Here is a 288,358-nt window from a genome sequence, read left to right as displayed (position 1 = left end):
AGAGAAAGCTGAATTTCTTGTTGATGCTGTTGTGTAACTACACCCTATATCAGTGCATCTTACATATTAAAGTTGGCATTTGTTACATATTTAAATTGAGTTGCATGTGGCTGCTGTTATGATGCTTTTCACAGCAACGTCATACAATCTGTTCATCAAAAATTGTATCAATAATCTATAGCATGTATCCATTATTATTTTACTGAGACTAGTCTAATTTTCCCCAATATTCTATAGAGTGCAGAGACAAGGACCACAGCAATGATGCCTTGTAGTTCATGACACCCTGACATCCCTGGAGCCTCAAGGGAAGTCCCAAAGCTTTGAGTACAGAGGGGAAACAGAAGGGCACACTGTTCCCAGTTGACACAGTAATGTACATACATCATATACAGAGGATTTTTATGCTTATCTCTGTATAAAGTCAAAACAATCTTTGAGGTAGAGTTATAAAACTCCTTAGGGGAAGGGAACTATGTAGCACGACCTTCTCCATCCCACTGCACTTATTTCTGTGTCATACTCTTAGCATCCACAAGTAAATTCATCTGCCTTAAAAAGAAATGATACAATATTGAGTATATCAAATGAAACCAGTATCTATATCCATGTAGAATTATTCATAATAATCAACATATGGCATCAGCCTGTATATTCACCAGCAGATGTATGGATAAGCAAAACATGAGGCACATATCTAATGGAATGCTTCAGTCTTACAAAAAAAAAAAAGAAGAAGAAGACTGTCCTGCCATTTATGATAATAATAGATAAAACCAGAAGACATTATGATAAATGAAATAAGGGAAATACAGAAAGAAAAATATTCCACCATCTTAATTACTTGTGTAATTTCTTAACAGTGGTCTTATGGAAACTGAGAGTACAATGGAAATTATAAGGGGAGAGGCTATAGAGAGAGTTTGGCGGGGAAGAGAACTGCTGGACAAAGACTTAAAAACAACTCTTTAATATCTGAACAGTAAGCCCCAGAGATCCATGTACAGCCTGTTGACTATGGTTCATAGCATTGACTTGCATTGATGCAAGTTACTACAATAGTAGATTCCAAACTTTCTTAACACACACACACACACACACACACACACACACACACACACACACACACGCATGCACATGCACATGTGGGCGAGAGAACAAGAAAGATCATAAGCATTTGAGAGAAATCACACACACAAATCATAAACATTTGAGATAAATCACATATATGTTAGTTCAATTTAGCCATTCCACATACATGTATATCTCAAAATATGTTGCATAAGGTGAATCTTGTTAGTTAAAAAATAATAAAGAAAACAAGAAGTTAACATGCGGCATTTATTCACACCACACATCAGAATCTGAGCAAACTCCATTTTGTATATTTAATAAATTTCATTGGATGCCGACACAGGAAATATCATCTTGTTGAATATCTGAATCTTATTGTCTCCTTTTTAAACATTTGTTATTTTTTTTAAAAAAATTGGCAAGGACTAAATTACTTTTTATCACTTTTAGGTTTTTGCCAAGCTTTGTACAGGTTTAGGGTAACCTCTACTCTAGAGCCAACTCTTGGCCTTGTCAGTTGAATGTTCCAGGTGTTGGGCAAAGTTCTCCCACAATGGATATGAATTTAAACATCCCAGCCTGGATGAAACTACCAGGACTTTCTCTACAGACCTACTCCCTTTTTGTAAGACTTACTCCCTCTCTTCTTCGTGGATGTAACCAAACTTCATCTGTGCCCAAGTAGGAGAAGAGAGCTTAAGGTCCTTAATCCCAGTGTCTGTTTTTCAGTTGAGGCTGAGGTTAAATGATGCAAACGGGACAAAAGAGGCAAGGCTGTTTACCAGGTCCAAGTGCCCTCATCACTCATCCAGTTCCTATTCGAATCAGCATCCTTTGGTCTGCCCTGCATTGTCTGTCATGGAGTTCATAGTGTTGTCAAGATAGCATTACCTCATTCACTAGAAAGACCCAATGAGAGAAACAGATTTGAAGAGTGGAAAACACAAAACTATACAGCAGATCTGGGTCTGACCAATAAAGAACAAAGCTCCTGAAGCCCCTGATCTGAGCACACGGCCCCTTTAAAGAACCCGAGAGAGGAACTAAAAGCCCTCCTAGGCACCTGAGCACTGGGCCTGTGGAGGTGGCTGACATATTAATGAAAGAAGGACCTGGGAAGTCCTCCAGGACCTTAATGAAAGAAGGATCCTCCAGGATCTGAGCTCTAGAGATAGCTGGGTGACATTGACTTAAGTGCTTTACTTACTGCATTGACAGTCTATCTCCAATCAACTGCCATCTGATTAATATTCCTGAACACTTCCATTTGAAACTACCAATCCACATCACTAGACTTTGTTCCAAGCACTGATGTCGATGGCTAAAAAAGCCTTCAAGGAATGAGTCATGTGCTTGAAATGATCCTTCCAGGAAGCCCAGTGGGCATGCTGCCAACTTACCTAACCTGTAGGTGAGCTTCAACTAAGGAAAGTGTCTGAAAATTAGGGTCTCACAGATTTTAGGCCATCTAGAATTCCAGAATACTTTTAACTAACTAAAGAATAGTTACCATTAGGGATAGTGGGTTGAGTGATGTGATTAATGGTTATATGGATGGTAGGGAAAGTCATTAGGATCCTGAGTAAGGGCTTGAACAATGTGTCTTCCTCCTCTAAAGTTATAGTATCATAGAGGGACAAGATGCCCTGTTTTCTGTATACACACCTCTTAATACATCTACAGTAACCAAGTATGGGTTATGTATAAATGTACATGCTATATGGATATACAAATACTAAATTCATAGAATGCCTTCAGTGAAGTCTGAGGTCATTGCATCATGCCAGGGGAACACTAAAGAGTGTCTGGGCCCTTCCCAACTCTCACTTAGCATCCCTACAGGGATCAGAGGGGCTTGATCTGTTACTCACCCACCACTATGAGGTACTGCCTTGCCACAGAAACAGTAAGAGAGAATGATTGATAAGGACTAAAATGTGATTAACACATTAATAGTTGTGCAGTATTTTCCAATTCACACATATGATTTACTTTTGAATTACCTAGTGATGGATGCACAGATTAGCTTTGAACCCCAATAAAATAAACAACTTTGCAATGAACATCCTCACGGTGGTATCATTTCCAGCCTACATACCTCAGTGGTATATTTACTCTGAATGACACAGTAAGTTTGTTACTGAGATGAACTTGGAGGTCACAACCTGTGCCCCAAGCCAGGTCCAGCCACCTCTTTTCAATAAGGTAATTAAAAGGACCAATTTAAAAGTGGAAAGAAGAAATTTGAGATTTATCCACATAAGAAACATGAATAAGAAGATCCAGTAATGGTAATTCCTGGCTAATCCCAATAGTATCATTGAAGGGTTCTTACAGTCACAATCTCCTGTCAATGTTTTGCTGATGCCTTCATCTTCTTTGTCCTCCTGTCCTCCTTCTTACTCCTCCTCTTCTTCTCTTCTATATACATAAATGCTTTCCCTAACTTTAATAAGAAAATATCATCTTCTCATCTATTTTATATAAAATAGTATACTTTCTGGTAATGAAAATATGGGTAAGATGCTGACAGTCATTAGGTAGACTAATTCATCTCCTCTGAATTGTCTTCATTGAGTTACAGCTCTTGGGCACAGATGCTTTATCCTCACATCCCAAGTCACCTGACACAGCATATTTCATGTGGCATATGTGTATTTTATGTTAATAAAAGATAATGGTTGAACAAATGAAAGAAACAGTCTAGCAGCAAAGACCTTTGTAGAACATACAGACTTCCCTGGATGGAACCACAATCTAAGACCCATGAAAACTGATTGAAAATTGTGAATAACAATATGTATTCACTCATAAGTGGATATTAGATGTAAATCAAATGATAACTAGGCTGCAATCTACAATCCCAGAGAAGCTAGGTAAAAAGGGAGACCCTAAGGGGGACACACATGAAGGGCCCCAGGAAGGGAAAATAGTTAAGATCTCCTGAGTAAACTGGTAAGGTGGGGTAAAAGGGAGGGGATGGGGTATGGGAACATGAGGGATCAAGAAGGCTGAGCTGGGGGAGGTGAGGAGGGGGGAAGCAATGAAAGAGATATCTTGATAGAGGGAGCCATTATGGGGTTAGGGAGAAACCTTGTGTTAGAGAAATTGCAAGGAATCCAGAAGGATAACCCTAGTATTGTGAAGAGGGTGTCTGAACAGGCCTTCCTCCTTAATCAGATTAGTGACTATCCTAATTGTCATCATAGAACTTACATACGGTAACTGGTAGAAGCAGATGCAGTGATTCACAGCCAAGCACTAGGCTGAGCTCCTGGAGTTCAGTTGAAGAGAGAAAGGAGGGATCATATGAACAAGGGGAGTCAAGGTCATGATGGGGAAAAATCACAGAGACAGCTGACCCAAGCTCCTGGGAGCTCATGAACTATAGATTAACAGCTGGAGAACTTACATAAGACTGAACTAGGCCCTCTGAATGTGGGTGACATGTGGCTTTATCTGTTGTGGGGGGCTGCCAGTGGGACCAGGACCTATCCCAGGTGCATAAACTTGTATCCCCATGGTGTATCCCATTGCTCAGCCTTGATATAGTGGGGAGGGGCTTAGTCCTGCTTCAACTTGGTATACCAGACTTCAATGACTCCCCAAGGGAGGCCTTACCCTTCTGAGGAGTGGATAGGGATAGGAAGAGGGTTGGTTGTGCGGTGGGGGGGGAAGAGGAGGGGGAACTGGGGTTTGTATGTAAAATGAAAAATAAATTTTTGAAAAAAAGAAAATTGTGTATAATTTTACAAACACATCCACTAGGAAATTGTTAGTCCATCATCCATAAAAGGATTTTTATTGAGTAATATAGTCATTATTATTTCAGCCTCCATACAATTCTATTGGGGGCAAACTGTTTTCTGTAATGATGGTAATTATAATAGAGAATGATGTGATATCACCCAGCTGTTCATTTGTCAATTAATGCATACTCATACATTGAGCAGTGGAAGTGATTCAGTCCCTGCCCTTGGGAATGGATCTGAGAGAGCACTGGCAGGAAAATAAGAACTTAACTGAAACATTTGAAAGTATTGGAGATTAGACAGTAGGGAAAGCTTACCTACTTGGGGGCAAGTAAGAGCCTGAGGAAGATACACTGTCCAGGAAGGAGGCTCAGTGCAAGCGAAGTAAGCTCAACAGAATTGAGTGGGTTTTGATCTGCAGTATACACACACACACACACACACACACACACACACACACACACACACACATTCAGTCACACACACACTCACACTCACACACCCCACACACACTCATACATATTCACACTCACTTATATACACTCGCACACATTCACACATACTCACAAACACATACACCGTATGTAATTAGGAAACTTATTTAGATATGAAGAGCTCATTCGGACCTAGTTGATATCATCATTAACTCCCATGATGCCTCAGCGCTGGAGACACGTGGTAACAAGACAACAGTCACTGTAGGAATTTGTTTCTTATTTAACCTAAACTACATTTAGCCATCGACTTAGCTCTGAGACTAGGGATTGGAGCAATGGATGTGTTCTCTATGGAATCCAAGAATTAGTAGGATTTTACTCCAAGAAGAAATGCTAACATTCCAAACTAATCCAACTAGCACTTCATAAATTGCCTTTCTTCCAAGCAAAACATGCATGTAGATGTTATCTAGTTAATTGAACAGCAGCCTTTACAGAGAGTGGAGTCACTATTTGGGCTAAACAGGAATATGCAGCTTTAATTGTGTATCTCCCAGATTTACCGGGTTGATGTATTTTCTTCTGTGTTTACCATTCATTGTGTGCACATCACGAATAAGAGGTCAGTCATCTTTTAAGAGATGATGAGGAAGGGAAAAGATTGGGAAATTTTATGAAAGTAACACAAGTAGATTAAACAAAAACCCATCTTATTTAGGTCTTCAAGCTATATACAGGGTATTTAGATACCTTATATATGAGTGAGGATGCTGAAGACATACCTTGCTCACCTTGTAATCTGACAGACTCCTCCCTACCCAACAAACACCCTGACTACAGAAGAAACCGTAAAAAGGGAGATTAGAGATTAGCTAAACAGCACTTTCTTCAGTTGGGGGTTTGTGGAATGCATGCTTCTATTCTGAAAAAAAAAATTAGTAAGCCATTCCAATGGATTCTCTATATTTTAACTCATGGAGTCCCCAGCTACTTGACTGCAGGGTCTTAGCCCAACCACAGAAGGCTGAGCAGGGTCCAAGGAAGGGTAAGTGCATCACTCACCCATTTCCCAGTCTCCAGGATCCTGGAGACAATCAGACTCAGCAGGGAGTCTAGTCAAGCAGGAACTCACTTATTGCCCCACAGAAAACATTTTTTAAAGCAAAATACTGAAGAGCCCCCAAACAGCCAGCCAATGGTTTTAAAGGTCAGCCTATCATGTGCCTAGGTGCCCTATGCTTTATCTAGTGAACACAAGCTGTTCATGCAGTGACTTCATCTGGTTCAATCTTGACAACCAATCACCCTTTTTTGTAAACATCTTAGGACCTGCCCTCCTGAATTTCCCTCGGCGCCATCTTTAACTGGCTCGTGAACCCTTCAGATTCCCCCTTTTTGTTTTAGACCATGGCCCACCTCATTTCAAACTACAGGACTCTTGGCACCTCTGCAGAGGTTCACCTTTTATAGCACCTTTTGTCAAGTTTCACTCAAAAGAGAGATATTCTCAGGGCTGAGCCTATCACAATGTACACAAGGGGTCATCAATTGGATCTCTTGAATCTTTGTTCTGATTTGTTTGACCAGCATATTGAAAAGGCAAGGTCCAAAGACACAAATTAAGGTTATTATTATAGAGGGACCCAACAGGGAGGAAATCAGGGTCATTAATGGCCCAATGAGCTGAGGGCCTTGTGTTGGCTGAACTGTTCTTCCAATGATAAAGAGTAATCCTTGGTCTTGCCAAATTTGATATAGTCAGAGCCCCCAGATCATCCCAATCTTCCAAATGAGAATCCTCTTTCCCTCTTCAGTAATGGTAATCTTAATGGGGTTATACCAGTATGAGGTACATTTCCCACTACATTAAAAAAAACCTGGGGATCATTTTAGGAATGTTTCTTCTTTCCCTCACTGCTTATTGCCTTCATCTTTGTTTCTATAATAAATAGTCTTGACTTTATGTTTAATCTAAATAAATATGCCTTGAAATCCATGTCAAGTTTCTCTTCCTAGGTGTCTATATTAATTTTTCACATAGAATATTTTAACTACTTTCCAAGCTAATCATCTGACCTCTGGCTTTGGATAAGTCTCTTACCACGACATTGCTTTGATGACCTATCTGGATTGCAAATCAACTCTGATTTCTGCCCAGTTGTGTTCCATATCTTAGCGTAAGTTAATGGTCCTGTGTGACTCTGTCTTCACTGCCTGCCTCTTATTTAGACCTCTTTTGACTACAGTTTCAATGTTGAATTATGGTCTTTGTCAGAGTGTACTATTTGGATTTCTTTGTTTTTGTAGATGATGCCTGTAGCATAGCTACTACCCATTCATCCTTCAAGGACAATCCCAGTTAGTATCTCTGGAGGAAGTGCTCACCTGACTCCTCCACATTGGGCTGGGTAAGAGCTCTTAGGCTCCCATGAATTCCTGGGACATGCCTCAGCTGGTTGTTTCTGAAGCTGCATTGACAAGACACACCACTCTTGACAATGAGGTGGGAAATGTGTCCAAGTCTGAGCTTTGCTGTTCTGCATCCCTAACATTATGCTACAATCAGCTGGAGTGCATATTTAGCAAATAATACCAAGAAAAATGCATGCTAAAGATGTTCAACAGAAGTAAATCAAAGGTTCAACATTGGCTATATATAATAAACATTTAAAACCTTTTACAAATACAGATGACATAATTCACTCCAGCCCTTTCAAGTCAGCAGCCTGGGCTGGGAGAGGTGGTCTGAGTGCTCTGAGACTTCCAATTTTTCTTTTCTTTTCTTTTCTTTTTTTGTTTTTTGAGACAGGGTTTCTCTGTGTAGCTTTGGTGCCGATCCTGGCACTCACTCAGGCTAGGCTTGAACTCACAGAGATCCACTTGCCTCTCCCTCCCGAGTCCTGGGATTAAAGGTGTGCGCCACCAATGCCCACCAACTTTCAACTTCTTAAGTGATGTGTGTGGCTGACGTTAGGAACCAATCAATGTCTCTGTGATCAATGGACAAGAATTTGCTGATATGTCAGAGACAGATGAACCATTGATGCTTATGGCACCTCTGTTTGTGAAATTCAATATGGTTGCTGCTACAATGTTCATTCTTTCTCAAGCCCCCTCCCCCATTATAAAGTTCCCTTCACTTTATATGCATATAACTTGTCTACCAGCCAGACACTACACTGTTTGTGGCTCCATAGCTTTAACGTTCATGAAATAGCATCCACCAGACAAGCACACAAACAATGAGAACCCTAGCAAATGAAGGGTGTGTGTTGGATTTTCATGAATATACTCTGTATTAGGAAAGGAAGTCTCTTCTGCAAACGTTTCCTGGTTCTCTTGAAAAGTGACTTTTGTAATATTCAAGTCATTCCTGTCTCTTTATCTATGCTGGCCATAGCAATAAGCAGTGAGAATGAACAATAAAATGTGTGTGTGTGTTTCAGATGTTTACATAATTCCATATAAATCCTATATGGAATAGGAAGAGACAGTTTGGAATTACAATTATCACAGTTATTAGTGTCTGTGAGAGGAATAAGGGGCTACAGTTTTAGCCAGATGCAGTCACTTGTGCCTATAAGCAGGAAAATCATAGGTTTCTACAGGGAGACGCTTTTCAAATGGTAAAGGAAAAAGCAAACAAAGAAAACCAGTAATGATTCAGGAGGGAGCCTTTGTAAATGATTGATCAAACCAAATGTCAGGAGAAAAGTGCTCTCAAGTATAGAGACTTCAAAACTAATATTCAAACTCTCAATCTGTTTGTTTAAAAAAAGTTTAATGAGCTATAAAATAAATAACACTTAAATATTAAATAAACTATGTACAACATGAAAAAATACTTTATCTCCACACATCTCATTATGTACAGAAATAAGACCATCATGAAAATTGACAGCTGAAAGACTGGAACCATCAGAAGGCTCCACTTCCTTCATCAAGAAGAGGACCAATGTGGCATTTTTGTTTCTGACTTGGCAGTGACACGACTGTTAACCTGTGAGGAAAAAGAAGTATCAGAGATAAGCTCTAGTCTGATGTGGCTTTAAGAAAATTTCCAAGGATCATAATTTGTCAGTTTCTTTTTTCTGGGATGTCCTAGGAGACATACCAGATCTGCCACTTTGACTTAAGTTCATCTTTCATTTCTTAAATTATATGACTATGTGGGAAACTACAAATGTTCACACCATTTAAAACCTTGCTTAATAAAAAAGGCCACTGTAGTCAAGAAAAATAGTTTTCCCAACCGGGTATACCCTGTTAGACATAATTAAAAACTAAGATTAAGTGTCTCAGTATTTATGATATACAGTTAATTTAAGATAATTAGTACCAGGGGTATAATAATAGTAGCTACCAGTTAATAGGTAGCCACCATGCCAGCACAGCATATTAATATCCCATTCCACCCTTATGAATGCATTGAGTTGTAGCTTAAGCACAGAAGTGAAATATTTCTTAAAGATGCAAAGAATACTAAGTATAACATTGTCATGAACATTTATCTGTTTCATGAGTTATAATAATCTAGAGTGTATTAAAAATAGAACTTAAGTTTCAGTAGACTTATGGTATGTATAGGAATACCCCACTTAACAGTTATCTCAAGTGACAACTCCACTAAAGGCAGAAAAAGTATGTTAGGGACACAACATTATCTTTCCTAAATGTCTGAGTTTTTTGCCTCTCTCTTCCTCCGTCGTCTTCATTAACTCTTTAGTGTGTACTTTCTACCTAAAATGTACTTAGATTTCTCTGTTTAAAAATTAAATCATAGGTTTTTAGCAAAGAACTCTCAAATATGATTCCCTTCTTTCCTTCCTTTAAAGGAACATTCCAGTTCTTGTCTCAAAGAGGATCTTCTTTCATGCAATAGCTAACCCTGGCCCTCTACTGTTTCTAAAATACCCTGCTAACTTCTCAGTATTGCCAATATTTCTTCATAATTGCTCTCCTGACTTCCTAAGATCTTCCCAGTTCACAAGGCCATTTTGGATACATGACCTTTCCTAGCTCTTGAGTGTGTCCCACTGAATCTCCCATTTTTGGACTGTTTCCCCATTCCATTGGTTCCTTTCTTATGACTTCTATTTTACATTCCTCAATGCCTGGATTCCTTATAGGTTTTCTCCATCTATAAAGCATTACGTTCTTTGATAAAGGACTGGAGTTCCCCAGATCTATATTCCTTTGAATAATGAGTAAATACTTAGTTCTTTTACAAGATTGAAATCAAACTTACTCAAAGAATAACATTTCCTTAAAACAGTTCTTCATACACATTCATAATTAAGAATACAGTCTTCCTTTGCCTTGAGACAAGTGTTGTCATTTTTTCAAAATTATAGCATCTAAACTGCAGGTAAATTTTAATGGCCATACCTGAATTGTCTTCAACTAGGCTATGACAGGTACATTTCCAGTTTCTTGTCGAAGCTTCTTTCGCTCTTCTGCTTCTCCTTCATATTCCTTGAAGTATCGTTTTCGAAGCCTTTAGGGAACACAGAATCCCACTGTTAGCAAGTCCTACATATCGGTGCAGTGGGAAGTTTCTTCCTGTGACCTCTTATAGACAAGAACCATTCCTTGGTTTATTGCACTAAACCAAAGCCTAAACACAACTGCAGTGTCTGGCCAATATTTTTTTGTGGGGGGCATTCATGCTGCCACTATATAAACACACTTCTAAAACACCAAAATGTAAATGTATAGTCACAAGGAAAACTTTCAACAGTGTGGAACATAGCCATGTCTTTTGATGTTATTCCTGAAGAATTAAGCATCGGGGGAGATGGAATACAATAGAAGGACTACATGCACATAAATGAATATATAGGAATGAATTTAAGTTTCCATTAAGTGATTTTTAAATAACTAGAAATTTTGACTGTTTATAAAACAACTTGTATTTTATTTCCAAACATAAATGTTTCCTTCTAATTTTATTTATTGCTGCATTATATGTTTAAACTCCACAGTTTATAATTGGGGGAATGTTGTCCACTACTTTCAGTGGTTCCCGAGTCATCCCACCAGACATTGTCATTAAATCCCAAAGAACTTATGTTTAAGGAAAAACATTCACTTCAATTATGGGAAAAAATACTCAGTAAATGTGGCTTAAAATTGGTGTTGATTATGTTTCAAATATCATAAAAAATTTGAGAGAAAAATCATTTTCTAACAGTGACAGAATTGAGCTGGTCTAGTATCACAGGCCCATCACCCCAGCTACTCAAGAAGCCAGGACAGGACAATCACAAAATCAAGGAAGGAGAGCTTGGAAAACATGGACCCTTTCTCAAAAAACTGAAACTGCTGTAGATTTGCTTAGCCATTGTGTACTTGGCCAGCATGTGTGAGGTTCTAAGTTCTGTCTCCAACACTGCCACAAAGAAAACAGAGAGCCAACATAAAAAATAGCTATTCCACATTCTTTCAGAGGATTATTGAGCATTGAAAATTGAATAACTATAAGTTCAATTATTGTGAAACATCCTTAGCTCACATTTTGTTTTCTATTTTTCTATGACAAATAATAGTGGTTTGCAGGGGTTCTCTTTTCTCTCCTAAATGCATTTGCATACCTGGCTTGAGGCAAGAAGAAATTCCAGGTGTACAAAACAAATTTAACCTGCACATCAAACTCCATGTGCATAATAAAATAGCTTCTAACTGTCATTTTATCCCTATCTGATTTGAATTTAAGATAACAGTAAACAATGGCAGGAGATAAGTCCTGTATCCTGAAGAACATCAGTGATGGATCATGTACACAATCCAGTTGTTAAGGTAATTTACCAAGACCTAAAATTAGAATAATGAATCCAATGCTTTTCCCAAGGCCTAGCAGCAGTGAGTCATTCAAGAATCATGCAGGCCCTCCTCCAGCTTCCCCTATCCTTTGGCTTCTGTCTGAGAGACAATACCATGCTGATGTACCCATCAGAACAGTCTAGCATGGACATTCTTTGGTCCTGAAGCAAGGCATGTTGCCCAGGGAAGATGCTGTGGGAGGACCACAGTAACAAAGTTTGTCCTTGCTGTCTACACCATGCCATTGGGAGGAAATGCTTCGCTTTGTTTCTTAATATGTTCCCACACTACAATACCCAATAAGGACAGAAATGGGTCTATACTGTAAACCAATCAGCACCATGCCAAGAAATTACAAGCTCAGAGCTTTGCATTGTACTGTGAGAAGAGGCATAGCTTTTTTGGCTGAAGATCTTAAGCCCTTACAGATTTTATTTTTAATGCTGAAGAAGTGCGTTTGGGGCTATGAGCCCAATATGACCCTAATTAGTTTCTGGTCAGCTTTATGCTTAAGTTTAAAATATTCAAAGACAATATTAATACTTTCTGAGATTCAGAAATAACCATCATCAAAAATATAATATGTAATAAAAATATCAATTTTTAAGCTAAAAAATATTCTATCTCTGAAAGATGGCTTTATATGCCATATCAGTGGTAGTCAAAGTAATGCAAATTTTGAATGTATTGTGCTCATAGGTCACACACTATAAAATAGTTCATGTAAAATGTGACAGCAGAACCTGATAGAACTCATGACAAGAGTTAATTCTTAAGTTGTTCTGTACTTACTGGACTGTGACAACAATGCCAACAGCTATGAGGGTTACCACAGAGACAAAGACAGTTATGGCTGCTAATGCAATCTTGGATAGGTCATTGTCATCTTTGCTCTGAGTCTTCATGGATTTTTCTCCACAGCGTTCACCAAAGTATTCAGAATCACACCTGTAACATCACATTTCATTATGATAATTGTTGAAAAGGTTCTGTGTATTTCAAGTCTACCAATTAATGACAGTCACTTAATTTAACTTAGAAAGGCCACACCATCATCTATATTGCAAAATCATGAGACATGGAATGCATTCTAGCTAAGGATCTTTAAGAACAAGTGTGATTAGTTTGCATGTGAGTGTGATATTCCAAGAAGACATGGTGCCTGGTTTTTCAGTTAATACATTCAACTCTCATTTAATTTAGTGCTAGGGGCTTGTGAGAGGTTGGGGATATTAGAACCACATGAAAGGTTATGCAATAAATACCTTAAGGCTCTTGTTAATTTTTTTTTTGCAAAAAGGCTGGAAAATATATCTATATTATGTAATAAAATGATGGTTTATAGCAATAGAAAACTACAGCCTCTTTGCCCTACTTTTCACAGCCTGAAATTTAAGTTTTTTCTCTATTTTAAGAGCTTACATTTTAATTGAGTGTACAGACATAATATTGGCCCACAAAACCTACATATTTTCCACCTTATCTTTTAATGAAGTTTCTGGGTCTTGGTTTGCACACTGGAAAAGTCAAAAGTCTGTGGGGGTTTCAGGCATGATGTAGGATGGGGAATTTTATGTGGTTCAAACCTACTTGCATGTCACTGCAAGGTTCTCGATGTATACACATTCACCATGAATGCAGAAGTTCTGGAAATTCGTATCACATGGGTTCTTTTTCTTCTTTTTGTTTCTTCTACCTTTCCCACTTTTGCTTCCCTTTTTCTTTCTTTTGGGTTTGTCTGAAGTCCTGTCCCCTTCTGTCTTATTTTTCTTGGGCTTAATTACCTGTTCAACTGGAGAAAAGGAAAGTTTGACAAGTTAAGGTCAGATTTACTGTCAGCATCTTCTCTTCATCTTAAGAATCACGTGAGATATATGAGACTGAAAAATCACGGCACTGAGAACAACCTTTGCCTCATTATTTAACATGATACACATGGTAAACTTCCAGAGAGTATCTATGTTAGATGGTACTTACTAATCTGTGTCACAAGCTACTTTTGTTATTTTACCTAAGTGTGCACATAGATGTACTGTACCTCACACGATACAGAGGTAAATAGTCCAGCAAAGACAAAATACATCTCCTAGAACAAGCAGCTGGAAAGCACAGTGCTGACAGGCTTAAGGCTTTTTGTTTGTTCATTTGTTTTCCTTGTATCAAACAATGTCTCTTGGTAAAGGACAATGCCATTGACTAAAATGTGGTGTGAGACAGATCTGCTGATTTTACTTCTCCATAATTGTCTTAGGCTCACTGTCTTAAGCTGGAAGTTAGTGGGCACTACTCAAGGGTGGAGAAAACTGGAAAATACATATTATTAAAAACAACAAAAAACACTTTCCAGGGGGCTCTTTGTTGCATTCAATCTATTTAAAATAGCACTGAAATATTGTGTCCTATTGGCTTCAGAATGCCACCTCAACTCATAAGATCTAGAGTCCTCAGAACTCTGAAAGGTGTAGTTCATTACATGCTAAAGGAAGAGGAAGGCTTGAGCTGTTTAATGATGTACATTTTGTTCTGAATATTCTTCAATAGGTGTGTATGACCATGTGTTCAGCAAAAAGAGGCCACCAAGAAGAGAAGGCACGCTAGTCCCAAAGGCAGTGCAAGCACCCATCACACGGAACACAACAGAAATGTTAGTAGAAGGCTAACAGGGGTGTAAAAGACAGCATCTCAAGGAAATGATAGTAGGGTTTTTTGTTTTTGTTTATGTTTTGTTTTAGTAGCTTACTTTGAGTGCATTAATAAAAGCTAAATTAGGAGTAATGTTAACTAGGTGACCATGCAGTGTTTATACAAAAACTTTCTTCTGGTCATTAAGAAGTGCAAGTTAGAAAAAGCCCTCTAGGAGAACAGTCTTAAATGAATATCACTATACTTCATCAGGTAGATTAGAAGTCCAAGCCAAATAATAGTCACTGTGCTGAAGTGTCGCAACAGACAGAACACCCATGGGCATTTAAGCAAACAGACTTTCAAATGAGCTCAACCAACAGTTTCAGCTTTATACACTGAGCTGCAATTCTAAATATTGGTCACTTGCTCTGCTAGGAATTGATTTGCCCTCTGAATGTGTTAATATCATAAGTCCTGGACACCCAATGGTCTAATCTAATCCCCTTTCTCATGACATATATCAAAACAAACAAACAAAACAATTAGAAGCAAGGCACCAAAGTAGAATGGTCATTGAGGTTTATCCCTCCTGTCACTTGCCCAGTCCCTGTCCCTGTATTAGGACACTCACTCACTATTCTTCAGTTCTGGGAGACTCTAAAGGAGGGGAAGGAGGAGGGGGAGGGGAAGCAGAGGAGGAGGAAAATCTTCTATGAAAGTCTTAAAAGAACTTAAAGAACTCTGGAATCCCCTTATCCTTCCTCTAGGGTAGACAGTTCTAGACCTGACTTATCGATAGTCTCTTCTTCCCTCAAAATACAAAGTAAAATGAAGGTAGGGAGCTTTTATCTCTCTCTCATGTAAAAGAAAGGTATTTTTAAAAGGTCTGTTTGGTAAGAGCAAAAGAGAGAAAAGGGGGTCACTAGTTTGGATAAAAATAAAATATACACATACTTGTGTTTCTTTAACATTTCTAGAGGTCTGTCAGTTTTTCTTCTGTTCCCTTATTTGTGTTAAAATGCTTGTTATTTGAACACAGTAGTATGGGGGAGGGGATACAAGTGTTGAGCTACAAGGCCCACAGGAACTGTTAATGACTACCTCTGCTCTCAGAATGGAGGTCATGTGGCACACCTGGAAAAGAACATAGTCCCTGGAATCAAGCAGATTGAGGTTCTAATTCTGACTCAACTGCTTGCTCCCTGAGCCACGTAACCTTTCTGAGCTTCAGTTATTGTGTAAAATGAGAATAATAATTTCTGTTTACCAGAATTATAAAGACTTTGATTAATGCCTTAGACGTATAGGATGCAATCTACAATACTTCTTTAAAGGATATGCAATAGCCACACCTATAAAGCAATTAGAAAACTCGGAAAAGCGATGTTTTTTCTGAAGCCACATTGCTAAGATCAAACCACATCTCATACACAGAATTTTTCCGGTCTCCTCCACTTACCTCTGACTGAATCATCTATAACATAGCCGGATATTTGTGGCTCATTATCATATTCTTCTGAGTAGTCATAGTCCCCTGTGGAGAGTTCACTGCCAGAGGGCATTTCACTTATGGTAGAGACCTCACTTCCCGCAGAAACCACAAGTCCAGTGGCATTGTGGTGCCCAGAAAATGCTGGAATTTTCCCAGAGGTGGTATCATTCAGGTCCAACCCAGCTGCATAATGGCCTGCAGGGAGAGAATAAGAGGCCTTGAGTCTAGGGGCTTTTGTGTCACTGTGTGAGCAGTGCTGGGAGACTTGTCTCCTCCTATCAAAGCAGCTATTGCACTGCACGTGTGCTATTGTTTTTCTGACTGAGTCACTAATGAAAGCAACTTCACAGTTTGCCAAGAGGCAAACTCAGCCGCTCCAATTACAGAGTTTCTTTTATCTGGGTTTTCTTTTCCACAGATAGCCTACAATAATTTCCACAATTTAAAAAGCCCTGCCAAGTCAGTCCAGTAGAATCACATAACAGGCAATGTCTAATAGGCTCTTAGTGCAGGTCTGACGTGCGTGCCTTTCTGCCCATGCTCTCCTGCCTCCTTTTAGCTGATGCTGCATGTGGGGATCCATTTTAACACTTGATTATGCCTGTTGAATCTGTACATAAAATGTTAAAGGTAGTACAATGGTGCCTAACAGCAAGGACTGTTACTATCTTTATCCATTATTATTATGATTATTATTAGCACAGAGAAAAAGTTGAGAGCACCTGGTAACTTTTGGAGAGTTCTGAGTTCCAGTCCTTGCCTTTTCTATTCTTTTATGATTTTGTCTCTTTTCCTTTTTATTTTTTTCTTTTTAAATCTCAAAGCAGCACTGGCAGCGGTGCTTTCAGCCTCTCTCTAGGGCACTTTGAGTCCTCTTTAGGAAGGTAAAAATAAAATACCTAGACACAAGAGATGGAGACAGAAGGCAAGGAAACCTCCTCAAATCCTCTTGGATTAACTACTCTTGCGGAAATTATTTCACCTGTCTGGACTCGGTTCCTCAGCTGTCAAAGGAAAGCCTGGGCTAAAATGACCTCGTAGGTCTCCATCCGCTGGATTTTAGTATAGGTATTCTCACGGGCAGCCTGGTCCTTGGGGCATGCTAGAGACCTCTGTCTGCTGTCTTCTTAGCAAGAGCAACTTCAGCGGAGCGAACTACCGGCATCCGTTCGCCAGCCGGAAAAAATTCGGGGCGTCAAAGGACAGCAGCATTTAAGGGGCTACAGACCAGGTGGCTGCTGGAGGCGGCGGGTGCTCACCTGAGCCTAAAAGAAGCAGCAGCGACTGCACCAGGAGCGCCCGCGGCAGCAGCGGAGTTCTCATTGGTCCCGCGGGCCGGCGGCGTCCGGGTCTCTGCGGCGACACGACGGCTGGGGCTCTGGGCTGCGGGATCAGCGGGAACGAGGAGCAGCGGGCAAGCACTGGCGCAGGGATGCCCAGCCCGCCGGGCTCCGGGCGGCGGGAGCGGCCAGCGCCTCCTGCTCAGCTCGGGATGTCGGGGCGGTGTTCGCGTGTCAGGAGGGAGAGGAGCGAGCAGACTGAGGGTGCGGTGCAGTGAGCACCTGCTGCTTTATAGGCCCGCGGGAGCCACCGCCCGTGACGTCACGGGTCGGCAGTGGGTGGAGGAGGCAGGAGGTTACTACCCCAGAACCGGGCAGACAGACAGCAGCCAGGAGGAAGTGGGGATGGAGCCCTGTCAATGCCGGGATAAATTTTCCCACTCTTGTTCTAAACTGGAGTTGGGAGGAGCAGCTGTCAGCCCAGAGTCTCAGTGCCACAGGGTCTGAAAAACCTCTGCATATTCGTTGATGTTAGCAGGATAACAAGCCAGGGAGATGAAATAGCAAAGTCCCAGGTTAGGGCACAGAACTTTAAGAGCAGCTGTGATTTAGCAAGGTTAGCCTGAAGACTTTGAGGAAGATAAAGGAAGTTAGTTAACTAAATGAGAAGGCACAGCATCCCCACAAGAGCTGGAGTGTGACGGGTTTGCATGGCAGCCTAGGGCCCTTTCCCACCTGGGCTCTTAAAGACTCCAAATGGCCCAAAATATCAATCAAACACTCTCTCCAGGGCCTGGGGACCTGTCCCACCTGGACTCTAATTTTAAGACTCCAAAATGGCCCAGGTATCAATCAGACATCCTCCCCAGGGCCTTTCAAAGCAGTACTTGCTGGCCTTTTGGTGTCACATTAGGTTCTTAAGATTTTAGCTGGGCATGGCCAGACACTGGAATTTAGGAGGTTGAAATAGAGGATTGTAGGGAGAAGTCAAGCTGGGCTATAGAACAAAACCGAAACCCAAACAAAATTTCTTTCCTCCAGGGTCTCACTAACACCTTGCTGGGGTCCTATACTCCTCCTTTTTACAGGCAAATAAAAAGGTAGATGTAAAAAAGCAGAGAGAGTGGATTGACAGCTGCACGCACTCCACGTAGCTTTGCTTCAGTTTAGTTTGGCTCTGAAATCTGTCTCTTGCCACGCTGATAGAGACAGAGCTAAAATCGTCTTTGAGAAGGGGAAGAAGAAAGTTTCACATTTCATGGGAGGGGAAAGGGGGCATGCATGGTGATGTAGGTGGGTGGGCCCCCCCGTTCAGATTAAAAGGATCCAGTGAGGCCCGATTTCTAGCCTCAGAGGGGGCCCTAATGATGATAGGTCTGTGTCTCCAGCATCCAGACTAGAAGATCTTTACTCCCGGGGCCCACCTAGGCTACAGATCAGGCTTGAGGCCTGTTTGAGGACTAGCAGAAAAGACCAACTCAGAGAAACACCAACGGGAGTCTGGAGAATACTTAACATGAAGAAGGAGGAGAAGGAGGAGGAGGAGGAAGGGGCGGATAGTCGCTTCATTGATTAACTTCCATGTTCTAGCAGCCCAGAAATGGAGTTTTGTTGATTTAATGACAACAAGGTATATTCTCGAAAGTGTGCTTCTGACCTGGAAATACACATGCTCTCCCCCAGCATGCCTCAAACTGCCTTTTCAGGAATGTGGGTCACCATGTTTTTTTTTTTTTTTTCTGAGAAATGTTTAAACTCTCTCTCTCTCTCTCTCTCTCTCTCTCTCTCTCTCTCTCTCTCTCTTTCTCTCTCTCTTTAAACAGCATTATCACAGGGAGTGGGTTAAACACTAACACAGGCCTTACAGTGTGAAATACACAAAAGTCCTGAACTGTGGCTTCCCTTCTACTCAGGGTTTGGTGATGAACCTGTTTTACTTTTGAGGGAGGAGTTGCCAAGAGAGAGATTGAACTCTTTGTTTGTTAGGTGCCCAGTAGCATGGGCGACATACTTGATTAAGCGGTTCTACTAAAGCAGGTAAGAGGGATTGGTTCAGAGTGCCCTGGGAAAGGAGGCTGCAGTTTAATTTGGTCCGTAGGTATCACAGACATCTGGGGAGTGGGGGAAACCTTCTGAGCAGGAAGTTTGGATGGAAAGATGCAATTTAGAGTGGGCAAGCACAGGAATTAAGGTGAAGATGACCCTGCCCATTATGAGGTGAAATCCGAACCCGTTCTTTCATCTTTTTTGGTAGATGAGGTGACTGTGTGACTCAGAAGGACTTAATCTTGCCCACAGAGCTCAGGCTGTCTGCTTATAGGGCTACACACATTCTAAGTCTCATAGGTTTCATTTGTTGTTGTTCCATTTGTTTTCTTAAATTTCTTTTAATTTCAATTAGCCAGTAAATACTGCTTTTATTTACAATGCACAGCAATAATTTAATTATACTTACAAGGCAGCTAGATCAAGCAGTTTAACACAGTTTTGTTCCTATTTTAATTATTCTTTTTCTTAAATAATTTATTACTATTTTATGTGAATGGATGTTTTGTCTGAATGTATATGGTGCCTAGTGCCCGGTACCTACAGTGGCCAAAAGAGAGCATTGAATCCCTTGGAAATGGGGGTACAGACAATTGTGAGCTTCCATGTGGGTTCTGGGAATTAAACACAAGTCCTCTCCAAGAACTGTCAGTATTCTAACCACTGAGCAACTCTGCAGCCCCTGACTTATTCTTAAGATCTATACAAGTTTTGGATACCTGCCATCAGAACCAAGTTGCTTTCTCTTTGAAGCAAAAGTTGGCTGTTTTACATGAGATTTCCATGGTCATTTTCTGATTGGAAATTTGGGAAGGAATCATTTTCATTTCTTTCTCTGCCACATAACCTAGTCATGAGGCAGAACAGTTCTTGGAATAAATCTAGGTTCTCATACATAAATTCTAATACATGTTAAGTTAGACAGTATTTTAAGAAGCAAATTCCTCTTCTGAAAACAGGAAGAAAACACCTAGTTTTTGTTAAATGGACACATCGCAGAAGATACATAAACCATAGCAGAAAGCCCCGGGGTGCTGTGAGCAGTTGTTACAGGGTGACCTTGATGTTGTGACAGTTACTTCAGCATCACACCGAAGACCAGAGCTGTTCACAAGGCAGGCAAAGTAATCGCCCTCAGAAATTCAATCTGTGAACTTGGCACTATTTCCCATGAAGACATTTGGGACAGTTTAAGATACATCCAAGAGTATCCTGTGGTGTCATACCAGCATCACAGAGCAGTACCCATTGATGTGTCATAGTTCTGGAGCATATGAATGAGTAGGAACCAATCCTATGTAAATGTAGAACTCTACATTCAGCAAGGCAGGCTGAGAAAATCAGGACTGATGTCAACAAATTCAAGTGAAATACTACTTGATTATATCCTGATACACTCAAGTTTCTCTCTAAGCTGTGTGAGGTTAAGGATAGTCCTGGGGGCAGATGCTCTTAACCAATCACTCCCATTAGTGTCTCCTATCTGAATCCCATTGTATATAGATAGGAAAAAATCACTTTGATTCTGCTAAAAGATGCTCTATAAAACCAAAAGTATCATGTGCCTGTCAATAAAGTTGGCGTTACGTTTAGATAGATAGGGCTGAGTAGTATCCTTATGAGTCAACACATGAGCTAACCACAGTTCTCCATTGTAAACAACATTTCATACACTCCTCAGCTCCATTAGATAGGCTTTAACTTTCCACTTTTTACCTTGATATTTACCCGGGCCAAAGAATATATCATTTCTATTTCCTTTAAAAAAAGTAAAGAACTTAACCTGGCCTTTATAGCTGAGCATCTAAACATAAGTATGGGATGAGTGAAGCAGGCAATTTGATAAAATAGAAACAACAATAACAAAAGAAATATGTAATGTAATATACAAATATCTATCAGCTCCAAATTCTTGCAGTTAGACAATAGCCAGAATACCTTAGGAGTCTGTGAGGCTAGTCCCCTGGACCAAAGAAAGTTTTTCCCTTATCACTGGCAAAAGGGACAAATGGCTATCTGTAGTGGCTATTAGCATACCAAAGTGCATGCTGGCCTCTGGGCTCCCTCAATATCACAAGTACCAGTTATACTTTTCAAAGTCCATGCTGGCATCCTGGCTCCTCTCAGCCCTTCCCACCACACCTCTTCAGTTTAGAGGCTTCCCTCCCACCAGCTTCTTATATGTCTTATAACCCTGCTATTTCTGATCTGCTTTTTCTCTTGTTTGTATTCCTCTCTTAGTCCTCTTGCTTGCCCTCTTTTTCTCCTTTGTCTTCAATCTCTGTTTTTCTTTTTCTCTCTATCTCCCCCCATCTCTCCTCTCATGGTCTGGCTCAGTTTACTGGCCATGTTCACTCTACTGCTTTCTCTCCCTGCTCTGCAATCTTCCTCATATCTACAATAAAAACCTTCCTCTCAGCCAGATGTTGGAGTGGTCATGTTGTAGCTGATTCCATGCCCACATTTACATGAAAAGTGAATTTTATATGTAGTTCGTTTATTCAAATATGTTTTGAGACTGTAACAGTAGTCTGGACATAGGGGTCAGAACTTCAAGTAATTCATATTGTCCTCATCTTTAAGGAAATATTGTTAATGGGATATTGTTAACCTACATAGAAACAGTGTATAAAAATACATTTGAGTAATAAGAAATGCTCCATGTGATGTAGAAGAATTAGAATGGGACAATAATTCTACTGCATTGTAAGCATGGATTGGCATGAAGTGTGAAGGACACTGAGCAGTATGTGTCTTGAATTGGGTTTTAAAACTGCGGAGGGTTTCAGGACCCTAGACTTAGACATTTATTTCAATAATCATTTCTGTTCATTATTTCTAAGCATCACTAGACAAAGCTTTTGGTAACTCATAATAGAAGAGTGAACTGTTGGACTCAGCTCTTCAAAATGTACACTCCATTCTCCCCTCTTGATGTAGTAGATCTGGGTACTGTCCAAGTCTGTGTACTTTTCTTTTTAATAGACCTTACCTTGGGGATGCAGCCAAGTGCTATCAGTCACCCACCATGTATGGGTTCCACCCTCAGATCAAGGGAGAATAGAAGGAAAGAAACGGCTAATGTGCATGTATGATGAAGACTCAGCCTGCTAATGGAATGCATACTTGGGGGATGGGGGGGAATAAAGGTTTCTACCCACAGAGAGATGACCAGGTTCAGAGGCTGCACATTGACATATATACAAGTTCTGTTTAACAGAAGAGAAGGATGAAGAAACTACAACAGGAAGCCAAAAATAACTATGGTAGCAAGTGATCCAAGTAAAAGAAAGACACATAGTTACCTCAGAAACATGATACAAAATGATTTCATACTATTCTTTTCATTCCACTAAACTATTTTTGACCATATAAGGAAAAATCCACTTTATATATAGTTCTTGAAAAATGACTATGTCAAGCCTGATGCGGTAGCAAAACCCTTTAATCTCAGTGCTCAACAGGCAGAGGCAGGGGGATTTCTATGAATTCTAGGACAGTCTGCCAGTCTGGTCTACATAGTGAGTTCCAAGTTGGCCAGAGTTATATAATGAGACATTGTCTCAAAACAAACTATAATACATCCATTACAATCATTAAATAATTACATCTTTTTTACATTAATATCCAAAAACACATCTTATGTACTTGTCTTTTCTGTAGTGTGTTTCCATGTTTCTTGTTTTCTTACATTTTCTCCTTATATTTCCACTTGTCACAACATCTAATAGTGTATCCTGTCCAATCTTTCATAGTTTCTAAAAACCTTCTATTGACTTTCTTCTTAAAAGTTGACAAAGGAAACGGACCAATAAGAGGTCTGTGGTGGTTTCCTTAACGGCCTGGATTTTCTACATTTCCACAGTATGGGTGTGGATGATCTCTTTAATGTTTGTGCATTTCACACACCTAAGCGTTCTTGTGTCCAGATTTTACTCTTATTTTCCCATGATCCCAATGGGCTTGTAACTTGTAAGCACACAATATTAAACTCTATGTTTCTAAAATTGCCCAATTTCTGAACATCTTTGAAGATATGCTTATGCAGTACTAAAATTTATTTTTTATTTTCCTGGCAATACTGTAACCTATAGAATATTATTAGTTTTGATGATACTTTCCAGGGGAAACTAAAACTATATTATTATTCCAATGTTTATAGATTCTGGGGTAGTCATACCCTCATGATGAAAGAGAAAATAACAGTGTGTAAATAAGAAGATATACATTTAAAATATATGTATATGGTATCTTAAAGAGTAAAACAAGGAAAGAAAGTATATTAACTGACATTATCATAGTTATTACTTAAAATTTTAAAACAGTATGCATATGTAATATGAAACAATGTTATAAATATTTATATTCATAGTATGTTTATATATGCTATTTACACATAGAGAAATTCAGAAAGGACGCACACAAATGTTCATGATGCCTATCTTTCAGTTACGAAATAAATTCTCTATAAGTTCTAATATTTGCACAAAGATCATGTTTTAGTTGTTTTTTTCTTTTTCCCTCCCTCCCTCCCTCCGTCCCTTCTTTCTTCCTTCCTTCCTTCTTTCCTTCCTTCCTTTCTTTCTTTCTTTCTTTCTTTCTTTCTTTCTTTCTTTTGTGGTTAAAAGCTCCAAACTAACAAGATCTACCCAGTGGGCCAATCTAAGGTGATTTCAGTTGATACATCATTCTCTGTGTTATGAATGCCAGCTTTAAGAGAAAATTACCTCTTTTGTCACCTACTCTTACACCAAGACAGTGGCCCACATGTCTGTGCAGTCCTTCTCAGTGGAATGCGTGAGCAAGCCTGCAGGATCCAGATTTGGTCTTCCCATTATCAACCAGGGTAAATTACTTGAGTGCTTTTTGGCTGTAGCTTTGAAACCTCCAGAAGATGATGATCATGGTCCAAATCAAAGGGCTCTTGTGGGGTTCAAGCAGGATATTGTGTGTGAAATACTCAAACTACCCAATGTTTCATTATTGCTAAAATATGCAAAGCATTGAGTTATTATTAATATTAAGTCCGAAGAAAGCGCTATGGAATGTAAGGAAAACTTTCCTAATAGGCATTTGTAGAATAAAACAAATAAAAATATAGGTTTTTTATTGTTGTTGTTTTGTTTGGGTTTTTTTTTAAATAGCTTTAGAATATCTGCTTGTTGTGAAAGGTAAACATGTAAGAATTCTGAGCTGTTTAGAATTCTGAAGGCAACAGGAGTAAGCCCTGTCATTAATATCCCATCTTAAACAGCATGCATTGTTGGCATTCCCCCAGTATCTTTGCTTCAGGTACTGCACTCCACGGGAAGTATTCATTTCCATGTTTCTTGTTTACATGTGCAAGATGCCCCTACTGTGATGTCATCATGCCATTATTTCTACGAAATCAGGTTATTTATACTACGAATACAATCGTTTGGAAGTGGATTTGTTTTAATCATAAACAGCTCACACTCAAGTAAAATGAAAAGTGAGCTGTTTTTTGTTTTTGTTTTTTAATATCTGTACTAATTACTAAGTCAGTAATTGTGTGCCCTGACTATGTATCTGGTTTTATCTCTTTCTTAGTAATCAAGTCCCAATATTTTCCCACTGGCAAGGTGCTCAGCTAAAATTATATTTTCCAGAATTCCTTGAACTTGATGGTAGCCACTGTGACTAAATACTGGAGCTGGCAGAATTGGTGGTATAATTTCCTCAAAGGGCTGATGAAGGATACTGTTGAAGGAGTGGGACACTCCTTCTATCCTCCCTTCTACCCATTCCCGCTTGCCTAGTGTATGGACGTTTGGCTGAGTCTCCAGGAGTCATGACAGACTCTGCATTGACCCTGAATCTGCAAGGCAGGGGTTATGCTTGTGGAAAACAAGGAAAGAGCCAGAATCCATGAGTTGAAACAGAAACAGAGTTGTGTGTGTGTGTGTGTGTGTGTGTGTGTGTGTGTGTGTGTGATTGCATCCTTTGGACTTCCTTTATGTAAGAGAAAAACTTTTATCTTATGAATACCATTGCAATTTTAAGTTTTATGATTAGTACCACTGAAGTCAATTCTAGATAGTCTAGTAGTCGGTAGTCTATGTTGCATCTTGTGATACTCCCCATCTACACTAATGTCCTGTATGCAGAGAACACTGGGAATCCAGCTGAAGGTAGCATCAAGAAGGAAATATACTCCATGGAGAGCCATGAGTGTCTTGTGAGAACATGTAAGAAAAGACGTAGAGTGTTTGAGTTTATGCTCAGTGGCCTGGTGAGGGTTTAAGGAAATGGGGCTTTGATTATCATTGGATGCCATGAGTAGGTTAGCATGATTCTCTGATATGGAAGGTCCTTCTGTGTGGTATGAATATGTGTTGCTTTTTTTGGTTGATAAATAAAGCTGATTTGGCCAGTGGCCAAGAAGAATAAATCCAGGTGGAAAATCCAAACAAAGATGCATAGAGAAGGAAGGTGGAGTCAGGGAGATGCCATGTAGTCACTGAAGGAGTAAGATGCCAGAACATTACCAGTAGTCCACAGCCACATGGTGATACACAGATTATTTAAAAATGGGTTAATTTATAAGAGAGAACTAGCCAGCAAGAAGTCTGAGGCATTGGCGAAAAATTATATTTAGTATTAGCCTCTGTGTGACTATTTCATAAGTGGCCATGGGGACTGGTGAGCAGGAGAGGATGGGGACCAGTGGGACAGAGAAAAACATTCAACTACAATTCTCTTACTATGTCTTACATAGACTGAGAGAGGTTGAAGTAATAATAATTAAGAACCATCAGCCTCCTGCTAGTCAGCTGAATGGGATGTTTAGTGATGGTTGTGGTTTGGGCAGTGATCCTGTTTGTACAGTCATGACTATGGTGATCTTGCTTTTGCCTTAATCCTTCATGGCCTTAAGTGGTATTGTATGGTGTTAGTTGTCAGAAAAATTGTTCATGGTGGTAGAACATAAAGATTTAGACAGTGGTGCTGGATCACTCCGAGGGACTGGAGCTGCCTTTTCTTCCTCCCCTCTCATGGTTCTCAGAGCATGGTGTGTTTTCAATGTTCTCTGAGTGAACTGAAAAGCAAGTAGTTAGTAAGCAAACTACGGACACTGAATTACTATTTTTATTTCATATATACTATTTTTAATGAATTTATCTTCAGTATATCATCTTTATTTCATAGTTGCATTTGAATGAGCCTTTGCCCTTTTCAGAGCCAAATTTAGATGAAAAGATCATGCAGTGACAATTACCGAAAAACTACCAAGAAAGATACTTGTCTGCATCCAATAGGGACAACTTGATAAAAATAGAATCAGGGTGTAACCTATTTGTTCATCACCCTTATTTCCAAGGTCCATTTTAAATGCACCAGATGAACTTAGTAGATAATATAATCTATCAGGCAGGTCCATTGTTTACCATACTATAAAGTAATTCATAATTTACTGTTGATTCTGAAACCAGTAGCTTAAGTTTACATTCACTTTACAGTAAGAGGTTTCTTTGACTGGAATGAATCTCTTTAAGTAGTAGATGATATCACACAATTTAGATACCATTTATGAGAGTTCATGTTCTAAGCACGAACCTCTCACATATTTCCTGCAGAGAAATAGATTCTAAGCCCAGATCTCTTGCCCCCAAGCCTGATGCATGTGATCCCTATTAAATAATACAACTGGCATACATAACATGAGACACACAGTATGTGCTCAAATGTGTTGTTAAAATGGAAACTAAACCTTGAAAAACTGTTGGTAATATAGACAGATTGACATGACTCTGTGACCAATAGAGAAGAGCCAAACCAAAGCTGCTTCTGGGTCTATAACACATATGAAAAACTGAAGGGAGGTTTGGAAGGCTGAAGTCAGCTATGCCCATATCCCTAAGCAGGACCATCTCCTAAAGAAGCCAACAGCTATGACAGCATTCTTGAACAGTGTACCCAGCTCACACAGACTAATCCCCTTGCAAAGTTCTGTTACAGTTTGTCCTTACTGGTTGCCCTAGATTTGTGAAAGCTAGGAAAATGCACACAGGCCTATCAAGTCATCATTCTGACTCAGTTTCTAAATTAGGTTGTTTTCTTTCCTGTTCCGTGCTAAAACAAGTAAAAACAGATTAGAGGTGCAGGCAATACCTGCTGCTGCATCCCTCTCTCTCCCAACTGTGAAAGAAAGGGGTATCCAGGGGTGGGAACCCCATAACTTTTCTAACAGAGTTGGCCAGGGGTCCCTCAAAGTGAGGGTCATGCAGGGTGATTGAAAGCCCATATTAAATTGTAGGTTTGTTGGTTTTCTATTCATGTTAAAAGTATTTGGGCTTGCCGGATGTTGGTGGCGCACGCCTTTAATCCCATCACTCGGGAGGCAGAGGCAGGCTGATCTCTGTGAGTTCGAGGCCAGCCTGGTCTCCAGAGTGAGTGCCAGGATAGGCTCTGAAGCTACACAGAGAAACCCTGTCTCGAAAAACCAAAAAAAAAAATTATTTGGACTTGGGTAGATGTTGGAAGCAAGTGTATCTTTCCTGGTGGTTCCCATGAGTGTCAGACTAAAAAGAAAAGACAGAAAAAAGTCAGTTGACGGACATAAGTATAAAATGACACAGGTTGAAAGCATTAAGCTTGTCCTAGTGGTGGCTTATATGCTCCTTAGAGTAGAGGGTATATATTTTTTCACTACAAGGGAACTTTTGAGGGGTGGATAGAACACTGAGACACCATTGTAGAGTTTCACCTGAGGATAGAAGCTGTGAAGGTGACCATGTCTTTGGGTAAAATGGAAATGAACTTTATTAATAGAGTATGAATATCAAAAGTATAGGCTGCCTGGGGAATATAACAGAATTACAAAACCTTCAAGGAGTCAAAACAGGTGGAGATTATTCCTCCAGCCCACAGACCTTTCAGCCGTCTGTGAAGATCCAGATGGCTCCTGGAGGAGGGATTTAACCATCTGCTATAGAAACTAAGAAAATAGTTCCCCTCATTCACATCACTGTGATCAGCATTTCTGTTTTTACTGAAGAGTTGATAAAAGTGTTGAGATCTTTTTGAACAACATTAGATGCTTCTGACATCTCTTTTCTGGTGTCCCCTTCATTACCCAATCCCATCTGACACTTGCTCAGACTAGATGACAATGGACATCACAGTGCTTCCCCAAGTCATCATCATAACCCCTGTTCAGCATGGAATGGTGAACCCAGGGTTTTGTGTGTTGTCCTGCTCACCCTTCATAAAAAGGTTTCACTATATATGGAAAGCAAATTGCTAACCTTTTACAGGTTCAGACACAAAAACATACCTTTAAGAGACACAATTAGATCACAAAGGGTAGAGGAGACAGATGTAGCTGTAAAATTCTTAGGAATTTTATGTTAGGCAAGACACATAATAACAACTAAGGTGGCTGAAAATTTTCACAATATTCTGGGTGTATAAATGTTAAAATAAATGTTTCCTAAAGCAACAAGATTGATAATTGTAAATCCCAGTGTTAGCTGTTGGTCATCTCTCCAGGTGTTGGCCAGGGAAAAACCTAGAGGCTCCCAACTCAATCAAGGCTATTGCTGTTGGATGAATTCCAGAAGTGAAAGGTAAAATCTCATTGCTAAGGATATCCTATGCTTTGGCTGCAGGACTTGGAGAAATAAGGTTATGAGAGAGCAGAAAGTGTCTCCTTCTTGCAGGATATCTGCTATACTGTTAGGTACTACTAAGGTCGCCAGGGGAAATTATGGCTCCAAAATCTACTCAGTATGGGTTCTGGGTTCTCTTTCCTTGATGATGGAAGTGTCAGACAAGACATGCCTGCTGGTAGACAGTAGACAGTCACCTTTCTGACAAGAACCAAGGACCACTGCACATGGAGAAATCGATATCTGGTAATGTGAATTCAGATTAAAAAAAAAAAACAACTGTGGCCTAAAAAATGACAGGACCTAGTAGAAAGGCCACCAGTTTTGCTTTGTTAAATAAATACTATGTGTTGTCTAGGCAGCTTCCCCAATATCTGTGTTTATGACAATGGCTTTTTACTGCTGTCAATATCTCATTGGAAATTTTCCTGTTTCACATTTTCTGCTTTTTCTTCTCTTGTGTTCTGTAATGGAGAAAATTCCACTGAGATGCACCACCAGCCATGTTCTGAAAACAGAAATAAATAAAGGAATATGAATGTTTGGTTCTTCAGTAGAGTTTTTTTTAATAGTCATATTTCCTTGGCTCCCCTTTCAAGATACAGAAACATGGATTAAGAGAGGGCAGAAAGATGTAAGAGCTGGAGGAAAGGGTAGAGTGTTGTGTAGCAATTACAAGTAAGATAAAACCTTCCACCCTACAGGGAATCTCTTTAGACCCACTGTGTTATTAACGGAGATGAAGCATACCATTCTCCAGGGAAGTTCCTTAAGGTTCTGGATGTAGTAATGGGAGCCTCCTTAAATCAATAGGTAAACAACTCCAAAGCTTCAGGAAGTTCCTGAAACTGACCAGCTGCTTTAGGCCCTTCCTTTCCCAAGCTTAAGAGGCATTCTTGGACCAACCAAACTGCCTAGAAGAGGCAGATAGATCAGCCAAACTTCCTAGAGAAGTTTCAAACCAACTGAGCTACCTGTAGGACTGACAGCTGTAGGACTCCCAGTGTTTGTGAGGTGATACCCATGTGGGATGGGCTTTGGTGATGCAGCTGTCTTTGAGTCATTCTATTCCTGTAAGTAACTCTTTGCCTATACCCCTGTAAGTAACCCCAATAAACTCAATAGTTCATCGAGTAGGACCTACTTAGATCTCTACTTAGATCTGTCATGTATTTCCTATCTGAGATGGGTAGACTTCTGTTCATGTCTCCCAGGAATAATGTCACACACCAGTCATTCTATGTGGATCTGCTTTCCATAAGTAAAAGCAGGGCAGTGCTGGAGTCACAGTGTCTCTGGCCTCTATGAAAGGATTGATAATGTGGCCTTCAACTGAAAACCAATTTTTAGTGATATGTTCCTGCTACTTCCCAAATACTCCCAAATACTCAAAATGTTTAAAGTGCATCTTAAGGGAAATTCAAAATGCTTACAAATAAAGAGAAAAGAACTGTAATAAATATAGAATGAAGTAAAGTGCAAATAGGGTTCGTAGACATGAACTTCCTTAAATTCCTTTGAACATTAGCAGCCCGTGCAACCTCCAGCTCTGGTGGGGCCAGACAGTATTGTGAATTCAAGCCTCTGCAGGGTCAGAGAGCAAGGATACCTACCGCAAGGAGCAAGACAGGAAAAGGGTTGGTGAACATGACTAAACCATATCGTATGCATGCTTGAATGTTGTAACAAAAGCCATTATTTGTACAATTCATGTACTCCTAAAATAAAAAGGAAATAATAAGCATCATGAGGTGGATTCACTTCAGATGTAACAATTCTGTCCTTCAAACGATTGTCATTTGCATCTCACCCACTGCATGGATTGTTTTCTTTTACATCTTTCTTAATTCATTTTCATCACAGAGCTCTAACTGACTTCAAAAGGAGGAACTATGTGGGATTCAAAGAAAGACCAGCCTGGGATTTCTATAAACCTGTCCTGTATTGTGTCTGAGTCATGGCCATGCTGTTGACTGTTTATTTTCTCTGTTGTCAGCACTATGGCACTAGAACCAATGACTAGGATGTGAGCTGCCTGCTATTCTTAGTTCATTACAACCAGCTCTTGATGACTTGGGGACTCATTGTGCATTATGTGGTTTCCTTACTACAATGTAGCCTAGGAAATGGTCTCATACTGGAACATTAAGCCCCTTAAAACTTTTATCATAGTATCAAAGCATGAATGCAGGGGATGAGAAAAAACATCATTGAGACTGTAGGTGGTTGTTTGCTGAGGTTAAAAGTTTTGTACCATCATTGTGGATGGAATTCTGTAAACTCCGTGGTATCTCCTAATTGTTGAAGAGTTTGGTGATATTATTAAGTGAAAATGTTTAAACATTTATTTCATTTCTGTGGATAACGGTTTGAAAGTTTGTATTAAAGTTAAAAACATCTCTATTTAAGAACAAATATTCTATTATGCATTTACCAAAGACCAAATACAGGCTACGCATCACTGTCTTCCCCACAATGACCCTGAACTGAAAGAATCTCAAATATACAATAAACACCAAAATAGGAAAACACATTGTGGTACAGTTCTGCAATTGAATAGTATTCGAAAAGAGGAACAATATACCCAATAACAGGTAGAATCTCACATGACATGAAGACAGCCAGGAAAATCATAAACACAATGTTTCCCAATGTATGAAGATGAAGAACAGGCAAAGTGAATAGACAGTAGAAAAATTCATAAAGTGACTAATATTACAAAATAGGCTGAGTAAGTGGGGGAACTGATTAGAGAAGAAGTCTGGGGTACTTCCTGAGGTGACAAACGTATTTTATATCTGTTTTGGAGTAGTGATAACGTTGGTGTTCTGTCTATGTCAAAACTTTTCACACTGATATTGGAGTCCAATAGTAAGACTCTAGATGGGAATACATCCAAAACAGACTTAGGCTCTCAGTAGGATAAGCAGAGAGGCCACTAAGTACTACAACTATATAAGCTCATATTTGCTATAATCGCAGAGGGATAAAAGGAAGCACTGTTCAGAGAAGGGCTGATGTTGGTCTACCACACAAGTGGCTGTTAACACTTTTGAATATTTCCATATAATTAATTATTTATTTGAGCTGAGGTAGCACATACATACATGTCAGAGGACAATTTGAAAGAGTCTGTTCTCTCCTTCAACCATGTGAGTTCTGGGGACCAGCTAAGGTTGTCGATCTTGATGACAATTGCAATTGCCCACAGAATCTTCTTGTGGGCCCTGCTGACACTGTAAATCCCTTCAATCTCAGTAGAAACACAGCTAGTCCAGGAAGCTGGAGCAGGAATGGGACTGTTATGGAGAGGGCAATGTGAGCCACAGCCAGGCACACTGGATTAAAGTACATATCCAACCTCAAAATGGTGCCTGTGACCCTAGAAGACCTTTCCCAGCCATAGCAATAGGCTGTCATGTTTAGTGCATTCTGTTTCTGTGGGATGAGCTCAGGAATGAACAGGATTACACTGTCGACTTCTGCTTAAAATTAAGTTCCATTCCCTCTTTACTCATCCCCTCTCCACATCCTGGTTTGTGTGCTGCCTAAAAGTGTGTTATATCTCCCTATAAAAGGTATAGGGATTATTCAATAAATGGCCACATTTTCCTTCATGTTCCAAGCAACTTGGGTTTCTGAGCCAACATGTTTAAATGTGCTATGAACTGCACAATAGGGAATTGAAAAATGCTAAGGGAACTTCCTTTTCTTTCCTTTTATCATTGCCCATATGGAGCTTCATCATGTATAAAAAGCACTAAATCTGGAATAACAATAAGTTTTTATTTTAAACTTTATGACCTTAGGCTAATTTTAACTAATTTTCAATGTCATCATTGAGTATATGGTGGTAAGGGGTGTTTAATAGGGTTAGGTTTTGGAACAGTGATTACAATATATCCATGGTGGGTACCACTGAAGATTAGTTCCTTCCATACACTGTGTTCTGAATGGTGTATATCTATCAATTGAACCACAAATAACCATTGTTTTTCTCATCTTAAAGAAGGACAGAGGTGCTGTGTGGATGGATAAGATTAATTAAATGCTTTGCATGTAAACATGAGGATTGAATCCAATCATCCAGAAAAAGCTGGTCATAGCTGCACATACTTCTAATCCTAGCATTGGTGACAAAGATACAGAAAGCGTCTTCAGGCTTGATGGCCAGTCAATTTAGCTTAATCAGTAAGTTCCAGGTTTACTAAGAAACCATGTCTCAAAAATTAAGATTGAGGATGATTAAGGATGACACTCAACATTGACTTCAGGCCTTTAGATACACATATGTATTTATAACTGCAAACACACACACACAAAAAAAATAATAATAATAAAATAAAATGAATTAAGGTGGTTCCTGGTGATGCAAGTAGAAATGTTTCCTCTGGAGAAGAGAAATGAGTAAGCAGCCAAAAGAGACACTCCTCAGAGGTTACCCATCTTCTGAGTTTTAGCTAATGAAACAACCAAACTACTTTCACTCACCTCAAATTTTCTACTTGCATTTGTGGCAGCCTTCAACTGGCTGATTAAATAGTTGCAACACTAAGATAAAATAATGTTATCAGCATAATATATAATGACTTGCAACTGTAGCTTACATGGAGTTTTCTCCATTGGTATATTAATGCAACAAATACCAGCTGAGTACTTACTATGTGCAAAGAACTTTTATAGATGAACATGATCTGTAGAATAGGTAAATGCTGTCTTTGTTCTCATTGTATGGACAATAAAAATTAAAGAAAATAATTTTAATTGGTGATAGGCTGAAAAAGATCAACTGGCTTGCAGGGCTGAGGGGATGATGGCTGTGTTTTCTGGCAGGGGAAGGGAGCTCTCATGGACTCGATGAATGATGAGACAGCTATGTGCTGGTTTAGGAAGACAGTATTAAAGATGGAGAAAACAGCAGATGCAAAGCTTTGAGCATGGCATTACTTCAGTGTACATTTTAGTTTCCTAGCATATCTTAAGAGCATGCATGTATGGAACTAATAAACATAGAATTGTACAATGAATAAAAACTGTAGTGTTGCAAACATGCCTAGTCAACTATGCTAGACAGATGGAAGGAACTAGATCCCTTCAAAAGCCACTGAAAAGTTACCTCAGATTTACCCATAAGAAAGCTGGTAATTTGATGGGCATTGGTGGCACATGCCTTTAATCCCAGCAATCGGGAGGCAGAGGCAGGTGGATCTCTGTGAGTTTGAGGCCAGCCTGGTGTACAGAGTAAGTTCCAAAACAGGCTCCAAAAACAATACAGAGAAACCCTGTCTAAAAAAACCAACCCCCGTCCCCAAAATAAAGAAAGCTGGTAATTCAGTTAGTGTAGTGAGCTCTAGTACATTGTATCACATAGATTTACCTATCACATAGGAAGTACCACACATCTGCAGGGATAAAGAGGTTCTGTGCATACATCTTCCTTTGTTCTCACACATTGGCCCTCCTGTCTCACTGTCTACTGAGGAAGCTGGAACATTCTGCATGAATACGGAAATGATGTCTGTCTTCTACTCCCACTTGGGAATACTGTGATGCCATTGGCTTCAGTTGTTTTTCTCTCATCCCTACTCCAGTCTCTGGTCCTGCCCACCCAGGATAAGAACACAGAAACTCATTTTGGAAGATGTGAATGTTGTGATCCCTAGAGCTAACTTTGCTCATCTCTGGGTGATTTTTGTTTTCTTCCCTGTATTTAGCCACGCTCCTATTTTTGCAACCAATATAAAAATTTAGTTTCTTATTTATTTGTGGCCTCACAGAATTAGATAAAATTGAAACTAGCCATCATTCTTTTTCAGAGGTGAACCTCATTACTGTGTGCTAAGAACACATGGTATTTGAGGTGGCCCAGAAGTCTTGGTTGCTACAGGCATACCCATTTTGGGAAACAACATTGGTAAAATCTTTACTTTGTACAACAATGGTTAGGTAGGCATAATTCTTTACTTCATATTCTTTATTGTAAAGCATTCTTCTGAGGCCTATCTTCATTACCAAGATGCCATAGTGCTTTTAAAGTTAATTTGATTCAGTGACAGAAGTTAATGGCATCTCTCTCATACAAGGGGAATTACACTTGCTGGGTGCATCATGCATTAGGGATAAGATAAACAGTTTTATAAAAGGATGTGATATCACTCTTCTCTTTAGGAAAGCATTTCTCTGTCTTAGAACTAGAGCTCCAGGCCCAGGAAATAGGAAGGTGGGAAAACATGGACCAGATCCAGAAGAGACAGTGGCTTCGGGAGAATGAATGAGTCAACTGGCATCAGAGGGCATGCTGCCAGAGATTGGGGCAGAGGGAAAAAAGCAAGCCATGGAGCTTTTAAACCCTCTCACTCCCACACCCATGGATACACACCAGGCTTTGGGGGAACAGAAACAGTCCTCAGTGTCCTGACAGAGTGGCCGTGTTCCCTAAGGACTAAACCATGGCAAACACACCAAGTCAGAGAAGAAAGAAAACACAAGACCTACTCATGTTGAAGAGCATTGTTCATTGTCAGAAGTTGAGTCTTCTCTTTAGAAAGGATGAGACAGAAGAAGATGCCACTGGAAGAAAATAAACACAAAGCTAATAGTATTAATTTCGCTGTAAGTCCAAAGTTGCTTCTTTGAACTAGTTATATAGAGGATATAATTTTGTTAGTTGCTTTAAGAGGTTCAAAGTCTCTGTGTGTTGTGTGAACTATTTCAATTAAGCAGACACTGGAAAAATTTTCTCCAATCTTTTATTGTGTCTGAATCCAGAGTTACATTTTTGGTGTTAAACATTCTTTGAATTTTTATTATACTTTCTATACAAAGGACATTAAAATTATTAAAGGAATTAAAATTATTGGTGCATATTAATTATATACAATTGTGGTTTCATTATGATATTCTGTACATCTATGCAGTACACTTCAGTCATACTCCCTACTACTTTCTCTTGTCTCTTGTCCCACTATGGCCCATCACTCCCTCTTCCAAACTTGGCCCCTTTTCCACTCTTCTGTCTATTTTCCTGTATCTGTGACCTAGTGAGTTTCCTTAGGGCTGACTTCAGGGCCAGAATCTTAGCGTTTCTAGATACATCACTAAAGGAAATACTTTTTCCACCCCATTGGTATCATCTGTGTATAAATCCTCAAGGCAGAGTCCCAAGAGGCCCTCTCCATAAAGGATTTTTAAATGTTATGCTACATCCTACAAATTAAAATGAACTGCAATACAGCATGAATTAGAATGCCATGTATAATAATTCAGTGGCGTGTGTCCACATGAAATGAACAAATGAGCAAGATTAGATATGGATTGAGTCTTCCCCAAATTAGAATCCGTTATTAAAACACTTTAAATTTAGCATACAAACTATTAGAAATCATTGTGGAATTTCCAAACAAAATATGTCTTATTGATTCTCTTTCTACTTCATCTCTCCTTCTTCCCTGCTACTCCACCCACCGCCCTGCTACCCCTGATCCCTTCTTGTATTTTCTCTCACTCAGTCTCCTTTCCTTTTTCATGGCCCATGACCAGCTCCTATATTTCCTCATAATTTTACCCCTTTGTCTATTTTTTTCTAGTTCTTTGGTTTTACCCACAATTTATGTTGTTTATCCATATACAAGTATACAAGGCTTATAACATTATATAAAAGAAAACATACTGAATTCATTCTCCTTGTTTAATATATTTTCTGGATCCACCCATTCATAACAACGAAATGGAACCAGCTTAGATATCTATTAATGGATGAGTTGATAATGAAACTATGGTGTTAGACATAATGGAATATCATTCAGTTGCAGCTTCTGTGTTTCCAAAATTGCTTGTTCTATAACAATTCAAAACTACTTGGAAATAAGGCAAAACAAAAACAAAACAAAACAAAATAATTCTTGTTGAGGCAGTGGCGCCTGTAAGTGTTTGTTCTTCCTATAATCCCAGCATGTGAGAGGTTTAGGGAGGATGACAGCCAAGAGTTTGGGGCTAGTTTGGACTACAGAGTAAGACTGTGTGTCAACAAATCTTTAAGGAAGGAAGGAAGGAAGGAAGGAAGGAAGGAAGGAAGGAAGGAAGGAAGGGAGACATAAAGAGAAGGGGCCTAGTGGGAAGTAGTTCTATCATTGGGGTGATAGCCTTTGAAGAGATAATAGTGATCTTTTGTAGCCACTTGTTTTTGTCATTAAATGAGAGTTCCATATATCTGCCCTTTATTCATATGGCTACTCTACTTTCTACCTCTCTACCCATTGTGATACAGAGTAGAGCCAAACAGAAGCCAGACAGGACTACTGACCTTGGATTCTAATCTCTAAAATATTATATATAGAATAGTCAGCCTCATTATTATGTTATAGAAGCAGAACCTCTGACACCCCACACAGTTTCTTCAACATATGTCCTCAAAAGACTCAAGGACATGACTACTCTTCAGCTGATTGTCACTGAAGGGCTGTACAGGTTCGTATGTGTCTTAATCATAATGGACACCTAGAGCACAGAGAGCACTGGATGCATCTTTTCAATAAATGAAAGTTTCATCCAACTCAGCTTCTGCTGAACTCTCATTTTCTGTAAGTCAGAAGTGTACCAGCTGGCAGCCCAATACCATGAGCACTGGCTACAGCTAGAAAAAAAGGCCAAATGAATCTCAAGTCCGAACCACTGAGTCACAATGAGCTGCCTAACAAGATATACAGGAAGTTCCAATTATACTTCTAATTAAAGCCTAATTGCTCTAATTTAGTGCATATTTATCTAATAGGCCTAGAAAAAATTTAAAAAAAATGATGGTTCACACTCTTCACTTCTGGGCAAGCTTCATGGCCAATTATTATTTTTAATAAAAACTGTTGGGCATTTTCAGTTATTCTAAACTTCAAGTGCTATCCCTTTTCTTGAGGGTCATGTAGAATAAACAAGATAATTCTATCTCTCATAAAACTTCTGGTTTCCCATCTGTCATAGCTCCCTAATTTAAGCAAGGACTGTCAGAACTGGAGTCTAAATTAAGCAGAGACACACAGAGTGCTACACTCCAGGACAATTTCAAAATAAATATTATTGTTCTATGTAAATGTATTAATGATTAGAGTTGGGGATGTAACTTCAGTTGTATAATGCTTTCCTACCATTCATGAAACCCTGGGTGCTACTCTCATTCTGCATAAACTCGTGTGGAGGCACACTCCTATAGTAGCAGCACTTGGAGAAAAGACAAGTGATGGAGAAGTTCAAGATTATCCTCTGCAACATAGTAAGTTAAAAGCCCACCTGAGCTACATGAGATCCTGTTTGAAAAGCAAAAAACAAACAAACAAAAAAGAGTTCACGATGAAAGGTAAAATCGTAGTGATACACGAGGAACTCATTCACATTGCTGACTCACTTTTTATGCATGTCTTCAAAGGTACAGTGGACTTTCACACAAAAAGAATTTTTGCCTTTCACTGACTTCAACAATTAGTTTCCTGCTAATCAAGACTATAAACGTCACCTGAGGTTTACTTTACACTAGACTAGGACAACGTAGAAGAACCAAGGCCAATATCCGGAATGCCAGAGCAAGCAATGAACTTTGATTCAAAGCAAATAATGTCATAAATTCTGTAGCTGATCTGGCCTTCTCAGGGTTGAGAACTGTCTTATCAGCCTGAAGGAGGACAGAGAGAGCAGATTCAGGGTACATGTCAAGGCATGTCTAAGCCTAGCACTTCAAGTGGCAGGGCAAATGTGACATGTTAAGGATATAGATGTGTAGTTGTCATTGTAATCATTAGAATTATGGACTCAGGTAATTGGGAAAATAAAATAAGACAAAATTTGTTCTATAAGGTCATAAAGCTTAGACCTGGGGGTGGGGAGGTCTTTTAAGTATTACTAAATTGAATTTGTGGTATTTGGATAACTTAGGTTCTTTCCAAAGGCCAATAAACAGACTAAATGAACTAAGAAATCCCTAAGTATAGTTAGAAGTGCTCAGATCTTCTAGAAGGAGAGGCAGATTTGAAAGGGGTTTGAAATGTAGAGCTGTCCAGTATGGCAGATTTTTGATTGGATATCCAAAGAATTCAGCACATATCCTGGTTCCCATGACAAGCAGTGCATCTATTCATGGATAAATAATAATAGTTATCTCAGGAAGGATTAAACCAAGTCAGAAGATCATGCTTATGACTTACAGTTTCCAACAAAATGAGAAAAACTGAATTAATAAAAAATGTTTTCAAAAGCATCAAGCCTTCTATGATTTCAAAACCACTCATGATTGTGTATAGTAAATAATTTAATACCCTTTTGCTAGGATTTCATTTGAGGCAGTTATTTTATTCAGACAATGTCTTGATTGACCATATTGTGTAATTATTAGGTATATGAAAACAACACAAAAGTCCTATAAGACAAAACTAAAGACTTTAGTCAAGTTACTTAAAAAATAATAATTGTACAACAAAGCTAATTGAATTGTGACTAATGTTATGGATGAAGATCTTAGAATGCTGCTCAAGTGTTTCAACTAGACCTAGTCTGCATTTCAAAGTCATGAACGGCTTGTGAGAAAACAGTATTTCAATTTCAACTTGAAGACCAAGTAGAAGTCATCACAGCAGGGTCAAGGGAGCAGTTCAGGAGGACAGCAGTATAGACGTGGCTTTGTGTCTGGTAGAGTTTGCTCCACTGAAGACGATGACCAAGCAAAGATCAAAGTGGCATGAGTTCAGGTGGAGCCAAACCATGCAAAGGCCTGGAGGTCTTTTATCTAAGATGCCAAGGGCTGCATTGAAGGTTGGGAAGTGATGAGTAATATGATATCATCACCTGGCTCAGTCAGGGTGATAAATGCTCATGTGTCCTTATTACAAGCACAGACACCAGGGCTTTGGTGTTTTCTTACAGTTTGGGGTTCATAATTATGCTTAGCACATTCTTTCTGTAAGTAACCTTGCTGGGACATGAAAAATATGGGTAAGTTGAGATTTTTACAAGCTCATATTTCAGGTCCCATTCACATCATCTAAAATCATGTGTTTGCTGAGGGATTAACTAACAGCCATGGATGTTGACTAATACAAATTCAGCATGTACTTATTAAGTCTTTTTCATGTGTCTATTTCCATCCTTTCAGTACCTGGAATACAGCAAAGAACAAAACACATTGCTCTCATTGGTTGAGTAGCCTAGTGGGGAAGGGACATTAAACAAATATACAAATATATACAATGTAAGATATCCATGAAAAATAAAAATCTAATTCAGAGAGAAAGGAAGGTATACAGCCTTGGGGTGGTTATCATCACTATCAGCACCACCATCCCCATAACCATAACTACCACAATCATTACCACCATCATTACCACTACCACCACCACTGTGTATCTGTGGAAATGTTTCTTAGTGATTCTGCTATACATTTGTAATGCTTTGAATGAAATTGCCCCTATAAGCTCATAGGGAGTGTCATTGTTTGAAAGTGTGGCTTTCTTGGAGTAGGCATGGCCTTGTTGGAGGAAGAATGTCACTGTGGAGTCAAACTTTGATACCTCAGATATGCTAAAGTCACCTTCAGTATCTCAGTTCACTTCCTGTTGCCTGCCAATCAAGATGTAACACTCTCAGCTTCAGCACCATGCCTGCCATGATGCCAGCATGTCCTAACATGGTGATAATAGACTAAACCACTGAAACAGTAAGATACCCCAATTAAATGTTTTCCTTTTTAAGAGTTGCCATGGTCAGGGTGTCTCTTCATAACAATGAAAACCCTAACTAAGACAATATTCTATTGATACTTTCTATAAGAAATTATGCTAGACACCCCTCCCCAATCTAAACCTTGAAGTATGACCTATTTTATCATGTTTGACATTAAAAGTTAAAAACCTTTTTTTTTTTTTTTGGTTTTTCAAGACAGGGTTTCTCTGTTTGGAGGCTGTCCTGGAACTAGCTCTTGTAGACCAGGCTGGTCTCCAACTCACAGAGATCCACCTGCCTCTACCTCCCAAGTGTGGGCATTAAAGGCGTACGCCACCACTGCCTGGCTAAAAGTTTAAAACTTAACCTTTAATATTATCAATATTCAAATGAAGTGCTTACCAAAATTGCTCATTACTGTTTCAAAAGTTTGGCCTAAGGAAGACTCAAGGAACTTGCCTGTGCAAAACTCTCACTGATTTTTTGGTTAATGAAAATTACTCAATCACAAAGCCTACAATCCACACTGCCAGAGAAGCTAGGAAACTTGGAGGACCCTAAAAGAGACATTCATGGTCCCCAGGAGAAGGGGAAAGGGACAAGATCTCATGAGCTAATTGGGAGCATGGGTAGAGGAGGAAGGGAGCTAAGAGAATGAGAAGGTTAGAAGAGGGGGGGTGAGGAAGACATGAGGGAGAAGAAAGGTCGAGTCAGGGGAAGAATATAGGAGAGCAAGATATGAGATGCCATAATAGAGGGAGCCATTATAGATTTAAACAGAAATCTGTCACCGTTGAAATGTCTAGAGATCTACAAGGATGACACCAACTAATAATCTAAGCAATAGTGGAGAGGCTACCTTAAATGCCCTCCCCTGATAATGAGATTGATGATTACCATATATGCCATCCTAGAGCCTTCATCCAGTAGCAGTTGGAAGCAGAAGCAGACATCCACAGCTAAACACTGAACTGAACTGGAATCCAATTGCAGAGAGGGAGGAATGATGAGCAAAGGAGTCCAGACCAGGCCGGCGAAACCCACAGAAACAGCTGACCTGAACAAGGGGGAGCTCATGGACCCCAGACTGATAGCTGGGAAACCAGCATAGGAATGATCCAGACCCCATGAACGTGCATGTCAGTAAGGAGGCCTCAGAAATCTATGAGGCCTCTGGTAGTAGATCAGACTTATTCCTAGCTTAGGAATGGACTTTGGGAGCGCACTCCACATAGAGGGATAGTCTCTCAACCTAGACACACGGGGGAGGACCTAGGCCCTATTCCAAAGGATATGACAGACTCTGATGCGCCCCCATGGAAGGCCTCATCCTTCCTGGGGAGCAGAAAGCATGTGGAATAGGTGTTAGTTGGGAGGCAGGGGAGGAGGGGAGGGAGAGGGAACTGGGATTGACATGTAAAACAAGCTTGTTTCTAATTTAGATTAAAAAATGGAATAAAAAAGAAAGTGACTCAATCTACTTTGAAACAGTATCTTCATAATGCTTTTAATGATTGGGTCTTAGAACTTACATGTTCATTTTCACTTTTACAACAGCATTTTTATTATTCAACCTAAAACAGCTCTAAAATAGTATTTTCTAAATTATATACACCACAGTCAAGGTGAGGAGAAGAAACTTTAGTGAGAAATCCTCTAATTATGGGAAGTTGGTGCTATGAGACCAGTGAATTGAAATCCATCACTGTATGCTGACACAACATTTTGTCTGATAAAATTTACTTTTTTATTTGATCTCCATGTTGAATCTTTTCTGTCTACTAATATAACTTCAGGAGTACCTCTTCAAATACTTGCAATTCGTGAGAAATCTGACATCTGGTACTCCTAAGTAACAACATGATGCTTATTAAGACATGCCAAATACAACTTGCATAAATATTAATTTAGGTATTAAAGTATACAAATATGTCCAGCCTTGAGATTAGTTATTGACTACATTTCAATATTGTAATGTTACAGTAATAAAAGATGATTATCTTTGTTCTGGAAATTTTTAGAAGTGCTATTTGATAAAGAATTCTGGTTAATAATATACAGGGCAATAGAAAGCAAATACTTCTCTTTTTGAATACTAATGCTGCCAGTGTAGATCTGTTGCTCTCAGTATGCTCTCTCACACCTCTGCTTCAAGTATCAATTGGTATCTTTATCTTAACAACACAGCAGTAGCTATATTCTCTTCTGTTTATGTGCCAAGATGATTATGTCCTCTTAGTCAGTTTCCAGACTTTAAAATACCTGTTGGATAACCATCCTGTTCCTCCTCAGAAAAGGAAAGTGATACCCAATGTGTGCCAGTTGTTGATCTTGTAGGGATTCCCCCTCCCACCCTGTAATCATCACTTTTTATTACTTCACTCGAAAGGACAATAGGGAATTGATGTGGCTGGACTTTGAGAAACATATAATCTAAGATTAGCACATGTAGAACAACAAAGAATATTAACAAACAAAATACTAATTTTAGATCTGACTCTGAGATTCTGACTGTAGTAATTTAGCTGGAGGACTTGCTGTGATAGATTTTTCAAGGCACCTTTTAAAGTAATTATGCTCATTAAAATGAATAACTTGAGGTAGAAGTAGAACTTGAAAGGAAACTATTGTTTTTCCATTCTTATGACTTTTAGATTTGAACAAAAGACTCAGACTAACCCACACCCCCCTACACACACACCCCCCTACACACACACCCCTACACTTACCCCTACACACACACACACACACACACACACACACACACACACACACACACACAGGGTCCCTCTTCGTCACTGTTCTATTGCTGTGAGAGACACCATGACCAAGACAACTTATAAAAGAAAACTTTTAACAGGGACTTGCTTACAGTTTCAGAAGTTTAGTTCATTTACTTCATTATCATCATGCCAGGCAACATGATAGAATGCAGGCACACATGGTGCTGGAGAAGTGAGAATTACATCTTGATCTATAGGCAGAAAGAGAGACTCCTGGTTTTGCATGGGTTTTGAGACCTCAAATCTCAACTCCAGTGGCACACTTCCTTTAACAAGGCCATACCTCCTAATCCTTCTAATCTTTTCAAACAGTGTCACTTCCTCATGACTAAGCATTCAAATATATGAGCCTATGGGGGCCATTCTTGCACAAACCATCACACATGCATTCTTCAATCAGCTGTTTAAAGAGAACCATTATCTTAGTTCTATACCAAGTATAGCTGTTTCTGGACATAATCGCCAACATTGTCCCATCATTGTGACCTAGTTACTAATCCTAAAGAATGTTTGACCACAAAACCAAAAAAAAAAAATTGGTTTCTAAAATCCAAAAAACTATTCCCTACAAGCAAATTTTCTTTTGGCTAAAGTCTCTGATTCTACTCCACATGTAGGTACTAGTGCACCACGATACAACCTGTGTAAGTCAGGGGGAATGCCGGCTCTTTATTTCTCTCACTTCTTTCAAAGGATAGTCTTGGAATGAGAAGGGCAGTGAGGCTGCATCTCATATTCCCTGTCTTCAGACCCAGCTATCATTGTCACACACCCCCATAAGGCCTTATTTTCCCTGAAGATGAAGTACAATCTGTTTGTTCTTTGCTTTAAAGCAGAGGTTCTCAAGCTGTGTGTTGTGACCCCTTCAGAGGTCAATGGCATTTCACAGGGGTCACGTAAGATCATCAGACAGTACAGGTATTTACATTATGATTCATAACACTAACAAAGATATAGTTGTGAAGTAGCAAGGAAAATTATTTTATGGTTGGAGTCACCACAGCATGAGGAACTGTATTAAAAGGCTGCAATATCAGGAAGGTTGAGAACCAATGGTTTAAAGGATGATATAAGGTCAGACAGACACCACTTCAGTTTAGGAGAGGACAAAGTGTGGAGATTTTAAGGCTTTCCTTGGTGCCTTCTTCCATTTCATATAACCTCAAGGAAGGCCATCTTTGTTTCCCATAAAAATGCTAATTAGTGATCATCACACACACACACACACACACACACACACACACACACACACACACTTATTTTAATCAGTTAAAAAAAACTCCTCATATAGGGTAGCTTGAAATATACAACCATTTTAAGTACTGCAACTGGAAGGCAATTGTACATATATAATATCCATGCAAAGTTCTTCTAGTGGGGAAATTATTGGTTTACATGCTAACCAGACCAAGGTATTTGTAGCATCTACTAATATTGTAAGTTGCTAATACATTCCTGTGATTGTGACATTTCAGTTCCTTATAAGAGGAAGCCCAAAGTCCTCAGAATTTGTTCATTTAAACTGACAGAAGGATTGCAACAACCCCAGGCAGGCTGATTCTTGATTGCTCAATTGACAATGCGAGGCTCCTGTATATTTTGGCTCATGGCAGTTCAGGAGCTCTGTCAAGGCACATTTCTGCTGATGTGAGGTGTGGAGTCATCGCGGAAGCTGATATCTAAGTGTCTAATTCATTTCCTGGAATACAAGTTCCTTGCACTCAAGTTCACAGTGCCTGCAGTGCCAGGGCCAAAGTAGGCATGGAGGAGTTACCCAGAAGAATTCACTGAAGCAAAGTCAATAATTCAAGAGGGGTTGGTGGAACATTTCTCAGGTTACACCCTTTATTGAACACATCTCAGAAGTATAAAGGCAAATAAGACACAAAAATTAATATGAAAGAACTTTAGCTTTACTGGAGGAAAGTTAAAATCATTAGTACAAGGAAGACGATAGAAGTACTTTTAGTTTTCAAAATATTTCCATACCGATTATTCAACATGATAGAAATTCTTGGAAAAACATTGCAATCTACTGTACAATAAATAAATATAAAGGATTTTTATGAGCCAAAGAGAAAGCAAAGTATATATACTGAATATACGTGAGAGTTTATTATAGATGGTTCTGCTGTCCCTCTGGAGAGTTGGGGTCTCCACAGCTCCCCTGGTTCCTATGGACCAACAGGCAGTAAATGTATGAGGCTGTCTTTCCTGCCAGGCTGCATAAAGAATCAACAGCAGAGACTTCTAAAGTCATCTCACACAGGCCAAGTCCTAGACCATTGCATCCATGTATCAGGTTCATGGGATGTGGACTCCAGCTATTAGTTCATTAAGGTACTGTGTAAGCAAGGCCTCTGTTCTCAGCTCTTCTTATTATCCACAAGAGTAGCTTCTAATACTGAGTTTTTTCCCCAAGAAATTCTTAGATTAGATCTCTTAAATTCAAGTACCGTATCAGGACTGATATGTACAAAGCTAAGTACTTTTTTATACTGTTATGTGGGAAATACAGCAAGAAGAGTTAGACAATTTTGTGACTGACTGTTGTTCTGTTATCTTGTGGTATCTAAGTGATATTCACTTTAACAGGCTGTCAGGTCTAACTAATTCTTCCCAGTTATTGATGTTTATGGAGAGGAAAAGGGAAGGTTTGGATCCCTGAAATTCTGACATGTTGAGCCTGGACATGCAGGAAGACTCTTGTGGAATTTTTGATCACATGAGCTGTTGTGGTCACTCTTAGTCATTCCCCTTCTGTGGAAATAGTCTACGCATGGGTAGTATAGCGTGCAAGTGTGTGCAGTTTCAACACATTTAACCATCCATACAAACCATCACCAGGGGAGGAGACTGAGTTACCTCATGCATATCTCACAAGATTTAAGCAAAACTCTGTTATTCCAACCATCCTTGGTTTGTAATACTTCCAATGTGCAATCATGTTATAATATGGAAATCCTTTGATGTGTCCATTTCTCAGAACTTAGATGTAAATAGATCCTTCTGATAGATTTCTGTCAGCTGTTTCTCAAAAAACATTGAAGAACCTCTTCCCTCCCATCAGACATAAAACTGTAAGCTTCAATCTCAAATAAATCTAAGTAGTTATATATTGGTATTATAATTTAAGAAAGTCTCTGTGTGCTTCATGTTCAGTTGGACCAAAGGGTCCCAGTGTAAACAAAGGGCTAAAGAAACATCACAGGTTTCCCAGCAACACTAGGTGACATCAGCAGAAATCCAGTGTTTTGGAAAAACAGAATCACTTAGCTCCACTCCTTTTCCTTAGTTCTTTTTCTAAAAAAGTCCCTTATGCCTTCAAATAATGTCATGTTTTCTTTCAAATGAATCATGTGAACAGTAGCTGAGGGCATTTGTTTGGCTAGAATTTTGTTTGTTTGCTTTAAGCTTAGCTCCATCAGGCACAGCCAAACACATTCTCATAGTCTTGTAACTGAAAAGACCTCCATTCAAAGACAATGTTTTGCACCCACTGGTCTATTGCTTAACACTGTTGTCTATGTTCTAATGGGTCACTCTGGTGGCAGATTATTTATGAATTATTAAAGCTTGCCTGAGGCTTCAGAAAGCAAAGTCAGCCTCAAGCTATAGAGATCAGGCAGGGGTGGTCACACCTTTAATCCCAGCAAGAGACAAAGGCAAGTGGATCTCTTTGAGTCCAAGACCACCCTGGGCTACTCAAGAGTGAATCAGAGTTCATGCGTTTAATTCCAGAACTCGTGAGAGGTATTTAAGACAGGGACAGGGTCTCAGAGCTAGCATTCATTCTCCAGCCACACTGAAAATAAGAAGGCATAGAGTCTCTAGCCATGCTGAGAAAAGCATTGCAGTCTGAGTGAATCTGAGGAACAGTAAAGTTAGGAGCAGTTTGAGGATCACCCACACACCCCCCCCAGGTAAGAGCTAGTGGCTGCTTTGCTTTTCTGATCTTCAGCTTGAACCCCAGTATCAGTCTCTAGGTCTTTTATTTATCGTGCTACAAGTCACAGCCTAGAATACCAGTTCCACTGTTACCCCATCAGGGATAAATTCTAAATCTGACTGGGGGCAAGAGGAGCTGGGGGCAGAACACATGTCTGGTATGTAGGAGACCAGGATTTCATCACAGCAGCAAGTATATAACAGTTTGAAGACAATGAAAGAAACACATAAATATGCTCTCTCTATCTGGCTTCTGCTAAGGATAGCCCCCTTTTGGTAGAAGGGAAGATAATACATATGTGCCAAGTAGCTATTGAATATATTATCATGCAATTCTCATGACAGTTATAGATGTTAGGGAGAGGGATAATGGTGATTTCAAAAACTAGAAAAAAAAAGTTTAAAATGATATATTTAAAATATTGTCACAAGAGTTCATATTTTTACAGAAATGAGAACAATTTGAGAAACTATATCTATGTTTTTGACTACTTAAATGTATTCTGATGATCCTATGCCAACTAAATTACTTGGAAAGAAAAGTGAATTACAGATAGTGCCAAAACAACAAAAGAGCAAACAATGATATGAATCACCTAGAAAGGAAAACCTATTAGCTCTTTGAAGACATGTAATGTTAACAGAATCTGCTAACACTGTGAGTAGATGCCCATACAATGAGATTGCATTACAAAAGCATTGCTGCTCATGAAATCTCATGTTGAAAACACACATACACTTTACAGAGACAAAGGAAAAGTGTGATGCAAAAGCTAGTCAGCTTTACTGACAAGGTGGCTTTAGGCATCACAGGTCTCCACATGTGTGTTCAGGCAAGTGTTTCATTGTCTGTTTTGCATTATTTTTGAGATCCATTAGGAGCAGGGATACAGTAAGAGAAATTCATCAAACATGTGCATAAAGCCGCTTATCCATAGTAAATAAGGTAATGTAGCCAACCAAGATGGGAGAATTGCAGATTATATAAGTTAAAAATAAATACCAGGTGCCTTTGTGCCGAAAGGCCTTTGCAGGTGGCAAGGCCGGGGGTTGACCAACTTGGCTGCCATCAGGTCCTAGATACAGTGCTTTGAGTAGGTCCAGCCTAACATCTTGTCCATCTACATGCTGCTGGAACACATGAAGGAGCCACTCTTGCAGAACCAAATGTCATTCCTGAATGGGGTTTGGTCCTAGGCCTACCTGCCAGCCCCATCTTGGAGCTGCTGAAGCTGCAGCCCAAGCTGCTAGCTCTTCTGAGAAACCGGGAGCATGGGGTAGAGGTGCTGCCTGCAGGCTACAAGCACAAAGGTCAAACCTGACAAGTCTCAGAGTAGCCAATATGGAGGGCAGGGCAGGGAGGTGTGAAGAAGCCTGGAGCTCTTACAGAACCTGCCCCAGGACACCCTGCCTAGCTGCAGGGTAACCCTGACTCTGGGCAACAGCAGGGTATCTGAGATGAGTCTCAGTGAGGATCCAGTATTTATGGTGTGGTGGAAACCAGAAAACTTGAACCAGACCAATGACACTTTGGAATGAATATTTGCATATAAAAATATACTGAGTGACACACTGTCATTTCCAAAGCCACTATGAAGAACAAATATTCGATGGAGAGGTGGGACAGATGGAGGAACAGAGCACTATACACTGGAGAGAGGTACAACTAGAAAAACTGGAGACACTGTAGTGGTGGCAGGTACAGGAGAAGGCTGCTGTCAATGGGGGCACATATCCAAGATGAAGAATGGTTCATTTTCTGCATTGGACATCCTCAAAAGACTTCCATGGTCCTTGTTCCCCTGGAGGCCATGTTGGTATCCATGGTCCCTGCTGTTGACCCAGGACATGTTGAAACCTGAGACTCATGTGGATATCTGTGGTCTAGGCTACTGGAAACTGTCTCAATGTCTGAGGCCCATGCTACCACCAGAGGCAAGGTGGACATCTGTAGTCTGCTACGACAGAGGGCCATGATATTCTTTGTTGTCTAAGTTGCTCCTAGAGGCCATGTTGATGTGCCACTGCTTGAGGCCATGTGGAGGCATATGTCCTGCTGTAGCCGGAGTCAGTGTTGATGTCTGGGGCTTGTGTTGCCACCGAGGGCCAGGTAGCTGTGAGTAGTCTGTGCTGCCACCTGAGCCATGTTGATGTCCGTGGTACATGCTGTCGCCAAAGGCCATGACAGTGCCCATGATATGTGCTGTGGCCAAAGGAAATATTGATGTCCATGTTGGGGAGCCATATTGGCATCTGTGTCACCTGCCCTGGAGGCCAGCTTGATGTCCATGACCTGTGTTGCTGCTAAGGGCCATGGTGGTTTCCATGGCCCATACTGCAGCAGAGGACAGAGTTGATAGCTTACTATGTACTGTTATGGGAGACCACGCTGAGGTCCAGGTGTGTCCTGATGCTGGAGGCCGTGTATAACTCCATGATCTGTACTCCTGATAAAGGGCAAGGAAACCACTTTTGCAGTGCCATCAATGATTGCAGACTCACAGTAGAGAAAGAGAGTCACACAAGGTTTCTGTGACAACCTCTACCCCTATCCCACCCTGAAAGCCTTCAAAGAGAATTCCTAAAAAATGTGGGCAGTGGTGGTACATGCCCTTTATTCTAGCACTCAGGAGGCAGAGGCAGGCAAATCTCTGTGAGTTCAAGGCCAGCCTGGTCTACAAGGCTACAAAGAAAAACCCTGTCTCAAAAAAGAAAAAAAAATGTGATAAGGGCGCCGAAGTGTAGCTCTCCACAACTGATGGCTATTTGTGGAGATCTGAGTGGTAAAGGATCCAGTTTTCTTTAAGGGATTGTTGCAGGTAGGACCTGGGAGGACAGAGAAGTGAGTGCGATCAGGGTACATTATGTGAAATTCCCAAATAATCAATAAAAATATTATGTTGGGAAAAGGGATAAATATCAGTGTTGAATGCTTATCAGTTAATATTAATCTAGAAAAAGAACAGGTGTTTGTTAGGAAACTTAAGGGTTAAACAAAGTTGAAAGCATGAATGATGAATTTTCTAGTAAGTCTCAGGTGACTCAGATTCAAAGGCTATTAGATGCTAAGCAATATCAAAGAGGATGGTGACATAGAGTGTCACCCAAGTAGTGCTAGGAGCTTGGTGTTTGCTTGACTTTTACCATAAAACAAACTAAACATTTTAGAAATAAGTTGTATTGTAATTGTGGTGGTTTGAGTGTGATTGGCACCTATAAGCTCATAGGGAGTGGCATTGTTATGATGTGTGACCTCTCTACAGTAGGTGTGGTCTTGTTGAAGGAAGTGTGAAACAGGGGGGTGGGCTTTTAGGTCTGCGAAGCTCAAGCCAGGTTCAATGTCTCATTCTCTTCTTGTTGCCAACTGATACAGATATAGAGCTCTTAGCTTCTTCTTCACCACCTTGTCTGCCTATGTCCTGCCATGCTTCCCACCAGGATAACAATGGACTGAACCTCTGAACTGTAAGCCAGCCTCAATTAAATGCTTTCAATTATAAGAGTTGCCATGGGGAGTCTGGACACAACTCACCCCTGTCTACACTCAGCCATTTGTCCTACGGTGGGCACCCAAGCCTCAGGTGAGTCTGGGTGCTGCTCTAACTCCCCCAGCCTCTCCCATCAACACCTGCTCACTTCTGCCTGAGCACACCGGGACAAGAGTTGTCCTGCCCAGACTGGGAAGGCCCACCCTTGTCCACCCACCGCCCTCTGCCATCAAGCTGCTGCCAGAGGCTGAGCCTTCTGCCTGCCACTGGAAAAAGGGAAAGATCCCACCTGCACTCACTGGAAAAAGGGATGGAAGAAGACAGAGTAAGAACACACTCAACAGCAGAAAAACCAATATGACACCACCAGAATCTAGGGACTCTACACCAGCAAGATCTGAAAAGCCCAAAGAAGATGAATAGGGATGGACCGCAAAAATTATCTTAGGAAGATGATAGAGACCTTTAAAGAGGAAAAAAGAAGATCCCTTAAAGAAATAGAAGAAAAAACAAGCAAAAAATTACATGAGATGGAGGAAAAGACAAACCCAAAATTCAAGAAGTAAACAAATCTCTAAAAGAATCTAAAGAAAGCCAAGAAAAAACAACCAAACAAGTGAAGGAAGCACTCTAAACAGTTCAAGGCATGAAAGCTGAAATAGAAACAATAAAGAAAACACAGAATGAGGAGATGCTGGAAATAGAAAGGCTGGATAAATGATCAGGAACTAAAGATGTGAGTTTAACCAATAGAATACAAGAGATGGAAGAGAGAATCTCAGTTGTTGAAGACTTGCTAGAGGATATACAGTCATCGACCAAAGAAAATCTCAAGTCTAACAAATCCCTAACACAAAATATCCAGGAAATATGGGACACCATGAAAAGGCCAAACGTAAGAATAATAGGTATAGAAGAAGGTGAAGAAATACAGCTCACAGGTACAGAAAACATATTCAACAAAATCATAGAAGAAAACTTCCCCAACCTACAAAAGTATATACCTATAAAAGTACAAGAAATTTACAGAACACCAAACAGACGGGACCACAAAAAGAAGTCCCTACGGCACATAATAATCAAAACACCAAACCTACAGAATAAAGAGAAAATGTTAAGAGCAGCAAAGGAAAAAGGCCAAGTGACATATAAAGGCAGACCTATCAGAATCACACCTGACTTCTCAATGGAAACTTTGAAAGTCAGAAGGTCCAGGTTAGATATCCTACAAACACTAAGGGAACATGGAGGCCAACCCAGACTACTGTACCCAGCAAAACTTTCAATAACTGTAGATGGAGAAAACAACATTTTCCATGACAAAACCAGACTTAAACAATACACATCCAATAATCCAGCACTACAGAAAGTTCTGGAAGGAAAACTCCAACCCAACGAAGATAACTACACTCACAAAAACATAGATAATAGATAATCCAATTTTACCAAACACAAAAAGAAACAGGAGGGCGAAATACACACACAATGACACCACCAACAATAAAACCAAAACAAACAAGAACCAACAATCAATGGATATTAATATCCCTCAATGTCAATGGTCTTAACCTGCCCATAAAATGATACAGGCTAACAGAATGGATATGAAGACAGAATCCATCCTTCTTCTGTACACAAGAAATACACCTCAACTTCAAAGACAGGCGATACCTCAGAGTAAAGAGTTGGGAAAAGATTTTCCAATCAAATGGGCCCAAGAAACAAGCTGGTGTAGCAATCCTACTATCTAACTAATTAGACTTCAAACTAAAATCAATCAAAAGAAATGAAGAAGGGCATTTCATACTCATCACAGGAAAAGTCCATCAAGATGAAGTCTCAATCCTGAACATCTATGCCCCAAATACAAAGGCACCCACATTTGTAAAAGAAACTTTAATAAAGCTCAAACCACACACACACACACACACACACACACACACACACACACACACTTATAGTAGGAGACTTCTACACCCCGCTTTCACCACTAGACAGGACCACCAGACAGAAACTTAACAAAGAAACAAAGGATCTAACAGTAGTTATGACCCAACTGGGATTAACAGATATCTATAGAACATTCCATTGAAACACAAAAGAATATACCTTCTTCTCACCACCACATGGAACCTTCCCTAAAATTTAGAGCATAGTTGGCATCAAAGCAAACCTCCACAGATACAAAAGAATTGAAATAACCCCCTGTATCTTATCAGATCACCATGCTTTAAAGCTAGAATTCAACAGCAATACAAATTACAGAAAACCTAGAAACTCATGGAAATTGAATAACACCCAATTGCACCATTCCTGGGTTGAGGAAGAAATAAAAAAAGAAATTAAAGATTTTCTAGAATTTAATGAGAATGTAGACACAACATACACAAACTTATGGGACACTCTGAAAGCAGTGCTAAGAGGAAAGTTCATGGCACTAAGGGCCCACATGAAGAAACTGGAGAGAGGTCACACTAGAGAATTGACAGAACAGTTAAAAGCTTTAGAGCAAAAAGAAGCAAACTCACCACTGAGGAGTAGACGCCAGGAAATAATCAAACTGAGGACTGAAAGCAATAAAGTAGAAACTAGGGAAACATTACAAAGAATCAATGAAACAAAGAGTTGGTTCTTTGAGAAGGTCAACAAGATAGACAAACCTCTATCCAAACTAATCAAAAGGCAGAGAGAGAGAGAGCATGCTAATTAACAAAATGATAAATGAAAAGGGGGATATAACAACAGACACTGCAGAAATCCAGCGAATCATCAGGTCATACTTTGAAAACCTGTACTCCACAAAATTCAAAAATCTAAAGGAAATGGACAATTTCCTGGATAGATATCACTTACCAAAATTAAACCAAGAATAAATAAGCAGTTTAAATTGACCTATAACCCCTAATGAAATAGAAGCAGTCATCAAAAGCCTCCCAACCAAAAAAAAGCCCAGGGCCAGATGGCTTCACTGCAGAATTCTACCAGAAATTCAAATAAGAGCTAATACTAGTACTCCTCAAATTGTTCCACACAATAGAAGCAGAAGGGATATTGCCAACCTCTTTTACAAGGCTACAATCACTTTGATACCTAAGCCACACAAAGATACAACTAAAAAAGAGAACTACGGACCAATATCCCTCATGAACATAGATGCAAAAATACTCAACAAAATATTGGCATTTCGAATCCAAGAACACATCAGAAAAATCATCCACCATGATCAAGTAGGCGTCATCTCAGAGAAGCAAGCATGGTTCAACATACGAAAATCCATCAATGTAATCCACCATATAAACAAACTGAAAAAGAAAAACCACATGGTCATCTCACTAGATGCTGAAAAAGCCTTTGACAAAATCCAACATCCCTTCATGATAAAGATCTTGGAAAGAACAGGAATAACAGGAACATATCTAAACATGATAAAAGCAATATACACCAAACCAATAGTCAACATCAAACTAAATGGAGAGAAACTCAAAGTGATTCCTCTAAAATTATGAACAAGACAAGGCTGTCCACTCTCTCCATATCTCTTCAATATTTTACTTGCAGTCCTAGCTAGAGCAATAAGACAACAAAAGGAGATCAAGGGGATACAAATTGGAAAGGAAGAAGTCAAACTTTCACTATTTGCAGATGATATGATAGTTTACATAAGTGACCTGAAAAACTCTACCAGGGAACTCCGACAGATGATAAACACCTTCCGCAAAGTAACAGGATACAAAATTAACTCAAAAAAATCAGTAGCCCTACTATATACAAATGATAAACAGAATGAGAAAGAAATAAGAGAAACATCACCCTCCACAATATCCACAAACAACATAAAATATTTTGGGGTAACACTAACCAAAAAGGTGAAAGACCTGTACAGTAAGAACTTTGAGTCTTTAAAGAAAGAAATTAAAGAAGATACCAGAAAAGGGAAAGATTTCCCATCCTCTTGGATAGGTAGAATCAACACAGTAAGAATGGCAACCTTGAAAGAACAATACTCAACTTTATATGGAAAAACAAAAAACCCAGGATAGCGAAAACATATCTGTACAATAAAGGAGCTTCTAGAGGCATCACCATCTCTGACTTAAAGCTCTATTATAGAGCCATAGTTCTGAAAACAGCTTGGTATTGGCACAAAAATAGACAGATAGACCAATGGAATTGAATTGAAAACCCTGATATTAACCTACACACCAATGAACAACTTATTTTTGACAAAGATGCTAAATCTATACAGTGGAAGAAAGATAGCATCTTCAACCAATGGTGCTGCCACAACTGGATTCGGACATGCAGAAGATTGCAGATAGATCCATATCTGTCACCATGCACAAAACTTAAGTGCAAATGGATCAAAGATCTCAACATAAATCCAGCCACACTGAATCATCCAGATGAGAAAGTGGGAGATACCATTGAACAAATTGGCACAGGAGACCACTTCCTGAACATTACACCAGTAGCATAGACATTGAGATCTGCAATTAATAAATGGGACCTCCTGAAACTGAGAAGATTCTGTAAGGCAAAGGGCACAGTCAGTAAGACAGAACGACAACCCACAGAATGGGAAAAGATCTTCACCAAGTCCCCATCTGACATAGGGCTGATTTCCAAAATATACAATGAACTCAAGAAGCTAGCCACTAAAACACCAAACAATGAAATTAAAAAGTGGAGCACAGAACTAAATAGAGAATTCTCAACAGAGGAATCTGAAATGGCTGAAAGACACTTAAGAAAGTACTCAAAATCCTTAGCCATCAGAGAAATGCAACTCAAAACAACTCTGAGCTACCACTTCACACTTGTCAGAATGGCTAAAATAAAAAAGACCAATGACAATCTATGCTAGAGAAGATGTGGAGAAAAAGGAACACTCCTCCATTGCTGGTGGGAATTGGAACTTATAAGACCACTTTGGAAATCAGTATGGCAGTTGCTCAGAAAAATGGGAATCAGTCTACCTCAAGATCCAGCAATTCCTTTCTTGGGCATATACCCAAATAATGCATGTTCATACAACAAGGACATATGCTCAACCATGTTCATAGCAGCATTGTTTGTAATGGCCCAGAACCTGGAAGCAACCTAGATGTCTCTCAACTGAAGAATGGATACAGAAAATGTGGTACATTTATACAATGGAGTACTATGCAGCAGAAAAAAACAATGGAATCTTGAAATTCGCAGGCAAATGGATGGAACTAGAAGAAACCATCCTGAGTGATGTAACCCAGTCACAAAAAGACAAACATGGTATGTACTCACTCATATATGAATTTTAGACATAGAAAAAGGATTACCAACCTACAATCCTCTTCACCAAAGAAACTAGGAAACAAGATGGAGTCTAGGGGAAAATGCCTGGACCCCAGGAATGGGAAGGCACAGGAACTCCTGAGCTAATTGGGAGCATGAGGGTAGGGGAGAGGGAGCTGCCAGAATATGAGGAGAAGAGGAGAGGAGAGGAGGAAATGGATGAGTAGAAATATTGAGTTGGGGGAAGAATAGAGGAGAACAGGATGAGAGATACCATATTAGAAGGAGCCATTATAGGTCCAAGGAGAGATCTGGCACTAGGGAGATTTCCAGACACCTACAAGAATGACACGAACTGACAATCTAGGCAATGGTGGAGAGGATATCCTAAACGCCCTTCCTCTATAATGTGACTGATGACTACTTTATATGCCATCCTAGAGCCCTCATCCAGAGGTTGATGGAAGCAGAGGCAATCACCCACAGATATACACTGAACTGAACTCTGGAACTTAGTTGCTAAGAAGGAGGAATGAAGTTCAAAGGGGTCGGTACCTGGCTGGTGGAACCCACAGAAACAGCTGGCCTGCACAAGGGGGAACACTTGGACCCCAGACTGCTGTCTGGGAGGCCAGTACAGAACTGCTCCAGACCCCTGAACATGGATGCCAATTAGGAGGCCTCCGCACTCTAGGGAGCCCCTGGTAGTGGATTAGTATTTTCCCTGGTGTAAGAAGGGACTTTGAGAGCCCATCCCACATGAAGGGATGCACTCTCGGCCTAGACACATCGGGGAGGCCTAGGCCCTGCCCAGGATGATGTGGTGGACTTTGGGGAGCCCCTGTCAAGTGGTATAACCTACCTGGGGAGTGGAGGGTGGATGGGGTGGGGCTAAGAGTATAGGGAGGGGAGGGAGAGGGAGAAGGGATTGACAGGTGAAGCAAGTTTGTTCCTAATTTGAACTAATAAAAAATTTTTTTAAAAAAAAAGTTGCCATGGTCATGGTTTCTCTTCACAGCAATAGAAACTCTAACTAAGATAGTAATTTTTACCAAGACCTAAAACTGAAAGGAAATGCTAAAATACTTCCCAGACAAAGAAAATTAAAGACTCTTGACAAATGAACAAAATTTGTGAGCCAGGATTTGTTTCTGTTTGAGTGTTTAATTGTTGATAGTGCTGGAAATTAAACCAAAATCCTTGAACATGCTGTGCAAACACTCAACCACTTAGGTATATACCCCATAGAAGACTGAATTCTGGATAAAAGAGTAATAAGTAACATAAAGGACCCTTTTAAGAAAACTGAAATTGTTTTAATGTGGAATAAATACCTGATTTTGATTTTGGTTGTACCTATATAACAGAATGTCTTCATTTTAAAGAAATAAACACCAGGGGCTGGAGAGAAAGATCAGCAGTTAAGAGCTCTGGCTGCATGTATAAAGGACCCAGGTTTAAATCTTAGTATCCACATGGTGGCTAACAACTTTCAGTACCTCTAATTCCAAGGCATCTGATGCCTCTTCTGGCCTCAGTGTTTACACAGGCATGTATGTGGTCCACCGGCATATAGACAAGTAAAACACTCATCATACATGTAAAAATAGGACAAAAGAATTGAATGAAACAGACAATGAATTACTCATAGACAGTTCTACACAATATCTAAAATTTATCTCCAGTTCTTTGTTGAGAAAGAATGGGAAATAATGAAATGAGGAATGAGGCTACATTTCAAAGAATTTCTGAGAATTGTATCAAAAACAATATTTTACATTTTTCTTGCTCTGGCTTAGTTGTTAATTCTGAGGAAATAATCAGAATTTTTGCTATAAGAGAATCTACCAAAACTTCCACACAATTGTGGAAAACTAGAAACAATCGATACACCTAGCATGGTGTTGTTTGAAGAGTAAAGTACCACTAAAGTGCTATTAAATTATCTCTAATATTATGTTGAATGCTGTTGTTTATAATAGAAACAAAACACAATGTGATACATATAGAATATCTCACTTATGTGAAAACTAGGCATTTACTTGAACCAATGACCACTCGTAAAAGGCTGGAAAACTACAAATGTTAGTAGTGATAATTTGAAGGTGTCAGAAAAAAGATGCAACTTTTAAACTAATTTTTGTTTAGCAATATTTCAGAAATTTACTGAAACAAACCTTGAGGCAATTAATTATAAAATACTAATTTTGTGGAGACTAGTATGTATTTTCAAGGAGAGATGCCTAAGCAGTATTAAATTTTATGAAACAGCTTCTTGTACACACACACACACACACACACACACACTATACTGTAACTGTTCTACAGCGGTACAGAGTTCTGCTACTATTAGCAAATAACGCTTACATTGTGATCTCCAATTTTTCCCATTGTAAAACATACACCATGGAAACCCTGTTGCTTTCTGCTGTGCAGCCCCTGGGATTTGTCTTCCATGAAAGTATCTCAAGCTGAAAGCCAAATGCTAAACAATGTGGCAAAATAATGCCATAGGTTTGATAAGCATCTGTAGTAAAATCATTTTTCTAATATCCCCTCTGCAGTTTCCCCTTCCTCCTCTCTTCCCAGTCCCTCCTTCCCACCATCCATCTTCCCCTCTTCCAATTTACTCCCCCTCTGTTTTTATTCAGAAAAGGGCAGGCCTCTCATACAAAACAACAAAACATGACATATCACATTGCAGTAAGACTAGGACCTCCCCTTGTATTAAGGCTGTGCAAGGCAACCCAATATGAGGGATAGGGTCCCAAAGACAGCAAAAAAGTCAGACAGCCCCTGCTCCCACTGTTAGAAGTCAAGCTACACAACTGCCACATATGTCCCATGCAGGCTCCCTGGTTGTTGGTTCAGAGCCTGTAAGCTACTAAGAGACCCTATTAGTTGTTTCTGTGGGTTTTCTTGCTGTGTTCTTGACCCCTCTGGCTCCTAAAATCCTTTCTCCTTTTCTTCAGCAGTATTCCACAGAGATTGGGCTAATGTTTGGCTGTGGGTCTCTGCATCTGGTAAAATCATTCCCTATTTTGTATGCTATATTGGCTTTTTGTCAAGTCAAAGACTTCAAAAAATTTCAATTTTCCCTTCAGGTTTTAATTTCCAACATCAGTTTCTCCCAAATTATTTGGGGCTCTAGATCCTGTGACACTAGATCCATATACTATTTCTGCTATTGTCTTTGTTTAGGATTTTATTAACCTAGGTTGGTACTCGTAAGACAAGGTTATAATCATGTTGGTCATAAAGGGTAGATTTTTCTACTATGTGTCATAGAGTGCCAATAGCCAGAAAAAAAAAACCCACACATTTAACTATAAAGTAATGGGGACTAAGTTCCAAACTATATTAGAGGGTGTACCATTAGCTGGTGTAGACCTGTTAGGGAGTTGTGAATAACACTAATTTAAATGGCAGGAAATGCTGTAGAGTGGCACTTTGTTGATCAGTCTTGTTTCAATAACAAAAGCCAGCTAAGATTTGTGTCCATTAATCCACACTCTCCTCCTTGTGGTCCAATGTGTGTGGCACTATCAATAAGCCCAAAGCCATCAGTGATTCAGGAGGGGACTGAAGTTTCAATGTAGCTCCTGTGAGTTCTTCAGGTCAGCCTTCTGTTCCACTGCCCAACCCATGTATACAGAGGCCCTGCCCACTGATAAGGGGCTTATTTGTATTCCCATAGCCAGATTCTCCCACTGTAATCTAGATGGCATCTTATGTACGCACATGACTCACATTCATCAATCCCTTTCCTGAAACTAAGGGAGACAGCCAGCTCTCAGGTATCTGTGACAGGAGTGTCAGAGACATGTAGAAGGGTTCACCCCAAATTTCAATCAATAATTTTCATCTCTGATTCTAACTTTTTCTTTCTTCTTTCTTTCTTTCTTTCTTTCTTTCTTTCTCTCTTTCTTTCTTTTCTTTTTCTCTTTCTTTCTCTCCTTTTCTCTCTCTCTCTCTCTTTTTTTGAGACAAGGTTTCCAGACAGCTCTGGCTGTCCTGGAACTTGTTTGTGAACCAAGCTGTGCTTAAACTCACAGAGATCTGTCTGCCTCTGTTTCCCAAGTCCTGGGATCAAAGGCATGCACCACCACAACCGGCTTCTGATGTCAACTTTTCTTGACTATCATTTTTAATGAGCACAGAAAAAGCCATAGAAAAGCATAGGGCTTGGTTAATACATGGGATAACCTACAACGAAAATGCTGAGAGCCACATGTTCTTCTGTATGGTTCTGTATAGGAATATAACACACACACACACACACACACACACACACACACACACACACACACACACACACACACGTATATGATCATCAGGAAGCTGTGTTGATTTAAAGTAGTCACTGTCTACATCTCAGACTCAATGTTTTTCATTACCTCCATTATTGCTCACTCTCCCTGTCTTTCTGCTATCTTTATAACAACTTAAGGTGCAACTAAAATGCCCCAAGTCATTTACCAGGTTTGAATCTTACTCTAGTTGGTCTGTTTTCCACAAAGCAAATAGTCTTTTTGGAATATAAATTATATCACTACCCTGTCTATAACCCTTTGATGACTTCAAAGTTCATTTTCAATAAAAGGCAAAGTATGTTTCAAAGTTTGTATTCCCTAAGTTTTCTACTTGACCGTGCCTTTGTGTCTTGTGCTAGTGTTTCTAGAGTGTCCTCTGGCCTACAAGTGATCTCATTATCCTTGGACATTAGAGCTCTTACTATTTAGGTACAAGCAGTAGGCTCTATAAGTTGGTTTGGCCACCACATATGTCTCTTCTCTGTGTCTGTGCTCATGTTTTCTCTATTAGAGGTGCTTCTCTGACCAGCTGAGATAAAAGAGTCCCAAGTCACAGCATACTGTGTGTCACTACCTTATCAATACTATCCAGGAAAACCCAGGTGAGTTATGCTCAGTTCCCACTTCCTCACCTGAAAATAAATATACCTTATAGAAACATAAATTTCAAGTTTAGCTGTTACTGCTTATCATTAAGGTGATATATATATATATATATATATATATATATATATATATATATATATATCTTGTTTCTTCTATTTTCAGGGGCTCCTTTTCCATTTTTTCTTTTTTTTCCTTTTTTTTTAAACAGGGTTTTTCTGTCCTAAAACTAGCTCTATAAACCACACTGGCCTCTAACTCACAGAGATATGCCTCCCTCTGCTTCCAGAGTGCTGTAATTAAAGTCATGTGCCACCACTAAAAAGCTCCTTTCCCTTATCAGCTTCTTACGGACTTTTCTTTGAACTCCGATGTTTATTTCCTTATTTTGCTTTGTGATTTTACCCTTCTTTATTCCTGGGAAGTGTCTCTCTGGCTTCATTAGTAGTCACTGTGATGGGGTTCCCACCACGTAGCTTTACTCCACACTCTAGCCCTGTGTTGGAGGAAAACATAGACTCTTCTTTGGGGAGGAGGTCTTTGGGACATTGGATAACTTCATAACTTTGCAAATCACAACCTTTTGGAAGACTATTTCTCCCCTTTCTGTTTTGTTTTGTTCTGGTGCTGGGCATTGAACCCATTGCTGAGTGAGTGCTACCACCCTGGTCCTATTATCTTGTAGGTAGTAATTACTCATCTCTGTCAGTTATCTCAATGTGTGTATGTAAACAAAAAGTTAGTACATGTAAAAGTGGCTTGTAAAATCATAAGACAGTATATAATTTTGAGGTACTGTCAAATACAGAAACTGTGATATTTTCTACCTATGTGTCCTCCTGTTAATTTAGATTCAATATAATCAAATTGAGTTAACTTCCTTCTTTTCTCCAACTTTCTTTTCTTGCTTTCATATCAAACCACTCTAAACTCTCGATTTTCCTTTTGTGCTGTGTATAAAAATTTTCTCTATTCTTTATTCCCTCAGCCAGTACCTGTCTAACTTTTGTCTAGTTTACCTCTGGTATGTTACAAAACTCCATTGGCAGGCCTCTCTCTCTTTCCCTTGGATAATCTTCTCAAACAACTACTTCCAATCTTCCCCAAACAGGATTGTGTTAGATATTTACAAGTTGTCACTGCTTGCCACAGATTGATTCAATGACTCAAATTATCATCTTATAGTTCTGCACCTCAGAAATGTCATATGGGCCCTATGGGTTAAATCGAGTACTTGCATTAAGTTAAAAGAATCAGAAAGGTCTTACATGGGTCCCACCCTCTAGAGAGGGAGGATCTACTTCCTTGCCTTTTTGAACTTGTATTGATCAACAATATTTCTTGGCCTGTGTCACCTTCTTTGACAGAATTGTGGGTCAGTGTCTCACATCATACATCTCTGACCACAATTGGAATGTCCCCTCAATCTCAGATGATTAGGTTATATCTAATTAGCTAATTAAGAATGATGTACATGTGTGTGTGGGGTGTGTGTGTGTGTGTGTGTGTGTGTGTGTGTGTGTGTGTGCTCCTGTGTGTGGTTACATGCACATTTGTGTACTTTTGTATGGAGAAGCCAGATGTCAATGTCAGGCATCTACCTCTACTGCATTCCACCTTTGTTTTGAGCAGTATCTCACAGTGCACTGGAGACCGCCAATTCATCAAGACAAGCTGGGCAGACAGCTTGAGGGATTCCACTATCTCTACCTCCTCCAGAATGGTATTGAATTCAGGTCCTTAGGTTTGCTGGCAAGAGCTTTTATCCACTATGTCATCATGCTATCTCCCATAAAAGGATTTTTTAAAATCCAAGCACTCAGGGAGCTAAAGTATCATTGTAAATTCAAAGCCACCCCAAGGTACATAGAGAGTTTCTGTCTTAAAAGTAGAAGAAACAAGAAGGATTTATTTTTATTTATATTTCTAGGGAATATCAGTTATGGAACACATTATCATTGATTGCCTCAAGACTGTGGAAGGTGAGGTATTAGGTAGATAGTAGAATATAGTCAACTGGAACAGTTGAGGTATCTAGGATGAGAAAAGTCACTGCATAAAGGCCATCAGAGAGACAGGGCCACAGGGAGTGAAGCTAAGATGGCTATATACAGAGACATTTCCCAAGACCTGGGGGCACTCCAGTGCTTACATGTCTGCTATGAAGGCTGAGGAGATACTGAAGATGACACAGCTAGAGACAAAGTGAACGTAATGTCCTGGGAGCCAAGAGGTAGGTGTTTCTAGTTTTTCCTTTTGCCCTTTAAGTCTGTCTGCTGGTTCTGTGGCATCCCAAGAACTCTAATTTATAAGAATTCTTGTTTCCTCCAAGAAAACTCTGAACTAGATTGAAACTAACTTTCCCCCAAGTTCTTTTGTCTCTGACACAGTTGGAAGAACTACAGTGGCTTCAGGGTCCTGGGTCCTCATTTCTCAGATGAGCTCCACTTGGTGCCTACAGTTACTGTGTATTTGTAACAGGCCATGGCCTCATTATCCCTTACCTAGCCAAGGTACAGAAATCCACAAAGACCTTTAAAGGGGTACCTGGGGGGTTAGATTCACAATAAAGCATATGTTTAGTGCATGCAAGATTTGACTCCTAGCACTACAAAACCACAAATGAAAGTGTCCTGCAAGTTGCTGGATCAGCATATAAGGAGGGTTATTTGGTCTAGCTACTGTTTTCTACTCTGAGAAACCAAGACACTGAGTTGTGAGGCACATGCCAAGGAATCATGAGACACAATTCTGGCTGATAAACTTCTCCAAGTCATCTCTCATGGAACATATCACAATACCCCTTAGCATATTCCATGAAAATATGATAACACCTAGAGTTTCAGAATCATTATGACTCCTTTTATTTGAAAACTTCAATCTATTAGCCCCTAAAGTGAGGTACATATATGGGATCTTTCCCAAATTAAGAGCATTGTGTCTTTCTATTGCCACACTTTATAGCTGTGGCATTGCTTTCACACCCCCTAATGGACTAGGACACAAACAGCGAAGGGAAAAAGGAAGAGAGACTTTGTATTATTTGGTCATTCATACTTTTATTTTTTTTTCATAGTGATCTTTGCCAATTCCTAACAAAAATAAGTAAAAACTGACAATAACTTGTAAGTCACAGTCTCCTTCACTATCTTAAGGTACACAACTATCAAAGCTGATATTACCTGCAAACAAATTGATACAATTCAGTACCCTGATAACATCCATAATCAAATAAGTTTTAGGGTGAACACAATACAACTTTATATTCCATTAGAATCTTTAATAGAAGCTTTATACCAGAGTGCCTCTTTAAACCTACAAAGTGCAATTACAGAGTGCAAAATGGCAAAAAAGAAAAATACACTGTATTACATTCAACAGTATCAGGTTTGAAGAGCAGAGAGCTTAGATATATGTATTCTTCAGTTAAAACTTTCAAATATACCCCAGAAATACTATTTATGCTCCCCTTCTTCCCATAACATTAGAAAAATTAGAAAATATTGGGCAGCAAATAAAACTTGTTTTAAAAAAATCTGACAAAATAGAAATTGAAGCAAAAATGGCAAATTTGGTCTGATGAAAAGGCAACTTTACTGTTTACTGGCTAGATGAAGCAACAAGTGGACACTTGGTCATGTCACATACTTTCTGGGAAAATAATTGATATCTTTCAGCAGCTAAATTTATTTAGCTATCTTCTCAAGGAATCAAAAATAAAATATTTGGCTTTTCCCATTGTTTGACTCTTAACAGAGAGGGGAGGTTGAAAATACATAAGAAAACTAGAGTTACAGTGTGGGATGGAGGCGTTATATAGGCTAAACTTCATTGTTGAGTAAGAGCATAATGTCTTTGTTTATAGAGGGCATTTACTGGGTTATTAGGTAGACTTGGTGGGAGACTTTAAATGATGCTATTTTGCATCTGGAATTGCTTTGTTTCTCAATTCAGGATATATATAGCCTTGTGGATGTCCCTGTTTGAGTGTGTGTGTGTGTGTGTGTGTGTGTGTGTGTGTGTGTGTGTGTGTGTGTGTAAACAATATACTGAGAAATATGTATGACACATGAATCAATTTTAATCTTTTTATGCTTACTTAGCATAATCTTTACTAAAACGAGTTTTTAAACGTTATGTTAACCAAAAACCTATAATCTCATCATACTTTTTCATTATTAATATGCTTTTATGGGACCACAGGTGAAGCCCAAAGGTAGTGTTTGCACAACATGTGTAAGGGTCTAAGTTTTATTCCCAGCTTTGATATCAAAACAAAAATATATAAAGATATAATTCCTTCCTGAGATCTTTGCAAAAACATCTAAAAAAATATGCAAAGCTATCCCAACTTCTTGCATCAAGTTATGTGGTATGACTGGAAATGCTCACAGTGGAACAATAAACCCATATTTAAAAGCCTCACTTGGCTTCTGTAAATTAACTGGCTGTATTGTAGCTCAGTCTTTGATGAGCTTTATACTTTCATCTGAAGAAGCCATGGTCTGTATTAGGCCAGCCTTCTCTGTATCCATTTGGTATCAATGGGATTTAAAATGTGTTCTTACACAGGACCTTAGACTTTAGCTAAATAAAATGACAAAGAAATACGCTTTTAAATGTCACCAACTTTCATTTCCCTTTCTTTTTAAAAGTGAGTATGTTGGTTAGTACAGAAACAAATAGCTGTAATTCTGCAAAGTATGGAGCTTGTGTCCCGGAGCACGTATCCAAGAATGCACGTGTGCATTGCTTATTTTATCTGCTCCTCTCCCTCATAGTAAAGCCAGGACTTTTGATGTGAGCTGTGTGAACCTTCCAGGGTTTTCCATGAATGACTCCATAGGGCAGCAATGTTTTCTTCCCTTGCACTCTAGAGGTCAGAGGAAACTCATGATGGTTCTGTTGCCCTAGCACATGCCAGGAAAAAGGTGGAGGAACGATAGACTCTCCCTGACCTGGTATGTGTTCCAGACAGATTCCACCTAAGGTTGAGCAGTCGCTTAGGTAGCCTCCCAGGAAAGGCAAAGGTGTGCCTGCAGGGACTCCTGAGGCAACTTCACAGGACAATCTAGTGACTCACTAAGACTGACAGGCTGAGAATAGAGACCAACCTCTCTCTTTCCATAAAGGCAAACAAACGACAGGGAAAGGGTCAAGATTTCATCTTAGCTTCCATGAGGATGCATAGTTAAGTCTAAAATTTTAAAAGCTCCCAAATGCATTTTTCCTTTAGAAAAATACATTGTAATTTATTTTTCTCATATTTTCCTCACTTCCTGTATTTGGATATATGTTTTTAAAATGTAACTTTAAAACCTGAAATAAGTTATTGGCTGAACTATTTGTTAGTAAAAATTCTTTTGAAACTAGGTATGGTAATGTGGGTCTATAATCCCAGAACCAGGGAGGCTAAGGCAGGAGAATTACCATGACCTTGGAACCAGTCCGGACTAAAGAGTGAGACTCTGGGTTAAAAAAGAAAAATAACAACAAAAACAAAACAAAAAGCAAAAGCAAACAAACAAAACCTCTTGAATATAAAATTAAAAAGTACATTTGTAGATTAGTTAAGATCTGACTAGCATCCTGTTGTATTTTAAAATTATGATTAATTTGATTTTGGATTCTGATTTAATCCTATAATTCTTCAGTAAATTCCCTACAAAAATAAATAACCTAAAATGGAGTTCAAATTTTCTTCAAATGTAGATTTTCTGATTGATATTCAACAACGATGATTTCACATAAATGATGTACTCTACGTAAATGGAATGACCATTGTTCAGGTAGCTGAAGAGATGTCCTCTCCAAGATTAGTTGGCTCAAGTGTGTGGTGGGAGGCACACAAGTTGTCTTTACCTCCACTTCTTATTACTGTTTTAATATATGAAGCAGTGGTGCCAATGCTTGAGCCAAGCCATGATATAGTCAAGTCAATTATCACAAATCTGAGAAGAAGAAAATAAATTACTCACACAATTGATTTGACCATATTATTTAGGCTCACAGGAACTTCACTTGCAACAGATTGGACATTGCTCACTCAAAGCACTGCACCAGCTTACTGAGCTTGGATGCTTTTCAATAAAACATTTCACTCAGGAAATTCTTATAAAAATATCAATTTTCTTTTGATATTAAATATTTTACATATAATATATTAACAAATAGTCTGTCAAAAAATAAAACACTTTCCAAGTATATTAAAAATATACAGTCATTGACCTAACACATGACCCAACATAAATATTATTAATAAAATGAAATATTAACGTTAATCAGGCATGCTATGCATCCCAGTTCATAAATTGAGGTTGATGTTCAGACTTGTGGCACTGCTGGGTCTCCAGAGGTCACTCTCTCATATTCCTTCTTTGATTTCTTACTCTCCCTATATTTGTACCTAGAAAAACACCAGAAAGGAAACAGCACTGTAATTAACAGATATAAAAACAAACTCTGAAACAAATACATGGAATCCAAGAGCACATTAGGAAAGGCATCAAGCTGACAGTGGTAGTATACACCTTTAATCCCAGCACTCAGGAGGCAGAAGCTCCTGAGGTGGACCATCAAGGTCATCCTGGTCTGCAGAGTGATTTCCAGGGCAACCAGGGCTACACTAAGAAACTCTGTCTCAAAAGAAAACAAAACAAAAGAGGGGGTTGCATCCAAAATTCCTAGAGTGACTATGCTTAGGTCAGGAAATGATAAAATTGAAAGAGCAAGAGGGCAATATCCTGCAGTCCATCACACTTGATAAGAAACAGACATTGTTAAACAGTTAACACCATGAAAGGGTTTCTCTAACTGCTTTACATGAGCACAGAGCTGTGAAATGACAGGAGGAATTCTCCAACATCTTTTTCTATCAGTTTCTTTCACCAGTATTCAGTTCTGTTGTGTCTAGTTAGATGCATATAGCCTCAATGGGACTTCTGGTGTACCTTGAATCATCCCTAGATTACATCTGAAACCTGACACAATGCCAAAGCTCTATAATACCTGATATTATGTTGTTCACATTCAGTACAGACACTATTTTCAAATTCTAATTAGGAAAGCATTACCATCGGATGGCTACTTAGAACAAAATCTAGACAAAATCTAGTTTGAAGATTAAACTTCAAACTAAGAAGAATAAACTGGAAAGGTTTTTATTGGTGCTATTAACTATTCATACTGTTTCACAAGTCCAGTCAAATTAAAAACCCTTACAATCTTTAGTTATATTTCTTCTCGGTTACCATTTTGTGATAATTAGGGGGTGAATCCTAATTATTACAGTATGAAATCTTCAGTCTGTATTATATAAAGAAATGGATATTCCTTGTTTTGACTTTCATATGCACACAAGCAGGAAGTAAAAGCTAGTTATTTAATTAAACCTGGGTTTAATGCAGAAAAGCATTTTTGTAAATACCACAATGCAGATCCTCTCATACTAAGTTTAGATTTCAACCAGTTTATAGGTCTGTTATTGTGTAATTTTAAAAGCTATAGGCTATAAAATTAACTGGCTTACCATCTGCAGAAATAATATATGGATCCAGCGATTATGACAAGGAACAGGAGAATAACAATCACTGTCAGTGCAACGTATTCTTTGCTCAGGGGTTTGTGAACGGTTAGAAAGAAGTGTTCACACCGGACACCAGTATAGCCCACATCACATCTTTATAAAATGCAAAGAAAATCGATTATTTTAAAAGGAAGTCATGTTATGAATTAGTGTTAGAAGAACTACATCTTCACTGCAATAGAAGAAAATCATCAAGACTTGTTTAAAGTTACAAAAATGAATTCAAAAATTGAACTCAGAGCTGGGTCAACAAACTCCAGTGGCAAAAGGACAATCTGATGTGGCTGCTAAAGTACTGGTCATCTAGAAGGGTCTAGTTTATAAATAGGAAATTTTTTTTGTTCTAATTAGTAGGATTGATTTTTTAATTTATTTATTTAATTTAGAAACAATCTTATTTTACATATCAATCCCAGTTCCCTCTCCCTCCCATCCTCCTATGCCCCCATCCCACCCCCATCCACTCCCTAGGGAGGGCGAGGCCTTCCATGGGGGATCATCAAAATCTGTCACATCATTTGGGGGAGGGCTTAGGCCCTCCTGTGTGTATCTGGGCTGAGAGAGTATCCCTCCATGGGGAATGGGCTCCCAAAGTCCATTTGTGCCCTAGGAATAAATACTAATTCCACTCTCAGATGTCCCATAGATTGCCCAGGCCTCCTAACTGACACCCACATTCAGGGGGCCTGGTTCTGTCCAACGCTAGTTCCCCAGCTTTACAACTTGGGTTCATGTGCTTCTCTAAAACAATGGCTTGTAGGGAATTCCAATAAAGGTAGAGCTGCCATTGTAGTAAGAGGGAAGCATCTGAAGCTCCCCTCACTACTATGCACCCCAAATTGAAATATTATATTTTCTCTTTAATTTCAAAGAAATAATAAAGGTTTTATATTATCTATAAAGCACATTTCAACAGCCCATAGAAACATAGTAACTACATATAAAAGGAGAGGAGTCATCATATGCTCATTGGAGTCACTTACCTGCAGTAATTATCACTCATGTCCACCAGGTAGATGCACTGTCCATGCAAGCAATAGCCATTCATGTCAGAGCTACACTTTGTAATTGACACTTGTGCCACACGGGGATTGTCTTCCATCTGAACTGTGAAAAGAATGGCAAGTTGAATGACTTGTGTCATAGGACTCCAAGTGCATAATTATCCTTTAATAATAATAATCTCTATGCAACTTCAGCAGACAGGTCAGAGGTCAGCCGTGGAGAATTTTCAGGGTCCAGGAGTTAATCTACTTACCACACTTCTCCAACCTTAAGACAAACATCTGAACACACAGCAGGCCCCCAAACAATAGACAAACACCCAAACATACAAAGGCTAAAAAAATAAAATGACTCAAGGATTTAATTTTCAAAAGACAGGCAGACAGAAAATTATACCAAGAAAGCACACTGGTAGCACATCTGAGAGTGGAACCAGTATTTATTCCTAGGGCACAAATAGACTTTCCTGCCCAAGTAACAAACAACAGACAAACAAACAAACAAAGCAGTGGTGGAGGGAGTTTGACAAAATTCCAGAAACCTTGGTGGTGATGGACAAGAAAAAAGAAGATAACCTAGAACTACATTCAGCTCAGACAAAAGCATATAGTGGTCTTTGGAGCATGTTCTCCTTGGGGGGATAATGACTGATCATCATTCATCTATGGATTTCCACCTTAGCAAGATGCTGATTCGCCCTAAGCACACCATCGATGTTTCCTCAACACTACAACTGAGATGGAATGAGAACATTTGTTCCTCTGGCATGCTACTTCTATCAAGAGAAAACGTGCTATATATGAAGTGTGCACGTTCCTGTTCTTCGTGGGAATTGTTCCTTCAAATGTTCTCCAATAATGCCTTTATACTAAATACGCTTTTCCTTATTTACTTTCTAAAAACTCATTTTTTAAATCTATAACCTCATGTCTTAACTTTCTCCCATCATTACTCATTCATGTGATTTCTCCAGATCTCTAGTTAGTTAATTACAAGGTTAAAAAATGATACAGCAGGCGTCGCTTCCTTTTGCTTCATTAGCATGTGTTTATATTTACATTTTATTTACAAATGTGTAAAACTTTGATGCTGCTTTCATGACCTCAGGCTTACCTAAAGCTGTGCAGTTTTCTTGGGAGTCTCCTGGGATGCATGATGGAATCACGGTTGTGCTGATAGCCCCTTGTAGAAGTTGGAAACCTAGTCATACAAGATAAAATACATAATTAATGCTCCAAGAAAAGAACTTTCACTAAATTTCTACATGTCTTCCATATATAATGAGAAGTGTTGTTTTAAGAAGTTACTTCCCCAAAGTGATAACAGAAAAATAATGTATGGAAACATTCATATAATTGAAAAATAAAGTGATCCCTCTTATAAATAGATTTTAATTTACAAAATATAATCTAGATAAGATGAGAATACTGTTGCCCTTTATTGTTCATGAGGGTTAATTCTATCATTCCCCACAGATACCTAATTTGAAGATGTTCAAGTCCCTTTCACAGACTGGTATAGAATTTGCATATAACCTGAGTGTGTCTCCAGATATACCTCAAGTCATCTCCAGATTACATCTAAAATCCAGTACAATGCAGATGCTATATGATACCTATTATATTGTGTTGTTTAGGTTCAGTACAGACACTATTTTCAAATATTTGAACCCACGGATGCAATGGTGCCCTAGCATTTAGTCTCTGTCAGCACAATGAAATTGAAACAACTGTATCATTCAGTAAAAAAGATGAATGTTGGAAATTAGGTCATCATAATGACTCAAGCCATTTCTGTATTGCACAGGAAACATGATAAAAAGACTCTTCTAATTATAAACCTGTTTATACAAGAGCATTTTGCCTCTCCTGTTTGATTTTTGTGTATTTGCACTCCAACCCCCTTTCTGGCCTGTAGTAGTTACTATTATATAGCCAATGCCTGTGCTGGTACTAGTAGCAGCATCGACAATTGACAAGCCTCAAACATGAACTGTACAGAGACATTGTTCTATTCATTCTATCCATTCTCTTTCATGTTCTCAGTAATGCTAAGGAAGACACTATTACCTCAATCAGACAGAAAACAAAACAAAACTACTGAGCATGAAGAGTTTAAGAAACTTCTCCCAAGGATGCACATTAAATGGGCCACATGATTGAATCTGGAAACAGGCGATAATGCTTGACTATAATGAACATCACATGCAGCACACTAGACAAACTAAAGCAGAGTACTTTTTTGCATCATCGACAGGCAAAAGGATGGTAAAATGATAATGGTGTGAGAAAACTTGATCTATATTACTTGGACACACACACACACACACACACACACACACACACACACACACACACACACACAAAGAAAATCAGTTCCCCAAGTTTTCTTACAGAGTTTTAGGGAGACTGAAATGGATTTTTTTCCAGAAATGCCTCATGTATCAGAGATTCCCATAAATATTCCCAACAGGCAATGCTGATCCTCTAGTTTGAATAAACTATCCAGGTAGTGCCCTCTACTGGTTTGTAGTAAGATTATAAATCCCTTTAATTAGGCAGTTAAATGCATTTAATCCATATAAAAAAGATTTTTTTTCTTGATCAGAGGAACTTTGAACTTACTAACAAAATTTCGTATGGGAGTGTTCCAAACATGAAGCATAGATCAACATCAAAGCCAGCTTCATGGTTTCTGCTACCATGTTTCAAACTTGACCCAACAATTCTGTTCATGTTAAAGACTTGTATACACCCCAAATGAGACCAGTACATGCAGAGTAAATGTCTGATATAGCATCACTTATCAAGTCACCGCAGAAGACAAGACCTAAGGCATCAGTTTTACATTCTTTAGATAGTTTGAAACTACTGAAAACTCTAGGCACAATCGTTCCCCAGTCACATGTCTCCATACAATATAAATTGCTTTTATAGACCAAATTTAATCTTTCTTAAATGACCAAAAAGAAGGGAAAAAAGGCTGAAGTCTGAATTGCACAGTCAGTTAAACAGAGATACAAACTGTTTTCCATGTGGATGTGATCTGGAGGAGGAGCTGGAGTCTAGTTTTGCTCTACACATTAGTTTTGTTCTACTTCTCAGTGTGGTTTCACCATGCACTGTACTGAAGAATTAAACCATTTAACCTAGGTAGTCTTCTCAACACAAACTGGGCTTCTGGTTGTACATGATTTTATCCCTGAAACACATCGCACCTCCAACCCCACCCCCACACCTCCCCACCCCCACCAAGTCCTTCCCTGTACTTCTTTAATCAATGGGAGGGGACATTCAATTCTCTCTCTAGGAAAGTGCCTCTGTGTGTGTGTGTGTGTGTGTGTGTGTGTGTGTGTGTGTGTGTGTGTGTGTGTGTGTGTGTGTGTGTTGGGGGTTACTCATTTCTCTGTCCAAATCCACTGTCCTTTATCGTTTATTAAGAAATCACCTAGGGAAGGAAAGGTGGGTATTTCCTGCTTGAAATTGCTTTCAACTGCTACCCACCCCTGCAGATTCTGGCTGGTGCTGTTTAGTGTTTGGTTGTTGTTTGTTAAGGTTTTTGAAGTTGTTAGTTTTTCTTCTATTATAAGCTCCTGGTTTCTTGGGACACAGGTGAAATATTTGTCTTTGTAGATTACAGAATGTTCAGCCCAGGGTGTTCCTCCATGAGCACTGGCCTCCCCTGGCCTGTGACACTTGTGTGGAGACAGTCCATTGCTTGGGACAGTTTCTGTGAGACTTGCTGTGTTAATCCACTGGCAGAATATTTTGCAAATGAAATCGTAAGAAATCATATTAAAGTATGGGATCTATGACAGTGCTCTATCATAACCAGGTATGGCCAGTGAACAGCAAAAACAGATCTACCTCATCTATCTCAGTACCAAGCTGAACTGATGTAAAACAGGGGTCTTTACTGGTTCTTAGGTGTGCCTGTCGGAAGACTTTGCAAACTAGAATAGAGTAGTGAATGTGATGATTAGAAGGTTGAAAAGCCCACACCCAGAGGTCTGTGAAACTTCTTTCCATTGAGAATTGAACCTAGAGCATTGCCCATATTGGGCAAGCATTCTATCATTAAAATGCAACCCCAGTCCAGTAGTCATTATTTTAAAGTTATACAGGGTAGGGATAAGTCCTAGTGTCATATCCATTCAGTTCCTTAGTCTCACATTTTTCATGATTTTAGTGGGTTTGTGTATAACAATCTATGGTTCAACTGCAAATATTTTACTTAAGTTTTTGGTCCCTTATAAGATTTAATGCTAATAAAGTAATTCACTAAGTTAATTTTTTTTATGATAATGTCTGTCTCCAAATCTGACATGGTGGCAACATTGACACTGGTTGCTAAGATCCTGAGGAAGTCTGTGCAAGGTGACATAGGTAGATGACCTGTGAAACTGGTGCTCAGAATTCCAACTTCACTATGAAAACAGTCCACAGTCACTTCAAAGGCTATCATCTGGGTCATAGCTCCAAGTGGGTTTAGGAATGTGATGCACTCTAGTCATCTCTCGCTTCACCTTTTGGGGTTGCATTTCAGTGAAATCTCAGATATGCCAGCAGGAAGTGGAGCCACTGACTCACAGGATGCAATTCGCCTCTTCCCTGTGAGTCAGGGCCCAACCTACACCCTTAAGCAATGATGGGGACCGTGCGTGTGCGTGGGAGAGTCTGAGTATGATCACCGGAATGGGGATAACCCTGACTGCCGTGGGCCCGGAGTGCCAGGACCAGTTGCCCAACAATCAAGCAGAATACCAGACATAGAAAATACCCTCATTGCCTATAGTTTTTTTCTGACCTGCTTCCTAATGATGACACTGGGGATGGGGGTTGAGGTAGAGGGCGGGGGGGCGGGGAGAAGGGGGACTCTTCTAGAAAACCAATTGAAAGGAATCAGGAATTTCGTGACTGGAAAAGAAAATCACGTCAGCAAAACATTCTCAAGCCTCAGGCAGAAAAATGACTTCTTTTAAAAACAATCAAGCAAATAAAAACAGTCCAATACAAATGGTTTTAAAGAATGATAGGTGTTCACCTTCTTTTCCCAATGAAATCTTTCAGAATATGTAGACCAGAACAGCAAACTCATTATGAATCATGGTATTTGCCTGGCCCAAACAGGTAACCGAATCCGCTATGAATCCCTTTTCCATGCTTACACTCGCTGGCCTGCTCTGGAACTGTTATGTTTTCCACCTTCTTCCAAGGTATGATTATAGAATTTCTTGGTAACAGTTGACCTATTGCATTGTGTGTGCTTAGAAGACATGAAGGAAGTGAAGGTGCATTTCTTTTTGTTTTAAAATCACAGTTTGATGCTTTTCTTTATCTTGGTTAAAATAACAAAAATCTGTCAAAGGTTATGAAAAGATCTACTTTCTGTATTTTCAAGTAACAATCTGTATTTCAGTCATTATGCATGTGTGTACACACACACACACACACACACACACACACATATATATGCTACCCTTGTTTTATATAGACACTCTGTTCCTACAATTTTTAAGTAGTAATGTTATATTTAAGCACCCTTTAAAATTGGATGTAAGAAAAAACCTATATTTCAGATAAAACAGAACAAAAGATTGCTATAATACAGATATCCAAATATTTCCTTTAATTTTGAGTTTTAAAAGTTCCAACAAATTTTCCTTGGCAAATGGCAAGGAAAGATTTAATATGCCATTTTCAACTGTATGCATTAATTTTATTCCACAATTTAATACTTTATGTATTAAATTTATGTATTAAGTGTTTATGTATTTGAGTTATCATATGACACACTAAAGTGATTCAAATTAAGAATGAGTCTAAATATAAAGGAAAAAATCAGGAAAATCATGTGCTTTACGTGGTACATGGTGGATATCCTCATTCGTAATAGAAGTGTTTCTACTAGAAAAGAAAATGAGGGGGCTGTTGGATAAGATGTAAAACCTTAATCTTGGTGTCTAGGAATTTTATGACTTAGAATTCCAAAGATGAGACATGGTTCTCCTAAGAGCTGGAAATGAATCTGTAAAGTGTTATTTTAATACTATTGGAATTTTTTTCCCTAAGATATTCTAATATGGGCAGACTTTTGCAAATGTACTTCCTTCCATCTTGCTTATACCCTCATTGCTTCAGTTGGATTCTGGTGTTTGTCATTTGATGTCTTTTTATTATAGTCACAGTGATGTCTGAACCTTAGAATAGTTCATGACATTTCTAGAAGCAAGCTAACCAATTTGCTTCTTCTATAGATGCTCGATGCCAAACATGAATCTTTTCATAAGGATAAAGTTTTAATTAGTAAACACACACACTCACACACACACACACACACACACACACACACACACACACACACACGACAAAGTCACTTAAACACCCTTTGGTGTTGTTTAAAAGATGTTTAAAAGACAAGTTCTCTCTGTGTAGCTCAAGCCAGCCTCAAAATTTCAAACTCCATAACCCAGTCTATTGAGTCCTTGGAATACAGGCATGTGCTACTGTCTCTGCTAACGAATGGGTCCTTTCAAAAAGTCTTGAAGGTGATTCATTTTCAACCAGAGAACCTACATAGTATAAGTGCATATTGGAAGATTCTCAAGATTCCTCCTTCATAAAGATGTAGTTTGTGAATATATAGACTAGGTTCATACTGGAGAACTTGACTTCAGTGAGAGAAACATACTCAAGAAAGGTTTAGCTATAAGAGGAGGAAGGCAGCTCACCCCATGCTGCTTTCTAGTTGATCACATGTATGAAATGATATTTAACTAACACATATCAAAACCATCCTGAGTGAGATAACACATACCCAAGAAAGACAAATATAGTATGTACTCACTCATAAGTGGATACCATACATAAAGCAAAAGATACCCAGCCTACAATTCACAACCACAGAGAAGCTAGAGCTTTCTTCCAGAAACAGATGGAAGCAGATGCAGAAATCCACAGCTAACCATTGGGCCAAGCTCCTGGAATACAATCAAAGTGAGGAAGGAACAATAATATGAACAAAGGAGTCAAGACTATAATGGGGAAACCCACAGAATCACTTGAGAGACCCCTGACTCAGGTCTGACAAATGGGGAACCTGCATAAGACAGAACTAGACTCCCTTAATATAGGTGACAATGGTGCAGCTGGAATAATATATGAGACCACTGACAGGGTTCCAAGTTCTAACACTAATGCACAAACTGACTATAGAATAGTGAAACCCATTCTATATGGAGAGATACCTTGCTCAGCCTAGACACGGGGGTGTAGGGGATTGGAGAGGTGCCTTGGTCCTGCCTCAACAAGATGATGGAACAGACTTAGTAGACTTCCTCAGAGAGGGCTTACCCTCTCCATGGAGCAAATGGGAGGTGAGGTGGGGAAGAAGTAGGGAGAGCATGAAGAGAGGAGGGAGGGGGAACTTGGATTGGAATGTAAAAAATAAATTGATAAAAACTCAAAAAAAAATGGAGGACTTTGTATTTGGGAGACTTTGAACAAGATGGAGAAATAAAGAGACATAGTTCCTGTCCTTCATAGACTCAATGGAGTTCCATACCTAGGGCAAAGATAAAGAAAGCAGGGAGTACATGAAGAAAGCTAAGTATCCAATTAGAACATATAAAGTTTACAGTCCCTTACATGGGGAGAAAGCAGTCAGGACAGAAGATTTGTGTCAATTGTGAGTGAAGGCATGAAGGAAGGACTTAGTGAGTAATTGGATTTGAGTCTGAAGGTCATACATCACCTAAATGTGTGTATGGAATCTGGGAAATTCAGACTCAGCCAGAGTAAAGGAGTATGGAAGGAGCTGGTAGCACCTATTTGAAAAATCAAATGAGATATTATTATAAGTATATAAAGCCTTTTACACATTCCAAGGAAACAGTATGGATGAAAGATGGAAAACTGGGGAATTATTATTAGAGACAGACAAAAATGGTCAATGAAAGAGAAAAATAAATTGGAGGAAAGGGATAAATTTAGTATTGTGAATAGCAGGGATGTAACAGGAGGAACAGGGGCCAGCTGTGCAATGACTGAAGAAAGCTCTCATGACCCCTATGTGAACAGGATTCAAGTGCTGCTAAAACCAGCAAAGGATGTCACTGAGCTGATGAGTCTTGTGGTGCCAAGTTCAAACAGGACTTTGCTCACATTAGACAAGCACTCTATCACGAAACTCCTGAAGGTGATTTTCAAAGCACTAGAACTGGTATCTAGATTACCACTAATATGAATGTTCTTTGTCTTGGTAATTCAACCTGTGAATTATGGGTGGCAATGAGAGAATATATTAGATCGGTGGTTCTCAACCAGGGGCAATTTTATCAGCCAAGAATGTTTGGCAAGGTATAAAGGGTTTTTCTGATTGTCACAGTAGGAGGTGCTACCGACATCTAGTAGGTAGATTCCTGGTTTGCTAACAAACACCCTACAGTGCTCAGGACAGCACACAACAGAGAATTAGCCCATCCTTAGCTGTAGTGTCAGTGTGAAAATTCCTTCACCAGTCTCCCAAGACAGGCTCCAGTTCTAGCTCAGTTTATTTTATCCCCCTACTAAGAAATTCCTTATCTCTAGAAACAGAGAGCAGGGGAGTCAGGTCAGGTGGAGGGAAATGCAATGTTTGGATTAGATTACTCCTCACTTTCTTATTGGCTATCATTATTCAGTCTTATCACTGTTCAAAACCTCCCTTCTTCTTTCCCTCCTTCTCTGCCTCTCTTCCCCCCTTTCTCCTCACTCTCCCTTGGGTAGGCATATTATCCGTAATATAGTCTATAACAGAGAAACAGGGATACAAGGTGTGGAGAATTATAGTAGGCTTAATTGGAGCCAAGCATAGGATTTTCAGAAATTATCAGTCTCAAGATATCTTCTGTCTCAAGTAAATATCTAAAGAATCACTGGTTATATCAAAGTGCAGTGGTGAGAACTAGATAAGGCTTCAATCTAATTATGAACCCAGATAACACTGATATTTAACATCACCAGTTACTTCCACTATGTCACCACTAAGCCTTTTTAGATACAGACTTACTCTGAGGTATGATGATATCAGCATGAGAGAAACAGGTGGGCACAATGGCAGCGTCACTAAGTGCTTCATCACTAAGCCTTTCAATTAGAAACTATAAGGTTCTAATATGAAATAGCCTTGTATGTACCCATAAGCTTGTGAGTTAATAATTTTCATATCTCATATTTAAAATTCACAATTTTGACCTAAGAGACTAAGCACTAACATTGTTTTTTAGGAACAAATGTCAGATGATATTATATATTAGAAATAGTATGCTAGCTAATTAAATCATTACATTAACCTAGAATGCAACTGAACTTTTAACTGCTTTGTAACTTTGCACCCAGACTTACACAATCTATACTGCCAGAGGACACTGAGTCTGTTGCATTGCCTCATTTAAAAAAAAAAAAATGTCTTAGGATTGCATTTCCATACCAAGGTGATGGCTGGCAGAGAGCCAGCCTTCCCATTGTCTTCCAGTGCAATGTTCCTGACAGCAGTTACAGCCATATTAATAGACAATTTGCATACACCTATATTTAGAGTGCAAATGAAGAAGCCACACCTTCATTTACAGTCTCCTTAGAGAGGACTCCTCGAATCTTCTTCTCTTCTTAGGATATGGAAGATTCACAAAACTGGACAGAAAAATCCACAATTACACAAAGTCTTGAGGAATATAAATATAAGTCAACCTCTTCCTGCCTACCTTAGTTAGTATATATGTTTTGGAAATTCAGAGATAGAACATGCAGTTAGCTTCAATGACTACTTCATAATGAAGCTCATATCTAAGAACTATGTAGATAAAATCTGAATATTATATAAAAGATCATCTATCTTAGCCCAGGTTAAAAAGGACAGATATGTGTTTTCTCTACTCAGATTTGCATCAGGAGAGGTCAGCAAGCCCACTTAGATGTACAAGCTTCACTTAGAACAGGTTCCAAGTCTTGGGGCAGCCCTAGTTAACACTGGAGTTTCTCTATTAGAACCTGCTATTTTGATTATTCCTAGCCTTTGGACCTCACTGACTGCTTACACCTGGTAAAGAGTGACCTTAAGATTTGTTGCTTGCCCCCAGTCTCAAAGTCTTTGTAAGGTATTTGACTTTTTTGAGTTTTAGTGTGTGCATTTGTCAAAAGTGCATCATTGATTGTATCTGGCCTTATTTAGTGATTTTTAGTGATTAGGGTTTAAGACGCCTCACACAAAACATGGCTGGTCCTCACCAGGCATTTGGTAATAGCTAGCTCGTGTCCCACCTCCTAGATTCAGATTCCAGTGCTGAACCAGACACTCCAATTATCTAAGCTGTTCACGTGGCAAGACAATGCAGAAGACACAGGGGATACCTGGGTCAAAATCCAGACAGGGGAGTACGGTCAGCATGCTTATTGCCCAGGTGTGTCTTCTCAGGTTATGCCAAGAGTCGGGTAGATCATAAACTCTCTGGGCCAACAGAAGGCAAGCCCATTGTCTTGCTGAGATTCTGCCTCTCGTCTTTTTGAAAGAGACCATCTACTCTGCTTAATTCTCTTACCACATAGTGAAGCTAGGCCAAATTGTCTTCCCTCATGAATATCCTAAGAAACCCATTTGAACATGAGTGAGAATGTTTGACTTCAAATCAAGCATCACTATGCATAACTGCAAAGCTCAAAATAAAGATGCCTCTTCCTATCTCTAGAAAAGTCACAAGGTCAGAAGGCTAATTCAGCTGTAAAATTACAGATTATACAGAAAACCATCCCTAACTGGACTGTTTCCATCTTTTACGTAAGTCCATTAAACTGTAATTGTTAGTCAACTTAGACCTGACCTCTCTCAGCTTATCATCTATTTTGTAAGGGAACTTGGGTCAGTTTCCTCTTGCATAAAACAAGAGCATTGATATCAAACATTTTTAAGATATAATAGCAGTTAGATGACTGACTTTATATAGCTACTTGAAACTGCATGCATTGGGTATAGATTATAAAACTTTACTCCCACAATCATAAATGCATAGACATTCCACAAACGTAATAAAAGTTCACTTCAATCTAAAATATCACTTTCCTTTGAGGGACAAAGTCCACGATTTCTAGGCAATCTTTTTCTTTGGGGAAGGGCACAAATTCTGACATTATAGATGGCCTTGCTTTTTTTTTCCTATATGCTTTGGAATCAAATAACAAGACCTGCATACCAGACTAGAGTGATACAATATAGAATTTCAAACAGGAACTTTTCTAGTGGCAAGAAGTATCTCAACAGACTGGGAAAACAGAAACTGACCTAGCTCATTTGGAAATGGGCTTGGCAGCTGATGAAATAGGCGAACTATAATTAAGTGCTGCAATAAAGGAGCTAAGCACTTTCATGACAACAAAAACACACACAACACACACGCACTAGGTGGGTAGCAACCAGGTCATTCATAGGCTCTTGCTGTCTCACATTAGAATATTCACTGAGATGTGCAGAACAGACACTTGCATTGTTCTGAGACACCTTGCAAGTGGGAAAAAAAATATATCACTGTGACCTTTAGGTTCATTTCTAACTCGAGGAAGGCTGCCACCCTTCTGAGCTTATCCTTCACACAGAGACCTCAACACAAAGGCGGCAAAGCTGCATTGTTTACAGTGACTCTCCTTGCAAGACACTATTAACTCTGTTTTGACAGAAACCACAGATCCAGTTTCTACTTGGGTTCTTGCATTTAGACATGTAAGTTCTAACTATGCATAGTATGTACTTCATTAGGGCTCCCAACCCATATAAGGCGTGTCGAAATAATAATTTAACTGTCACATCCTGCACAGATAGAGTGTCTCAGGAGCATTTGTCTCATAGTAAGTCCAAGAAGAAGGCCAGACTGGCAACTTTTAATTCGTTATTCAAATGTCTGTATATTGGGAAAATTCATATATAAAATCATCTGGTGTTTAAGAAATTAGGGGAAAGTCATTAAATGAGATAAAGCAAGAGAGAGACAGAGAGAGAGAGAGAGAGAGAGAGAGAGAGAGAGAGAGAAAGAGAGAGAGAGAGAATTTTACAATGGGATCTCCCTGTCCCCTGTCCCCTAGAGCTAACTCGTCTAAACAAGAAAACTAAAAAAAAAAAAAAAAAAAAAAAAAAAAAAAAAACCTTCCTTCCTAAATTACAGGCTTCTGGCAGGTAGCCTAGAGCTTTGCTTGCCTGACTCCCTGGGGAAGGCAGCTACTGCTTGGGGGAGCTGCAGGTGACAAGTTGGCAGCTTCCTTCTGGACCTGCTGGGTCTCCTGGGCCCCAGCAGCCCTGCAGGCACATCCCACAGACCCCTGGTTCTAAGCAGGGTCCTTTGCACAAAGGTCTCTAGTGGTCTGGGGCTGATCCAATCTCTACCTGCCACATCCAAAAGAGTAAATCATTATCATAGGAGCTTTCCATACCTTTGGTGTTCTTCAATTGCTGCATTTTTAAAAGGAAAAAAACAAAACAACAACAACAACAACAAAAAACCTTTTCAACTTTTTTTTCCCAGTAAAAGAGAGATTAATTCACTCAGAACATATGCCAGCAATGAAACGCAATTTTAACATTAATCGGTCCTGCACCTCTCCAATCCTGTCAGCAGGAAAGACACTCACAGAAGTCATGCTCTTAAGATAGAATGCACTTGAACCTGGCGGACAACTCTGTACTTGTCCTATGACAAATGCACGGGGGCTGTTTCCTTCTCTTTGCTTACCCAGGCAGAGCAGCGCCAGGACCCAAGTGGCAGAGAGCATCTCCATCTTCCTCTCTGTGTGCAGCTTGCAGAGTGCGGGATGCCGGCGGGAGCTAGGAGCCTGTGACTGAGCTGAAGCAGGGCTGACCCAGGAACTGGATCTGACCAAGTGGCTGTGACTCTGCGGCTGCCAGGCAAGTGAGATCAACAGCCAGCACCGCGACCTTTATAAGTCTGGGGAGGCGCTTCAGCACGCGAGGACTTACTAGCGGGTTGTCCAGGGTTTCCTAATTCCTGGCTCCGGGGGGAGGAGTGGTGGCCGGCTGAGGACTGGCCAGATGTCATCCTCCCTCTCAGGAACACCTGAGAGGAGGGTTTGAGGAATGAATGTCCTTCTAGTGAGTCTGGGACTACTCCCCAAATTTTTCCATCCTCCCTGTCTTGGACTCAAGCTTGAGGAGGTGGGGAGCTTGCACCAGATGGGTTGGTTTGCTTAGTGGGGTCATCTGCCGGGTAGTGGGTGGCTTTAGGTGCTGTGGGTGACTGTTGCAGTCAGGGCTGGTGTTTCCAGCACATACTTTTGGAGAGCTGAGTGTGTGACTTGCCCATTTAGGGCTGGAATAACTCCCTGTCTGGGAACATACTTAAAGCTTGTCAGCGGCTATAGTGCTCTGCTCCTCATCCAATGCCCGGAAATGCCTCTCACAGGCACGCCTGCCTTCTTCTTCTGCCCCTCAGCTTCCAACATGATTCCGACATTTATCACTCCAAAGTCTAGTGATTATGAAGAAAGCCCTGTATTGTTTTTCGTTCTGTCTTATTTGCTATCTATCAGCAAATTGTTGAGTTGACAACTCCAAACTTTGCCTTAATCCAGCACTGCTTTTTTATGACACCTTCCAGTGACTTCTCCGTGCCTTTGGGAGAAGACCTATGTCAAATGTGAACTGAAACAGTCCTTAGCTCAGCTCCCAATGGTTTGTCAGACAATGGGCTCACTTCCTCCAGGCTGGACAACTCAGCATGTGTCTGCTGTTGATGGAGTCGTACTTGGGGGAATGGGTGTCCCTTATGAGGAACTAGTCAGGTTTAGTCCATTTATTGTGGTTCTTCTCAAGGCCTGGGATGCTCAGGTCCATGGGGATATCTTCCGGTCTCATTTACCTTTTCCCTAGATTCATAGAATTCTAGATCGGTCCTGAACTTCCAGTTAATCAGCTTTGTACACTTTGACTTTTATTTGTAGGTCTTACTTTCACATCTGTACAGACTTAGAGATTTGTGTTGTGTTGTCGTTTTACTTTTTGTCACATTACTCCTAGGGCTTAAGAATAATCAACTTTGCATGCAAACAGATTGGGTTGGAAAATGGATTCTAAACAGTTTTGGGCTAATGACTTTCTTGGTTTTTCTAGCTCAAATTAGAAAAAGGAGTGTTTTAAACTTTTTTCTTGTTATTCTCTCTCCCTTCACTCAAGGCCTTTGGTGTCCACAAACTTCTTTGTTAGAAAGAAATGTTGCATTCTTTTAGTGGTTAGGATTGAGAACATTTGAATGGAGATTCGTGAATAGCCTACTCCATCTCTCTAGCTTGGTTCACAAGTGAAGGAGAATTAATAGTAGCTAATTCATGCAGAAGATAAACAGTGTGTTTAACACAGTGCCTAGAAAAAGTTAATACTGCCTGAAAATACCCACTCCTGTAGGCAAGCAACCTTTCTTAGAAGGTAGTTGGTCAATATTTATGACTTCAGAGGAATCCATGAACAGACTGGAGATGGACCAGCTTTCTCTGCTGATCTGAATCTGTTGGAAAGGCAGATGACAACAGGCTTGCAGGGATTTCTCTTGGACACAGCAATTGAGTAAAACAATGTTGGTAATGGGTTGTGGTTTTATGGGCTTTTGAGAGGAATCACACACTTGGTAAACCAAAATTAGGTAAAGAGACTTGGTTACACAGTGGCATTGGGCCTACTGATTAGAGCTGGAAATAAAAATAGCACAATTGCCTAAGGAATAAAAGCAAAACTCAAAAGAATAGGTCATCAGCTGGCATCATCAACTTCTCATGGTGACTCGGGCAGGTACTTGCAAGAAATGGAAGGGAAAGGAGCTCATTGATTCTGCTTGCTGCTTTCTTCCACCAAACAGAGTGCTGTGCCTTCTCTTCAAAAGGAGAAGGGGGTGAGAGAGTAATAGGGTCATTCTGGCAGTACTTCTTCAGCAAAGGGCAACTCTGTGGCATCATCTGTGGAGAAGAAGCTTTTCAACTCTGTAACTGATGCCTGCATGAGGGGAAAAATCCTCACAGGTCTCTCAAAATTTTCCACAGCACATGCTCTTTAGCTGACTGGCTTCTAACATGGTGTGAGGAAATCTTTTCTTTATTGGCTCTATGTTTACTCAATTTTGTAGCCATTACTTTTCGAGAATGACTCCACCATGACACATCAGGCAAGATTTGCCACTGCCTCCGCAAAATAGTATTCAATTTTTTTTAAATAATTAGGAACAATTTTCATTAATCGTTCATTTAAATATACATACATGGTATAAAGTACAATCATATTTCCTCTTAAAGACACAAAACATTTTTAAATACATGCAGAATAGTTGGAGAATAACTAAAGTTACAAATTTTCAGCTAACAGATGATTCTAAAACATTAGTAATTAGTAATTCCCAATTTGATATGTATGTGGTATTATTTATAAGAGATTAGTAGTCTTAATAATTTATAGATTTTATATGTATATTTAATATTGTTTAAATATATTGAATTCTAATGTGATTAGTAAATATATTCCTTTTCAGAAGATACCAAATTCATTACGACATTGTAGCATGTGCTTTTATTAGTGAAGTTAGTTCATAGCTTCATACATGTGCTCTCTTATATCACCCTCTCTTAACTCCTTCTTAGCCTCTGTGACTTGTTTTCTTTCCTATAAATTTCTTTATCACATTTCTGCTTATGTGTTTTATTTTGTGATCCCCTGGGCCCATGTGACCTTATCAATGTAACTTTCCTTCAGTTTTATCCACTTACTGGCAGATTTAAAATTCCACTATACATAAATGCCATAATCAGTAACCATTCATCAGTTGACAAATACATAAATTATTTCTGTTTCCTAGCTCCTGTGAGTACAGCAGCAATGAACATGTATGTCTGTAGTATGATTTTGTGTGTGTATTATGTCCAAGGTGGCATAGTTGGTTTATCAGTTAGGGTTTTTTATTTAAATTAGAAACAAGCTTGTTTTACGTGTCAATCACAGTTCCCTCTCCATCTCCTCCTCCCCTGTCCCCCACCTATCCCCTATCCCTTCCACTTTCTGCTCCACAGGGAGGGTGAGACCTTCCATGGGAGATTATCAGTTAGTTTTATTTCTGATTTTTTGAGAAACCTCCAGACTGATTTCTGAAGCAGCTGCACAAGCTTCCGTTCCTACCAGCAGTATATAAAGGTCCCTTTCCCATCCATGCCAGAGTTTGTTGTCATTTGATATCTTAGTGACAGCCCTTCTGACAGGGATGAGGTACAACTTTAAAATGGTTTTAATCTGCATTTCCCTGATGACCGATGATGTTGAAAATTGTAAGTCTTCTCTGTCTACTTGTATTATTGAAACTTCTTTGTTCACTCACGTAGCCCATTTTTCTACTCAGTTATTTACTCTCAATGTTTAAATTTTAATTCTTTTTATACTCCAACCATTAATCCTCAGTCCAGGATAATATAGCTGCCAAAGATTCCCCCCTCCTAACCCAGCATCTGCTGTACAGGAGCTCCTTGCTTTTATTAGAGGTTGTTTGTCAGTTGTTGGTCTTACTTCCAGAGTAAAATTTCTCCAAACTGGTGGGGGGGGGAAGCCCAGGGCCAGATGGATTCAGCAAAATTATACCAGAAATTCAAAAAGTATTGACACCAAAACTGCTCAACTAATGCATAAAGTAGAAATGGAAATAAGGTTATAAAATTCCTTTAATGAAGCCAGCATTATACTGATGTCAAAGAAAAGAAAAGATAAATCTACAGAATGATCTTCCTGCTGAATACAGATATCCAGATACAGAATTTCTCAAGAAAATGCTTGCAAACCTAGTTCAAGATCAAAAAGATTGTTCATCATGATCAAGTTGGCTCAAAAAAAACCAATAAACATAATTTGTCACATAAGTGGACTCAAAGACAAAAATTGCATGAATAGTCACAGAAAAAGCCTTTGATAAAATTCAATATTCCTTCGTGATAAAAGGCATGGAGAAACTAGAGAATAGTTCTCAACACAATAAAGGCTATATATGTTAGAGCTATCACCAGAATCACATTAAATCAAAAAGACCCTAAAGCATTGCCACCAAGATCAGGAACAAGACAAGTATGTTCACTGTCTCCACTTATTCAATATAGTACTTGAGGTCTTAGTTAGGCAAGAAATAAATAGAAGGAATGCAAATGCAAATGCAAATGGAATAGGAGAGAAGGACCACAAATAAGTTCATAAAGTTACAGCTGACTACTTTTTGACAAAGATGCGAAAAATACATGTGGAATGTAGGACGTGTGTGTATGACATATATATATGTATATATATACATATATATATGGAGAGGTGGAGTTGATGGGGAAGTACATCAATTTTAGAGTAAATATTTAGTGTACTAGAGGCCCTGGGTCCCACTCCTGAGCACCCAAAGAATAAATAACTAAAGTAAGTCATTCACAAATATAGGAAAGTGTTCAATATTAATTAATATTCAAAATATGAGACCTAGAATGTCTCCACTCTAAACTTAGCCACATGTTAAATATATGAAGATTTTAAAAACAAATTTTATTTGAGTGAATAATATATACCTTCTGCATTTTTATATATGATAACTTAAATAATGTCTGATAAAATTAAAACAAAACACAAACATTCAATCAAAATTTTAAGCAACATATTTTCCTATGATCTTTGTGGGACACTCAATTCCCCCTCCCTTCATCTCTCCCTTTCTCCTTCCCCCCTCTATCCTTCCCTCCCTCCCTCCATTCCTTCCTTCCTTGACATGGTCTCTCTATGTAGCTTTTTGTCCTATAACTCTCTATGTAGACCATACTGGCCTTGAACTCACAGAGATCTGCCTATGCCTACCTCCAAAGCACTGGGATTAAAGGCTTGCCATGACACTAGGTTCAGTTTTGTATTTCTACCAATAATCAGCTGACAATAATGTTTTGGGACAAATCTCTCATATTTTTTGCTTTTGATTCAGCACTTCTTGACTGAATGATAGTGTAATAAATATAATCCCGAATACCCAAAACTGTTAACCCCATTACAGGCAAAATAAGAAAAGTAACCAAGCTCATGCATGTAATACCTAAACATAGAAGATGGAGGGAGGAGGCTGGCCCTGAGTATGAGATGCATCTGGGCTATAGAATCACATCATGTCTCAGGGAAAAGAAACGGAGATAACATGTGGTTAGTGCAACCATGCCATCTATCATTGAGTCAGCCTTTGTTGCAGATTTGGGTGGAGGAAGGTCTCCCTTCATGGACACCGGTTATTGAGTTGGTTTTAGAACATAGAAAGAGAATTTCTTTTCAATATACATTAAAACAGTGGAAAATGGAAACACAGGAAACTTTTGAAGGTAACTGAACACTAAATTGCATTTTCTCATGGTTTCATCTGAAAATATACAAGATTTCCTTTTAGAAGGCTCCTAATGCATTTACAGTTGTACATTATGTTTGAGTATTGGGTGAATAGGTCATCAAATGAGTGAACCGATGAAAAATAATTGTTATGGCTTCATTTATACTTAGAACTGAAAGTAGACATTCATTCTTTAATCTAAATTAGATATGTCAAATAATAAGAGGAGCCAGCTTTCATGAGTAACATTTTATAACTCACTAGATAGTTTAAATATATTTGCCTATTTATTCCTTAAAATAACTCCTAGAAGTAAAATTTTTATTTCCATTTTACAGATAGACGGGACTAAAGCAAAAAAGATTAAGAATTTTTTTTTTTTCAAAATGAGGCTGCCATGTTTTTTCATTATGTTTCTAGAATTTTCTGGTCTAAGTTTATTTGCTAGGATCTGTTTGCAGAAAGTTTTTATTATCTTTCCTATTGATGAACTTTCTTCTCCTTCCTTTGAAGATGATTGGTTCCCATCTCCACAGCATTTACTAAATCACTTCCCAAGTTCATTGTGTTTATAAAAAATGTTTGATTTTTAAAAAGGTTACATTAAAAGTATGTAGAACCTAGATTTAAATCTCCCCCTCTCTCTGTGTCTCTGTCTCTCTGTGTCTCTGTCTCTGTCTCTCAATCTCTCTCTCTCTCTCCCTCCTCTCTCTCTCTCTCTCTCTCTCTCTCTCTTCTTCTGTGTGTGTGTGTGTGTGTGTGTGTGTGTGTGTGTGTGTGTGTAGGAGAGAGACATGGAAACAGGAAAGGAATTATTTGGTGGTGGAAGAGGACCAGGGAGAAAGAGGAGAGTGGACTATAGAGAGTGATGGGAGTGGGACAAATATGAGCAAAGTGCAATGATGTACATAAACGAAAATGCCAAAATTATATCTCTTATTCTATATGCTGTCTAAAAATACTGGTAAGAACATCTAGGAAATGCCATATAGGGATATTACAAATGAAAAAACCAATTTTTTTCAAAGCTTCTAAAGAAAACTTAAAAAAAAGTACACAGTAAGTGCAATATTAACCTCAAACCCTTTTTTTCTCATAGTATTACACTCATTGGCTAAGAAAAGGAACCAACTAGTTTCCTGCAATAACCCACCCATGGAAACAAACAAACAAATATGGCTGAGTTCAAAGTAGTGGCTTCTCTGGCTGTTGGTGAGTTCTACTCTAATGATAAAAGGGCTTTCTTGGTGCAAATCTTCAGTCATGGTTGCATTGGTAGTGATGGAGAATTGGGGTTGCAGCTGTGGTGTTTGCATGAGTAATGACGAAGAATTAGGGTTGTACTGGCTCACAAGACTCCTGACCTCATTGTCTACTCTGATCCTGCTGCTCCCAAAGCAACATGTTTGGGGAGTCTTCATAAAGCCATTCAAAGTACATTTTAACCCTTTTATTTCAACAAACATTCCATGTCTCATGCAACCACAAAGCAATTGTTCAAATGAGCATATTTAACATGTGGAATTTTTTTTCTTCTGTTAAGTTAGGTGCATAGTTTTTTATGATTACATGTGGATCTATGTTAGTTTACAAGTATTTAATGTTAATGTCCTTCTTGGATGTGGAAAACATCCATGATGGAGAGTTAGGTATAAACTCATTTGTCTTTTAGTCTCCTCAAAGATACATGAATTTTTCTTTATGGGTAAATAAATACCAATTAAATGCTGTCAGATCTCCTAATTTATGGGCACCTTGTAGGCAAAACATCTAAGAAAGAAGTGGAATGTCACAAATATCGTAGATTATTTATTTGTTTATTTATTTATTTGTTTATTTATTTATTTTAGATGCTGAAGATGGAGCTTTGCCTGGTCCATGCTAGACAAGTGCTGGACCACTAAACCACATCTCCACTGACTTGTTTGTTTGCTTGTTTTTACTGATTATCTCTGTTGCTAACAGACAAGTAAGATATTCCTAGTGAAAACAATATAATAGCTATAGAAGTCTTTATTACTGGCATTGTGAGTTTGACTCAGAAAATATCTCCCAATTAGATTGTGCTTCAACAAGACATCATGCTAGAGTGTGTCTCTTATTCGGTAAAGTATTTGTGTAAATGGTTAACTTGTACTGGGTGACTACTGATACACTTGTTCTTACCTATGGCTACATTTAAAGTCATTTGGTCATTTTTGAAAAACAAAAATCAATGCCTGGGCTTCACCTTTGAGAGAATCTGATTCATTTAGATCTAACAAAGGGCATTGAACTATATATTTTAGATACAAATTCTAATCCTTCTTTTCAAAATAATCTATGTGTGATGATCATAAATGGTCCTTTGGTGGCTCTGGGCCAAGGTCCTCTCATCCTGAAAGTGTAAGCCTGAGCTCTGTGCTCTCCCACACCACCTCTATCTGAGTCCTGTGTTAGCAAGATGGAGCTAAGCAACTGTGACTTTAAGCATTGAACAAGATTAGGCTGTGACTGGAATATCCTGGCAAAGTGGCACAGCTGCTAGCCCCAGGACAAAGCAACTCCAAGTTTCTAAAATATAGACTTCATCTCACCAAGAATATTTGCTTTCTCTTTCCCCCCTTTGTTTACAGCTTGTGAGGCATGACCTCTTCAAGAAACTTTGTAAGGATTCAGAAACTAGAAAAACTGACCCTTTGTGGATTAAGACACAACTGTCTTGTTACATAGGACCTGGACTACATTTGTGAAAAAAGTCTCCTTTGTCTAATGAGAGAAAATAGACACATTTAATGTTAGAGGGTGTCTTAGTTAAGGTATCTATTGCTGTGATAAAACTCCATAGCCAAAAGCAACTTGGGATGGAAGGAGGTTATTCCATCTTACAGCCTGTAGTTCAGTATCCAGGGAAGTCAAGACAGGACCATGGAGGAGAGGAATTCTGATTACTGACTTTCTCCTCATAGCTTGCTCAGCTTGCTTCCTGATATCACGCAGAACCACCAGCCCAAGGGTGGCACTGCCCACAGCTAGTTGGGCCCTCCTACATCAATCACCAGTCAAGACAATATTCCACAGGCTTGTCCACAAGCCAGTCTGGTGGGGACATCTTATCAATTCAGGTTCCTTCTTCCAAAATGACTCTGGCTTGTGTCAAGTTAACATAAAATGAGCCAGCACGGAAGGAAAAATTGAGAATTGATGCACAGGTGTTATGCACTTTCTATTTCTGTAATATTTAAGTTAAGCATATTCTCATGCCACTTTAGCTCCAGCTTTTGGTATTTCTGTTTACTGATTGTCCTAGTCAACTTTCAAAGAAAAACACATCTTCAATATTCCCTTTTCTTGAAAACTTCAGTTATCTTCTCAGTCCCTGAGATGTTCCTTATCACACCATACCTTTATCATCATAAAACTTAGCACTTCTTCACATGTTTGGTGCTCTCTTTTTAGAACTGTAAAAGTAAGTTCTAGAATGAAGTGACAATTTCTCATTCAATCCTGTGCTCTCTATGCTTAACATGGTGTGTAGTGTATATAGGCACTCTATAATAACTCTGGTAAATAAATTAACTGGTAAATGTGTACCAACCTGGGAGAAATTTGTATTTATTGTGTTCTATATAATGAAAACAGAATGATAAGTTATAATTTTGGAGGCCATTACTAGGGGACTATGCAGACACTAACTGGAAAACATTAATGAGTTCATTTCACTCTTGAAATATTACAAATTAAGGGATTTTAAATCAAAATAGTTTCATTTTTTCTTCAAAGCTCTCATGTACCAACTCATCTACATTGTTCTTCACTGGTGCTTTGCCACTAGCTCTGCCTCTTGCCTCTTCTTTGTCTTCTTTACCGAATTATTTCTTCCCTGGTGTTACATAATGAGTTGGTAAACTTGAATTCTACCATTCTCCTGTATGGTTCACCATACATATGTTTCCTCTATGCAATACTCAGAAACCCTCTACTTATAGTGTTGACAGCCTTGTATGCTCTTGATGTAGCAGTCTGAATGCCCTGTGCTGCAGTAGCTTTCTGTCCCCATTTCTGTCTTTAACCTCTTGTAATGTGATTACTACTCAAGGAACATTATCAGAGCTGTTTTGCAGATTGTCTCTGATGTTTTTAGCTTTTGTTTTTTTAGCATATAATATATATATGTATATATTATATTCTGATAATGTTTTTTCCTCCTCCAACTCCTCCCAGATCCTCCCAATCTTTCCACCCACTCACCTCCAAGCCCTTTCTTTCTCTCTTTAGAAAACAAATAGGCAAACAAACAAATCAAACAAAAACAAATTAAACCAAACAAATCATATTTTAAATATCACTTTTCTTAATCATATTATTTCTCTACTATCTTCATTGGCTTCCATATTTTGGTTCTTCTTTTCCTCTTGTGTATGATCCCATCTTTATACACAGAAAACTCAATATGGTTAAGTTCACTTCCAAAGCTAACTCATTTGAAAGTCTTGATTTTAGAGGTTTTTACAGTCTCTATTCCAACTTTGAATAAATCCATTACTTAGAGGGATTAGTATTTGGGAGCTTGATGACACACTGACAACAATTTTGGATTCTTAGCTACCTATATTTGCTATACAGTTACTACAATTGGGGAGTATATCTCTTCTAGAAGGTGAGATTTACAACAACAACAAAGAGTTGTGAGGACTAAAGTACAAATGAAAGATGTTCAGTAATTATCAACTATTTTCATGTTAGTACTGATTCTAAGGCCGTTTTGTGGGCTGTGGGGTATCTAAGTGGTAGAACACTTGCTTTGGATGAAGAGGGTTCAGAGTTTAATTTGCATGAACCCCCTATACAATACACTGATTTTCTTAATGGGAGATTCTAATGTTGTTAAAAAATGATCCTTACTGGTGTCTGGATATCCTGTTCTCTCTAATTTGGCATCTAATATATAGAAAGCAGTTAGTACATAGTTTGTGGATGAACTTATGGATTGCTAAAGCTGAATTCCAAACTATAAATTATAGGAAGAGAAGGAAATTACATTTGGACAAGGTTGTCCTATTTCTGGTGGTGACCAGACATGAGAATGTTAATAATTATTGCAACTGTAATTCCTAATGCATCAGACATGTGCTCATTATCTTAACTAGCTCCTGGACCAGTTTTGTTAGACACCTGTGATGCAAATTTAGATACAATGGTAGAGAAGAATGCCCCACTAACCATTCTACTTAACAATACTTCTTAAAATCCATCAATGCAGACCAGAAGTCACAATGTTGTTGATGGGTTTAGTCCAGATGACCAAAACCTTATTGACTACTTTAGAGTTTCCTCAAAATATGGTGCTACTGAAGGCTCCACAGCATTCTGAAGCTTGCTTAGAAGAGTGGTCAGAGATTAGATGAATCATTTTGAGAAAACACCCCGCAGCCAGAGATGAGAAATCAGCACTACTTCTGTTGGTAATTCAGCAATTAGGAGCTGAGAGCCAGGTGCATCATAGAAAAGGTCTAATCACACTTTATGTGCATAACATGAAGATTAAAACAAACGTGCTACTGAAACATAAGAGATATTTGCAGTGCTAGTTAGGGAAGAGAACAGTGCAACAGACAAACTAAGTCACTGCACATTCCCAATTTTCTTTTTACATTTACTTGTGCATTTCTGATTTATGAAGGAATTAGTAACTGTAGTATAGGGCATATTAGGGCCAGCTATTTAACAGTCTTAGGTTCAAAAATTAAAATGTCTTTTGGATAGTGACAGGAAAAAAAACTGTTAAAATAACCTGCCATTACTATTTCTTTTCTTTCTATACAAATTCTTGTTTTCAACTTTATTAATTAGCCTACACACTTGTTCAATCTTACTTTACATTTTTAACAGAGTTCTAGCTTTTTAAGCTCAGTAGGTAAAGATGCTTTCCATGCAAGCCCAGCCTCAGTTTAACTCCTAGAATTCATATCAAGGTTGAAAGAGAAAACTGACTCCATGGACTTGTCCTCTGACCTCCACATGCATGCTGTGACACCCTGACACCCCCCCCTCCCCACACATATTTATACCACACATACAAAGTCATGATAAAAGCTTGTATATACTATCCTAAAAATACTATCTCACCAAAATTTAACATTTTTTATGTTTTTCAAGTATTTTATGGCAAGCACTTACTGACTGAGCCATCTCCCTGGCTCTAGTGGTTTTATTATTTATTTGTTGCATTTACTGATTTTATATGGGGCAAAGAGCCATGTGTACTCTAGTGTGTATGTAGAAGTCAGAGAACAACTTATAGAAGTTGATTTTCTCCTATGACCACATGGGTTCCAAGTTGTTAGACTTGGCAGCAACTACCTTCACTCAGTGAGCCACCTTGCTGGCGTGTGTGTGTGTGTGTGTGTGTGTGTGTGTGTGTGTCAGTTGCCATATATATGGAAGGTGAATATATATATATATATAATATATATATATATATTATATATATGCTGTAGCATATAAACAAGGTGAGTGTTTTTCCTAGAGAGTGCATCATGAATATTCAAATATTGTCACCAACATTAGGCACTTATTTTGGTTCTGTATTCATTATTTGTTTCCCCAATAAGAACCATGAGAAGAACAAGACCTATGATGGCTGCATTACTTCAAAGCATAAGAATAGAAGGCTGAACGAAATGGTACATTTACCATGTGCCAGTTATTGTGCCAAGAAATTAGATTGACAACATAAATTAGTATCTCATTTTATTGGGATAAATTATTGTTTTAAAAGATTGACTTTGTTATATCTCCACTTCAATGTATGGAAGATGCTGTTGGAACCCAGCCCATGGGGTCTCTAAGAGTTGTTTTCCAGCAAAACCACAGGTACTTCCTGTTTTCCTAACCTCACCCCACTGGGATCAATATCCTGTTGTGAACCCTTTGACCTGGGGTTTTTGTAAGTTTGTATATAAGGCTGCTCCACAATAAAGGTGAGAGACTTTCTCTCAGAAACGGACTAGGAGTCTTCATCCAAATCTCCAGGCTTTCACCCAATACTTGGACTTAGTGGTGGCCAAGAGCAGCCACAAGATGTTTTACTAACTCTTAATTTTGACTTGGGCCTTAAGACATGCTGAGCAAATGGCATGCAAGCAGAATGTGGGACCTTACAATGGAGTTCCTCTTTTGCCCTTCTGTATCACCATGAAAATAATGCCTGGACCAACAACTGTTCCAGGGAAGGGGTGAGAGATGTGTAAAGCAGAGCTGAGAGACCCAGTCATCCCACCTTCAGTTGGATTCATGTTCATAAGCCCATGAAAACTCAGAAGTTCCCCCTACCCCTAACCCCCAACACACTGCTTTCTCTGGGTCCTACAAATTTGCAGTAAAATTTTTCTTTACATTTAGTTCAAAATGTTTTAAGATTTCATCTAAGGCTTCCTTAATTTTTGTGTTACGTGGAAATGTACTCATCATAAAATATTTGAGGATTTTCCAACTATCTTTTTGTTGTTAATTTCAAGGTTAATTCCTATGCCCATTTTAAGCACTCCAAAGTCATAATAAATTCAGATCGAACTTTCCCCCTAGAATTTGTTTTGATGAACATTTCATACATATCTCTGCAGTTTTGGTGTATATTCTATAAATGTCAATTAGAACACACTGATGGATAATGTTCTTCTGGTAATTATGTCCTTCCTGATTTTCAAGAGTGTACTCTCAGAAATATACATACATATGTTTGTGTCTTTCCAGGAGTTCTAGATTCATTGGCTTATATTAAATGCACAAGGTAATTTGGTTCTGTGATCAACAAGTTACTAAATAGTGCTGATTGCCCTTGATGATGGGATTCAAGGCAAAACTGCCTATCAAATGACTGATTATAAATATAGTTATTTTATTCTAACCTTAACTACACACACACACACACACACACACACACACACACACACTATCAACTACTTTCATTGTATCCCATAGATTTTGATAGTTCTGTTTTCATTTGATTCTAGGAATTGTTTCATTTCCTTCTTGACTTCTTTAACAAGCAATGAACCATCTTTTCCTAATTTTCTTTGTACTGCTATGATAAAACAACATACCAAAAAAAGAAACTTGGGGAGGAAAGGGTTTATTTCAACTTACAGAATATAGCTATAAGCTTATAGGAAGCCAGAGAAGGAACTCAAAGCAGGAACCTGGAACCAGGAACTAAGGCAAGGGCTATGGAAGAATGCTGCTTTCCAACTTGCTCCCCATGGACTGTTCAATTTGTTTGCTTATACAACCCAGTACTGTTAAGATAAATCTTTCTGCCAAAAGCCGCCAAGCCCTACAGCCATGTGTGCGCTCTACGCTAGCTGCCTGCCCGAGTTAGGGCCCCAATTAATGCACAGAGAGACTTGTATTAGGTATAATGCTGCTTGGCCAATGACTAGGATTCTCATCTGTTAGCTTAGTCTTAATTATTATAAATGTATATATTTTATAAGACTTATCTTATAGAGGATGCCTTCTGCTGGCACCCTCCTTTGACGGTGGATCACATTGTGCCACTGGAGCAGGAGCGGAGGGGAAAAAGGGACACTTCCTGTTTATCCTTTCTTAAATATGAGTCTCCTTGCTATGTCACTTCCTGCCTGGAACACCACTTTTCTACTACATTTTCCACAATTCTCTTTGACTCCTAGTCCCATCTAACTTGCTGTCTCATTGGCCAAACAAGTACTTTATTCAGTAATCAATAAGATGATGAACATACACAGTACATTCGCATCACAGTACCACCTGCCTAAAGGTAGCATCACCGATAATGAGTTGCCCCCTGTATCAATCAGTACTCAAGAAATGCCCCCACAGACCTACCTATAGGCCAGTCTGATGGAAGAATTTACTCAGCTGAGCTTTCCTCTTCCCAGGTGAACCAAGCTTCTGTCAAGTTGACAAGAAAACTAACCAGCACACCATCCAATAGTTTATGTTCAGTCTCCATCAAAGTGTGCATGTTCTACTCTTGCTGTTAATTTCTGGTTTTATATCATTGTTCTCAGATAAATACATGATATTATTCAATTTTCCCACATTTGTTGAAAGCTTTGGGTCCTATCATATGATCTATTTTAGACTCAGTTCCAAGAGGTCCTGAGAATGGGCACTCTGCACTGTTTTCAACAGAATGAGAATGACCTACAGCTACCTATTAGATCAATTTCATCTATTCTGTCATTTAGTTCTGATATTTCTCTGTGCTATTATTGTTCTTCGGGTGACCTATCTATTGATGAGATTTGGATACTGAAGGCATCCATTATTATTATACTGGGGTTAATCTGTATCTTTACATCCAGTAGTTCTGGTTATATGAAACTGGATAATCCATGCTCTATGTGTATATATTTAGAATCGTTGATAGATTGTTCTTTTAATGAGTATGTAATGACTTACTTCAGACTAATCTCAACTGAGATAGATCTTGTCAGATATTCAAAATACAACACCTACTGCTTTCTAGTTCCATTTGTTTAGAAGGCCCATATCCAACCTTTCACTCTGGGGGTGTATTTTTCATTGGTTGTGAGGTGCATTTCTTAGAGACAGCAAAGAGATTAATCTGTTTTTAAGAATAATCTACTAATCTGTGTCTTTTGACTGAAGGTATTGAGAAGAATATATTCAAAGTTATGAGTGAAAGGTATGTATTAATTCCCATCATTGTGTTGATTTTTCAAGGCTTGATGTTTTCCTGTTTCTTATTTTTTAAATAGTGTTCTAGCATGACATGAGAGTGAGAGGTTCTTTGGGGTTGAATTCTTAGGGGCTTCTCCCTTTAAAAATGGATTTTCTCTCTAGACTAGGAACTAAGAAAGAATATGCATTCAAGAACTCCAAATAAATGCCCTTCCTCCAAGCAGAGTAAAGCTCCAATGAAATCTTTCCTATGGACTTTGGTTAGGGAAAATCTCTGTGCCAGTTCCAAAAAGGTATGCCCCATCATTCTGTTGGGCTTTCCCAAGATTTCCAGGAGCATTATAGGTATGTTCATCTTTCTCTACAGAAAGAAGTATTCTTTTATGTATTTTCCGTAGTTCTTGCTTCTCTGTTAAACATACCTTTGTATGTGTGTATCACAGAAAGTTTATATTTCTCCTTCAACTGTTGATCATTTTGCTGCATCTGGGATGGCAGTTAATGTGTTAGAATATATCAGCCTATGCTTCCTATCTTGTAGGGTTTATTGAGAAATCAACTGTAATTCTGATGGGTTTGCTTTTGTGCGTGACTTTGTGCTTCTATCTTGCAGTTTTCCACATTTTTCCTTGTTTGCTGTTGTTCTAGGTACCTGTGGTGCTGACCACGCCCATTTGGGCATGGCCACAGGTGCATACACTTACCGGGTGTGAGGGATAAAGGCCTGAGGCGAGGGGCACTCTTCCTCTCACTGGTTCTGGTCCGGTTTGGAGGGCTGCTGAGACTGGATGCTCTGAGCGCTAACCTGGGTTATCGGTTTCTCATGTAAGTGATTTCCCCTTAATAAATTAACCATCAATAGCCATATCCCATGTACGGTTATTTTCTTCTACACTCTTTGTCTAGAATGTTAGCTTTAATATGGTATGAAGAGGCTATTTTCTGGCCCTTTGTGTTCTCAGTGTGTCTTCTGATTTTGGACAGCCCTTGCTTTCCCTAGATTTAGGGATGATAAAGGCAACCAACTATTCCTTCCATGCCAGTGTGTGGGTGAAAGACACGTCCCCAGTGGCTCCCACCAGCATAGGGTAGGGGTATAGAGAGCATTGGTCACCAAGTCATGGCTTTTCCCTACAGAAATCCCACCTGACTTAATAAATGCTATTGTAACTATGTCTATTAAAGGAACAGAGCCTGTTACTTGTAATCCTGGCTGTTTTCACCATTTGGTTATTGGCCTTCTAATCTTCCACCTTGCTTGGAAGTCCCCATCAAAATTACTTAATGTCTCCTCATTCCTGAATTCTTGTTAGGTAGTAGGTAGAAAGGTGGTGTCTCTTTAAAAGATTGGTGATATGCCTCAAAACAGATTTTCTTTTTATTCATCTTGGGATCTTTGAGAGACTTAAAAGAAACTAGCCAAAATTGCAAAGTTATCCTGGCTCATTCTTAAAATGACCTGAATAAAAATTTACTGATTTTTATGCTAATTTTTTGTTCAGGATTTTTTAGGCCAGCCATCTCTTCTTTTGAACATGTGATTATGGCCTGGGACTGAGAATGCTCAGCCATGTGCCTGCCTCTTAGTTATGTCTTCCCTGTATGAGTATGTATTCATTTCCCCAGTAATGGCCTGTTTTCTCTATCTGAGGAAAGGACTACTTTACAAAGTGAGTTCCCGAGCTCCTGAATGTAAAAAGCCTTTCTGTATTCCTTTATTATCTCAAGCCTGTACTGACTGGCTTCTCTTGCCTACAGGTGAACTCCTGAGTGTCTTCAAGATGGCACGTTTGTATTTTCCCTTTGCCATCATGTGGTGATATATTATTTATGATTTATTAAAGCTTGCCTAGAGATTCAGAAAGTAAAGTCAGCCTCAGCCATAGAAACCAGGCATACACTTTTAATCCCAGCAGCTAGAAACTAGGAGGTGGTTGTACACACCATTAATCCTAGGACTCAGGACTAAGGAGTAGATAGATCTCTCTGATTTCAAGGGCATCCAAGGTTACAAGAGATTGAATTATTCTAGAAGAGTAACAGATCACATGCCTTTAATCTCAGCACTAGAGGGTGTAAAAGATAGAAGCAGGGTCTTCAGTATCCAGTAGGAGGCATTCATTCTCCAGCCACACTGAATATAGGAGCATTCATTCTCCAGCCACATTGAGGAAGACATTGAAGTCTCAGGATTCTCCTGCCATGCTGAGGAGAAGTTTCAGTCTGATGTTTGGTGAAGCCAGGATCACCTTTCAGACTGAGGTAGATGTAAGAGCTAGTGGCCGGCTTCTTTGCTTTTCTGATTTTCAGTTTGCAGTTTGAACCCCCATATCAATCTCTGGGTCTTTACTAATTGTGCTACACCATCAAGCATTTTTTTTTCGAGACAGGGTTTCTCTGTGTAGCTTTGGAGCCTATCCTGGCACTCGCTCTGTAGACCAGGCTGGCCTCAAACTCACAGAGATCCTCCTGCCCCTGCCTCCCGAGTGCTGGGATTAAAGGCGTGCGCCACCAATGCCCTGCACCATCAAGCATTTTTTATAGATGTAAATCTTTGTTGATCCAGGATGTAACAGGCAACAGAAGCAGTGGTAAGGTAAGTGGAAAATTCATGTAAATAAAGGGTGGGGCTGTGTATAATGTTTGCTGCATTTGTGATTATCAATGCCTTAAAATTCTTGCAGCTCATTTTTGTTGGTTGGTTTGGTGTTCCATCCTGACTTTGGCCTCTCTAAGAATTCTTCCTCCGAGAGTGTCCATATGCCTTTTTTTTTTTTTCTTTTTAAAGCTCTTCTAGCTATCATCTGCTAATACGCCAGAACTCACTGAGGTGATGATAAAGGTGTGGAAAAATGGGGAGTACTTGCTGGGCAGTGGTGGCGCACGCCTTTAATCCAATCACCTGGGAGGCAGGGGCAGGTGGATCTCAGTGAGTTTGAGGCCAGCTTGGTCTACAAAGTGAGTTCCAGGACAACCAGGACTGTTACACAGAAAAAACCTGTCTCGAAAAACAAAACAAACAAACAAACAAAGGGAAAGTACTTTACAATCTTAAGACTGTATCTTTTAGTGAATTTGTATTCCCAGGTTATGCACATCACAAGTGTTTCTTACCTTGTTTTTTCTCTTTCAGATGGAGTAGCGTAGATCAAACGGCATGATGGCATGGGATAGATGGAGTGTCAGAGAAGGAGTGACATAGCTAGAGTGACAAAAATGGAGGGGCATAGGTGGCCTGGCACAGATGGCCTTCCATTTCTAGAATAAATAGTATGATGAAGGGACGGATGTCTTTTCACTGTTCTTCCTTAGTTCCCAGTCACAAGAGCACCTTGAGATTTCTAGAGATAAAACCCATTAAAGGGTGGGGCATTTAAAAATTCAGACCTAAAGAATGTCTCACTCTCACCCTAGTCTGCACAGCCTACAGCCACATACCAAAATGACCGAAATAGTTGCTTCAGCATCTACTATTTCAGGTTAGGATATTTCACCAACAACTCTGAATTTAGCAATTTTTCTGTTTGAATGATGGTAACAGTTCTATGAAGTTTTTTGCTCTAAGGTGGGGAGTGATAACTTCTAGGCACTTGACACATTACGGTTGAAAACTGCTGTCCCTCAGGAAGGAAAAATGCTTATAAATTATGTTCCTCATTGGAGTTGATCAATCTCATTCTTAGCAGTATTCTCCAAATGGGCTTAATTCATGTATTTTCCAACATTTAAAATATTCCCTTAAAAACTCTCATAAGCAGTCAGATGTGACAGCACATTCTGCCTATGAAGCCAGTATTTATAAGGTGAGGTAGGATGATTGACTTGAGATCAAGGCCAGTCTGGTCTACATACTAAGTTCCAGACTAGCCCGGGCTTTATAGTAAGACCTGACACAAGAAATAAACTCCTTATGGTGCTGAATAAACATGACATTGAAAACCCGAAGACTAACATTAGACAACTTTTGTGTGAATGTGTTTTCTCCTTGGACTCTCTCTTTTTCTCTCACTCACTCTTACATGCGCGCGCACGCACACACACACACACACACACACACACACACACACACACACACACCTAAGAATGTAACCTGCTAATAGAATTATGCAGAACTGACTTGTGAGGGGAAAAACACCTTGAGAAGTACCTACAGCACTAACATGTATTACTGGAAACACAGGCAGCATTTGAGCAAAGAGCCTATGAAATATTATTTAAGAATTCAGGAGTGGAGGCTTGAGAGATGACTCAGCAATTAAGAACACTTGTAGAGATTACAGGTTTGACTCCCAGCACCCACGTGTCAGCACACAATCATTTGTAACTACAGTTTTAGGAAATCCAATACCTTCTTCTGAGCACCATGAATACCTGATATGTACAATGGCTCAAAGACCTATATGCTGGACAAACATTCATAAGTAAAATGAATACATATTTTTAAAAAAAATAATTCAAGAGTGGGCACTAATTATAACAGAGATATGTTCATAGAAATGTTTGACAAAATATATTCTGTATGCATTAAATTTGTTTTTTTTTTAATCATGTATGTACTGGTTCACAGAAGGTCATATGATTTCTTTTGTTTATTTGCTTTTTAAAATTGGTGGTATCTGAACAATACTCACTTGTTACTTCTCATATCCTTGCAGAATTTTCTGGATGATATAAGACAGCCTTAGTAAAGGCCCAGAGACCCACTCCAATGCCAAAGTATTCCCATTTGAAATAGAAACATGGAAACACTGGACACATGTTAACAGTTACACTCAAAAAATACCATTTGGACTCCAGAAGTGAACATAGGCTGATTCAGTGGCAGCTTTGTACTGAAGCTGGAGTAGCATCCTGTTATCATGTTTACTGGAAACTATTATAGATCAGGCAATTGTGAAGAGACACAGAAATGTGGTGTGCTGAGAAGGACACCTTCAGCTATAGGGGTTGGTGAGCAGACTCTGACAGCTGAGATGGAATGCAACAGTGAGGAGGCTTTGAGTAGGTTCTCCAGCAGTAGATGAGATCAGGGACTGGTCACATTGGATTGGTATCTTCTCATTCTTGAAGATTTTAGGTAGAAAAATTGACAGACTGCCATGATGGGGAAATGAGACCTTTTTCTGCTAAAGTAATTTTCTTTGTTGACACACCACAAGTAATACAGATGGTTTATGTTGCTGCAAAGGGTTTTCGAGTTTCTCCTCATCAACAACCCAGCAGTTATTTCTATAGCAGACACTAGCTAGGGACCAATAATATAACTAAGTTCTGACACTGCCAAGAGATAGTATCAAACTCCACAGTTTGGCAACTGGGTGTTGCCTTGTGTTCATCTACCCAACAGTTCCCTACTCCAAGTCCCTTTTGTTTGTCTTTTAATGGGGATTTTATTGCATACTACCATTAATAGACTTGGTGCAAAACTCTAGCAAGGGCTATTATCATCACCATTCTGTATGGCCTTTCTGTGCAGCAGGTTCTGGGATGGATGGACTCCCATCAAACAGAAAGGGTCTCACTTAAAGTGGGTCAGGGGATTTCTTTATGGTTGGCTCAAGAAAGAGAGGTGACACAATATTAGAATTTATCTGAGACATTTGATCCTCAAATTTCTACTTCCTGTGGATATGTTAAGGAGGAATTTATAAGCCAAGAACTGTGGATAAAAATTAAATTGTGTGTGTTTGTGTATGTGTGTGTGAGAGAGAGAGAGAGGGGGGGAAGACAACTGTAATCCATGCTTTAAGTGTAGTTTTGTGTTAAGACCACACTTTCTTAGAGTCCTGACTATACTAATGGTGGTTTTATCATTGAACTCTGTTCTTTTAAAAATGTCTTATTTATTATTATTTTATGTGCATAGGTGTCTTGACTGCATTCATGTATATCTGTGTATAACCATATGTAAGGCTGATATCCATAGAGGCCCCATGTCATTGGATGTACCTAGAACTGAAGATAGAAGAGTTGTGAGCCAGTGTGTGGAATCCAGGAATCAAGGCAATGCTCTAACCTGCTGAGCCATCTCTCAGTCCTTAAACCTCCATTCTTGAGTCTAAGCTCTCATACTTGCCTTAGAGTTTACAAAGCTTGAATTGTAGTTTAGTTTGCATAGTGATAGCAGAACACACACCATAGGAGCCTGCTGAGGACTAAGAACCTCATGAAGGCCAATGCTAAAGACAATTCCTAGTGTGAAAAGGGCATCTAGAAATGATACATTAATTATTCCCATGATTGCAAATCCATGTGTGACAACCCCCTCACAATGATCTTTGTTCATGACGAAAATTAGAGCTAAACAGCATGTGACTAAGCATGAGAGCCTCTCACACTATGACAAAATAAACGCAATATACAAGATAGAAATGTCCTTACTTGTGGGGTGTGTTGCAATGTTATGACGACTTAAATGATGTTTTCACATGTTCAGTTGTTGGATTATCGGTTGTATATTTGATTATAGACATCAACTCTTTAAAACTGACAATGGTCAGGATCTTCACAAAAGAGAGTTATGTAAAGTAGTAAAGTGTCTTTAAATGTCTTTATGGGACCAAGTAATGCAGAATACCTGGGGGGGGGTACATAACATTATGAAACACCACTAGGTTCAATATAGGAATAAATTTTGCTTTCAACTATTTATGTTATGCTACTTACCCAAACATGAGGGAGAAGAAGAATGATTTAAGACTTCAATGTTTATTTGTAAGCATGACAGCTGCCTTCATTTGACTGTCTGGATTGACGTCAGTTGTGTACTATAAACACTGTAAGATAAACTTCATAAGCCAGAGTTTGTTTCAGAAATTTTTTTTTAGAAAGTGTAAACATTACAACATTTGTGGGCAGCTGCATACTTGAAGTCAGATTTTGTTCAAGGGCATAGCTAAGTTATCAAACAAGGTTAAAGTACCAAGTAGAGACGACGCACACACATAGTCACAACCCAGACAACCTGAAAGGTTAAATGATGTGTAAATTCTGTAGTTGTAAAAGTAAAGGCACATACATCATATTTGAAATGAATACAAAATTATAATTGTCCACTTAAACTTATTGACCAAATGGCTTTATTGATGGCATTTTAATATAATAAATTTTACTAACAGAACAGCTATTTGTTCAGTAGTCACTCCATATATGTGTTGGACTTTCTATAATTTCAGTTGCCAATGGGCATGGCCCCAAATTATTAAATTGAAAATGCTAGAATTTATATGTTTTAAAATTTATGTCATCCTGAGAAGCAGGATGGATTCTCCCACCATCCCATCCCATACTTTCCACAAGGTGAGTCACCCCTTTTCCATGTATCCATGCAATATACTTTACCCTGTTAGTCACTGAGCCACTTGGGTTGTTAGTATTAGATTTAAGTAACTTTTATGACATGGTTGAACCCTGAACCAAAATATTTCCAGCATGCATCTACTTTAGCTCATCACAGAGACTCTGAATTATTCCATAACATCCCAAGAAAAGGGGGTAAGGGCAGTAGAAAAGGGTTTGAGAGAAAAATCTTTTCTGAATAACATTTTGATAGTATGTGTCTTTATGTCTTTGATTTTGTTTTTTGAGAAAAGACTACACTGTGTAGTTCAGACCCCAGGTTGACCTTGAGCTTTGAATCCATGACAACATACTCAACTATAATTACTCTATTTTATTATCAGTTATTATTGTTAAATCCTTATAGTTTCCTATTTGTTACTTAAAGTTTTACCATAGGTACTCCCATACATGGAAAACAGAAAATTTAGATTTTAGTACATCCTGTGGAGTCAGACAAGTCCAGAGATTCTTGGAATGTATTTCCTGTGGGCGCAGGGGTGGGGGTGTGCTATTTGAACTACTCAACTAATTTTCATATTGTTTTTTCTTTCTTTCACATCCCACTAGTTAAGCTAATTATGTTGATTCTGTGTTTAAGGAAGGATGATTTACAATCCCAAGATAAAAACAGTTTGTTTATTTGAAGCACAATGAATAGTAATTCTGTTGTGAGTTCTGTTGTGTTCCCCCAACTTTCAACTGTTGAAGTAGATCCAGTGCCTCTAAATTTGATTATATTCAGACCTAAAGCCTTTAAGGCAGCAATTCTCAACCTGAGGGTGGAGACCCCTTTGGGGATCAAAAGGCCTTTCATAGGGGTCATCTAAGACCATAGGAAAACACAGATATTTATATTACAACTCATAACAACATCAAAATTATGGTCATGAAGTAGCAATGAAAATAATTTTGTGGTTGGGATCATTACAACATAAGAAACTGCATTAGTCGAAGCATTATGAAGGTTGAGAACCACTTCTTTAAAGAGATTAAGTTAAAATGAGGCCTTTAAGGGTGAGCTCGAATTGAATCTGTATCATAAGAAGATGAATTTTGGATACATAGAGAAACTACCAAAAAATCTGACTCCACAAAACAAAGAGCACAGACTACAGCTGACTACAAGGTAAGAGAAAGAACTCAGAAGCAGGGTCTGTTTTGGGACTTGAGCTACCTGGCCAGGAGAGATGGCCCTGCTGTGTGGAGTTCTTAGAGGAGACACTGTGTATCGGTTAGACACAGTCTTTTGTTTATTTTTATTTTTTATTAATTTACTTTTTACAGTCCAATCCCAGTTCTTCCTCTCCCCACCCCACCTCCCCCATTTCCCCCTTCTAGGAAGTCTCCAAAGTCTGTTCCATCATCTAGTTGAGGCAGGACCAAGGCACCTCTCCACCTCCACACCCCTACATCTAGGCTGGGCAAGGTATCTCTCCATATAGAATGGGCTCCACTAAGTCAGTTTATGCATCAGTGTTAGATCTTGGACCCACTGCTGGTGGCCTCATATATTGTCCCAGTTACACCATTAAAGGAGTCTAGTTCAGTCTTGTTCAGGTTCCTCATTTGTCAGACTGGAGTCAGTGATCTCTCACTAGCTTGGGTCAACTAAGTCCATGGGTTTCCCCACCGTGGTCTTGACTCCTTTGTACATATTATCGCTCCTCCCTCACTTCAATTGTACTCCAGGAGCTTGGTCCATTGGTGGTTGTGGATTTCTTCATCTGCTTCCATCTGTTTATGGAAGAGGGTTCAAGCTTCTCTGGGATTATGGATTGTAGGCTGGATATCTTTTGCTTTATGTGTGGTATTACTTATGAGTGAGTACATACTATGATTTGTCTTTCTGGTTTGGGGTTACCTCACTTACGATAGTTTTTCTAGTTCTGTCCATTGGCCTGTGAATTTTAGGATGTCATTGTTTCTTACTGCTGAGTAGTACTCCATTGTGTACCACATTTTCTTTATCCATTCTTCAGTTGAGGCTGTTTCCAAGATCTGGCTATTACAAATAATGTTGCTATGAACATAGTTGAGTAAATTTCCCTTGTGGTGCGGAAGTACCTCCTTTTGTTATATGCCCAACCATGGTATTGCAGGGTCTTGAGGTAGGTTGATCCCTAATTTTCTGAGAAATCATCATACTGATTTCCATGGCAGCTGTACAAGTTTGCACTGCAACCAGAAATGGAGGAGTGTTCCCCTTTCTCCATATCCTTTCCAGCATAAGCTGTCATTGTGTTTTTGATCTTAGCCATTCTGATTGGTGTAAAATGGAATCTTAGAGTGGTTTTGGTTTGCATTTCCCTGATGACTAAGGATGTTGAGCATTTCCTTAAGTGTTTTTCTGCCTTTTGAGATTGCTCTGTTGAGAATTCTCTATTTAGATCTGTACCCCATTTTTTAATTGGATTGTTTGGTAGTTTGATTTATAGTTTCTTGAGTGCTTTGTATATTTTTGAGATCAGCCCTCTGTCAGATGTGGGGTTGGTGGAGATCTTTTCCCATTCTGTAGGGAGACTTTTTGTTTTATTGACAATGTTGTTTGCTTTACAGAAGCTTCCCAGTTTCAGGAGGTCTCATTTATTGATTGTTGCTCTCAGAGACTGTGCAACTGGTGTTCTACTTAGGAAGTAGTCTGCTGTGCCTACGCATGTAACAATAAGTCTTTCTGCCAGCCACTCAAGCCCTCACTGCCACATGGGTGCCCACAATAACACACAGAGATTAATATTAGGTGCAATTCTGCTGCCCAATGACTAGGATTTCTTATCTGCTAGCTCAGTCTTAATTATCAACCATAACTATTAATCTATATATTTTATAAAGACTTATCTTATCTAGGATTCCGGCCAGGTGTCCTCTTCCCCGGGATCACATGGCAGCTCCACAGTGAAGACAGGAGGAGGAAGAGAGCAGTTTCCTGCTTGTCTCTGCTTATATTCTGAGTCTGCCTGCTGTGTCACTTCCTGCCTGGATCACAAGACTTCTCTTTAGTACATTTCCCAGAATCCTCCTCGACTTCTAGTCCCACCTAACTTGCTTCCCTATTGGCCAACAGTACTTTATTTATCAACCAATAAGACAAACATACACAGAAGGACTACACCCATCATATGCATTCAAATGTATTTCCCACTTTCTCTTCTATGAGGTTTAGTGTGGATGGATTTATATTGAGGTCTATGATCCATTTAGACTTGAGTTTTGTGCATGGTTAAAGATACAGATCTATTTGCATTCTTCTACATGTTGACAGCCAGTTATACCAGCACCATTTATTGAATATATTTTCTATTTTCCATTTTATACTTTTAGCTTCATCAAATATTAGGTGTTCATAGGTATGTGGGTTGATATTGGGATCTTTGATTCAACTCCATTGGTCCACCTGTCTGTTTTTATTCCAGTATCAAGCTCTTTTCATTACTGTAGCTCTATAGTAGAGCTTGAAGTCAAGGATGGTGAAAAGATCTTGTAGTGAGATACAAACACTGCAGGGAAGACAGTCACACCTGTAGTTGATACAAAGCACAGAGAGTATTCTGTGTAAGTTTACAGCCCCTGCCTCTGTGATAATCCATGATGTTTATTTTATTATGACAAAACTGTGCTCATGACAAATAGATAATTTCACTAAAGTGGGACTTTTCAAGTTTAAGCTCTTTCATTTTGTACTTCCAAGTTTTCAACTGATCAGATATCTAAATTGCTATTTATGCTTCTGAAAAGATGTTGCTTGGATTATACCACAGATAACAAAGATAATTTACTAAAATGAATTCCTAAAAAGAAACTATAGACCTTTATTCATGTCCACAAACCAGGATTTCACATTGGCTGGAACTTCCAAACATTTTTGACTCATTGTAATGAAGAACTTTGTTTTTCTCATATATTCTAAGAAGGACTCTTCTCTCATTGTTTTTTGTTTTGTGGTTGCCACATTCATAAACACTAACATGCAAGGAACTTCACATTGATGACATACAGGAAAAGCTATGACATTAGTTTATTTGCAATAAGTTTTGTGCTTCCTGTTTGAATGACCCTGCTTTTCAACAAGCTAGAATACATGTATTTGTAAAAGACTGAAGCTGAATTTCAGTGTGACTGGATTTTGCATAAGTGTTCTGTCCAAGGACTTTGAATAAGATGCTTTAGAAGCAATTTCTTAGGAAACCTAGGGTGCTGAATATTTCAGATTCTCTTCCATATTTTAAAAGCATTCATTTTAAAAATGACAGGGGTAGAGCAATATTCTCTTTGTAAAGAGAATGACATTTCCTTTCCCTTCATGTATGTCATCTAATGTCTCCAACAGCATGTTCTTAAGAATAACTTGGTGGGTAGATATTAGTGAAAATGCAGGTTCCTAGGTATTGCCTACTGATGCTCTAATTTCCTATTGAAGCCTAGGAATCTGCATTTTATTGAAAATTCTCTGCACATGACTCCTATACCTGATAGATTTTGAGAATCATCACTATAGCAGCTATATAGGAGCATAGCCACCAGCCCATCACAGAAATTCATCTTACCCTGCAGTACCTCATACTCATTTATGGCGAACATTTCCATCCCAGCTACAATAGCAAATATAAGTGAAATTCAAAGCACGTTATCCTGAATAGTAAAATTCTTAAACAGGATCTACAGATTTTCACTAGGAAAATACCAAGAAATATGGATAGTTTTTTTTTTCTGGGAAAATACTCACATGAAGTTAACTAGAATATAAATGCATTTAAAGACTTTCACAATCAATAAAGGATTTTGATTTTAAAGTAACTATAATATATATGACAGAAAATGCTAACTTTTTTCTCATGGATTAGGTAAATATACAAGACTATAATTCAAGTAATTGGAATACTAAAATCCCATCAATAAATTTTCCAAACTATATGTAATCAGGTTACTACTAATAAAAACATTTACACAGGTGATTTGAACATTCAATCTTAAAATATGTATTTGTTGAATGCACCAAATTTTAACTGTTTGTGTTGTTAAAATATAAACAATGTGCTCATTTTCAATTTTTAAATTCTTTCTTATAATGTTACTACTTAATTAGTACTATTCATAAAGAAAAATATTGAATTTTATGTTTGAGAACTGCTAAGTATTTATGCTGCTCTACACCCGAATATGTGTGGAATAGCTTTTAAAAATTCTTTCTATTCACAATTTATTATAAATTTACCTGAATTTAAAAATGACTTTAGCTATCTTTATATATTTGAATATTTTTACCAACTCACTGGATGCATTGAGAGACTCTTGAGGCCAAATCTTTGAGGTAGCAGTTTAAAGTCTATATACAGATCAAAGTGGCTTTTCTGTGAACTTTCCCATCAGAACTCTGAGTTGTAAACAGTTGACAACATGAATAGATATCGTTGGACCTCAAAGCAATGAATGAGAAAGAAAATCCTAGATGCATATTGTAGCCAATAGTATGTGTTCTAAAAATAAAAATGACCACCAATTTATAAGGTTACAAGAGATAGTTCCTTATTGAAAAACTATCTGTAAATACTCATGGAAGCATCTAGAAAACATACTTCACTACTTTGCCTGAAGTATACCAAATACAGAGTTCATCCAGGTCCTCAAGCAGAACAAAACTAAGTCATCATGCTGAAGTCTTTAGTATCATTGCACCTACTGTGTTTTCCTGATCACATTTGTTTTGGTTTCAGACATTGTTAACTGTCTTGAGCTTTCATTAAACAAATAAACAAAAAAGCAAAATGTCAAAACAATGAAGTTGAGTGTGTGTGACAAGGTAAAACTCATGTATGTCTTACAAAACCTCAATGAACAAAAATTTCTATACTTTCCTTATTAATCATTGAGTGAATTCTAAAGCCTAGGAAGAGGTAAGTATCTGAGCCATAGCTGATGTATCTGCAGTCCAAGGGCACAGCTAGGACTTCCTTGTCTGACTTGACTAGGGGATTCTGCTATGGTTTGAATTGGAAATCCACTCACAGGTAATTCAAACACTCTGTCCTCAGCTTTTGGGGCTAATTTGAAGGTGCTGAAGCTACTACCATGTGGAGTCCAGGTGGCAGAAGTAGGATTGATCTTTGTCTTGTGCTGCTTTCTCATCCTGACCTGTTTAATCTGCTTTCTGTCACCCTGAGAAGAGTCACAACCACATGCTCTGACCACAATGAACACTGCCATAGACAGAGTCACTCCCGTATCCATACCTTCTTCTCCAAGACAGCCCCAAGCTTTCCCAAAAATGTGAGTTAAAATAAACTTTTGCTCTTTTATGGCATTCTATCAGGTATTTTGTCCTCTCTGGAGCTAATTCAATCTCAGGCAGGCTACTGAGGTCACATCGATGGTGTTTAACAAATCTAAGATTTCATTGTTAATATAAGAATACAATCTAAGGGAGAGGTAAAATTGCCTCAACAAAGAATATCACACACACACACACACACACACACACACACACACACACACACACAAATTCAGGGCTGATTTTTCATTGATCTAATTAGTTATAATACCTTCCTCTCCTTTAAAGGCAGTACCTGGCAATGATGGTGATGGATGCTCTGATTGCCACCTAAACTAAGATCTACAAAAAATCACACCTAAACCAGACATAGCAGAAGTAAAGGAAAACAGTATGTCAAGGCAAAATCTAAGCAAACTTCTGAAGGGCCATGTCCACTGGTATGCAAAACAAAACAACTATTTTTTTAGAGTTCTGTAGATTTTTCTTAGACCTGCAAACACAAGACACTGTAGAGTGGATGAGTGTTGGTCTTTTCTAAGAAGCATCTGATGGACCGTATACTTGATTACTTACAGAAGGCCATGTAGTCCCTCAAGAAAATGTGACTCTGTACAACTCTTCAGGAGAACCATTTGTCCAGCACACCTTGAGTGTTCCCGATTCTGGTGCTTGTGAGATGTTAGGCTAAAAGTGGGGCAGCTGATATACAAACCACCTCTCTTGTTTCCTACAGACTTCTTTCTGGCTAGTAGTTCCTTCTTTCTATTGTATGTTTAGTGAACTCTTAACCAAGTTCTTACTGCTAAAACAAGTGCAGGTTAAACCAACTTCCTCTTGTTTGCACTTGGAGTAGAATCCAGGGTCTCATATATGCCAAATACAAGCTTTATTACCAGAATAATCCTCTAGCCCAGGTTCGGCTAATTTCCTGCCAAATTTGTTGAAAGAGGTAATATTTATCTACCATTGAACACTTGATTAAGCATAACAGTTTTTTTGGAGCATAAGGAAAGGACTGGATGAGTCATGAAGAAAGCAAGGAGGCTTGGAACTCTTCATATTGGCTTAGGAAGTGAGCAATGTCAGGATGTCAATTGTGTATGTAAGTTTACTTATGAAAATTCTTCTTGTGAGGTCTTCTACTCATTTATGGCTTGATAAAGGAATGAACAAGCAATATGGCAACAAGAATTTGATATCCACAATAATATAAGGCCTTGGAATTGTGTCTTTGCCACTCTTACCCAAAATTTGGGTAAATAAAGAGAGCTATGACAATCTCCCCACATTCCTAAGATCTTAGATGTCAGGCAAAACACTTCAAATGCTTAATAATTACAACTAAATTATTTAGGTTGAGAGTCAAAGACTGTATCATGATTTCAAGTCACAGTTTTGTTTTAAGGCTTGTTTCAAAACATGTTTATTCCAACATAAAGGAACAATTTGTGCATTACTGGACTTTGTATTTGCTTATGTAGGACTTCATCTGAGACAAATATAGATACACGAAATTGTTATGAAAAGCTGGTGTGGAAATATGCAAAATATACACACATGCACTCATAAGAATACAAAGTTACCTTGGCTCTTGTTTATGGAATGAGCTGTACACATTATCTGTCATTATAATATCCCATCCAACTCAATTATCATGCCTCATCATTTGACAATAACTCTCAATCTATCATCTAAGTATATCTCAATCATCTAGAATGTAGAAGATTGTATGATCATCTTTATTACTTTCCATTATTCTTGTTTGCTTTTTATGTTGTTGATAATATTTCTGAAAATTGTAATCCCAATTTTCCAAAAAATCTGCAGATGTTTTTGCTTCACTTTATGGTATGACTATTTTAGAAAGAAATATGTCACCTCATCATAAACTTACTATAGCAAGAGTTTTAAATATTTATTAAATGGGCAATGTTACTGCTATTCTACATAAATAGCTATATAATTTAATTTTTTTCCTAAGATGACTCTATCTGTATAGTCCCCCTACTTTATAACAGGAGCAGTTATGACTAAGAGGGGTGAAATGCTCATTCTCAATCACAAAGCTAAACAACAGTTGGAATTCAAAATAATATTGTAGATCCTGCTCTAAACAGCCTTAATCAAGGTTAGCCAAGGTCATGCTTTGCTAAATACAGAAACTTCTGAAAGTCCAGCACCCCTTACCTTGCAAGTAGACAGACTTGAGATCACTCCCAAATCCCACGACTTAGTAGAAGAATGTCACTAAACACGTTGCTTAATTGTTTTAAATTTTAGTTCCTACTCTGATGAAACAGCCATAATGAAGTACCCAATGATCACTGAGTACTTAGTCTATGAACAGGTGACATACTCTTACAAGTGGCAAAGCTTGAGTTTAGAGAAGTAAAACTAAACAGTTAAAATCACAACAACAACAACAAAACACCCCTAAAACAAGATCATGGTAAGGCACCTGTCCTTACCATGGATGGAGCTAAACCTCAGTCTGTTAAGCTGAAAACACTTTTCCTGTTAATCAGTTTGCCCCAGTGTCCAATAAAACTGTCCTTCTTCCTGTCTTGGAGGACTGGAAGATAATGTAGGTAAATTATTTAGCACTGTGCCTTGTCTTAATGAATGGTGCTTATTGCTGCTATTACAAACATTACAAACATTGGGAATTAGTCAAGATTATAACTATAATGTATGGTTATCCTCTTAATCTCTGTCTGCAGTATATGTAGGGACTACCAAAGACACTAATACACTAGCAGGATTTGTGATATGCATTAGAATCAAGGGAAAGAAAGGGGAGAAGCTTCACACTGCTAGGTGAGGAATCCTCACTAGGTATGGTAATACAATGAGAAGTCGGTGCCAGGCTTTGAACTGGGAGGGAACCTAAGCTGGCTGGTGTGCTGAGAAGACACATCCAACAAGTACGGTAGCAGAAAGCAGCTGAGGGTGTGGGCAGGGCAGTGTCTGAGTCATCAGATGCCACCCTGCCAGCTCTCAGGTGAGTGTGGGTTCTCCTACCAAGTACATTCCTGGGCAAGTCTTTGATCTGAGGGAGCTTCTAACCTGTGAGGTTTGCAGTGCAGCAGCACCCCCTACAGGCCTCTTAGGATTAAACTCTAGGAGTTTGGGTGAGGAAAGAACTTCAAAGTAATCCAAACAACAAAGTTGGCAGGCTTAAAGGTTCCTAGGAACCTTGAATTGTCAGCCTGGGCACCAGAGGCCGATTGATGCCAAGGACACACTCCTAGCTGCCAAGGACACAGTCCTAGCCATACTCTTGCAAGAAGACACAACCGGTGTTTGGTGCATTCTCTTCACAGGAAATACCTTGGCTTCTAAATATGGGCTTGATTTAAAGCAAACACACAGAAGCCAAAGCAAATAATGTTTGTGGGTGGGATCTCCCTGATAGCCTTCACCTTTTCTTCATGCTTCTTATAGCTAGGAGGGAACAGGGAAGTCATCTTTACAGTCTAACTTTTCCATGTAACAGAACATCCTATCCAGTGGGCCCCATGAAGTTAAACAGGCCCAGGACTGCATTGGAACCCACGGAGTGACAGCCATTACACAGATATTTTTCATATTTCTAATTTTTGTCTTAACCTGATCCATCAAAATTTACTATTTTCTTCTGAGGGGTAATTTGGGGTAGGGATAGGGTTGAAAGTAATGGAGAGGAAGAGGGTTCCTACTAAATTATAATGACAGTTTGAATGCCTCACTTGTCATCTGTCATCAATCCCAGTGGGATATGGCCAGTAAAGTTAACAGTGCCAGACAACACTTGTCCACAGACGATGTAGAATATTCTAAAGTGACCTCTTTATCCCTTGACTTCTGAGGATAAGGTAGGCTTTAATTACAGTCTTCAGTCTCCGAAGTCTGTGAACTCTTCCTGTCAGCAGTCTCTTCACTTTTTGGGCCCCACCCTGAGGATGGTATGCATATCTTAATCTGAAGATGACAGGAGGAAATTTCTGTGGTTGATCTGTGACAAAGGCATATATATATATATATATATATATATATATATATATATATATATATATATTGCAGATCACCTGGCCACCTTTCTAGGTTCACCAAGAAGTTAACCTATGGCATTAATTTTCCATACACTGTTGGGGAACATCATGGAGGCTATGGAATAGACAAAAGAGCTGAAAGGTCTGTGTCCTTGAACAACTGTACAATTAATGATGAGTCTATCAGATAAGTTAAAACAATGCTTCTGAAGCCTTGTAAGTGCTCATAAATGGGAGCACTAGGGCACTCATGTGCCCCTTGATTTGTTAAATAACTTTATATTGATTCAATACTGGTGTGCAATTTTAAAGATCTAGAAGTGTCATTCTTTCCAGAGAGATCTATGGCTTAATTTTTAGGGGGGTGGCGCTGAGGCTTTTGTCTCTTGAGACAGTCTAGATAAGTATCCAAGCTAGCCTTGAAGACTTGAGAGCCTCCCTCTGCCTCATAAATGCTGGGATTACAGTCATCCACCACTAAGCCTAACTTCTCATTAGCATCTCCTAGAGAATCAGAAACACTGTTGGCTGTAGCTGTTTGTCTTTGGTGTTAACTGATTTTTAGTCTCAATACCTGGGTTGTGTGTATTTCATGCTTGCATCTGAGGCATAAAAAAACGAGAAAGAAAGGCCATGAGGTGCTTAGATAAGACGTGACAGAGCAAGGCTAGTCTCCTTATCATGTAATGGCATTCCTCTCCCTGACAAGACATTTCTCTGGAAGCAGCAGGTGTTGCCCACAATCTTTCCCATTTAGGTTATACAGAGAGATAAAAATCAAAGGACAGCACACACTTTTTAAAACATGGGTCTTCTTAAGGTTGGAATTCTTAGGTCACCAGTTGCTCAGAGTCTCCCAGGATCATCGATTGATTTGAATAATTAACAGAATTATCATCCAGGACTTGGAAGGTATGCTCTTAGATGTGGTACTGGATAGACTTGGGCCAAAGGTTTGGGTGGAAATGTGGACTCACCCAGATTCACAGTGCCAGACTCTGACAAATTCAGTTTCAACACTTCCACTGAGTCTTGGCAGGTGCTCATGCCTGATGTCATCAGCCAATGATGTAATTCAGAAAGAGTGGTATTTTGCAATAGAGATTCTAGTAACCCTTCCCATGAGTGTGGGTTGCAAGCTATCAATATTTATGTCACAGGCGGAGAGCATATAATATTTTGTAACGAAGAGAAGTTAAATGCCCTGTCTTCTGCATACATGAATTGTCTTTGTGTTCCACATCAATAGCTTTAAATTCATGGTGTTTGTCTTTTATTTTCTTAAGACATTTTTTCAATTAAATATAATGAAGGGAAATCTTATTGACGTCACCAAAATGGACATGACAAAATTAAAGGATTAGATGTGCATGGTCACAGGAAATTCTAAAAGATGGATTAATTTATAATTTCTTCCTATGAAAACATGACTACATTAAAAACTAACTTGGGTTACAGTGACAAGCTATTGTAAATCCTTTTTTTTTTTGTAAAATTAGTAGCTTGGTATGGCTGATATTACAGGGTTTGCCCCACCCTTATCATAGTCTAAAGTACTACATAATGATGTACTCATAAATGTAGATGACCTAAAAATGTAGTTTCAAAGAACTGAAAGGTAGACACAGGAAGACAAAATGGGGGAATAAAAGAAGTCGAATTTCTTGGACTGTTTGGTTTTATCACAGACACCAGAAACATAACATTGTATATGTTCAACCTACATAGTTGAAAATGTAGTTCTGAGGCAAAGGTTTTATTGATTTGTTCTTCTCAGAATCTTATTGTATATATGTTTCAGTTTTTCTCATGTACACAAATGTTGCCAGTTGTTCTCTGGCTCCATAGGCATGCCAGAGATTCTTTGCTGCAAAAGTAACCCCAGTAGTTACAAGATCATTGTATATACTAGCCCCAAAACAGATAGCTTTCATTAACTGTGCTCTAAGTTTCTGGGTTGTTTTGCTGGGTGTGTTTTATATTGTTAATAAATAGTGTGCGGTGAGTGAAGAATATTGGATGTGTATTACTGTCCCAGTTAACATTTTGATCTGGCTATCTGGAAGTCATAACAGAAATTCTGGTTTCAGGTTACCATGTGTGAAGTACTTTTGGACTGTAAACATGTGTGACCATTTATGGTTTTACTTCTCCAGGGGTAGCAGAGAAATCCTCTTTCCTTTCCTCAAGAGGTTGTTCTTGGTCAATTGAACGTAGGCTTCCAGTGTTTCCTTCCTGGACTCTCCTTGCATTTTCTACATCTTTTTGAAATGCTCAGGAAGAGGTAAACTTTCTAGGTGTGGTTGCTGGAGTCACTGGGTGGAACCGTCGCTCCCCGCCCCTTGGCATGATGCAACTTTGCACATGCTGAAAGTGCTGACCTGCAAGGCAGCTGCATTACATTCCTTCTGGAGGAAAGACAAAGCCAAGGAAATACCTTCTCTCAAGGAAAGCCCAACGTAGTGAACTTAAAGTGTGGATTGAAGGCTACATCAGTACATGTACTGGGCTGAAGACTGGTTGCTATTGTAAGAGTATTCAAGTATCACTATCTTTTAATAAATCTCACATCAAATTGTTCTCCTTATGAGAAAAAGAAATAAGCCCATAGTTCTAGATTAAATCCAGAAAGGAAAAACAGTAGCTGTTATTACTCTGTAAATTCATTTTGTATTTTCTCTAAAAATAAATTATTTTTTTACAAATTAAACATTAAAAATATATACTAAGGATAATATTCAAGGGTACTTTGGGGTTAGAGATGGGGTTGATAATGGAAGTGTTGAGGATAATCTCACTTGCAGTATAGATATAGGAGGGATGTTTTTTCTTCTCCTATAGTTCAATTTTAGAGCTATAATGGTATTGTAGAAAATTCAGTCAAAGTTCAAAGAAAGTACACGATTTGCCCAAGACTGGATCATGTGGCAGAAACACAATTCAAAAGAAAGATACTGATTCCCAAGTAAGTATGTCTGCCAATGTTCCATTTTTACCTATGTGTAAATATGTTATCAATCAATCAATCAATGAAAAATGGTAACATTCCACATGCTGTTGTTCCTCTATCTAGTTTTCACTTTCCATTTTGCGATGAATTGGAGGCTTTTAGTTGTTAGATGAATTCAAGGACTTCAGTTTAAGTGATGTTTACCAGGTGAGCCTTCCCATGGAAGGATGACATGATGAATAAAAGCATCAGGGGACAGATTAGCCCAACACAAGGTTTTATAATCCCTACAGAAACAGTAGTTTTTGCCTACTCAGGACTTTCTGTCCAGGTGACTCTCATTCCTCAAGAATTCCTTTGCTATTCCAAACACCACAAATAAAGTTTGCACAATGTTCTCACAAGCTGGGTATGATTTATGCTTGCCTTGGTTACTCCATTTTCTTTAAGTGTTCCAGTTTGAATATATTTTTTTGTTCACTAAAAGAACCACTCATTGGTTTCATTTAAAAGTTGATACCAAATTCCGTGAAATAGCACGAGGACCAAAGGTTTGGGTTCTGGTCTGTTGAAATAGGTGGCCTGAAACGTTGAAGACATGAAGAACCCAGGCATGTCATTACTTTGACTTGATGTGGGATAAACAATTCAAGTGAAAACTCACATTTGAGATGATCAGAAGCTTGGAACAAGTCCTTCTGTAGTGACAATGACCACACAATAACAAAGTCAAAGTAGGGCTGTAAACTTGGCTTCTGTGTAGCTTGTTCACATAACTTCCTTGGCCCAAAAATGGCAAGACCTAAGAACCAATGTTCAGCTTCATCCTCTTATTGCATTGTCACCCAAAACTCCATTATTTTCAAGTTAACTTGTCACATTCTGCATCATCTTAAGATCTTCATTGGGGGTCTCCATGGTTTTGACAAATGACTTTAATATGCCTTATAAGGTCTCACAATGGTCTCCCCCCAGAGCAGATGATGTAAGGTGATTTCAGATTTAGACACCTAAAACAGAGAAAATTGGTTTCCATAAGAGTGCTATCTGTATTTATCCTTATGGATTACACATGCAAATGTACTGCTGTAACAGTTGCTCTCCATGCTCTACCTAGATATCATTTGTCTATTGGTGGATGCATCACTCAGTAGCAAGAAGTAACCCACACACAGTAGCATCCTGCTCTAGGTGATTACCCAAGGCCAACAGCATTCTGCCAACAAGCTTCTAACAGAATGTAAGACCCTGATTACTACCCAACTGTGAGCATCGTGACCCTATGATTAATTGGTATAGAATATTAAAACCAAGAGCCGCCTTCTCATATAATCCCTCCCCCTCTCTTCAGCTGGACTTCTGCAGCTCAGCCTGTTGCTTGGCTGTAGATCTCTGCCTCTGCTTCCATCAGTTACTGGATGAAGGTTCTATGATGACAGAGTAGTCCCCAATCTGATTACAGGGGAAGGCCAGTTTAGGCACCCTCTCCACTATTGTTAGAACTCTTAGCTGGGGTTAAGATCATGATGGGGAAACCCACAGAGACAGTTGACTAGAACTTGTGGGAGCTCACAGACTCTAGACTGACAGCTGTAGACTGACAGCTTGGGAGCCTGTATGGAACTGAAACAGGACCTCTGCATGTGGATGACAGTTTTGTAGCATGGTCTGTTTATGGCACACCTGGTAGTGGGAGCATGATCTATCTCTGGTGCATGAGCTGTCTTTTCAAAGCCCATTCCATATGATGAGATGCTTTGCTCAGCCTTGATGTGGGATAGGGGTCTTGGTCCTGCCTCAGCTAAATGTGACAGGCTTTGTTGACTCCCCATGAGAAGCCTTACCCTTTCTGAGGAGTGGATGTGGGTTAGGAGAGGTGGGCGGGGATGGAGGAGGAACTGTGGTTGGTATGTAAAATGAATTTACACACACACACACACACACACACACACACACACACACACACACACACACCATATTTACATATACCTATGAGCCACTCTTCTTTGGGATGGGTCTAAGATGCCATTCACATTCTCTCTGTCCCTATGGAATCAGGTCCAGATGCCACTGAAGCTGAAGCCTCATCTTTGCTTGGCAACTTCAGGCTGTGTTGTCTGCTTTCCTTACCTTATTATAGGTTTTATCTTAGATACCACCCATAACCAACATATGCATAATCATCTCTATTTCAGACCCTTCTTTTAGAGAGCCTGACTTTCCATGCCAAGCTCATGAATGTGTGCAGATCTTCAATCCTCCTTTTTCTTTCCTCCTTCTAGTCCTTCTCCTCCTCTTCATACTTCTCCTCCTCCTTTTTCTGCCCTTCTACCTCCCCTTCTCCTTCTTTCTCCTCCTTGCTTTCTTCCTCCTCTTTTTCATTATTGTTCTTCATATCTTTGGCAAGTATAAAGCTAATATAACACATATTCAATTTTTTCTTATAGGCATTTATTAAGCAGAACAAACTTCTATTTTTGATCATGGAATTTTAGTCACTTTTTTAAAAAGTGAGAATACTGAAAGTATCACAGAGGAAATATATTTGTTCTTCATGTGCCTCTCATTAATTTTAGAGTTTTTCTTAGTTGTATGGATTTAAGGAACAATGACTAGAGTGGGGGAAACTTGAAATAATATGGTACATACAGAACTAACTTAAACTTGTTTGCAGATTAAGGTTTTGAGATTGGGTTTTTAGCAGTAGACAGTATTGCTGAAGATAACTCCCCTTGCTTGCTGCCTATGGTGAAAGTGAACCACATTTGTCACATATTTAATGAACATTTCTTAACCTTTTTTTTGTTTTTTGAGATAGGATTTATTTTTGTATACCTGGCTGTCCTGGAACTCTCTGTAGACCAGGCTGGCTCAAACTCACAGAGATCCACCAGTCTCTGCCTCACAAATGCTGGGATTAAAGGTGTGCCTTTAAATTTCTTTTCACTCAACAATAGGTATGCATCATTAGACATTAAATATATAATCATTGGTAAGATTATAGTTAATTTCTGCTAGCCTGCTAACTTTCCCACTTAGAACTTTGACTTAGGCAAACATAGACAACAAGAAAGGAAACTGTAAATCTGAACTATTCTATTTCATTTGAAAGTATTTTTTACCACTTGTCTGGGTTTGTGAAAAAAGGCACCAAAAATGTGACAGAGGGTCTTCTCAGACACACATCAGTAGTAGGGACTCAATTGTCAAGTGAATGCACACAACCCATTTAATGCTTGAGTTTTTTCCATACCTTTTTCTTACGTAGCAATATAAGACAGCAAGAAAAGCACTAATTAACAATCCAACGCCAATTCCGATTGCAATGTATTTTTCATAGGAATCCATGGCATATGAAGTTAAGGTCAAATGCTCACACCTTTCTCCAGTATAACCAGTAAAGCACCTTTAAAGAGAGAAAAGAATACACAACTTTAAAGCCTACAATGATGGAAGTACAAACAGGTGATGCATTTCAAAGAATGAGAGAAGAGGGAAATTTGCAGAGGCACATAGGGGCCAGTCCATTAATGAAACAGCCTGGGCTTTACCAGTCCTTTCAGTAAGGTCTCACACAATTCCTCATTGCTAGGAAGGAAAGGTAGAGTGCTTGTCAAGAAACTGAGCATATCTGTGGCCAAAATTCAGATCATGGCAGCTCCAGGGCTTCATCTTCCTGAATAGATTTTCTCTTTATGGGACTCTGCCTCGACCTACAAACCTATAAAAGTCCAGAGTCATCTTCCTATGTTGTTAGAAATGTAAACACTGATCTGATATTTATAGAACATTAAAATCAGCATTCCTAGCAAGCTCAGGTTCCATTTGAGTAATATGGATAAGTAGTTTAGAAAAAAAAAGACTCCTTCGTATCCAAATATGAAGAAGATTGGCCAGTTACATTCATATTAAACAATATTTTCCCATTCTCTCAGCATTTCATCATCTTATTCCTTTTTAATTACTTTTAAGATTATAATATAATTACATCCCCATCCCTCTCCTTTCTCTGAGCACTTCTTGTTCCTAAGAAGAACAGGGAGTTTGCTGTGAGACAGTGTCTCCTAGAAATGGCAGAAGCAACACCCATGAAGTCTCATCCACGTGACAGCTTAAATATGACCAGAGCAATAACAACATCAGTAGACAAGCTAATGTGGTCTAGGGGTGAGGTAGGACTCAGGACGTCTGACTCTGCACAAAGAGCTGTAGGTAACTAAGAAATAAGACAACAAAAGTACATCAAGGGGATACAAATTAGAAAGGAAGAAGTCAAACTTTCCCCATTTGCTGATGATAAGGCAGTATATACATGTGTTCCAAAAGTTCTACCAGGAATGCTGAGAGGGAAGCACATACCAATTGGCTACCAAACACTATTTTTACTGGATAAAACAGAACGTTTGGAGCTGTGCTATGTCCAACACTTTCTTTTGTCTCTAAGACTTGCTGAGTTCTTCTCAGTTACCTGCAAATGGCTTTCTTCAGCTCATGGTGGAATGCACACACTCCATTAATGCAGTAATTATTGTGGTCTTCGAGACAAGGGTGGGAGAACTTCAAAGCTACAGGTCCTTCTATGTAGTCAGCTAGAAAAAGGAGATGCACAATTAACAGTTAAGTGCATCCTACTTTCACAATACACATTCAATGCATGTGGAAAGAGACCTTTTATTTGAGGGATGTTTGAGGCTTTTTGTCTTTTGAAATATTTTCTTTTTCTTGGGGGGGTTCTATTCAAAAGGTTGGGTTCATGTCTCTACACACACTGTTAATTAATTGCAGGGTGGAGGCGGATTGATGATTGCCCCATTCTTTAGAAGCTAATAACAAAGCATAGAGGTAAGTTGGTCGAAAGGTGGCAGCATTGGTTCCAGCTTAGCAGGTAATTTTGAACAGTGTTTCTCAGACGTGTACCCAATGCTGATTGGAAAGAAGGCCTCATATCACTTTGCATTTCCCCTGCATGGGTAGGGTGGCACCTAGGGAGTCCTGGATGTAACTTATTTCTATAATAAAATAGATGTTTAATCCCTCACCAGAAGAAAGGATGAGAATCCTCTTTCACTCTCCTACAAACTGCCAGGAGGTGCTAATTAGACAGGGGACATTCTCACTGACTGACCAGCAAGGGACTGTTAGGACTGATATAAGAGGCCAGAATCAATGTGGGGCTCAGGTGGGCACAGCCAATGGCAACACCACTACATACTGAGTGACAGTTCTACTATGAGAAGGTGTTGTCAAGTGGTTGCAAAGCCACAGAGGTAGTATCTGAGACAGATTTTTCTTTCTTTTGTTCCAGTACTGCAAAAATGACCACAGTGTACAGTCTAGTGATCTAAAACCTCCTTATGGGATTCCCACATTTGGAAAGGCTTCTCTGAAAAATCTATTTCAGGATGCTACTGATTCTGGCATGCCAGGTGTAACATGTACTGGTTGGTGCCATTCTTGGTGCCTATGCAGTGGGAAAGACTCTTAGGGACAGCTGTGTAATTGAATCCTTGCCATTTTCAAACATTTCTTAAGCAGAATTAGTGGCATGTTATGTTGTATTGAGCGAAAGAGTACATGTCCTCACTATTAGTCACTGCTCATGCTATACTATATGTGCATTTCTACAGAGAACAGGAGGATCCTACTTAGTTGTCTTTAGGGAAAAAACAGACCTAAAACATTCCTTTTATTGTGAAAAATACTAAATGTTTATACACTAAGGTACCAACAGGACACCATATCACTTTGCTTTGAAAACACACACTACAACTTAAAATTGACATTCAATTTGCTGTCTTAGACATAATTTATCCCTTTAGGAATTGATTTGGAGACACTGAGAATTTCTCATGCAAGCCTTGCTAAGTTCCTCTTAATTCAAGACTAACCAAGTTCACTTAACCAAATTTAAAGAAGGGTTCTCTAGAAAATATGAGAATTTGAAAAACATCATTTCCAAAGCGAGGGCACTCCAGAGAGACTCATTCTTCCCTTGTGGAGAAGAATATTAGTTATAACTTTATTAAAAACATTGATAAGATATGACTCATATTTCTAAGTTGAGAGTAAAATGAGGGGCTACACCATGGTTATAGAATGTTTGCTTAGCATGCACACTGCCCTGCAGTCCAGGCCAACATTTCAACAAAACAAGAAAAAATACAATTGTTTTTGTCAGGAAGAATGGAAAGGAAAAATATAGCATAGTTTCTCCATTCCTTCCTTGTTTCTGTTGTTATCTAATATTTCATTTGCAGTTCCTTCAGATTATGAGAGAGAGAAAAGGGTGGGGTGAGGGGTGCTGGAACCACATCTATGCCATCTCCCACTAAGATGAAACCATGCCTTTAAATTTTCTACACATTGTTTTACAAATTGATGTTCAAAAATCAAATGGATAACTTAGGTGTTTAAAATCATTAGGAAAATGAGAAACAGATATTACTATCTTTAATCTTTAAAAAATGAACTATTTGGCTTCATTTTTTTATTGGCTGTACCCTGAAATTAAGATAAGGAGTTTCCTATGTCCTGACCGCAAACCATAGTGGACATTATGAGATCTGTGAGCGAGTCAAAGCCATTCAGACACAGGTCTTGACAGGCAAGGAGCTTTCCAAGTTCATCTGTAGTTCAAATAGGTTTGGAAGCTGTGCCACAATGCCGTGGTTAGCACATCCAGAAGCCTCTATGGTATGCACAGTCAGATAGAAAGAAAATATATGACCCCCATCAACAACAAAAACTGTGTGGAAGAGGTTAGAAAATGCAGCATATGCTAAAAGGACAATAAGCAACAAGAGAAGACCTTTCCAAAGATCAGGAAAAGCACTGCTTCTTGGAGCTATAATTCCCGTGGCTGCTAAGCTTACTGTCAGAGATCACACTACAGTGACCCTCCTCAAGAATGTCAAAGTCATATGCAATTACACTGGATACCCCGGGTCACCGGGAGTGGAGCAGAATCCAAGCAGAGCCTGTGGCATGTCTCACATTCGGGAAAGTAGCTGAAGACAGATGGCTTTTCTCACCCTTGTTTCACTTCCTCCTTTAACAAAACAAAAAAAGCAACCCTTGGCTGGCACATCTACCTGTCACTTCAGCTTAACATCATCTTTCTGAAATAGCTGATTATCTTATAAAATATGGTTACAAATTTTCCAATGTTGTCTTTATCACAATTCAACTTTCTGTCAACGGTTTCAAAGATGGCACTTGAATTAGAATGGCAAGGAGATACCTTCTGTGTCGTTAACTGTCCCGTTGCTCTGCTGCTCCAGGCTAGGAGGTATCACGTGCACCTCGGCTTCTTCTGTCAGCGCGGTGGCCATTGCTGTGGTGGGGGAAAAGCATCTTTCACAGGTGAGTTTTTTGTGCCCCAACAACAGATCTAAAGTGGGTCTTAGTCTGGGGACTCACCCCCCCTTTTTTTTTTTATTTTACTCGTTATGTTTGATGGGATCCAGAACCTAACAAGGGCAATTCCAGACTACTTTTTAGCTGTCTCATTGACAGTATTATGGTTACAGAACACTGAAATACACCCATTCTTAAGAGAAAGTTCTGTATTTGCATGCTAAGTCAATCACACACACACAGCTTACAGTGGCACAGTAGCTGCTCTCATGTGCACTTCAATTCCTTAAAGCCATCATGTCAGCCTTCTTAGAAAAAAGTCAAGAGAGAAGAAAAAGCATCTATTCCATAAAGACCGGATTAATCCACACATTCTTTGATCCTTGTCGGGGGCAACTTCGACTTCAAAGAACTAAATCTTTACATTTCACAGTCATACAGAGTTAACAAATCAGAAAGGAAATAGCCTACCTTTGAACAGGAGGCAGACTGCCATTGCAACCCCCAGAGCCATATCCTGTAGCTGCTGAACTTCTTTCACTGGTCCTCCTAGACAGAAGGGTGGAGGGTTTTTAATTGTGCTCTCCGAGTCTTTCCTCCATTTATATTTCATGAAGCGTCATTTGGCAGTTCTTACCAATCCAAAAACTATGTGCTCCTGGCAGCAGCCTGAAGCCTGCAGGCACTCGCACACTTGTTTAGGATACCTGCGTTATCTAGAGATGTGATCAAATTTCCTCTTGAAACACTGGTTTCCTGTCACCTGTGGGCATAATCGCGCGTACAAAAGTTCTTAAAAACAACAAAAGTGAACGCAAATGCAGAAAAGTCCCTGCTCCTATGAACTGAACCACGGCTTCCTAGTAGGTTAACAAGGACCACAGCCAAGATACCTGCAAACCATTAAGTGGATAACCTGTTAGGATCAGTGAAAGTCCCTGATTCGACAGTCAGTTCCATTCCCTTTCATTATAGCTGCTGGGGAAAAAAAATGTACTAAGCATATTTAAAACTTATTTTGTTAATATGGCTATAAAGAAGAATTTGTATAAAAAGTATATGTAGTATTCCATTTTTGTTTTTGTTCCTTAGCTGTACTCACAGTAAGTTTTGTTAAATAAAATTACTTCCAATACTATAACACTAACTTTTATGTCATTCTGGTATTTAATGCTTTATGAAGAAATGGGATGGACTACTAAGTTCCAGGAACAACAATGTTTAAGTCTGGCCTCATAATAGGCTGCCCAGAATCAATGCATTAATAATATTGAAACTATAAATGGTGGTAATAGTCATAATAGACCCTTCATTGAGGTAGCCTCTAATCTGGGTAGATCTAATGAATAGCTAGTTTGAATTTCATACAGCACTCAAGGTTTTCTCACTGTTCACCCATCAGTGATTAAAATGAGATTATAAAAACCCAAATATGTAATTTTGCCTGTGCCTTTTTGTTTAAGCTATAGGGGCTACTTGTAAATTTTCACCTTCCCCAAATTACATTGAATATTTATGATATGGTTTGCTGAAGTGGTGTACCTTTCTACTTGGGATTTCATTTGCGTATATTTTCTGAACCTTAAAGACTTGTTCAAGGTTGGTTATCATGTGAATCATGTCCACCAAGCAAATTATATTTATCAGAAAGGATTCCTTTCTATATTCAAATAAGAATTTGGCTTTAGAAATCACACAAGCATGAGCTTGTTGTACTCATTACAGCTTGGGCAATCATTTACCACAAGAGTCATCACTTTAAAGGTAAAAGAATATGTACCACTTGGCTTACTTTAAATATGTCCATACACTGGAGCTCTGGTTTTAGGATCTTAAAGAACTATTTAGTATCTCAATTTCTGGGCATAATTTTTCACAAGAAAAGAATAGTTGAATTATAAATAATCTTCTTTAGCCACTTGTGGATAATTTAAGACATAATTTACTAAGGATTAAAATATTATCAAAAGTCTTTCAAAAGTTTCTGAAAAAAAAAATGTTAGTATCTCCCCCGCCATATGTGTGCCTGTGTGTGTCACACAGAGAGACAGAAAGAGATCATCAAACCCAGAGCTTCATCACAGCATCACATACTAAGCAAGTTCTCAACCAGTGCCAAATACACCTGGCCCAAATATCCTCATTCTTAAGACTGAGCTATAGATGTATGATGGTTGTCTTTGTAATAACAGTTACCTCGAGGGGTTCAGGAGATAGCTCAGTTGGTAAAGTGCTTGCCATGAAATTGCGAGGACCTGAGGCTTAGCTCCCCAGCACCCATGTAACATCAGAGGTTGTGGAACACACCTCAGTGCTGGGGAGGAAGAAGCAGGAAGATTCTCTGGGCTTGCTGCAAGTCAGTCTACTTGAATCATTCCATAAATTCCAGGTCCAGGGAGATACCGTGTTGATGCTGGTTGTATTTGTCAATGACACAAAATTTGACACATCTGGAAAGAGAGAATCTCAACTAAGAATTGCCTCCATCAAACTGCCTTGTGGACACGTCTGTGGAGCATTTTGTTACTTAATGTTGGATATGGGAGGGTTCTGCTTATTATGGATGGTGCTACTCCCGAGAAGATGGTCCTGGATTGTACAGAAAAGCAAGCAGAATAAGCCATTGGGAGCAAGACAGTAACCGGTATTCTTCCATGGTTTCTGATTTAGTTTGTGACTCAAATCCTCAATTTTCTCCCCTGATTTCCCTCAGTGAAGGACTATGATCTATGACACGTAAGCAAATAAACTCTTTCCTCCCCAGGTTGCCTTTTGTCATGGTGTTTATCACAGCAAAATAAGACTAGCTAGACTTAAAAAAAAAAACAAAACTTCAGATAACAACAATGAATGGAGGTTCAAATGACTTGATTAAGGCTGAGAGTGGAGCTGAGAGATTGAGGGTGTAATTACACAAGTAAGGACTGGGATTCAGTCCCTAATACACACAAACAAAGAAGAGAGTAGAGAAAGGGAGAGGTAAGGAGGAAGGGGAGGAGAGAAAAGAAAAATACTCAAGTCACATGCCAAAGAACATACATCAGATAGGGCTTCAATGTCATTGTCAAATCCCTCCTCAGAAGTCCTCCCCACTGTTCCAGCTGTGTCCTATGGCAAAAGTGGCTGTACTGATCACAGAAGTCCCTTAACCCCAATAGTCAAATTTTAAATGAATTTCCTTTTATTATAAGAAACTAAATATAAAGGAACCAAAGTTTTCTTTCATATCCATAAAGTCAGGCTTTTCTTTGGGCACCCAGCTCACAAAAAATAACATAGAGATTTATTAATTGTGAAAGCTTGGCCTTAGTTTAGGATTGTCCCACTAGCTCTTATAATATAAGTTAAGCCATATTTTTAAATCTATGTTCCTTTACATGGCTCAGTTACCTTCATCTTGTCCTTCCCGTCCTACTTCCTCAACTTCTGGCTGGTGACTCTACCTTTGTTCTCTCCAGAACTGTCTCTGTCCAGAAATCATGTCTACACCTCCTGCCTACTTATTGGTCATTCAGATCTTCACTAAACCAATGATAGTGACACATCTTCACACAGTGTAAAGGAATATTCCACAACATGTCAGAGATTAGAGATTGGTGACCAACCCCCCAAAAGTTTCGATTGTAGAGTAGGCCACACTGAGACACCTCTCTGCCATCTTGGCTTCCACTTTACACTAAGCAACTGCTAGAAGTCAGTCCAGCTGCTGCTTTTTGCTCTGGGGTCTGTATTGATGGCTCTGATACCACTCTCCATATGCAAGCCACTTCCATCCTCTCACCACAAAGCCCCTTTTCCAACTTTAGAGGGTAGAGAGATGTCTATTATAAGATGGACTCACTGGCATCTTCATTTACTGCTAATACACACTAAAGCCAATTGGAGCTAAGAAAGGGAAGGGGAACCCCACTGTCGCGTTGTCCTCATGCCACACTTCTTTTTAAAGCATTCTTCTCTCTCCTGTATCCATAAGGGCCTCTAAAAGTTTATTCCTCCATATCTTTCTACTTTGGTACAGTTAGGTTTTTTTGTTTGTTTGTTTGTTTTGTTGGTTTTTCACTAAATGAGCACTTACAGCTAATTGTCAGCAGGAAATATTTATGATGTTGGTTTGTCCCTTTACATTTGTCCTGTAATTCTTTGATGATTTGTTGGCATTTTTTATAAACTACCAGATGTCTACAGAAATCATGGCATGGGGCTGTGCGGAATGCTCTTTGTGAAACCAAATGTATAGGCAGTGCATGTTTTCTGACCTTCAATAACTAAAGTCAGCCAGGGAGTATACATGTGTATCCTGGTAGGAAGTGACAGCTGCCATGGATGTCAGCACAAAGATCTGTGGCAGTTGAGAAGTGGAACTCAAATTTTCATGACAAAATTTCATTTGGAATGAATCTCAGTAAGTAGGATTTTTATAGGTAGGGATATGATCTCTGCCCTTGACTGAACACTTAATAACAAAGAGGATCACTTTCCTCACATACCACAGAGATGGTTAAGAAAGAGAAAAGACAAAAAGAATTAGAAGAAATTGAAGGTGGGAGGTGAGGGGTTAGCACTCAGTAGCTGTTCAATCAATGAACAACTACAACCACTGAATGGGATAAAAGGATACAAGGTGGATAGTGGTCTCCAAGTCTAAGAATTTAGTTGCCAGTACACGTGTTTAATCCTGTATCTTCACCATCAGCCATGAAAATCCATCCCCTTCCAGGATCTGCATTACTCATGACTGTCACTTATGTGCTATGTTATTGCCTCACACTCAACATGTCTTAAATTGAACTTATTATCTCTTCTCCCAAGTCAACTCCCTTTGTAACTTCCTTATGCTAATCAATGATTATGTCTTCCGGCCCTGACTACAATCACTTCATTCTTGCTTCTCATGGTTTCTTCTTACTTCCACCACTCTTCACCTTACTCTTCATTTCATCTGACTGAATTTTGTGATCCTATTTAATGTTTCCTTGTGTTACAGTACTACTTACATCAATTCTTTATACTTCTCTGCAGACAGTATAGGAAAACTGTCACACCCCTCTTCGGTTTACAGACTCCAAATATCCCTGAATGGAATCATACCATTCAGCCAATTTTGTCTCTTATGTGTAAGAAAAGATTCAGGCCTTCACTACACACTTGGTTACACTCATCTGAGCCCTCTTGTTGACAAAACCTATACTCAGCTAACCAAGCTCAGTTTTAGCGGAGAATCTTGCTACCTCAGCTCACGGCAACCCTATCCCACACCTCACTTTGTATATCTGTGATGCAGTTCCTTTTTCCCATGCATTGATGTCGAAGTCTTTGGCCTGCTGTTACCAAGAAAATTAACATATCAGGTCAGCAAGAACTTCCCTCTCCTTGATATCTAAACACATTCCTATTTGTAATTTCTCATGCACTGATTTCCCCATCTCAGTGGCTTGACTATAAATCCCCATGTGTCTCTGCTTTGAGTACAGATAAAGTCAACCTCTCTCCTTGACACTATTGACTCTACTGCACCTCTTTTGATGGAAGTTTTCCTTTTCAATTTTTCTTTTTGGTTAGTCTCTGGGAAGACTGACCCCTAAATAAATAATATACAGAAACAATCGCTTTCATCTCACTGGGCAGGGGAATACTCATAGCTATAGTCCCTATATTTTTAACATTCATGCATCTCTGGGAATTTTGCTTTGGAACCTAGGCTCCATTAAAATTTATTTAAACCATGCCCTTTCTAAAATGTTTGCTGCAAACTGAATATCTGTCAGGGATACTTGACCACATGGTCTGGACTCACTGTAGAACACATTCTACTGTCTTTTCTTTCATGTTTGACAAACTTAATAGCATTTTTCCCAGAATGTAGCAAATGAACAGTTCACAGGGACAGCAAGACCACTCAGGGATAGAAGTGCTTGCTGCCAAGCCTAATCTCTCTCTTTCTCTCTCAACCCCCCTACACACACACACACACACACACACACACACACACACACACACACAAACACACACCACATACACCAAAATTTCAAAGTTATCTTAATAAAATAATATAGCAGTAATTCTTTTTCAAATTGCTTTTATTGGACAGTTGAAATGTTAGTTATGAACAGCTGGTCAATTTTTACACAAAGGATCAAGAGGCACACTGATAAAGACATGCATTGAACAAGGGCCATTACTAATATATAAACATACTAGGATAGGGGCATGAAACCTCAGTACCAATTATATGGATCCAGTCATTAAATAGCCTTTAATTAACAGTCACACAGATTTCCCAATTTGAATTGTATCAGAAGCATGGCAGCTGAGTTAGCAACCAAATGCTATCCTGGAAAAGAGAAGAAATGTGTGCACAAAACTAGCTTTTAGTTATATCCCAGAGTTCAATTTTAACAAAATGAAAATGAAAGCATGATAATTCTACCAGTGTTCTGTTCCTGTGAATAAATATATCATGGGATATATTTGTTCTTAAATGACAGACTCACTCATGTAGAATCACTATTGCATCTGGTTGATATTTGTGGGGAAATCACTTTAGTTTGACTTTGTACATTCATTTGTTTTGAGATTTTTCTATTTTTATTAGTGAAATAAAATGAACAATATGGAAACCTAACATTCATGGTCTTATACTGCACCAGTGAAATAGATAATGTGGGAATTAAACATGCCCTTCTACTATACCAAGTAATCTTTTCTTAGTTTTCCAAGTAGCATGGCATCTTTTTCTTGAAGAGCTTTTGTTTCTTAAATAGAATGTCAGTTTTTCAATATGATTGCCTTGTGGGACTTAAGACTTCATTTTCAACAGATAACCTAGAATATGAACTATATTTTAAAAAATCATGGTTATAACAAATTACAGTTTACATGGCACCAATTTGGCTGACAAAAGTTTTTGAAAACATACTATATGTGATACTTAGGTTATGTCAAAAATATATATCATTAAATATGAATTCTTCATTTGTTTTAACATTACGGACAAATATCCATAAAATAAGAATTGTTATCCAAATTATCATTGTAATTGCTTTGTTTTTTTCTTAAAACTCAAAATCTACTAACAAGGAATCCATAAAGTTGTGTAAATAATCAGTTCTACAATGATTCCACTCATGAAAAAATAAACACAATGTAGAAATAAATAGCTTTGTAGGAAAATAGAAAGAATTTGGCGGTTGTCAAATAAATAAGCAGCACTATTTGTTGTGTGTACTCCACTGTGTCATCTAGTAAATGATGCTCTTGGCAGCCAGAAGTGTATTCTTCAGAAGCATGGCCACCGTCATGGGTCCCACGCCTCCTGGGACTGGAGTGATGAAGCTGGCTTTCTTCTTAACAGCTGAGGAGACAGAACATTTCCTCATTTTAAATGTATATAAGAATATCATTTTATGGACAATGTATATAGTCCATTTTTCCATTATACACATAATTTTACAAACCTCCAATCATTTATAAGATGAATTAGGCTATAATGAAGACAGACAGACATATACACACATGCACACACACACACACACACACACACACACACACACACACACACACACACACATTATTCTATGATTTCTACAGTTGACACAAAAAAGACATGCTTCTGCTTTATATGAACAAAAGCAATAAACTATGATCAATGTGCCATTCTTATTATAATTATAGAAAAATTATAATTGTAGAAAACAGTAGGCTAGTAGACAGGAAGCCTGGCTAACATTATTCACAAGATTATTACAGGCAATCATGAGGCCCTGAAGTGGGAACACGTTAACCTGATTAGTTTATGTGCCAGGTCAGGATGGCCTTAAGCGTATTTCAAGGTTGCCCCAAGTCTGGACATCAGAGGCTGCTGGGCTTGCTCACAGGGGAAAGGGGGGGGAGGAGAGAGAGATACAGAGATATGCAGGTTAGACATAGCAGTTCTCTGTAACTAGCCTTGAGAGAGAGAGCCTGCCAGTCTACAGGAGGATGTGACCTGATTTGGGGAGAAGGATACAGCTAGAGAATCTGGGATCTGGGATCTAATTCAAAAAGATATGAAATTGGTCACAACAGGAAGGGGGAAACAGAGACTCATCCCTCTCCTCTTTGACAGAGGCACAACTAGGTTTGAAAAATTTTGTATTTCCACAATTGCACCCCTTCTCTACATAGCTGTATTAGCATGGCAAAGTTCCAAGAGGCTGCAGGGACAGCAATGATTAGTAGGATGTTCTGAAATTAAAAAAGGAAGGAAGGAAGGAAGGAAGGAAGGAAGGAAGGAAGGAAATGGAAGTAACTGCAACATAGTGATTTTCCTACTTAGTTACTCAGCACTGGCAGTACAAGTTACATGTTACACTTCAAATCACAGCTGATTAGCAAGCAGTATTGGTCATTTTTTTCCTTGGATGTCAAATCCAATAAACTGCTGGTCTGCCTGGGTCTCACCTCTTGAAAGTTTTTTTTTTTCCCCACATACTCAGAATTCATGCTCAAAAAGTAAGCTGTGTGGAAGGTTAGGAATGGGAACGGGTTGTTGCATGAAATACCTGCCAGACAACTTAGCTCAGAAGTTGCTCTTTTTGAACAGGTTGCTAGTGGCAACCTGCCCGGCCTGTCATTCTTCACAAGGATCTTCACTTGCCTTTAGGACTTCCCCAGGTGTTAACATTACTCAGTGGGCAGAAGATTAAACATTGCTGTAGACACAGTTGAACATCCCAGTGCTATTTTCAATTTTTTAGATATTTGAAACAAAGTAGATACACATGGAGGCAAGGTTTGTGCACAATAATGAGAGGGAAGCAATAATGGGTTTGATTTTAAAATACCTATTAGGTTTCTCTGTCATTTTTTTTATTTCATCTTCCTGAGAGACTGCGTCTGAGAAGAATTAAGTCTGTAGGTTGTTGAATGGCGCTGATGTAGTTTATGGCCTATTTACATAAGAAGGGAAACACATTTTCAGGTAAGGAATCATTAGCAGATGGCACTGGGTACATCATGATGTCAGTGGGTAATGGAAAAGTGCTCATATGGGGAGGCAGGGAGTACCAACAGTTCCCGGATTCAGGAGGCTGAGATGGGAGAGTAACCTGCACCCAGTAGTTCAAAGCCAATCTGGACAATAAAATAAGACCTTGTTTCTTAAATAGTAAGCATTAAATAAATAAATATTTTCTAATGATAATTTTGCATAACCATCTCAAGGCTGTCATAAGCTATATGTTTGTGGAGTACCACAGATGCTTTGAGATGAGATTAGTCATGAAAGAAGTTCCAAGTTCAGGTCATCCTTGATACTGTGAAATGAATCTTCTCTGATCATGTCTAGAAAAGAGTAAGTTAATGAGCATTGAATCACCAGAACAACTTCTCCTTGACTGTTTCCTTAAGAGTATGCAGGCTTTGCATTGCTTGTAAAGAAGATGCTTTCAGTGTGTATGTCTGTCTGTCTCTGTGTGTGTGTGTCTGTATGCATCTGTGTGTGTATATCTGTGTGTCTCTGTATGTGTCTCTGTGTGTCTCTATAAGTGTCTGTGTGGATCTCTCTGTGTGTTTGTGTGTGCCTCTGTATGTGCTGTGTGTATCTGTATGTGTGTCTGTGTGTATCTCTGTGTGTGTCTCTCTCTGTGTCTCTTTGTGTGTCTCTGTGTGTGTGTCTGTGTGTCTCTGTATGTGTATGTCTCTCTCTGTCTCTCTCTGTCTCTCTCTCTCTCTCTCTCTCTCTCTCTCTCTCTGTGTGTGTGTGTGTGTGTGTGTGTGTGTGTGTGTGTGTGTGTGTGTGTTTTGGGGGCTTCTCCATGCTTCATTGCAGAGACACACAGAGGTATTACAGGGCAATAAATCCATTCACAAATTGACTCACTGTGGCTCTAGAAGTGGGGTAATATCTGTGCATGTGTTTAAGAGAAACACCAAGTCTCTTCTGATTGAGAATTAGGTATTAAACCAATCAACAATTTCATGATTCACTAAAGAACATACTGTGAAATCTAGATTTAAATTCAATTCCATAAAAATAAGTTTGAGAGTTATTAAAGCTGACAATTAGGACAAATAAAATACCTGTTAAGTTCCAATATCTGTGTGCAGTGTGCCCTGGGGATGAGGCTTAGATAGAAATGATAATAAAGACAAATTTTTGAAAATAAGATTAATTTAGGAAAAGCAATAATTACAACAATTTTATTTGAATGACCGCTACAAAACCTCAGAGACTGGAAAGTAACTACTACAGATTTCTTTGAAATTATGAAATGATTTATACTGCCTACTCTCTTTAACATGCCCCGCCCCCTTTTCCATCTGGTGAACATTTGTTCTTCCTCCTCAGTCTAGCAGAAATGTCACTAGAGCTGGTTAGCTCCCAGAGCCGAGTTAACCATTTACTCATTGCTCCATGGAATTTGCAGAATAGTGTTTGTTCAAAGTAAAGTCCTGAGTGCAATAGGATATCCTGTCTAAGGAAGTCAAACTACAGCTGCTCTTTCCCCAACCTCCAGATTCTAATGTAAATCACTGGGAATCATAGTCTGAGGTGCAAAACAACTGTACTGGAGAAAGAGCAGTGGTCCCCATATGAACAAGGTGGTGGAAATTTAAAACTTGATTAAGTTGGAGAGTTATATGGCAGCTTCAGGTTGCTAGGTGAACTCCAATGGGCAGGCAGTTTGAAACCTCTACAGCATCACAGTTGGTAATGTCTCCTTGTCCAAATCATGTCTCACCATCAGACTTAAACTCTGAAGTGTGGGATAAGAATAGCAGCAAAGTCACTTTGTGAAGGGGATGTGCCTGGACAGAGGAAACATGTGGCCACAGGTGCATACATGAGTGTGGGGGATTTAGTCTGGGGTCCAGGACAGGCTCTATCTCTCTCTCTTGCAGCTGGACGGGTCACAGGGAACAGCCTGGGAGGATCCTTGGGGATGGAACCTGTGGTGATCACCCAAATGGCCACGGATGTGTAGTTAGATCTCTCACTACAGAACTGTTACTAATATTAGGACAAAGTCAAAAGTATTCATCATGGTGACTGAGATCTATTGTCCTCTGGTCCTATTCCCATATCTGACTATTACTGTTCCTACACATGGTACAAACTGGCCCAGATAGAGTCATAGAAATTTTCCCTTGTGTAAGATACAGTTACTAACCCACGGAATTCAGTCTTATTATGGAGATGCATGTTTTGGAAATGCAATTACTCAAGCAATAATTGAGTGATGGCTGTGGTGTGTGCTGAGGTGAAGTGTTTATGGCATTGTGAATGTGTTTGGAGGATCTTCCTGAGTCTGATATAGATGGGTACAGGTAGGCCAGACTTTTCCAGGTAAGAAATATAGAGATCAGGCAGTGCTCTTGGTAGAGGGACCATGTTTGCCATCAAAATGGGAAACAACAACAACAACAGCTACAAAACTTCTCTTGGGTGGAAAGCAGCTTGAATCTGGGAAATGCCATGGAATACTGGTATTAGAGGCAAAAGGAATCTAGAGGAGAGGATATGGAAAAGGTAGGCAGTTTGTAGAGCACTGATTTTATAATATAACCTAAAATCAATTGCTAAAGTATTTCTGAAGAGAATAATGAAGACAGGCTGGGCTTCATAATCATTTCCATTATTCTTACTTGAAGAGAACTGTTTTTTAGAATCAGAGTGAGAATAATAGGGATGGAGCAAAGGTTACTTCATGTTTAAAAGGAGGTGATGACAGGGGTGATGAAAGACACTAGGTGTTCAGTCTATGTATGTGCCTCAAAAAAATTCGAGGGTGACATGTGGTCACAGGGTGTGGAAAGATTACTCATAAGGGACACGACTAGCGACATAAGGAATGTTCAGATGCTCTTTAACAACTTAGTTAGAACAAAAGAAGAAGGATGTGATCATTAACCTTCTGGCAGCAGCGGCCATGCTTCATAAGAGGGTGTCTCTGGCTTGGGTTTCCTGTGTCATTACATCCTCTGGGAACTTTATGGTCCCAGTTCCCAGGACTGGCACTTAAGAATCAAAATTGAAAAGATGTCACCTGCAACATCTTCCAGGTCCCTGGCAGGTAGTGAATTTTTACTTCAGTGCTACTGTGTATTCCTCCGTGGTCCTTCAATAAGAGAACAGATGTATCTAAACAGAATTGACTCTACTAATATTTTATTAAAATTATGTCCCGGAAAGAAAGAATATATTTGTGCTCTAACAAAACATGTGTTTGGGTGGAGCAACAGAAACTATTGCCTTAAGTTTCTCTTGTGTTGTTGTTTTTCTTTCTAGTTTGTTTGTTTGTCACCTTACAAAAGCATCCTGTGGCTGATGTTAGGTTTCTAACAGTGCAACAGCAAACTTTTAGAAGTAGTTTAATTTTAAAAGCAGCAACACACACAAACACACAATGTCTTGTTTCCCTCATGTGAATTTCGGCTTCCCAGTGTACATATATAATTGTTTAAATTAAATGGTTGGAGAAGTTTCCCATGCTTCTAAATGCAAACTACTTAGGCATGGCCTCTCAAACATATCCACTATAATGAAGGGGAGACAAGCTTTAGGAAAACGAAGGGTAGGAGTAACAACCAGAAAAACCTGAATGGCATGGGACTGGAGAAATAGTATGACTCAGGAGGTAACAAAAACCACTCCACTTTCTCATATAGGTGTTATAAAATGATGTTAAGTGCATGCTGAGCCAGAGAGCAAAGGGCACATGGCTCACCACTGAATTTTTGTATGGCAACAGGATCAGGTATAACCAAGGTAATGTAGTAAGCTCATCTGGGTTGCTGATTCTTTTTTTTTTAATTACATTGTATTGATCAATTGATTGATTGGTTGGTTGACTTACTGTGTATGTGTGTGTTTGTACTTGTGATTGCATTTTGTGGGTATGTAAGCCAAAGGAAAATTTGTAGGATTCTGTTCTCCTTTCCCCATGTGGGTTACAAGGATCTAACTTAAGAGGTTTCAGGTTTGGCAGCAAGCACATTTACGTGATGAGTCATGTTGCCTGCCCCTTTGCCTGATTCTTAAGGTTCCCACAAGTTTTCTACTTATACTTCATGAACACATTTATTGTCAGGTTATCATGAGTAAAGGAACAGCACAGAGGATTCTTTGCCTAATGGAGCAGAAGAATATGAAACTCTGGCCTGTGTTTCTGTACAGACAGGGCTAGCTTAGGTTAATGAGATGGATGTACATGGACTTGCTTCACCGATTTACTGTTCAATGTATATTTGTGAGACAGCTACTCATCAACCTTCCCCTCTCTCTCCCTCCCTTCCCTTTCTCTTTCCTTCCCTCTTTATATTAAATCAAATCTTTATATATCTGGCCCGCCCTTTTATAGAAGTGAATGCCTAAAACAATGCCAGTCATACCACTTAGAAAACATTGAATGGAGCCATGTAGCAACCCAGTTGCCTGGATAAATCAAAAGTTACTGTCTCTGAACTTGCTCATCATTAATGAAGCCTCTTCACAGGCCATGGATGCTGTCTACTGTCATTGCATTTTTATTTTGGTTAGCATATTTTGGTTTGCTATGATATTTCTATAGGCAGCTTGGGAATTGACCAATGACATCTCCCTTTCACAGTGTCCTTGTGACACTTTGTGACACAATTATTTTGTTCCATCTTTTTCTCCCCTCCTCTAATCCCCTTTTCCTTCTGGCACTGAAGACTGCCATCAGTAATGAACTGGGGAACTATTCAGCATGTTGAGTCTTCTATATCTCTTGGCAGATCCTTGATCTCAGTAGCATACCATAATCATCCTTATAGGTAATTGTATCTTAGGATGCTGAGGAACAATTACACAAATAATCTCATCACAGTATAAAACTTTACAAAGACATCAGACATTGATTCCCACTGTTCCTTTGGAAGTGTTTTTATGCTTTGACCTTAACTCTTTCCTATGACCATTTCACCTTACTAACTAGAATGTGTTTAGAGATTCACTTCATTTCCAAGATCCAAATTTCATCATGACTACTTTGTGTTCACTGTGAGCATCAGTGGAAGCAGCTGGCACACTGATGACAGAGATCTCATGATGACCTCCGTGGTTCTACCTGTTCTTAGAAGTGACCTGTGTGGGCACTGTAAACACTGTCTTTCCCAGAGAACTACTTTTGTAACCTCTACCAACTTTTCAACTTACCGAGATAGATCATCTTTGGGTTAAGTATCAGGTCTTCCCTCAAAGTAAAGCTTGACTATGGGGAGACCTTATAATCATGTCCTCTTAAATGCTGATATTTTAAGTCAGACTGATCAATCATACCATCAGCTTAAGTGAATGACACCAACACTGAGTTGGAAATAGCATATAGAGCAGTCTACTTCCTTAGAAACTGGAAACACTCTTACCTTCTCATGTGGTGAAAGGTATTCTTAGGACTAAGAAGCACAAAAAACTCTATTTGAAATGAATTTTGACATATCCAAAAAGTATAAATTTCTGAGACTTATTTATTGTTTTCATGGCTATATGCCCCATACTCGCAATGCAAGTAGCATGACACAAACTCAAACAATACATGCTGAAGGATTTAGTGAATGGACTAATTTTTGGACACACTATGCATGTATAATTCCTGTGGGACCTCCTTGTCTGGAGGCTCTATCTTCATCAGATGGTTCAAAAGTCCTGCCACCTGTTGCTCTGGCAGCAAGCGTGGCTCTGTCAACTCCTGCATGGAGGCTGCCTGCATAGTCTATCCATATCTTAAACATAAAAGTTTCAAAGCTAAGAGTCAATTACTTATCACTGATAAAGAAACCAATAGAGCCTCTAACAATCTCACAGGCTCTGCCACAGGGCTTTAAGTAAGGAAGTAAACAAACAAAACAAACAAACAAAAGTCCCTGATCTTAAAACACACTCCATCTTCTTCCACGTAAACAACAAAGGGGGGTATAAGGGATTGACAAAGCAACTCATACTCATATTTTAGACATTTTAAATTTGTATTCTTCCCCCAACATTTATTTTTTAAAAATCATAGAAAAAAGTTTTATCCAAATCCATAATTACATGTAAATGTGCTCATAGACACAATCTATGTCTGGGTCCTGTTCTCTTTATAACTTGGAATAGGGTTCCACATTTATGCTTTCTCCAGCAGGCCTTTTCTGGATCCCAATAGGATTGGTAAAGCTGTACTGTTAACTGGCACCCAAAGGCAACAAGCTGGTAACCAAAGAGGGATAGTGTCCTGAATTTCAACCACATGTAAATTACATGTCACTTCTACTGCTTACCCCATTGATCAAACTTCTTTTCAATGCACTGACCCTTTGGACTATATTTTGTGCACTCCTTGACAAATTATTTAATGTATTAATAATACTTTCAACTCTACTTTTAGGATATTAAATTAACTCTCCTTCATATGCATTCCCATGAAACTAAAAGAAAAATGGTCTTTAGAAAAACATAAATGCCATTTTGTGGAAATTCCTGATGGTAATAAAAACTAGAAGTTTTATAGAGTTGATGATTGCTGGCATCTTAATGCTTATTGGAATCATAACTACTACTATGGTGGGAGTGTTGGCTCTCCAGCAGGGAATACAAACAGCTCAGTTTAACAAGGAGCGGAAAAAAAAAAACAAAAAAAAAAACATTGGTTTTTCTTTCTAGAAAGGCTGGGTGCCCTTAATGATAGCATTGATTAGATTGGGAAACAAATGCAAGCTATTAAATATTGATTGCCATTATAATTAACTTATATTTGTATCTTTGCTTTACCTTATAGTGATAATATAAATATCCAAAGAAAGTGGTTAAGAGCAATCTAGATGGAGTATGGCTCCAACACAATTTTATTATTGCTCTTGAACAGTTACATCAAGAAATATAGTCATTAGAATATTCTAATTCTAATTTATTTGTCAATAATCTCTGACCAACAGTTTGCAGATGAATTGTGAAGTACATTATAATGTCTCAATCCCTTTAATATTTTACACAATCAGGCTACCAAAATGAGAATAAATTTAATATTATTTGCTATTATTCTTTCATTACTTCTAATAGGCTGACTCTGCATTCAAAGAATCCAAAGATGACTGATAGCTCAAGAAAAGGGTGTTTATGTCACCACGGTGCTACACAATGAGAAGGGGAGAGGTACTGGGGTCCACATGACCTGCAATTTCTTACTCAAACACAACTCTTGACTCAGAAGTGGTAATGAGATTTCAAGAAACTCCGTGCATGAGATGAAGCCTAAGAGGAATGTCTCCAGGGCAAAACAAGGCTACAAGGACAAAAAAAGTACAGAAGAACTCAGATAAGGGGTCAAAGATACTGTTCGTCAAGCTCTGCCTGCAATGCTATCCCTAGTAGCTATTTAACAATATATAAACAGCAGTGGGAAAAATAAAAACAATTCTTGAAGTGAACCTAGAGTCTTGAGTCTTTCTACCACTATTCCCCTTTGCAGTTCCAGGCATCAGAGTCCCAAGATTGCATTGTTTGGGGCTTAAGAGCATGAACAGGAAGGTTAAAACTTAGTGTGGGGCAGAAATACAGAATATACAGGACAAGAAACTCAAATGAGAAAGCAATAGTTTACTTGGGACCAACTCAATAAAAATGCAGGATAGTATAATAAAAATTGTCAGCTAAGCATGCTAAGGGAGCCTGAAGAATGCAGAAATAGTCATGGATGCATTCACGTTGATTTCTTTGATGGTTGGATAAAGAACAAACAAGACCAAAACACAAAAAAAGGAGGACAGAAAATGAGTGAAGAATGAAGTGGAAACTAAACTGCAAAGTTACAGGTTTCTGGGTGATTAGTGCAGTGGGAATGAAAAGGCGAACCGGGTACACATTTACACTGCCTGCTGCCAGTAGTGTGTCAGCAATTCACACGCTTACTGGAACTAATTAGCTCCTGCAAGGTGATTATTCCACTTAATCTTTGTGACAACTTTCTACGATAGGTATTATTATCTCAGGTTTTCAATGATAAAATCAAGTCTCAAAGGGGTGAAGCGATTTACCTAAGGTCATAATTGTTTTAACCAGAGAGCCAGGACTCAAACCCAAGTCAGCCTGACTCCAGAGTGCAGGCATTTGTGAAAACTTAATGACAGAAAAAGAATATGAAGTGAAAACTTTGCGGTTGCAAGTGCAGAACATTCTAAAAGGAGAGAAAACAGATGAAGGTTTTGGTCCCACCTGTGTTCTCTTAGATTTAAATTTTGAGGGACAAATTTCATCAGATTGAGGTCTAGCTCTAAGATTTACATTCCTGTGTGGGAGCTATTTCCTGTTCAGTGGATATTCTTTTGAAAACTTCAAATGTAGACTCTAGCATCGGGGGCAAATTTACGAGTTTTTACATCATACTTCCATTCTTGAATAAACCGTTTTTATCATAGTTCCGTTCTTCAATAAACTGCAGTGGGAATACTATTGAGTATTAATCCTCTATTTTTTCCTCTTTGCTGCCTCTATTGTTGCTTCCATTTGGATAAAGCCTCCTTCTTCACTTACCCTCTCCCCACAGAGCTTTACACCCTGGGTCAGCCCCCCTCCTTCCCTTGCTCACATTCCACACCAGTTATGCATCATGGATCAAATGGTCTGGTCTGGTCTGGTAAAAACTCTTTCAAGAGGATTTTAGAGCTGGAATCTACACTGGTGTCTATCCCAAGGTCCTTGAAGTAATACATGATTCTATTTTTTCACACTTAATCATTTGACCAAGCATCCCAACTCTCTTCTTAAATTATATCTACCATCTAACCACCTCATAATACTTAAACCCATTAGTACCCTTGTCCACACCCCATCATTTCTTACTTGGATAATTGCAATAGCCTCTAAACAGGTACCCCTGTTGACACCCATACTTTCCACAGTTCAGCCAGCAATCCTGTTGAAAACAAATCAAAAAGTAAAACCCAGATTTCTATGATATACCACCCCAAAAGCCATCTCCTTTGAGTTTTCCCATAACATGTCTCCCTTTATTTACTATGTGCAGTTGCAGTGGCTTCCTTGTAGCTCATCAAAACTACCAGACAGAGCAGGACCTGATGGCAAACACACACACACACACACACACACACACACACACACACACCTATAATTCCAGTACTAGTGAAGGTGAGGCAGAAGAGTCATGAGATCAAGGCCAGCACTGGGAACATAACATGTTCAAGGGCAGCTTGAACACAAAGATTCTGTCTCAAAGATTGCAAAACAAAAACAAACCACCAAACATGATCTAAAGGTCTTTACAATGACAACTCTAGTTGCCTGGAAGATCCTCCCCTATGTCCATGTGGTGCTTTCCCCCATTTTGCAGGCTAGCAGTAAGCTTGTCCTGACTACTCCTTCAAAGCAACTCTACACATCCATTTCTAAGTACTTGTTTTGTTTAAAGTTTGGTTTTTGTTTCATGTTGTAAAAGAATAAGCCAAAGCTCTCATCCCAAAGGGAACAATTCTGGAGCCATTGTGAGTGGCCACGGCCTAGAAATACAGATAATCCCAAATTTCATGTTCCAGTGTAGTAGCAGTTTCATAGTTTCACAGAAAAATAAAGTCACAAATAGAGGCAAGCTTTAAACACACCATCGGGTCCTTCAGAGAGGCAGTTAAAGTGAGCTGGGGAAACTTCTATAGGCCCAAGATCTATGTGAGCTTTTGGGTTGGTGGAAGCTAGTGAGCTAAGTTAATAGATGCTAAAATATTGTTTAACTATTGGTCAAGAGGTGTTAGTTCTGACAGAGGTATGTAATGAATGGCTGTTCCAGAGGCCTAGAAGTAGCCCAGGATGAGGAAATTAACCTCTGGACCTGCAACATTCCAATCTCTCCACAACACTGAAATTTAAACCAGTCAATCAATCTCTGTAGAGAGTTTCTTTTCATGAATTTGTGTTCACAATGCATATGAGTGTTTGCCTTCAAGTTATATGGGTGCACCACGTTTACAGTACCCTCACAGGCCAGTACACCATGTTTACAGTACCTTCAGAGGTCAGTACACCATGTGTACAGTGCCCTCAGAGGCTGGATTCCCTAAAGCAGGACTTACAGATCTTGTAAGTGCTGAGAATGAATCCAAGTTGTCTAGAAGAGCAGCCAGTGTTCTTAACTGCTAAGCCACCTCTCCAGGATGACTTATTTTGAAATACTAATCACTATCTCATATACTATAAAGATGTATTTGTTTGCTTCTTAACCTGGATAAAATTTTGTCTATTAGGACCACAATTGTATCTCATGGGATAGATTTACAGCAAATGCTCAATAAATATTTGAAAACTGAATGAATCTAAACTAAAGGCTCCCAATTGGATATTCATGTTCTTAGATATATCTAAGGTGGATTTCTATTGACTCAACTAGGGCCACACATGTAGAAATTGTGGATTCCACATCCTTTCTACTCTCACACATGTCTTATGTCCAGGTGCACAAGACTATTGTGGAAATGACAAGGGAAAGTTCCAGTTTAGTGTTCTCAAGGGTGAGGGGGCTTTGCTGTACACTCTCCTTCACCTTACCATGAAAGAGCATGTACATGAGTGAGGAGACAAAGATAATATGTACCCAAAGGTGTGATGTGCAAAACTGTGTTCTCCCTGATCTGTATCCTCAGATGCTAATATCCCAGCACCTGAGAGTGTGGCTGTATCTATATATAAGGTCTTCGAAGAGAACATGTGCTCTATGAGATCATTATAGTAAGGTCTAATATAATAGGACTGATGTCATCAAAAGGGGAAGAAATTAGTACATGGACGTTTCCAGAAGAAGGATACTGTGAAGCTAATAATAAAAGATGAGCATCTATATGCAAAGAAGAAAGGATACAGTAAGAACCCTCATGAAACTTCCACTTGGATGTTAGGCTCCCAGATGTGTGTGGAATCCATTACTGCTGTGTAAGACAATTTATCTGGTATGGTCTGCTTTGGCATTTGGAAGCTCTAGTGAAGTGCTACACATGTCAAGATGGACAAAAACAACACCCCTGAGTGAACAACTGCTTGGTGTCCTTGGCTGCTGGCTTAATTATAGACTTCAGATGGGGAGGGCTGTGACTTGAGGTAATGTAGTAGAACATCTCTTTGTTATAATAGTTCATCCTGTATTCAAGGATAGTCCTTATAAGAAGTAAAGGAAGCCACCAAATTGTTTAAGAAAGAGGGGAAAGCAAACCATGATGTATTCTTTGAATAAATCTGTGCACTTGAGCCTTAATATGGAAAATAATGCTCACAGTTTACAAGTGTAAGTCATATTCCCCAAACTATAATGTAAGCAGACATAAGACATCTGCAAGGAGCATTGTGTGGATATGGCTAAGATATACTACATACATGAACAAAAGTTTCAAAGAACAAAATACAAGTAAAATTTAAAAAATACTAGTGGTATTTGAGGGGTAGACTTTCTTTTCAATAAAATGTAGCTTCTTTACTCTGCACACTTAAGTTTATTTTGATGCCAGTTTTTATAGTTATCACTATCACTTCTACTTACTGTCCTTTAACCTTGAGACAGCATGTGAAGAAAACCCAATTTCAGACATTGGACCCACCTATTTTGTTGATGAGAAAAATACCATTTCTGTTCCATCTCTCCCCCTCCTCCTTGCCAGTCCTGCCCTGCATTGGTTCTCCCTGCATTATCTAGTGTACTCCTTCAGGGAGGCAAGGTCAGGATTGGTAGAGAGGGAGGAGGGAGAGGCAAGCAATAAGGAGCAAACATTCTGGTTGTTTCCATTCCATCCCAACCCCTGTGGAATAATGCATCATAAAACTGAAGCACAGTCATTAAATCTTCGAATGTTTGCAGGAACATCTGTGTGTTGGGCATGAGGTGTAGATGAGGCCTGAGAAGCAACCAACAGGAGCACGGCTAACTCTATTAGCAGCATGGGAAATCATTAATTACATGTTTAGCTGACCAAATACATTTGGTAAATGGATTTGCTTTTATGCAGCCATAAAAGCAGTGTGATTATGAGCGTCTAGGACGAGAGGCTGCATTCCAGCTTGTAACTCAGAATGTGCTACTTGCCACCCATACTTTGTAATCTCTTTTGTACCTTTGGAATACAGACTGCTTTGTCATAAATGTCTGACATAGACATTAAAGCTCAGAAAGCAGTTGGAACAAATTGTAGGAGAAAGTCGTCATGACCCATCATAAATCGATAAGCTACAAAGCAAATCCAGACTTCTCAAATATATTATTCATTGTATGATTATTGCTAATGAATAAAGTTCCTAAACGTTAAAAACGTTTTGTCACATAGATGCTTTTAAATTCTGCCTTGGGGTGATTGGAGGAAGTTCTTCTGTGTATATGTTTGTCTTACTGTTTGATATACTGTTGGCCAATAGGGGAGCAAGTTAGGCAGGACTAGGAATCGAGGAGGATTCTGGGAAATGTAGTAGAGACAGGAGTCGACATGTGACCTACAGGAAGACGGGACACAAGGCCAGCATCCTCTATAAGTTTATAAAATATATAGTTTAATAGTTACTGTTGATAATAAGACTGACCTAGCAAATAAGAAATCCTAGTCATTGGCCAGCAGCATTGTACCTAACTCAGACAGCAGGCAGAAAGATTTGTAGTTACAAAATGGTGGCAGAAGTGGTTTTACGAACTTCCACATAAAAACTTAACAAAAGCTTAAAAAGGGATTTTAGAAGCGAAAGAACAGAGACAAGCATGACTTCTTGGTAGCAGCATTGTCTCTGTTTTGCTAGAGACAAGCAGAGACTGGAGCAGCTCCTTTAAGAGAGGCTTCCTGATTCAGCATAAGTGGCAAAAACTGCAAGGCACTTTGTCTTGCTAACAATTCAATGGTGTGTAGGAACAGCTGGCAGTGACCACATCTTCAAGCTGGCAGCATGCTGTTGATGGCAGCATAGATCATGGCAGTGAGCACAGCTCTCATTGCTGGCAGTAAACATACCCCACCATCTTGGAAAGACAGTGGCTAGCACAGCTGCTGCTTTAATTTTAGCTATGTTGTGTAGCAGTTAAAAGATTGTGTGGCCAGAAAAAGGTAAAGATTTACTGTAAAGACAGATTCAGATGAAGAAAAGCTTCTAAAGGTTTACAGTGTTTAAAAATCTGCGTAGGCTTGTAAGAGAAAAGAAACATTAAAGTAATAGGAAAAAAGAAAGACAGAAAGAAAGGAAGAAAGAAAGAAAGAAAGAAAGAAAGAAAGAAAGAAAGAAAGGAAGGAAGGAAGAGAAGCCAGTGGCAGTGGCACATGCCGGCAGGATTTGCTGAAGGGAACAGAGGCAGGATGATTTCCACAGAGAAACCCTGTCTCATAAAGAAAAAAAATAAAAGCAAAAGAAATAGAATAATAAAACAGCCATGTAAAGATGGAAAATACACAGAGAGTCTGGGTATTATATGCTATATTGTTGTCTTTAAATTATTTGATTGCCAAGGAAGGAGCAACAACTGCTAAACTGATAACATTTGATTATAAATGCTGTTGAATTAACCCAACTTATACATTTTAAAAATGTTTTGACTTCAAAATTTAAGACGAAGGACAGGTTACTTGGGAAAAGAGTTTTTGCTTATGTTTCGACAGAAAATGGAAAGCTATGGATTCCTTCCAGACTAATATGGTTTGATCAAGCAAGACCCCCTGAAGCAGTGTCCCAACTGATCCTACATCCAAAACAGCTGAGATGATGCAGGCATACATGATTATAGCCAGGATTTCTGTGTTTTATCATGATCCCCATGGCATGAACATTGTCCCCAACCAGGAAGCAGTTTGGAATGAACGATGCCCAAATTCCCAAATATTGTTTATAAATGTTTGTTTTCATTTAAATGGGGTTGGTTATAAATGGTAATGATCACAGTCAATCTCTTTTTAAAAGAAAAAAGGAAATAGGATATAGAAATGAATACTTTGCATTAGTATGGATTTTCATTTATTGATACAACTTTAAGGTTAATTTTGTGATATGTATATTTCTCCTCTTCTTTAGGTATTGTGTTTATACTGACCTTTTAAAATAATTAAATACAGATTATATAGTCACCTATAATAGTCAGAACTTATAATTAGATTAGTTAGGTTTTCTAGATATACAGAGATGAATTTGAGATGGATAGATATTCTTCAAACCTTTCAAAGACCTACCGAATATATGGCATTTAAATGGTTCGGGGTTTTTTATGACAGTGAGACACAACTGCTCCTGGCACACCAATTATGGCAGAAAGGATAGGCATTGAAGAAACTCAATATGGGGTTTGCTTACAACATGGAAAGATTAGCCATTTGGGTGAGAAACTGCTCTTGCCTGTACTGTTTGTTGCTGTATATACTGAACATGCAGGGCCCACTGGAAAGTGACTGCTGATGGACAGTCCTGAAGGGTTCCTGCTTCATGGAGAAGTCTGACAGACACACTGAGGCCTATAGGCTGAAGAAGGATGCCCCAACTTACAGAGGAACTTTGGGTGACTGTCCATGTAGTGAGATGTCTCTGTCAGTTCTAGAGTTTATATATTTTCCTTCTGTGGTCTTTGATGGATTTGAAGACAGATAGTTTTGGTTATAGTTTTCTTTAGTTATTATAAACGATAAGCTACATATAAGATTTAGACTCACAAAGATGATGATAGAATATTTTCTTTAAATCTTGCTAAATGTTAGTGGGCTAAATATTGTAACTATAGTTCTTACTTGATAACTGTTTAGTTATGTATTTTACTATGTTAATGTTAAAAACCCTTCTTTTTATTTAGACAGAAAAGAGATGATGGGGGAAGTGTACTATTCTTGTAGCAGACCCTGGTTCAATTCCCAGTACCCATATAGGGTGGTTCACAACTACTCATATTTCCAGCTCCAGAGGATCCAACATCTCTTGCCTTCTCAGGCACCTGCACTTATGTGTACACACCTCACACAGGCACACATGTAGAATTAATAATAATAAAATGAATCATAAGAATAATTTAAACACTGCCTAAGGTCTGAGGAATGAAGTATGCTCAGATAGCTGAAGGAGGATGATAAACTGTTTGGAGGCTAGAGGAACCCATGAACACACCTATATATTCGAGGACTGATGCAAAGGAAAACATCAGTTCAATGTGATGCTAATTTTATGGCTCTATGTATCTTCTTTTGTTTTGTTTGCTTATGTTTGAGACAGAGTTTCTCTGTGTAACAGCCCTAGCTGTCCTAGAACTTGCTCTGTAGACCAGGCTAGACTTGAACTCACAGAGATCCACCTGCCTCTGCCTTCCAAGTGCTGGGATCAAAAGTGAGTGCCAAGACACCTGGGTAGCTCTATTTACTCTTAAGAGCACTCAAGAAAGCATAGCACTGCAGGGAACGCCTATTGGGGCCTGATGGGATCTCCATAAAGGTTCTAAGACAGCAACACCACCAGCACTGGGCAGTCCCATGGACAGTACTGTAGTAAGAAGGGCGAGACACTGGAACCAAGCAAGCTGAGAAATGATGAGAGGTGGAATCAAAACCGCATAGCTCAAACTCCATGACATTTTCTTGTATGTTTGAACAACTGCAGCAGCAAACATTCTGCAGGAGAGGCATGCTGCGATTGTTGAAACACTGAACAACCAGCCAGGGAATTGTATTTGTCTAGTAACCTTTCCAATTATTGTGTCAAAATACAAAAAAAGTACCTTCAAGCAATTTATAAGTATGCGGAGAATTGAAAATAATAGTAAAGGTAACATTTATGAAAATCCATTTAAAACAGAAACAGTGAAGATTAGAGTTTTATTCCTTTGCAGAACTCTATGGAAAATGGTCTGGTACTTGCCTTCTAATTTGTCACCTCCTACTTGGAGAAAGCATCCATTTCATAACTCTGTAAATTCTCCTCCTTCCTACAGTATCCACTGGCTTCCAACATTTGTCACTTTGTCCCTTTGATAATAATATCATGAAATATCCCTGGGTGTTCTACTAATGCTACATTTTATTTGCAGTTGTCAAACAGCATTGCTTCCTCTGGGACAGTGTCACCCTTTCCCTGACAACCACTCTGCTTATTTACATTGAAGAACCATTCCCATCAGTGCAATCTACTTTCCATGCATGGCCCAACTTCCTGCATTAATGAGCCAGTCGGTCTTCCCTATGAGGAAACTTTCTTCTTCCTCTGAATCTACCCACATCCGTTGTGTTCATCTTGGCAGAAGCTATAATGAACTGTTCACAGATACCCACAAAGCACTCCTGGTTTCCTTTTGGCAATTTTCAGCCAAACCTGTGAGATTATGGTGTGACCCATGGTAAAGCCCTACCCTCTCAACAGGGTAGTGGGGGGAACATCCCTCACCTCGGGTTAATTCCTGATGAACAACCTGAAGAGTAACATGTCAAAGCCTATTTCTTTGGGTGGCTGAGTCACCACCTCACTGACAAGGCCTTCTTCACCAAGTCTAGCTCGTCCTTTGTGCTCTGGATCTGTGAACCAGAGGGGTGGCAGGGAAAATTATGAAAAACCTCAGGCATCTATTTTATGATAGGGTCAGAATATTCAGATCTTGGAACCTCCTTCCAAAAGTTTCTGTGCTTTTATTTACATGGTCATTCGGCAGTATGCTGTGGAATGTCTGACACTGAACGTTAAAACTGAAAGGGAACACCGATAGAGAGTAGTTCCAGCTGCCTGTGGGGACTCATTCTCAGACCTCTACTGGGTGTTTTGAATTGTGGATAGCATCGAACTACATAGTTAAGAGGCTTCTGACTTTACATATGTATCTGTCTACAAACAGGCAGAGGAGGGCAGTAATAGTAAAAATAAGACCACACTATACTATATAATACTATATTATAGTTTTGTGAATATATATATGCATATATATATATTATATATATTATATATCCTCTCTCAAAATATCTTACTGAGCCAGACATGGTGATGCATGCTTTTAATCCCATAACTTGAGAGGCAGAGGCAGGCAGGTGTCTGAGTTTAAGGCCACACTGGTCTATATAAGGAGACCCCGGCCAGCCAAGGCTGCCTACTATGACACTTTCTCATAAAAACAAATAAACAAAACAAAACCTACAATATCTTATCATGCTCTGCTCATGCTTTTTGTATGAAATGAGATAATACCATGCATTTTTAGCATGCTACAAAAGCAGAGTCCTGGAAATGGGGGGAATGCTATGATCACTGTTAAACTGGAACACTGGTGACCAATGAGGATGCAGAGCTATGTAAAAACAACCTCAGTTCTCATCCCAATGCTCTTACCTTTAATCTTGCATTTGTTTTTGACATTTACTTCTTTATGCCATCATCTACTTAACTACACAGAACTACAGCTTGACTAAATAATCGAGTCCAGTAATTAAGTGCACAGAACTACAGCTGGTTCAAATAACTTAGTCGAGTAAAACATAAAAATCTCTCACAAATTCTCTTTTTAAGGTGCTTCCAGACTATGTTCCTAAGCAAAACTCCTTACTTAATTAAAAAATAAGAAGGCATGGAAATATCCTGAGACCAAAAAAATACCCACTGAGGGGAAAAAAGAGAGGGGGCATTTTTCTGGGTGAGCCTCCTCCAGAAATCAAGGCTTTGAAATTTGACCATCTCTTTTTTTTCATCCTGCTATGTTTTGCTGCTAGTGTCATCTGCATGCATCCTAAGTGTGTGGTGGGTTTGCAGTGAACACATAGTCACTATGTGTTACCAAGGAACAGAATGACAGCAAAAAAAAAAAGAAAAGAAAAAAGAAAGAAAAGAAAAAGAAAGAAAACCCAGGTTTTAAAATCAAATGCAGCATTATGCATTTGAGTTGAGGAATTCAAGTGCATTATTGAAACTTAACTGGGGTTGGTCTGGCATGGTAAGACATGGTAAAGAAACTATGTCCTTTTTAAAATTTTTTAAACTTCACTATAAAAAAACTTGCACATAAAAATAAAAACATTGTACGCCATAATTAACCAGACCTAAAATCTATACAACTCTCCGAATTTCTATACAATTAGAGTAGGCATCTGGAATGGAAGCTGTGGAGCTCCACATTAAACTTTACACTTTCAATATCAAATATATTTATGGACTTATCCTCCACCCAAAACAAAAAAAATCCACAGTAGAATTAGATCTAGGAGAACAATTAACTGTATTGCCTCTTTTGTAACTCGTGCCATCACCTTCACATAGCCTCTCATTCTCTTTTCTTCATGTTATGTTCTACTCACGTGTATATGTGTTTACATATGTGTACACATATACTATTGGCTAGATTCTGCATATGAGAGGGAATGTATTTTTCTGAGATTTCATTATTTCTTTTAATATTACACATTCTTGGTTTATCCATTTTCCTACAAATTTTTAACTTATTTTGCTTATTTTGCTTTAGTGTATTCTGTTTTATATATACACACCAACATTTGATTATCCATTCATTGGCTGATGAACAACTAGGTTGATCCAATCCTTTGCTAAAGAGAATGAAGCATCAACAAACATGTGAGTGACAAGACCTCTATGGCAGGGTGTGAGGCTCTGTGGTTAGACTCTGCCCAGGACTGAAACATCAGGGACTTATGGTAGTTGTAGTTTTAACTTTTTTGAGAAATCTCTAAATTGAGTCCTACAATGGCTGTATTAATCTGCACATCCCATAACAGTGAATAAGCATTTCTCTCCAGATCTTCTCCAACATTCATTGTCAGATTAATTGATGATGGTCATTCTGACTGGGATGAGATAAGTTCAGAGCAGTTTTAATATATATTTCCTTGATGGTTAAGGACACTGAACTTTTTGAAACAATTATTGGTCATTTGTATTTCTTTTCCTATTTAGTTCACTTTTTTCATTTAGTTCACTTGCCTATTTGTTAATGAGCAGTTTTATTCATCTGGCAACTAATTTCTGCAGTACTTTGTAAATTCTGAATATTGTTCTTTGTCTGAAGTGTAGCCAGTAAAGATTTCTCTCCCATGCTGTGGCCTGTCTGTAATCCTACTGACTGTTTTCTTTGCTGTACAGAAACTTGTTTTCATCTGGCCCCATCTATTGACACTGAGGGTCAGTGCCTGGGCTGCTGGTCTTTTAGAAGTCCTTTCATGAATGTTTCAGCATGTACACCCAGCACATACATACGCATCTCTGCACATAAGTAGACATTCAGATGTGTTTATGTAGAGAATTAGTGCTGCTAGACAAGAATTGAAACTGTTCTGGGGTCCCTAGCACTCAGAGCCAATGAGGACAGTCGTGTACTCTTTCACAAGGTACATCTGTGCTTGTTCTGCCCCTAGAACACATTGCACACATGCTGCTGCAGGAGGCTTAAACTGCGTAATCAGGGTCTAGTCCCTGTTTCATTCCAGAATGTTACACACTTGGGGCCCGTGCCCTGGGACACTTGCAAACACCTGCATTTTAAATTTTGTTAAACATCATGTGAAACTGGATCAATGATCAACTAATGGACAAGTTCCCAATAAAAATTTAAAAGATAAATTGTAGGGGCTAGACATCTGGCTCAGAGATCAAGAGCCTGGTTATTCTTTCAGAGGACCCACATTCAATTTCACAACTGTCTATAACTCTAGTTCCAGGAATCTGACTCCCTCTTCTGGCCTCCTTGGGCACTAGGCATGCATATGATACATAGGCATAAGTGTAGAAAAAACATCCACACACATAAAAAATAAAATAAAACCCATATTTTAAAATCACATTATTTATTCCTGTAGTTTGTAATGATACATCTGTAAATATCAAGTGCTTCAAGGAGTCCTGCTGTGTTAGTCAGAACCCAGTTACTCATTTTCAATGTTTTGTTACTTTGGTTTGTGTGTATTCACATACACATATGTGTGCATGCACACATGAGGAAGCCACAGGACAAACTGTGGAAGTCAGTTCTCTCTCTCTCTACTGTGTGGATCCTATGGATTGACTTAGGTCAAAAGGTTTGTCAACAACTTCCTTTACCCGATGAGCCATCTTGGAGCCTAGAACAATCAGTATCATTCTGAAAGTATCTCAAATATGATAGTGTCTCTACTTGGTGTTCATGCACCTAAGACTACCACTAATCTGGAAACACCAAAGTAGGAAAGCCACTGACAAAGAATTGGAAGTGAAAATGTTTGGGATCAGGCAGCTAGAAAAATATGTGTCTAAGGGTTCAGCTGTCTTATGTAGGGAGAAGCCATGGATTTGGAACTGTTTTATTAGTACTACATTCTGGATGTGTCAAATCCTTCCCTGACTATGCAATTTAGCCTAGCTCCTCTTCTTCATCCTCTTTAAAGAATTAGACATATCATTTTTAATTATTCAGACAACTATTGAGATCTAAGATTGTGTTAAGTTAGCAAACACACTCTGGGATGACTCTCTAAGAGTGAAATAGAACACAAGCATGATGAAGAAGAAAAGGGAAAAGGGAGGGGTACTCAAGCTGGGGAGAGGGGATGGAAATAATACAGATGGGGAGATAAATAACATTAAGGATGTTTGAAAGGGGTCATAGGGAAACATTATTTTATAAGATTACATAAAATTCATATATAATACACAAAAGACTTAAGACTATCTAACAAAGTTCCACTGCCAACCATGGGAAGCCTCCTTTTCAATTTTTGGCAGGGAAGTCCAAGAGACTCCAAAAACACATGGGCTACTTCCATTGCCCTTGGCTGCCTCCTAGAACTGGAAGGTGTAGGATTCTGTTGGTTAAGACACCACACACCTCAGTCACAGGACTTAGAGGAATCAGCCTTGCAACAGACATGGAAGCCTCCTTTCTGAGGACTAACTCTTATAGTATCCAAAGGTGCCATGCAAGATATCAAAGGAGAAAAACAACTAACAGTCCTGCCTTTAAAGCCCAGGCCCCACAACAATTATCTGTCCACCAATCATTTAACTTCAACAGTACAATAGTGGTACTCATATCTTGGAGGATAACCAACAGCTGTGTGGACTTGGGGTCCTCACTAGGATGGAGTTCATGTCTGGTGCTATAAATCTAGCCACCTATATGTGACTGAAGAGGTCACAAACCCTAGAAGAGATCCTACTACTGTCATTTCCCTAAACCAATATAATTTCTAATTGTATTCCAAACACTTATCTTCATACCCACAGAAAAGTGTAAGCTCTCACCTCTCATCAAAGAACTTCTTTTTGCAGCTGACAGAGGGTACTACCCGAGTAGTACAAGTGCTCAAAATGCAGAGAACGTGTAACCCTGGGGTTTCAGCCTTGTTGGTACACATACAATACAACACCTATACCTAAGGCTCAGAGAACATCTTGGAAAAAGGATGGAAAGATTTTAAGGGGCAGAGGACTGGGATCCCTGCAGTTAGACAATGTTTTGTAGTCATAATATCTCAACAACATGGTTGCCTAAACAGGAACTGTACAATGATACCAGTCAACACATCAAGTTGGATAGAGGAGATTTCATAAAGTCACACCCCAGATGAAGAGCTACAGGCAATACATGTCTACTCAGAAAGGGAGAATCAGTCTTCCACAGGGACCATCTCCCTGACAGATTATCGAATCCCAAGTGGTCAGCCACGAACATCTATGCATAAAGAGCACTGCTAAATGGGCTCTGTAGGTTGTATTTATACATATGCACATACACATATAACAAAACCAATTACAGAAGAAGAGATCAGAAACTTGAAAGGGAGTGGGATAACACAGGGAGGGAGAGAGGAGCGGAAACTGTAAAAATGTACTTAAATGAGATTCTCAAAAACAATTCAAAAAGAGTCAATGGCTAAATACAAAGCATACATGTATAGTGTAAAATTACAATCATAAAAACCACAGAAGGCTAACAAGAAGGCTAAATGAGGACTGGTGACCTGGCCTTGATCCCAGGGATCCACATGATGGAAGAAGAGAGCCAACTCCCACAAGTTGTCCTCTGACATCCACATGAGTGTGGTAGCAAACAAGGGCCTCCCATCTCCAAATAAATACATGTAATACAAATTATTTTAAGAACAAAAATAATACAGAGGTCTAAAATTGGTTAGATGGTTTCATTAAGAACTATACAATAAGAAATTTAATCTTAATACCAAATATTGCCAAGCCTGGCAGCACAGGCCAGTCAGTAATCTCAGCTACCTGGGAGGCAGAAAGAGAAGGATTTCAAATTCAAGGACAGCCTGGGAAACCTAGTGGACTTATCTCTCAGAGCCTAGGATACAGCTTATTGGTGAAGTGTATGTTCAAAGCCCTAGCTAGGTTCAACCTCAGAGAACAGATACACAGGGGAAAAATGAATGATACAACTAGAAAGGGAAGAGCATGGAAAGGAAGAGAATGGGGGTGGGAAAAGGGAAAGGTTATGAGAATGTGGTCCTATCGGAGGAGCCAGTGATGAGCATTGATACTGTCCTCATCACCAGGAACGTTTCTTTCTGAAAGCATGAAGGCTGGAATCGGTGTTCCCCCTTTACTTAACAAGAGGATTGGATTCTTACCTTCAAAGTCCACATCTCCAACTAATTTCGTCTTTCCAGTTGTAGGATCTTGAACATAGTTGATACCCACATCAATGACAGCTGCGCCTTCTCTAACCATATCAGCTGTAATCAATCTGGGAATACCTGCGAATGGAAGAGTTGTGAGACACTTGCATTTTGTCCTGTACTTAGACTTTGTCCTATATTTTAAGAGAATGTAACTATACTCTTTGCAAGTAAGAGGCTAACTTCACTCTGATTCTCGATCGTCGGGCAGAAGGACAAAAGACGATGAAGGAACTGCATCGGACTTTTGAGGAGCAACCGGCCTGAAGCAGCTCTCCTCTCAGACTGCTTACCTGACCTGACGAGTTTGAGCAGCATCCTTTTGTCTAACACGGAATCACAGGGATAAGGTAGGCTCCTGCTGTTTCAGAGTAGAGTGAAAGCAACTTGGGAATTGAGAAGAAGGAAATAGAAGGGGAAGGAAATCTGTGATAATCATAATCTGTACTCTCCACTGTGTGGTAAGCAGTACCAAGTTGGTATCTTACCAGTTCCACACAGACATGTCCCCTTGCAGGTAGCTCCTGAATATAATAAATTTAATATGACATCCTTTTTTTAAACCTATCTACTCTGTGATTAAAGGCCTTCTTCTAGCATCCCAACTGTCCATTTGAGCATTCCAAATGGCTTAAATGTCACCTTGTGACATACAGTTCTTGGTGTAGGTGAGATCTTCAAGCCTATAAAAAGGTCAGTGCTAATACAGATGTAGCTACCACAGATGTTTGTTCCCTAACTGCAGAGGCACCAGCATCTGAGATGTGTCTTCCTTATATCCCAAGCTGTGATAAGGACTTCATCCTTTATCAGTCTCACAGAGGCACTGACCAGACTTCCCTCAGCTTCTAAAGATAGCCATGAAATCCTGTTTCTTCTTTGTATAAGAAAAGAAGACGTAACACTGGTTACAACAGCAGTGGACTTCCTCAAATGACAGCATTTGTGGAATAGTTATTAAAATCCGGCTATTACACTCTTTTTTTTTTTTTGGAACAAATATATTGGTATTTTTTTTATTGAACTGAGTACATCTAAAATGTTATCTAATGCATGTTAAATTAATCCATATAAAAGGTTTTTCATTTTACACATTCCCCCCCCCTTTTTTTGAGACAGGGTCTTGCTTCATAGACCAGGTATGAAATTTGAGATGTATCTTCCACAATCCCACAAGTACCAGTAATGACAGGTGTGCACCACTGTAAACCGCCCACAAAAGCTATTGATGAGAATTCTATTATTTTTCTTCACCAAGTTTGAGACAGGGTCTTGCTTCATAGACCAGGTATGAAATTTGAGATGTATCTTCCACAATCCCACAAGTACCAGTAATGACAGGTGTGCACCACTGTAAACCGCCCACAAAAGCTATTGATGAGAATTCTATTATTTTTCTTCACCAAGTCTTCAAAATCCAGTTTATAATTTATGTATGAATCACATCTGAATTAGATTGTGAATTCTCATCAGACATATATTTGAGTCATGTTCTAGAGTCCATGTTTTAATCTGAATAAATAAAAACATCAATGTCAGGGAAGACTGAGATCATTGATTGCACTTACCACATTTCTAGGACCTTCTAGCCACCCATGGTAAGTTGCTAGTGTATTAGATAGCACAGGGATGGTGAAAAAACTGAGTTGTTGTCACAGACATAGCAACAAGTGTTTCCACTCAAAATTGGAGCAGAACAAAACCAAGAAGAGATAAATGCGATCTTAGAAAGAAACATGGTCAGTGTGATGGGAGAGTTGGTAAGAAAGCAGTTGGAGACAGGCTAGAACCATGTAGGAGTGTCTAAGTGGGGGACATTGGAAGGGAGGAAGATGAGCTAAGATAAGGTAAAGGAAGAAGGAAGGAGAGAGACAGAGACAGAAAGAGAGAGGCTTTGTTTTCAATAGAGATTCAAAACCATTATGTTGCCCACACGCAAACAAACCATGCAGGATTGGTTCTCCAAAGAGGAATAGGAAGTAGATCTGGGTCCTTGAAAGGTTAGAGAGAGAGAGAGAGAGAGAGAGAGAGAGAGAGAGAGAGAGAGAGAGAGAGAGAGAGAGAGAGAGAGAGTTTGTCAGTGTGAGTGTGTGTGTGTGTGTGTGTGTTGAAATTTCTGAGTTTATTCATTGGTTCTAGGAGGATTTTATTTCTGTTTGATTTCCCTGGGATTCTCTATGTTGATGATCACAGTACACATAAATAATTTTTTTGTCATTGTTGTTGTTGCAATCTCTAACTTGCATTACTTTTTCTTCCCTTGCTTTGTTCCATAATGTCCAGTATTATGCAGAATAGGAATAGTAAAAGCAGGCATCTTTTTGTTATCTTAGAAAAAGAACTCTTCACTATTCGTTACAACATTTGCTGTGAATATTTTGGAGATGTTTTCTATCAAGTGGAAAGAATTCTCTTAATTTCTGTTTTTCTGCAAGTTCTGTAATAAATTAATAGGATTTTTGTCGACTAAATTTTTATTGATTTAAGTATGTGATTTTTTCCTTCTTTAGACTAAGCATGATAAATTATGGTGAGAATCAAATGTTAATTTCAATTGCATATCCTTAGAAAAACCTTATCTTAGTTATACATGATATAACTAGAATATAAAAGTTCAATAATGTTAATAGGTTCATGTTATATAATGCACACATTAGTGAATTATATTCATTTTTTAAAAGAATTTTAACATCCATGTTCAGGAGTAGTACAGATCTGTTGTTTTCAGTTTTGTGTGAATTTGGTTTGGGGGTAATATTGGTTTAGAAAATTACTTGTTAAATATTCTGTCCCTCCTGTTAGCTAGAAGAGATTATATAGTATAAACTCTTATTCTTTAATCTTTTTGTAAATTCTCCAAGAATGACTGAGAATAGAAGTTTATCGTAAAGAATTTTGAGCAAATGAAATCTCAAAGCCCCTCTTTCCTTCATAAGAGCTCCAGGATGTTTGCAAACAAGTAGATTGCCCCTTGAGACTGCTCCCTCTGGATTCTTCTTTGAGACTACCCTCTCTAGATTCCCCTTTGAGACTGCCTTCTCAGGCTGTTGCCTTGTATGTATGTGAGGCTATTACACTCTTAAGCCAATGTTAAAATCTACATTTAAGTACTATGATATCCCAGACAATATCAGACTGGCAATAGACAGAAACCATAAATATTAAAATACAAGGAAATTTGAACTGCATTTTAATTTCAAGAAAATTACAAAAAGGAAAAAATGTTATTTGTTTCTTTTTTCTGATAAAGACGCATGTCCACTGTAGACACTTTGAATAATAGTCAAAAGTTTAAGAACAAAATAAAAGTAAGAATTTTCCTAACATCAAAAGATAACAAGAATTAGAATTTTCACTGTGTTTCCTTTTAGAATTTCAAGATATTTATTTAATAGATATAAAACATGACTGAAATTCATACACACACACACACACACACACACACACACACACACACACATATATATATATATATATATATATATGTATCTTCATCCTTAAATCTAAACTGTGATCCTTTCCTATTTCATCAATTAATTGAAACTGAAAAATTAGATCAAATAACTCATCAAGTGAATTACTGTTATTCCTGCACTGTTTAGAAAATTCCAATATTTTATATTAATAGGTCATACAGGGATGGTTACTTGTATTCGAAAACCATGGATAAATTTTGAAGCATCACATTTGCTGAAATTTTCCACAGGGCCTTTGATAACAACTCAAAATAATGGGTGTAGAATGAATGTACCTACTGAAAGAGCAGTAAGTAGTTAAATAGTACATCCCTACACTGCTGATAACTGTGCCTATAACAACATCCACAGAAGCCCATAGAAGCCTTTGTCTGAATTATTCACCAGCACCTCCTTCACAGTATTTATCAAGAGCTTGGAAACACACATTGGCACTGTGATGATGATATCCTCTTTGTTCTCTTGCTTTCCTTCCCATCTTATTCTGCCCTATGTGGTGTCAGGGCTGGGGATGATCATACACAGCACGTATGTACCTCCTTGCTCTCTGGGACCCTGTCACAACTGAGAAAACAGGCTCAAGCTAGCCTACTGGAGCACATGATTCCTTAGATGGGGACAAGTGACTCCATCTGAAGCCTATCTACACTGGTCAGTTTCCAGCCAACCACTAGCTGATGGCAGATGGCTTGAGCCTCCCAGCAAAAGCAGGTAATAGGATCAAAGCCACCACAACCAGCTGAACCACAGACTCTCAAAAATTGTTTGTAAAAATGTGTTGGTAAAACAGTTGAGATTTGGGACATGTTAGTATCAATAGCTGATTGGGCCATATTTTAATATAACACAAAACTGGATACAATAGCAAGTAGCTCACCACTTTGGAATGATGGATTCCAAGCTCCAAGAAGAATTTGAAAGGAAAATAATGTATAATTCTCAATAGGTGTCGAACACGGTTAAAATTCACTAAGATTGAAGAAAAACCGTGTTCATAAGTAATGCTGTAGTGTTTCCCCTACTTGTTTCAGAAGGCTTCCCCCATAAAGTGGCTTGCATCCAAAGCCTGGTCCAGAGCTGGATCATCTCAGAAAGCAAGGTATACATACTACATGTTCACAGCCAAGACTGCGTTTGTCGGGGTCATGTGAGAATTCTGAGTGCTTGGGAGAAAACTCAAAGAAACCAAGACAAGACTTGTCTTGTGATTGCAGTTTCTTCAAAACCCGGAATTGTTCTTGGAAAGTGTTTTCATGTTCCTCCTAGGTTTGGCAGATAGGAGTGAGTGTACTTCATTATTCATTACAACTGGCTATCATTATTTGTTTATATGCCTCTATGGAAAATCATATTTTTCCACATATGCTTCTCTGACCCGTGAGACTTGCCCTTGGGACTGTACATTTTACTCACGTGACTCCTCTTAACAGTCAGAGTATAAACGGCTTGATGCTCTGAGTAAAGTCGGCTGTTGCAGGAGACTTTAGTTAGCCTCCCTTTTTGGCTCCATTCTACCAGGCCCCACCGCCTCTAAAGTGGTAAATAATTCTTCAATATGTTAACTGGAATAAATGGTAGAATTACTCTCTATGGTTTCAGACTGAGGAATGAAAGGATGGCACACAAAGGAAGATGGTAGACCTGAACTCAAATATTTTAAGAATAATAAAATAAGCTACAATGAAAAATGTATACTCTTTTTATTCTTCAACAGAAATGTTCAGAAGGGAAAGAATGAAATTGGAAGAGTTTCTTGTAGAAGTACCTTCAAGTGGAATTTGACTAACCCAGCTCTATACCTTCCCATCTATAAGTCTCACAAAGTCCTAAGGGTGGGACATCCTCAGATAAAGAGGCAGCATCTGAACAGCCAGACTTTATCTTCATCTCTCTTGGAACAGTGTCTGTAGAGCTCACATGCAAAGATCCGAGTGGCACCACAGTAAACAAACTTAGGGTGGTTTCACTTTGGAATCGCTCCTCAATATGCAACATGGACTATGGACAGGAGATTTCCTGAGTCTGGAAGGCTGGCTTGCCAAGGACCAGACGCTTCTGTCTATTCTCGCTGTCTTTATGTGAGCAATAAATCTGCTTTGTTTATTTTGAGTATTCTATCTCCTCCAACTCATGCTAGTTGTGAAAACACACAGACTCCTTTTTATTTCCCAGCTGTCCCCATGGAAATCTGTACCCTGAAGGGCTGCATAAATGCTGACCCACTACATCACATTGGAACCTCTCTGCCCACAATGCCTTCCAAGTCTTCAGCTTATATTCACTTTGCCTTTCCAATTTTTCAAGAAAAAATTTCCTTTTGCCAACTAATTCATTTATGATCCTTTCTATATTTCTCACTCAATCATTCTATTTAAGAAAAGAAAAAATCATTGAAATAAAATTTGTGTCATGACTTAAATCTTAAATATCCCCCAAAGGCCCTTATGTTAATAACTTTGTTTTGGCACTACTGGTATAGGTGGAAAAAGCTTAGAAGAAAGGGATAACAAAAGACGATTAGGATTTTGGAGTGTGTCTTTGTCAAGCTAAATGATGCCCGCCTGGTGTCTCCTTAAAGCCATGGGTGCAAATTATTCAGAATAAAATCACAGCTAATTTGACATTGATTTAAAAATCAAACCTTTGAGTCCAAATGAGTCCCACTGAAGATCAAAAGGGGTGCCAGAGAGCTCTTACTAATATTGCAGAATTTGGGGGGACTGTACCCACAAACATTCACATTAACCTCTTTCTTTAATCCTCTCTCTGGATGATGGTACCCACAACCCAAAGGCTGAAAAAGCATAAATGGGTTATTAAGCCATCCCTCCTTCCTGATAAGCATCCACAGTGCAGGCTGCAGTTCTATTCAGGATCTCAGAACCACAAGCAGCCATGTCAGCCCATTTCCTGACACTAACAAATGTAAACTTTGTCTTTTTTGTCCCTTGAAGCTATACATCTTGCAGTCTAAGATCTTCACATTATCATCTTTACAGTAAAAGAATTTTAAAAAGAATTCCTAATGATGTTCCTCAAATAGGGTTATCTAGTCAGATGCCAGGCCCGGGGGATTCACCAATGGGCCCTCACATGTTCTACCAGTCAGAAGTCAGCAGCTAAAAACTGAAATTATTTTACTGTAATTCTTTTCTTATTGTGGTGATGAAGATTGGAAAAAAAAACAAATATCAGAAAATATGTGTCAGGTTCTGAATGTGAAGTTTCTAACAATTCAAATTATGACTATGTTATTTTGGCCTGTGTGTAGATACACATCTGAATTTGCAACAAAGACCAGTTCCAATACAATGTACCAGGGGCCAGATTGCATAGAAACACTAGTGGTTGAAAACTCCTACCTTAGTATTCTAAAGGCTTTTAGAATTCTCTTATCAGTCATCTACATTTCCAATAAAATAGTTAACTAGATCAATAATCATTTCCAATGATCAAAATTCTAATTCATCTGGTCAGATATGAAATTGAGTTGCTATATGGCCATAATCTTATAAATAAAATTTCTATTTTAAATGTACTTACACACAAAGTCATGGCAGGATTATGCAAACAAATCACTGTTTTTCCCCCACAGGCTAAAATACCTATCTATGAATTTATTTCTGGCAGAAGTAAAGATTTATTATTAATGTAGAATTTAAAAATTAACTTAGATGATCATACTAGGCCTCATAATAAACAGTAGGGTTTCCTATTCATAGAAAATATTCTGAGAAAAGATCTCTGATTGCTAAGCATACCATTGGTGGATGGTTATATGGAGTTACACTAATTAGAGTACTATTTCTATCTAATAAGGTATAGTAATAATTTACCATCCTATGATTCTAGTCCATTGCCTTAACCACTCAGCCATGACTACATGGCCATTCTATGATCCTTTACATGAAAAATAAAACAATTCTCCACTATTGTTTAAGTAAAATGTACTGAACAAAATAGGATGACAATACTTATATCTGCAGGCATCACTCTATACTCCTGGAGCTAAGTATTGCTTAGTACTTTACCACCGGTGTAGGTGTGAATGTTCCTTAGTATAAAGCAGAGCCTTCACCACGTACATTAGTGGCAAAGACTGCTTTATACTAAGGAGAATTCACACTTACACCAGTGGTGTGAATGCTCCTTAGTGTAAAGCAGATCCTTCACCACTGGTATTAGTGTGAATTCTCCTTACTATAAATTATAGCCCTCACCACTGGTGTAAGTGTGAATACTCCTTAGTATAAAGCAGAGCCATCATCATTGGTGTAGGTGTGAATTCTCCTCACTATAAAGCAGAGCCTTTGCCACTAGTGTGAGTGTGAAATTACAGCTCACTAAACGCAGTCCTAACTAGGTGTTTTCATACACCACACGACAGTTTCAGAACTCTGTTCACACACATGCACACAAAATAAAGTCTCTTCCCTTTAGCTCCTCCTATCAGAGCCATCTTTAAGTCTTCATGAAAAAGCTAGGTCCAGGCATCCTGATAAAAGGAAGCTCTGTGTTTACTCATGACTTTTAATTAGAGTTCAAAGAGCTCTGTAAACATTACCTAATTAAACTCCACAACAAGTTCATGAAGCAAGAGAGGTTTGCCCATTATCCTCATTCACAGAAGCTAGATTTTAAGGTACTGAGAAGCTAAATGATTTCTTAGTTACACAATGTTGAGTCAGAGATGAGGCTAGGAACAAGACCAGAACTCTAGTTCAGATACAAAACTAGCACCGTGGAGATGCTTATTCAGGTGGATCACTCTGTCAGCTGGAAGGTAGCCTCCTACTTACACATTAGGAGTAAGTGCAATGGAATGAGTATGAATGCATGTTTCCTTCTGGGTCAGGAAATGTTGGAAAGCCTTATTTGTTCTGCAGGCAGTCATATCATCGATTCATGCAGCCTAGCTGTCTTTGTTATGCGTATGTAGCTAAGACTACAATACCTGGCTCATGCAAGCAATATAAACAAAAAGAGAACAAAGAACTTATTCCCTAAACTCAGAATTCCCAAAACCATGGATTGAAAGACTCAATTGAAACCAGAAAACAGAAAGAGCAAAACAGAATAAGAGAAGAGGTGAAATCTTAAAACTCGGGAGTTTTTAGGGAAAGGTGGGTGAACCTGGGATAGCAAAACTGCAGCACCTCATTTAGGAAATATAAAAGCCAAGGCACCTTTTCCATCTCTGTAGAGGTTGGGAAAGTGGCATGATTTCTAATAATTTAGACGTTAGAAAAACAGCTTAGACATCTGCCTAAGACACTTTCAGAGGGCTCCAGCATACTTCAGGGTACTGTAGGAGTAGCAGGAAACTTAAAGCAATTGAAGATGAAGATATCATAACAATAGAAATGAGGAACATGCCAACAGACACATGTATGGTGAGCTAGTCAATGAACAAGAGAGATGATGCCTTTCTCACTGGACATGTGTTTATTAAACACATTCATGAACACTAAATGTCTTCACTATGTCTTGATATTTAGGTTCAATCTTGAGGAGAACGAGACTTTAAGTAGGTTAAAAGCTGGTTTCTACCACTTTTAAAAAATACAATAAATTTTGGAAGAGGGTTGGGCTATGGTTTGAGGGTGTCCCCCAAGGGTTCATGGGCTAGAAGTTTGTTCTTTAGTGTGGCAACCTTTAAGAAAGTAGCTATGTTCCTGAGGTACTGTTTTTGGTTGGTATTAATATAGCTTATCCGGGACTCTATTTGGTTCCTATGAGAGGGAATGGTTAGAAAATGAGTAAATCAGACCATTCAATCACCCATTTTTTTTTGTCCCTTCATGTGATTTTTTTCCACATGATTCTATAATTTTATATCATCTGCAGTGATGTCTTTATCAGTGTGAACACCGAACTAAGACTTTCAGTCTCCAAATCTATGAACTAAACACACATTTTTCTCTATAAAGTACCTACCATCCAATATCTTATTATGGCAGCCAAAATGGAATAATTCATAAAACAATCTATCTGGAAGCCATCAGTATTTTAAAAGAATAATGAGAGTATAACATAGCTTGGCCTATACTAAAAAACCAATACATACAATAAATGTATGTATTCTTTGGTTAAAATTGTCTTATATATGGATTAAGACAAGACACGCATTGCATGTTCATTAGAGGTAGAGGCCTAATTATTCCCGTTCCACCATCTTCCCTCCAGCACATTCTTGCCAAGGGACATGGCAGCACCTTCCATTCAAAAGGTAAAATGTCCACTCTGAATCTGGGCCTGGGTGTAGGAGTCAAGGTGGAATAGAATAGGACAGAAATTGCAATGCCTACTCTCAGTGATCCTGCATTTCCCATCCACTCTCTGATGCTTCTGTCATCACCATGAGGAAGGTCACATTTGTCTGTACACTAGGTCCATGATCAGAATGGAACACATGTAGAGTAGACACAGTGCTTCAAACAAGCCTTGACTATAGCAGAGGCTAGAGCTGACTCACAAACTTAAAAGCAAGCCAGTCAACTTGTGAATATAGTAATGAATCAATCTGAGATAAACTGAGGCCAACCTAGAATGGAATCTGCCAAACCACAGACTCATGTGTTATAATAGTAATATTAGTGGCTGCTCTTTTAATGTACTGAGGTTTTACATGATTAGTTCCACAACAACAGCACCCACAGAACATAAATTTCTTTAAATCTGCTATAACTAAAATACTTGAGAACATTTTGACACATACTCCGTAAGTTAAAATGCATTACATATGCACAGTAAATTAGCTCTCTAGTTGATACCTAACATCTCCAATGACAGTAATGGGGAAAGTTTGTTATTACCCTTTCAAATCACTATATACCATGACTTCTCATTTATAGTATCTAATAAATCTATTTACTGTGTCTGAAAATTCAGTAATATAGATAAATATTATAGAAATGTACACGCATAACAGAGATATATTCAGAAAGCATAGAAATAAAAATAGGAAGCCCTGTATCACTGCTACTTAAGTTCAAATTTGTGTTTATACTTCAAAATGGTAAAAACCCACATTATGCTCACTACTACCTTTTAAACTGTAAGAATTGTGTAGATAAAGCATCTTTCAAAGCTAATCCTCATTCTCATCCTCTTAGCAGTCTTTTGAATATCCTTCTAATCTTCCAACCCCCCTTTTCTCATTTTTTCTACATTGTGGACTCATGAAACACAAAATACACATCAAACACTTCAGGGTTTTAAGGCATGTCTTATTTTAAAATAAGACAGCCACATGCATACTAGATACAAAATACTTAGAATAATATAATTCTTGTGTTGGTAGTTCAAGTACATAGTTATTCACAGTTATGGTATTATGGTGCTTATTTATTCTATAAGCTTTATAAATTAAATTATGAAATTGGTTTGATTGTGGTGTCAGTTTCACTTTATTGTTGGCATTCATGGTCGTGTTGTCTGAAAATGAAGTCAGCTTTACTTTTTCCTTGGCAGCATGTATATATGCTTTTCTTTACTTGTGTGTACTAGATAGAATAATAACTCAATGTTAGGCAGAAGCTGCTAGTGGGAATATCTTTGTCTTGTTCTTGATTCTTGATGCAATAAAATATTGCATCTTAAATAAGATACAGGATGTTCCAAAGGGAGGTGAAATATTCTACCCTGCAGGGAAGCATGTTAAGCTCAGGAAGTAAACAACTCAAAAGCTACAGAGGTCCCTGAAACTGAGCAAAATCACTAGGCCCCTCTGGCCACAGATGTATAAAAGCTGCAAGGACTCTCAGACAAGGTGAGCTCCCCGGAAGAGATAACTCTAACTTGTTGAGCTGCCTGGGAAGAGGTACTCTCTAACCTGTTGAGCTGCTTTCAAATTATGTGCTTTCAAATTATGTGCTCAGGTTACAGCTTTTGTGAGTCATCATTCCTGCTGGATGGGTTTTGGGTGATACAATTATCTGAGTTGTTCCTGTTTCAGTAAGTATCCCCTTCCCCATATTCCTCTAGGTCCTCAATAAACTCACTGGACTACAAAGTTGGATCTTAGTGGTATCCTTAATTAGGTCTTTTGCCAGTTCTCTGTCTAGGCTACTTAGATGGTTTTTCCATATCTCTAACCCCCAGGAATAGAGTTACCCAACAAGAAGCATTTGGCTTTTTTATCACTGAGTGCAATATTACCTGTAAGATTTTTACAAATACTTCTCAGCAGATAGACAAGTCTCTTTATACTCCTAGTTTGCTGGGAATATTTATCAAGAACTTGTAATATATGGTTTGTAAGATTTTCATGACTTTGTAAAATTTGAATTTTGGTTTTAGTTGCTAACATAGATTTTACAATATTAGACTGATCTTGGATTTATGGGATAAATATCATTTAGCTGTGATTTTTTATCCTATAATGTAATGGATTAAATTTAAATTAAAAACTTTAAGCTACTTTACTGAGGTGTGGCTGACACAAAAACTCTATTTAATGTAAACAATTTAATGGGTTTAGAGGTTTAAGCACACATTTATGAAGCCATCATCATAATCAATGCTATAAAATACCCATCATTTACAAAGTTCTTCCATCTTTTAAATTTAATTTCAAATTGGTTATTTTAAGAGGATAGGAATACTTCACATAATACCTACCTTTGTAGCAAGATTTTAACTGCACAGCCAAGTATTGTTAATTATGGATACTGTGATAAACATGTCTCAGGGGACTTATTCATCACATATAACTGAAACATTACAACACCTAAAAGCACTGTCCATCCCCCCCTCTCCCAGACCTGGAAACCATCATTCTAATGTCCATCTCTATGAGATTAATTCTCTAGACTTCTTGTATAATCATGTTCTGTTTGTCATGCTGTCTTCTAGGTTTACATGGCCACATACATTTAGACTTTCTAAGTGTGTATGAGAAATATGTGTGTATGTGTGTTTATGTGTGCACATGTGAACATGTGCATATTTGCATATGGAGGCTGAGGCAATGTGGGGTGCCCTCCTCAGTCACTGCAACATTATTCTTTGAGTCAGGATCTCAGTGAACCTGGACCTCTCAAGTTGGGGAGTCTGGCTTGTCAGGGACTAGAGAGTTCCATCCAGTTCTAGGATTGTGTATTTCTGCCACTTAGCCATCTATTGTGTGTGTGCTGGAGAGCCAAACTCATGCCATCATACTTACACATAAAGTACTTTACCAATTGAGCCACTGAGGGATCTTGGTATTCTTTCTCTTTATGAATGAATAATATTCTATTTCATGTCATATTTTATTTATACATTGGCCTATCAGTGAACACTTTAATTACATGTCTTGACTATTGTGACTGACTTGTTCAACTGAACAAGTGAATACAGATAATACTTCAAGATACTGATTTCTGTTCCTTTGGATACACACTTTACGAGCTAGATTGCTAGGTTACATTTTTCTTCTTGAGGAAATGCTATAGTGTTTTCCACAGGGCCTGCGTTGGTTTCATTAAAATGGAATAAGGATGCTTTTGTTGTACCAGCAGTATGATCCCTGTGTCCATAGCAGCCATCCTAATATACTTGGTGTGACAACTTAGTGTAGATTTAATTTGTAGATAATTAGTGATGTTGAGCTTTTCCTGTTTCTGTTGTTGATCACTTTTTTTTCTTCTTTGGAGTAAAGGTCTGTTCAGTTCCATTGCCCAGTTGCAAATCAGGCTGCCTTTCCCCAGGCTTGGTTGTTTCATGTCTTCTAATTAGTTGTTTATATAGTTCAGACACTGACATTTTCTAATATATATGATTTGAAAATTTTTCACCCTTTATGTAGGTGGCTCTCTCATTTTAAAAACTGCCTCAAGGCTATGTCAAGGTTTTGTGGCTAACAGTTGTATACACTTGCTTCTGTTAACTATAGCTTTTTGACAATAAATCATAAAGAAGTTTGTTCAAAAATAAATATTTAGTGAGCCTAATTTTACCATTTACAAGATGCAAAGTTTTCAGTGAGATAGGAGCAATTATTCATTTTTAATAAAGAATCAAATCTTGGATGAATATTTGGTATTTGGGGACATAGAGCTTCTTCAACATTTGAATTTATAATCATCACCTTACATAAGCATATACTATAAAAGACAGAATTATGTGTGCCACAAGTGTAAACCAACAGTAAATCACCTGACCTGCACTCTGCCTGCACAATCACAGAAGAGCTACATGTAATGTACTTAACTTTGTCCCATCCACAGGTGTGATGCTCACACTGATGGTTCTCTGTAGTTCTCAGACTTTGTAATAAAGGTTCACATAAAATAAACAATTATTAAATTGTTAATTAACCTAACCAGAAATAAATCAAGAGCAAATGTGAGCAGAGCCACAGTCCTTTTTCTGACTATATAAATGGGTTTTGTTTGTTTGTGTGTTTGAAAAGGACTTCACAGAGTTACTTGAAGAGGTACAGTAGATGCTAACAGGACTCCCTCCTGTTCATGGCACTCCTTTTAAACTAAAACCAGACCTAAAGCAGGTATCCAGGTACAGAGGCATACTCTACAACTCACTCCAAACAGTGTCTGCAAGAAAACTGTGATGCAAGCATGGTGTGTAGCACTGCCACTGCTGGCATGAGTGCTCCTGCAAAGCCACAGCTGAGAGTAACTGACTACAAACCCAGTGAAACCGTTTGCTCTCTGCCAGTCAGCACATGTCTCTAAGAAACACCAGCAAGGCCAGCCACATACTGTTAGCCCACAGGAACGATGATCTCATCCACGGAAGGGCTCACATTCCTACCCACACTAGAAAGTAAGTGGTAGTGTTTTCTAATTCTTCCACGGAAGACAGTCATCATTTACTCAGTTGTTTCTGCCCCTTTCCTCACCTTGAACTCTGCAGGTGCAAGCCCCAAGTCAAGGGTGCTGATGCAATGCCATATTCATTCTTCATGAGGTGGAACAGCCCCAAACAAGGAATAAGAAGAATGGGTTCAAATAAGAATGGCTGGATGGGTTCAGAATAGACTATCTCCCCCTACAATGACCATCCTCATCTTCTAGTTAAGCTAAGCCCCTGGCTTCTGATGAAGAATGCTTGAACTCATCAGTGAGTCGTCTATTGCTGGCAGCAAGGCTCTTCAACAGGTTCAAGAAGCACAGTGATGATCAAGACACAGACTCCTGGCTGCTGGGGTCCCAGTACAGTGGAAGTGACTTCAGTGATGTTCTACCAAAACTCTCAGTATTCCCTACATGTCACATGCCAAAATGCTCCTTTATAATTCTAGTCTCCTTTCCTTTTTTTTGTTTTTAACCACAACATTTTAATAGTTCTTTGATAATTCTATGCAATGTTTTACTCATATTTACTCCTTCTAATACAACTACATCCCTTCCATCTCTTTATTAGTTTATTATACATAAAACATGGACTGATAGAATAGAGATGATCTAAAATTTGACTCATACTGCTTCCACCACCTGATTTTTTTTACAAAGGGGCCAGAACCATATTAGAAAAGAGACAATCTCTTTTACAAAATAGTGCTAGCTGGGAAAATTTGTTATCTATGTGTAATAGAAGGAAACTAGAGCCTTATGTGACTATAAAATGTCCTCATACAAACTGAATAAGGACTTTTCAGTGCAACTGCTTCTGAGCCACCCACAGCCCTATCAGGAACCCTTTACCAGTTCTCAGTAACTAGTCCCAACAAACTCACTGGTTACCCAGGGTGAACTTGGAAGAAAATAAACTTTCCTTTGGGACCTTATGGAGAAGGCATATATGTTGCTTAGTCCTCCTTATCCAACCCCCCAACCCCAGGGAGAAAATTCTAATAACAAATAGTAAATTCATTTTGTTAATGCTATTAAGACATTTTAAAATGTTGTAACATTTAAAATGTTATAAGGATGAAAAGATGGAAATTGTTTTAGCTAAGAAGGATTTATTTATAAAGGTTAAGATGGGTGGATGTTTCCAGAATTGAAAAGAAAACTAGAAAGCTTGCATAAGTCATGAAGTTCTGAGCAAGTTATTTAAAGTAAATAAGGAATTAAATGTAGGGATTATATATATGATATTAGTTTATATAGCTAAAATCAACAATTACAAAACTGGCTAAAATGCATGTTAGTCAAAGTTCATTTAGAAATATCTTCATATTAAAATATTATACAGTAGTTTAAAATACCAGGCTGGTGTAACTGATGTTCTGGTGTTTAGTGGCCATTCTTAGATGCTATTCTAATGTGGTCAGAGGGACTAAAATGGAAAGTATTTTCATCATGTGTGGTGATATATTATTTATGATTTATTAAACCATGTCTGATGATTCAGAAAGCAAAGTCAACCTCAAGCTATAGCGATCAGGTAGTGGTGGCGCACACCTTTAACCCCAGGACTCAGGAAACATGAGATGGATGACAGATGGATCACTCTGAGTTCAAGGCCACCCAGGGCTACATGAGATTGAATCCATCTAAAAGAGTGACAGAGTTCACCTCTTTAATCCCAGCACTAGAGAGATATAAAAGATAGGAACAGGGTCTTTAGGAGTCAGTCTTACTTGTCTCTAGCCATGCTGAGGAAAACATAGCAGTCTGAGTGAATCTGAGGAGCTGTGAAGTCAGGAGCAGTTTGAGGATTGCCCCTTTGGTCTGAGCTAAGGTAGAGGTAAAAGCTAGTGGCTGGCTGCTTTGCTTTTCTGATCTCCAACTTGAAACTTGAACCCCAAAATCTGTCTCTGGGTCTTTTATTTTTCGTGCAATACTCCTTGCCCTCCAAGGTCAACGAGGTCCTAGGGAACTGTGGGATATCCCTAGAAATGTTCTGTAACTGTGGAAAATTACCCAATCTCTTGTTCAGGGAGGCCATGAAAGCCTTGCTTAATGAATTCTAGCCAGTATCCAGTGTGATGATATATGACTTATTAAAGCTTGCCTGAGGATTCAGAAAGCAAAGTCTTCCACAAGCTATACAAGCCAGGTGGTGGTGGTACACATCTTTATTCCTACCACTTAGGAGATAGATGTAGACAGATCTCTGTTAGCTCAAGGCCACCATGGCCTACACAAGAGTAAAGAGTAACAGAGCTCATGCCTTTAATCCCAGCAGCCAGAAGCTAGGAGGTGGTGGTACACACCTTTAAACCTAGGACTCAGGATTAAGAGGTAGATGGGTCTCTGTGAGTCCAAGACCTCCCAGGTCTACACAGGATTGATCCAGTCCTAAAGAGAAACATCTCACACAAAGACGATCTCAGCACCTGGGATCATACACCTTTAATCCCAGCACTAGAATGGTATAAAGGATTGGAGCAGGGTCTTCAGTAGTCAATATCAGGCATTCATTCTCCAGCCACATTTAGGATAAGAAGACATGGAAGTCTCAGGATTCTCCAGCCACGTCAAGGAGAAGAAGCAGTCTGAGGTAGAATGAGAGCTAGTGCCTGGATGCTTTGCTTTTCTGATCTTCAGCTTGAAGCTTGAATTAATCATAAATAATATATCCCAACAATCCAGTCTACAAAGGGGAGAGTCAACATACAGGACAGATTTCCTCAATACTTCCAGCACAGGCCAGAGTTAGTCCAAGAAAATCCTTTGACTTGTCCTCACATAAATGAACAATGGGTGAAACAAAGTCTCCAGGAGACAAGCCCAAGTAACTCTCCAGGACTAGATTCCCAATTGGACTTAACAGTACAAAACCATACCTTAATTTTGGCTGCTTATATGGTCTTAAATACCCAGTAGCAAAGTATAACCAAGATTAAAGTGATCAGAATGTTCCTTCAGCATTCCCCAGACATTATACTCCACTACATGAAATGCAATTTGGACAACTATGTCTCATGAATGATTCTCTTCCTGATATATCAATAGCTATATCCATGTATCTATATCTATGGCTATACCTATATCATCTATTCCATTGATGGGGAATGTTCTTCTGTATATATATTTATCTTATTAGTTGTGAATAAAACATTGTTGGCCAATAGGGCAGTAAGATAGGTGGGACTAGGATATAAGGAATATTCTGGGAAGTGTATGCAGAGAGGAGTCATCATGTGATCAAGTGATGTAACTGAGGAGAAACTCCCACTAGCTAACCATAGAGGTCTGGAGGTCTGTATAGACAGGCAGGAAGTGACGTAGCCAGGCAGAATCAGTATATAAGCAGGGACAAACAGGAAATCATTCTGTTCTCTGTCGAGAGGCTGAACAGTCAAGATATAGGATGCCAGAGGAATAAGAGGTCCCTGGACCTATCTCGGTAGGTTAAAACCATGTGGAGATACTTAGATTTATTTTAAAAAATGGGTTAATAATGAAGACAAAGCTAGCCAATAGGAAACCTTAGTCACCATTTCATAATTAATATAGCCTCCGTGTATTTCTTTGAGGCTGAGAAAGGTGGCGGGACCTGCTAGGCCAAGAAACATTCACATTACAATTCCATATACAGGACAAGACTTTAGATTTCTTCAACACTGCTTTGTCTGTTTCTCCCACGGCTGAGAGAAACAGGCCTATCTTCTTATGTACTGAGGTCAAATCTAAAAGCTGTATTTAGGAACTATGGAACACGCCCTCTTTCTGAAAGAGTACTTCTCACAGCTGCAGTGTGTCCTTCCATACCCTCACCACCATGCTCCCTGATTAAAAGAAGCTGCCAGATACTCTGTTATCAAACCCACAAGCTTAGAAAATTATCCAGAATATCCAAGTAGTGTCTTGGGATATTGCTAGACAATCCAATAAAAACAAAATAGGAATCTATTTATAGTTATACAATATAAATTGTATATTATATGCAGACTTTGACTGACATCTCTTACAAAGGTTCCAGGCTCTTGTTCCTTGTGTGGAAGACCATTGTAACAAACAGAAGATTATAGTTACATAATCAGTCTACAGGGCCTCTGGGACATGGTCCAGACAGTCGTGTGTGATTAACCATGATGTTTAAAACTTTCTTCATGAAACAGAGGAGAAGTGGATTCGCAGGGTGCAGAGGGAAGGCAGGAAGAAGGGACTGGGAGGAGAGGAGAGGAAGCTGAAGTCAGGATGTAAAATAAATGAATAAAGTAAAAATAAAATACAAAACAAAAATTTTCCTCATAAACTCTATATTTTAATGTACCCCATAAGCCTGTAATAGGGGAAACCTGATGTCCAATCCAACTTACATTGTCCAGTAAAAAGTGTCTGGAGCTTTTCCACCAAACCAATGCCCTTACATCTTTTAAAGGACAATGATATCAGGGAAATCACCAATTTTATTGATGCCGATAATATTGATGCCAAGGATTCTTTGGGTGGATTTCTTGCATGTTCTCTTACTCTGATAAGAACAAAACTATCCTGTTTTCTTAACTATGAGCTCACAGGGGATTACAATAGAACTAACAGTCTCACTTTTTAAAGATTGTCTTAGTTAAGGGTTTTATTACTGTGAAGAGACATCATGATCATAACAACTCTTATAAAAAAAACATTTAATTGGGGTAGCTCACTTACAGTTTCAGAGATTCAGTCCATTATTATGGTGGTGAGCAGGCAAATGTGGTGCTGGAGGAATAGCTGAGAATCCTACATCTTGCAGGCAACAGGAAGTCGACTGAGACATTAGGTGGTATCCTGAGCATTCGAAATCTCAAAGCACTCACCCACAGTGACATAGTTCCTTCAACAAGGCCATACCCACTTCAACAAAGTCACACCTCCTAATAGTGTCACTCCCTATGAGATTATAAGGGCCAATTACATTCAAATTACCACACAAACGATACCTCCCTCATATAGCATGTTCAGAGAGTATATATTATTACCCAATGGCTGTCTTATGTTGTAGACCTTTGCCATCTCTTAAATCTTATTGTGACCCCTTGATTGGCCCTCTTCTGAGTCACTCAATTGCAGCCCTTTCTACTTTGTCCCTTTTGTCAGCTGTAAAGCAGTTAGAGTGAGCCGTGGCCCCAAACCCCAACAGCAGTTCAGGTGACCTCTGAAAGGGGACTAACAGGCCACCCAACTCATCCTTCTTCTTGCCACTGTAGGCATTTTTTCAAGACTCAGAACTAACATAACTGGATGGAGGACCTCTTTCCATCAGTTAATCTCTGTCTCATCAGCTCTCAGAAAATCTTAAGAGATTTCAGATCAGCTTTACATCCTTCAGGATCAGTTTCATTCTTGGGCTGCTGTGGTACCTAGATCTCCTGGCTACTGCTGAGGATGGGATTTCTGCCCTCCTTCATGAACAGTGCTGCTTCCACACCAACACACCAAAGTGGTTGAGACATGGCAAACTGATGCAGGGTGCAGATAAAAATGCAATGTAGTCTTCTCCTAAGGATGGGCTTTGGGCTGCCTCCCAACTGCTCCCTTTCCCTTGGAAACTCCATTCCTCTTTATTGTTATACTTACATTTTATCCTTTCTTCTAAATGTTTTATGAATGTCCTCCTGGATCAAAACATTGCCACCACCTGGTCCACATTAGGACAATGGCTACCCTGGCTGGGTCCCCTACTGGGTCTCATCTCACTCACTTTAGACCCTGTTTAATAAACTGTTTTCAAATGTTTCTCCATAATTGCAGGATCCACTGCAATTTAACAAACAAGTTAAAACTCTCATGATACATGAAGGTAACATGCCCTATGCTTCCTTAGATTCTGAGGACAGAGACTAGCTCCCCACTCCATTTTCCCCTCCAACAGTAAGCACCCAGTGAGCGAATATGTCACCTCCTACCTTTTATCTGTACTCAGGTTCTGGAATAAAGAGTCAATGGCCTGAAAGCCTCAAGTGCGCTGAGAACCAAGGACCTGACAGTGCCTGTGGGCTGTTAGGATCCAGGGAGCTTCTGATGAGAAGATAACACAACAGCCTCTGCTGGCATCTACCACCATGAGACGAAGGGAGCAGACCTGCAGGTGGAATCTTCCATCCCCCAAATTCCCCTTTCTGCCATATACAATCCCCAAGTCCACTGTGCTGGGCTCACAGTCTCTACTTCCATGGACAGACTGCTGCCCTTCATTTTTCTCATTAAAGGAATTCTGCTTCTGAAAAAAAGTGTCATTTTTCAATATATCATTAATAGACATATTGAGAAAGGTATCAAGGAAACTACTTCATTTATAATAGCCTAAAATAAAAGATTAGATACAACCAAACAGGGGGAGACTTCTACAATGAAAATTATAAACCGCTGAAGAAACAAACTATACTAGAAGATGGGAAGACCTCCCATGCTCAGGATATGCAAGATCAATACTACAAAAATAGCTGTTACAAAACGCCATCCATAGTTTAATCCTCATTAAGATTCTCTAGAACTTAATCACAAAACTACAAAATAAAATCCTAAAAGCCATATGCTCTCACAAAATTCCCTGAGCTAAAGCAATCCTCAACACAAAGAACAGTGCTAGAAGTATCACAATAACTAATTTTAAATGACACCATGGAGTTACAGCAATAAAAACAGATGGCACAAAGCCAGACAGAGACCAACATAATATTACAAAGTACACAGAAATGGCACATGCAGCTGTACTCATCCATTCCTCAACAAATATTTCAAAAATATACACTGGTGGAGAAAGACAGAGACAGAGACAGAGAGACAGAAAGAGTGTTCTGTGAGTGTGTGGGTTGGGGGGATGGGTGTCTCTGTGTGTCTGTATGTGTGTGTCTGTGAGTGTGTGTGTCTGTGGGGGGATGGGTGTCTGTGTGTATGTGTCTGTGTATGTCTCTCTCTGTGTGTGTCTGTGTGTGTGTGTCTGTTTATGTCTCTGTGTGTGAGTGGGGGGGATGGGTGTCTGTGTGTGTGTGTCTGTGTATGTCTCTGTGTGTGTGTGTGTCTGTGTCTGTGTGTCTGTTTATGTCTCTGTGTGTGAGTGGGGGGGATGGGTGTCTGTGTGTATGTCTGTATTTGGGGGGAGGATGGGTGTCTGTGTGTTTGTGTCTGTGTATGTCTCTCTGTGTGTGCCTGTGTTTGTGTGTGTCTGTTTATGTCTCTGTGTGAGTGTGGGGGGATGGGTGTCTGTGTGTGTGTGTGTGTATGTCTCTGTGTGTGTGTGTGTGTGTGTGTGTGTGTGCATCTACGTCTGTGTATGTGTGTGTCTGTTTATGTCTCTGTGTGAGTGTGGGGGGATGGCTGTCTCTTTGTGTGTGTCTGTGTATGTCTCTCAGTGTGTGTGTCTGTGTCTATATTTGTGTATGTGTGTGTGTCTGTGTATGTATCTGTGTGTGAGTGTGGGGGGATGGGTGTCTGTGTGTGTGTCTGTATTTGTGTGGGGGGGATGGGTGTCTGTGTATGTGTGTCTGTGTGTATGTTGGTGTGTGTATGTATGTCTCTGTGTGTGTCTGTGTGTGAGTGTGTGTGTGTTGGGGAAGAAGGAGTTCTCCTATACCTGGTACTGGGAAACTGGATATACAGAAATAGAGGAATGAGGCACTCCTCCATCCCCAACTGCTTGCCAGCACTGCCATCTCTTAGGGGTCTATCTTCCTCCTTCTGGAATCACCAGATGACAGCCTGGGCCCTTCCAGCCTGAGGAATAAAACTAGATTCCTATCTTTCACCCTATCCAAAATAAACTCAAAATTTATCAAAGATTTCATTGCAGTAATGGAAAGTTTTAAATGTCAAAAAAAAAAAAAAACCACAACAAACAAACAAAAACCTTCAAAGTGCAGGCACAGGCAACAACTTTGTGAATAGGACTCCAGTTGCCCAAAAATACCAGCAACAAATAACAAATGTCAACACATTAAATTTAAGAGCTTCTGTACAGAGAAAGGAACAATGGGGTGAATCTTTGCTAGTTACATATCTGATAGGGAATTAACCCTTAAAATACATATAGACTTCAAAAATCAAGCACCCAAAGAGAAAATGAGCCAATCAATAAAAGGGCAAATGAACTTAACAAAAGTTCTCAAAAAGAGGAATCAATGAGCAATAAATACATAAAATTTGTTCAACCTTTTTGTCCATCACTAAAATAAAGATGAAAACTTACATTGAGATTCTACCTCATTCTGGTCAGAATGTCATACAACAATAAATGTTCATAGGAATGGAGCCCTGTATACCATTGATTTGAATATGGAAAGACGGTGAGTTTCAGAGAGATAGGATGGCATGTTAAGGTTGGCAATCAATAAACAGTAGAGTTAGCATTTAAATCTTTCTCCCCTTCCCAGGGCCTATGCACATCACTATATACCATTAAAGATTTGAGATAAAGGAGGGAAGGAATTTTAAATGGAGAAGCAGAGTCTAGCTAACGGGTGGAAACTGGAGAATGGGAAACATGGGATGGAAAGAACAATTGTTTAGTGTGGCATCATTACATTGTTCAAAACCTCTGTGGTCTGTATGTGAACTCTATACTCCCAGGGTGTGTGAGCTGATTATATCCATGTCCCAGACCTTGGAATTTCAGTGTTCAGGCATTTTGAAAATTACTAACCCTACTTCAAGGAGTGAGAAGTAAACCAGAGAGAAAATTCTTTTGAGATCCTAGGATGATGGTTGAAAGGGATATACCTAAGTGTTGATTTGATAAGGAAGTGCTGAAAAGGAACTGGTCATCTTATATGACCCAAGTGTATGCATGTTACAAACCAGTGCACTGACGGACCCATCTGTCCTATTTTATATTATGGTGTCTGTCATTAAAAGCATTGCAATACATATGCTAAAGTCAGTGCTATGGAGGTTCATCACCCTGCTGGAGGATAAGGTGCCATTTTCAATACTGTGACACTGGAACCCAGGACTGAACATGCCTGTGACTCAGCACTTATCTCAGAACTGAAGACAATTTGAGTTACTCAGATGGGCGGAGGGACTTTGGGAAATTCCATAAAAAAAAAAATGCTGTCCTGTCTGAATAATGATAATTCCAAGGACCTTCACAAACTTAGCATACCTTGTAGTTTCCTTGGAGCATGGCATAGAAGAGAACCCAAGGACTGCTATTATCATTTTATAATGTATGTCCTATTCTAGGTAACTGTCCCTTTTTGAGGTGACAAAAATGATTTTGTCTTGCCCTCAACTATCCCTTGCCATTCAACTGAATATTTTAGAAAACTGTAATGGTATATTTTGTCTTCAAACTCAAACTTCCTTAATCTTAACATTTGTACTCAAATCAGCCCTTTCACCACTCATATTTACCATGTTTAGCATGAGTGATTCTTTTACTTAATTTTTTTAAATTTTATATACCAAGCCCAGTTCCCCTTCCCTCCCTTCTTCAGCCCTACCCTCCTTACCTCCTTCCCACCCTCCAAACAATCAACAATTCTTCATAAACAACTTACTTCATTCCCAGGACTTTTTAACTGTAATACAATGGCAACATAGAAATATTAGCAGTTCCTCAAAATAGTGTTACATTATATAAATCACCCAATTATTAGAATGAAGATTTCACACTTTAAGAATTATAATCTTAAGGCATATCAGATAAATTTAAACCACTTTGAAGAAGTCCTTGTTTCAGATATAATCTCAAAATCAACACATCACATGTTCATTTGGCAGTTGCTATGCATGAGATGTTGAGGAGAGGGATGGGGATACACGTTTATGTACCTGAGTATAGAGAACAGACTAACTTGTGTCATTCCTCCGGTACCATCCACCTTTTTCGTTTTGACATAGGGTCCTTTATTGTCCTAAAATTCAGCACACAGTCTATGCTGGAAGGACAGGGAACACTCAGGGACCTGGCTGTCTCCTACTTAGCAGTCGAATTACAAGCACATTCTATCATGCCTGGTTTTGTGTAGTGAATTTGGATCTTAGTGTCTATACAGCAAATACTTAAGGCAAATACTTTACTGACCAAACTCTCTTCCCAATCCAGTCCAAAAGCTATTCTAAGCACATACCTACCAAACTTTCAAAGAGGAGAAGGAGAAAGAGAAGAAGAAATAAAAATAACCCAGCCCATTCCTACCATAATGGAATGAAGACGTCAGACAACTACAAATAAGTACTCAGTGCTCTAGAAACTGAGTTCCTCCATGAGCTCAGAATGGTGGCTTCTCCTAAATGCATAGTTTAATAGCCTCTGATTTTCTGATTTAAGATTCTGACTTATTACTCACTCATATATGAATTTTAGACATGGAGCAAAAGATTACCAGCCTACAATCCACATCACCAAAGGAACTAGGAAACAAGGAGGACCCCAAGAGAAGAACGCAGGGTCCCCCCAGAGAAGAAGAAGGGGACAGGATCTCCTGAACTAATTGGAAGCATGGGGGAGGGGAGAGGGAGCTGGGACAAAGAGAGGAGAAGAGGAGGAAATGGGGCCACAGGAAGGTTGAGTCAGGGGAAGAATAGAGGAGAGCAGGATGAGAGATACCATAATAGAGGGAGCCATTATAGGTTTAAAGAGAAATCTGGCAGTAGGGAAATGTCCAGAGATATACTAGGATGACCCCCAACTAAGAATCTAAGCAATATGGGAGAGGGTATCTTCAATGTTCTTCCCCTATAATGAGATTGATGGCTACCTTATATGCCATCATAGAGCCTTCATCCAGTAGTTGATGGAAGCAAACACAGACACCCACAGCTAAACACTGAGCTGAACTCCTGGAATCCAGTTGCACAGAAGGAGGAGTGATGAACAAAGGGGTCAGGACCAGGCTGGAGAAATACACAGAAACAGCTAACCTGAACATGGGGAAGCACATGAACCCCGGACTGATGTCTGGGAGGCCAGCATGGAACTAATGCAGACCCCTCCCTGAACGTGAATGTCAATGAGGAGGTATCATCACTCTATGGGGCCTCTGGTAGTAGATTAGCATTTATCCCTGGCGTCAGAAAGGACTTTGGGATCCCAACCCACATGGAGGGATGCTCTCTCAGCCTGGATACATGGGGAAGGGCCTAGGCCCTGCCCAGGATGATATAACAGACTTTGCGGATCCCCCATAGAGGGCCTTACCCTCCCTGGGGAGCAGAGGGAGATGTGATGAGGGTTGGTGGGGGCAGGGAGGCGGGGAGGGAGAGGGAGCAGGGATTGACATGTGAAGCAGGCTTGTTTCTAATTTGAACTAATAAAAACATAATTTCTTGGAAAAAATTACCAATGGGGGGAGAAAGATTCTGACTTTATTCCAAACCTCAATTCTGAGGGTATGTGTTCTTATATACAGAATTACATAACATACAGTTAGACCTGTGACATTAATATTATGGGAGACTGGGGGGACAAGGTCAGTTTGAACAGAAACTGACATTACTCATACATCGGGATCATCACACAGTGACTTCTTTTACTCTTCCTCTGCAAGCTCATTTCCAAATTTCATCACTAAATTCTTAACTGTCATCTCTAGAAGATTATCAGTCTTCCTGACACATCACACATTCCTCCCCCTGTTCTTTATGACTCCCAGATGGGACCGCTTCCATATATGCTGACATTCTAGTTGTGACACCGACCCAGCCCTCCCTGTTCCAGCTACCTCTGCCATTAGATCACTCTCTACCTATTTAATACCCAATGCTAATTGTATTTGCTGATTTCCCACACAGGATGCATGGTGTGGTCATTTTCGTAATAATTCATTACTACTGTGTATTTATATTGACCTCTTTTTAGTATAAATTCTTGTTTTCTGTCATTACTATAATTACCAATATATTCATGTTTTGTCCTTAAATTCTCCTGATGACTATTAATAACTAAAGTGAAAACACAAACAATCTTTGTTTGTCTCTTATAAAATCTCAATGTTCTTCCTGGAAAATTCCCACAACTAAATATTTATTTCTTCAGGATGACTGCAGGGATGCATATTGGGCTGTACTCCGGCACTCAATATGTCTTTGCAACTAGTGAGAGGCATAGCAGGCAAAATACAAGACAAGAAATATCATTCATTCTCAGTCTCTTCCTTCAAAATGTCTTCTTGCGGTGGTGGCCTTTGGCCAAGCTACCATCATCATCATGTAAAATAGGACTGGCGCCCTCTGGTGGTAAGAGGATCCTCCCAGGGAAATGGCTTTATTAAGAAACTAACCAAGACTTACCCAGGTGCCTTTCTATGCCCCGACCCCATTTGTTAACCTTGCATAAGCTCAATTCTTTCCTTTTCTACCCCTCTTGATTTGCCTTCCACATTTTGTAACACCTTAAGCCAGATTCTGATCTAGGACTTTGAAAAGGAACCCATTGGAGAAACTCCAGGATGATGACAGCATTGGACATCATGACTTGTGACGACATAAGATTTGATTCATAAGAGACTGTTGGTGCATGTCACAAGGTTTGCCATTTGTCATGATGACAAGACAAAACATGAGCACAAATACATGCTGAGAAATGTTTCTCCACTAGAGGAAAATATCCATTCAATATCATAGACGATAAATGGAAACTTTGAGGAACATGGTTCACTATTTACAAATCATTAACATTAAAAACAACACTTTCAAAATATAAATTTGGTCATGCCTAAAGTTAAGTGGGAAAGGTGACCACTCAAAATCTCTGCTCACCATATTCTGAGTCTTATGCGTGGACACTAGTGTTTCTAAGATGTCAACATGCTATTTGTCTCCCAGGAATACATTATTGCTGCAGTAGTGTGTCACTGGTTGTTGGTCTGTGCTCTGAAAAAAAAATCATTGCATCTCTAAATACATCTTACTTCTGTCCATCGTGTTTAAATCTTTGCACCCAAATCTAACCTCTTAGGCATAATTAAATGTAGCAGCTTACTAATGACTTACTTCCATTTTTATTCTACAAGGAACAAATCATCGTCCCTTGAGTTACCATACGTAAGAATAAGGAATTTAATTAGGTTTGGTTGAAGCTAATTTAAACTGGCATTATTCTTTTCATCAAATTTAATTTCATTTGGAACTTTTATTCTCTCTTCATATTCTATAAATACTTGTAAAGTTTAAAGCATGAAAATTAACAGTAGCATATAATTAAACAGGAAAATGATAGAGGTTATCTATCATTCAAACTTTAGATCTGGCAAGGGATGCAGCAATTGACTATGAAGAAGAAATAAACACTATATGCCAAGTAAGGCAGGAAATGGAAAAACACTGGATCTAGTAAATGAAATAGTAATAACCTCTTTCTGTTGCTGCTCTTGGCTCTCTAGAAATAGTTCTTGACAGTCTATGGAGACTTCAAAAGCCTGAGCTTATCTCCTGCACTCTTCTCCATCCTTGGCTCATAAAAAGTCCACAGCTTTAAGATCTCATGAGGTTACCTTGGCTGCCTTCCCCACAGGATTTCTTACACAATCCTGCATAATCTATTTATGTACATTATATACATAATGTACCCCAGATTCTCCATTTTGAACCACACCACATACAATAGAGGACTTTCATTTTTTTATTTTTTTATTTTTTTGGTTTTTCGAGACAGGGTTTCTCTGTGGCTTTGGAGGCTGTCCTGGAACTAGCTCTTGTAGACCAGGCTGGTCTCGAACTCATAGAGATCCACCTGCCTCTGCCTTCCGAGTGCTGGGATTCAATAGAGGACTTTCTATTTCTTTTCTTGCTGTTAGGAATGTTCGTCTCTCAGATAATCCCTTGAATATTTCTTCCACTTCACACAGTTTGTGGAATCCACCTCAGACCATTGTGTGATAAAGGAACATTTACGGAGCTGTGTTTGGGGCGGTTGAGAGGCTGGGTTGCTAGATACTGGAGAAAGCATGGGCATTCCCATTCCTGAAGGCGCAGGAGGAGGATGGGACACTACTACAGCCCAGTGAGAGCACAAGCTGTGAATATTGACAACAAGAGCCATAGACACAGAAGAGAGTAGCAGAAGGAAGGTGGAAGAGAGAAGAAATACCCTGCCCTGAGCTTTCTTTCTCTTCCCTTCAGATTTCCCGTTGTGCCAAACCTTGACAGAAGCCAGTAGCTGAAACACACAGGTCAGGCTATCGACATTCCTCAACCTCCCTGGAACAAAGCAGGACAAGATAGGGTGGACCCGTTGGGCACATGAGTGACCAGGAGTGAGACTCTACTCAATGGCCATTTCTTGAAAATTATTTTCAGTGATCAATATTTAAAATGGTATCTCATTCATATTCTTTCTGTAACTCTTATCTTTATCTGACGTTGTTTTAGATTGTTTGGGCTTTTTGCTGTTTCCCCCTAAAATATATTTTATTAAGTATTATATCTTTACAATTTGAAATATCTCCTACAGCACATTAAGAGTGCAATAATTATTCGGTAAACGAATCCAACCCTCCCCTCACTATATGAAAGTATTCATGTCTGATATAATCAGATACATGCAGTCAGTAGACTCTCAACATTTCTAAGTAAATTAATCACACATATGAACTCTCTACTCTAGCCTTTTCTAGGATATAAAATATCATTCAGTTTACCTTATTTACCCCATTGATTAAAATTAATAAATTTAAACATATCATAGTAAACATATACATATTGACTATATTTCTCATGCTTTTCTTTCTTTATTAAAATACAAAATAACCTAATCTCAAAACTAAAGGGACACTGATGGTCAGGGAGAACAACTCATGACACTGTATTCAGTGTCTGGACATTCTTTACAATGGTCTTAAAAGGTGTGATGTACAAAAGGAATGTAATGCATTCTATGGAGAATGTGTTTAAAATACTTCTACTTACTTGTGCTTTTACCGTGTGATACTTGATCTATTAAACTATTTTAACTAAGTTAAATAAAAAAGAATATGAAATACTTATGCCACTCAAAATATGGCAGGAGTCATTCTAAAAATCATCAAATATTTCTGTGGAACACTCATCTAAAATTTTTCTTCCTAATAACTACAGTGACATGGAGCTGACCAGCTCAAGAACAGGTTGCTTTAAGGGGCTCTGTTTATAATAAAATTCGATTTGACTCTTCTTTTTCCTTTTTCTTTACAAAATACATTTTTAATCTTCTTTATATATCTTCTTCCTTACAAACCAGACACCCTCAGTTTGTTGCACAGATTTTCACACACCATCCTTTGTGCAAATGCCCCCATTCTTGCACTAGATGTCCATACTAGGCCTTTCCCTTTAAAGTCAAGACTCCAAAGCCTATGCCTCAAGCATGGGTGTGGTCAGAGTTGCAGCATGGTTCTGTCTCTTTCTCACTTAGACATTCTGTTTACACCAACACAATTTTCAATATTAAATTCAGTCTCTTTTTCCCTAAACCACAAGACATTACCAACCAGCACTGATCTGTTTCTATAAATGTTGCTCAGTCATGCTTGCCCAAGCAACTGGAAAAGTGCACATTTGTTCCTGTGCTACCTCCATCACTGCAAAAGTCGTTTGTGTTTTCCATATGGTGTGTGACAGATGAAAACACAGGTACCATAGACCAATATTATGACTATACTAAGACAAAATTCAGTCCACAGTAATCATACATTTACCTATGTGTGTCTCCCATATGTTCTTTCAATGCATCAGGTTAGGGCAGGAATGACTCTACCATGAATTCCACCAAATAACAGTCACTTCAGACTTACCTGCAGCCACTATGATAATATCTGCCAGCTGAGTGTGGACCTTCAGTTGTTCTCTGGGTGTGTATCTGTGTGCTATTGTCACTGTTGCATCACCTGCAATGCAGAAGAGTCTCCATTAGTGGCGACTGTGCCTTTCAAATGTTATAAAAGTTCTAAACGTGAGGTAGTTTTTGTTGCTACCCATGAATGGGAAAGCTGATTTGACATGATTAAATCACTTTGAAAATAAAAAAATTCTAGATGAACCAAAATTTAAAAATCTACCTTTCAACTGCATATGTGGATAACCAAATGAGGCTAAAATGAGGGTAAAAGCTGCCTATCCTTGGATGGGGATTAAAAAAAAATTGTGTGGACTGGTAACACATTGGTATTAGGGTTGTACACAGGTATATTAATAAGTACAGAAAGCAACAAGATAAATGTTCTGAAAATGGACAATCTATTGCAGAAGAACAGGTGAGAAATTGATTCTGCCAAGAGGGGATGTCAAGAACCAGTTCCTAATGGAGGCAGAGTAGCTGTTATTGTTTCCAAGCAGGAGTGTAACAATTTAGAAAAAGAAGAAAAGAGCATTTCAAGTGAGAAGATAAAGGGAATCAGCATGGGGACTGTGTTTAGGAAAAGTAAAGAGGATTTGAGTAGAACGGGAAGCTTTTGTAGGAAAACGCGAGTGGGTTAGAGAATAAGAAGGAAGGTAAAGAGCTGTGTCTTCTCCAGGTATGATAGGGACGGGGTGGGGGGGTAGGGGGAGAAGAATGAGATAAACTTTGTGATGAGAGGCAGCCCAGAAAGGAGTGACACAGAGGAGTGGCCCCAACAGGAGGCACTGGGAAACTGAAGGGGAGTGGAAGGCTAGGCAGCACCTCCACCCTAACTCACAGCAGGAATATCGTGTGAATAGCAGATCTACAAAAATCCATCCATTAATGATGAGTAATAAATAAGGATTTGGTGAAGCATCAACAAACAGCCCCACAAAGGACAAGTCTGGGGTAATTTGGGGAGATGATGAAACTGTTAGGACTCCAGTGGTAACTAGTCTAGTCATGATGACTCTGTGCATGTATCCAAATCAATGCAACTATGGGCCAAATGCAGTACATTTTACCATGTGAAAAGTTTAAGGGAAATATTTCAAAAGTGGCAGAAATAAGAAAAAATAGACAAAAATGAAAGTAAAATATGTCTTAGCTAATTTAATAATGAATCAAAAGCAACAAAAATTTGTTGTAAAAAATTGAACATTATGAACAAACATTATAATATTTTTTAATTGGAGCTTAAAGTAATAAAAGCCAGGGGGAAGTGGCATGAATCCACCCAAATTGACCTATAATGGCAAAAACTGACAGACATTTCAGTAATTATTCTGGATTGTAAGACAAAAATAATCCAATAAATAAGCAGGCAAAAATTCAGATTTTTATATTAAACATCCCTCCACACCCCAAATAGAGAAATTTCCAGTAAGATTTATGTAAAGAAATTGGGATACAAGAATTTTCCAACCAGGCAGTCAAATTAAGATTAAGAGTTGCAAATGATTTTGAAAATTCAGGTTCTTGAGAATATTGTTCATAAATGAAAGGAACTTGCTAAGACCGTGCTTTGTCTTACCAAACACATTTGCAGAAGTGCCAAAAGAACTGCTGGAGAGATGTGACATGTTTTATTACAGAAATAAGACTTTGAAATGTGAAGATCGGACTGACAGACTTCCATGGCTTGATTACCTTCTCCTAAGTCATACTGAAATGTAACTGCCATGGCAACAATATAAAGAGGTAGGACCAGCAGTGTTTATTCAATGCATGAGAGCCCTCATGATTAATGCTGCTGTGGGAGTAGATTTCTTATGAAAGAAGATCTCAGCAGCATTGTCTTGTGACACTCAAAGTCTTCAAAATGGTAAAGAAATGACCTCTGTTTTTCACAGATTACCAGCCTGCAGTATTCTGCTATAGCAGCAAAAATCTGACTCAGACGCTGACAAGTGACAATGTTATTTGCTTAGAGTATGTAGAGAGAATGCAACACACAAAGGCAAAATGGGAAGGGAAGGCCAAGTCTGCTTGTTGCTCATATATAAGAATGGAAATCAACAAGGTGTCTTAAAAACTAATTAGTCAATAACACAGGTGTATATTTTAAAATACAAATATTCTGAAAGATCAAGTTTATTGATTAACATGAGGTAAGAAACAAAAACTTAAATTAGAAATGGAATGAGAACATTCTATCAATTTTTATAGCATTAACAGATACTATACACATATAGAGAATTAAACCTACTATGTTGTAATTATTAAGACAATAAAATCTTAAATATTAAAAAATATAGACAGAAAGATTAAAACAAACACAAACAGAATAGGAAGTACATTGATAATTCTGACCATGTGTATTTACCATAAAAAAAGAATTAAAAAATTTTTAGTCACCTGTAAAGGATAATATAAGAAGCAATTCAATAATAAATAGGACAAAGATTACACATTAGAAAGCAAAGAGGTGGTCTGGGTGTGGTGGAACACGCCTTTAATCCCAGAATTTGGGAGGCAGACGCAGGAGAATCTCTGAGTTTGAGGCCAGCCTCTCACACAGTGAGTTCCAGGACAGCCAGGGCTATATAAAGAAACCATGTCTCAATCAATCAATCAATCAATCAATAAAGCAAAGGAGTAAGGTAAGTGTGATGTTTTATGTCTGTAATTCCAGCACTCAGGTCACAGAGAAGGGTATTACCAAACTGAGGTCATACTAGTCTACATAAAGAGTTTAAGGCTAGCCTGGGATACATACTAAAACCCTCTACCAAAAATTATTTTAAAGTGGAAGAAAAAAAAAGGAAAAAGAAGGGAGAGGAAGATGGGAGAAGGGTTGGCTCAAATGAATATAAATATACAACTTACAAATAAAATTGATATAATGAATAAAATGAATTCAAATAAACATAAATGTATAAAAAGTAAAGGAGAAATGCAATTCATAAAGCAGAAGTCACAAATGATAGAAATAGAAGTATGCTATCGTTGCTGAATTTAATCCTTTCTTTTCAGCTGATGACAGATCAAATATAGAAAACACAAATAACATTATATGATTACAACATATTAAACTCTAAAAATAAACTATGTATTTTATGTACCCAAACAACACTTTCAAGTTGTATTATTTTGTTAGCATTATTTTCACTGATAACAAAGTAGATAATTATATGATTTATAAATAATTATCCTTGAACACAACTTAGTAAAGGCATTATTATTGACAAGATCAGACATAAAAAGACCCTCCTACTGGGAATTTTGAAAATCCTATCTCAAAGAATTCCTGGATCAAAAAGGAAATACAAAACAGTAACGTGGGCTTTCTAGAAACCTTTATAATAAAAGCAGTTTTTATCAAATCCAACAAAATAAATATAAAGCAATTCTTAAAGGATAATACATAGACCTAAGTTACTATATCAACAAAATAGAAATCAGAAAAATCAATCAACCACTGATATAACTTATTAAAAGTTACATAAAGAAAAAAATCAATATTAGGAAAGATTAATGAGCATAAATGTTAGATGTATCTGATAAATAAATATAGCAACAGTTTACTAATAAAACACTGAGAGAATTCATTAAGTTATCCAAGGAAGAAATGAAAATATAAAAATAAATACTGTGTGTGTGTGTGTGTGTGTGTGTGTGTGTGTGTGTGTGTGTGTAATAATATGTTAGAAGACTTCATTGTAATAGCAGATCAAAAGTTGCCCTGATGAGGTAAGGTAAAATCAATGTGCTATCAAATTCCCTAGAATAATACCAAAAGACAAAATTAGACAGAGGGACTAGATAAACAACCATATTCCAGGGCAGAAAGTCCTACCTTATATAATGATGATCATTCCCCTATGTCTGTTGCAAAAATAGTACAACTCCTGATTAATTATTTTTCTTTTTGAGGGAAGTATCTAATTGATTCTAAAATTAGCATGGAAAACATGAAAGAAACTATCCAAAAAGTTTCTGAAAAGTAGAAACAACTACCAATAACTGGTCAGTCTGTGGTCTGTCTCATTTTAGCAAATGGTGCCACCTTATTCCTAGGTTCTTTGTCTTTTCTTTTTCTTTTTTTATTCACTACTACTTCAAGAAATATTTGTGTTTACATGTGCCCAAAAGAACTGATTATGAAGCATTCAGTCACTTCTTAGTCCAGTTTCCTATTTAGAAGGGTTCACTTACACCCAGGCCACACACCCAGCATTCTCTTGTTCCAAAGGGGAGTTTTCCAAATCCTTACCAAAAACTAAAATAGAATTAAAAAAACATCAGAGTCCAAATTTCCCATTCTATCAATACTGATAATTAAGTAAGGAACTGAGAGATATATAACACCACAGTGAATTGCACTCACATGAATACGCACACACTAACAATCTGTGAAACACATACACTAACAATCTGGGAAGTTTGATGCAAAGTAAAATCTGAACTTCAGTCTTCATTAAAAAATTATTATAGTCACATCACTACTTCTTAAGTGACATCAAGTTAACTTGATACTCTCAAGTAACTTTGGCTAGAAATGGCTATAGCAGATACTAAAGTCATATTTAGACTCAACTGACCAGTGTTTGTAACTCTGGTGATAACCAAACCACAGCAAGACTCTTGGCAAGCGACTTGGTAGCCTTCATGATGTTAGCAAAAGAAACACGAACCAAAGGAGTTAAAAGCAAAGGTGTTAAGATAAGAGATACCATAATACAGGGAGCCATTATGGGTTTAAAGAGAAATCAGGCACTAGGGAAATGTACAGAGATCTACAAGGATGACACCAACTAACCATCTAAGCAACAGTGGAGAGGCTACCTTAAGTGCCCTCCCCTGATAATGAGATTTACAACTAACTTATATACCATCCTAGAGCTTTCATCCAGCAGCTGATGAAAGTAGAAGCAGATACCCATAGCTAAAAACTGAACTGAACTGGAATCCAGTTGCACAGAAGGAGGAATGATGAGCAAAGGGGTCAAGACCAGGCTGGTGAAACCCACAGAAACAGCTGACCTAAACAAGGGGGAGCTTTTGACCCCCAGACTGATCACTGGGAAACCAGCATGGAACTGATCCAGACCCCATGAATGTGGATGTCAGTGAGGAGACCTTGGAAATCTATGGGGCCTCTTCAGTACGTATCCCTAGCATAGGAATGGACTTTGGGATCCCATTTCACATAGAGGGATACTCCCTCAGCCTAGACACATGGGAGAGGGCCTAGGCCCTATCCCAAAGGATATGACAGACTCTGAAGACACCCCCCATGGAAGGCCTCACTCTCCCTGGGGAGCAGAAATGGGTGTTAGTGGGGACAGGGGAGGAAGGGAGGGAGAGGGAATGGGGATTGACATGTAAGACAATCTTGTTTCTAATTTAAATTAAAAATTATATAAAAAAGGACTTCTGACTCCTGCTGGAGAGCACCTTAGTACCCACCTTTCTGAACAACTGTACATCTAGGTTGTCATTGTGTGGAGAAGATGAGATTATGTGAAGTGCAGAGAAATCCATCCATAGATACTATAATATGTCAAGTAACAGTTGTCTTAGAATGTATTAGTTGAGACAGTGGCATCATATGAATATTTTACACACTGTGCTGGTGTATTAAATGTGCTATAGGTGAGAGAGAAGTCAAGGATAGACTGAACTTCTGGTGAACTCATGGTACCACTTACCAAGATGGTATATTCATTTTGCATTACCATAAATAAACTTGAGAAAAATGTGTGTGCTCAGTTTAGAGGTTTCAGCACTTGATCAGATGACCCCCTTGCCTGGGGCATGTGGTGGAACATCACAGCAGAAAGCTGTGATAGCACAGAACTCTCCATTTACCTTGTAGCCAGCAGGAAAAAAAAGAGAGAGAGAGACTAAAGTACCACAGTTCTCCTCTAGAACATGCAACCAACAGCCCCAAGGCTTTCCACTGAGTCCTGCCTTCTAAAAGCTCTATTTACTCTTCAGCACCCCCAACACTGCCCTGGAAGGAAATCTTTACCACCTGTATCCTTGGGAGACATTTAGGATCTGAGCTATGGGTAAGACAATGAGAATAAAATTGGAAGTAATGGTCCATAAATAAGCCTGAGCCATACCTGTGAAACTGTTGAACAGATACAAAAGTTGAGAGTGCAGTTGGTATTTTGAGCCATGGGGTTGCAAAGGATCTCCCTAGGGCAGTGGTTCTTAACCTATGGGTCACAGCCCCTTTCACTGTGTCTTAATTAAGGTTTCTATTGCTGTGATGAAAAAACATGACCAAAGAGCAAGTTGTGGAGGAAAGGGTTTATTTGGCTTAAACTTCCACATTGCTGTTCATCACTGAAGGAAGTCAGGACAGGAACTCAAAAAAGGCAAGATCACGGAGGCAGGTGCTGATATAGAGGCTATAGGAGTGCTGCTTATTGGCTTGCTTCCCCTGGCTTGCTCAGCCTGCTTTCTTATAGAGCACAGGACCATCAGCCCAGGGATGGCACCACCCACGCCATGCTGTGTCTTCCCCCATTAATTACTAATTGATAAAATGCCTTATAGCTGGACCTCATGGAGGCATTTCCTCAACTGTGGCTCCTTCCTCTCTGATGACTAGATTGTGTCAAGTTGACACAGAAAACCAGCCAGTACACACAGGGTCAAACGACCCTTTCACAGAGGTTGCATTTCAGATATTTACATTATGATTCATAACAGTAGCAAAATTACAGTAATAAAGTGTCAATAAAAATAATTTTATAGTTAGGGAAGGTGGTCACCACAACATGAGGGACTGAATAAAGAGTCACACTATCAGGAAAGTTGAGAACCACTGACCTAGGGGATGGATGTAGATAAAGATGTTATGTATTCTGTGTTTTGAGAAGTCACTCCCAAGCTCAACCATAAATATTCCTCCATGAGTTCTAAAAATATAGATGTTTTGTGCTAGCTCCTAGTTTCTCATTTGCATTTTATTGAGGGTTGGAATTGGGAAGCTATATTTTTAAGGCACCTTGATGCTCAAATCCAGACAGGATTGAGAACATTGGTTGAAAAGTTGAAAGGGGAACGACCTAGAAACAAAGTAAGCAGAAATGTCTAACAAGATTTAAAAGCCACATACACGAGTATTAGCTTTGATGTGTACTTAAATGGTTAAACAGTCCTATTAAACATAGGCATTGTCTTAACTTTAAAACCATGTCATACTTATTACTGAATCCATTGTTAAGTTGTCCATTTATAAGAATCCTTAAGAGAAATTATGTGCTTCAAATTAGAAAATTTTTTTCAGAGCATGTGTTTATTTTTAATCTTACAGTTACTTATTTGGGTAACTATTCCTTTTTTCCTGCTAACAAGTTTTAAAGAAGAAACTAATGACTGAACTGTAAATATTTAGGTTCAATGAAGTAACTTCAGAAAATATACATCCAGCTCCAGTAAATAAAAAGTAGTTTGCTTGACAGTGGGAATATATCTGTGAAGATTTAATGATGTCCTTATTTTTAATAGAAGTCTTATCTTTGATTCCAATTTTAATTCTAGCCCTCCTTTAAAACCTCACCATTTCTCTTTCTATGATGTCTAATATATTGCCATAAGTCAATGAAGATGGAAATTTTACTTTAAATATCATCTCAGTGGGTAAATATTAAAAGTGACCTTAGGTTGAAGAAATGATCACTCAGACAGTAAAGTGCCTGTCACATAAGCATGAGAATCTGAGTTTGGACCCCCAGCACCCAGGAAAAGCGTGGGATGTAAGGGGCAGAGATGGGAGGATCCCTGCAGATCACTGATCAGCCAGTCTAGCCAATCAGTAAGCTCTAGTTCAGTGAGAGATGATGTCACAAAAGATAACCCAGAGAGAAGACTCCTGATGTTGGCCTCTCATCTCCAGACACACAGACAGAAAGAGGGAGAGCCAAAGGGGAGAGGGACACAGATATAGTATACACTATACACACAGGGTTTTCAAAGCTTCATTGTAATAATGATTGGAGTGCTATACCCCAAAGGTATAGCATTCGTGTATAACCATATCTAGAAATTACTCATTCTGTCCTACACCAAACTTTTTCCATAAAGTTGTACTTCTCCTTTGATGCATTTTTCATGGTTATAATTAGAATCAGTTACTTCTTGTGGCTTAATGTTTAGCTTTTCTACTTCTTTGTAGTTTCAGGAGGACAGAACCATGTCTGGTTTATTCACTGTTGTATTTTACATATTTACCAACAAAGAACTCAGCCTCCCTGTAAGAAGAGAGACTGAACTATGATGTTTCATTGTAGAAGCAATGGCTTCTTTCAGTGAATGACATCAGCATCAACATCCCCTCTTCTATATGGCATCCTGAGGTTTCCTCCTCCCTCTGATATTGTTGAGGCCTATTCCTTCCCTAGTGAAAACAAGGTGGATCTAGTGGAGTTTTAAATAATCCTTTTATACAAAGGCTTATCAATTTAGATATGGAAAAAAATGGTCTATAGGGGAGCATCTAGTTACTTCTCTCCCTCTTGCTTTCTTCCTTCCATACAAAAGTTTCCTTTCAGTAAATGATAAATTCATATTTCTGTTGCCTTGTTTTGTATAGTGTTGGCTTAGTGGTTGACACATAAAAATATGTAACAGACTTACTAGCCCAATGGATTATCCTATTATTATCTATGAATACTTATGCTAAATTTTACAAATAAAAAAGCCTAAAAATATTGTCATTAAGAAGTTTGATTTGGCTGGGCATATGACACATGCATGTAATCCCAGGACTTGAAAGGCAGAGCGAGGACAATTGTGGTAAGGTCTGAAGCCATATTAAGTTACCTATAGAGTTCCAGTCCAGCCAGTAATATGTAAGGAGACTTTATCTCAAAGTGCCTCGCCTCCAAAAGAAGTTCGTATTTACTTCTTGGAATGAGGGAGTGGGGGGAAGGGAAGGAAAAAGAAGATAAGGACTGAGATGGCAGGGTATACAAAGCAATGGTTGGGAAGCAAGGAAAGGAAAGGTGATTGGTTCTGGAAACCAGCAAAGGGTCTCTGGCCAGGACATAGAACTTCCAGAAACATGAAGGAAGGTGCTTTGGGAATGGTGTGCAGTTCTGTGACATCTCAGCATCAGATGTGGAGAGGTGACAGGTGACATGGCCAAGAAAGTAGGGTGAAGCTCTTCAGTGCCTACTTGGACAGGTACATAGAGATTAGAGACAAGAGGCTTTGTGCCAACAATACAGCTAATACATGGCATTTTTAGGGCATGAATGAAAGAGAAAATGAAAGAGGATAGAGTTATTTTTTAAATTTTGCTTTGTAATTTTTTTATTTTTAATGTTTATATTTATTTATTTTGTGTGGTAGGGAAGGCAGGGCTTGGCATGTCCCACAGCATGTATGTGGTGGTCAGAGGACAGCTTTCAGAAGTTGGCTCTCATCTTCCACTAGGAATCAAACTCAGGTTGTTGACTTGGCAGCAAGTGCCTTACCCCTGAGCCAACTCACCATCCCTGTTTATAATTCAAATTGTTTTAATGTTACTTCCCAGGGCACACCAATCCCTGTTGTCAAATAAGAATGCCTATTTCCCAACTAAATGCTTTCTAGACACTAGTTAGCTGAAGTTAGACACCATTGACATGAAAACACTACTCCTATTAGTCAACTGAGAAAGTGAGACAAGAATAATCATTTGCTTTTTTTCTAATACATCCACTACCCAAACTCAAAATTCTAAACTAATGAAGCCAGATCAACACAGAACTTCACAAAATTTGAAACTGGCAGAAAGAAATATCTGTCATCTCTTCTCCCCAGTTTGGCCACGGTTCCTCAACAGAGGCTATATGTTTCCTACTCTACTCAGGGCCAAAAGAACTAAGAGTTTCAGTCCAGTGATATGAGGTTTTGCATAACTCTTGCATTCCTAGGTGTTTCTATTTGGCTCTTCTCTTTGGAACCTAAGGGAGCTTCGCCCCACCTGCTACAGGGCATAGCTTAACCACATATGCCACTCAAATCCCATTGCACGGCCTCAAGCATCTACTACTTGTGACTGCCTCCTGGAGATGGGAGATAATGCTCCCAGCCTGGCAAAAATACGTGTTTCAAAAAATGGAGTCAATTCTCATAATGAAAAGACACTGAATATGTAGGCTAGTTTTATGTCAACTTGACACATGCTAGGGTTATCTGAAATGAGGGAACCTCAGTTGAAAAAAAAAATACCTCCATAAGACCAAGCTATAGACAAGTCTGTAAGACATTTTTCTTAATTAGTGATTGATGGGGAGGGGCCAGCCCATTGTAGATGGTGCCATCCCTGGGCTGGTGGTCCTGGGCTCTATAGAGAAGCGGACTGAACAAGCCATGAGCAAGTCAGTGAGCAGCCTCCCTCCATGACTTCTGCATCAGCTCTGTCTCCAGGTTCCTTCCCTGTTTGAGTTCTTGTTCTGGATCCCTTCAATGAGGGACTACAGTGTGGTCCCGAATTGACACAGTGGGCTAACAAAAAACGTGTGTAGATTTCCACTTAAGCCAGGCAGTGGCAGTGCATGCTTTTTAATCCTAGCAATCTGGAAACAGAGGCAGGAAGATCTCTGAGTTCGAGGCCAGCCTGGTCTACAGAGGGAGTTCCTGGACAGCCAGCGCTACACAGAAACCCTGTCTTGAAAAGGCATAAACAAATAATTTCTCACAGAAAGAAGAAGCACAGTAGCAGGTCAGGCTGACTGTAAATGTTGGGTGCCATGTGGCCAGTGCTTGGAGTACACATACCTTCCAAAGATGAATCTGAAGTTTCTTCTGTTGCCACATACAAAGAAGTCAAAAAGATACCCTACATGGTGTGGATGATGGAATGGCCAATTCATAGCTCTGGATCTGGGTCTGGGTGATTACTGTGCAGATCAGCCTGTCAGATGTTCATTCTCAACACCAAGATGAGCTCTCCTGTACTGCTATAGATAGCTCACCCTATGTAGTAAGTAGCAAGGGGTGGGGCAAGTCTCCTGCTCTCATGTCCTCAAGGTTGGCTTGCCCACACCTAAACCACCAGGCCAGCTCTACCGTGTTGCCCAGTCAAGGTATAGGAACCACTCTGCCTTGTGCTGCAGCTGGTGAGAGGCGGGGCCAGTTCTCTTGCTCCAGTGACCTCAGTGACAGCTCTCCATCAGAAGGGGCTGGTCCTACAGACACAAGGTTACAGGATCTCCTTGACACAGAACAACAACAGGCTATCCAAGAGGCGCCTCAGTGAGGGCCCAGTATTGATGATGTAGCAAAAACCAGAGACCTTGAATGCAATGAATGGACTAAAGGATGGTGTGACTCACTGTGTCATACTACAGCTTCCACAATGAGATTTTTCTTTTCTTTCTCTTTCCTTTTAAATTTTATTTTGTTTTATCCTGGGGCAGAGAGATTGCAAAAGGCAGAGGGTGAATGGGAAGGGAAGAGAAAATGAGTGGGATAGAGATGCATGATGTAAAATCCACAAAGATAAATAAAAAGTTAAATTTGACAAAAAAAGGAATACTCTATAACCTCACGGTGCTCACAATGGTCCTTAAACGTTGTAGGAATTGCTGTTTCACAAGAAGCAACTTTACTATTATCTGGTGATGTCACTTCACACAAGCCTGGGCTGTCCCAAGTAGCAGCATGTTTGCTTTTCACTGGATGTTGATAAATTCCTATACTCTCATGCTATGTCCCCTTCATCACTCACTTCCACCAAGACTATCAAGGAGAAGAGAATCAGTCTCTCCAGCCAGGAGCTCTGTGGTGGCTGGCCTCCTCCACAACCCCCTGCAGGACCTGTGGCCCTATCCCTGCTCCTGTGCAATGCTGGGGTTGAGTGAGTGCTGCCTTTGAGCTGAGGGGGCAATGGTTTAGCCCTTGCATTTACTTACATACATTCTGACTCTTGAATGTGTCAAGCCCCAAGTAAACTAAAGGGTTTTTTTTACAAATATCCAAACTTCGTGCTGTTTGGTTTATGTGTGTGTGTATAATTTATTTATTCTTTTAAATTTCATTTTACATTCCAAACATAGTTCTCACTACCACCACCACCCCTCAACTCCTTCCCAGTCCACCCCAAGTTCACCCCCCCACACTGGTAAGGGCTCTCATGAGGAGTCAATAAAGGCTGACACAATAGGTTGGGGCAGGGCCAAGCCCCCCCCCCCCCATGCATTAAGGCTGAGCAAAGCATCCTATATTGGGAATGGGCTCCAACAAGCTAGCTCATGTACTAGGTCCTACTGCCAGGGACCCCTCAGATAATCCAAGAATCTGCAAGGATGACCCCAGATAAGACTTCTAGCAATAGTGGAGAGGATGCCTAAACTGGCCTTCCCCTGAATTCAGACTGGTGACTACCCCAACTATCATGATGCAGCCTTCATCCAGTAATTGATGGAACCAGACACAGAGATCCACAAAGCTCCAGGGAATCCAGTAGAAGAGAGGAAGGAGAGAATATATGAGCAAGGGAGGTCAAGATCATGATGGAGCTTCGTGCTCTTAAAGTCAAAAACTTAAAGTGAGCAGGGAACAGACATATATTAAACTAAATGACAGTATGGCTGTCTTGGTGAAATTATTTTTGTCTTTGAGATTAAAAATGAATTATTAGGCTCTTAAGTCTCTCCTGGCAAAACAATACACAGTGTGAGCTAAATGCTCAACATTGTGTCATTAGAGCAAGTTCTTTAGATATGAATTTGCAGTTAATCCTCCTTCATTATCTTCATTAGTTAACAATGCATGTAATTACTGCTCTGCCAGCCAAAGACCATCTAAACATTAACTTTCCCACAGACTCCAAATATTCAGTAAGCTGCTTGCTACAGTTCATTATATTAATAATATATGTCACCATGATCCTACTAAATGTATATGTAATTAAACACTGCCCATGTGGCAAACCTTCAGTATAATTTTTAGTATAATTTGTTACCTTTTAGATACAGTAATTATAACGGAAGTAAGGCACCACTATAATAAAGGTAAATTTAACCAACTGGTTTGTAACCAACTAATTCTACATTTTCAGTATTCACTAAGGGGGGGAAATTTTATTGAAGAAAATATGAAATGTTTTCTAAGTAATCAGTTTTAACCCCATAATTCTCTCCTTAAAAATCATTACTACCATCAATTTGCATTTATTTTGATATTTTACTACATATGCATGTGTCTATAAATAACACCTAAAATATGTAAGGCAATATTTGTATCATAGTATTATGTAGTATAAGATTATGTTAAAAGGGATAGATTTTCTCAGGTAGTTTATCAATAATTCATAATTGAAATATGACAAGAAATTAGCATGTAACATACTGAAGCCTACAAGAAAAAGCATGTTGTCAAGCAGTGTTGGAGTATTAAGGTAACAATTATCTAATCATGGCTTTGTAAGCCTCCATAAGCTGAGTTTGTTCAAATACCAATAAAAGGAAATATGATTTAAAAGCAAAGATAAAGCTCAATAGGAAAAGAAACTAAATTTCCAATTAAAGCCAAGGAAGAAATCATTAACCTCAGGGCATTTTCCTGGAAGCATGTAAGTGGCATGTTATAGGTTGTTAACTTAAAAATACTTGAAACAACAGCAGCTGCCATGGCTACATGCAGTAACTCATTTAATCTACTGTGTGCCAGGCAGTAACATCTCAAACACACTGTAACTCATGCTTTGTTAAAACTTCCATTTCATTGGATTTTCACAATAACTAAGTAAGAGAGATACTAATGCCATGCATTTCCTACAGACAAGAAAAGTAGAGTCTACAAAGGGTAGTCTGCTGTTGAAAGGCACAGAATCGGCAATGAGTCTGTGTCTCAACCAATGCACCTAACCATGGCAGGTGCCCATCCCCTAGCTCCCAGTCCTGGGACTTACACTTCCTCGAAGCCCTCAAAAGCCTTTGTCTGTAAAATGGGAATAGTAATTAATTCTATGTACCAGAATTACTGAAAACTTGCTAGACAGTTTATGAGACAGTGTTCATCAAAACATGGGGCTCAGAATGACACTTGGTGGGTCACGGATGAGATAAGAAAACTGAATGTTGAAAATAAAGACTTGCTCCTGTTCAAAGTTTTCCATGAAAAATAGTATATTCTTGTAAAATTTCTGCTCTTTTACCTGCCTTAACATAAAACTACTGCACCAAGGCCAGAGGAACCAGTATTCTGCAGCCATGAGAATGGTTAAACAGTAGAGGGATCTAGAAGAGAAGAGCGAAGCCAGGAATGACACCTTGAAAGATGGGTGCCCTGACAACTGCCTGGAGTCACCACAGAGCCCGACTTACTATGACCCATACACGTGTATTAGTTTCCTATGACAGTTACACTCTTAGAACAGAAAATAATAGTCAAAGGCCTTTATGCTCATCCTCATCTTTTGTTTTGTTTTGTTTTGTTTTGTTTTGTTTTTTGAGACAGTGTCTCACTAAGTAGCTCTGGCTGGCCTAGAACTCATTATGTAGACCAAGCTGACCTTGAACTCACAGGGGTCTGCCTGCCTCTGCTTCCTGGGAGATGAGACTAAAGGTGTGTGCTGCCATGTCTGGCCATTGCTTTAGATAAGTCCATAGGACTTTGTGTTTTTAAAATCCCTTCATATATATTATCATAGTATAAAAACCCTTCAAAAAAGACCTACTGAAAAACAAACAAGCAGAACTGAAATCAGGGAACTGGGCTTCAGCAACATTAATAACAATTTTTTAGGACTCTCTGTACACCTATGTATGGTGGTATGTGGATGTGTTGGTATTTACCAAAGTAGCCTCCTCTTTTGTAATTAAAGGGGTCAGTTAAGTGCTTACAGTATAGAATTCTGATAAGGCAAAATGCAGTAATTAGGAAAGATGACCAGTGAAGGTCCCAGTGAACATCAATGGCACACACACAAACTAACAGCTGTTTCTACTGAAACCATGAACTTGGTCTGTGTAACTTCTTTTCCCCTGCCACAGCATTGGCGCAGACACTGTGAACAGTGCCCCTTGTCCTTTGTAAAATGTCCTTCCTAGCTAAAAAACGCTGGCAGGCACCTGGACAAGGTGGTGCATTTCCCAAACACCTTCACAATTTGCTGGGCTTTCATGGTTGAGTTGTCACTCCTACTGCAGAGGAATACTTAGTTGTCTAAAACATACAATCATCTGGGAGTCTTAAGCCCCAGGGTCCATTCTTATTAGGGAAATAACCAGCTGGCTTGTGGTGCACTAAACCATTTTACAACTCAACATTCAACTTCTAATGGTTTTGAGAATTTTCTGAAGTAGTGACCTTTTATCTAGTGGCCTTTATCTTTTCTTAAGGTCTGTATTGCTATTCAATTTATTTTTTAAGTATTTACAGCCCTAAGTGAAATAGGAAGAAAGAAAGCACAAAAGAAATGGACCAAAGGGGTTCCATATTTCCAGCAGCAGTGGTTTGAGTAAGAACAGCCCTGAGAGGCTAATATATTTGGTCTCCAGTTGGTGGAACTGTTTGGGAATGATTAGGGAGTGTGGCCCTGTTGGAAGATGTGTGCCACTGGGCTTTGAGGTTTCAAAAGCCTCCTGCCATTCTCAGTGTGTTTCAATTGCCTGCTTACTGTTAGAGACAGGGCTCTCAGGGGCTGCTACAGCCACCTGCTACCTCCATTCCACCCCCGTGAACTCTGGCCCTCTGAAACAGTAAGGCCCGAATAAGCTCTTTGACATGTGTTTCATCACAGCAGTTGGAAAGCGGCTAATATACTAGCAATTCCTTTATGTACTTCCCAGGTTTTCACACCATGAGAAGAGCTGCACGAACCCACAAGTGTGCAGAGTGACACACACCGTCAGGAGTCTTTACTTGACACAAGGAGGAACCTCTGGCCTCAAAGCCCTGCAGGTCACTCACCTCCTGGGCGCTCATGCTCTCCATCCGTGTGCAGCAGCATGGCGATCGGCATGCCCACGTTCTTGGATCTTCCTGCCACAACCACATTTTTCCCAAATGTTTCAATTCCTTTAAAAAAATTGTTTAAAAGCATGACTAACAAGAAGAAGCAAATTAAGAACATGAAAAGGCAACTGAAATGTTCTTTAAATACGTTTAATTAAATTTGGATTTCCTACCCTGTCTGTAGCATGCCCTCGCTGAATTATTTATAAATATTTCCTTTTACACTTCTTGGATTTGCCACTTCCTCTCTCATTATGTCCTCATTTAAAAACCACAAAAATTCTCAAGTTGCCATTAAAGTCATTTTAAATTCTGAGTTTCACATGAAGTGCGTAGTCTTAAAATATATTAACTGCTAATGAGACTAGAAGTTCATACAACAGGATTAAGCACAAATGGCAATCAGCCTTCTGGTGAGACTGGGATAAGAAAGTGGAATGCTCACACACTTTACTTCACAGAAAGAAATGTTACACTCACAGCCAGTTCTCTGCATTGGGGGTCATCAGTTCTTCACAGGTAAAATGAAGAAACTGGAATTGAGACTTACCCAAGTACAGACCAGCAAGTGTGTGATTTTAGAATCTGCTTTCTCTTAGAGATTTTGTCCATCAGTTAGAAATCAACAGATTATAAAGGGAAACATGTTTCCCAAAGAGAAGTGACTGTGGTGGGGGCAGGAAAGCCAGCAACGTGCAAAGCCATAGAGCTCCATGGATACACCTACCAACCTGTGAGAACAGATTGTGTCTAGCACAGTAGAAGCCCACATACTTTTATTTAAAACCACAGTCAACAGGCATGGTTCTTACATGACTGACACATTATCTTAGTAAGAAAATACTCTACACTGGGGAAAGAGTCTCACCAAAATGCGTAATTCAAAAGAAGGAAGATATGGCCGCATTTGGAAGGTTCATTCACCCTAAGCTATGTAGACATTGCCTGGCACATGTTTTCCATTTTCTTTTATTCCATCTTGTTCTGTGACATTCATAAATGTATAGATTTTTATAGGCTTTAGTTTTATGCTCATCACCTTGGTTGCTTGTAGACAGAGGTAGCTCTACCTAAGCAAGGCCCCTGGGCTCACCTGCAGCTGGTACCAGTTGCCCACAGACCCACGTTACCAACCTGTTCTTTTTATTATTTCCCAAACAGCACTGGCAGTGGCGGGTATAAGAGAATGCTGATCAAGGCACAGTCTTCCGATATTGATGATATGAAATCCATCTACATCTTTCTCTGGGGCAATTCCATTGCATATTGTTCTTTCATCAACATGGTCTGAAAGGTAAATACAATTGGTCTCCTTTAAAATGTATGCTTATGTGGAAGCCTGGTGGATGAAAAATGGGGATCTATAAATAGATAGCTCCAAGAGACAAAATTATCGTTCTTTTTATGCCATCAAAATAATAAACCAAAATGCTCTTGAGTGATAGCTGTGATTGGCTGCATCTAGAACGTAGGCTGTTAAGGGATTACAGTGGCTAGTGAATTGTGTGGAATTTAACAACGCTGAGGAAATGCAGCAACAAGTAGGTAGAGGTCTTTGTCTCAACATGCTTGCAGATTTAGGGGGTTTGAATTCACCTTTTCTCCACAAGATGTTTCTACTAACTGGCTTCTCTTAAAAAATTGAACACTGTAGATTAAATGGGGTAAAAGATGAAGCCACTAGAGGTTACCCAAATGTGGTGCAGGAATTCTGCTAAAATCTCTGCCTAAGCCCCAAACAACATAAAGAAAAAGCGAACTCCTAGAAGCCCAGGTAAAAACATGAGAGGATTGTTGAGGAAACAGAGTTATAGCTGCAGCACACCAAAGGAAAAACATAGCCGGAGTGTGTGTGTTTAAATATGTAAATGCAATCTGATGAGTCCATTTTAGTGCTGGTCATAGGCATTTTAAAAAGACTCTTTAAAATGAAATATGCACCATGAAATTGCATTTTGAGATGAATACTCTCAAAAAACAGATGATAAAGGAAAAAGCAAAAGATGGAAAGAAAAGCAGAAAATGACTGTTGTTTTTGAAATTCCTGAATTTGAAGTCGTTTTGTTGTGGTTGTTTTGTTATTTGTGTGTGTGTGTGTGTGTGTGTGTGTGTGTGTGTGTGTGTGTGTTTTCTGTTTTGTTTTGTTTTGAGAGATCATCTCAAAGAAGATATGTCTATGAACTTGAACAACAAAAACACCCTCTTAGGTTGGCTTCCACCTGGGCATGAGTGGAGAGAGACATTAGTGGCTACAGAGACAAACAAATCCCTGGGAGAAACAAATCATCTCAGGGACTATGCCCACAAAGTCCTAACATAGTTTTAAACGGTGCTTACTCAATGCTGCCATCTAGTGGTAATACATTCCATTTACAGGACAGTTGTCTGCCCTTTTTCTTGTCTTTTATCTCATTAAAAAGCTACCTACAAAGTTTTGAAGTAGATAAATAAGATTATAAGATTGTGAGAATGGTATTGTAGAAATCATGTTGAAATTATATGCAGCAAAATTCTTCTCTAAATATTGTTTTTAAATTAACTTTAGATTGAATTAACCATAATTCACAGCTTATAATATAATAATTTATTATTGTTGTGAATCATGCTTGCGCGTGCGCGTGCGCGTGTGTGTGTGTGTATGTGTATGTGTATGTGTGTGTTATTCATGTGTATGTGTCCATGTGTGTGGAAGCCCTGTCACTCTCCTCACCTTGTGAACTAGATTCTCAATGAAAAGGGGCATGCAGATTTGGGAAGATAAGCCAGTGACTAAGCCTCACGGGTCTTTCTGCCTCTGCTCCCCAGTGCTAGTGTTATAGGCAAACACCATCACACCCAGATTTTTACAGCGGAGCCAGGGACCCAAACTTAGATTGTCACATTTGCACAGAATTTAACCAATGGAACCAGCCCTTTTATGACACAATCTTGCTATCAACCCCAAAACAGCCAAATTTCAGTGATTTTTTTTTATTTTTCATCATAACTTACGTATATCCGAAGCTGTCACCAAAAACAAAAGTTATCACCATTACACAAATAATCTATTAACCCATCTCCCATTTAAAACAGTTCCAACCTGTTTTAAATTTCATCCTGGTTCCTGTACCTATTATTCTTTTGGAGTCTTTTCTGAAAACCTAAATCTAAAAGATTTAAAGGTGACAAATAACATCAAATTGATTTCCACGCATGAAATCAATCAGAATTTAAAATTAATATTCTGTGTCAACTCTTCCTTTACGCTGATTATTTTATATAGTGCTAGAAATCCCTTGGGAAATAGGCAGCATCTTCTTCACTTACCAGATGGAGACACTGAGACAAAGAGGTGACCATTGTTACCTATTAGTGAATGGCAGGACCGATACTCAAGTCCAGACAATTTCATTATAAAACCAACAGTTTCCAATATTCTCTGAATATTAAAAGGTATAAGATGAATGCATACACTTCAAATACATTATCCGCTAGCTTACACTGAATTCTTGGAAATGTACCAACTATGGTTAAAATATTGGCATTGGGTATCAGTCTGCCTGAATCCAGATTCAGTTACTCAGAAGGAAGGTGCGCGATCTCTGTGTTCTTGTCACCAAACACAAGATGGCGCCCTCCCGGCGGGATTATCATGATGATTCAAACTGAATTATTAAACACAAAAGCTTCATAAAACAAAGACTTAGTTCAATGGGTGCCGACCACTAGTGTCTTCTGTACATATAAATTGGCTTCATATATAGAAAAGTACCGTCTCTCGGACCACCTTTATGTTGGCTGGGGCTCCCTCTTACCTGTTTCTTACTCTCAGAGAACTCAAGCATTTTGTCTGTAGTACAGATGGATAACAAGTGCCATCTAGTGGCCACTAGTAAAAAAGTCACCAAGTAAACATTGGTCACAAAGGTAACATTTTTAATTATGAAGATTATATGTATTTGTGGTATGTAATATGATGTTGGGGCACATGCATATTTCATGTAACAGCTACCTCAATGTAATGAAGGCATCATATATTTCCTTCTGTGTGGTAAGATTATGTGACTCTGCTTTTGTGGCAATATGTCATTAACTATCTCATGATGTCGTACAATAGGTCTCTAGAAGAGGTTGTTTTTTGTTTTTGTTTGTTTTTTGTCATATCTAACCAAAGTATTAAATTCTTTGGCCAGTACCTCATACATATCCCCGAGTCCTCAGCCCCTGGAACCACCATTCTATGGCATGTTTCTGTGAGATTAACATGCCTCCACCTAAATTTTCTATTCACAGTTTTTCATCTTTTAAGTATAGATCGTTAAGGGACTGTTAGCTGTTACTATAGCGCTGAGATCACAGCCAGTCCTCTTCTGAATGTGTTTTATAAAATACTTCCAGTGCCATGATGGTCCCTTTCTCCTGGCCAACCCAGACACACAAAATAGCATCACGCACCTGGAAGGGGTAGCTGAACTAGTATACCACTGACTCTTGGGTCCATGTTCAATTGATCAGTGATGTCTAAAAGTTCCTCCTGAGAAACATTCCCTGGCTTTAGAATGAGCTCACTGCAGATACCTGGAAGAAAGCCAAAGGAGAAGATCACTTGAATACGCTGTGACAGCTGGCTTCTCCAATATGTGTCTGGTCTCCCTTGATCCGGCCCTTCTAGAGGGTCAATGTTCTAATTACCGGGAAGAGGGGTTTCTCAGTCAGTATAGGGATTCTCTCCTGATTCCTGTGTGTCGTTTGGCTACTGCTCCAGGCTACTGCACTGACTAGTGAAAACCCCTCTTAGTAGACTTGAAGAGACCAAGTGAGACCAGAAAGCAGCGAAGTTTATGATTCAGTTAAAGCAAATGCAATAAACACAGGGTCATTAAAAGCAAAGAGTCCTACTGCCCTGCCCATAAAATATGAAATCAAACTGAAATAATTCTATAAGAAACCTGAAAATAGAAAGACATTCATATAAGCTTATGTGATGGAATAACCTCTAATAATAACAATAGTACATGTTATTTGGATGGTGTTATTTGATAACTTGATAATTATCAACCATGATTGTGTAACTTTATATGATAACAGAAACATTTAGTAACAATTACAGTCACACGCATACCCACCTACAGCCGAAGCAGCTTTTATCTTGTTCCTGACATAGGTGTGGCTTGCTGGGTTGTCTCCCACTAAAATGATACTGAGGTGGGGCCTCCTGTTCCCAAGAGCAATCCATGATTTCACACCTTGCTGTATTTCTTTTTGGATTTGTTTGGCCATTTCAGTTCCTGAGATGATAATGGCTTCATGTCTATGAGAAAAAAACACTATGAATAATATTTAAAAGCCAATAAGGAACAGTCAACTGAATAAATGTATGGTATAAGAATGTTCAAAACAACTGTGGAGGCTAGTAAGAGGGCTCAGTGGTTAAGAGCATCTGTTGCTCTTTCAGAAGAAAGACAAGATTCAGTTCTCAGCACCTACATGATGTTTCACAACTGACTGCATCTCCATTTCAAAAGGAATAGTTGCCCCTCTCCTAGACTCCATAGGCATTACACAAACAAGATACATAGTGATGCGTGCAGGCAAAGACTCATAAAATAAAAACATTCAAAACAACTATAAACATCCAACATTTGACATTTCTAACAACATCTGACACTCATCTTCAGGTTCATAAATAATACCAATGATTTTTGTGAAGGATTGTAATTTTTTGTATGTCCACCTTATAATTTGCTTGTTCTCAACTGAATGTTTTATGTCACCCCAAATTTATGCTGAAACTCTAAACCTCTGTGTTCTGAGATTAGGAGGGGGGCTTTGAGAGGAGATTAGTGTGGGGGTCTCTGCAAATTCCACAGCCAGCAGAGCAACAATCCACATGCCACAAGGAGAAAGTATGGTTCAACACAACTCAGTAGCAGTGCTGGTGCAAACTCTGAGAGTCTGACAGAGGGCAGTTTATTTTAGGCATATTTAAGCACATTACAATTTGGGGAAAAGGTTTTCTGGTGACAATGAACTCAATTCCATGTGTAGAACAAAGCTCAAGACATGATTTCATTGAAACTCTTTTCAGAGGACATGTGACCTCTTCCATAAAGATGGGTTCTGTGGATTGACTACATGTGACATCTTAAGGGTCTGGAGGAGGACCTGGTGTGGTCTCAGTCATACAGATAGAGTCAATGTCAACAGGTGATCAGCCACCCCAACTTCCACATGTAACATGTCCCTTAAAGATGGGTTCTATTGGCTGAGAAGCAATGCTTATGATAAGGGCCTAGGGAGGATGACTGAGATAAACAAGAGTCTGGGGAGCCAGATGTGGCCTTGCCATAGACAATAGAGCAGAGGTCACCAGGCTATTAGCACATCCATTCCCAGCCTTCTGGGAAGAAAACTGGTCATATACCTCTTCCTTTGAAGGAACAACCCCATGTGTTTAACATTTCTGGGTCCCCTAGTGCTATCTGTGAACACAAGAACCCTATGCCCTCTATGCCCTCTATAGATCAGGCCACAGGGACAGAGCCTTCATAAGACACGCAAAAGGCTCCCATTCCTCTTCCCTTGTGTTATTTTATGGGTGATGCATGGAGAGAAAAAAAACAGCTCATTTTCAATTTTGGTGTCTAATTTCATATATTCTAGGTATTAGTCCTCTATTGGAAATGTGGTTGTATTCTTCCCATTCTGTAAGCTGTCTCTTCACTCTGGTTATTCCTTCCTTGGCTATGAAGAAGCTTTTCAATTTCATAGAATCCCACTTGTCAGTTCTTTGGATTATTACCATTGCCCTTGGGGCCTTTCTGGAATATTCTGGGTTTATAAGTATTTTTTCATATTTATCTTTAGAATTTCCATACATAAATACTATATTTACATCATCTTCACCCCACCCTCTCCCCCACTCCAACTCCTCCTATGCTCTTCCACTCTCTCAAATTCATGGCCTCCTCTTTAATTATTATTATTACATTTAAACATAACCATAAACATATAAATAGAACCTACTGAGTATATCTAGTGTTACATGTGTAGGACTGGCCACTGGGGAAGACTGATTCTCCTTCTCTTATAGCAACCATTAATAACTGACCTCATCTGGAGGGTGGGGGAGGAGCCTCATTGGAGTTGCCATCCACATTGGCAATTCAACTGTTATTGTCATTGTGCAGGCCTTATTTAAGTGATGTTACTGCCGCAGAAACAGGGAAAGTAAAAAAAGATCATGGTGAGGGGACCTGGGAAGAGGGGCACTGTACAGTATAGAGTCTCTGAGGGGGAACAGGCAAAACAGGAGGACTCTTAGCTAGGGAGTGGAGAGGAAGGCAAAACAGAGGCAAAGAGAGGAAGGGGCATTAAAAAAACATTAAGGTTGATTAATTTCTATTTACTTTAAAATATATGTGTGTGAATAGGCATATATAAATAATTTAAATGAAGTTAGACCACTTGGAGTGATAATGCCCCCCAAGGCCATACACTATCTAAGAAAGACCCTAGTATCAGGCATGTGGAGCCTCCTGATCAGAAGTTGTTGGAATTGTTGATCAGGGGAGTTCAAGAGACTTCAAACACAATACAAGCTATTTCTGCCCATTGTTGTCTCTTAGAACTTGAAACTAAGACACTATTGTTGAAGGACACAGGACTTGGAGGAATTAAGATGGAACTGACCTGGGAGTCTCATGTTTTGGCCTCTTAAATTCATGTGTGTTTTTCTCTAAAAGTTTCAAGGTTTCTGAACTCACACTAAGGTCTTTGATTATTTTTTCAAATTGATTTTCGTGCTGGATAAGAAATGTGGACCTAATTTCATTCATCCACACAGGGAAATCTAATTTTCCCAGTACCCTTTGTTAAAGAGGCCATCTTTTCTCCAATGTTTGTTTTGGATACCTTTGTCAAAAAAAATTAGATGGCCATACTAGTGTATGTTTGTGTTCTTCTGTTTTATTCAACTGATCTATGTATCTGTTTTTGTGCCTTTGCTACATGGCTTTTGTTACTAAGGCTCAGTAATATAATTTGAGAAAACATTGTGATGCCTCCAGCATTACTCTATTGCATGAAAATTGCTCTTGCTATTCAAGGTCTTGTGTTTCCATATGGATTTACAGTGGTTTTATAATTCAATGAAGACTGCCACTGAGATACTGAAGGGCATTTCGCTTTTGGTTAATATAATTGCTTGTACAACATTAATTTTGCTAACCCATGAGCCTAGGAGAGTTTTCCATCTTCTAATGTCTTCAAATTCCTTCCTCAATATTTCAACTTTTCATTTGGGGGTCCTACACTTCCTTGGTTAAGTTTATTTAGAAGGTTTTTAAAAAGCTATCATGAATGTGGTTTTTCTGACTCCTGTTTTTTTTTCAAGTATGTAGAAAAGCTACTGTTTTCAATATTGATTTTGTCCTTTACTAGTTTGATAGAATTATTTATGAGTACTAATAGTTTCTTGGGGAACATTTGAGATCTTTTAAGTATAAAATGATATTTGCAAATAGGAATAATTTGACTTCTTCTTTCCCTATTTATATCTCTTCTGTCTCTTGATATTATCACCCTAGCTAAAATTCTGAACACTATATTGAGTGATAATTGAGAGGGCAGACACTCTTGTTTCATCCAACATTTTAGAAGACTAAAGTTTTCTTCCATATTCAGTATGTTACCTGTGGTTTTTTTCATTTGTAATCTTTGCCATGTTAAGATAGGTTCTTTCTATCTCCATTTCATTCAAAGCTTTATCATGGAGGGAAATTGAAATGTATAAAAGGATTTTTCTGCATTAATTAAGGTAATAATGTGATTTCCCTTCTTAAAGATATGAATACAGTCCTACACATAATATTATACATATTAATTTGCAGATATTTAACCAAATTTGCTTCTGTGGAATGAAACCAGCTTGTTTTTTGATGCCATCTTAATGTGTTCTTGAATTCATTTTACCTATTTTATTCATAAATTTTGTGTCTTTTCTCATCAAGAAAAATGATCTACAATTTCCTTCTTCATGTTATGTCTTTGTACAAATTTGGCTTTGTGGATGAGTTTGACTGTGTTCTTTCTCTATTTTATTAAACAGTTCAAGGAAACATTGGTATTAGCTCTCCCTTAAAGGTTTGATAGAATTCTGCAGTGAATCCTGAACTTTGGTTAAGAGACTTTTTTTTTTATTACTGCTTCAATCTAATGAGGTTGTTGTGGTTCTGTTTAATACGTTTGCTTCTCCTTGATTTAATTTTGTTAGGTCACATATCTAGGAATCCATCCATTTTTTCTACATTATCTAATTGTTTGGAAAGTAAATTTTGAAAACACGCCCTAATGATTCTTGAGATATTATTATAATCTATAGTAATCTCTTTCATCTCCAGTTTTACTACTTTGGGTCTTTCTTGCTTTCTTTTTGTTAGTTTGGCTGTGGGTTTTTTCAGTTGATTCCATATATCATCCATTTAGTTTTTATTTTATTATTATTTCTTGGCACCTATTATTATTGGAGTTTGGACTGTTGTTTTTCTAAGATCTTGAGGTTCATCATTGGATTATTAATTTGAGGTAATCTCAATGTTTTGATCCAAGCATTCAAAGCAATGGATTCCTCCTTAGACTGTCTTTAGTTCTACCCCAAAGATTCTACTGACTGGATTGGTTTATTTAAATTGATATTCCATTTTCCATTAATTGATCTACCTACTTACATTATTACATTGCAATTTTGATTACTACAGATCAGTATTATATATCAAGATTAGGTAGTCTTATACTCCCAGTTTTGTTCTTGAGATCAAGGCTGCTTTTGGCTATTCAAGGAAGGCCTTTTATGATCCTACTTAAATTTTAGAAATTTCTACTTCCAGGAGAATTGCTTTTAGAATTTTGTCAGAATTTGTGTTACCTCTAGACAATTGCAGAGTGTGGGCATTTTAATATTAAATTTTCAGATCATGGAATAAATTTAGAATTTTAGTGGGACTGTGTTGACTCTGTAGATTATTGCAATAGCGTGGGCATCTGAATATTATTCACTGGTCCATGAACATGAGGGATTTTCCACTTTGCTTTACTTCAGACCCTTTCATCTGTGTTTTAAGTTTTCAGTGTCCATAACTTTGGCCTTCTGTGTGAAATTTTTGTGCTTTATAAGTGAAGAAACTTCCCTATTTGGGGAAAATTTACTGATTTCTGTATGCTGACTTTGTTACTTTTCTAAATTTGCTTACAGGTTTTGGAGATTTTTTTATATATAAGTCAATGTCTGTCTGTCTCTGTCCCCCCCCCTCTCTGAACCCCCCCACACACATGAGAATTATTATTTCTTTTTAATCTGACCTCTTTCTTTTCCTTCATTTGCCCAATTGCTCTGGCTTAGACTTCCAATGCCATATTAAAAAGAAGTGGCCCTAGCCTTCCCATCTAATTTTAAAGGGAAAGCTTCCAGCTTATTCAGCATTAATCTGTGGATGTATTAAAATAAGGTCAGTGTGTTGAGGTGTACTGTTACTATACCTAATTTGCTGAGTTAATATCATAAATGAACACTTATTTTTTTCAAATGAATTTTCTGCATCTAATCGGACAATCATGGTTTCTGGCCTCCATTCTTTTAATGTGATGTGTCACATGTACTTTCAGGAATAAATCCAGTCTACTATTTACACAATCCTTTTAATGTGTGGTTGAATGTAACAGACTTTTTTTTTTTTTTAGGTCACCAACCAGCTCCCAAATCATGACTGTTATGATTGCTTAGTCTTATCTTATGCTCCCTTCTTGCTACTCTTACAACTTAACCTGTTTCCCTTCATCCACACTTTGCACCAGGGCTTTATACCTTTCTTTCCTTCTGTATGTATTACTTTCCCTGCTTCTCTTGTCTGGCTAATGGCTGCCTGGCTTCTGGATCCAGGCATGTCTCTTTCTTTCTCCCTTGGTCTCTCCTCCTTCTTCTCTCACTTCTCTCTTCTCCCATTTATTCTCTCTGCCTGCCAGCCCTACCTATCCTAACTATTCTCCTGCCTAACTATTGGCTGTTCAGCTTTTTATTAGACCCATCTGGTGCCTTAGGTAGGCAAGGTGAAACAAATGCAGCACATCTTTACATAACTAAACAAATGCAGCATAAACAAATGTAACACATTTTTACATTGTTCACAAAGGCAGCAGAAACAAATGTAACACACCTTGACACAGCTACAACAATATTTTGCAGCATAAACGAATGTAACATCTTTACATAGTTAAGCTCCACAAGGCTTCCCTAATTCCTTTTCCTCTTTCTCTTCCTATAGCCAGCTTCAATGAAAACCTCTCTTGCCTGCAAGTTTGAAGGACTATGAATGCAAAGAGAACTAACTAGGAGATTAAGCAAACAGTATTTAGAAATTTGGGCTACAAAGAGGCTGAACAGGTAAAGGTGCTTGCTGCTGAGTCTGAAGACTTGAATTCAGTCTGGAGAACCCACTTGATGGAAAGAGAACCAACTCTTACCAGTTATTCTCTGACCTTCAGTCATACTCCCTCCCCAGCATATTATACAATAAACAAACAAACAAATAGACTTGATACAAATGAAAAAATAAAATTTTAAAGGAAGTATATGTTAAGCACTGAATGATAGCAGAAAAAAGAAACATCTTTACTATACACATTACATTTGATAGTGTGCTTTCTCATACATTGTTTTAGCTTTTAAGCAGCCCCGTGAGACAGGTATTACCATCTCAGTTTGATAGTGGATAAAACTGAAAAGGTGAGGAAGGTAAATGATTATGTTTTAGTTCCTGCTGTGTAGCATAATAGTAGGTGCCAGAGTCTACTCCTATGGGGTTCAGGTCCCAAAGAGGAGGCAAGGGGGAAAGAAGAAAATGACATCATCTGGGGATCCTTTTAAAGTGTAGTGGAACTGTATTTTTGCATCTGTGTTCATCAAGGACACTCGTTTTTGTAGGGTGTTCTTGTCTGGTTGTGGCATCAGAGTAATGCTGGTTTCATAAAAAGAGTTTGAAAGTATTTCATCCTCTCCTACTATTTGGAAGCATTTAAAAAGTATGACATTACTTCTTAAAAGTTTAATAATGGTCATCAATGAAGTCATCAGGTCCTAGAATCATTTGTTGCTGTTTAAAAAAATCTGATTATTCAAATTATTTATTCATCAATATTGCTTATATTTTGTATTTCTTTCATTATATCACCTTGGTTTATGTTTCTAGAAAATTTTCAGTTTTTTCCTCAATTATCTGATCTTCTACCATGTAACAGGTCGCAGGAGTCTCTTAACATCCTTGCTATATAGTATTTCTATTTTAATTACAATTTTAAATTTTATTTCTACTCATGAAATTTTCAATTTCACCCAACCATTGATACCTAATTTCAACAAACAAGTAACATCAACAAAACAACAAAATTTTATGCAGACTAATTTTTTAAAAATATTTAGAATAGAGCCTGTGTGTTAGAGAAGCATTCTGCTGCTGACATAGGAAATGTTTTCTATGCTGTTAGGTTAATTTAGTTTAAGTGTTATCCAAAGAAGTTTCCTTTCATTTTCTATTTGAATGATGTATTGTTCAAAGTACATTTCTGCACTCCTTCACTATTATTGGATTGTTCTCTATCTCTGCTACAGTGTTGGATACATATATTTTATCTTTTGATGAATTAACACAATAATACAATATTTTTGTCTCATAAATATTTTTTTTACTTAAAGTCTATTTTGTCTATGTACAAACATGTTTCTACTGTCTGGAATGTTTTTTCTCCTCACTTGCAGCCCATGTGTTATCCTTATAATGAAAGTAAGGCTCTTAATGACAGAATAAAATGGAGCTTGCTTTTTATCCATGCAGACACTCCATGCCTTTTTTATTAAATGCTTAATTCATTTGCACTGACAGCAAATAAGTAAGGATTTATTACCATCATGCTATTTTCTGGTTGTACATAGACCTTCGATCCTTCCTTCCTCTCTGACAAATCTTTGCTCATGGCTTCATGGAGAGACCCTTTGGATAGAGTTGTTGTTCTCTTGCTTTCAAATTCTTCTTTTATTTCAGAAAGTCTATCCTGGTACCTACCTACATTGTGGGGCTTTGGAATTAAAGGATTTATTTCCACATTTAGGAAGTTTTCTGTCATTTCTTTTAGGCTTCTGTTCCTTTCATTTTTATGTCTCAGAATTCCGTATTTTACATTTTGGCTGACTTGAAGGTATTCTGTAAGTCTTATAAGGTTAAAAAAAAAAACTTTCTTCTTTATTTTTTCTTTTGTGTCTCCAATGGGAAAGTTCAGATAACCTGTCCTTGAGCTCACCACTTCTTTTCCTGCTTGAATATACTATTGCAGATTGCTGTGGAAATTTTTTGTATCATTCAGCAAACTTAATAATTTATGATTAGTATTTTTCAAAGTTTTCTCATTGTTAAGTTTCTGGTTTTTATTTTCAGGTTTCTGATTCCACTTAGTTTTGTTTCATGTGTACTTTTTTGTAGTTTGCTGAGCTTAAGCTATTTTGAATTCTGTTACCAACATGAAATACAGAGCAAGCATGCAGACTGTGTCAACTGGGGTTGGCCTAGAGTGTAACTAACAGAATTTTCTTCACACCAACTTTAATTATAAGGCAGATGTAATATTTTGAATGTAATTGGACCCCATAAGATCATAAGGAATGGTACTATTAGATGTGGACTTGCTGTAGTAGGTTTGGCCTTGTTGGAGGAAGTATATTACTGTTGGGAGCAGGCTTTGAGGTCTCCCATGCTTAAGCTATGCCTAGTTCAGACCACTTCCTGTTGCCTGCAAGTTAAGATATACTAACTCCCAGCTCCTGCTCCAGCACCAGGGATACCTGCATGCTAACATGTCCCACCATGTAGACAATGGACTGAACTGTTGAAATTGTAAGCCACTTCAATTAAATTTTTTTCCTTTATAAAAGTTTCCATCGGCATGGTGTCTCCTCACTACAATAGAAACCCTAAGACAGATGTTGGTACCAGAAGTGGGGTATTGATGTAATAGACCTGACCATGCCTTTGTTTGAAGGAATATGGGCCTTAGAACTGTGTATTAGAAAAGCAGTTGAATGCTGTAAGTGCTGTTTAATGGGCCATATTAGTATGAGCATGAAAGACAGTGGAAATAAGTATTATTTGATGAACTGTGGGTGACTGGTTCAAGATGTTTCAGAGGGGAAGAATTTTAGTATGTTGCCTAGAGATTGTTCTTGTGATACTTTGGTTAAGGATGTGGCTGCTTTTTGCCCTTGTGCAAAAAGTTTTCCTGAGACTAAACTGAAGAATATTAGATTAATTACACTGGCAGGGGAAATCTCAAAACAGCCTAGTATTGACTCTATTTTATGGTTATTAGCAGTCATTCTTATGAAGATTTATAATGAAAAGGAGCAAGCTGAAAAAGTAGAAATATAAAATGTAAAATTTGAGGGGAAAAGGAACACCAGGAAATTGAATGGAGTTAAGCCATGTATGTGTTCAAAGAGATAAATAGATTAAGAAATGGAATAAATGGAGTGATGAACTCATGGCAAGACCCACCCAGCTAAGTTTCCAACTTGTGAAAAGGAATTAAATAAAAGGTTAGACCCTGGAGTTGTGGTGCATGTCTTTAATTCCAGCACTCATAAAGCAGAGACTGGCAGATTTCTGAATTTGAGGCCTAACTGGTCTACAGATCAAGTTCCAGGACAACCAAGCTTAGGCAGTAAAGGACTCCATTGAAAATAGAAAACTAGTGAAGATATAATTGAACAAGGGGGACATGTATGTAATTGGACCCCATAAGCAGAACTTGACAGCTTCAGCCGTATGGTTCTGGCTTTAGAGTCAAGGATAGAAGAAAGTAGATACAGAATATCCCTCCATGGCTACCAAAATCTGCTGAAGTGAGGCATGTGTCAGGGGTATCCTGAATGGAGCCCCAGAGAGGCCATTGTGTAAACCTATGAAGTTGAAGCCTAGATTGCCTAGAAGACCCCAAGATGTTGGAAATGCCAGAGTTGTTGGATACCTGCCAAGGAAAGTTGCTAGTAGAGAATGGAATCAGCCCATAAGAAAGAAGTTTGCTGCAATTAACAAAGCTGAAAGGAGTTGGAGATCAGAAGAGCATTTTATCATCAGACATGGAGATGCAGAGATTGGAGTTCACTCAGCTGGTTTTTGATCTTGCTTTGGTTCAGTATTTTCTCACTATACTCCCTTCCTTACATTTTGTAATAGTAATATATAGCCTCGAACATTATATGTTAGAAGTGTGTGATCTGTTTATATTGTTTTTATAGTGGATTACAGTTAAGAGATTGCATGAATCTCAAAAGAGACTTTGAACTTTGGTGTAGGAGATACCATAAACACGCCTGCTCAGGGCTGGCTAAAGTAATGCCTGACCACGCCTGCGAGGACATGGCCAGGGTGACGTGGGGAAGGTTTAAGAGTGAGAGGCACACACATAGGGGCCCTTTCTTCCTTTTTATCATCGGCTTGCTCTACTTACTCTGTTCCCTGCCAGCTGGCTAGGCTGCTCTGTATATAAGGCATCTCCCTAATAAATACCCTAATATCTTTACCTGACTCTGTATTGGTAATTCACTCATTACTTTGGACTTGTAAACATTGATGAGACAGTTATAGATTATGGGGGCTTTTGAAGTTGGATTAAATGAATTTTACATTATGATATTGTTGTAAGCTTATGGGGGACAGGAAGTAGAATTTAGTAGTTTAAATGTAATTGGCTCTCATAAGCTCATAGGAAGTGGAACTATTAGGAGATGTGGCCTTGCTGAAGCAGGTGTGACCTTGTTGGAGGAACTGTATCACTGTGGTGCAAGCTTTGAGGTCTCCCATGCTCAAGCTACTCCTAGTTCAAACAGACTGGCTAAAGACTTGTCAGATGGGGGGGGCGCAGAATTCTATAAGTTGCTTGTAAACTTTGTTTTGTTGAAAATCTATACTTAGCTCTTCAACGCCACAGCTAAGAACCATGGATTTGGGCCTCTATTACTTCCAAACAGGATTCATTCCGTTGTATAAATTTCTACTAGCAATTTGAATAAACTTATCATGACTAAAAGTGCTCAAAACTCTGCATTAAAAACAAAAGCATATAAACTATGTGCAAACAACTATGTGCAAATAAACTATAATAATCCATCAACTGAAGGGTAAATCCATAACAATTAGCAAATATTGTACATACAAACATAATGGTTATAATTGCATTTTAAAAGTAGTGATACATTTTATATCTAATAAAAATTATTTTATCATAACAATCGCTCTTGCTTAATTTCTCCAATTTTCAGAAATGATAAGGATTTGGAAAATTATTTTAAAAATAAGTTTATCATACCTACAACTGTTACATTTTGTTTAACATATGATAGAAATTGTTAATCAATATAATCAACAAGTGGACCAAAAAGAGAAGGCACCTTCAGCCTTGACATTTTAAGGCAAATCAAAGAAAAGCCTATTAACAGAAACTTACCCCCTCATAAACCAAAGAACTAAAGTAATTAAATGATAACTCAAGTTGCAAGTAATTTTGAAATTATATCATGCATAATTCTGTCCCTTCAGAAAAAAAATGTGCTCACTCCTCAATTTTAGCCCCTGTGAATGTGACAATATTTGGAAGTATGATCTTTTCATGTATGTGTTTGTTTGTATCTAGGATATAACATCCTCTCAGAATAGAGATGAGCCTTATTCTAATGACTGTTGACCTTTCACGAGTAGACACACAGGATATCATGTGAAACACTGGAGGAAGATAGTCAAGTGATGACAGAGGGAAAGTTTGGAGTATGTAAATGTAACCTAAAGAATGCCAAGGACTGTCAGCAAAACCCACTGCACAGTGCCACTGTAACTGCTTATCAGACTTCTAGCATAAGGGAGTGTTAAGGATAGATTCCCATTGTTTTACTTCACTTATGGCAACACAGTAGTCCATCCTCCCACCAGATTCTGAAACCACAAGGAACCAGCCCCCAAACTCTCTATGTATGTGAAAAAAGTACTGCTGTAGCACAACTTATAACTGAGGCAGCTTCTAAACAAGTAATGTGTAGGTAGTGTAAACAACATGAGCTCTCTGAACAAATGGATGGTTCCCATTTAGAATGAGATAAAGAAATATGGTGCAATATTATGTCATACTATTTAGAATGGCATGCTTCTTCAAACATGCTTATTTCTGGAACTTTTCAACGAATATTTTCAGGTAACTGAAGTCATGCAAAGAAGAACTATAGATAAATAGAGACTTATGTAATCCTAATTTAAATGCTCCAATTTAATTTTTTAATTTTTGTTTTTTTGTTTTTTGAGACAAGGTGTCTCTGTGGCTTTGGAGGCTATCCTGGAACTAGCTCTTGTAGACTAGGCTGGTCTCGAACTCACAGAGATCTGTCTGCCTCTGCCTCCTGAGTGCTGGAATTAAAAATAAAATTAAAAGCTCCAATTTATAAGAAAATTTTTTATTAGTTTATACTTTGAAATACACAAAAATGCAGTTGAGAAAACAATTTTACTATATCTAAATATGATCAAGTTGTTCTAAAATCAAATAACTTATGGATTTTATTTTTTTCCTTTCATTAAACATAGATTCCTTTCTCATACAATATAATCTGAATAAAGTTTACCCTCCCTTTACTTCTCCCAACTCCTCCCACCTCCTCTTTGATGATGATTTTATTTCACATATTGTGGAGACATTGTGGTAGTTTGAAAGAAAATGGCCCCTAAAGGAAGTGGCATTGGTAGGAGGTGTGGCTTTGTTGGAGGAAGTGTGTCACTGTGGAGATGAGCTTTGAGGGCTCATATATGCTCAAGATACCACCCAGTGTTTCAGGCCACTTCCTGTGCCTATGAGTCAAGAACTCTCAGCTCCTTCTCTATCACCTTGTCTGCCTGTGTGCTGCCTTGCTTCCTGCCACAATGTAATGGAATAAACCTCTGAACTGTAATCAAGTCACTACAATTTATGTTTTCCTTTATAAGAGTTGCCATGGCTCTTCACAGCAATAGAAACCCTGACCAATGCAGGAGCCACCTGTGAATTTATGTAAACAACAAAATCTTTATATTTCAATATGAAATAAAGATTGAGACTCTCCCATTTAGTCTTTGACCTAAGGATAGCAGTGCTTTACCATCTTAGATGAAACAGTTTTAAAACTAAAGTTATTGTGTTTTGTCAAAAGAAAACAGTTCAAATTGAAACTTGTAAGAATATAGTAAATTGAAAAAGGCATGATTAAGAAAGTGATTCAAATTTGTCATAAATACTAAGAGTAATTATTCAGTCTCATTAAACATAATAGTCTAAAATTTACATATAAATTGTTTTAATATATGAAGCTAAAAACTTTCAAGACATCACTGAAAATATTCCGAAGACACTATTTCATAGGTTCTATAATGTTTCTAAGATGAATTTTCTATATGGGTGGTTCTCAACTTTCCTAATGCTGCAACCCTTTAACACAGTTCCTCGTGATGTGATGATCTCCAACCACAAAATTAATGCATTACTACTTCATAGATGTAATTTTGTTGTTATGAATTGTAATATAAATATCTGATATGCAAGATATATGACATACGACCTCCAAGGGTTCATAACCCACGGGTTGAGAACTACTATAACGTAAATATACAATTTTCATCATTTTGAAATCCTTTTTATTCTCAGAAATTTGCCAATTCAGTCAAAATTTTTGTAGTCATTGTGACTGCTTATTTGCATGCTACTTCCTGAAATGACAGAAATATCTTGACCAGTTCCCTGGGGAAGGCACTCTCCCCACAGCCTCTCTTCCCTGCTGCTGGGCTAGCTGCTAAATGAGACTTTATTGGTAACAATAAATCACTGCAGAAGGCAGAGCATGTGTTCGAGCAGCACCATGCAATAAAAACTACTCAACTGAAACCAGAAGGCTTCAGTGTAAGCCTGGTTCACCCTGGCAGCCATATCAAGATTAGGCAAGCTACTTAACTGCTTCCAGAGACAAAGAATTGGCTCATATATATAATGAGAATGCCCTCTGTTGACCTTACACGATAAGACCAAGAGTTGACTGGCTACTTTACAAACATAGGTCTTCATCCTAGTTCTCTTAAATAATGGAGACACATTCACATAACCTGGAGCAATATGAGAAGAGTTTTCTATGTTTCTATGAGCTCATTTGTCTTACTTTTCAAAAATGTAACTTTATTAAACTATGGTGACTATAACCAGATATAGTGCATAATAAACCATGGTAGAGCAATAAACGATTAAAAGAACTTTTGTATATGAACATATTCTTCCATAAGTACCAGAAAAGAAACCTTAGTCATGATCAACGGTGTGTTTAATTTGAACACTTGACAAGTTCTTAATCCTTACCTCAAATTTACGTTCAACTACAACTTTAACTGAAGCATCAGTGAACATCTTTAGGGTCTCTAAAGATGAAAAGGCCTAACACCATCATAAACAGTTCTAAGGTCTCCATGAGTTCAGCTTAATCCTGTGTGCCTTGAGGCACAACATGGGTATTTGAAGTTTGCGTTAAAAAACATCCAAGAGAACCAAGGCAAAGTCAGATATGGGATAAATCTAATAATGCTAATAACACAGTAACATTGGGCCTTTTGTGAGATATTTTAAAAGTAAACAAAAAGGATGAAAATCAAGTTTACAGCCTTTTAATAGGCATTTCATTTCCAACCTTAAGTACTTCACTCAAATCTTGAAGCAATTGTACCGAAAACCATATATTTTTAAATCACTAAAAAATAAAGCAAAGTCTATCATGTATGATTCATTCCAATGTCAATTCTGTAGCTTGTCAATTTAGAACCTTAAAATAAAAATGAAAGGATTAGTAATTACCAAAAACAATATGTAATTTTATATACCAACTTTTCCAGAAAAGCATTGGATACCATAAGAACCCCTGGATCAACTGCAGAGGTCTTTGGGCACATTCTCCAAAGAATAGCTTCAAATATGAATACATATTTACAAGGGGAAGCCAGTGTTATTGAGATGACATAAGGGGTAAGTACCATAATATCAAAGTAACGAGTACAGACGATGTTTGGTAGTATCTTACCAATTGTGATGTTAAACTATGTTTAACTGATATAATATGAGTGTCATTTGTTGCCAACATTTACATGGAGAAGAAATGCAGAATTGACCAGGGTTAGTGACCTCCCTTCCAGCTTTATGTATTCCCTCACTTCTATCTATGGGATCCTAAATTCAGATATCTCCACTAAGGGAATTGGAGAAAATAGGTATAAACCTGGTTATACTTAAGAGCATAAGAACATATATTTTATCCAGGCATAGTAGTACATGCCTTTAATTTCAATACTCTTTTGGTTTTTTTTAAATTAATTTATTTTTTACATTCCAATCCAAGTTCCCCCTCCTTCCTCTCCTCCCACTCTCCCCACTTCCCTCCACCCCCACCTCCCATCTGCTCCTCGGAGAGGGTAAGGCCTCCCCTAGAAAGTCTACTAAGTTTGTCTCATCACCTCACTGAGGCAGGACCAAGGCACCTCTCCACTGTCACACCCCTGTATCTAGGCTGAACAAGGTATTCAAGAGGCAGAGGCAGTCATATCTCTGCCAGTTTCAGGCCAGCAAGGGCAACATTGTGAGACCTGTCTCACAGAAATAGGTATATTTTGTAAGAGGTTGTAGTTCTCTGGTTATTGCATTTGCATAGGATTTCCAAGACCACAAACAAACAAACATATATCATTTTAGAAAAAAGCATATATACATACAAGCATATATATATACATACAATATATATATATATTATGTATACATACACATACACATGCACATACATACACACGGGGACAAGACAGTTTAGTGAATCCAAGACAAAAGAAGTGGGACCTTAAAGGGAAGAAGAGGCTTTCCTTTGCAACCTAGAAGGGATAAAAAAAAAAAATCAAGAAAGAGAGTCCTTCTGGACAGGATGATAGGGAGAGGGACATACCAGGAGCCTTCAGAGAAAACCCTCAAAAGAAAAAAGAGAGCGTATACAAATCTCGTACCCTTTCAAGGGTGGTAGGAAGTCCCACACCACGTGGTTTTATCTGGGGCAGTTTACTCAATAAGGAGTATGGAGAAACCAAGCACTGGTCTGGACCACAAATTGGGAACTAAGAAAACACAATACAGCAAGGCTTCTTAATGGCCCCACAGGGTTGCAGGAGGCATGGCCTGGTTTTTTCAGGCTGTGGGATCTGGCCTCCTAAAGTGACCAATGTTTTAAAGGGACAGGCCCATGATCTATCACTGTTAATCGAAAAACTGGATTGTGAAGCTGTTACATTAGTACACTATCTCTGGACAGCTGGGGCATAATTGAAAAGATAAAGTTTAAATAGCAAGACCCCTAATGGTGAAATGCTTAGCTATAATTTCTAAATGTAAAACAACATAATGGCTTAGAAAACAAAAAGTATAGCCAGATAACTAAGTTCAATTGGAAACACAGGTCATGTTTGCTAAAACAGTATGATTTTGAGAAACTGCATTGGTAGCCTTTATGATTAGCTCTCCCTTGACTGAAATCAACCTATATACAAACAGCTTTCATAATAGTCCTAATTGGAGTTTAAGTCCTTCAAGCTTCAGGGAGCATTTACCAAACACTAACTCTCTGCAAAAAAAGGAAATCCTGGGAAAGTACTAGATGGGAGACTCTGAAGACGTAAACATTCTTACTACTAAAACCAATCTTTTTAAAATCATCAGACTACCCACTCAAACATATTTAAATAGCATAAACTAATATCTTTTACTAACTCCAAATGCTAGATTAGCAGAAAAAATTATAAAGTTATCGGCAGTGAACATAAAGAAAGGTGAGGCCATATGAAAATCTGTAGGCTGGTGTCCAAAATTTTATGGATGCTACATAAGGCATTTGTAGGGAGAGCAAAAAGAGAATTACTAAATCCAGGGCTTGAGAAACGGCTGAGCAGAAACATAAGCATGAAACTATTTAGTTATATTCCATTACTGTAGGCATCTACTTCTTAGACAAGAAATATAAAAAAAAAATATTTTTTTCATTTAAGGCTATAATGGCTCAAAAGTGTGATAAATTTGTTAATTTAAAATAGTTAATATAATAGGAGAGTTTATCAAACTCAAAGATAATTTTCCATAAAAATATATACTATAGTTCAAATTTCATGTCAATAGCAATGATGCGAATTTGTGACAATCACTATGAGGGGCCAGACAAAGAAGGTGTCACTAAAAAAGATGACTGATGAGTGGGGAGGCAGACAGTGGCGACCTCTGGAAGATGGAGTCTCTTCTCTCTGCTGGTCCTAGAAGAGAAAAGAGACACCAATAAGTATCAACACACTGTCCAAATTCCTCCCCACCGGAGATACACCAGGCTACTGGTATCTCTCATCCTTACAGCCAACCTCACCTACAGGTATGGTATTCAGTGCCAAAAAAAAAAAAAAAATGCCAAAAAAAAAAAAATACCACCTTATCCTAACTCGATTAGTGCTATCTTAAAAATAAAACCATTGCAAACATTTTCTTTTCATGTTAATTGTAATCTACATCAAACAGAATGAAAAAAGGAAGGAATAATGTATATCTTTTATCATCAAATTTTGAAAAATAGTCTTCCAAAATCCACTGCATTTGGCTACTTGTAATCATAAGAAGGCCATTAAATGTCTTCTGTGTTGTGCGTGATATCAGAGTTCAAACCTGGGGCCTCCCACCAAGTTACAAGATGGGAAATCTCCATAAGTGGATGGATGATGCCTATGTGTTTTTGTGGATGAAGTATGTGGCTGCAACCAAATATTAGGGTTGTGACTGTTGTTTGTGACTCAGGCACTGGGCATGGAGGAAATGGGGAGACAGAGACACTGGGCTGAGGAGGGGGACACTAATTAACTTGTACACTTACAAAAAGATTATCCTTAGTAGAGGGAATCGCTAAAAACTTAAAATTCCAAGGACAATAATATAATAGAATGACCTTATAGATGACCCCTTCAATTTTGTAATACAAATAGTCCTTACAGAATCCGTTCTTCCTAGGGAGAGTGCAGACTGGCACTGTCGATCGAAACACCAAATTCCAACAATAGAATTCCAAACCGCTATCATTTTCACATATCCTTCTATAGACCTAGTCACCGTAAGCCCTCTCCGAAAAAACTACAGGAAATACTTTAATTTCAGTGATTCAAAACTAAGCCCCAAATATAAATTATGGGGAGTTAAATGGACAGAACGTATCTAGATGCACAGAATCTTCGCTTACTTCCCTCCAAGTGTTAGGCTGGACCTTGGGGACATAAAGTGAATGTAAAAGGACAAGCAAGTCTCCAGTCAAAGTAGTGAAAGTATATCACTGGAATCCCTGAAAGTTTACAAACGAGTTTTTTCGGAACTCACTGGCCCTGGGCAAGACACTATGAATTGTTGTTCCTTAGGTTGGATTCTCCAACAGACAAGGGAAGATGAGGCAGGGTGGCTTGTTCCTGGGTACCAGTATGTCTTTTCATTGTCCTAGCCAGCAACCAAATCCAAAGCAATCAAGGAAAGCAATGGACTGACAACTTGAGAAAGGCTGGTAAGTGCCAGACAGAGAAAGGCTGAGAGGCCAGCCTTCACATGCAGTTCTGTGAAACCATTAAGACATTTCGGTGTGGGAAAGGACTTCAGCCAAGCCGGTGACAAAGGAATACAGAAACTGAAACGCTCGTTAACTGTCTACACAACGCCTGCTCTTGCTGGCACAATAGACACCTGAACAAAGCCAGGGTCCAGGCGAGCTACCCAAGCTCCAGACCCTTTTCCCTGAGCGCCTTACACTGAGGCCCCTTGGCTGCAGCAGGACGCGCAGTCCCCGGGCGGGAGCCGGAACCGGAGCCCGGCTACGCAAGAGTCTCGGCCCCGGTGCAAGCCCGGCCCCACAGGAGTCCCGGCCCGAGTGTGCCAGCCCAGCCCCGCACGCGCGGGCTCTCCACGCCGAACCAGCTCTGGCCTCCACAGGCTCCGCCGCGCCGCTCCCACGCGCGCTCCGCCCCACGCGCGGCCCCTTCCCGCAGCTCCTACCTCCTGCCGCTGCTCCCGAAGCCCCGCCAAGCGCGCTCGGCCACTCCAGGGGCCCTCGCCGGTCCTAGGCCCAGGCCGCCCCGGAGCAGCAAGAAGCCGCGGGCCCGCGTCGCCATGCCTCGCCGCCCACCTCCGAGGGTCCTTCCTTCTCCAGCTCTGCCCGCCCGACCTGCAGCACGCACGCCCTGGGGCCTCAGCAGGGTTCCCGGGTGCAGGGCGGGGCGGAGCCCGGAGGACGCGGAGGCGCAGCTGGTGGCCACGGGGTGGCAGGCGACTAGGCTCAGACCCTTGTGCTGTCGCCACCGGAGCGCAGGGAAGGCCGCAGCCATTCACTGCAGGCTCCAAGCCCCCCTGTCCCGAGGCCCAGCTCAGGCCGGTGGTCTCCATGGTTACCTGGGAAGCGACTTAAAGCAGGAATGTTGTTTCAGATCTTTGCTTTTTTTCTCCTTGAGTGCCCTTAGGATGCTTTGATGAACTCAAGGAGAGAAAAAGAAACACAGATAACCTTGGGGTTTCTGCAACTGCGGTGTCCTTGACATTTCTAGAAGATCCATTGCACTCCTTGAGTTTGTGGTCCCTTTGAAGCAAAGTGAGTTTGTAATGAGAAAGCAAAAACTAAAGCCAGAAAAAGACAATCCAGGTCAAACCAGGCACAAAGCTAACAGAAAATATTTCACCCAAGGTCAAGCTGCAACTGTGATTATATTGTCTTTCAGAGCTGTTGTCGGCCTGCTTGGGGGACTTGTTATCTAAAGTCCGAGATGTCTTAGAGCTTGTTCTGTAAAAATCCTGTCAAAAAAACAGGGGCATCATCTGGCTGATAAAAGTCAATAGACACAAAGAAGCGCCCAGAAGAATACATAGAAGAAAATCTTGGGATTGAGACTTTAGATATAATGATCATAATGTTATAACGTGTACAAAATTTTTTTACTGCTACTGTGGGAAAAAAATATCTTAAGAGAATGAAAAGCCAAGGAGCAATCTAGTGGAGTGGGGTGGGTTGTTGGCAAAATATTTATTGTGACCTTGCACCCAAAATATCCAAAGTACTGAACACATCACCATCCCCAGCTTTAAATGAGTCCTGGGATCTGAACTCAGGTCCCCATGTTGACACAGCAAATACTTGACTATCTCCATCCGGCCTTGTTTTCTATGTCAGGTCTTTGATCCATTTTGAGTTGATTTTTTTTTCTTTTTTCTTTTTTATCAAGGAGCTAAGATAAGCATGTAGGTTTATTCTTCAACACGTGGATATCCAGTTTCCCAAGCATTGTTTGTTATAGGTGTTGTCTTTTTCTCCCACATATTGCTAGCACTTTTTGTCAGGAATTGGATGACTATCGCTGTGTGGGCTTATTTCCGGACATTCTGTGGGTGTGTGTGTGTGTGTGTGTGTGTGTGTGTGTGTGTGTGTCTTTGTGCCAGTACCATAATGATGATTTTTGTTACAATGACTATATAGTAAAATCTGAAATCAGTCATTGTGCTACCTCTAGCATTGCTGCTTTTTTGTTCAGGGTTGTTTAGCACTTCAGAGCAGTTTACACTTTCACATGTAATTTAGGACTGTTCCTTCTAGTTCTATAATGGTTACCCTTGGAATCTTGACAGGAGCTGCATAAAATGGACATTTTAATAAGGTTCATTTTTTGATACATGAGCATGGGGGTTGTCCTCTGCCTTCTCTTGGCTCCTTCAATTTCTTTCTTTTGAGTTTTATATGTTCATTGTAGAGACCTTCCTCCTCTCCCTTTAGGTTTATTCTTAAGCATTTTATTATCTTTAGGGCAATTCGAGTGGGATTGTTCTGCTTGTCCTTCAGCAGGTTTGTTACTGGTGCATTTTTAAAGGCTGCTGCCCAAGTAGTCATGTCTAAACATATACACATACAAGCAACACCAAATGGATTCCATAGGCTGTATTTATACATATGTGTGTTCTTTAGTATGTTTTGTGTGTGTAATTATAACTTAAGAGGATGGAAATGATGTAAATACAAAACTCAAGTGAACTTCTTTTTAAGAGAAAAAGAAAAAATGGGTTTTTTTGTCGATGCTTTTAGTTTGTTTGTTTGTTTAAGGACCACAGTGATTTGCTGAAAGTAGTGTGAGGTCTAAGTTTCTTAGTGGAGACTGCTGGTCTTCTAAGTACAGGACACATAATCTGCTTACAGGACAGTTTGACATCTTCCTTCCTGGTGTTTTTGACTTTTATTTCATTTCTTTTGCATTATTACTTTAGCTAAACAGTGAGATGTCATATCGAATAAGGATGGTGAGAGTCTTGTTCAGTTTGGTTCTCATTCAAAATGCTGTTTGCCACACATCTGTGTGAATAGCCCTCATTGTATTGAGGTATTATCTTTCTATAACCAGTTTATTTAGGGCTTCCATCAGGAAGGGATGTTGAATTTTGCCACACGCCTTTTCTACCTCTATGAAGATGTTCCTCTGACCTTTGTCCTTCATTCTATTCATGGGCTGAATTACTCTACTGATATGAATGTGTCAAATCATCCTTGCAGCCCTAGGATGACACCAACTTGATCATGATACATGCTTTTGGTTTTTGGTTGTTTTTTAGACTGAGCTTCTGAATTCTGTTTGCAAGAGTTCTGTTGAGATTCTGTTTTGTTAATCAAAATAACGATCTATAGTTTTCTATTGGATGGTGTCTTTTGTATCAGTGCAATGCTGACTCTCTTGTCGTCCCCAAGATGTCTCGCTAGCATGACAATACAAAACATTCCAACTTTTAAAATTCCTACAGTTCTTACAAGTTCAAACACTTTAAAATTTCAAAGCCTCTGTAAAATATTGAAAGCCTCCCTGAAATATCAATAGCTTCTCTAAAATCCCAAAATCTCTTTAAAAATTCAAAGTCTCTCAACTTTGAGCTCCTGTAAAATAAATTAAAAAAAACATATTAAGTTATAAAAGGAAAAGGCAAGACGTAATTGCAATCAGATAGAAGCAAAACCAAAGTCTAACAGTGAAAAACTGTGTCCAACATCTTGTATTCCACAGTTCTTGCTATCTGCATTACATTTTATCCCAAGTATTTGTTATCCACACTTCTTGTTATCCTCAGTTCTTGTTACCATAGTAGTTGTTATACTCAGTACTTGTTATCTGTAGTGCTTGTTACCCACACAGGCTATATGCAGATTATAAAATGATTTAATCAATCTAATGAATCTATAATTGTAAGATGTAAAGACCCACAACATGTGTCATCTTGGTCTGGAGGCCAGATTCCTATGGGGCCTGACTTAATTTCTAGCCCTTGGAGGAATGAAATTGTTTCATAATCTTTAGCAGTTTTAAGTTTTTGAAGACAGAGAGAGGGCCTCTATTAGATGTGACCCATTCTGGATGCTTCAGCCCTAGGATGAACACTTGATCATGATACATGCTTTTGGTTTATGGTTGAAATATAGACTGAGCTTCTGAATTCTGTTTGCAAGAGTTCTGTTGAGATTCTGTTTTGTTAATCAAAATAACGATCTATAGTTTTCTATTGGATGGTGACATGTGGGTTTCTGGCCAGGTTGGCAATTTATAAGATAAATGTTCTGGATGTGCCTTTGCCATCTGCATTACATTTTATCCCAAGTATTTGTTATCCACACTTCTTGTTATCCTCAGTTCTTGTTAAGACTTGTTATAGATAGTGCTTGTTACCCAAACAGGCTATATGCAGATTATAAAATGATTTGCTATGTTAAAGATTTGTCAATATTTCTCTTCAAGCTAATCTATGAAATAGATGAATCTAATTCTAAATTGTCATACTCAAAATTTCCATAATGATGTAGAACCATATTGGCATATCCTGTTAAAACTGCATTTGTAATGAGTAAAATGTAAAGAGAGACCACTAACTACTCACTATGCAGTTTCATGGCCAGCCATCTGGTTGGGGAAAGTGGGGACTAGGCCTGATGCCTGGCTGTGGCAAATATGAGTGCTATTGAAGGTCCTGCTGGTATAACATCGCCCCCTTGAACTGAAAGGCAGGATCCAAGTTGCTTTGTTAGGATTTTATGTATATAAATATATGTTCTGTATTATCCTTCATTCACCTTCAGCTAGAATCTGTCATCCTAACGCTTGCTAATGTTACCCATACCAAACACTTTTCTCCATTTTCTAAAGACGCCCATATTCCTATCCAGGTGAAGTTTATAAGCATTCCCATTCAGAAAACACTACTAGCAGTCTTGTTAGAGCCTGGTGTCTCTAACAAGAGAAAGAAAAAGAAAAAGAAAACAGATGCTTCGATTTGACACTACAACTCACTCTCACAAGTATGAGCTGTGGAGAAAGTAGGAATAGGCAATTGATAAAAAAATACAAAAAAAATGCCAACTCAAACTAACATGGAGAGAAATCTGTCTCAAAATCAAAAAGACAACTGCACTTTACATACTTAATATGATAAATAACTACACAGTAAAAGAAAAAGATCAAAGATCACTTAAATAAGAAGTAACTTTACTATTTAGAATAGAAGTCTCAAACCCCAACCTATCAAAAAATTACAAATACATGTTAACTCAAAAAAATGAAACTACTTAAAGATGATGTCAAGAGAAAGAAATAGAGTCATCACTTCAAATAAAAAGTCTAGTACTTGGGGTAATAAAAGTGTTTAAAGAAAGAATTGAGACTTCAGAAAAGGGTGCCCTTTTTATGTGGAAAACTAGAAAGATGGGAATCTGACCTTGTTCTACTTTCAATCTCCCCATAAAAAAAACTAGACTTCCAGCAAAGAAAATTCTTTTATAAGGAAAAACAAAAAAAGGATGAACTGTGTAAGAAGGAATTTGGGGATCCACTGATTCAGGCAGTATTATAGAGCCATTTACAGCTTGGATTAATTGAAAAGGGAATAGAAAAAGATACTAACACACCCTTAAGGAAGTAGATTTTTCCAGTTTGTTGTATCAAGAGGGAAAGGAAGATAGGCATGCAATAAAACTCTTAATGCAAAGTCATAGACCTTGTCTGGAGGAGGAACTATGTAATTTTAAGGATCCAATGGTTTGCAGATCTAATTTAAAAGATACTGTAATAAAGAGAAAGTGTGTGTGTGTGTGTGTTGTGTGTTTGGTGTGGTGTGTATGTGTGTAACATGTGTGTTCAGTAGCTTGTTTTATTGAGGTCTGCAAGTTAATAAATGTAGTTTATTTGTGTGGCTGTGATACACATATGTGTAAGTGCATGGAAGAGCAGCAAGTCAACACCATGTGAAGCTTTATGTGGGGCAGGGAATCTAGACTCAGGTCACATCATTGTATCAAACTAAATTTCCTTGAACTCAAGAAGCTGATAACTCAGTAGAATTGAAAGACTGAAAGTGTTTTGTTCAGGAAATGGAGATACCATCTTCCATTCAGATGCTTTGACTAGCTTTGAGGACTGGTATGTGAAGGGTAGATAGGGTTGGATCAGTATCATATGTGTCTACTCAAGTATGGGAAATTGAACATGGATGATGCTAGCATAGTAATATATAAATGACACATTTATACACTACTATGGAATCTTGAAATTACACTAGTAGAAGCTGTGACAAACAGAATATGAACTCATTTTAGACATGATAACAAGCAATTCTCTTCACCAAAGGAACTGAAGGACTCTAAGAGAAAAATGCATGGTCCCTGGAGAGTGGGAAGGGCCAGGATCTCCTAAGCTAATTTGGAGCATGAGGGTAGGAGAGAGGGAGTTGGCAGAATGTGAGGAGAAGAGGGAAGAGGAGGAAATTGAGGAGCAGAAAGGTTGAGTTGGGGGAAGAATAGAGGAGAATAGGATGAGAGATACCATATTAGAGGGAGGCATTCATTATAGGTCCAAGGAGAGATCTGGCACTAGGGAGATTTCCAGAGATCTACAAGGATGACCCAAACTGACAATCTAGGCAATGGTAGAGAGGCTACCCTAAATGCCCTTCCCCTATAATGAGACTGATGAGTACTTTATATGCCATCCTGGAGCCCTCATCCAGTGGCTGATGGAAGCAGAGGCAGACATCCACAGATACACACTGAACTGAACTCTGGAACCCAGTTGCAGAGAGGGAAAAATGAAGATCAAGGGGGTCGGGACCAGGCTGGTGAATCCCACAGAAACAGCTGACCTGAACAAGGGGGAGCATATGGCCCCCAGTCTGCTGTCTGGGAGGCCATCACAGGACTGGCCCAGACCCCTGAAAGTGGATGTCACCTAAGAGCCCTTGGCACCCTATGGGGCCCCTGGTAGTGGATCAGTATTTTTCCCTGGTGTAAGAAGGGACTCTGAGAACTCATTCCACCTGAAGGGATGTTCTCTGCTGGAACATGGGGGAAGGGCTAGGCTGGCCTCAGATGATATTGTGGACTTTGGGGAGGATGGAGGAGACCATATCCTTGTATGGGGAGCAAGAAGGAGGAGGGGAAGAAGGGGGCTGGTGGGGTATTGGGGGGATGAGAGGGAGAAGGGATTGGAATGTGAAATTATAATTTTGTAAAAATTAAATTAAAAAATGAAATAAGTAAATATAAAAATATTCTGTATTTAAAGTTCAAAAATCTCAGCTTGATTTTGGGGAATGTACAATAAATAAAACAATTATTAATAGACTTTAAATGCAATTATAATTAAATTACAACAAACTTGAATGGAATTGATAATTGTAATTAAAAGTCAAAGATTATCTGATTACTTAAGTGTGTTATATGCTATTTAAAATAATCTGCTAGTTAGCAGGCTGAAAGAGTACATGGTATTGTTGATATTTTATGACTGAGACTTAATAGTCATTGAGGTTGTTCGGGTTAGGGTTAGGGTTAGGGTTAAGTTAGGGTTAGGGTTAGGGTTTTCTATAGCAGCATAGTAAAACCAGTATTCATAGCAAAAGATGCCTGACAAAAGTAAGAGAGACTCAGATACTGAATCATCACAACATGAAACTTAAGAAGCATAGAGAAACAAACAAACAAAACAGCTAATCAGTGCCATGTGAACACTAAAAAAAAGCTCTTTATAGGAATAAACTGGATAGTAACTAAATGCATGAGACTCCCCTCTTATCCCCAGTCTCCATCACACTAGGAGCATGAAAATGTAGCTAGTGCCTAACTCACCCACCCAGTCAGAAAGTAATGAATTTGAACAGATCTAAAAGTTCATTTCACCTTCCAACTATTTATAAATCAAAAAATAACTTTGATTTAAAATATTAAAATGAACCTTTTAAAAATATTACAGTGAATTGCCAAACACCATTTATCTCTTTAAATACCACAATAAAAACAATTACTGAGAATTGAAAAATAAATAAAAAATAGCTAGTAAATAAATAGTTAAATTCAGACAGTAAAAACTATCAGGAACAATCCATTCCTTCTGTTTGTTTATTTTCTCTTTATCTTCTTTAAGTACAGCACTACCCCTGATATGTTACAAGCACCTAATAAATGTTTTTTGATTTTAATATTTATCATCATTTTATTTTGGTATGTTATTTGAACCTAAAAATTCCCCAGCCTTTCCAGTCTCCACAGGGTAGACAGTGGATAAGTCTCACAGCATGACATACACACTTTGGCCATGGAAAACAGTTTCAGATGCCAGTGGTAGCTTCCCAGTGGAAGTAACATCCAGATGACAAGATCCTAAAGGGCACTTCTAAATCCTGATACAGGCTAATAGAAGTATAAGGGTTGAAGCAGTACTGAGTTCAGGGAGTTGTGGCTTAAAAAAAAAAAAACAAAAAACAAAAAAAAGAGAGAAAGAATTTCTAGCTAGGCTTTATCTTTTATAAGTGTTCCAACAGACAAGTAAAAGGAGAGCTGTGTAAGGTAGAAAACAGAGTCTATTTGCAGCTCTCTGTGGGCAGCTCTGATGGATTCAGGCACCACATTCTCTAGGGCAAGATTGTCTTGTCTTCTTTATTGAAAATGAAGGAAAAGACTAGACATCTCCAAGGAAGTAGATTCACCCACTCCAGTTTGTCTTTTGGAGGGAAAGGAAGGGGGATGCAATAAAACTCTAAAAGTCAAGACCTTGTCTGGAGGAGGAACTATGCAAGCTATAGAATCTATGACATTTGCAGTTGGCAAAAGATGCCAATGAGGGCTGTTGTGTGTGTGTGTGTGGTGTGTGTGTGTGGTGTGAAAAGCCATGTATATAGTACTGATGTTTGTTTTGTGTGGCTGTGTCCCACATGTGTGGAGTTCATGTGGAGGGCAGAAGTCAACACCATGAGCGCCATGTGGGGGCAGGGAATCCATCCTCAGGCCCTCACTTGTGGGGCAGACTCTTTCCTGACTTATTCCTGGAGAAAGTTTTTTTTTTTTTTTTTTTTTTTTTTTTCCACTAAGAAATCCAATGTGGTTAACAAACAAGTCTCACCATGCTGTAATAGTCTTTCTTTTTATGTCCTTTTTCATAACTGTATCAAGATCTATTCAAATCCACCCACTATGTATAAGCTATCAGGACAATGGAATTCTGAATAAATCAACAGTTTGTAATTTAGCCGGGAGCTATAGGCTAAGCAATTAAAATTGAATTGCTAAGAATGAATTATGGGTCTCAGCTCTACTCTTTGTCTTGTTACTGGTTATTCCATATTTAGCATACTTTGTCATGTATCAACAAATCAAACTCTTTCACTGAACAGCTAATAACATTATAAGTATCCTTTAACAGTCTCAAAAATCAAAGTATCTCATTCCTAGGACAGAGTGTTGTAATCTCTGTGAAACTTCCTCTGTGAAATTCTGGAACTTCCGAGGCTCGAGTGTGCCTGTGAGCACCACATTCCGGTGTAAGAGATTTTCACGAATTCAGGAAATAAAGACCTGGTGGTCTTTTGGAGCAAGTTGGGGAGGCAGTGCTGTTGCGAGGGCTCTCAAGCAGGCAGTGAAGTCACCAAAGTCAGTTGCTGACAAATAGGAGGAGTAGCATCCTTCTCACATCCTTGTAGCAAAAATAATAAATAAATAAATAAATAAATAAATAAATAAATAAATGCACCTGTGAAATATCTGTGTCAGGTTACAATCTCCTTCTCCTTCTTCTTGCATTATCGACATAAATCCCTCCTTTTTTTCCCTAACAGTTTCTTTTTTTAAAGTTATTTTTATTTTATGTTCTTTGGTGTCTTGCCTGTATGTATGTCCGTGTGGGGGTGTCAGAAGCCCTGGAACTGGAGTCACAGATAGGTGTGAGATGCCATGTAGGTGCTGAGAATTGAACCCAAACCCTCCAGAAGAACAGCCAGTGCTTTTAACCATGGAGCCATCCCGCAGCTCCCCACCCCCTCCAGTAAACTCTCAGCTCTAGCCTTTGTCATTCACTAGCTCAATTCTTGGTCAGATAATAACGCGCAGGTTTTCGATGGTTTTGGTGTGGGTCCGGGTACAGCTCTCTGAGAGCTGTGTGGATCTCTTGATGAGTGGTGTGTAGAGCTCATTGAGGCCAGGTGATGCTCAGAGCTGATAGGTGAAAACTTTTGTGCCGCTCGTTACAGGGACAGGAAACCCCACCTTCTGTTGACGCTGTAATTTCATGTCTCCAAAATGCACACGGATGGTGGTACCCACCTCAAAATGTTAAGATGAATAAATGCTAACATTTTTATGAAACAGCGGTGTATATTGAATGCTAAAATTGTAAATAAATAAAACAAAACTTGCTTTTGCCTCCATATTACTAGAAACAAGACTCACCTAGGAGTAAAATCCTTATACATAAAGAAAAAAAATGTTTGAAAAACAAAAACAATTTTTCATTACTGTTTTTCCTCTGAGGAAATAATTTAGGGCAGGAAGTGATGGTGCACACTTTCAATCCCAGCACCTGGGAGACAGAGGTAGTTGGATCTCTGTGAGCCCCAGACCACCCAGGTTTGTATAGTGAGACTCTGCCTCAAGAAAAAAGAATTTAGGATGAATTTATTATCTAACTTGATTAGTTTTAGTAATTAAAACTACAAACTGTGAATGAAAGTAAACACAGCTATCTCAATTATTAGGAAACTTTATAAAGAATTATTAGTTTCCTGAGATAAGTGATTCATAATACTAAGGAGGTTTTTGTTTCTTAATGTTTATATCTCATGGTTCAAAGTCAACTCTCCTAATGTTAACAATGGATTGCTGTAGTCTCTGAGGGTTTTGTTTTTGTTGTTGTAGTTGTTGTTGTTGTTGTTTTATTCATCTTACTCATGGAAAGAGTGAGTACAACTAAAGCCAGTGGGATTTGGAGTTTTATAGAAAGCACTTTAGTCCCAGGCATTTTATTTGATTTTTATTTACCTAGATAAAGCTCACAGACTCTGTCAACCTAATTGGAGCACTTTTTCTGGTTTTAATAACTGAAATATTTGCCTTCAGTATTAGCAGGATGCTGTTCAGCCTGTTTGTCTCTATGTGATGATGTCAGAAAACAGAAAATATCTGCTATAGGATTCCAGCTGCAATCTGATATGCTACATAAGCAAACACACAGAGAGAATCAAGTACAAGGCTCCTACAGTAGTTGTCAAAGCATAAAAACATTTCAAAAAGTAAGTGCTAAATATATGCCAGGAGCTGTGTAGTAAAACGGAAGTTGCTTACAAAACGGGAGTCTAGTGGTCTTCCTCTCTGCACACTGTCAGTCTTCACAGTGAACCCCTAACCTTAGGCTTGCTAGTTTTCAAACTTTAAAGAAAAATGGCACTCTACCAAAATAACACAATTCTTTTTGACCTGTTAAGCATCATCTCCAGCCAATTACACTTTGTGTGAGTAGAATGACAAGTTCTATGTCCAGACTTTAAAGTCACACTAACACCAATTTGAAGGGAATGGACTCATCCCTAAGCATTAGTTTATTAACCTTGCACAATTTACCGTAGTTGTTATGTCTTTCCATTTTAATGAGGACCATGCAATAGATCTTTTAAATCCAGAGCCATGCTCATCCTGAGCATGGATAGAATTGCAGGAATGGTCTAGTGGGCCGTGCTGCTTTTCCTGCTTACCACCAGGAATCAAGATGTCTCAACTGCCAGCCCTCTTTTATCACAGTCAGTGCTTTCAGTATAATGAAAGAGTCTGGCTGAAGAGAGAATGAAGATATCTTTATTCTGTATTATATCCCTGGACCTGGGGATGTAGAGAAGGCTCAGGCTTTAAGAGCCCTTGCTGCTCTTGCAGAGGACCCAGGCTTGGTACCCAGCACCCACATGACAGTTGACTCTGTACACTAGTTCTAGGGAATCCAATACCCTAGAACTGGCCTCTGTGGGTGCCAATCATGAATGTGGTACCCATATATACATTTAGGCAAACACTCACACACATAAAATAAAAATGAATAACTAAAACATCCCTAGACTCTCTATCTGTTCAATCCAAAGTATTCATTGAATACATCTCTAATAGATTTGTCTTCTGGACTTGATCTAAGCTCCTTCCTTTTGCCTGTGATGACAGAGTCCCAACTTTCTTTTGGAAACCAGGACTCTGGCTTGCAGTCCTCCCTATCTATCTCTCTTCCCAGTATTGGTTCAAGACAAGGGATCCTACTCCACAGCTCTGGGAGTAAGCTGACAGCCCCACAGAATATTGCTAGTTCCCTGTGCCTGTTCTACACATCCTAAATGTCTTGGTATACTCACCAGTGGGCAAATGACATAATCTTGTCCATGTCAGAAAAATTCCCTGGAGTCCTTCTTGTCAGGAAATGATAAAACCAAAACAAAACAGGTCTTTACTTCCTGCTGGGTTACAGCTGGCAGAACAGAAGCTTGGAGTTTTTCCAGTACCTGGGAGAGGCTGCCTGAAGCTGAGCCAGCAGAGAGAAAAGCCATCTAGCTTGAGTGAGAACAGTCACCAGGTATAATCTTTGAACTTGGAGGCTCAGCCCTCGACCCACTCACCTGTCTTTTGTTATTAAGGGAAGATGAAATGATTCTCATTTTCATTCTGTCTGTTTCACATGGATCTGTATGCTACTGATTCTACTTACTGATAGATTTTCTGTCAAGAGGGACATTACAGTTTGATTTTAAACTTCCTTTCTCCTTTTGCCCCAGCATTTTCAACATCATTTCCCCATATTTATAATATGGGAAAGAAGTTAGTTGCCTTGGACGCCAAGAGAGTTAAGAGACCCTACAACCCTTGAACTCTCACTGTAACAAGAGAGACATCAGTGAGGCAGAAGACACAAAACCCCAGCAAATGCCGTGATAAGCTACATGAGATGTACTCATGATAGTTGGAGAAAAGCAGTAGCTAAGACAGCTCTCACTGTAGCTTTGTGGGCACTGTCTGGTTCACTTCTACAATTTTAAAGAGATTTTTTGTTTTTACAGGGAAAGGACATGAACCTATGAAGAGGGGAACCCCCTTGAGGGAGAGAATAGAGCACTTATGACTTGTTTGAAAGGCATAGACAAGTAGCAGAGGCAACAAATGATGATCACAATGTGATCTCCTCCTCTGGGTCCCTTGAAATTGAGACCAAAGAGATCAAGATCCAGCATGAATGCTGTCCCAGACACATCGTGAGTTTTAACTAGGACTCAGCAAATCAATATGCCATGCCTTTCAGTCTTATTGCACCCAGAGATTTTCCCCTGAAGTGCCTTTCCCTGTCACAAGGATGTACTTTTTGGGGTGTGCTTATTTGTAATGTTTCCCAGATTTTCTCTGTATGTATGTATGTTAAGTCCATCTTTTTAATAAAACTCAATGGTATTTCTCCTTGTAAGGTAAATGAGATACTTTGATTTTTGAGACTGTTAAAGGATACTTATAATGTTATTAGCTGTTCAGTGAAAGAGTTTGATTTGTTGATACATGACAAAGTATGCTAAATATGGAATAACCAGTAACAAGACAAAGAGTAGAGCTGAGACCCATAATTCATTCTTAGCAATTCAATTTTAATTGCTTAGCCTATAGCTCCCGGCTAAATTACAAACTGTTGATTTATTCAGAATTCCATTGTCCTGATAGCTTATACATAGTGGGTGGATTTGAATAGATCTTGATACAGTTATGAAAAAGGACATAAAAAGAAAGACTATTACAGCATGGTGAGACTTGCTTTGTACCAACATGGATTGTTCTTAGGGAAAAAAAAAAAAAAAAAAAAAAAAAAAAACTTTCTCCAGGAATAAGTCAGGAAAGAGTCTGCCCCACAAGCAGACAACCTGAATCTGGATTCCCTGCCCCCACATAAATGCTGGACATGGTGTTGACTTCTGCCCTCCACATGAACTCACACACATGTGGGCACACATCCACACAAAACAAACATATAGTATATATACACACTTACACACACACACACACACACACACACACACACACACACACACACACACACATTTTCTCATTAAAGCATTCTTTTAACAAACTGCAAATGTCATTAGATTCTATAAAATTGCATAGTTCCTCCTCCAGACAAGGTCTTGACTTTTAGAGTTTTATTGCATCCCCTACTTCCTTTCCCTCCAAATAAGACAAACTGGGGGGTGAGGGGGTTGGGGGAATCTACTTCCTTATTGTTTGATGTCTAGTAACTTTCTCCTTTCATTTTCAATAAAGAAGGACAAGACAATCCATTGCCCTAGAGAATGTGGTGCCTGAATCCATCAGAGCTGCCCACAGAGAGCTGCAAATAGTCTCTGTTTTCTGCCTTGGCACAGCTTCTCCTTTTACTTGGTCTGTTGGAACACTTATAAAAGATAAAGCCTAGCTAGAAAGAGTTCTTGTTTCTTTCTTTCTTTTTTTTTTTTTTTTTTTTTTTTTTTAAGCCACAACTTCCCTGAAGACACAGACTGGCTTCAACCCTTGATCTTTCTATTAGCCTGTATTCAGGGAGTGTGGAGAGGTGCCCCTTTAGGATCTTGTCATCTGGATGTTACTTCCACTGGGAAGCTACCACTGGCATCTGAAACTGTTTTCCATGGCCAAAGTGTGTATGTCATGCTGTGAGACTTATCCACTGTCTACCCTGTGGAGACTGGAAAGGCTGGGGAATTTTTAGGTTCAAATAACATACCAAAATAAAATGATGATAAATATTAAAATCAAAAAACATTTATTAGGTGCTTGTAACATATCAGGGGTAGTGACATATTTAAAGGTAAATAAAGTAAATCAGAAAAAGAAGAATTCTTTCACGTGCAGGACACTTCCAGAATCTGTTCATACAGCTAGTCTTTTTATTTTTATTTTTTAATTCTTGTAGTAAGGTTATTTTTATTCTCCCAATAATCTATAAATATTTAAATTTATTTTAATTAATGGTAAACAATAACTAATACTAATCTAATCTATTAAATCTGAAAGGTATTCTAAGACACTTCCACAGAAGGCTTTTTTTTATTATTTTGTTTTTTGAGACAGGGTTTCTTTGTGTAGCCCTGGCTGTCCTGGAACTTGTTCTATAGACCAGGCTGGCCTCGAACTTACAGATATTTGACTACTCTGCCTCCAGAGTGCTGGGATTAAAGGTGTGCATCGCCATTGACCAACACAAATGGATATTAATACAAAACTTTGTGTCTCCATTTGCTTTGAAAAATTGTAAAGCCCCTTGTGGAAATAATATCACGCAATTAAATTGCATTACATTCATGTAATACAACCTAAGAAATATGGGAACTCCAAAATTTACTAAACTATGTCTGAAATAAACATAAGGAATGAGGAAATATCTCCATGGTAATACTTTTATCATAGGAAATGTTTATGCTGCATATGGAAAAGCAAGATGACTCTGGCATTGTGAAAGTAAATTTAGGAAGCTGAGGGGTAAGTTCCTAACCACAGACAGGCACAGTGTATGGTCAGACCTATTTCAACTAGAAAAGCAAGATCATCATAAAAAGTGATGATCAGATTGTGTTCTCTGTAGCATTTCAACATTTTCCATGTGTGATATACTCTTCAAGGCCAATATGTAGCCTCTTGTAAGGAAAGTTTTCTGTGCACTGTAAACAAAACAAACAAAGAAAAAAGTAACTTTGATCTACACAGTTGCAGAAGAGCTATCTAGAGATTTCAGTCAAGCCAGCCCAGTTTTATTTTTGAACTCTTCCATACTATTATCAATAATTCACTCCCTTCTCTATTAAGCATTGAGGAAGTCAGTTAGAATTTTTATCTATAGGAAGCCAGCATGGCAGCAATTCCTATAATCTCAGAACTTGAGGGGTTAAGGTAGGTGTAACATATAGGCAAGACGAGCATGATCTATATAGTGACACCCTATCTCTAATACTGTTTTTTTTGTTTGTTTGTTTCTTGACACCCTATCTCTAATACATTTTTTGCTTCTTAAGACAAGATTTCATGTAGCATGTGATGGCTTCTAAGTCACCATGTATCTGAGACAAGTCTTGAATGGCAGGCCCTCCAAGCACAGGGATTATAGGTATGTGCCACCATCATACCAGGCACAAAGAAGTTTTAACTATGAATTCTGATTTGTCTACTACTCTTTGTTAATCTCTCTAAATTGCTTTATGTATTTTAGTGTTATTTGTTAAATTTTAAAATTACTTTGTTTCTTCTACAACTGCCCCTTCATATTTTGAATCAGACCTCATTCTCTCATGACTATTTGTCTATAAGCACATTCACTAATAAATCAATTGTCATAAATGTATCAACAATACATTGGTAATTGCATTATTAGTCACTGGTGGATGTAATTAGTAATTGATGATATATATTGGGTTCCTTTCAGATAGCTTTTGTGTGATGAGATACAATTTTTAATTATTTTCATTTCAAGCTATCTAGAGTCAAATACCTAAGATATATCTTTAAGTAGCATATAACACCTTACTTAAGTAATCAGATAATCTTTGACTTTTAATTACAATTATCAATTCCATTCAAGTTTGTTGTAATTTAATTATAATTGCATTTAAAGTCTATTAATAATTGTTTTATTTATTGTACATTCCCCAAAATCAAGCTGAGATTTTTGAACTTTAAATACAGAATATTTTTATATTTACTTATTTCATTTTTTAATTTAATTTTTACAAAATTATAATTTCACATTCCAATCCCTTCTCCCTCTCATCCCCCCAATACCCCACCAGCCCCCCTTCTCCCCTCCCCCTTCTGCTCCCCATAGAGGATAGGTCCCTCCATGGGGCCTCCCCAAATTCCACAACATCATCCTGGGCCAGGCCTATGCCCTCCCCCATGTGTCCAGGCCGAGAGAACATCCCTTCAGGTGGAATGAGTTCTCAGAGTCCCTTCTTACACCAGGGAAAAATACTGATCCACTACCAGGGGCCCCATAGGGTGCCAAGGGCTCTTAGGTGACATCCACTTTCAGGGGTCTGGGCCAGTCCTGTGATGGCCTCCCAGACAGCAGACTGGGGGCCATATGCTCCCCCTTGTTCAGGTCAGCTGTTTCTGTGGGATTCACCAGCCTGGTCCCGACCCCCTTGATCTTCATTTTTCCCTCTCTGCAACTGGGTTCCAGAGTTCAGTTCAGTGTGTATCTGTGGATGTCTGCCTCTGCTTCCATCAGCCACTGGATGAGGGCTCCAGGATGGCATATAAAGTACTCATCAGTCTCATTATAGGGGAAGGGCATTTAGGGTAGCCTCTCTACCATTGCCTAGATTGTCAGTTTGGGTCATCCTTGTAGATCTCTGGAAATCTCCCTAGTGCCAGATCTCTCCTTGGACCTATAATGAATGCCTCCCTCTAATATGGTATCTCTCATCCTATTCTCCTCTATTCTTCCCCCAACTCAACCTTTCTGCTCCTCAATTTCCTCCTCTTCCCTCTTCTCCTCACATTCTGCCAACTCCCTCTCTCCTACCCTCATGCTCCAAATTAGCTTAGGAGATCCTGGCCCTTCCCACTCTCCAGGGACCATGCATTTTTCTCTTAGAGTCCTTCCTGTTTCCTAGTTCCTTTGGTGAAGAGAATTGTAGGCTTGTTATCCTTTGTTCTATGTCTAAAATTCATATATGAGTGAGTACATACCATGTTTGTCTTTTTGTGACTGGGTTACCTCACTCAGGATGGTTTCTTCTAGTTCCATCCATTTGCCTGCGAATTTCAAGATTTCAAGTTGCTTTTTTCTGCTGAGTAGTACTCCATTGTATAAATGTACCACGTTTTCTCAATCCAGTCTTCAGTTGAGGGGCATCTAGGTTGCTTCCAGGATCTGGCTATTACAAACAATGCTGCTATGAACATGGTTGAACATATGTCCATGTTGTATGAATGTGCATTATTTGGATATATACCCAAGAAAGGAATGGCTGGATCTTGAGGTAGACTGATTCCCATTTTCCTGAGCAACCACCATACTGATTTCCAAAGTGGTCTTACAAGTTCACATTCCCACCAGCAATGGAGGAGTGTTCCTTTTTCTTCACATCCTCTCCAGCATAGATTGTCATTGGTGTTTTTGATTTTTAGCCATTCTGGCCAATGTAAGATGGTATCTCAGAGTTGTTTTGAATTGCATTTCTCTGATGGCTAAGGATTTTGAGCACTTTCTTAAATGTCTTTCAGTCATTTCAGATTCTTCTGTTAAGAATTCTCTATTTGGTTCTGTGCCCCACTTTTAAATTTCATTGTTTAGGGTTTTGCTTGCTAGCTTCTTGAGTTCATTGTATATTTTGGAAATCAGCCCTCTGTCAGATGTGGGGTTGGAGAAGATCTTTTCCCATTCTGTGAGCTGTTGTTTTGTCTTGCTGACTGTGTCCTTTGCCTTACAGAAGCTTCTCAGTTTCGGGAGGTCTCATTTATTAATTGCAGACCTCAATGTCTGTGCTACTGGTGTTATGTTCAGGAATCAGTCACCTGTACCAATAAGTTCAAGGGTATTTCCCACTTTCTCTTCAAGATGGTTCAGTGTGGCTGGATTTATGTTGAGATCTTTGATCCATTTGGACTTAAGTTTTGTTCATGGTGACAGATACGGATCTATCTGCACTCCTCTGCATGTCCAAATGCACGTTGAAGATGCTATCTTTTTTCCATTGTATAGATTTAGCACCTTTGTTGAAAAACCAGGTGTTTGAAGGTGTGTGGGTTAATATCACGGTTTTCAACTCTATTCCATATCTATCTGTCTATTTTTGTGGCAATACCAAGCTGTTTTCAGGACTATGGCTCTATAATAGAGCCTGAAGTCAGGGATGGTGATGCCTCCAGAGGTTCCTTTATTGTACAGGGTTGTTTTGGCTATCCTGAGTTTTTTGTTTTTCCATATAAAGTTGAGAATTGTTCTTTCAAGGTCTGTGAAGAACTGTTTTGGGATTTTGATGGGGATTGCATTGAATCTGTAGATTACTTTTGGTAAGATTGCCATTTTTACTATGTTGATTCCACCTATACAAGAGCATGGGAGATCTTTCCATTTTCTGGTATCTTCTTTAATTTCTTTCTTTAAAGACTCAAAGTTCTTGGTTAGCGTTACCCCAAGATATTTTATGTTGTTTGTGGATATTGTGAAGGGTGATGTTTCTCTGATTTCCTTCTCATTGTGTTCATCATCTGTATATAGTTGGGCTACTGATTTTTTTTGAGGTAATTTTGTATCCTGCTACTTTGTTGAAGGTGTTTATCAGCTGTAGGAGTTCCCTGGTAGAGTTTTTTGGGTCACTTATGTAGACTTATCATATCATCTGCAAATAGTGAAAGTTTGACTTCTTTCTTTCCAATTTGTGTCCCCTTGATCTCCTTTTGTTATATTATTGCTCTAGCTAGGATTTCAAGTACAATATTGAAGAGATATGGAGAGAGTGGACAGCCTTGTCTTGTTCCTGATTTTAGAGGAATCACTTTGAGTTTCTCTCCATTTAGTTTGATGTTGGCTGTTTGTTTGGTGTGTATTGCTTTTATCATATTTAGAGATGTTCCTGTTATTCCTGTTCTCTCCAAGATCTTTATCCTGATGGGATGCTGGATTTTGTCAAAGGCTGAGATGATCATGTGGTTTTTCTTTTTCAGTTTGTTTATAAGGTGGATTACATTGATGGATTTTTGTATCGTGAACCATCCTTGCATCCCTGGGATGAATCCTACTTGATCATGGTGGATGATTTTTCTGATGTGTTCTTGGATTTCAAACACCAATATTTTGTTGAATATTTTTGCATTGATGTTCGTGAGGGATATTGGTCTGTCATTCTCTTTTTTAGTTGTATCTTTGTGTGGCGTGGGTATCAAAGTAATTGTAGCCTTGTAAAGAGAGTTTGGCAATGTCTCTCCTGCTTATATTATGTGGAACAATTTGAGGAGAACTGGTATTAGCTCTTGTTTGAATTTCTGGTAGAATTCTGTAGTGAAGCCATCTGGCCTTGGGCTTTTTTTGGTTGGAAGGCTTTTGAAGACTGCTTCTATTTCATTAGGAGCTATAGGTTGATTTAAACTGCTTATCTATTCTTAGTTTAATTTTGGTAAGTGATATCTATCCAGAAAAATTGTCCATTTCCTTTAGATTTTTTAATTTTGTTGAGTACAGGTTTTCAAAGTATGACCTGATGATTCTCTGGATTTCCTCAGTGTCTGTTGTTATATCCCCCCTTTCATTTCTGATTTTGTTAATTAGCATGCTTTCTCTCTGCCTTTTGATTAGTTTGGATAGAGGTTTGTCTATCTTGTTGATTCTCAAATAACCAACCCTTTGTTTCATTGATTCTTTATAATGTTTTCCTAGTTACTACTTTATTAATTTCAGCCCTCAGTTTGATTATTTTCTGGCATCTACTCCCCTGGATGAGTTTGCTTCTTTTTGTTCTAAACCTTTCAGTTGTTCTGTCAATTCTCTAGTGTGACTATTTTCCAGTTTCTTCATGTGGGCACTTAGTGCTATGAACTTTCCTCTTAGCACTGCTTTCAGAGTATCCCATAAGTTTGGGTATGTTGTCTCTACCTTCTCATTAAATTCTAGGAAGTCTTTAATTGAACTTTTTATTTCTTCCTTGACCCAGGAATGGTGCAATTGGGTATTATTCAATTTCCATGAGTTTGTAGGTTTTCTGCAATTTGTATTGCTGTTGAATTCTAATCTTAAAGCATGGTGGTCTGATAAGATACAGGGAGTTATTTCATCTTTTTTTTGTATCTGTGGAGGTTTGCTATGTTGCTAAGTATGTGGTCAATTTTTGAGAAGGTTCCATGCAGTGCTGAGAAGAAGGTATATTCTTCTGTGTTTGGATAGAATGTTCCATAAATGTCAGTTAATCCCAATTGGGGCATAACTTCTGTTAGATCCTTTGTTTCTTTGTTAAGTTTCTGTCTGGTGGGCCTGTCTAGTGGTGAAAGAGGGGTGCTGAAGTCTTCTACTATAAGTGCATGTGGGTTTATGTGTGATATGAGCTTTAGTAATGTTTCTTTTTGGAATGTGGGTGCCTTTGTATTTGGGGCATAGATATTTAGGATTGAGACCTCATCTTGATGGACTTTTCCTGTGATGAGTAGAAATACCCATCTTCATCTGTTTTGATTGATTTTAGTTTGAAGTCTAATTTGTTAGATATTAGGATTGCTACACCAGCTTGTTTCTTGGCCCATTTTATTGGAAAATCTTTCCCCAACCCTTTACTCTGAGGTAACGCCTGTCTTTGAAGTTCGGGTGTGTTTCTTGTATACAGCAGAAGGATGGATTCTGTCTTTGTATCAATGCTCTTAGCCTGTATCTTTATGGGCAGGTTAAGACCATTGACATTGAGGGATATTAATGTTCATTGATTGTTGGCTCTTGTTTGTTTTGGATTTATTGTTGGTGGTGTCATTGTGTGTGTATTTTGCCCTGCTGTTTCTTTTTGTGTTTGGTAAAATTGGATTATCTATTGCCTATGTTTTTGTGAGTGTAGTTATCTTCGTTGGGTTGGAGTTTTCCTTCCGGAACATTCTGTAGTGCTGAATTTGTGGGTATGTATTATTTAAATCTGGTTTTGTCATGGAATATCTTCTGTTCTCCATCTATAGTGATTGAAAGCTTTGCTGGGTACAGTAGTCTGGGTAGGCATCCATGTTCCTTTAGTGTTTGTATGGCATTTATCCAGGACCTTCTGGCTTTCAAAGTTTCCATTGAGAAGTCAGGTATGATTCTGATTGGTCTGCCTTTATGTTAATTGACCTTTTTCTTTTGCTTCTCTTAATATTTTCTCTTTATTCTGTAAGTTTGGTGGTTTGATTATTATGTGGCAAGGGGAGTTCCTTTTGTGGTCCAGTCTATTTGGTGTTCTGTAAGTTTCTTGTACTTTTATAGGCATATCTTTCTGTAGGTTGGGGAAGTTTTCTTCTATGATTTTGTTGAATATGTTTTCTGTATTTTGAGTTGTATTTCTTCACCTTCTTCTATATCTATTATTCTTAGGTTCAGCCTAAGGTGTCCCATATTTCCCAGATACTTTGTTTTAGGGCTTTGTTGGACTTGAGATTTTCTTTGGTCGATGACTGTATATCCTCTAGCAAGTCTTCAACAATTGAGATTCTCTCTTTCATTTCTTGTATTCTATAGGTTATATTCACATCCTAGATACTGATCATTTATCCAGCCTTTCTATTTCCAGCATCCCCTCATTCTGTGTTTTCTTTATTGTTTCTGTTTCAGCTTTCATGCCTTGAACTGTTTCCAGTGCTTCCTTCACTTGGTTGTTTTTTTCTTTAGATTCTTTAAGAGAATTACTTATTTTTTGTTTTTTTTTCTTGTATTTCTTTAAAAGATTTTCTTGTTACCTCTTTAAGGGTCTGGAACATCTTTGTGAAGTAGATTTTTAGGTCTGTCTCTTCTTCTTCCCTCTGTTGTGCTTTTCAGATCTTGCTGGTGTGGAGACCCTAGATTCTGGTGGTGTCATATTGGTCTTTCTGTTGAGTGTGTTCTTTTTCTGCCTTCTTCCCATCTCTTCTTCCAATTGGTTCAGGTGGGGTTGCTCCATCTCCTCTTATCACCTGGTGGTGTGTGTGGACCAAGACTTCAATGTCTGCAGATATGAATGGTCTTTTCTCTCCTGGTAGTCTCCTCACTCAGGAGAGGTTGGGGCGGCAGAGAGGGAAGGAAGAGTGAGGTATTTCCAGACTCAGGGAGGACCTTGCTGTCTGGACAGTTCCACTCTATGCAGGAGCAGGCCCAGAGAGATCCTGGGGTGATGGGGACCTTGGGCAGGAGTAGGGTTCAGGAGAGGTCAGAGCGGCCAAGGGGGAAGGAAGAGTCCAGAATAATTTTTTAATTAGAAAATATTGATGCAGGGGAAGTTCCCTCATTTTGTTTTGTGTCTCCTATTATTAACCCTCTATACAGTTATATTGCATTTATCAAACACAAGAGACTGATCCTGGTGCACTGCTCTTCAGTAACTCGGGTCTTTATTCAAATTTTACAAGTATTCCATCCATGCCTTTTTTTTTTTTTCAGACTTGAAATGCATCACACACATTGTATTTGGCTCTCATCTCTCTTTGTCTCCTCTGATCTGTGTAAGTTTTTGATGGTGCCCTGTTTTCCCACACCTGGACAATTTTAAAGATTGCTTATTGGGTATTTTGAGGAATATCCCTCCAGTTTGAATTTGTATGCTGCTCTCTTGCATTCAGTGAGATTCTGGATTACACAGAAGAGTGCAAATGTGACTGAAGTGCCTATCGCTTTCTATCAGGGCTGGACCACAGCCATTCCTAAGCCTTAACTAGTGATAGTAGTGTTGACTACATGGTAGGGGTTGGGGCTTGTAAATTTTCTCCAATATAATGCTTGTATTATGTCTACTATGGAAGCAAAGTATCAGTCCCAACTCAGAGTCTCATGGGTTGAGAAATTAAGCCTGACCATTGGGAATTTTTCTACTCCCCAGACACTTCTTATTTTATTTCTTTAGGTTTTTGCATACATGATTGAAGTCATTTCTTTTATTCTATTTTATCTTCCTTTCGTATTTTTAAGTTATAAATGTTGCATTGTTTTCAGGATTGCCTAGATATCCTAATATATGTCCTTGTCTCCTTATAATTTTCCTAAGTACTTTAACCACTGATAAAACATGGTATATTCTGAAACCATTCTTCTCCTTAGATGTCATTCTGCTTTCTTAACACATGTATTTTATCTCACAGTGTGTACTATCATTAGAATTTTTAATGACAAAGAGCTTTAAAGTCCTTAGAAACATCACCTTTTCATTTCTAGCCCCCCACCTCATTAATCTCTATTAATTAAGATAATTGCACAGTTTGGAAGACCCATTTACCAAAAGGATTGAAAAAGAGCCATTGTTAAAATGTTTATAAGAATTCAGGAATTTGTCAAAAATTTCTGTAGAGCCAGGTGTGTCTGCTCTGTATGCCTGCAATCACAGCAGTGGTTACAAGGAGCCTGCAACAGGAAGACAGGGGGTTCAAAGCCAGCCTATGTAGCATAGCATGATCCCTCTCTCAAAAATAAAGGACAGAAAAATGTTTAAAATAAACAAAGGAACTACTTTTGAATAGAAAATTGGCCAGTGTAGAAAATAGAAATGTTTTATATAAAACTAGAATTATCAAGGAGGTTGAGGGAGGGTAGAATGTGCTTTTCCTTCTCAGGCAGGAGAAATGCCTGCCAGCACCGGCACAGGATTAAACATAAACCAGGGATGTCAAGAAGAATAACACAAAAGCACCCATGAGTTTTTTGCTAAAACTTTTATTTTTATCTCATTTGTAACAGTCCTTTGAACTTCTCTGTCACAAGACAAAGAGAAACATTGGTTAAAGAATATAACAGGGCACTATGCCCTACAAAGTAGACATAAAATGTCCAAGGGAAACTTCAACATGTCAATGTTGACCATTAATATAAAAAATGACATTCAATAAATAACTGACATTCTTTCCAAAACATTCAAACATAGATTCCCACACATTCCCTCACCCTAATACAAACATGATCATATGCTCTCATCTCTCTGCTTTTTTCCCAACCCCACATGCTTCTCTTACAGTGGTTGACACTTAATGGTCTCCCAATAAATATTAGTTTACTGAGATATTTTAAGCCTACCATCTTCAAACTGAACAATCAGAACTGAACTACCATTGATAAAACACATCCACAATGTTAAATATTAATGTAAAAATAAAATACACAAGCTTTGTGAAATAAATAAATACATAAATAAATAGGGTTCTTGTAAGAAACTGTAAAATGTGTTAAGCCAGTGTTGTCAGAAGTCAGCGATCACAGATGCGCCACCAAAGCAATCTTACTTCTTTCTCTGTTACTTACGGATTCCGCTGCAGCAGGAAAAAGAGTCACTATTAGAGGTAGTCCTCAAAGCCACCCTCTCTTACCCCAGTCCCCGAGGCTCTAGGAGGCATTTTTACATGTCTACCCCTGCACCCAGAGCTCTGGACAGATGAGAACTTGGGTTCCTGTGGAGTCAACCATGTGACTTGAAAATGCCAGACTACATCACAATGGGTTGTAGGGAACCCTGTGATGTAGCTGTTATTAGCTCTCTTACTTGGCTTAAATTCAAGAAATTATGTAACCTGCACACAGAGAACTTAGCCTTGCACTTAGCGAAATCTCACTGCCAAAAGCTCCCTTCTTCATCAGGAAGGCTAAGGGGCACACTTTGCCAAGGCTCCAGTTTTCCTTCTCCTTAAGGGAACTCATAGAGCCACCTCGACTTTATCTTTTAGGAACACACACTGCCTCCAGGCATTTGTGTGGGGTTTTTGAGTGTGGTGAGAGCCAAGCAGGACACAGTTCTCTAGCATCAGAGCCAATTAATGTTCACAGTTAACTAGGAAAGTAATAACCACAACTTTCTGATCTTCAGGTAAACAGACTTTCCCTGATAGAATGTTCGGCAGCTGGATGCCTGTACTCTGACCCATGGCTCCAATCACAAGTACAAACACAAGCCATAACTCACCTCTTTAGCATCTTTTGGACAATCTTCTGAACCATGGGGGCTTCAGGGTTAAGGCAAGCTTCCTGACCATTCTTGAGAGTGGCTCTGCAGAGAGAAGGATGGACCCACATGAGGCAGGAAGTCCCACTAGGATGCCAATGGGGACTGCAGGAGGGTTTGGGCGACTCTGGAAGTGGCAAAAGCTGAGCTGCTAGACACTCACATGACTTCGGTTTGGGTGCAGTGGGGTCCTGGGGGTGTCACCTTCAAGCTCTGGATGTTCTTGAGGTGAACCCCTGTCATGGTCTGCAGGCACTGACAGCGCAGCTCGTTGGCAACAGGAGCCCCTGTGGGAGAAGACACTGGGTCAGAGGGACTGTAGGCGGCTGGGCCCACCGAAGGCTTCTCCCCAGGAACAGCAGTGGCGGGTCCTACCTGTAGCCAAGCGGCTGGTGGCCAGCAGCAGCAGCAGCAACAGCAGAGGGGCACGGAGGAGTGAACGGGTGGCTGGGGCCATGGCGTTGGGCAGGAGTGTAGCTGGAGTCTGGAGTGCAGAAGCTGGCTGGAAGCACTGAGGTGCGATCTGGGGCTCTGGAGCCCCGCGATCCCCTTTTATGCATGGTGGCGGGAAAAGCCCGAGCCCCGAGCCAGGGAAATTCCCGGAGCTCAGGGTGTTTTCCCCACAACCGGAAAGGACGTTGCTCCGCCCCTTGCTCCACTCCTAAGGATTGAACTCTGGGATTTTTGCCTTTTGTCCCAAAGTCCCAAAGAGTAGGGAGTGACGAGTTTCGCTGGAGAAGTGACGGCTCAGGGAGAGCAGTGGGACTCCAGGGACCCCAGAATTAGGGAGTGGTGTGTCACACCCATTATGTACTCGAGAGCGCTGCTCCTTTTAGGATCCCAGTTGGGACTATGAGATTGGGGGTTGGGGGTTGAGGGTTGGGGGTTGGGAGTTGGGGCGCGGGGCGGGCGGGAATGGTAGCTTCTGACTTTTGAGTTTTGCAGATTGCGTTCATGTCTGAGATGAACGCACTCTTTACAAATATATCTGTGGTCTCTTATTCCATGTGAGGATGCTTGCTTTTTCCTGCTATTTTTGTGATATCAAATAAATCTCATTTGGCCCGCGGGTTTGGTTTTTTGTTGTTGTTGTTTTGTTTTTTTCTCAGCGAGGCATGGCAGGAGGGCTAGGAGGAAGATTAGCTCCCTGTTATCTTAGAACACTACAGCCATCACCTTTGGTCTTTTGAACTTGGAACTTCCCAAACTCCAGTGGTTCCTGAAGCATCACTGTCCTGCTGTGTGGTGGGGCTTAATTTGTTTTGACTAAGGAAAGCTCACAGGAAAGCTGTGAGGGACATGGATGATACAAGGCACCGATTTAAGTGCAAAGGACTATGGCCTTATAAAATATGTATTAGTTTATTATTAGCTTATGTATTTCCATGTTATCTGAATCTATCTGTAGTATAAAACTGAGTCTTTAAAAGTTTTATTACTATTATTATTATTATTTTCTGATGTAGCCCAGACTGACCTAGAACTATCTATTGATAGTTCCTGCTTCCACCTTCCAAGTGCTTCTCAGATGCAGGAGGCACTGCACCGGACTTGACAGATAATTATTGACATGTTTGTAGCTCTCTATTTAAACCATTTCAAAGTCTGTTTAACTGCAGTCTTCACATCTGCCACATGTTCCTTTTGTTGCCATTGTTGGCATTTGACTGTAGATGCCAGGTGAGCACCATCAATTCTACACTTCAGGGAGAGAGTCAGGGAAGCAGCAGGAAGAAGGAGCCCTTTGCCTGGATGTTCTCCAGATGTGGAGTCACAGAGACACCTTGGTAGGATTTTCAGGGCCAAACGTCCAGCTACAACCACATACCCACTGAATGATCATTGGCAACTTATCCAGAATCTCTTAGCTTATGCTTCTCATCTGTCAAAGAGAGCAAAGAGTAGCATTTACCACACAAAGTCAATACCAAGATGGAATGTGTCAGCACATTTTGAAGCATTGTCATTCCATTTTGAAGCATTTTGCAAATGGTTACTGAATAAATGAAGTGGAAGTCAACAGTGCTTTACAACTTAACTGACGGTTGTTACCCCCTCCCCATGTCAAAGCCTTAAGCTTCGATGTGATGGTATTAGGGTGTGGAACTTTGGAAGACAGTCAGATATAGATGGGATCATGAAGGTGGAGTACTCATTGTAGGACTGAATAGGATTGGGCACTCATAATAGGATTGAATTGGATTGAAGCCCCTTCAGGCGTTCAGAGATCTTCCTATGCTGAGTCTAAGTATCCACCCCCTCCTTCCCAGAGGACACTGCAAGAGAGTGGGTAGTCATCTGAAAAAAAAAAAGGAAAAAAGAGTCCTTCACACTAAACCTGCTTCCAAATTTTCTAAGAGTAACAGTGTTATGAAACCCAGTATGATAAGAGAATTCCTCCTTGTTTTGCTAGATGATGAATGCCACTGTATGTGTACCAGTTGCAAATCACATATCAACTAACTCAGTGATGATGTTTCTAAAAAAAAAAAAAAAAAAAAAAAAAAAGGAGGCTCAAGGGGCAGGAGAAACGGCTCAGCAGCTAAGAGCATGTACTGTTCTTACAAAGGCGTCAGTTCCAGTTGCCAGTACGCATATCAGGCAGCTCATAGCCACCTGTAACTCCAGTGCCAGAGGCAAGGCATCTAATGTCTCTAGCTTCAGCAGGTACCTGTAATTGTGTACATATCCACATTCATATACATAATTAAAAAATAAATCTTAAAGGACAAAAAGAAGCTTAGTCAATGAGGTTCCATTATTCTTGGGAACTTTTATTGTATCTTCCATATTAAGATGCATGTTCTGACAAGCCATTGAGATCTATAGACAACTTGTCTACACTGAGCACCGGCTGCTATGCAGACACCATGAATGAAATGATGGGTTCAACTCTACCCCCACTTACCTTGATGTCTTTGCTGGTAAGCTTCCACCATTCTCTAACATTCATTATTGTATAATTGCTTTATTCTGGAGTGATAGGGGATGTCCTTCTGTATGCTGTGAATATATGTTTCTCTTTTTGGTTGATGAATATAGCTGTTTCAGCCAACGGGCAGGCAGGATTAGTCAGGCAGGAAGTATAGGCAAGGCTACCAGACTAGGAGAAGTCTGGGAAGAGGAAGAGAGAGGGAGTTGAGAAAGAGCTGCCCTGTAGCTGCTGAGGAAGCAAGAGATTCTGGCATTCTCCAGTAAGACAAGACCATGTGGAGATACACAGATTAATAATTAAGAGAAAGCTAGTCAATAAGAAGCCTGAGTTTATAATTAATCTGCCAAACAGTTTATAATTAATATAAGCCTCTGTGTGTTTATTTGGGAATAAAGGGCTGTGGGACTGGGCAGGACAGAAACTTCCATCTGCACTGGAGGGATAAAATTAAGGTGTTGGATGTGTTACTAGATACCTCTCTGTCTAAAAGAACTCAGTTAATTATTAGTGTTAACCTCCCTTTATAATCTCTAATCTCCAGTGTCCAATTTGTACCTTCTTTACCAGTCTTTCCCCTCCTTTTAATTTAGAGCTTGGTTTACCCAATGGAAATTCTCACCTTTGCCATCATTAGCCCATAGGGTTGAAGTGATATGACTTTACTTCTGAACATCACAGGAAAGCTTATGGCACCAGGCAGTGTTGGTTCATCTGTTTCCTTTTCTAGGCCTATGCCAGTTCAGACCATCTGGGATGGAGTGGAGTCAGTGCCAGTTGTGACAGAGTACACAGGCCCTGTTTCTTAGTACCATTGTAATGACAGAAAAGTCTCTATATGGGTTTTGAAGGAGACATCCCAACTGTAATGTCTGTGTGTAGATAAAATCATCTTTTACATTTCCTCATGTGTATTCTCATGCTGATTATACAACTCTCATTAATATATTGATACTTGGATTATTAAGGCATTATCTGGGTGCAGGTGATTGAAATCTTATCAAACTATTATAAGCAAAATGAAAAGTATGTGTGGGTGTGGATGATGGTGATGGTGTTGAGTACACAGAGATGGACAAGAAATAAGTCTATAGGTGGCTATGAGATGGCACAGTGGTGGCCACTACTCATAGCTAGATCTGAGAAATAGAATGTCAGACGTATAGTTTACTATTCTTTTTTAGTCCAGATAATACTTCATTCTAATTTTTGTATCTCTGTTTTGTTCTACAATTAGCCTATTCTACACCCTAACAATTTTCAGTCAACTTACAACATTTTCAATATTTTTAAAGTCTTAAAAAATATTCTCCATGGGACGATTATTTTTTTTTTTTTTTTGGTTTTTCAAGACAGGGTTTCTCCGTGTAGCTTTGGAGCCTATCCTGGCACTCGCTCTGGAGACCAGGCTGGCCTCGAACTCACAGAGATACACCTGCCTCTACCTCCCGAGTGCTGAGATTAAAGGCGTGCACCACCAACACCCGGCGTGTGATATTTGTAAGGCATCTTGAATGTAAGGGTTATCAAAAGTGTTGTCAACTAAGGCAAAACAACAAAATATGAAATTACTAAAACAAAAATAACTTTTTATGCATTCCAGTCAGTAAAAGGAATGAATAAATACAGAGATAAATACAAAGGATACAACAGTGGTTGTCAAGGGGGAGAGATGTAGAAACTTATTAGTTTTTGTGTACATGTGTGGAGGGTGTATGTGGGAGCATGTGTGTAGAGAACTATGGTTGATACTGGGATGTTTTCCTCAATAGCTTTTCCACCTTAATTTTGAGTCAGGCTCCTCATTAACCCACTGCTTTGTCTAGACTGACTGTCTTATGGACCCCAGGAATCTGCCTGTCTCTCCAGACCTCCACAGTGCTGGAACTACAGACACATGCATATAGTTACTCGTAATTTTTATTTTGGTCCTGGGGATGTGAACTTAGGTCTTAATACTTATACAGAAAATACTTTACCCACTGAGCCATCTCGACAGCCCTGGGAATATCAACTAGACATAGGGTTTCAGTTTATTCGATGAAGGCATTCTGGAAGTGGAAGGCCGTGGTGGTCACATAACAAGACTACACAGTTATCACTAAGATGTACATTTCTGTGATGTATTTTATGGATATTTTGTCATGAAAAAAGTAAGAAATTACAATTGGAGGGTGTGTGGGGGTAGATGAAGAGAATCCTTATCAGGTCCCTGAAAGTAGTCAGATGTTTTGAAAAGATGAGAAACATTGCTGTTGGTGGTGGTACAGTGGACAAGGATCATGTCTGCAAATTGCATTACAAGAGATGGAAACTGGGTTATGGCTGTCATAATGATGCCTTGGTGCATTGTGGGTAGATGCTAGAGAGAGAATAGAAAATGTTAGGGTTTGAAAGGTGAGGTTGGGAACACTAGAGATGAGAAATCAAAGGGCTTGCAATTGATATGAGACCACCAAGCAGAGGTAACAAGGGCAGGACTGAGCCGTGTTGGCTTCCCAGAAGCCCCCTTCCTTGAGGAGCACGTGCAAAGCACTGTTGCCCTTTCAAATATCTCAGTGCTAATGCAGCTTAGTGTGACTGACAGAACTGTGAGTAATGATGGTTCCTAGCAAGAAACATTCAACTATTGTAGAGAAGAGACCCCCCTAGACTGCCTAATGTTCTAGGAACTGGGACAGCCAAGAGGGACTGCAGCTACATCTTGGTAGCCATGAAGGAGTTAGCTTCCTCTTTGATAAATCTACAATTTTGTCATGTTATAGTGAGAACAGAGAAAGCACAGTCTAACAACCAGCAATACCTGCAAGGATGACTTTGACAGCACTGGTGAGGACTCAGGGCTAGCAGTCAGTCAAAAGATAGCTGCTAACAAGACAGAACTCAGAGATGGATAAAAGGGTTTTGAGCCTACAACTAACATCTTATTGGCTGGGTCAGGGTACAGGCATAAAGCACAAGTGTGGGCCCTCCATTGGGTGTGGTTGTGCTCATGATATCTCAGAGAGCTAACTGATTTCAACGGAAAGTACCCTAGTTTTTGTCCATTTCTGCCATAAGTCCTATGAAAATTTCCTAGATGGCAAGTTCAATGGCTTCTCCCCTTTATTGGAGCACCATCAAGGGTAATCCTTGCTCTCAGGAGAACTGCTTTATGACATAAATATTTACTCTTTCTTCTTAACCTTCTTTTCTATAACTAAAACTCACCCCTTGTTTATGAAATTTGTTCTTGGAATTTTTGTGACATGGACCCAGAACCACTGAGTCTTGAGTTCTGCTCACTAGAGAAGAAAGCCTCCCTGTACCTCCTGATGTCCCCAGATCCTTCAAGAAGATAATTAGTGGTATTAGCCCTAAGAGTTAATTCTTAGCTGAACAACCCTCCTCAAATACTTTTATTAACCACAGCCTTTTCCTGCCTATGACTAACATTTAAAAATGTGGTTTTTTTGTTTTGCTTTTAACATCTACTGCCGAACAGCACTTTCTTAGATGCAAGCTACACTGGGGCACTCAATGTTTGCTCTTCTAGAGTAACAGATTGAAAAATTAAACAAATAATTGCAACAGATGTAGAGACAAATCTGCTGGGGTTGGGATGTGGTGCATCCAATTACGTAATAAGAGAGGAATAGCCAGTTGGGTAATGGATAACTGCACCTTGATAGTACTGACTCTTGATGCTCAACAACTCTTTTGCCTCCAAGTTTTGCATTCACCCCCACAAAACTCAACAGGGCTACTACCAGTCTCTGGTCTGAGACCCAAGGAAGAGATAAACAGGCTCGGTGGTATAGTATGGTTATCTTTTGCTTTTTTGCTAATGAAAAGAGTTACAGTAGCTTCTGTTAACAGATGTTTTCAACACTTCTGGAAATCACAAAGGCAGTGTTCCACAGTCTGTGGGATTTTTCCATTTGATTGTATATGAAATGCATTTCTATTCATTATGCTATTTTTTCCTTTGCTGTCTGTAGCACCAACCTTAAGTTAATACACAGACTTTGGGAGCCCATTCCCCTATGGAGGGATACTCTCTCAGCCAATATACATGGGGGAGCATCTAGGCCCTGCCCCAAATGATGTGACAGACTTTGATGACCCCCCCCAATGGGAGGCCTCACCCTCCATGAGGATGGGATGGGTCATTGGTGGGGGGCATGGGAGGACAGGAGGCTGAGGGAACTGGGATTGGTACATAAAATAAGATTTCTTTAATTTAAATAAAAATAACAGAGGGAAAAAAAAAGAAAAAGTTTTGTGTGCTTAGGTTCCTTAGTAGGGTCTTGTTGGTTGACACAGTGATTGTGGCTGCTGTAGACTAAATATGTATTCTGTGGTAAAACATCAAGGGGAAGGAAAGGGGAACATTTACTTACTAGACAGCAATTCTTGATCAAGGCCTGGGCTTCTCATAATGTCCTCTTTGATAGTTTTCAGGGTACTGGCCCATTCTATAGAGAAGGAAATACACTGTTCTAGGCTCATACTGGGTAGTTAGATTCAAATCCAAGATTGGCTCAACTCGTGGGCTTCAAGCTATTCTTTGACTAGACAGGAAAAGCAGTAACTGGAAGGAAGGGCCAACATAAAGAATCTATATCAAGTCTGTGAGATTTTTTCTTCTTGGTTTTGGTTTTGCTTTTAACCTGTCCAGTTTGTTCTAGAAACCTATACAGAAATGTGTGTGTGTGTGTGTGTGAGAGAGAGAGAGAGAGAGAGAGAGAGAGAGAGAGAGAGAGAGAGAGAGAGAGAAAACAGGACTCTTCCAGAGTACCAGCAGCCTAGAGAAGACACTCTGCTAGGCTTTGATGTCTCCTTCCAAACTCCTTTTGAAATTTAATTCTCTTTGTAACAGTGTTAAGGGTGTGTGTGTGGGGGGATAAAGTCTTATGAAGGTGATTAGGTCATCAAAGTGCCACCTGAGTAAGTGAATTAATGCTGTTATTTATTTCAGAAGTAGGTTTGTTGTCACAGGCACAGAGGTGGCTGTCTGGTAAAAGGATGAATTGGACCAGTTTTCTTCCTCTCCCTGTCTCACCCATTCTCTTGCTTCTTCACCACTTTACAATGTATGGTCAACCAGAGAAGTAAGAGGCAAATTCTTTCAATCTATAAGTTACTCAGTCTGTGGTATTCTGTTACAGCAACAGAAACAAGACTAGGGAATTCGCTTATTTATTTTTACCATTGCACACCAAATGCTTCAACTCTGAAATTATCAGGAATGTCCAACACCAGGTCAAGAGCTGAAATTCAGATTGATCATAAATGTATGTGAAGTGGCTAGCTGGTCAATGCATCCTACCTTTCTTTCCTGGATCTCAAAGTAGAAAGTACTAGTAAGAAGGGAATCTCAATTCATATTGACAAAGATTGGCTTTATCAACAAGAAGATCCCAGATCAATATTTTATAACCATAGGTCATAGTCCACATTAGAGCTTCCTGAAATAATTTGTACCATATCCATATACCAATCCTTAAATATAACAGAATAACAATGATAGGCTAGAATTTCTTTTTATCGATTATATCACAGTACATTGTATATTGTTCACTTAAGTATTGCTTTGTGCTACTTTTGCATTTTACACACATGATCAAATGCATAAACTAATCACTTGAGGTAGAAGATGAAGAAGAAAAACAATCTTGAAACAAAATCATCCCTTCAGTGATTCTGTTCCATTAAACAAGGCTGTGGCACATATAAGCTCTCAGCTGTGGGCTTGCTTTGCTGAATAGTTCCAGTCAGGAAGAAAAAAAATAGTAAACTGGAGCACATGGTATTCTGATTTCATCACTCCCTACAAGTTTGCACAGCAGAGAGCTACAGTAAATTGCTGCACAACCTGGCCTTTTCCGGGCAGGAATGCCTGAACCTGATGCTCTTGCTGATAATGGTGGCAGTTTGACAATGTTAGTGGCAGAAATAAAAGATCAACCTAGCACCAACACTGGCTGACTGAGCAAATTTTGCTTGAATCTTTTGGTCAGTTGGGTCATATCTATTTATTATATTATCTAACTAAGGATATTTCTTCTGGCAGACACAAAAGAGAGATAAAGAAAAGAGTAAAATTATCATACCTTACCACTGTACCCCACTGCCTCTTATGTAAAATTAAAATTCCATCAATTGTGAGCCCGGAGGTATGCCTAAGTAATTATGAACAATTGCTGTTCTTTCAGGGGAACAGAGCATGGTTTCCAACACACATGGGATGGTTCACAATCACCCATCACTCCAGCTCCTGGGGATCTTACACCCTTTTCTGGCCTCCATAGCATCTGCACACACCACAGACACACACACAGACACACACACACACACACACACACACACACAGAGAGAGAGAGAGAGAGAGAGAGAGAGAGAGAGAGAGAGAGAGAGAGAGACAGAGAGAGAGAGACAGAGAGACAGAGACACAGAGAGAGAGACAGAGACAGAGAGAAAGACAGAGAGAGACAGAGACAGAGACAGAGAGACAGAGATAGAGACAGAGAATAAATCAGTGAAAATACTTGTATGTTAACTCAACATTTTGTGCTGATTTTGATTTTTTAAGGGTTGAATATATTCAGCAAGCTAGACTGTTTATAATTAAACATGACAATTACAAATACTATCAACATCACTTCGTGAAACCACATCCTTTTTTATGTTTTTATATCCATGACAGAAATGAGGTTGTGTGTGAATGAACATACTACAGCTTTTTCTTATTGTAACATTTCTATTTATTATAGAGACGCAATATATATCAATTTACAGGTTAGAACAGCAATGCATATGGCACATTAAGAGAGTTAGGTCCTACGCTGTGCACTGCAGAATACAACATAGGTGAGTGATAATATCAAATTTGTATTTTAGCAGAATACTTCTTGTGGCACTAAGGGCAAAAAATAAAGGGAAATCTCATCAAGAGTAAAGCTCTTTGAGAAACAATTGTCCATCCTTTATAATGGGACTCTGCCCCGCTCCCTGCATGCAGCTTGTATATACAGGATGAAGTATTCTCTAACAGTGCTATGGCCAGTCAGCCTTCACCCTTTTGCTGCAGCTCTAACTACTCCTTGACCTTCAGGCAAATCCCTATTCTCTGAGACCAAGTTCTCTTGTTGGTAGGTCAGAGAAGGAATTATTTACATGTCATTTGCCTATATGAGTAGTACAAAACACCAAGAGGTTGGGAATCAGGCAGATTTCCTCTGTTGTATGATCTTGAGCTCTCTCAATTATAAGTTGAGAGAATCCTCACCTATTTGGAAATGGCACATAGACAAAGCATTTCAATGCTTAAGACTCTAGATGAGAACGCTGTACACAGAGTTGAAGGGAAGCCAGTATTGTTTTATTTTCCACATATGTATTCTGTATGTGCATTGTGTTTTTGTAGTTTAAGAACTTAATGCACTCTTTTCATTTGTTCTAAGATAGTTAATTTCATCTGGTGTCAAGCAAGTCTCTTTCAAAACTAATTATAATGGTTTATATCCTAAGAGACAGGAATTTAAATATTTTTTATTGATTCTTTGTGGATTTCACATCATACACACTGATTCTATTCATCTCCCTGTCCCTTCATATCTGCCCTCTGACATTACAACCTCCTTCCCCCCAAATAAAGTAAACTTTAAAAGAAAAACAAAAAGCAAGCAAACAAAAGTCTTGATGCACAAGCTGTAGTGTGACACAGTGAGTCTCACACTGTGAGTCCTTTAGTCCTTACGTCTTTCCTTTAAGTGTGCATTGCAACGAGTCATTGATTGGTCTGGTTTGTGGCCTCTGGCATCTGCTTCACCCTTGATAGTAGGCCCTCACTGGGACTCCTCTGGGAGACATCCTGCTGTTGCCTTGTTTCATAGAGATCCTGTAGTCTTGAATCTACAGGCCCGGCCTCTTCACATGTTCACCACTAGGGTGAGCTCTCCAGCACTGCCCCAGTCACCTCATTCACTTCAGCAGACAACAAGCAAGAGGGCCAGTTCTCCTGTTGCCACACTCTCGGGGCTGCCTCACTGGCATTGACACAACCAGGGCCATTCTCTACTGTTTTTCCCCAGCAGGTGCAGAGCCTGCCCTCCTGAGTGCTGCAGTTGGTGAGGTGGAGTTGTGTCCCCACGGCCAGCTCTCCGCCTGATGCAGGTGGCAACGGTTAGGGAAGGGGCATCTTTCCTTCACCCATGCCACCACATGAGGCAGGGTCATTTCTCCTGATCTCATGCTCTCAGGGCTGGCTCCCCGTCACCCCTGCCAACAGGTTCGGCTCTAGTGTACGGTCCAGGCGAAGTGCAGGGTCCACTCTCCCATAATTTGCAGCCAGTGGGGGCAGGGGGTAGGGACAGCTCTCCCACTCTCCCCGGAGCCAGCTCTCCAGCCTGAAGGGATGGGAATTTCAAAGACGGGAAATTTGTTTCCCAAGTTGCTGTTATCAATCATGTAAGAAGTGGCTGACTGCTCATGGATTAACTCCCACCAGCTGTTCTCATTTCACCGAGTGGACACTTTAATGTAGCAGGAGAAAGTGGAAACCCAGGTATTCCTGATGGTGAATCTTGGCATGTGGTCTGGAAAGTCTGATCTTTGCATCGAAATCATGGGAACTGGGGTTGATCTGAGCAGAGAGGAAACTTGTATAATGAGGCTGAGGTGGAAGTGCATAGTGCATCATGGTCCAAACCAGCTAAGCCACACTTCCGTCTCTCACGCTCTCCCTAAGGAAATGCTGCTTCATGGGCTGTAGCTACTTGTCAGGCTTATGACTCAACAAACTGAAATATTGCCAAATAAGATTATGTTTCAAAATTCAGGGTGCTCAGTCATAGCACATATGTTGCTGAACGTCATTAATTACCTCCAGGCAAGCTCTGCTGTTGTGAGGTAGCTAAAAGGAGCTACAGATGAAGCAGGAGGAGAAACAGCCTGACCTAGGATGCAGAGGTCAACAGGATGCCAGCAAATGGTCATGCTGTTTTCCTCCCTTGTAAAGTCAGGTCCGTGATCATGTTATACAAATGCAACATGAAAAATAATTCTGGAAGGCTACTTCTTAGTGTCAAATGACAAATATTTACAAGTGTATGTGTGTGTGTATGTGTGGGGGGGTCAACCACTTGGATCCTGCTAGCTTATTTTAGAGCATAGCTTTTAGAGCCCCCTTATAAGAAGATACTCACTTCACAGAAAGGCTAAATTCCCAGAAGTGACTAGGGCTCACTGAAGGAAAAGCACCCTGTGAACAGAGGTGCCTGTCACAGGAGAGATCGACTTCATTTGATTTGGTCTCTGACTGGGAAAATTATTCGTGAATAATAGGGTATGAATTTCAACTCTCTAAAGCAATATGTAGTGATGGTATCTTAAAAGAGACAATGTTAGGAAAACATTGTAACCAAGGAAAGAGTAATAATCCCAGGGGCATCATGGAGTAAGCCCTTGACCAGAAAGCACTTCTTGGCATCTGCTGCCGCCATTTCTCTGCTCAGGCCAGCTCACTTGTGCCAGAGCTGATTGCTAAATTGTGGAAAACTTTTCAGTCCTTATCAACCGTTGGTAACAAAAGTTTAGTCATAGTAGAAGCATTTATACCACAAAATATGCAAATGTTCCACATCTGGGCTTTTATTTAATTTTTGATTATTTTTTGAGAGCTGGCCTAGCAATACACTCTTGTCTCTAGCTCCTCATAACACAAGCCCTGTCCTCTATGCCATAGTTCTCTACTGAGTCCCTTTAGCTGTTTTCTTTTTTTCCATTCCTAATTGTTTTTTCTGACTTCACCACTGAGGCAACTGTCACACATGCTTAGGCATTTGTTCTCATAAAACAGATCCTGGAAAACTATTTTTTCTATTCCATTTAAACCAAGGAGCTAGAACCTAGGACAGTGGTTTTCAACCTGGGGGTCACATCCCCTATGGAGATCCAACAGAACGATCCTCTCACAAGGGTCACCTAAGGCCACTGGAAAGCACAGATAGTTATATTACAATTCATAACAGTAGCAAAATGACATTTATAAAGTATCAACTAATTTTTTTTTATTTTCAAACAATCTCTTCTCATTTTACATACCAATCCCAGCTCAATCCTAGTTCCCACTCCCTCCCTTCCTCCTGTTCTCCCCCCCTTCCTCCCACCCCATCCCCATCCACTCCTCAGAGAAGGTAAGTCTTCACATGAGGAGTCAACAAAGTTTGGCACATCACATTGAGGCAGGTCCAAGCCCTCCCTCATATGTCTAGACTGAACAAAAAATAGTTTTATGGTTCTGGGTCACCAAGGTTGAGAACCACTGCTCTAGGAGGAAATGCTGTAAGACAAAGGGTTTCTTCTGGGGAATCATGAACAACATGGACATTTCTGGCTACCTGTCTTGTGGCTGGAGAAACAAGACACTCTCCTCCAAATAATGATTAATGGACACCAACTAAGGATTCTTGGTGACCTCTCGGAGTCACCTCCAAGCCCAGAATAAACTGTTTTCTGAGCAACAGATGAAGATGGTGTGCCCCAGAAGCACAGTGTGTATTTGCAGATAGTTTAAAAGATCCTAAGGGAGTAGTGGATGTGTGACTTAGAACTGTTTGGAAGAAGTAAACAATTAATCCAATTAACAATCTATGCCTGCTGTATCCACAGGGTGATGCACAGATGTCCATGAATCTAGTCCCAGGCTTTGACACACTATACCATGAAGATAATATGCATGCACTGTTCTAGGCTCAAAACCTATGGACAAACTCCCTATTTCCTGGAGCCATCTTCTGAGACTGCTACTGTCTGTGTCAACATGACAACATTTTGTTCTGGGAAAAGTCTTACAAAGAAACAAAATGGTACTTCAGCAAATACCTTTACTGCTGGCCTCAGGAAATTCTTGTATATGAGTTTATCTATGCCATCAGTTTGCTGTTCTCCTTTAACACCTCCCATGTCAGGCAGAAACTGGGTTGCCAGTCTTTCTGTCAAGATCCTCTTTTCTATTGTCCACCAACCCTGAGGTGTCACGTAAGCACTTGGGCACAGTTCCAGTTAGTTCCTGCCTTGACAGGTTCTTGAAGCCTTTTGAGCCCAGCTCCTTGACATTCATCAAGACACAGAGCTCTGTCAAAATCTTCTCATTGAGTAAATGTGATAGGTTTAGCTTTTCTTCACTAGATGTTTCTTTTGCTGTTATTGTTAAAATTTCGAAGATGGCACATTTCATTGGATAGCAGAATCTAAGATTGAGGAAGATAATACTTGATAACTACATTTTGATATAATTACAAACTTGACTTTCCATACTTTTGCGCTGAAAGTATCCCACTACACGTTGTTCTGCAAATGTAGTGCTGTGGTTTGGATATGGGTTGAATGACTCTCCCAGAAACTCACGCCCAAAAGTTTCATACTCTGCTACTGTTGACAAGTGGTAAGATCTTTTAAGAGCGGAGAACCAGTGGAAAGGTTTTAGGTCACTGCCAATCTGCCCTCAGAGGGGGTTAACATGGTTCTCATGGGCCTGTCTCCTGGTGTACTGCCTCGCCCTGTAAACTCTCTTGCGTACCCGTCTGCCATGGTGTCATCCTCCATTAGGCAATGAGGCTGGGAGCACCCTCAGGCAGTACAATAGGGCTTGGGCTTTCAGTCTCCAGTCTGTGAGTTATATAACACTCTTTTCTTAACAAAGTATCTAACCTTGGCCATTTCATTAAAGTAACAGAAAACAGGGTAATATACATGGTAAACACATAATCTGTTTTCAGTGACATTTTGATTACAGAATATTTTGCTCTATAGTGGTTTCTTCACTTCAGGGCTAATGTTTTCCAGAACGCTAGATACAAAAGGTGCCTGGAGGTAGGCAGGTGAGTCACTAGAACTGGATGTAGACCTGTTTTGAGAAGGAGGGAATTTGGCGTAAAAGCAGAGCCATTTCCTCCTGTCATATTAAATGTTGCCTTAAGCTCATATGTTGAAATGTTCTGGGATCAAGAAATAATTCATGGGCTTGGCACACTGTGTCTTTCTAAAATGAATTGCTTACTGGCTGCCTGTACCTCTGCTCAAGTGACCATAGGAGTGAAAATGGATAGCGGGCACCTAGACTTCTACAAATGACTGAAAAGCATGACCTTAGGTGACTATGGCATCTGCTTTACCAGAAAATGTGAAAATTCCTAAGTATTTTGATTATTATGATTATGAAAGCTCTGTTTGCATTGTGAAAATTATTAATATTCACATTGTATGGGTTTTCAGGCTGCAGAAGAAGGGATGATAAAAATTTATTGGACAAAGCTGGAAAGAGAGAGTGGGAATTGAAATATATATGGAGTATCTGCTCTGGGCAGTGAGGATCATGGCTTTTTTTAGGCATGAATTCGTTTGACTCTCACACCAGCCTCACAAGGGAAGGTCTTTAGCATTGTATAAATGGGGCAAGTATGGTTCTGAGATGTTGTCCTAAATCACACATAACAAACGGAGGCACTCTTGTGGTCGGCTGGCCACTGGATGTTTTCACTGAGTGCCTTCTGAGATGTTGTCCTAAATGACACATAACAAACGGAGGCACTCTTGTGGTTGTCTGGCCACGGGATATTCTCATTGAGTGCCTCGACCCTGAAACAACAGAAGGCCACGGGAGTAGGGAGAGGTGGTCGTTGAAGACTGTTTCAGACCTTTCTTTAGATTTCATCTCTTACAAAACTGTGTTTAAGTTACCTCAGTGCCTTTTTTACATAAGGTTGCCCATAATAAAAATCCTGTCCATGGTTTAATAGTACTTTAAATAGATCTAAGGCTAGCCAAAAAAAATCATGATGTTTTAATGTGAAAATATAACTGAATTTCGGTGGCACTTTATATACAACTACTATTAATTGAACCTACATTTTGGCCAACCATGGCCTAAAAATGGAAAACAAGACTCAACTTTGAGGGAGAACAGCACTGATCCCTGTCTATGAGTGGTCTACCTTAGAACAAATGATGACCAGGAGATAATATCCATAAAATGACATACAATGCATGTTTATATTGGGAATTATTTTATGTGTTAGGAAACTGATATTCAGTCCTTAAAAAGACTGTACAGATTTGGTTACATAGTCTTGATTTCTTCTTAAAGTAATTTTCAGGTAATTTCCTATTCAAAAAATAGAAAAAAAACAACTTGTTTGTTATTTTATGATGTCTACTTAACCTTTATTGTTTGAAAAATATCTGTCATAGTTATTCAGAGGAATTAAGAATTTTTGTAGTTAGAGCTCAACACACTAATATGAAAAATAAGTATTATAGTCAGCCTTCTTCGGTCTTCCAGTTGTTACAATGATCAGTACCTTCCATGCCAGCCATCAACTCAAATCTGATTTTTCCTAATGTTGATGTACATATCCTTGCATAGTAGTTGGCCACACTAGCTAATAAGAGCTCTCTTGGTATGGATGTACCTTGTTTTGCTGGAAATAGGAACCCACCAGCTGTGAGAATAGCTTCCTTTTGTTTCAGACAGCACAACCTTCCAAAGTTTTTCATCTCCTCTTTAGTCCTTATTAACCTGTATTTTATACGAAATTCTTTTATGAAATAATGGTGTGAATATAAATTATTAAATTACATTTTACTGGTGAGACATTAGCCATTATAAGTAGTTCAATACATGAAGCTTGCAGCTTGTTCAGTCAGCTTTAACTGTGAACTTGATATAGCCTAAGAAGGACAACTGAGAGGGGAATCTGAATTTAGACTTTGCCTAGATGAGATTAGCCACTGGGAATGTCTGTGAAGGACTGTCTTGTTGGTTAATTGATGTAGAAGGGCACAGACCACTGTTAACAGCACTATTCTGGGCAGGTAGTCCAGAACAGGCTATGTAAAAAAAAAAAAAAGCTAGCTAAGTATTTGGAGTATGTATTTTGGAGTGAGCTATCAAGTAGAGCTCTTCCATTGTTTCTGCTTCAACTTTCTGCTGACTCTGCTCAGTGATGGACTATATCACATGTAAGTTGAAATAAACCCTTTCTACCCCCAAGTTGCTTTTGGTCAGTGTTTTAGTACATTATCAGAGATGACACTAGAACACAGCTTCACACACTGAGTTTTCTGTCTTGCACGTGCAAGACATTCTGGTAGATCCTATGTAACATGCTCAAATCAAAAACAGAAAAATGCATGGAAATTAATAACCGAGTACACTGATTCTATTGAACATATTTTGAGATAATTTGTTTTGTTTAGGACTGAAGTAGGCTTAACTCTCTCTGCACAACTCTGTACCCTGCTAATTAGAAGATCCTTCCCTGGACTATCTTCTAGTTTTATGCACTTCAACCCTGTTTCTCCATGGCTGTGCCATGTTGGTGTGGATGCCTCAGACACTTCTGACTTCCTGCATCAGGAAGCTGAGAGAATATGTGTAGTTAACAGGGTGGTATTTGTAAAAGGTATTCCTACAAGGATGGCTAATTCAACAGAACCATACAGAATGTGACTGTCAACCAATAAACATCACTAATCAGGTGCTAAAATTGACTACACTCAACTTCCCCTTAGCCAGAGTGCAAAAGTGCTTACAGCTACACCAGCACCAATCAACAGCAAAAGAGCCAAGAAAAGAAGTGGAAGTGAGAGGGAAATAAAGCAGTTCTAACCAGCTTGATTAAAATGTAGGCCTTCATAAAAGTCCATGACACCATTCCTAGGTCCCCTCCCACGGCTTTGGCAAAGGGTTTCACTACCATAGGGTTGAGTTACTTTATGGTACCTGAGACTATTACTGTCTTGAAGTTCTGATTGCTTAATTGATCATTGTTGCTTAAATGATATAAAAACGCTCATCCTCATGTTTAGGTTAGGAACTGACTTGAGTAACTAGTAATGGGTGATGAATGTCGGAGTGATGAATCAGAACTATGTCACCAGTGACTTCACGTAATGCTTCCAATGGCTTATGCTCCAAGAGATAGTTTTATCTTCTTGGCACTAATCCAGAATTTTGATCCAGTCATAGAGATTTTCATCTATTTATTTTAAATCCATACTCAACCCATTCAAATATCTGCTCTGTGAAAATTTGCATGATGCATTTGTGAGCTGAATATCATTTATACTTTCTTTTGCATATCCTTGAGGCAGGTTCCTTTGTGAAGTATTCTGGTTGATCTTCAGAGTAGCAGTGCTTTGTTTTCTCTGTTATTCTTTTTCTTTGGACGCATCCGTGGTGGAAATGCTTGGGGAAAGGGATTTTAAAGGGAGATTTTGAACTCTCTGGGAAATCCCATGTGTGGACAGAGCTTCCTAGCTGTGTCAATTCATTACTTTGTTCAGGAATTTGTGAGTCATGGGCCAGGAACGCTGAGGTTAGAACTGAGCCAAGAAAAGGAACTCTTGACTGCTGAGCCAGAATGACTATGGTCGACTATTCAGCAGAGTTTTCATGAATGTTCTCTACAATTTTAGAGGAGTGGGTTTCAGATTCATCTCATGTTGCTAAAATGAAAATCTCCAGATAGTCATGTAAGAGTAGGATAGTAGTCTAAGGAGGGTTTCTTAGGCTGGGAAGAACAGACTTTGTTTTCTTTAACTCTATGGGGGAAAGACAGGGGGCTGGGAATAAAAAAAAAGAATTTTCAGAAATTATCCAGATACACTGCCTAGATTGGATGCATGTGTTCTATCATGCCCTAAAATGAAGGGTCTATCCAAGGTTGTAAACCTGTTGGTAGAGATTACCTTACAGTGTAGAGCAACCCTTTCACAGGTGTCACACCATCAGAAAACATTGATATTTACATTAGGATTCATAACATCACAAAATTACAGTTATAAAGTAGCAATGAAAATCTTATGGTTGGAGGTCAGGATATGAGGAGCCATATTAAAGGGCCGTAGCATTAGGAAGGTTGAGAATCACTGGCCTATACCATACAAAGTGTGAACAAAGATTCACAAACATGAATTTTCGAGGCAAAGTTGAAGGAGGGAGGATGGTGTCTTAGTAAGGGTTTCTATTGCTCTGTAGAGACACCATGGCCACAGAAACTCTTAAAAAGGAAAACATTTAATTGGGACTGGCTTAACAGTCCCAGAGGTTTAGTTCATCATTGTTACAGTGCCAGAAACATGACAGCATGCATGGTGCTGGAGAAGAAGCTGAGAGTTCCATATCTTGATGCACAGAGAGCAAAAGGAGATTTTGTGCCACACCAGGCATAGCTTGAGCATATAAGAACTGAAAGCCCGAACAGGTCTGCCTCCATCCACCAACCCAAATAGGCTAGAGGCTGTTTCTGGTTCCAGTGCAGTGGTCCTGCTCAGAGACATCTGACTCCAGGGGTCTGCTCACCAGATCTGAACTCTGCAGCAGGATCCAACACACCTGGACACTGCCACGGCCCCGGTAACAGTGCCACCTCCATCCACAAAAAAAGGATAGACATCAGAGTATTGGATCTGCTTGCATTTACCAGAAAGCAACCTTGGTCCCATACCCACCAGGAGAGGCAGAGACTCCTGCTACACCCACCAGAAGAAAGGATGAGAAGAGGACAAGGTAAAAGCACATTCAACAACAGAAAAACCAATATGACAGCACTGGAGACTAGGAACCATATACCAGCAAGCATCACAATGAAGATGAAGCAGAAGAGAATGACCTTAAAAACTTCTTCATGAAAATGATAGAGGACCCCAAAGAGGACATGAGAAACTTAAAGAAATGGAAGAAAAAACAAACCAGAAAATATAAAATATCAACAAATCTTTCAAGGAGACAAGTTCAAGACCTAAAAACTGAAATAGAGACAATAAAGAAAGCACAATCTGAGGGAATGCTAGAAATAGAAAAGCTGGGTAGACAATCAGGAACTATAGACATAAGTATAACCAACAGAATACAAGAGATGGAAGAGAGAATCTCAGGAGTTGAAGACACACTAGCAGAAATAGACTCATCAACCAAAGAAAACCTTAAGTCCAACAAATCCCTAACACAAAATGTCCAGGAATTATGGGATACCGTGAAAAGACCAAACCTAAGAATAATAGGTATAGAAGAAGGTGAAGAAATCCAACTCAAAGGCACAGAAAACATATTCAACAAAATCATAGAAAACTTTCCCAACCTAAAGAAAGACATGCTAATGAAAATACAAGAAGTCTACAGAACACCAAATAGACTGAACCAAAAAAAAAAGGTCTCCTTGCCACATAATAATCAAAACACCAAACATACACAACAAAGAGAAAATATTAACAGCAGCAAAGGAAAAAGGTCAAGTAGCTTATAAAGGCAAACCTATCAGAATTACACCTGACTTTTCCATGGAAACTCTGAAAACCAGAAGGTCCTGGATAGATATTCTACCTACACTAACAGACCATGGATGCCAGCCCAGACTACTATACCCAGCAAAGCTTTAAATCAATATAGATGGAGAAAACAAGATATTGCATGACAAAACCAGATTCAACCCTGATAATGAGATTGATGACTGACTTATACGCCACCTTATCCAGCAGCTGGTGGAAATAGAAGCCGACAGACACAACTAATCACTGAACTGAATTGGAATCCAGATGCAGAGAAGGACGAGTGAAGAGCAAAGGGGTCCAGACCAGGCTGGCGAAACCCACAGAAACAGCTGACCTGAACATCGGGGAACTCTTACTCCCCAGACTGATAGCTGGGATACCTGCATAGGACTGAACCAGACACCAGGAACATGGGTTTCAGTGAGGAAACCTCGTACATCTATGGGACCTGCAGTAGTAGTTCAGTACTTATCCCTAGCGTAGGTGTGGACTTTGGGAGCCCATTCCACATAGAGGAATACTCCCTGAGCCAAGACACATGGGGGTGGGCCTAGGCCCTATCCCAAAGGATATGATAGACTCTGATGACACCCTATGGAAGGCCTTACCATCCAGGGAGAGCATAAAGGACATGTGATAGGTAGGGTTTTAGTTGGGGGGGGGTGGTAGATGGGAGGGAGAAGGGAACTGGGATTGTCATGTAAAACAATCTTGTTTCTAATTCAAATAAAAAAATCTGGAAAAAAGGACAAAGAAAAGAAAAAAGAACTGAAAGCCCACCTCCAGAATGATACTCTTCCTCCAACGTGGCCACACCTACTGCAACAAGGCCACACCCCCTAATTGCCACTCCCTATGGACCAAGAATTCAAACACACAAGTCTATGGGGCAATTCCTATTTAAATATCTACTTTCTATAACCATAAGCCACATTACCTCCCCAAGTTGTTTTTGGTCAATGTTTTGTCACAGCAACAGAGAAGCAAATTAAAACACTGAATAATAGCCAAAAGGATTAAATATTGTATGAACAGCACCAATGATTTATCAAGTTTAATATTTGGGGTCATCTTTTAACCAAAATGAGAGTTCATTTGTATTAATCATAATTAATCATATCTGTGCCCAGATAAGAGGAAATAACTTGAGGGTTGGATGCCCAGAGAGAGAGAGAAGGCTCCCTCTTCAGGGTAGAAGACAGCTGGCTACCTGTAGATCAAGAAGAAACCTTTTGGAAGGCATTAATCCCTTCCTCACATATCTAATTCATGGTCTCTGCAACTGTGAAAAAAACAAGTTCTGATGGTTAAGCCAATATGCTTATGGTATTTTGCATGGCATGCCCAGAAAGCTAACAAATTCACCAATTCTTTTTCTACATGTCATAAAGTGTTACTTCTATTTTCTATTTGTTGAAAGGGAAGTTCTTTAAATATTTTTATTGTTGTAGTAAAAAATGGGGATAACAAGGAAGGATATTTGGGAAGTTTGGAGGGAGGAAAGGATGTAGTTACAACCTCAAAAAATAAAGGCATAAGTGTGTCTCCTGGAAATAGATAGATATTCAAATAGTATGTATAATGACAAGAACATCACATTGCTGTGAATTGTCACTGCTAAAACCACAAAGAAACACTGGACAATTTAGATTTACTAACTTTCTTTTTCAGAATAAAGACTAACAAAACACGTCAGTTAAATCTAATACACAATGTTCTGACCTGGATTCCCAGATAGTTCTATAGTCTCTCTCTCTCTCTCTCTCTCTCTCTCTCTCTCTCTCTCTCTCTCTCTCTCTCTCTCTCTCTCTCTCTCTCTCTCACACACACACACACACACACACTAAAATTGGAAATATGAGATTAGAAACAGTGGAGATTAGTTAAGAGATGGGGGTATTTTCTGTGCAGGTTCACTCAGGTGCAGGTACAAGGTGTAAGGTGTCCATTGGATTCTGTAAATTTCCAGTAACTCCATGCAAGGCTGAAGGCACACTCTAAGCAGTGTGACAACAACATAAAAGACCTCAGCAGCATTCCAGCTCAGACCTCTATCCACAACCAGGCATGCTAGTGTGTTAAGCTCACTTTCCCTGTGCTGTTGCTCCATTGCTCTCTCAGCAGTTTCACTCTGTCTAGCAGTTTGTGTAGGGTAGGCACATCTTTCTGGTCCATAGGGCTTTCTTTTGCCTGTGATTCACAGGTGGGACAGACATCTCATCTGCTTTGAGACCCAATTATTAGAATATGCTCTGTATTTTTGATCAACTAATGTTGGCAAAAATGCCAAATGACTACTGTGAGCTGTAGACACTTAGATCTTTGTAGGGACAATGCACTATAATCAATATTTATGCTTTATATGGCATTAAATATTTCCACATTTTTTTGGTTTTAGGAAAATATTTTGTAGACTCTAATAAATTTACCTTTTTGGCTAGAGGAAAATTACACTTTATTTGACTCTAAATCCTCATTTTGCCCTTCTGATTTTAAAAGAAGGCAAAATGTTTTCATAGATCTTTAACACTAATCCTAGGTCTATACCTATGGGGATAAATTCATAGGTCATGTTCAGTTTGCATTGAATTGTTAAATTATGTACGTTCTATCTAAATAAAATGTAATGATTGAATTGATGTAGACATTTACCCTACAGGTCACAAATTTATGTTCTGTAAAGCATATATTTTGTATTTTACTTGAATTTATAAGTCTATGTGTTATAACATATATGAACTTGTGGTTAAAGAGCCATTGAAGACCAGTCTTGTTCATTAACATTGAACCAGATAGCCTGTTTTAGGCAATGTTCTGTTGATCAATACCTAGACTATAATTATGTCCTGTGCATTTTGAAGATTCCTGGGAGTCATTAATCATTCTGAGATCTCCGTCCACCACAGTGTATGCTTAGCATGAGTTGTTGTTGTTGTTGTTGTTGCTTTAAGCTGCTTTTCCCCTTTGTCAGCATCACACACTTTAAAGAATAACAGATATCGCTGTGTGCCAGCGTTCCTGCAGATGCTTTCTGAATATGATGTGTAGGATTGGGAGAGTGGGTGGTAAGCTTGCCTAGCATGCCTGTGGCCCTGGGTTCAATAGCTGATGCTACAAGGAAGCAAAACACCCCCAAATTTATCATCTTATCTAAGGGTAATTTCTCTGTTAGTAAACACAGAGTTTATTTCCTGAAATAGCATTACGTTATAATAGAGGATACCGTAAACTCAAATAAAAAGGAAAGTACCATGTGGAGGTTAAGTATTAATTTGCTGTCAAATGTTACTCAAAAGAGTAAGTGGCACTTTCTGTTCTGATAAGCTTTTGCTGCTTTGCTGCAATGCTCAGGCTGGTAGAGAGCTCTCACTCTTTTCACCAAAGTTTTCAGAATGGCTAGGATTTAGGGGATGGGTCATCATGCCCAACTAAGTGTTATTTTTATATAGAAAATAATCCAAAATTGTCAATGAGAAAGATGATTGGTGTCATGGTTTGACTTAAAAGGATCCCTTCCATTCACAACCAAGCATTTCTTAAAATTAAGACATTTCCCATGAGTTTTCATTTATGGAGTATCTAGCAGGACGGTGTCCTTTGATGGAAGTAGCCTCAAATTAATTGCTTTCAGACCTTCCATTGTGTCAAATATTGTCCAGCGCCAGCTCGAAATGACACATTCTTATACACTTTTGCATCTCAAGCTGATTAAGAGGGAAGAATGGCTTAGAGTGGATCTCATTGTAAAGAATTTTTTTTTTTTAAGATCAAATACTCAAAGTGCTTGATGGCTTTGCTTCTACAAATGAGGAATGCCTTGGTGCTCCGTTATGCTGTGATGAATAGAACAGCAAGAGAAAAGTGCTGGGCTATGAGATCTAACATGGTACTGACATCTGTTTACTCTTGGCTGCAGTGCCCCCACCCAGTCTGTTTCTGAATTCCAGAGTAGTGTTTGCACTTATTTGACAAGTGCAGCTTCCGAAGAACACACACACCCTGGGGAGTTGGGCTGTCTGATATTCCATGGAGTTAGTGCCAGGAGAGGAGCAGGCTCTTCTGAAATGTGAAGCTATGACCATCAAGCTATGTCCTCAGGCTCATAACCACTTTTTTTTCCTTCCAGAGCTGAGGATTGAATATAGGACCTTGTGCTGTGTAAGCAAGCACTCTATCACTTAGCTAAATTCACAATCCTTGCTTTTGTGTCCATAGGCTGGAAGAGTAGTCCTTCTCTAAGGAAGTATGATATGCAATATAAGCTTTCAATAAGATATCTATAGACTTCTCTTTCCATTGAGTGGAACCAGCTTAGCTTCTTAAAATAGCTTAAAGGCTGTTATTTGATGTTATTTGAAACTATTTCTGACCCTATCAATAAACTTTTAAAAGCATGGGTTTCAGTTCTGAACAAGTGAAAATTTAATTAGAAAACTGTAATTATTGAAAGGAAGTAATCAGCAAATAGGTCAAATGTTTGTCATCAGTTTTTGCTCCATCTAGGATACGGATAAAGAAAAAGATGTCCAGGGACTACCTAGCAAGGGAGTCTTTATGTTATCATCTGCACCAATAAAAGTGAAAACATAAAAAGCTTATAGTCACTACACACAGAATTCCCCTCTCTGAACATTAATATATGAAGAGATAAAAATTATTTTATTTACATGTTAGACATCACACAAGTTTATAGTTTGAATTAATAGACTCTTTTCACTCAAGTCAACAACAAAACCTTTCAACCCTGATATATGGCCTCTGTGTCTTGGGAGAAACACATTTCTGTTTCATATAAACTTTCTGTTCATTATAAACCTATAAATATCATCAATGGTGTATAGTAAACCAGACTAAGACAGCATATATAGTGGTATGTGAGAAAAATGTCACAAATCTATGCCATTATTTCTATACTATTGAGTTTATTCGTCATGGTGTAATTCTCAAATTTTTCTTTCAAGTTCTTCATGGTTTTCTGTTATTTAGTAATTTCATAAAAACAGACTTAAAGAATCTGCTAACAAAATGAAGGTTTATTAAGTAGCAGATATATTAACTTATTAATATTGTCATTTAGTTTTTGCACATTAATACAAAAACAGAACAATTCATTTATATCTTTCTCTGGAATAGTTTGAGCCTTCTTTGGAGCCCACTGGCTGTCTGTGTGACTCAGGAATATGCCTGACACTGTCTTTACTTTGGTTGCCTCCTGTATACAGTGAACATCCTATGCACTTTATGTCACAGACTCACTGTGAGTGTATACAGGAAATATATGTAATGTGCTATGGTTGGGAACAGAAACAAGTCAATGTGAAACTGACTATTTTGTGACTTTGTAATAAATATAGGTATTCCATATCAGTAGAAGTCAACTTTTACCATTGAACACCCTTTCACAAAGGTAACATGCTCCATGAAAGAAAACCAAAGTTCAGATCCTAGGATCCAGTGCAAGGAATTTTCCAGTCTGTCACAAGGTGGCCCCAAATCCATTTTATTCATGACTGTGAATGAAGAAGGGATTGCAACAAAACTCCATGGTAATAATTGAGTGAGTAGGTTTCTCACTTAATTGTGCAGTTGGCTAGAACATAGAAAAACAATCTTTATGTGTTTAAAATGGGCAAGAAATCAGCTGCTTAATTTAGATATATATCTTCAAGTTCTTCTTAGTAGAAATATAAATAAATTATCCAACTGACTTTCAGTGCTTCAGTTTTGATAGGACTTAGTAACATACTGGTTGGCTATGGAAAATCTGTAATCTTTACTTTCTTCCTTTGTTTATAGTAATGCTTGCTTAGTTTGCCACTTTACCTGAAAACTTATACAAAAACAGTCTCAAACCTTTGTTCTCCTTATTGTCTTCTACCTGTAATATAAGGTAGGGCCATAGGTTATAAATCTTGTAAAGTCACATCTGGAAAGCCCCAGGTTAAAGTCCTTATAAGATCATTATTAATTTGTTATTTCTCCTCTCATTTGGGATCATTGGGCTCTTAAGAGGGAGCCTCAAACTCTTGTCTTACAGACAACAAAAAGTTCCTCCTTGACTATTAATAGAAAGCAATTTGGCTGCAACTTACAGACAATATTTTATAAATGATAAAAAATAAGTATAGAAGGTATGGTATTCTGGTTTTAGTTGGTGGAAGTATACATGGGATAAGTATAGGTGTGTGTGTGTGTGTGTGTGTGTGTGTGTGTGTGTGTGTGTGTGTGTGTGTGTGTGTGTTAAATAAGACAGTATTAATATTGCACCAGGCACATAGTAGCATTTTCATGCTACATTTTGTTATCATACTGTTTTCATACACAGTGCAATAGAATAATTTTCACTGGAAAGATCCAAGCACAGATCTTCTGATTTTTCTCAGTTTATTCTGAGTTAGGGTTAAAATATTTCTTATAACAGTGCAACACCCTCCAAGTTGGCCTATAAGCTTGCTTGCTTGTGGGAAGTTGGGGATGGTCAAAAGTAAGAGACTGCTCAACTATGGAGCAGCATGACTTGAAATTTAACGGAACAGTCTGTGTGGTGTATATTTTGGCCAAAAATTTAGAACATTTAGAACATTGTTGTTTTTGAGGGTGTTTGCAAACTTTTAAAAGTAAACAATGGTTGCAAAGCAGTCTGCATTCCAATCCCAGCACCAAAAAAAATGTGAAATAAATTAGGAGGGAAATGAGAGGCTCAATTTGACTGTGCAGGGAGCAAAAGCGACGAATTGTTGAGCTTATTAATCTTCAGCAGTCTTTCCAGCTTTGGTATGATAAATAGAAAGGTAAAGACATGCAGTCTAATTGTAGTACAGGCAACTACAACTCAGAACCAATGGACTCTTGATTTCCAGCCTACGGAACATTACAACCTGTCAATGCTCTATTACCTCTTCACGCCAGCAGCTCTTCCAGCTATTCATGGAGACGAAGGCCTCAGAATGAGCATTTGTAACAAACACTAGAGAACAGCTCAAGTTTGACATTCACCTTCTGTTTTACCGAAATCTGCAGAGTATCTGTTTTCCAAAATGAATGTGTAATTAAGACACTAGGCCTTCCATCGAGAATATAGTTGTGTACCAGAAGTGTATCTAGGTTAATTCTACTTGCAGAAAAATAGATTACAAAAACATAAAAAAAGAACAGGGGCACATATCAGTGGTTGATTACACACATACCTATCCGCAGTCATAAGCAGTTCTTGACAGATTTATAGACTCGACATTTTGACACTTTGCAATTTTCTTTTCTTTTTATGTTCCTTTATTTATTTACTCTTCCCCACACACTTTTTGGTAGTATTGGTGGTCAGATTCTTGGACTTGCCTTTCACAGATGAGCAATCTACCACTGAGCCACATCTCCAGACAGCTATATATAATACAGCTATTATCATCCCTACTTAGCAGATGAGGTACCAAGAGACTGCAGTACTTGCTAGACTGGTAGTTCTCGGTGTTTGAGTAGGTACTGTTTCAGTCTGCCTTCCTTGAAAGATACAGTGACACAAAAGCCAAATACATACAACCTAGGGTATGACTAAAAGTCTGAATAAACACTTACATGCTGGGGCTAAAGAGAAGGCTCAGTGCTTAAGAGTGTACACTGCTCTTTCAGAGGACATGATTTTGGTTCCAAAACCCTCTTTGGATGGTTCATAACTTCCTGTAACTCCAGCTCCAGGGGATTCAATTCTTCTGGGCTCCATGGACACCTTCACTTATGTGTACATACCCAAACATATTCATATTTTCTCCCTCCTTCTGTCCCTCCTCTCTCTCTGTCTTTCTCTCTCTGTCTCTCTCTCTCCCTCCCTCTCTCTCTCTCCCTCCCTCTCTCTCTCTCTCCCTCTCTCTCTCTCTCTCTCTCTCTCTCACACACACACACACACAAACACACTTAAAATAATTAAAAACTATGTCTTAAAATATACACATGAATGCACAACACAAAGATTAGAACTAGACATGCCTCAGTATTGTTAAGCTTGAATGTTCCTGCACCACTCTGTTCCTCCATTTTTAAACAAGTAATTATAATGGTAAATTTGACTCATTTTTTTATCTAAAAATTATTTTTATTTTACATACCAACCCCCGTTCCCCCTCGCTCCTCTTTTCCTGCCCTGGCACCTTTCCCTCTCTCCCCATCCCCCATATACTACTCAGAGGGGGTAAGGCCTTCCTGGGGGAGTCAACGAAGTCTGGCATACCAACTTGAGGCAGGACCAAGCCCCTCCCCTCTGTATCAAGGCTGAGCAAGGTAACCCACCATAGGGAATGGGCTCCAAAAAGCCAGTTAATGTACCTGGGATAGGTTCTGGTGCCACTGCCAGGGACCCTCTAAACAGATCAAGCCACATATCTGTCAACCACATTCAGAGGGTCTAGTTCAGTCCCATATGGGTTCCCCAACTGCCAGTCCATAGTCCATGAGCTCCCACTAGCTCAGGTCAGCTGTCTCTGTGGTTTTCCTCATCACACCCTTGACTCCCCTGGTTCATATGATAGCCCCTTCTTCTCTTCTACTGAACTCCAGGAGCTCAACCCAGTGCTTGGTTGTGGGTCACTGCATCTGCTTCCATCAGTTACTGGATGTAGGGTCTGTGATGACAATTAGGGTAGTCACTAATCTGATTAAAGGGAAAGGCCTATTCAGAAACCCTCTCCATTTTAGAAATCAATCTGGCAGTTTCTCAGAAAATTGGGGATCGATGTACCTTACAACACAGCCATACCACTCTTGGGCATGAACAATTATACCAAAGGATGAACAATTATACCACAAGGACATTTGCTCAACTATGTTCATAGCAACACCATTTGTAATATCCAGAACCTGGAAACAACCTACATTCCCATCAACTAAAGAATGGATAAAGAGAATATGGTACATTTACACAATGGAGTCTTACTCAGCAGAAAAAAAAATGACATCTTGAAACTTGCAGGTAAAAGGAAGGACCTAGAAAAAAAATCATCATGAGTGAGGTAACCTAGACCCAGAAAGACAAACACAGTATGTACTCACTCATAAGTGGATATTAGACGTAAAGCAAAGGATAACCAGGCTACAATCCACAACCCTATAGAAGCTAGGTAAAAAGGGTAACCCTAAGAGGGAAACACATGGAGGGCCCCAGGAAGGGAAAATAGTTAAGGTCTCCTGGGTAAACTAGGAAGGAAGGTAGAAGGGAGCTGATGGAGGGGTGGGAAAATGAGGGATCAAGAAGATGGAGTTGGGGAAGGGAAGGTGGGGGAGAGCAATGAAAGAGATATCTTGACTCATTCTTTGCATGAAAAGGATACACACTTCTCCAAACTAGCCTAGAAATTAATTTGAGTATACTACATTTTTAGTTTTTATAAAACTGTATGTTTTGACAGTCATAGATTCATCCAAATGTTTTTGTTGTAATTCACATATATTACACTTTTTGCTCAGAATCCAGCAGTTGGTGGTATAGCTTTAATTTAATAGTTAATCATGTTTTCATAGCAACCACAGGCATTAGCTGACTCAATCAGGGAAACTCATGCTAAATCTTCATTACAAAAGCAATTTTCTTAAAATTAGTTAATTTTCTCCATATCCTCTCTTTAAAAGCTGATTTATAGATTGACAAAGGGAATGTAGAAGAATAAAAGCTAAATTCTTTTCTCATCCAGAAGATTGCAGACATCTCTTTGAGTTTCACTTTGGTTTCTCTTACACCACACCAGCCCTTGACAAATTATATATATCATTTAAAACTTGCCATTAGAATTATTGATAGAACTGATCAGACATTTATTGAGCACCTACTAGATGCTGGAAACCATCTTCAAATTTAAACCTTTAAGTATAAAAAATATAATCAAGAATGTAAGGAAACCATATAATATTAACAGGACTTTCATAAATGTATTTATTGTCTAATTCACTAAATAAAACATTTACAATGACACGTGGAGTTGTAATAAAGTTTCCTTAGGGCTGTGGACTCCTGGATGTCTGGATTCCTGTCTTCCTTTCCTTTATACTAGGAAGCTGCTGCACTGAGCAGATGTGAGTGGAAGAAAATCCTAGAACTTTATGCCCCCCCCCTTTCCCATGTCTTACTTTGAGACCAACATGCACATACAGCATTGCATAGCCATACAGCTATCTGATGATGAGAGGGCATCTGGAAGGAAGGTGTGAGCTGAGCCTGGAATGTTTCTGATGAAGAAAGTGGGAAAGTGCTCAGACACAGGAGGAATGTTGGAAGGACAGTGTCACCATGGAGTTATCATCACAGAGAAGGGGGTTATCCTTCTCCATGAGATAATTAAAACTAGCTTATTATAAAGATGATAGGGGATATTCTTCTGTATGTTGTGAATATATGTTTCTCTTTTTGGTTGATGAATTAAGCTGTTTCAGCCAATGGATGTAGGCAGGAGGGCTGATAGAGGCAGGATGTAGCCAGGCAGGAAGCTACCAGACTAGGAGAATTCTGGGAAAAGGAATGAAGAGAGTGAGTCTCAATGGAGGTGCCTGGCATCACCAGTAAACCAAGACCATGTAGAGATACACATATTATTAGAAATGGGTTAATAAGAGAGAGCTAGCCTATATGAAGCCTGAGCCATTGGCTAAACAGTTTATGATAAATATTAGCCTCTGTGTATTTCTCTGGCACTAAATGGCTGTGGAACTGGTCAGCACAGAAACTCCCGTCAGCATACAGCTGTTTAGCAGTTTGAGGAAGGCCTTATGAAGCATTCTATTCTTATTCCAAAGGTGCCTTCCTGGGAGTTGGGAAATGCCTCTGTGGTTGAAGCATTTGCTGTGCAAGCTTGAGAGTGTGAGTTTGAATCCCTAGAATCCACATAAAGCTGGACACATTGTTCTTATGGGAAAATGAGAGGCAGAGAGAAGGGAATCCCCAGGAACTCGTGGGCCAGTTGTCCTGCTATACTCAGCTGCAAGGTAGAAAGTGAGGGCTGATAGAGTTGTCCTCTGAAATCCTCATGCACTGTGGCAAGTATGCTCCTGCATTCATACAAACAAATACATAGAGACTGCACACACAACCACGCACATCATATATCCACACACATCATATACATACATATCCTAATTCATACACAAATCAATGCCTACATGTAGACAATACTAAACGTTTTTATTTTTCTGAATTTAGTGATGCATTGTACAATTATAAAAGATGAGTGTAGGGACACAAACCTTAATCTTTTTTTCCAGCTAGAGATAACTAAGTATGAAGAGGTCCCCTGTTGATTCGATTCAAGATGGTGTTGCCCGCCAGCACCCAAGGGACCACGGAGCAGCTCCAAGGACCCTGAGAGACCCACGGAGGCTCCAAAGGGAGACCAGTGGCAGAGGAGGAGTCTGCAGAGTCCGCAGTATCTCTGGAAAGGCAGACTTACAGGAAGAAGCTTTTCAAAAGTGGTCTTAGGAAATCGGAAGAAAAGAGCCGTGCGCAGTGGAGAATGGTGAATCTAGAGACAGGTATAGGAGCTCTGCCCGCAGCAGAGTACGGACCTCGCTCAGCCTGCCTGAGCCAGGGGACCCATCTCGCTGCATGAGCCACCACTGCTGCAGCCTGCTCTGCTGCTTACTCTGGTTAGGCGAGGAAAGCATAAGCTGTGGTGCTGTCCTTGAGCTACAGGCATACCGATGGCGAGCCAGTAGGGCAGCAGGCACTGAGGGCAGAGAGGTATTCAGTGGTCAGAGCTCTTCTCAGCCACAAGATCACCTTGATCCTGGGAAACAACAGAGTATGTTAGTCAAGTCTCAGGGGTAGTCCAATATTTATGGCACTTCAGAAACCAGAAACTTCGAACCAGACCAATGACTCATTGCAACAAGTATTTCATGGAAAGCTGTTTGGACCACGCTAGTGTACCTGGCCTGTGCTACCTCCATAGACCATGTTGATACCCATGGTCCATGCTGCTGCTAGAGTCTATGTTGATATACGTGTTACCACCAGAGTCTGCGAGGATGTTAGTGGTCTGTGCTGCTATCAGAAACCATGTGGAACTTCATGATCCATGCTGCTGCTGGCTGTTATGAGCAGTGAAGTCTTTTTGCATTGATTTGTTTGATGACTGCAGACTCACGATTGAAAACGAGAGACATAGGAGGATTCTGTGACAACCTCTCCCCACTCGACACCCCTGCCCCCCACAAAAAGTCTAAACAAGAAACCATTGAAAAGAGTCCTTAAAATTGTGATAGGGATACTGAAGTGTCGCTCTTCATGTAGTTGATGGCTTCTGTAGGCAGAGGGGGGAAGGAATCAGTTATCTTTAAGGGTCTGGCCACTGGGAATTTGACCATGCTCCAGTGAGCATATGAGTAACACAAAATGGACTTGATATACTTTTTTTTTCTTTTTTGGGGGAGGGCTCAGAGGTAGAAGGTGGACCTGGGAGGAATGGGAAGTGAGTATTATCAGGGTGCATTGTATGAAGTTCCCAAATAATTAATAAAGATATTATGTTAGGAAAAAAAACTAAGAATGAGAAGTAGAGGAACTTAAATTCCCCTCTGTGTGTATACACAGGTGAGTGTGTGTGTGTGTGTGTGTGTGTGTGGTGTAAAATACAGTCTTTCTTTCTTGCTTTTAGTTAAACCTGATCTTGGAATTGGGAAGCAGGCTTGCCTGAGATGGCTAAGATGAATTGAAAGAGAGGGATTTTGTCATTTTTTGCTATCCTGGCTAAAACTGACAAATGAGGAACGCTTTTCCTTTTTCTCCCCTACCACCTTCATTCCCAAGCTTTTTACTTCCTTTTCTCACCTAGAGTTTTGTCATTGTTCTGAGGAAGACGAGCGCCTACAACCTATAGCGTTTATCTCACTTTTCTAGTGAAAATTACTCATTATCTATCTCACATCCCATTTCTGTCATATCCCAGTGATGCACACAAGTTAATCTGGTTATGCTTTTTGATTGTAAAATATAGACAAATAAGCTGAAGCTTTTCCAAAATATTTTAAGCATAATCTGAAAAAGCAAATGTTCTCTCTAAACAGAAAATAGGTGGGGATTAAAATCTTATTAAGACTTCTTTTGTTAATATTTTAGTTTGGTTTTTATTTATCAGTTTCATGCATATGCATATTTTCTTTTTTGATGCACAATATATTTTGATCATATCCACCTCCAACTGCCCCCCCCCAACTTCTTCCGGACTCCTTGCCACATTCCTTGTTCTCTACCCAACTTCATATCCTTCATGCAAAACAACCCACTAAGTCCAATTAGTGTTCCCTGTGTGCATGAGAATTGTAGCGCCATCTGCTAAAAGCATGAGCAACCCAGAAGAGGCCACATTGCTGAGGAAAACTGGCTTTCCCTCCCCAGCAACTATAAACGGATAATAGCTCCTTAGCTAGGGTGCAGCTAGGAGACCCTTATTCACCCACACTGGACTGCTGACTGGCTTGATTTTCTGCAGGTCTTTTGTAGGCAACCACAGCTGTTGTAAGTTCATGAGTGCAATGCCTTTGTCATATCTCTGTCACTATTTTGCAACAGTCTTCCCTGACTGCTGGCTGTTAAAACCTTCTAACCCCTCTTACAATGTTTTCCAGTCTTGTGGAGAAGGGGTGCCATAGATGTTCGTGGCCCTCCACAGTCATTTATTCTCTGAACATTGAAGAGTTGTTAACTCTCCATATCTATAGATTCACTAGTCTATATATGGAGATAAATATGTAGTGTGAATAATATAAACCCAGAGGCACATATTGGGGTTCAAGGTGAAGATTAGAGAATCAAAGCAGTCAAACCACCAGAGAACTCTTACCTTTGCCAAGGCTGGGGAGATCTTGTCCTCAACATGGCTGGAGACTAATTGCCAAGTGAATCCAGAATGCCCTGCTCCTGTCTTATACTCATCTCTAGTGCTGGATTAAAGGCATGAGCTATTCTTCTTTTAGACTGATGCACTCTCGTGTAGTCCTGGGTGGCCTTGAACTCATAGAGATCCATCTACCTCTGTCTCCTGAGTCCTGGGATTAAAGGTGTGTGCCACCATTGCCTGGCTTCTATGGATGTAGCTAGCTTTGCATTCTGAGCTTCACTGGCTTTATTAAATCATAAACAATATATCACCACATAAGTATTTAGAAGAGAGTTTGATGTTACAGCCATTAGCAATATAGCATAGGATCTTGGCCAGGTTTACAGTACCAAATATAAGTTCTATACTTTAAATAAAGGTGATCAGAAAACTATTGGTTGCCCTCATAAAGTACATGCCATTATTACACCCATGGGCATATCTTTCCAGGCCAGTTGTTACTGTAGCTTGTAAGGATTGTTAGCTAAGAATCTTGACTTTTCTCCCCACAGCAGCCTACATGGCTCCTTCTACCACTATGAATGCTAGCTAGAAAGAAGAAACTTCTAAGCCAGTACCATTCTTATTTCTTCATTTTCTGTGACCAAAGTGTGTCATGTACAGACTACTTTTAAAGACCATAAACCGCAAATCTAGGACATACACACATACATGCACATATGTGCACACATATGCACATGTATACTCATAAGCACACCCCCATGCCTCAAACCACAAGAAATAAGCTTTGAAGCTAAAGGCAGCCTTTGCTTCTATCCTCCCAATCTCCCAATCTGAAGTTTCATATGTGGCTTTAATGTAAGAGAGAATTATGCTATGTGCTAACAGTGTACTGTTAAATTCCTTTCTACATTTTCTGTGAATTCATAAAGTTTCATTGGAAGAAATTCACCTTTCTCTTAAGGTTACTCATTATGCATTCTGATTATTAAATACAGGTGCAAAAGTGTTCTGTCTTTTTCTGTGTAGTTAATCATACCCCAACCACATTAAAATACAATTAATAGGTTTTTTTAAACACAAGAAAGTATAATGGAATTAAGCCAGTTCCTGATGATCTTAAAGGCTCATTGTGTTATTAAAGTTGATCCCTTTAATCTGTGTTACAGAAAAAATGCTGGCTGGCTCCATTCTAGGTTGAGAAATTGAGAAAGGGAGGACAAGAGGTTACTCAACCTAATGATCAGAAATGTAAAAAGGAATCAAAGGCCTGTGATTCACTGTCTGGTGTTTTCTAGAGGTAGACCACACTTCATTGTTTAACTCACAGTCAGATACTGCCAAACACTACTAACCACAAGACTGTGAAGACATGAGGCCATTTGAGGAAACATATATACAAAGTGCATCCTCTTGAGCAAGTGCTAAGCATGTCCCAGACTCGTGATGGCATCTTCACATTGTTTGTTCTAACATGTACATACAGAAAGTAGAGACCACAGGAGGCTGCACCATCATCATCTCAAAACTAAACTGAAACTGATGTTTTGAGATAACTGGCTATTTTCAAAGAGAGAAAATAGTAAAGAACTAAAGAATTGCAAAACAAATTAAAATGAGAAAACACGTCTTTAAAGACAAAAGATACTTTTTGAAAAAAAAATATCATAACAACTTTCACTCTCCTACATCAGAGCCTGCCTCAATGCCTTGGGTCCCTGTAGCTGGTTTTTGCAGGGATCCAAACAGTACTGTGA

The 288,358-nt window shown here is 39.0% G+C and overlaps 5 protein-coding genes across 13 annotated transcripts; all 5 read right to left on the bottom strand.

The window, feature by feature from the left end:
* Nucleotides 1–9,090: 9,090 nt before the first annotated feature.
* On the bottom strand, nt 9,091–17,755 carry Areg (amphiregulin). The gene is made up of 6 exons (XM_027388393.2): nt 17,462–17,755; nt 16,170–16,397; nt 13,676–13,877; nt 12,878–13,033; nt 10,652–10,760; nt 9,091–9,263 (listed from the first exon to the last, which is right to left on the bottom strand). Exons 1-5 carry the CDS (start codon nt 17,523–17,525, stop codon nt 10,667–10,669), a joined length of 744 nt encoding a protein of 247 aa, XP_027244194.1. The 5' UTR covers nt 17,526–17,755; the 3' UTR covers nt 9,091–9,263; nt 10,652–10,666.
* A 46,547-nt stretch (nt 17,756–64,302) lies between these two features.
* Ereg (epiregulin) lies at nt 64,303–82,809 on the bottom strand. Its single transcript, XM_027388392.2, has 5 exons — nt 82,605–82,809; nt 70,967–71,053; nt 69,832–69,955; nt 68,792–68,941; nt 64,303–67,669 (listed from the first exon to the last, which is right to left on the bottom strand). The coding sequence occupies exons 1-5, from the start codon at nt 82,648–82,650 to the stop codon at nt 67,588–67,590; spliced, it is 489 nt and encodes a 162-aa protein (XP_027244193.1). The 5' UTR covers nt 82,651–82,809; the 3' UTR covers nt 64,303–67,587.
* A 33,665-nt stretch (nt 82,810–116,474) lies between these two features.
* On the bottom strand, nt 116,475–126,588 carry Epgn (epithelial mitogen). Of its 5 annotated transcripts, none has more exons than XM_027388387.2 (5): nt 126,328–126,588; nt 125,741–125,833; nt 122,969–123,089; nt 121,754–121,906; nt 116,475–119,510 (listed from the first exon to the last, which is right to left on the bottom strand). In XM_027388387.2, exons 1-5 carry the CDS (start codon nt 126,467–126,469, stop codon nt 119,456–119,458), a joined length of 564 nt encoding a protein of 187 aa, XP_027244188.1. In that variant the 5' UTR covers nt 126,470–126,588; the 3' UTR covers nt 116,475–119,455. The 5 variants fall into 5 exon arrangements, with proteins under 5 accessions (XP_027244188.1, XP_027244189.1, XP_027244190.1 ...); XM_027388388.2 differs by having other exon boundaries at nt 121,880–121,906; XM_027388389.2 differs by having other exon boundaries at nt 121,880–121,906; nt 125,768–125,833.
* A 5,327-nt stretch (nt 126,589–131,915) lies between these two features.
* Nucleotides 131,916–227,856, bottom strand: LOC100760811 (methylenetetrahydrofolate dehydrogenase (NADP+ dependent) 2 like). 5 transcript variants are annotated; one of them, XM_035452414.1, is made up of 9 exons: nt 227,592–227,855; nt 208,532–208,716; nt 207,861–207,983; nt 204,561–204,713; nt 203,382–203,489; nt 187,429–187,521; nt 157,372–157,497; nt 134,679–134,783; nt 131,916–133,207 (listed from the first exon to the last, which is right to left on the bottom strand). In XM_035452414.1, the coding sequence occupies exons 1-8, from the start codon at nt 227,705–227,707 to the stop codon at nt 134,704–134,706; spliced, it is 984 nt and encodes a 327-aa protein (XP_035308305.1). In that variant the 5' UTR covers nt 227,708–227,855; the 3' UTR covers nt 131,916–133,207; nt 134,679–134,703. The 5 variants fall into 5 exon arrangements, 4 of the variants coding, with proteins under 4 accessions (XP_035308305.1, XP_027244184.1, XP_027244182.1 ...); XM_027388383.2 differs by lacking the exon at nt 134,679–134,783 and adding an exon at nt 143,675–143,747 and having other exon boundaries at nt 227,592–227,854; XM_027388381.2 differs by lacking the exon at nt 134,679–134,783 and having other exon boundaries at nt 227,592–227,850.
* A 23,394-nt stretch (nt 227,857–251,250) lies between these two features.
* Cxcl1 (chemokine (C-X-C motif) ligand 1) lies at nt 251,251–253,050 on the bottom strand. The gene is made up of 4 exons (NM_001244044.1): nt 252,918–253,050; nt 252,706–252,829; nt 252,504–252,587; nt 251,251–251,856 (listed from the first exon to the last, which is right to left on the bottom strand). Exons 1-4 carry the CDS (start codon nt 252,997–252,999, stop codon nt 251,841–251,843), a joined length of 306 nt encoding a protein of 101 aa, NP_001230973.1. The 5' UTR covers nt 253,000–253,050; the 3' UTR covers nt 251,251–251,840.
* Nucleotides 253,051–288,358: the final 35,308 nt, after the last annotated feature.

The sequence above is a fragment of the Cricetulus griseus genome, assembly GCF_003668045.3.
Source record: "Cricetulus griseus strain 17A/GY chromosome 1 unlocalized genomic scaffold, alternate assembly CriGri-PICRH-1.0 chr1_1, whole genome shotgun sequence".
NCBI lineage: Eukaryota > Metazoa > Chordata > Mammalia > Rodentia > Cricetidae > Cricetulus > Cricetulus griseus.
Note: the sequence above shows the minus strand (reverse complement) of the source record. Positions and strands in the feature narration are given on the sequence as shown.

Excerpts from the sequence above, each read along its gene's own strand:
- Areg (XM_027388393.2), bottom strand. The coding sequence starts at position 17,525 with ATGAGAACTCCGCTGCTGCCGCGGGCGCTCCTGGTGCAGTCGCTGCTG. Across the intron at positions 13,878-16,169 it reads TATAGATGATTCAGTCAGAG|TTGAACAGGTAATTAAGCCC; the intron begins GTAAGTGGAGGA and ends CCTTTTCTCCAG. Across the intron at positions 13,034-13,675 it reads AACCTTGCAGTGACATGCAA|GTGTGATTCTGAATACTTTG; the intron begins GTAGGTTTGAAC and ends GTGATGTTACAG.
- Ereg (XM_027388392.2), bottom strand. The coding sequence starts at position 82,650 with ATGGAGATGCTCTCTGCCACTTGGGTCCTGGCGCTGCTCTGCCTGG. Across the intron at positions 68,942-69,831 it reads ATGAGTGATAATTACTGCAG|ATGTGATGTGGGCTATACTG; the intron begins GTAAGTGACTCC and ends CATTTTATAAAG. Across the intron at positions 67,670-68,791 it reads ATATATTATTTCTGCAGATG|GTACAAATATAGGGAGAGTA; the intron begins GTAAGCCAGTTA and ends GTGTTTTTCTAG.
- Epgn (XM_027388387.2), bottom strand. The coding sequence starts at position 126,469 with ATGAAATATAAATGGAGGAAAGACTCGGAGAGCACAATTAAAAACCCT. Across the intron at positions 123,090-125,740 it reads GACAGTTAACGACACAGAAG|CTGACTACATAGAAGGACCT; the intron begins GTATCTCCTTGC and ends TCCTTTTTCTAG. Across the intron at positions 119,511-121,753 it reads TATTGCTACGTAAGAAAAAG|GTGTCTAAATCTGAAATCAC; the intron begins GTATGGAAAAAA and ends TCTCTGTTTTAG.
- LOC100760811 (XM_027388381.2), bottom strand. The coding sequence starts at position 227,707 with ATGGCGACGCGGGCCCGCGGCTTCTTGCTGCTCCGGGGCGGCCTGGGC. Across the intron at positions 204,714-207,860 it reads AGTTCAGCTACCCCTTCCAG|ACCATGTTGATGAAAGAACA; the intron begins GTGCGTGATGCT and ends TTTACCTTTCAG. Across the intron at positions 187,522-203,381 it reads AGAGCATGAGCGCCCAGGAG|GTGATGCAACAGTGACAATA; the intron begins GTGAGTGACCTG and ends TCTGCATTGCAG.
- Cxcl1 (NM_001244044.1), bottom strand. The coding sequence starts at position 252,999 with ATGGCCCCAGCCACCCGTTCACTCCTCCGTGCCCCTCTGCTGTTGCTG. Across the intron at positions 252,830-252,917 it reads CACCAGCCGCTTGGCTACAG|GGGCTCCTGTTGCCAACGAG; the intron begins GTAGGACCCGCC and ends CTTCTCCCACAG. Across the intron at positions 252,588-252,705 it reads TGCACCCAAACCGAAGTCAT|AGCCACTCTCAAGAATGGTC; the intron begins GTGAGTGTCTAG and ends TTCTCTCTGCAG.